Below are 259,839 nucleotides of genomic sequence, written 5' to 3'. Positions count from 1 at the left end.
CCTTATTTCAGATGGAGGGGGTGGATTCAAATCTAGGCTTGAACTATAATCAGTTCAGTTCAGTTCAATTCAGTCGCTCAGTCGTGTCTGACTCTTTGCAACCCCATGAATCACAGCACGCCAGGCCTCCCTGTCCATCACCAACTCCCGGAGTTCACTCAGACTCATGTCCATCGAGTAGGTGATGCCATCCAGCCATCTCATCCTCTGTCGTCCCCTTCTCCTCCTGCCCCCAGTCCCTCCCAGCATCAGAGTCTTTTCCAGTGAGTCAACTCTTCACATGAGGTGGCCAAAATATTTGAGTTTCAGCTTTAGCATCCGTCCTTCCGATGAACACCCAGGACTGATCTCCTTTAGAATGGACTGGTTGGATCTCCTTGCAGTCCAAGGGACTCTCAAGAGTCTTCTCCAACACCACAGTTCAAAAGCATCAATTCTTCACCGCTCAGCTTTCTTTATAGTCCAACTCTCATATCCATGCAAGACCACTGGAAAAACCATAGCCTTGACTAGATGGACCTTTGTTGGCAAAGTAATGTCTCTGCTTTTTAATCCACTTTAAAAGAATCATGAGACAAAAATCTAAACAGACAAAGTTTATCAATTGCTTGTCTGAGTGAGTGTTGCTGTAAAGGAAGATTGTGCACTTAATGAAGTCATTTATTGCAGGTATATTTTAAATTGTCTACCTCCCATCTCTGAACATACATGATAGAGTTCCACAAGCACAGTCACTTTTCTGTTGTGTATTTTGTGTATCCCTGGTGGTTACTTATGCCTCATCCATTGTAGTAGGCACTTAAGAATAATTTGTTTAATGTAGAAGTTGGCAAGGTATGGCCCAGGAGCCAAATCTGGCCCACTACTTGTGGGCTTCCCTGGCGGCTCAGATGATAAAGAATCAGCCTGCTATGCAGGAGACATGGGTCCAATCCCCGAGTTGGAAAGATGCCCTGGAGAAGGGAATGGCAAGCCACTCCAGTATTTTTGCCTGGAGAATTCCATGGACAGAGGAGCTTGGTGAGCTACAGTCCATGGGGTCACAAAGAGTTGGACACGACTGACTAATACCTACACTTTGGTCTTGTAAGTAAAGTTGTGTTGAAACATGGTTGCTTTGTGATTATATCATCACAGTAAAGTCACTGAGACAGAAACTGTACGTCACACAAAGTGTAAAATCTTCACTGTCTGGCTCTTTACAGAAAAAATCTGCCAACCCTTTGTTTAATGAATTAAATAGTTTTCTCTGTGTATATAAAATAGGATTCTATTTGTGAAAATCTGATTGCCATACAGCTTTTCAAGAATATAAGGTACACGCGTGCCACACTGGTACAGATGTATACATACAGAATTCTGAAACAATGCTAGAGGTCATTCAGACTCTCCTTAAACTAGTTTGTCCATAAAAATTGTCCTCAACACAGACTCACGGTTAACACAGTGATATTTAGCCAGTCAAGCCTGGCTGCGTGCATGCTAAGTCACTTCAGTATCCAACTCTTTGCTATGGACTGTAGCCTGCCAGGTTCCTCTGTCCATGGACTTCTCCAGGTAAGAATACTAGAGAGGGTTACCATGCCCTGCTCCAGGACCTTCCTGACCCAGGGATCGAACCCACAACTCCTATGTTGCAGGAAGATTCTTTACCGCTGAGTCACTGGGGAAGCCCAAGCCTGGATGACTTCTTAGTAATTGTTGGATGCTCTTCCACATCATTTGTGTTCAGTCATAGGTAGACAGCAGTTCTGTCATCAACGCAATTTTGCTCACGTCTGTCTTGTTGTGGATACTCTAACCTGGATTCTGGCCGTGAAACACCACTGTCTTGATTCACCTTTTTTTTTTTAAGAAAAATCCGCAAGACTGTGAATATAGGGTGACAATTACAGACATGCTGAATGGACAGTGACTTATGAACTTCTCTTCAATTCACTGTTATTGAGTAGCATTGGTCCTATGGACCTGTAAGAATGCTATGGGAAAGTGGGAAAGTGTTAGTCACTCGGTCGTATCGGACTCTTTGAGACACCATGGACTGTAACCCGCCAGGCTCCTCTGTCAATGGGACTTTCTAGGCAAGACTATTGGAGTGGCCATTTCCTCCTACAGGGACTCTTCTCAACCCAGAAATTTAACCCAGGCCTCCTGCATTGCAGGCAGATTCTTTACTTTCTGAGCCACTAGGGAAGCCCCAAGAATGGCTATAGTAACCAAGATGAATAACATCCCTTGCCCCAGTGTAAAACAGTCTTAGAAAATCACATGAGTTAGCTTGTCTTATTGTTATAGGTGGGCTTCCCTGGTGGCTCAGTTGATAAAGAATCTGCCTGCAGGAGGCCTCGGTTTGATCCCTGGGTTGGGAAGATCCCCTGGAGAAGGGCATGGCAACCCGCTCCAGTATTCTTGCCTGGAGAATCCCTATGGACAGAGAAGCCTGGCGGGCTACAGGCCATGGGGCTGCAAAGAATCCGACAAGACAGAGCTACTAAGCACATTATTACAGGTACTGCGACAAACTCGTAAGAGGCGAAGAGATGAGATGGGGCATTTGTGCTGGTCCCTGGAGTCCCCTCTTCAGAGTTGAGGCAGATCCAGTGTCAGATATGGGGTGCCCTGTTCGTAGCGTCATACAATGGATTACAAATTCAAAGAACATTTCAAAGCAAGAAGCCGACTGAATGGGACACCATCTACCTCCTTCATCTGCTGAGGCCTTCTTTTGGCATTTTCCACACATCTTCCATGAAGAGTGGCATAAATAAACGGTGATAATTTTGTGCATCAAATGATAATTTGTGTTCTCACTTCTGATTTTTCTTTGAATACTCAGTTAGACAATCATAGCCTGATTGCGTGTTGGGCTGAACATCCTTTCAAGAAAGCTGAAATTATAAATTTCCATGAACTAAGTGTTCAAAGAGAAATCACAAATTATAGCCATCCTTCAACACAGACCTCGTGAACTGCTCACAGGCTGTCACTCCACAGGTGAGTAATTGGGTCATGTCTCTTTAAATTCTCTTGTTTATCATTCAAGTGGACTATCATTTTGATTATATCTCTTTCCTTTAGTTGTGAAGATGAAAAAGAACAAAGTCAAGACACAATATTTTGGTACAGCATGTGCTAGTTGGCTCAGGGGATTTCCACAGGTTTACTTACTCTCTTCGGGTGGGGCAGGAGATGCTGAAGGACCTCAGAGAGAAACCTATATTAAATGTGGGGCACTCAAAGAAATGAGAACCTTCATTTGTCCCTCTAGAGATTCTGGGGGAGCAATGGTGCCTTTCCTACTTTCTTTACCCAGATCTCGCTGCTCCTTTGGAAACTTAGAAAACCCCTTGCTCCACCTACCACCTAAACAGAGACATTTACTCTATTTCTTGTCATTATTGGCTATGGGAAAAGTGGAGAGATGAGAACAGCGAAAGTGGAAAGATGCTCAGGGCACTGGAGCCTCTGACCATGGAATCCAGATCTGAGCAAGCAGTCCTTTGATGGGGCAGCTTGATTGGAGCTGACATTTTCTCCTTCTCGTCTCTCATCATTTCTTCTCATCTCTTCCTTTCTCTTCCTTCTTATGTTGTCTTCCTCTAGCTTCTCGAGTTCCCTATGATGTGGTGAATCATAGCAAAGGTGTTTTATTTTTTTCTCAAATACAAGCAGAATAGAGTGACTTTGTAAGAGTCCCAGCATCAGTTGATCCTGTCTCTCCTTTCTTCCTTTTTTTGTGATCGTTCAGACCATTTGTGAAACTGACAAAGCACACGGATAAGATTTTCTTATGTTTTCACACTGCAGTAAGTTACATGCCCTTTGTGTATAACTGGTTAGAGCCCTAAAGAGCTCAGAGAACTGACCTTCTAGCAAGATTTGAAATTTGTATTCCAGTTGGAGGGGTGCACACTCTTGGATTTTTGCTGTTTTTCACTTGCTACAAGTTCCTTTAAGAAATCCCATGTTTTCCCTTTTTCCCTGATTAATAAGGATAAAGATGCTCCTGGGAAAATTCAGGCTGAGATCTTAACTTCTTGTTAATCTTCACTATCTCAACTCTCCTTTTATGAACAGAAATTTTATTTCCATCCTTGACAGAAGTTTTAGAGTTAGTGGGACAGACATCAATGTATTGCCACTTTCAATACCCTTGGGAAACAACTGTTTCAAGACCAGAAGTATTTCTGAGTCAGTTTTTAAATGAAGCCTATAAAATAGCCCCTTAAACACTTAGTAATTTGTCCCAAATGAGAAAAATGTAAAATTCATTCATCTTGAGATTGAATATTAAAGGACAATAAAGTGAAATAACAGCAACAATAGCAATAAGAGATGGTACGTTGCTATAGAGATATACTGGCTAAACTCTGTTGTTGAAAAAATACTCAAAAAGTCCCAAAAGACATTCTCTGAGATCTGCATTCACCTCCCCCTCTCACTGTCACTTACCTTCTTTGATTAATGATTAGATTTTATCTGTAAGGTGGAAAGCAACCACGGTTTTTGCCTTCTGCCAGAAAAGAGACATCCAGGTCAGCTCAATAGAGTGACTGGGGAACCCCAAGCACTATGGGAAAAGAGAAAGGAAAACACCCAAGTGTATCAAGTAGGCGAAGATGGCTGTGGGGAAGTCTTACTTGGCTCTCGTCCGGAGCAAATCCTCTTTAGCAATTATCAGCATGTGCTGAGTCAGGCCCCAGGCTTCTAAGGGGGAGTCCCAGCACCATGAAGTTTCATTTCCAGGAGCACAAGATTTTCCTTGTTGTGGCTCTTCTTTCATTTCCCTTTCCTCCTAACCCCATGTCTTAGCCTCATGCCTTGCTGTCGCTTGTGTTCTTTCTGGGCAGAGATGACATGCCAGAGCTCTTGTATCTTTACAAGATTTTAGTCTCTGCCTTTGGAAGCAACAAAAAGGAAATATTGGAGTGCCAGTTGGTCACCCTTTGCTAAAGACGTTTCTGTCGGAAATAGTGTTTGATAGCAGAAGGTGCCCAAATTTCAACAGAAGTGTGATCGAGAGTGTTGAGCCTTCAGGAAAGTGGGACACTGTCTAGCTATGGCTATAGGCTCCAGAGCTTCCATGGGCAGCTGCCAAGTTGTGGGTCTACCTACAGCCTCTGGTCTCTCCCAGGCCCTTCCTGAGATGGTCCATGGCATGCTCCTCCTCACAACTGTCAGGCACAGCACCTCTGCTGTGTTTTGGAGAAAAATCTGGACTGACACTATTCTAGGCTGTGACTCATGACCTTGCACAGATTTCTTTGCCTTGGGGTTAGCTCCTACCAGTCCACGGAACACTTTTGCAAGGACTGCTGTGCTGATGGCCGTACCTGCCTCTCAACTCAGGCAACCGGGAGAATTAGCAAGAGCCCTCAATTCAACATCCCATGCATCACCTGTTCTTTTAGATCCCAGCACCTCTAAGAACTGCTAGCAGAATTGACAAAGTCCGAGTGAAAAGTGACTCTGACTGATACTGTTCATGGAATTGCCACAGAGAGGCAGCACAGTTCCCAGATGATCTGACCCTCGGCCAAGTTTTTAAGGGGCATCCCTGGTGGCTTAGTGGTAAAGAATCTGCCTGCAATACAGGAGCTGTAGGAGACCTGGATTTGATCCCTGGGTTGGGAAGATTCCTGGAGGAAGACATGGCAAACCACTCCAGTACTCTTGTCTGGAGAATCCCATGGATAAAGGAGCCTGGTGGGCTATAATCCATGGGGTCGCAAAAAATCAGACACAGCTGAGTGGCTAACACATTTTTATCTTTAGCTTCAAGAGAAAAGGGAAAATGTAGTCTGCAAAGGGGGTAACTACGTCCTCGAGTAAAACTGGAGATTATATTAGTAAAATGAAGAGGAAGAGAATGACTGTTGGGGAGAACAAGTAGCCTGTCAAGAGCTGCACACTTCTGCAAAATTGTGCTCGAGGAAGAGCACATGTAGTTGTATCTTTCTCCACCTGTGAGATATCGGGCAGGCATCCCATCTCGGGATGCTGCTGCTGCTAAGTCGCTTCAGTGTCTGACTCTGTGCGACCCCATAGACGGCAGCCCACCAGGCTCCCCAGTCCCTGGGATTCTCCAGGCAAGAACACTGGAGTGGGTTGCCATTTCCTTCTCCAATGCGTGAAAGTGAAAAGTGAAAGTGAAGTCGTTCAGTCGTGTCTGACTCTTTGCGACCCCACGGACTGCAGCCTACCAGGCTCCTCCACCCATGTGATTTTCCAGGCAAGAGTACTGGAGTGGGTTGCCATTGCCTTCTCTGATCTTGGGATGAAAGGATTCTAAATGACCTATCAGATGAGTGGACTTAGATCTGGGCAGGGCAGAGCTTGCACTTGGTCCTTAGGAAAATAAAACTTTCAAGGCTTACATCAGGGCCATTTTCTCTAATTTCCAATTTCTGATTCTGAGAGACTTCAAAGAGAATCAGAAGTCTAAAGCCAGAGTTCCAAATCTGCATACGCCATGAATCTCCTAAAACTTGAAGTGGTAAAAGGTCTTTTCTTTTGTTCGAATCTCAGTGTGAGTGTTTCAAAACTTTAAATTCCCCCACATTGACCCAGAAGGGAACTCCATACTGAAGCAGTTGACCTGTCATCATGGGGACCCTGGACTATGAGAGACTGAGCAGCCACGTCTGAGACTCTCGATTTGGGTTTCTGTGTACTGAGATCCTGCATGATCTTGGCTGCTTCTTTCCCCTCCATCTTGGCAGGTGAAGGGAGGTAGGGACAAGAGTGCAACTCACACATTGAGCACAAGTGCTGGTTCTACCTTCCCTACTCAGGAGAAGATGACAGAAGACAGCCCTTTCTTATTCCAGCCCCATGACTGGAGGGAGGTTGGCCTTGCTCCTGTGGAAGCTTCCCACCATTTTCTCCTTTGGAAATGCTGCCTGTGTCTTTTCCAAAGCAACTGTCTTCCTCTCTACAAGCAGCGCAAACTGTTCCCCAACTCTGCTCAAGTCCTGTGCTTTCTTAGCTAAACTCTCTTCCCTGCCAGAAGCAGAAGGGAGGGGATTCCTTTCTGTTAAATGTAGAATAGTAAAGGATCAGGGGCAGGCAGGGAACTAGTTTATATCAGTGCACATCTTGTACTTGCTTTTTCACTCAAAGGACTCTTGGCTTTGCCAGTTCCTTATGGGAATCTGAATTTTGCCTACACTGATCATTTTAGAATGCCTCCCCCAAAAGAAAAGAATCTATTTTAAGTAACATGCCATGTCATTGTGAGCAGTGTTTTGTGCCCACTTTTGCAGCGTGTCCTTCATAAAGGACTTAGGAACCACCAGAGTTTGTGGGAGGGAAAGGGAGGCGGCTGAGCCAGTATGCTGTGGGTCGAGCTCCAGTCTGCTGGTGTTTTGGAACTATTAATCACTGTCCCTCCCTACCCCTGCCCATGGGTTTTACTTCCTTTTTTTCTCATCTCATCCTCCACTTCTCGTGCAAGAGCCAGGCGTTCTGAACACTTGATTTGAGGAAAAAAGATGCCAGTTGAAAGCACTGATCAGAAAAATCTCTTCCACGCATTTGAGTTTCAAAAATCTGGAGACTTGGAGGTAATTAAAGAGAAGAGTGGCATAAGTAGGGTGACAAAAGAAAGGATTATCAACTCCTCTGCCCTCTCAAATACCATTCCATCCATCTCTCAGAGGAGTAAAAGATTCATGTTGGAGAGAAGTGAATGAAGAGAGGATAGGAAAGAGGGCAGATTCCTAGGCCAAGAGGGAGAATCTAGAGGAGATCAGATAGCAAGTGATGGAACCCAGGGCTGCAAAGTGTCCACCTTTATCTAGGGCCTCCTAACCAGGAGTGCCAGATCTCCATCTCTCCACTCTGGGCTCTCTGTACACCGCATAACTCAGAGCTCTGCCATCTGTTGTTCCCATGTGTCCAATGAAGAGTTTACTTCAACACAGCAGGTGATCTGATTTTTCTCCCCAAAAAGTTTCAGGTAATTGCAAAGTCCCAAGAAGAAGAAAAGTACAACCTTGGACATTGAAAAGAGACTAGAAATAGGGAAAAGAGAATCCCCCTCTGGAAAAGGGAACCCTCTTACAGTGTTGGTTGGAATATAAATGGATACAGCCACTATGGAGAACAGTATGGAGGTTCCATAAAAAACTAAAAATAGAGCAACCATATGATCCAGCAATTCTACTTCTGGGCATATAGCAGAGAAAACCATAATTCAAAAAATACATGCACCCCAATGTTCATTGCAGCACTATTTACAATAGATAGGACATGGAAGCAACCTAAATGTCCATCAACAGAGGAATGGATAAAGAAGATAATGTATGTGTTCAATGGAATATTACTCAGCCACAAAAGGAATGAAATTGTGTCATTTACAGAGATGTGGATGGACCTAGAGACTCTCATACAGAGTGAGATAAGTCAGAAGAGAAAACAAATGTCATAAGTTAACACATTTATGTGGAATCTAGAAAAATGGTGTAGATGAACTTACTTTCAAAGCAAAAATGGAAACAGACATAGAGAACAAACATATGGATACCAAGGAGGGATGAGGGGTGGGATGAATTGGGAGACTGGGATTGACATATATACATTGCTATGTGTAAAATAGGTAACTAATGAGAACCTGCTGTATAGTACAGGAAACTACTCAATGCTCTACGGTGACCTAAATGGGAAAGAAATTAAAAAAAGAGGGAATATATGTATACATATAGCTGATTCTCCTTGCTGTAAGCAGAAACAAACACAGTATTGTAAGGTAACTATTCTACAATACAAGAAAAAAGAAAGTCTCTCTCTTTTATCCTTACCATGAACCTATACTTGAAGAACTGACAAAAATAATGTCAGGGTGCTCTGAGACAGAATGGGAACCTTCCTCCTGCACAAAAGACTGTTTCATAGTATATATAGTTCTCTGTGTAGGAAATAAAGGAGTTCTACTGCTTAAAATTTTAAAATCTTTGAATTCTAGTAAATAGTGCACGTGCTTGGAATCATTCTTGGGTTCTGATTCTGTCCCTGGCAGTCCTGTCCACTTGCACTTGCCTAATCTGCAAAATGGGACAATAGTATCTGATTCTGAGGGCTGCTCTATTGTTGAAGTACATGGTTCCCTGCCTGTCACACAAGTATTCCATGCATGTAAGTTTTTTCCACCATTTGCTTTAGTCAAGAAGGTAACAAATGTGGCAAATTAACTGTAAAATGTTAAACCATGTGTCTTTTCCCCATTAACTTAAAAAAAAGTTTTTTAGTTTATATTTGAGTATAACTGATTAACAGTGTTGTGATAGTTTCAGGTGGACAGCAAAGGAACTCAGTCATACATATACACATATACATTCTCCCCCAGTCCTGGCTGCCACATGACCTTGAGCAGAGTTCCCTGTGCCATACAGTAGGACCTTTTTGGTTATCCATTTTAAATATATCAGAGTGTACATGTTGATCCCCAACTCCCTAACTGTCCATCCCCCCATTCTTCCCCAGACAACCATAAGTTTGTTCTCTAAGTCTGTGAGTCTATTTCTGTTTGGCAGATAATTTCATTTGCATCATTTCTTTTTAGATTCTGCATATAAGGGATGTCACACAATATTTCTTCCTCTCTGTCTGACTTTACTCAGTATGACAATCTCTAGGTTCACCCATGTTGCAGCAAATGGCATCATTTCATTCTTTTTAATGTTTGATTAATATTCCATGGTATATATGTACCACAAGTTCTTGATCCATTCATCTGTTGATGGACATTTAGGTTGCTTTCATGTCTTGGTTATTGTAAATAGTGCCGCAATGAACATTTTTCCCCGTTAACTTTTAGCCCTTCCTCCCGCAGTTCTCTATTGCCCCAAGTGAAAACTGTGATACTAGAAAACAGAGACTTGAAATTCCTGGTTTTCCATTTCATAAGCCACATTCCAAAGACAGGGAAGATTTGCAACAATTGTTTGTCAGGCAAGACACTTCTCCCTTCCCTCCCTCATCCTAAGCCAATCCACTTCTCTCTCTCTCTCAACTAAATAAAGGGAATCTAACTGGAAAGGAGGAGGGAAAAAGACTGGAATAGAGAGAGTTGCATGCGGATGAACACTTATGAGAAAAAGCCTAGAATCCCAACACCTCCCTGCACTGGTCTATAAGTCCAAGGAGAAGGAGAAGCAGGCTTGGGGGATGTAAGAGTAGAGGGAAACTATGCTCCAATTCTCACTTGCTTGCTGGAATTTGGACCACCCTATAGGTTTCCCTTAACCATCAGGGTGTTGGGGAAGAGAGTAGAGATGGGTGCCAATGGTGCCAACGCAGAGAGGCTTGAGCTTGTCTCAGAGTCTCCGTGTGTCCCAAAGTCCCAGGAAGAGCCTGAGATTTCTCTCAGCATTTCTGACAGCTATGTGGATATGACACTGAGATGCTCGGGGGTGAGGGACTACTGTCAACAGATTTCATAAGCATGGAAATGTTGGGGGCGAGATAGGATCTCCGACACCTCTGCAGATGCCACTGGGAGAGATGACCTGCATGATATCTGGGTAAAATAACACATTCTAGAAGATGTCAGAAAGGGGAAAGACACTTTTGGAGGACCGTGGGCTCAAGGGCTACTCCTCTGATGACATGACAATCCAAAACTATCAACGTCAAACCCCAGACAAAACTAAAAGTCAGCTGTAGAAGAAGAGCAGGGGAAAGAGAAAATCCCAAATGAATCATTGTAGCTGAACGGTAGAATTAAAAAACTGGAAGTGGGACACGATGTGTTTAGAAGACTATTTACATGGATCCTGTCTTACTAGAGAGAAGTAAAATAAAGGAAGTCTATTTTCAGTGCTTGTCTAAAGAATTGGCTTCAGCAAATCAAGGGGCAATTTTATAGGTGGAGCTCTTTTAACTGCTCCAAGAAGATGATTTTGGATGTTACTTCAAATTGTTTTGGTTCAGTGAGACCTTCTGGCAAGCAAGAGATACCTGATGAGTTCCACAGAGCATCGTATGCTGTGCCGATTCCATTGCAACTTGTCTTCGCGTCTATCCATGTGGAGTTACAAAGAATGCTTTGATATTCAAGAGATGCTTATTTTTGGAACTCAATTTTATTTTCTTTTTCTTACTTTTCTTTGTAGTTTTCAGTTTAAAAGTCTTACACTCTTTTTTTTTTTGTTGTTGTTGTTGTTCTTTTCATTCCAAAGTATTTTAATGTCTTTGATGGTCTTGTATGTCAGACTCATCTTCTTAATTTCCTTTTCATATTGCTAATTGCTTAATTGTAAAAGTACAATTGCTTTCAGAATATTGATTGAATATCCTGCAATCTCTTTGAACTCATTAGCTATTATAGTTAATTTTTTTGTTGTGGATTTCTAAAGATTTGATACATACAAAATCATATCATTGATATATAGAAGATTTTTCTTTTCTCTTTCTAGTCTGAAATACTTTTATTTCTTTTATTTTACTAATTGCCTCAGTTAAAATTTCCAGTACAACGCTGAATAGAACTTAAGAGAGTCGACATCCTTGTTTTGTTCCCAACTATAGATAGAAAGCATTCAGTCTTACATCATTAAACATGACCTTAATTATGGATTTTTCATAAATAACCTTTATTAGGTTGAGTAATTTTCTTCTGATTGCTACTTTGTTGAGTATTTTAATCATGAAAGCAAGTTGTGCTTTGTCAAATGCTTTTTTTAAAAAAAATTATTGAGGTGATTATGTGTATTTTGTCTTTTATTTTACTAATATAATATATTATTTTTATTAATTTTCAGATGATAAACCAAACTTGTATTCCTTGATCATAGCCTAATTATGGGGCTGGATTCAAGTTTGCTAGTATTCTGCTGAGGAATTTTGCATACATATTCATACAAAACATTGTAGTTTTCTTGCAATGTATTTGTTTGGTTTTGGTGTAGGGTAATACTGGCATCATAGAATAAATTGAAAAATCTTCCATCCTCTTCTGTTTAGGGGGAGTAGTTTGTGAAGTTAGCATTAAATCTTTAAATGTTTGGTGGATTTATCAGTGAAGACTTAAATTTACTATTTAAGACTGGGCTTTTCATTGTGGGAATTTTTTAAATTACTAATTCAATCTCTTGTTTAGGGTTATTCAGATTTTCTATTTCTTCTTGAGTCAACTTTGGTATTTTGCATCTTTCTAGGAATTTGTCCACCATCTACATTATCTAATTTATTGGCATACAGTTGTTTATAGCATTCCCTTTATAATTCTTTTCGTGTTGTAAGATCAATAGTAATGTCTCCAATTTCATTCCTGATTTTAGTAATTTGAATTTTTCCTGGTCTATTTAAAAGTCTGTGTAAATTTCGTTGATCTTGTCAAATGTTATTCTAATTTACCATATGTATATATTTTAAGAGAATAGTTGAGAGGAGAAAAGAGGAGAGGATATTCTGTAAAGTTCCATTCTCATATTGACTAGGTAAAGTATTACTAACAAGAGAGTCATAGTTTAATATCTAGTCTGATTAGCTAGAATCACAGCACAAATATAAGAAGAGATGAGTCATATTTAAGATGATGTGATTTGAAGAATTATATATTGTTCATGGGACTCCAGTGAGATTGATTGAAAATCTCTCTTTTCATATTAAGTGATAAAGCTCACAGATGTTCATGGAGAATGGGGGGTCTCTCTTTCAAACTGCATTTTATTTCATGGTGGCCTCAAGTGTGCTGGAAAGCATACTGGACTGATAGGCCCCTGATGTGTTCTCTTTGGGCCTGAGAAATTGGACAGGATTCATGTGTGGTTGAGAGAATGGTGGCGTGCTCTCCAGGGGCTTGGGCACAGGCATGGTGATCCCATGCGGCTGAGAACTAGGTATTAGTATTGGAGGACAGCTGACTTGCTCTGTTTTCCTTTAAAAAATAAATGGCTGCTGTGTGTATAGGAGAAAACATGGGCATTGATGTGGAGAACTTAAGTAGCTAGAGAAGAGAAGGGGATGAGTGATGAAGGACAGACAGAGCTGATGTGACAACCACCATATGATGTGACAACCACCATATGGCAGAGACCTTTGGATTAATTGAGAGTCTTAAAGGCAATAACACCCCACTCCAGAACTCTTGCCTGGAAAATCCCATGGACGGAGGAGCCTGGTAGGCTGCAGTCCATGGGATCGCTAAGAGTTGAACACGACTGAGCAACTTCACTTTCACTTTTCAGTTTCATGCATTGGAGAAGGAAATGGCAACCCACTCCAGCGTTCTTGCCTGGAGAATCCCAGGGAAGGGGGGGCCTGGTGGGCTGCCATCTATGGGGTCGCACAGAGTCGGACATGACTGAAGCGACTTAGCAGCAGCAGCAGGCTATGCTATGGCATTTTGTAGCATATAATAGCTCTGCTCCAAATTCCTAATAAATCTGCAGTAAAATTTATTTTTTCTATTATTTTTCAAATTATTTTGCCATTTAGATTGTTACAGAATATTGAGCAGAGTTTCCTCTGCTATACAGTGGATCCTCGTTGGTTATCTGTTTTAAATACAGCGATGTGTACATGTCAATCTCAAACTCCCAGTCTATCCCTCCCCCCACCTTCCACCACTGATAACTATAAGTTCATTCTCGAAGTCTGTGAGTCTTTTTCTCTTTTGTAAATAAATTCATTTGTATCACTTTCTTAGAAAAGATTCTGCATGTAAATGATACCATATAACATCTTTCATATGATTTGTCTTTCTCTGTCTGACTTGCTTCACTTTTACTGTGGTGCGTGAGTGTGTGTGTGTGTGTAATGCCACTAGGCTTAGACTGGCTGGCAGGAACAAAGTTATGAAAATCTTTGATGGCTTTCACAGAGCTCCACGCCTCTGTGGAGGTCCTCAGCAGACCTGGGAAGAGGGTAGCACCAGTACCACCTGCTTCCTCTATAATTAATACAGGTCCCCTGTTAGTTTTTTTTGATATACTGAAACTCCTTTTACAACGTGAAGAGAGAATTTCACTCTTAAGAGTTTTTGACTGAAAAATAAGGAAGTAGATGATCTCCAAAGTCATTGCCATAGAGTTACAGAAAAAATGTGAACACATTAAAGAAAGCAATCAGAAGAGCTTTAGAATTTTCTAGCACTTTTGTTATTAGCAATAGTAAGGGAGAAACAGAGGGGGGCAGTGAACACTCAAGAGAGACAATGTAAAGTCTTCAAGAGGTGAAATTTATTTCTGCAATTTATTTATCCTCTGCCTCCATTCTTTGGACTCCCTTCTGGTCTAGTTGAAGCTTTGGCACTGCCTACATCTTTCAATATGCCTTCCTTTGCATCTTGTTATTCAACATGAAACTCGGGAGGCACAGCAGTATCAAAAATCTGATAAACTGATCTAAGAAGGTAAGACTAAGCTGTCTGCTCTTCTTTTGACTGGAGTATTTAATACATTCTGTCCCGGGTTGTGTGCAAACAGAGGGAACCAACTATAATAACAACCTTGTATAACAGATGCTTCCCATAACTGGCTCTTCAGATTAACCAATGGTCTTTGCAAACACATACTGTAAATACATACACTCCTCTAGAAACACAGACTTGGGGCACACTGACCACTCCAGAAACACTGCTTTGATTAGCAGAGCTGTTTATTTACTGAAGATAAATTGTACTTGTCTGCCACCTTGTTTGTGTCAGATGTACTTGTTGTAATTACACAGATTAGTTAGAATGCTACATAAACTGATGAACTATTAATGTAATATACAAATAGTTATTTCTAGGAAGACACAATTGGATTATTTGAAAAAGAACTTTATTCATTCATTGCATTGAAATATTTGGGTCAAATTAGGTGTGAGACAACTGATAATGATTATAAGGAAAATTCAAAAACATTTAACCATATTCTTCACTCAGTTTCACAAATAACATTAGTGTATTAGTCCATTTAAAAGAAATATAAACTTGAAATTGTTGGATGAAGCCTTGGGTGTGTACGTGGAAAACAACACTGAACTCCAATAGTGAAACTGCACAACTCAGATTAGGTCTTGAACCCACTGTCTTTTAATTGAAGTCACACACCTGGTCTCAGGACTTAAGGAAGCTCAAGTTCTTTATGTCTCATCACAGAAAGAATTCAGTGAGAGATAAAGTGATAGGTAAGAAGTCGATTTATTTAGAGAGATACACATTCCACAGACAGAATGTGGTCTGTCTCAAAAGGCAAGACAGCCTTGGAAGAAACACTCCGTAGACAGAGTGTAGGCCATCTCAGAAGGTGAGAGGCCCCCAAATATGGGGTGGTTGCTTTTTATGGGCTGGGTAATTTCACAGGCTAATGAGTGGGAGAATTATCGCAACTATTTTGGAGAAGAGGTAAGGATTTCCAGGAATTGGGCCACCACCCACTTTTTGGTCTTTCATAGTTAGCCTTGGAACTGTCATGGTGAAAGGGGGTGTGTGTCATTTAGCACAGTAAAGTATTACAATGAGTGTGTAATGAGTCTCAGGGGTCCACTGGAAGTAGAATCTCCTGCAATCTTGGACTGGTTGGTTCTAACCAATTTATGTTGTATCCTCAATGGGTGTGTCAAACTTTTAAGAGCTGTGCTCTGTCCTCTTCCCTTCTGTTTCAGTAAGAGGACATATACTAAAGAAAAAAGAAAAAAGCCCTTAGTCTTAGTCCAGTTCAGTTCAGTTCAGTTCATTTGCTCAGTCGTGTCCGACTCTCCACGACCCCATGAATCACAGAATGCCAGGCCTCCCTGTCCAGCACCAACTCCCGGAGTTCACTCAAACTCATGTCCACAGAGTCGGTGATGCCATCCAGCCATCTCATTCTCTGTCGTCCCCTTCTCCTCCTGCCCCCAATCCTTCCCAGCATCAGAGTCTTTTCCAATGAGTCAACTAGTCACATGAGGTGGCCAAAGTATTGGAGCTTCTATTTGTAAATGGATACATATTAATTTAAGTAAAAAAAAAGTTTAGATTATGGGTGTTAAGTGATTCTACTCTATTATTTTTGAAACTGAGAAGGTCACTGGGGGCTACCTCTTGGGTACAAATCCTTTCCTTCTCATTTCTTGTTTGTAGGAAATAGGCTCTCTCAGTCTCTGAGGACTTTGCTGAGTTCCAAAGGGCAGATTCAAACAGCTTCTAATTAGGATAGTGAGGGGGTGCAAAAACAAAGGAGGAGAAGTCAAGAAAAAAAAAAAAAGCAGAGTCCTGATTCCTTCTCAAGGAATATGTATAACAGTATATACTTGAATGTATCCAAAGTATATCTACAGGAGCAGTATATTTTTGAATGTATCCAAAGTATATTTATAGGAACTAAGGCCCTTACCTAGGTGGAGGATAGTAATTATATGCTGAGACCCTAGACTGGTTGGAACCAGAAAGTTGATGATTGAGATTTCTGGAACACCACCCTGTTATTTCACCACCAACCAATCAGAAGAAAGTCATGTCCCATGCAGCTCTCACCTCAAATTTTTCCTATACAAATTCTTCCCCTAAAACCATCAGAGTTCAAGTTTTTTGAGCACAAGCCACCTATTCTCCTTGCTTGACCCTGAAATAAACCTTTCTCTGCTCTAACCCCTGACATTTCAGTTTGTTTAGCCTCTGTGTGTGTCAGGTACACAACTTTGCCTTTAATAACAGATGCAACACTTGAGCATTGTCTCCTAGTAAACCTGACCCCACAATGTTGGAGGAGATGGGTGGCCGGGGAAGAAGGAACAAAGTTGTTCAGTGTCTGGAATGATTTTAGAAAGTCATCTTTGACAGTAGGAGGGTATGAATTAAGCACTCTTCACGATGGTCTACATTTATTTCAACACTTCATGGTAGACAAAGATTTCCTACATTTATCTTTTCTTCTTATATGAGTTTTTATTTGCCTCTCACTTGGCAAAATAAAGATATTTTTGCATTGTCATACTGTTGGTTTTGATGAATGTAAATAGATTTTTTTTCCCCTTTAGTGTTCCCATCAATTTTGGTTCACTGTTGCTCAGAACATTTTCTCCGTTTTGGTCATTGAGGTGATAATTCATTACTGTGTTTCACAAGTTTATTTCACTATACTCAAAGTTATAGTTATTTGGGAATTTTAAATTGCTTCACTTGGAAAATTTAATTAGAAATTTAATTAGTGAAAAAGAATGTAGGAAATATGTACTTAATGCTAACCACCAACTCCATTCAACTTGAATAGTCTCATTTCTTCAAAAGTTTAGTCATAAGGCATCACTTTCAGTCTTTCTCTGATTAACACTGAAAAAAGAAACTGGTGCCACTACTCCTTTCCCTCAACTTTCTAGGTAGATGTTTTGCAATTACAAGAAGTGTTTGTTTATGAAGTATTTAAGGGGTTGACTGTGATGCAAAGTAAGAATCCTTTGTGAATGCTAGCAGACAGGACTCACTAAGGCAATAATTGAAGGTGGAGAATCGTGAGGACTTTTATGAAAAGAAAAGTCTGAAAGCTCTGAAAAGTGAGTGGAAATAACTCCAGGCAGGAGAGAGAGATACAGCTCACAGTAGGAAAACTACCAGTGAAAAAGCAATTCCCTGAGCAGTGACATTGCAGTGAGGGAAGGGCAACTCTTAGTAGGCTTGCAAATAGCAATGAGAGCCAAATTAAATTGTGCCTGTGCACCAGGCTCACTTTCCTGTATCATCTTCATTGTCATCAGCATGATCATTGCTAGTATGTGTTAAGCACCTTATTTGATCTCATTTAATTTTTACAGCCTTATTTGCCAGGGGACTGGGACTTTGAGATGTTAGATAACCTCCCAGGACCACACTGATATTTTTCAGTTCAGTTCAGTTCAGTTCAGTCGCTCAGTCATGTCTGACTCTCCGCGACCCCATGAATCACAGCACGCCAGGCCTCCCTGTCCATCACCAACTCCCGGAGTTCACTCAAACTCATGTCCACAGAGTCGGTGATACCATCCAGCCATCTCATTCTCCGTCGTCCCCTTCTCCCGCCCCCAACCTTTCCCAGCATCAGAGTCTTTTCCAGTGAGTCAACTCGTCGCATGAGGTGGCTGCAGTTTCAGCTTTAGCATCAGTCCTTCCAATGAACACCCAGGATTGATCTCCTTTAGAATGGACTGGTTGGATCTCCTTGCAGTATTTTTAGGAGAATGCAAATCTGTATGATTTCAAACCCATTCTCTTCAGTGTTATACTAATATGTCCCAAAGCACACAATTTAGAGATGTGGTATACCTTGGAATGAGCCAAACTCTAAAAGTTGGTTTAGACCTAGAAAGATTCTGAAAACCATCCCAGTAAGAGCAAACTGAATTCTATCTCACAGAAATAGACTCCATAAGCTTCTTTGACTCCAATGCTAGACAGTCCTTTTGTACTGGGTAGAACCACTCCTTAATTATCTCTCTGTTGCATTCCCATTGCCTCCTAAGTGCTCATGGTAATGGGGAGTATTGACCTGTTTATTAGCCAGTGTTCTTTAGTAAGTGGGAATTTTTTAAAAAAAAAAAAAAAAAAAAAAGCTTGATGCCATGTCCATTTCCATAGCACCATCACAGTATCTGGTACATGACTGGTACTCAATAAATATTGACAAAACAAATGCATTGGTGAATATTTGTAGTTTTTGTTGTGGAGCAGGAGTCTCAGAATTGTGTCCATATGGAACTTCATTAGAAATCTTCTAGTTTCATTCCTTATGAAAAGTTCCCTGAGTAACGAAAACTCTTAAACGTTAAGCTCATTCCTTTATGCAGTAGTTTAGGCTCATTTTCTTTTGTTGAGGTCAGTAAACATCAAGAACTGCTCCTCATTGGTTTTCAGAGGCGCCTTCACATATATGAAGAAAGGATGCACAAACCTTAAATCCTTTGTATTTTTATTGCTGTGTCATCTGCATTAGGGCTTCCCTAGCAAAATGGCTGTCTGAGGAGGCCTTACAAATAGCTGTGAAAAGAAGAGAAGCAAAAAGCAAAGGAGAAAAGGAAAGATATAAGCATCTGAATGCAGAGCTCCAAAGAATAGCAAGGAGAGATAAGAAAGCCTTCTTCAGTGATCAATGCAAAGAAATAGAGAAAAACAACAGAATAGGAAAACCAAGAGATCTCTTCAAGAAAATTAGAGATTCCAAGGGAACATTTCATGCAAAGATGGGCTCGATAAAGGACAGAAATGGTATGGACCTAACAGAAGCAGAAGATATTAAGAAGAGGTGGCAAGAATACACAGAAGAACTGTACAAAAAAGATCTTCATGACCAAGATGGTCACGATAACGTGATCACTGACCTAGAGCCAGACATCTTGGAATGTGAAGTCAAGTGGGCCTTAGAAAGCATCACTACGAACAAAGCTAGTGGAGGTGATGGAATTCCAGTTGAGCTATTTCAAATCTTGAAAGATGATGCTGTGAAAGTGCTGCACTCAACATGCCAGCAAATTTGGAAAACTCAGCAGTGGCCACAAGACTGGAAAAGGTCAATCTTCATTCCAATCCCAAAGAAAGGCAATGCCTAAGAATGCTCAAACTACCACACAATTGCACTCATCTCACACGCTAGTAAAGTCATGCTCAAAATTCTCCAAGCCAGGCTTCAGCAATATGTGAACCGTGAACTCCCAGATGTTCAGGGAGGTTTTAGAAAAGGCAGAGGCACCAGAGACCAAATTGCCAACATCCACTGGATCATGGAAAAAGGAAGAGAGTTCCAGAAAAACATCTATTTCTGCTTCATTGACTATGCCAAAGCCTTTGACTGTGTGGATCACAATAAACTGTGGAACATTCTGAAAGAGATGGGAATACCAGACCACCTGAACTGTCTCTTGCGAAACCTGTATGCAGGTCAGGAAGCAACAGTCAGAACTGTACATGGAACAACAGACTGGTTCCAAATAGGAAAAGGAGTACGTCAAGGCTGTATATTGTCACCTAGCTTATTTAACTTATATGCAGAGTACATCATGAGGAACGCTGGGCTGGAAGAAGCACAAGCTGGAATCAAGATTTCCGGGAGAAATATCAATAACCTCAGATATGCAGATGACACTACCTTTATGGCAGAAAGTGAAGAGGAACTCAAAAGCCTCTTGATGAAAGAGGAGAGTGAAAAGGTTGGCTTGAAGCTCAACATTCAGAAAACTAATATCATGGCATCTGGTCCCATCACTTCATGGGAAATAGATGGGGAAACAGTGTCAGACTTTATATTTTTGGGCTCCAAAATCACTGCAGATGCTGATTGCAGCCATGAAATTAAATGACGGTTACTCCGTGGAAGGAAAGTTATGACCAACCTAGATAGTATATTAAAAAGCAGAGACATTACTTTGCCAACCAAGGTCTGTCTAGTCAAGGCTATGGTTTTTCCCGTGGTCATGTATGGATGTGAGAGTTGGACTGTGAAGAAAGCTGATCGCCGAAGAATTGATGCTTTTGAATTGTGGTGCTGGAGAAGACTCTTGAGAGTCCCTTGGACTGCAAGGAGATCCAACCAGTCCATTCTAAAGGAGATCAATCCTGGGTGTTCATTGGAAGGACTGATGCTAAAGCTGAAGCTGCAATACTTTGGCCACCTCATGCGACGAGTTGACTCACTGGAAAAGACTCTGATGCTGGGAAAGGTTGGGGGCGGGAGGAGAAGGGGACGACAGAGAATGAGATGGCTGGATGGCATCACCGACTCTGTGGACATGAGTTTGAGTGAACTCCGGGAGTTGGTGATGGACAGGGAGGCCTGGCATGCTGTGATTCATGGAGTCGCAGAGAGTTGGATACGACTGAGTGACTGAAAAGAAAGAAAGAAAGAAAGTGGCTTAATGGTTAAAAAACCCACTGTCCAATGCAGGAGCCTCAGGAGATATGGATTTGATCCCTGGGTCAGGAATATCTCCTGGAGGAAGAAATGGCAATCCATCCCAGTATTCTTGTCTGGAGAATCCCATGGACAAAGGAGCTTGGTGGGCTACAGTCCATGAGGTTGCAAACAGTCGGACGTGAGTGAGTGATGGAGCATGCACACACACACATCTCCATTAGCTCTGAATTCTTTTTTAATGTCTCTACAAATTCTTCTGCCTGGATTAAGATCACAGGGATTTGGAATGTCATCAAATGCCCATTAGCACTGAGTCTCTTGAAAGTCCTTCAATATTTGCTATAATCTGAAAAAATACTCCTGTACCTTCTGTGAGGCCAAATGCATATGTTGATATTATTTCAATGAAATAAATAAAAACAATTTTTCAGTTTTTTTTTCAGGGAAAAAGTAGTTTTTTATATGAAGATTTCATTATTAAAATAAATGGATTGACTTTGAGTTTAAAAAGAAATTTGTTAACCAACCCAATTCAGTATGCCCTCTCATTATTTTAATCAATAAAAGCAAGTCATAATCTTAAACATGTTTTTGCTTCTCTTTCTTTCTCTTTGGTCCCTTTCCTGCTGATTTTTTTTTTTTTTTTTTGCAGATAACACACAATCGACTCATCTGATTGGCTACAACTATTCCTGTCTTGTTATCTTGCTATGAGTTACTAAGTAAGTTGCTACATTAAAAAAGCAAAATCTCAACCATTGCTGGCAGCATCTTGATTTACCAACACGATTGCTGAACAACAACAAAAGGTGTTCAGGTGGGAAGTTTTAGAGACTCTAGGTTTTCCTGTTTACGTAGTTTAGACAACAGTTCTGTCTTGACACATCGGCTTTTATTTTTGTGATGTGCCAGCAGTTGATTTGAAGTGGTGGCATGCTATGAGCCTGAGTTCAAAGATATGGATTTGATTTTGTTTACCAAGCAATGGAAACAATGAAAATACTGAGCCAATTTTGAGTTGAAATGAAAATGATTCTCCACACTTCACTTCTGCTTGGTTTTTGAAGCTCAGTTAATCCTAAACTGTTTATTTTGTAGACTCATTACCTTTTCAGCTGTTAACCAGCATGTCTCTTAAGTCAGCAGCAGCTTGGGCCAGAACCACGTTGATACCAAGTTTTGCTTACGGATACAAATTGTTCTTGAACAAACTGCGGGAACAAAGAGGTTGTTTAATCTGACACTCTGCTTGTGGTTTATAGGTGTTAGAAACATTTTCCCCAATAAGGGAACACCCAAAATACATGTAAAATAACACTTTGGTAATTATATAATAAAAATGAATGGATGGATGATTTATCTGGGTAATTCTAGAATTTACAAACACTAGACCCTCCAAAAGCTTAATCTAGTACCATTTTGAGTTGTATTTCCATGTGGCCTAAGTAGAGAATATTTTATGTGCTGAAGTGTTCTGGATCAAAACAGTGATATTCAGGAAATATCTGACATGATACTAAAAAAAAAAACCCAACAAAACAAAAACACTGCCAGATAATTTGATCAAGTCCTGCAAGCAGCTTTTTAATACTTGGATTAAATAAATTTGTTCTGCTATGAGTCATCCTTCCAGCAAGATGAATTAAACTTGTCAATTAAGAGGAGGAAGGAGCTGTCTATAGGAGCAATTTGGTTCCTAAGGATAATTCTTAATGAATCATTAAGAATTCACAAGGAGGGGAAAAAAAGAACACAGAAAAGATGTTGACATCTGAATAGCTGAGTACAAGAGGCTTTGATAGTAGCATTTTCTGTGATTTTGCTTCTGTCTGATTGAAGAGGCAATTCCATAATGATTTTAATCCACGTGCCCTGTAAGTGTTTCAGAGAAGACTTATATAATTGAAAAGAGGTCAGCCAGTGATGATAAGTAAAACGCACAGGTATGACCCACTCCCATCAAAGTAGGTCGGACAGTGTCCTGCTTAGCACAATGCTACTTGTATAAGCAGGAGCTCAGCTCTCACAACAAAAGTCTATGTAATGTTTGAAAACAAGGAGGAATAAAATTAGAGTTATATAGCTCTTCTTCCATAGTGATGCAGCGTAAGTTGTAATCTAGACAATGAATTTGGGTAGAATGACCTGGCCAGTAAGGCTTCAAGCCAAGATGGAAAGAGAGAGACAACCATAGTAACAGAAAAATTACCTTTAAAGGAAAATATCTTTAGTGTGGCACCAAATACTTCAGAATGTTTGTCAATTATGTAAGCTAGAATGATGTTTAATGAGGTGCTATCAATAAATAAAATATTTCCTGGGTTAATATTTTTAAAAGAAAAAAACCCAAAATCCTGAGATGGTATAATTAAGAGAACCACTAACTTTACAAATATTTACAATTGCTTTAGAGCCAAAAACATTCATATGTGAATTTGGAATTAATTATTGCAATTCACCAAATCTAGACGACATTATTTGGAAGGTTCATGCCGATTTCATAGATGTTAACTTGTGGGAAAAAAGTTAATCTTTTAAAAACTGTCCTTTGATCAGGAAGCATGTTTGCCCCTCCATTTACTGTAAATGTTTGTTTTAATATTTGTGAACTATAGACTGGTACTGCTTGGAGAATATCATATTTCTTATTCTTGTCCTTAATTCAGAGAGGATGCCATATTAATTCATACAAATTACTATGTACCATGCCATGAAGTTGTAAGACACGGGGCACTCAAGCTGTAAAAGTACATGACTCATAGGCACCAAATCTTATGTCTTATGTCCTTCTCAATCCATGGATCACCCTATTGTCCCCTGAAATACTGTTGGGCTGCATTTCCAGGAACTAGCAATAGGTCCAGAACTCCGAATTCCCAATTGACTTTAATGTTCTAAAGGTGATGGGGAAGAGTCAGAGTGGGACTTTGTCTCCCAGGTGCCTTCTTAATCTATCAAGGCTAATGCTCTGTGGGAAGGGGTGGTCCCAGATACTTACCGCATGGGGCTGGAAGGGAAAGTTAGAATGAGTCAGAGGCTATGGTTCTTCCAGTTGCCTTGCCGCTGGCCCCCATCATCTCATTCAGACAAGCGTGGGGACTCTTTGCCTACATGATGTTTCCCATGAATGGAGGGAAGGCCCCAAAGGTATTTGCTAAGGAAGACTAAATGTTTACTGATGGTAGGTGTCTGAAGCCCTCAGAACATCAACTTTCGAAGACTTGCCTTAACAATCCGTAAGTAAACAGTATGCTACCCATCAGCACTAGTGTGAGAAAAGTTAATGCAGGTGACAAGAAAAATGAGACAAGGAAGACAATCTTTGTTCTAATCTTTTACTTCATGAAGGAAACGTCTCAGAAAAATAAGGAAGCAGATAGCAGATGTTTTAGATGTTTGGATGTCTAGATGTCTTAGTACTTTTCAATTTGCTATAAAAATAAACATTTGGAGTGCTAATAACTGAATATATCAGATTACATATTTGTTTAGGTCTAGTGGTTTTTTTTTTTTGACTTCCCTTGTGGCTCAGATGGTAAAGCGTCTGCTTACAATGTGGGAGACCCGGGTTCGATCCCTGGGTTGGGAAGATCTTCTGGGGAAGGAAATGGCAACCCACTCCAGTATTCTTGCCTGGAAAATCCCATGGATGGAGGAGCGTGGTAGGCTACAGTCCATGGGGTCACAAAGAGTTGGACACGACTGAGCGAGTTCACTTCACTTCTGTGGTTTTTTATTTTAAAAATGTTTTGCTTATTTTATTTTGGCTGGACTGAATCTTTGCTGCAGCACAGTCTCGTTAGTTGCCACTCATGGGCTCCGTTGCCCCAGGGCATGAGGGATCTTAGTTCGCTGACCAGGGATGGAACCCATGTCCCTTGCATTAGAAGGTATGTTCTTAACCACTGGACCACCAGAGAAGTCCAGGTTTAATGGTTTTGCCATTGAAATTAAATTAAAATGTGTTCTGCATTTTGGAAGGACGAAGGGACTAGAAATCTATACTTTTCTTCATTTCTGAAATGGTTAAAGCATTGCCCTGGATTCTAAAACCAGGACTGTGGCTTGGAAACAATCTTTGATATTATCTGAAAATCTTCAAAACAAAATGCAAGTGTGGCCGTATTTTTTTTTTTTTTTCTAGCTGATCTGCTGTATGCTTGTTTTAGGTGTCTGTCTGATCGCACTCAGATGTGGGTAAGTGGCGGGGAGGAAAAAATAGTGTTTCTTAACTCTGAGGATAAAAAGACCTGAAATTAGATGCATTTCACATACTTTGGTAATCTACCCCACATTCAGCGGCATGATGTGGGATATATACTGCTAATTTGGTGTTTATTTCTTTGGGGGAAAACAAACTTTGAAAAAAGCACAGTTACAGATAAGTGACAACTTCTGGGCTCTATGAAGAGAACCTGGTGATACTGCTCGGTGAAGACTTCAAGGGGATTTAATCAGTTATGGAGCCTACCCTTCGGAGCCATTGATTTTGGGAATCCCAAATCACATCCTATCTGGTCATTATTGACATATCAATCTTCATTATGATGTTTTCTTTTTTTCTGCTGAAAGCAACCAAACTGGAAAGTACCATGTAAACAACAGTGAGCTAAGAAAAATCTTCTTGAACTTTCATGTGAAACTCATTTTGAAGTATTTAAGACAAGAAGACCAAGTTCTAAGTATATCAGAGACTCCTATTTTACAACTTATTCCTTCTTGGCTAGAGCCTTAGAATGGCATTGTTGGGTTGAAGACTTCTAATGCTTCTAATTTTAATAAATGTTGTCAGATCACTTCACAAAAAGTAATTCATGTTTCTTACCAGGATATGTTAGAGTCAATATAATGTTTTAAATACTTGCTATTCAGTGTGTGATCCAGGGACCAGCAGCCTTGGCATTACCTCAAAACTTGTTAGAAGTGCAGAATCTTAGCCCTACTCAAGTCTGACTCAGTCAGAATCTGCATTTTATTAAGATCCCTGGGTGATTCATATATAGTTGACCATTTGAAAACTTCTGTTTTTAATCACTTGCAATCTCTGTTAAATTGACAGGGGTTGTATTGATGAAATATCTTCTCTGGAAGGAAAATTAAGAAATTGGTAATGGTAATTGACTCTTGGGTGGAGCATTGTGGGACTGGCATAGAGAACTGAGATGGAAACTTGTTCATCACCATATAGTCTCATAAGCTTTGAAACTTTCCATGTGCATGTATTATCTAAATGAACAATATTTAAGAACACCTTCTTACAAATTTAACGACTACTTTCCACCCACAAATCTCCAGGGAGATGGTTGCCCAGTGGTTCCACGTTTATTCCTCACACACTCCTGCTGACTTTGTCATGTTAGTGGCCTCCAGTTTAACAGCATGGTGGAAAAGAAAAACTTTCCAAGCCACACAACTTGCTTTTTGAGGATATGAAAATGTAATGAGGTCAGTGGGGGTTTATCTGACAAGGGAAGCCTCGACAGGGCAGACAGTGAGTCAGTGTCATGGGGGTACCTTTGAACTTTTCCTGTAACATCCCCATAGTCTGAACTGTGACCATCATCCCAGCGTTCATGTTGCAATGGTATACAATTCCCCAAGAAGAGAAAATTGCACTTAAAGTGTTGTGACTGATTTAACTTCTTGAAAGACAAGAATTCTTGGGTTTCTTGTAAATCAGAGAGTTGGCAAGCTGGTTTGGAATGTCTCAGTTTCAGAGTTCACACTGGATCTGCTGACACCGGGATGGTGGCAGGTTTCAGGGAGAATGGGAGGCAGCTTCACCTTGGGAGGTTAGAAATGGACCATCCTCACTGCCCTCTTGGTGCCTGGAATCTTCTTGTGACAAGAATCCCCTTTTTCCTCAATGACCCATTGTATATAGTGCAATGTATTTTTGGGAAATGTTTCATACAGGCTACAATGAAAATATATGGAAGTATTAAACAGAGTCTGAAGGTTAAAATATATGAATCTTTCAAATCTAGTTTCTCCAGATGTTGTCACCTTGTGGATCTAACTGGCTTTATAATAAGCATGGTAATTCAAAGTTCTCTGGCCCTTGAATCCACCTACTCTCTCAGGACCACCAGCCTCCTGAAAAATGTTGCCCAGGTATTTTGGAGAACTTTTGGGAGGGTGGTGGTGGTTTTTACATATGCTCACAAGTAATCCAGGTGAGACACCCAAAATTTTCCATTACTTAATTTTCACTGACTTTGGCCCCTTCCTCTGAGCATCACCACTCTTGTCAGGAATTTCTTTATTATTTTCTGCAGACAGTAAGTCCAGAAGGCTGCCCTCGTGGCTCAGTTGGTTAAGAATCCACTTACAATGCAGGAGACTCCGATTTGATTGCTGGGTTGGGAAAATCCACTGGAGAAGGGATAGGCTACTCACTCCAGTATTCTTGGGCTTCCCTTGTGGCTTAGCTGGTAAAGAATCTGCCTGCAATGCGGGAGACCTGGGTTCGATCCCTAGGTTGGGAAGATCCCTTGGAGAAGGGAAAGGCTACCCACTCTAGTATTCTGGCCTAGAGAGAATTCAATGGACTATAGTCCATGGAGTCACAAAGAGTTGGACACCACTGAGAGACTTTCACTTTCACAGTAAGTCCCTTACATATGCACAAGTTTTGTTCTGAAAGTGCATTCGTAAGTCCAATTTGTTTGTAAGTTTGACAAAGTTAGCCTGGGTACCCAACTAACACAATTGGCTATATAATTCTGTACTGTAATAAGTTTATAATACTTTTCACACAAACAATACATACATGGAAAACAAACACAAAAAATAAAGAAAACATTTTCAATCTTGGAGTACAGTCCCTTTAAAAGTACAGTCATACAGTTCAACAGCTGGCCTACAGGGACTGGCACACATGTTTGCATCTTTGAAAGTTTGCAACTTGAAGGTTTGTAGGTAGAGGACTTACTGTATCTCCTTTCTCCTAGTGGGCATCTGTCTCCAGATGTATCTGGGACACTGGAGCCCTGGCAAGTGTGGGGAGTGGAAGGGGTTGAGGCTGCAGGGTTTTCTTCTGGATGGGAGCAAAGAATTTAGTCTTCTTTTGGTGTTATTCTCCCTTAGAGGCCCTGTTACCCAGGGTTCTTGTGAAACAGCCCTTTTAGCATGTCCTTATATTTCCCTCTGCCTTGAGTTCATGGCCACTTCATTGTTATTGAATCTAGCTTCTCTAGCTCTTTCTATGTACCAGGTACATTTTTGCCTTAGGATTTTATCTTCTACCAAGGGGTTTCTGCCTCCCAGAAACCCAAGTTTATGTTGGGGTTCCTGCTATATCCTCAGTGAAAACTCTAGGTTCATGAGAAACAATGGTTTATTGTCAGGACCTTTCTGGGATTTGGCATCTAAATGAGAGGTTTCCATGGCCAAACAGATACCACCTACTCAATTCTCTAGGAGCTTCTGGGGTAGGAGGCCATCCAGCTGTTCAGTCATGGGCTCCATGGCAAGGCCAGTTCTTCCTGCTCTTCAGCCACTCTTCTTGCCCTCTCTAGCATGGACATGGAGACGTTCCATCTTATGTAGGACAGAACTGCCTCACTGCCTCACAGAGAAGCTCAGGGAGAAGAGATTGATTGTGCTTTGTCCTCCAGGCCCACGATGCTTCAGAGCTGCTGCTGTGTGTTCAGCTCAGTGGCGGGGATGTTTGGTGTTGGTGGGTGAATGCGTGGGTGCTGGGGTGGAGGTGAGGAACCAGAGGATGGGAGGAGACGGGGGAGTACCTTTGCCCACAGAGCCCCTAAAATTCATAATGAGCTTTTCAAAGGATACGTTTTATTTTTATACAGTATTATTTAATTTCCCCAAAGACTGAAGGTGGTGGCAGTAAAAGGGGACAGGGTGGCATGGTGGGTGTGGAGAATACATCTCCTGATCCTGCTCTTCTGTCTTTGGGAATTTCTGTGAAAAGAAGGGGTGCCTTACAAAGTGAGTCTGCAGCTAGTTTCGGGAGAGACCCACAAGCTGTGGTTTCCGGAACGACAGTGTGATCACAATTGATACCTGCGTTGTAGTAATCACCACTTCAGTGGCCTTGCCTGTTCCTAGACATAGGGGGAGGGGTGGCGACAGGAAGCGGTGTTGGTTCTTCCATCTCGATTCAGTCTTGCAGGTGAAGTTGAGAGTTAGGTAAGAGGTGCATGGCTAAACCACCCCCTAATCAAAGGAACTTGTGGGCAAATGCTGAGGAAGATGGCTGGAGGCTTTGTGTGCTTCTTCTCAGACCTGCCCTAGTTCACCACCTCCAGGTCTCTTCAAGGCTCAGCCTCGTCTGTCTCATGCATGTTTCTCTCCCACCATTCCATGTCTAGCATGGATAGGAGATGCAGGCGACAAGAAGATGGGCTGCAGAGAGGGTTGTACCTCTGATCTTGGTATAGCCATGCACTCCTAGCTTCCCAAAGGGTCAAATGTCTGGTAGCCCAGGATTTGCAGAAAGACCAGCTGGAGAACCTTGGTCACTTACTGTCTTCCTCCTTCAGATTATTTTATCTTTCATCTACATGGTTGGGGTGTCCACACAAGCTGGGTGGGACCGTGTCAAGGCTGCTGTGTATGGTTGGGCAGTTTGTGCACTGTGAAAATGCAACCAGCTGAGAGGAGAATGGGGCCTGGACTCTATTAGCCCTGAACTAGGTCTGCCATGAAGCTATATCAGGCTGCAGGAAGGGATGTCTCCTGCATGGTGCCTGGTGGAGAGTCAGATGAAGGTGCTGTCATGAGTTAGTGGTGGCCCTGGGTGAAGGGTTTAATGGAAACTGTGAAGCGTTGAGTTTGGCAGCAACCTCCATTCTTGCTGCCACAACCAACCCTCTGATGTGCTTGGAGAGACTGCCTCTAGGAAACCTGATGGTAGAAAACTGAGGCCACGGACCACACACATGGCCCACGAGTGCAATCATTCGGCTTATACAAAACTGGCCCACACCATGTTTTAAACTATTTGAATTAACTGTCAATATTTACAATGCAAGAGATCTTGCATGAGGATCAGAATTCCTGCCTTCCCCTGGCACAGCCAGGTGACATGTGGTTGCAGGCAATTAGGGTGTGACAGAACTCGCTGTGCTGCGTGGACTCTCCAGCACTAAGAATGAGACTTAATCGATATTTATCGTATATCTGTGCTCTGTTTTCTTGTAGTAGAATTAAGAGACAAGTGAAATCTATCCTGGGCTGTCTCTGAAAAGCGGGAACATTAAAGGTAGACTAAGAAGCCACTTTAAAAAAATAATGTTGATGTATTTTTTAAATACCTGCCAAGTCCCTCTGGCATTTGTGATTGCACCCTGCACTGTCATGTGAAATCATCTCACAAACACATAGTAGAAAAAATTGGAGAAGTTCCCCTAAAGCCCATGCTCCTTCATTGGGCTGTTATATTAAGCGACTAGGCTGACAGAAGCAGCTTGGCTTATCATGACCCCTCTTCAGTGGAGTTTAGCTTGGGAGGTATGTTTGGGGATTTACCTGTCTCTCTGATGGCAGTTGGATTGCATCACTGACTGGATGGACATGAATTTGAACAAGCTCTGGGAGTTGGTGATGGACAGGGAAGCTTGGCATGCTGCAGTCCATGCGGTCACAAAGAGTCGGACACAACTGAGTGACTGAACTGAACTGACCTGTCCCTTGCTCTCAGTGTTTGTCAGGATGGAGGGTTTTCACCCTCTTGCTGAGCTGCGGGGCTAGCTGATGAGTGGAATACACAAGGCCAGATAGAAAGGTCAGATAGAAAGATACTGTGATCAGATATATAGAATCTAAATGGTGGGGTGGGAAAGGTCAGAGAAAATTTGAACACAGGTAAGACAAGCCAGGTGGCCACAAAAAAGTCAGATATCTAGGTCAATGGTGTCAGATTTCATAAGCCAAGTCCCCTGTGGCCAAGTTCTGTCTGTAGAGAGGTGATGCTCAATGGGCAGAGGGTTGAAGAGACCAGTCCTTAGCTGAGGGGACCACTGGGAATTTGACACTTGTGTTCATACTGTGCGTTGCCTCTACCTGACCCACACATGGCAGAGAAGTGGTGTGGTCCAAAGGTCAAGGGCAAAGACCCTGAAAGCAGATTCCTTCCCTCCCAGGTAGGAATCCTAGCCTCTTACTTAGCTATGCGAGTTCGGTGAGCTCCTTACCCTCTTTGCCCCTTATTTCACCTGCTTTATAATGAGGATAGGTACATATCTATTTTATAAGGTTACCGATAGATGAGAATTGAGTTAATTCTTAGAAAATACTTAGAAGAGTGGCTGGCACATGTCAAATACCCAAGAAGTATTTATTACTACCAGCTTGCTGTCTTTCCCACCTACCTTAGGAAAATGTAATATTCAGAAACATGGTTATCAGCTTGGAGGCAGTCACCCTCTGAGAGAAATGAGAGCAGCATATATTTAGACTCACTCCGTTCAGAAAGAAGATGTGAAGTTCTTCTGGAGAGTGAGAAGCTAGGAGATGGCTTCCTATTCAGGGCACTCTTCCTGCAGACACTTGTGCAAGGAGCTTGGTGGCAAAGCCTCTCCTTGATTTACAGAAGCTTTACCATGAAAGGGGCTCAAACAGTGGCGACATGGGTGGGAGAAGACTCAGCCCTCGCCCGCCGGAGGGCATGGCTCGGTTTGCCCTACGCAGAGCACAAGGATGCTGTGGTTTCAGCCTGGTTTGTGGGGGCACAGCCAGGTGAAGCTGCTTCAGACGGAGCTTAGTGTTGCTGTCTCCCTGCGGTTAGCACGAAGTGAGCAAAGACACAACTGCCTGTGCTTGGAGCTCAAGAGCTCGGGGTGCTGCTTTGAGCCCCGTGCGGCCCTTCTGGGGCTTTGAACTGTGGCCACAAGACGCTAGTGGCATCTCTTTCCAGATTTGTTTTGACGCTCACTCGAAAACAAGATTTCACTCTGTCCTTCTCACAAGAATCTGACAGGGGATGTGCTTGTGGATTTGTTTAGCCCTGGCGCAACAGAATCCCTGATGATGCTTTGAGCAATGGAGGATGCCCTACGTCTGTGTGGAAAAAACTTTGGAGGCAGAAGGAGCTGTTCCAACAGGCAATGTAAATTTGTTAGTAAGTCCAGTTTGCCAGCAAAGTAGAAGAGGAGACAGAATAAGGTGCAAAAGGTGTTGGAAGCAGATTTAGGAAATCTTTTGTTTAGAGAAATAAAGGAGTAGGAATGGGGGAGGGGTCTGAAGGAGCCCAGATGGTAGGGGTTGCTGGGCTGATGTGCTTGGGGTTAGACTAGGTTCCCAGCACTAAAATGAGCTTATTATAATAGAAGTCCTGGTTCTCATTAGTTTCCAGAGTCATTAGGCCTCTAGCAGATGTACCCTGATGTCAGGCAGCCTACCTTCTCCAGAGCTGCAGGGGGCCACTTGAGGAAGAGGAAAGCGACCCTCCTTACACACACACACACACACACACACACACACACATAATACTGACAAGATGAAATTGGTTCTCTCCACAGATCTAGAATATGGAACATATAAGATTATAGGAGGGCTTCCTAGGTGGCGCAATGGTCCAGAATCCACCTGCCAATGCAGAAGGCCCAAGAGATGTGAATTCAATCCCTGGGTCTGGAAGATACCCTGGAGGAGGAAATGACAACCTAGTCAGGTATTTTTGCCTGGAGAATCCCATGGAGAGAGGAGCCTGGTGGGCTACTGTCCAAGGGGTCGCAAAGAGTCAGACACAACTAAGCACACATCCAAGCAAGATTATGGGAATATATTTACTGTAAAAAGTTACTCTCTACTTGCTAGAATTTCTGTTAAAGGAGACATTCCTCTTCATTCATTAATCCATTTCATATTTTCCGTTCAGTTCAGTTCAGTTGCTCAGTCATGTCCGACTCTTTGTGACCCCATGAATCACAGCACACCAGGCCTCCCTGTCCATCACCAACTCCCGGAGTTCACTCAAACTCATGTCCATCAAGTTGGTAATGCCATCCAGCAATCTCATTCTCAGTCATCCCCTTCTCCTCCCGCCCCCAATCCTTCCCAGCATCAGAGTCTTTTCCAATGAGTCAACTTGTCGCATGAGGTGGCCAAAGTATTGGAGTTTCAGCTTTAGCATCAGCCCTTCCAATGAACACCTAGGATTGATCTCCTTTAGAATGGACTGGTTGGATCTTCTTGCAGTCCAAGGGACTCTCAAGAGTCTTCTCCAGCACCACAGTTCAAAGGCATCAATTGAGTATCTAATATTTATTATCTCATACTAATAAGTATGAGAAATTATGTTGAGGGAAGCTGTGTAAAATTGAGTAGAAAAAGATGATAAGTATATAGAGAGAATCAGACTCTAAATGGCATCCTAAGAAATGTGGAATTTGATAGTAAGGAGTCAGGGGGAAGGTTTTTAAGCAAAAATGAGACACACTTAAGTAAAGATTCAGGAAGGTTATTTTGGGAATAATGTAGAGGCTGGGTTTGGATTGAACGATGGAGGCTTTGGGAGAAGATATGAAAATAGGGGGTCAAATGAGTGCTAGTGCTATTTCCAGAGTCTAGAAGAAGGATTTGGAGGGATTTTGAAATAGGGTGGTGAGGGGGCACTGAAAGGAAAGGAGAGATGTGAGAGGTGTTTGTAAGAAGTGATAGGTACGGGGAGGAGAATGAGAAGGGAAGGATGGAGCCCCAGTTCTGAGAATGGGAGTCATCCTTCTGGGAGATGGAAGCTGTGGTAGCAGAGCTGAGGACCTGATTCAGTAGAAAGAGAATTGAAGTCAGGGTAGGTCAAAGGGGTCAAATTCTAAGTTCCTGTCATAGCTGCCGACTTCCCTGCTTCGTGGTATCCTTCATCTGTCAACACTTCTTGTAATAGGGAGCTTGTAGTTTCTCATGGTCAGCTGAAATCTGCCACTAGTATTGGTTCATCCCTGGGGACCACAGAAAAGCTACTTCATCTGGACAGCTTTTCAAATAGTTTGGAGATGGCTCCTTTGTCCCTTCCATTAGAAGCTTTCCTACTTAAGACTAAAGCTATAGGGCTTTGAATTTCCTCCCTTCTGAGCATATGTATCAGTTCCTCTGCATAAATAAATGGTGCAGATATTCAAGTGTGTGGCTACAAACTGCACACAGAATTGCACGTGAGGTCTATCCAGCTCTGATCAGAGGAAAATCAGCATCTTCCTTCCTACCACTGATGCTCTGTGGACACCAGATTATTTGGGGGACTCATCACACAGCAAATTAGATTCAATTTACTTTGACTAAAAACCTTCTGCTTTTTATTTTTAAACACTGATAAGTCATACTTCCTCTATCCTGGGCTTGTGCAATTGGATATTTGTACTCCAGTTGAGCAAACTAGGTAAGACAATGGCTTTGGGGGTTCATATTGGGTTCCTAATCTATGTCTATAATTTACAAGCTTGTGACTTTGGGAAAGTTATATGATCTCTCTAGCTGTCATTTTCATTATGTATAAATGTCCATCTTAAGAGTACTTACTTCACAGTTATGAGGCTAAATGAAATAATGCCTGTAAGGCACTCATCACTGTGCCTGACTCACAGAAAATTTTCAATAATATTAGCTATTATTATCTATTGTTACCATTATCGATCTTCTAACTTGGTTATTGGCTCCTCTTTTTCTTATTAAGCATGTGTGTATGTGTGTATGGTCAGTCGTGTCCTACTTTTTGCAACACTTTGGACTATAGCCTGCTGGGCTACTCTGTCCATGGGATTTTTCAGGCAAGAATACTGGAGTGGGTTGCCATTTCCTTCTCCAGGGGGGCTTCCTGACCCAGGGATCAAACTCACATCTCCTGTATTTTAGGCAGATTCTTCACCCACTGAGCCATCAAGGAAGCTTATTAAGCAACATTTAACTCAAATTCCTTCAAACACTGTGTCAACTACAATTATAATTCATATGAATTCTGTCTTTGGATTTCTTTGTTGATGGTTTGTATCACAGAAGTGAGTAAGACAGACATGGTCAGTTTCTCCTATATCTAACTAGTCCTAGTCCACTGAGGGAGAGGGAAAATGAATAATTCATGTTATGAATCTTCTGTGTTCACCAAACTCACTCCACCATTACACATTCACTTGTCATTCAGTCCTTATTTGTTTACCTTGTTCCCAAGGATATCTTGAAGATGTAAATGTAAATGTAAAATGCCACATTGTTATCCAGAGGAGAGCAACTAGGATAAGATTCAGATTCATCTTATAGAAGCGAGAGTTGGAGGACAGAACATTATTTAGTGCCAAAAAAGAGGAGATAGTATAAATGTAGATACTGAAGAGGGTGACAGTTTGGTGGGTGAGTTGCATGAGGATGGAGAGAAGGTGGGCCTGGGTGGCATGAACATCCAAGGAGTCAGTCTTATGTTGGCAGGAAATGATCCTGGAAGTAGCTATTTCAGGCAGTCCATGCCAATACCTCCTTGACCTATAATTTGTAAGAAATGGTAGCCCCCTTTCATGTTTTTCCCATAAATTAATCTAAAATACCAATTTTTGTAAAGAAAAGGAAATGGATCTTTGAAATAAGTGGACATGGACAGCTAGGCAAGAAAGAGGAAGCTATCCAATCAGGGGAAGAAAGAGAAGAGAAACTATGGTTAAGGTAGTGGACTTCCCCAGCTTCTCTGCCGTCATTCATGTTAGATGTACGGAAATCAATGGCAGTGATGAAGGAGGCATCTTATGCTGTACCATTGGTTAACAGTCATTCTGTTTCCTTTACCATCTTTTACCCACCTGATCCCTTCACTGAGACATCACTAGTGCAATATTTATTTTATAAGAGAACAGCATCAGCTTCCCTTCCTTTTCATAGGAAATGCTATAACATTATTTTTTTAGACAGTTTTAAAATGGGTTACTTACAGCAAAGTGCAGTGATGTACATCAGAACCATTGCTTGGTAGAAAGGTTGGCTCAGCTGTTCATCATGTGATAGATAGCTTCTTGAAGGCTAGCTTTTCAAGACTGGTGTTTGGGTTGAATGTCCAGAGTCCTGAAATGGAGAGCCTCCTTTGGGAGATTTAAAATCAAATGAACTCTTTAGTTTTGAATTAGATGAGGACTTGCAGGAGAGCACAGGTTCTATCATGGGAGAGGGCAGATGAAACACCAGGGCAGACAAAAAACCATGAGTTTCCCAGGAGGGAGAGTGAAGAGCCTTCCTGCCTCAGGGTCCCGAGACCAGGACACGTTATGTCACCTTTTAAGAGGACAAAATCCTTGTACTATATGGTAGGATTACATTGGAAACTGTCTTCTAACACCTTGACAACAGAATACAAGAGCATATGTTAGAGATGAATTTAATAGGTATTTTAATGTGAAAATACCTGTACTTTAGTTTAGTTTTGTTTTTTTAATGTGGGCTCTGTTAAGATAGATGCTGCTGCTGCTGCTGAGGCGCTTCAGTTGTGTCCGACTCTGTGCGACCCCATAGACGGCAGCCCATCAGGCTCCCCCGTCGGTGATTAAACTAAAGCATATGAAACAAGGACATAGAAGTTTCAGTTACTTGTAAATTTAATATAAGTCATCAGTTTCTTTTGGTCTTCACAGACTCCTGGTGTGTGTGTGTGTACACGCGCACATCCATACACAATGGCTTTGACACTCTGGGGTGCATTAAGAGGGATGCCATGGTGGTGTATCCAGAAGAGAGCAACCAAGATCAGAGACTTCATAGACATCTCAGGAAAGCAATATCTGGGGGACATGGTGATGTGGAAGGCAAAGGTGATACCAGATGGTTTGAAGATGGCTGGGCATTCACTAGAATTTTGAGACCTGAAAGGCCCTCGGGAGAAGAACTCCTTGAACATTTTTTCTTTTTCTGGCAGAATCCCATGTAGCCTCTGGTTTGAGTGTGAAGTTCCGCCCTTGCCTGCTCTGGAACCTGCACAATGCAAGAGCTCTGCCTACAGCCATCTCTGGGTCATCTTCCTCCCCAGGTCCGCTCAATCCTGATGATGATCGGAGCCTCACATGGCAGCAAATGCCCACCTGGGAGAACTTTGTGGGGATTGCTCTCCTACTGTTTAAATGAGATAATGGGCCTCAGGAGGGGAATTCTGCCATTTCCTCCTTTGCACTGTGCAAGAACATTATTACAGCAAGAAATTATAAGGAAATAAACAAGGAATTGCTACAGAGCCATTGTCTCTGCTTTTCATTTCTTTCCATTGCAATATAAGGTTGCCTTGTCTAATTTAATCTTTAATAAAAAAGTGGACTAGTTGACTGCCTGTGTCCTTATCACAATATGTTATTTGTTTGAATCCTATTTGCAGATACTTTTCCATTTCCTTCTCTAGAATAACTAGAACTACATTTGAATCAACTAAATTGAAATTGTGAAATCTTTAGCTGGGTTTCCTCTCCACCTCCCAAGCTTCTGTGTCACCACCCCCACCCCCATAATCCTGAAGTCAAGGGTTCTGGGAATGGAACTGACAAGAAGCAGATTTAGGCAACGTGTCACTCTCCAGAAATAGAATACCATTCTCACAGATAAGTGAAATCGTCTTTGGATCACTCATTGTTTTAGTGACCAATCAAAATGTGATCTGCCTACACATTTTGCACAAGTATATTCTAATGCACTTAAAGTTGGCTATGCTTTTAGTCTTAGGTTCGGGAGCATAGCAATAAAGAAAATTCACAACATCCTTGATTTCATGGAACTGAAACCTAGTGGAGTGATAGACAAACACGAGTAAACATACAATTCTTCAGTTGTTGATAAGTGCAATGGGAAAAAAATTAAAGTGGGTTTGAGATGTATGGGGATGGTAGGTTATTTCTATTTTGTATTATGTGTTGAGGGAAGGCCTTACTGACAAAGTGTCATTTGAACAAAGGCCTGAAGGAAACTGGGGACAAGCCAAGCCATGAAGATATTTGGGAGAAAATCACTCCAGGCAGAGAGAAAAGCAAGTGCAAAGGCCCTGAGGCAGGCATGTGTCCGCTGTGTTCCAAAATAAACAATGTACACTTGTTGCTTATGAAGAGTGAGATGCGGGGAGAATAGTGGGAAATGAGATCAGAGAGGCAGCAAGGGGTAAGATCCAGGTGAGCACTTGGATGAACCTCTGCACGACATGGGACTCTAATAGAAGGTTAGAACAGTGGGGTGACTTGAAGGCTCCCTCTCCTTGGCTTGGATATATTGAGTTTGTGATAATGATAAGCCATCCAGGTGGTAATCAAGTCCACAGCAAGAGAGAAATTTGGATTTCAGGGAAAGAAGATGGGAATAGAAATTTCAACTTTGGCCTCATAAAGTCTTGAAAAAGGATGGATCTTCCAGGAATTGACTGTGGGTAGAGGAGGCTGAGTGCTGGGGCCTTCAACTCTTAGGGGCTGAATAGAAGAGGTGTGTGTGAGGTCCAGCAAAGATTCTCAGAAGAAGTAGCCAGTGAGGGGACCCAGAAGGGTTTCAAAGAGGTACAGCCACCGAAAAGAACATTATTGTTCACTTTGCGGCAATATGGATGGACCTAGAGGTTGTCACACTGAGTGAAGTAAGTCAGACAGAGGAGAAATACTGTATGGCATCCCTTACATGTGAAATCTAAAAGAAATGATACAAATGAACCTATTTACAAAACAGAAACAGACGCACAGACTTAGAGAAAGAACTTATGGTTGCCGGAGGGGAAGGGATAGTTAGGGAGTTTGGGATGGACACGTACACACTGCTATGCTTAATGGACAACCAACATGGTCCTACTGTATGGCACAGGGAACACTGCTCAATGTGGCAGCCTGGATAGGAGGGGACTTTGGGGGATAATAGATACATGTGTATGTATGGCTGAGTCCCTTTGCTCTCCACCTGAAACTGTCACAACATTGTTAATGGCTATATATTAATAAAATAAAAAGCTAAAAAATACAACAAAACAAAATCACTTTCTTGAGATAAGTATCACTGAATTAGATTCACTAATTTACACAAGTAGAGAGCTATCATCGTACATCAATCTCTACAAGACACATATTCTATTAATAAAGGATTATGAATAGATAACAGGATCATGACTATACCAGCAGCTGAGACGACAGCCTTCTCCTTGACAGGTGAGACACCCCTTGGAATTTTACGGAGCAAGAACTATTAATGCAAACTGTATGAAGCCATGCTGCCCTGATTTGAGCTTTGGGGGAATTTTTAATGTATCTGCCTAATGCAGATACTTCTCACAGGGACACAGCATGATGTATGTGCTTGTTTAGTTTTGAAAGTATTGTTTTGCTGTCTTCTGTTTTCAGAATCACTACAAAATGCATTCCTTCTTACTTTGGATTTTGGCTCAGAAATTTAAGGTTTATTACAGTATATTCTTTGAGTTAAGGAAGGAAGACTCCCTTTACAGTGCCCCTCATAGGCTGGTAGGGGCCATTTCTTCACTTACAGTGACAATGTATACAATAAACACCATGTTTACATGGGTTGTTTGGAAGATTCATTGCCACTCCTGTGCCTTCATTTCTTTTCCTCTGTAAGTCTTGAAGGAGACCTCTCTTCATCACTTCCTTGTACATGCTCACTCCTTTGGAGAATTATCTTAACATCCTAAGAGAAGGGATTCAAAGAGAAGTTACAACTCTTAATAAATGAATTAGAAGTAATGATTATTAATAATATGGGCTTCAATATGTGGCAGTGATTAAACAGTGAGTTTTAAATTTTTCCTTCGAGAAAACTGTTCTCTATTTAGTGTGAATCCTGCCTTGCAACTTATTAATTTTGCCAGTGGAAAGATATCAAAGATCTTAGAGACTTCATTTCTCCATCTAATAAGATCTAATAATAGAGTTGTCATATTAGATTAATTAGATAACATTTGTAAAAGCAATTACACAGTTCTTGTTTAGCTGCTAAGTCATGTCTGACTCCTTTGTGACCCCCTGGACTGTAGCCCACCAGGCTCCTCTGTCCATGGAATTCTCCAGGCAAAAATACTGGAGTGGGTTGCATTTCCTTCTCCAGCAATTACACAGAATTTGGCATAAAATGGGCAAGGCAAAACATTATTTCCCTATTAATCAATAGAAAACAATATTCGCCTTCTGTTAAAGGAGAATTCTAATGCTAAATTAATCATGTTTACATATTTGTAGAATTTTAGAACGGCAGATTATTTTGAGGTGGGGAATTATCTCCTTTATGTTTTTTTTTTTAATATTAGGGATAGAATGATCTGTTTTTTGTATACTTAAAATATCCAACTATGCTACATTTTGAATCACAGATTTTACAAAATAAACTTAAGATACTATCACAATGTACTAATAGAAGGGGTACTAGCATAAGGGGAAAACATAAAATTACATTTATTCAGTTTCCAGGTTTTTTTTTTTTTTTTTTAGGGAACTCTTTAAGAATATAAGTTTCTTCAGAGGTGAGTTCCAAAAGTTTCTATTTGACTATAGTCATTTTACTCATGAAAACATGAGTTAGTTCAACGTCTGAACAGAGTCCTACTGAGTGACACCCACATGGCTGTATCTGTCACTGCCAGGAAACATAGTGAATCATTTTCTTGAAGGAGCTTGTTCTTTGAAAATATAGATCTCCCACAGCTGAAGGGCAATCTTGGACAAGGTGAGTGAAAAAGAACAGCTGCTTGCCATTGACCTTTCTGGTCCTACCCTCCACAGTACTTACTAACAGGTCTTCTTTGCAGAGAATATTTGTAACAGCTATTGTTGACTAGTGACTATTTACTTGGGGATTAAGGAATGAGTTGACCTGTGATTATTTGACACTCCATAGCATGGGGTAAAATTATAAGCTCTAGATACTTCATTCAGTCTTGGCTAGATTTATAGTTGAAATCAAGGACCACAATTTTAAGTAATAGTTAGTGGAGGAAACAGAGAAGACAATGGCAAGCCACTCCTGTACTCTTGCCTAGAAAATCCCGTGGATGGAGGAGCCTGGTAGGCTGCAGTCCATGGGATCGCTAAGGGTCAGACACGATTGAGCGACTTCACTTTCACTTTTCACTTTCACATATTGGAGAAGGAAATGGCAACCCACTCCAGTGTTCTTGCCTGGAGAATCCCAGGGACGGGGGAGCCTGGTGGGTTTCCGTCTATGGGGTCACACAGAGTCGGACACGATTGAAGTGACTTAGCAGCAGCAGCAACGGCAGCAGTGGAGAAAAGGCTGACAGAGTCTAGAAATGTTTGGCATGGGTGCCTTGAAAACACAAAGCGCTAAAGCAGCCATTGTATTTTGTTATAAACATAATGAAGGCGGTTGGAGTGTATCTTAAGGTCAGATACCTTGAAGACTGTGTCCCTTCCAGTTACATTTATATTTATAGGTACTCTGCCCTCATGTAATCAGGTCCTACTTGTTTCTAAGAAATTCTCCTGTGACATTCTGACTTTCACACTGAAAGATTTATTTTTATCTCCTAGTGAATGGAACCCTTAATATTAAGGCTATCTGCTGGATGTACAGGTTTTTTGAAAGAGACTCACATTTACGCAGCATATGTGTGCATCACAAGAAACTACATTTGGTGAGTTGGTGCAGAAAAATCCAATGTCCACTTATACTTGTAAATCTACTTATTGGATTAAATTGACTTCACTAACCACCCAGTGACGGTGTCCTCAATGATCTTGTTACATTTAAGCAAAGCATTTTCTTAAGAATTTAGGAACCTTCCTTGAAAATAATCTCTGTATATAAAAATCTATGAAAGAAGAAGTTAAATAAATGAGCTTGAGTTGAATAACTGTAAAATCCAAAACAAAACGTGGATCTTCTGAGTTGGAAATGACCACATGTGGATTCCTGGGACTTTGGTTCAGATCCGCTGTCATCATGACACACTCCAGTGAAAGTCTCCTTTCTTTCCAGAGAGCAGACACTGAATTCGGCAGATGAAATGTCAACTTTTAGTTCATCTGTGTAAATTTTGCACTGTTCAGAAATACTTCTTATGCACTGCAACCACCAACAGGCCAGCAGTAATAATAATAATAATAATAATAATAATTACTCTGTAGTGTTAGTCGCTCAATCGTGTCTGACTCTTTGCAAACCCATGGGCTATAGCCTGCCAGGCTCCTCTGTCCATGGAATTCTCCAGGCAAGAATACTGGAGTGATCCAGGGGATCTTCCTGACCCAGGAATCAAACCGGGTCTCCTGCATTGCAGGCAGATTCTTTACCATCTGAGCCACCAGGGAAGCCTCACTACTATATAGTGAGGGCTTTCTATCTGCCAAGCACAGAGCTAAGCACTTAAATGACATTAAATCATTTAATCTGTACAAGGACCTTGAGAGGCATGTTTGAGAATTAACCCTATTTTACAGATGGGGAAACCAACGCACCATGGGGTCACTTGCCCAAGGTCACACAGTTAGTTGCTATGAACCCAATCAACATGGCTCCTGAGTCTGCTCTCCTAACCACAAAGCCAGGTCACCTCTCCATAGGAGCAAAAAATAAAACGTATCAAAATAATTACCCAAACTGGCTTTTTTCATATGTATTTTAAAATGTTTGCTAGTTCCAAACACGAATCTTGTAAACACAGAGCTGTTGGGTGACAACCTTTACTTCCCACTGTTTATGACAGCAAACAACATTTTAACCCGAAAAACCACACTCTAGTTTTTGCTCTACTTATCTTGAAAGATCTTCAAACAACATCACTGTGGTTAAAGTTCATTTTAAAAATGTGATCTATTTACTTGTACATGGATATCTGGAGCAAAAAAATTGATGACAGGATGAGAGTGTTAGTAACTGAGTCTTCAGAGATTTTTTTTTCTTTTCCTTTCTTCCTTTTCTTTATTTGCTTAGTAAAAATGAGAATAAAGCATCTTACTGGAAAGGGAACCTCTTTCCTTTTCAAGCATCACATTTAGGTTTTTCAGGTCAGAGGCTCAACTCTCGTCGGAACGGTGCCCCGATTAGATTCTACCAGGTGGTTCAATGTCCTCTCCAAAGATTCCAGGGTGGAGTGATGACAGGGAGGAGAGATGAAGGACCAGGACGGGGGAGGGTTGAAGAAGCTGACTCGCAGAAGCACTCTGGCAATGAAGGAACGAACCATCGGACAGCTAGACAGACTGACATGCTCTCTTTCTACTATCAGGGTGTCAGGTGACATTCATGCTCTGAAGCTGGAGGTCAGAACAAGCTCCAGCTGCGGGGTGGTGGTAGGGGTAGGGGGGCGGGTGCTCTCAACCCAAGGGGTCTGTGCACCAAACAGGATTCGGGGAACATGCAGAGCTCTTTTTGGTCATCAATGCATCAAGGTGCTCCCGGAATATAGTGGGCAGCAATTCAGAATGTCAGACGTTCTGCCATGCCAGAGTCGGTCCTGTGTTATTCAAAATGACAGGAGTATTTCAGCTGGGGTGCACACTGATAAAACTCCTTCCTAAATAAGAGAAATGCACAAAGTAACAAGAACCCTGCTGACTCCAGCTTTCCCTGAGGATCAGAATCCATCTTCAGGGATTGATCTTCGAAGGCAGTCAGTCATCCGTTGACGGAGTTTTTTCTTCAGGGACATGCCAGATAGAATCGTCTCTGCAAAAGTCAGTAATAGTTAGACATTCTGGCCAGAGTAAAAATGTTCCCCAAATCATCCTGACTTTGCAGGGAGTTCTCCCATAATAGGAGGAGGTGACGGTGGAATCATTTTAGGGTCTTAGTTGTTGTTGGTAAGATAAGGTAAACCCTATTGCACATTATGCTAAGGAGTTGAAAATTATTTTGCTGGTTTAAAATAGGGGGGTTGTTCCCTGAAATGTGGATCAGAATGTGTAGGATGAAATGCAGTCTAAAGAGATGGTCTTCTGGAACCCACCTCACAGAGAATGATGGTTGCCCAGGGGACAGAAAAGGCAGGGAGATCCCACAATTGGCAGCTAGCCCCATCCTGCCTGTGACAACCATGCACCCACCCACCCACCTCTCTCCACCCCTTTGTCTAGTTCTGATGTGTGCTGTTCCCACTAAATCCAGGGGGACACTGATTTATCCCATTCTCATCCTAAGTGGGGAAGAAAGCTGGTCTTTATGAGTGAAAGTAGGAGTGTAAGATGCTGAAAAGGGACCTGTGACATATGGGTTTCATTGTGAAGAGTAAATGTTTGTGGGATGCATGAGTACAACTCCGTGGAATATTGCCAACCATATATCCAAGTATTTGGGGCCTGTTTAAATAAAGAGACACATATAATTTTACAAAGAGGATAGTTAAATGTAGAGATATAATGATGTAATATGGTTAAGAGGGTTTCCCTGGTGTCTCAGTGGTAAAGAAACCATCTGCCAATGCAGGAGACACGGCAGGTTCGATCCCTGGGTTGGGACGATCCTCTGGGGATCCCACTCCAGTATTCTTGTCTGGGAAATCCCATGGACAGAGGAGCCTGGTGGGCTACAGTCCATGGGGTCGCAAAAGAGTAGGACACGACTGAGCAACTAAGCAACAACAATAATAATGGTTAGAGATAAGGAAACACTTCAGTTCAGGTCAGTTGCTCAGTCGTGTCCAACTCTTTGCGACTCCATGGACTGCAGTACACCAGGCTTCCCTGTCCATCACCAACTCCCGGAGCTTGCTCAAACTCATGTGCATCGAGTCGGTGATGCCATCCAACCCCCTCATCCTCTGTCATCCCCTTCTCCTCCTGCCTTCAATCTTGCCCAGCATCAGGATCTTTTCTGATGAGTCAGCTCTTCACATCAGGTGGCCAAAATATTGGAGAATTCAGCTTTAGCATCAGTCCTTCCAATGAATATTCAGGACTGATTTCCTCTGGGACTGACTGGTTGGATCTCCTCGCAGTCCAAGGGACTCTCAAGAGTCTTCTCCAACACCACAGTTCAAAAGCATCAATTCTTCGGTGATCAGCTTTAGATCACTTGCATCTTATCAAAGTGAGAGCACTTTTATCAAAAACTCAGCTAACTCTCTGTAGTCCAATAAACCATTCGCAGAAGCCAAATAAGGAGGCTGCACGCTGTTAAGTGTGTGAGGCTTGTGAGAAGGTTGCAGCAACCTGCCACATTCTGAAAGGTGGTCGCCCCCGGCCTTCCGTAGCCTTGCTGTTGGGGACCCGGCACTTTCCAGGTAGATGCTCATTCAGCGTGTGTGGTTGATGTGCGAGGTGGTGGTGTGAGCTCTGAGCCCCAGCTCCTCCTCTCTCCCTTCCTTTATTCTGCTGACTTGGTCCAGCCTCTCTAGGATTGGTCCTCAGTGTTCCCACCCTGAACAGTTTCTCTGATGGAACCCTTATCCCTTCTGTCAGGAGCGCGGTCACTGCACAAGTTACAACAACAATGTGTACCGCGATGAGAGTTTGGTGAATAAACCAGCGCTTGGCTGGGGATCAGGCTCTCCTTTGTTCTCTTGGGCAGGGGGATTCTATTCCCCACGCTCTTCAGTCATAGGCCAGGGTCATTTGATGGCTGGAATAATGCAGAACATGAATATAGCTTTCACTACCATCCAGCTTTCACTACCATCTACCTCCAGCCTTCTGTGGTACACTCAAGGCCTCAGAGTCCTGGTGGGGCAGCTCTATGGTATTATCCCTAGTACTGGCGGTCCTATTGGTGGTACTAATCATATTACCCATATACTGATAGTGCTAAGTACCCGTGTACTGATAGTCACTTCCACTCTGCCTGAACTCACGGCCCTTGTGCTACTGAGGGCTGGCCTTTGGGGCCTGATGCTGTTACTAGCTTAGCTTCCCGATACCCTGGTCTAGCCTAGTCCAGCTTCTTCCCTCCTTCTCTTCCTCCATGTTTGTATTATCCCACCAAGCCCTGAACCTGAATTCAACTATGTTAAGACAATCAAGAAAAACAGTCCTGATGAACCTATTTACAGGGAAGAAATGGCGATGCAGACATACAGAATGGACCTGTGGACACAGTGGGGGAAGGAGAGGGTAGGATAAATTGAGAAAGTAGCATTGACATATGTACACTACCATGCGTAAAACAGGTAACTAGTGGGAAGCTGTTATATAACAGACAGCCCAGCCTGGTGCTGTCTGATGACTTAGAGGGGTGGGATGCGAAGGGGCAGGGAGGCTCACAAAGGGAAGGGATATACATACATACATATGCATGTATATTTATATATAATATATATATAACAACGCAACATTTATAAAACAATTATCCTCCAATAAAAATAAAATAAAATTATAATCACAATTTTAATAAAAGACTGTATTAGGATCTTTGGGTAATACTCACGGGGATCTTATAGTCTGGATAACTTGAAATCAGGTCTTGAATAAAAGGATGCTTCAGAAGAACAGCAACTTCAATTGGCTCGAGGTTCTTGGAACCTAGGTCTTGAAATACTTTTATGAAGTTCTTAAAAAGAAAAAAAATAATTAAATCTATGATCCTGATGATGTTAAAAATGGTTTTATTTACTAAAGGAATCATCATAATTTCTACACGTTGAGACATTTCAGGAGAAATTCTATGACCATACATTCAAAATTGATGGACATTTTCTTGGGTATAGATGGTCCCTTTAATGAAAGAACCCAACCTACCTCTAAATAAATGTTCTCTATCTTTTGGTGACTGGCAAATCTGTTAGCGTCCAGTACTTCATTTCCTCCTCGGAACACTTGGAGTAATGTTTCCATGGAAATCATTTCCGTATTCGCATTTTCAGGGATTTCTTCTTCCTTTTCCTCCCCGTCCTCTTGCAATTCCCTTTCCTCACTCATAAAATTGTCCTCGAGTTCAGGATATTCCTCAATGGGACTCATATCAGTAAAGGAAGAGGTCTGTGCAATTAAATAAAGAGAAGATGAAGTTTTTCCAGTAATAGAGATATTTAGAAAACACCAATTTCATCCCGAACTTCTTATGCCTCGAGATAGTAATGCCTTCTGGTATGCTGCAGTCCATGGGGTTGCAGAGAGCTGAACACAACCTAGCGACTGAGCAACCACCACACACTAGCCAAACTAAGCCTAAAGACAGAATATGCCAGACAATAGGACAAGTCTTTCTTCCTTCTCCAACTCAGAAACAACAGCAAGCAGAAGCAAAAGTGGTTACCAACTGGGAAGGGTGGGGGAGGGATAAATTAGGAGTTTGCAATTAACATACACACAGGAATATATCTATAAAATAGATAACTAATGTCCTACTGTATACTCAATACTTTGTAATAACCTATGAGGGAAATGAATCTGAAAAATATATTTGTATGTTTAACTGAATCACTTTGCTGTACACCTGAAACACAGCATTGCAGATCAATTATACTGCAATAAAAAATAATAAAGTAAAAAGAATAGAGAGAAAAGAAGTAGAATATGCCGGCTGCACTGGAACTCATGTCGAAATTCTAGATCGATTCTGCTGGTCCTTTACAGAGGCCTTAGAGTAGGGTAAGTGTTATGTACTTTCATGCACGGGTTTGCTTATCACTCTTTCAGATGCACTGTACGTACTCGAGCTAAGTGCCCTCACTCATGTCCCATTCTTGGCGACCCCATGACTGCAGACCACCAGGCTCCCCTGTCCGTGGGATTCTCCCGGCAAGAGTACCGGGGTGGGCTGCCATTTCCTTCTCCAGGGGATCTTCTCCATCCAGGGATGGAACCCGCGTCTCTCCTGCAGGCAGGTTCTTTACCACTAGCGCCAGCTGGCAAGCCCCAGATACACTGTATTACTCAATAAAAGAACACTGAAATGAATTGTGTGACTTCTGTCAAACTTTTACACGTGAATTTAGATTTTTGACAGGATTTTCTTTGGAAACTGCCTGCAGTCTAGAGGTTGTGGCAGGTTAATTTCTCACGTTTGATAGATTCGGAGAAACTTTGAGAGCCTTTGGATACTGGATGTTAAACTCAATGAAGCATTCAGAAGGTAAAATAGAAAACAGATTGAATACAGACAGATTGGGATTCATATCGCTGCTCTTTGAAACTTGGCCAAGAGCCACGAATTTAGATGCTGGCCTTCTCAGCATGCTGCTGCTGCTAAGTCGCTCCAGTCGTGTCCAACTCTGTGTGATCCCATAGACAGCAGCCCACCAGGCTCCCCTGTCCCTGGGATTCTCCAGGCAAGAACACTGGCATTCTGAATATGGGAAAGAGTAAATTATTTCTGATGTAGTTTCTTATGTATCAAAATCCTGAAAAATATTGCCTACCTTTTGACCCAGTAATTACTGACCTAGCAACTGATTCTAAAGAAATATACATGTGCACCAAGGCTTCTGTATATGGATGTTCATCCTGTGTTACTTACAGCAAAAATAGAAAACCTGTGATTCCAACAACAGGGAATGGTGACATCAATGATAGTATTGGCCTGTGATGGGATGCTATGCTGCTATGAGCACTGTAGTTTAGAATGACAGTGAAAATGACAGGGAAAAAACACATGGGATAAGCGCAAAGAGGGAACACAATGCAAATAAAAAATACACCAGGGTCCTCATTTCCTTATATATCTAATACTTATTAATGAAAAAGAAGAGAAACCGATATGTTAAAGAACAGACAGTAGTTACCTCTGATTGGTCAAACAGGTGATTTACTTTTTACTTTATTTTGTACTTTGCAAGTTCTCTACAGTAGATTTGTATTTATAATATTTATTGTAATAAATGTGTGTGTGTTTCTGATGATGAGGTAATAAATATTCAATGATTTGCCATGAAAAAATAAGTGTTTTCATAATGTTGACTGACCCGATGTCACAGAACACTTGACTGGTTCTCCTTTATTCTGAGGAAGGAAAAATGGTAATTTAGGCTTAAAATTAGAAGAGGGTGTCATTGCCTGTACATACTCAATTCAGTAGAAGCATTAAGTGCAATAGATCATAGAAGGTCTTTCCAAATAGCCACTGAAGTCCCATGTGTAAAAAGACTATACCATAGCACAGAATTAAGCCTCTGGTCATCATAAGCCCCTCTGAAGGATGTGTAGGGGTGGAGGGTGGTGCAATGGAGACAGGTTGCTGCTGCTGCTGCTAAGTCACTTCAGTCGTGTCCGACTCTGTGTGACCCCACAGACAGAAGCCCACCAGGCTCCCCCGTCCTTGGGATTCTCCAGGCAAGAACACTGGAGTGGGTTGCCATTTCCTTCTCCAATGCATGAAAGTGAAAAGTGAAAGTGAAGTCGCTCAGTCGTGTCCGACCCTTAGCGACCCCACGGACTGCAGCCTACCAGGCTCCTCCATCCATGGGATTTTCTAGGCAAGAGTACTGGAGTGGCTTGCCATTGCCTTCTCATTTGCCCTAATTCTGTGTGGTCACCTTGCTTTAGTTGAGTTTCTGTATCCTTTGCTAAATTGGAAATTTAATCTAATCTTGAAGTTCTTGGAACTGAGTATATCTATCTATCTAGTCTTCCTTGTTGATCTATCTATCTACCTATCCAGTTAGCCTCTTCTCCATTTTAAACAACTGTAATATTGATTTACTTGGCAGAAATGTGAAACTCACTTTTTTTTGTCTCTACCTAGGAAGCTTGGGAATCATCACACTGGCTTCCCATCAATAATCCCCCAGAAAGACAGAACGTTCAGTGTGGTGAAAAGAACAGTGTTGAGACATAGAACGTCTTGTGGATAGAATGAAGAATGCGTGGATTTCTATTCAGACAGAAACTGTGGGTGAGCACGTGATGAGCTGGGATGGAAGAGCGGGCGATACCAAAATTAAAGAGCAAGAACCTGGTCTCTCTTCACCATTTCTGGAACTAGAGAGGGCCCAGGGTCTCAAAGGCTTGATGTTGTCATCATGGGATAAATGGATATTTATTTAAAAATTTTAGCCAAAAGATAACAAATTAAACATTTGAATGAAGAATGTCATTCAAATGGCATTATGTCATTAGGTCTTAATAGGTCAGAGGACACTTTATAAGCATTTGCTAGTTTTGCTCTTTAAGAGGTTGGACAGAATAGATTTAGTGGTTCAGTGGGAAGGGAGGGAGAGAAGGGAGGCCAAGATTAGAACCGAAGGAGCCAGTTCAGTCTCCTGGCGGGACTGCAGGGTGTGCACGGGAGGGGGCACTCCCCAACAGACCGTGATTGTGGATGTGGGTGTATGGACAAAACCAGGCATGCCGATTTGGAGAAAAGCCAAGGCTTCTGAATGAGCAATTATTAGAGGAATCAAAACTCTGTGTGAGTCACATTATCTTCTAAGCAGCAGGCAGACTGTGGGGCTGGCAAGCCCTTTGTCACACTCTCAGAGGCGGCCCTTGAGGACTCCCAACAACATGTCCTCGGAATGGTGCCTGAGTGTGCATTTCTACCATTCAATCTGTTTAGTTCCCCACATCTCAGAGGCAGAACAGAAGGTCAGTCCTCCGGACTAATGTGAACAAAGCATCAAAGAGCAGAATGGGAGGAACATTTAAGTTATTTGAACCCCGAGGCCTCAACCCACCTGTCAAGATGCTTTAACAAGACTCTCAAAACGTGGGTGGTTCAAGCTCATAATTTACTAAATTCCAATATCATAACCCCGAATCCCATAGGTGAGGAGGAACAAACATCAACTTTTTTGATGTTTCACATTGACTAGTGCCTGCTCATGAGTGCTTGACTCTCGAGCTTCTTTTAAATTACCCAGAGAAGCTGTGGATTTAAATAGGAGGTCTGTGCCACACTGAATAAACCTGCGTATAAAGAAGAATACAGTGTGGAAGAATGAAATATCGGGAAGATTTCCAGTTGTTTATTTGGAAAGGAAAAACCGAGACCTGATTAAATATCTTGGGAGTGAACACAGACCTGATAGAGGTATTGTTTCTGAGCAGGCTCACTTTAACTTCCTGGGATCAGGTTGCCCAGGAAACTAAAACACAGTTGGAAAGTGCACAGAGAGGCAGCAGGATAATTGGAGGCAGGATGGTGAGAGCTAGGAGGAGACAAGAATGGGGGAGGCGGTGGGACCTGTATGTCAAAAGCTCCTACGCTTCACTCCCAGCCAGGAGCAGGCTTGTGTGTGTGGCATGTGACAGACCTGCCCCCACCCTGGTTTCTTCGCTGCTGTGCAGTGGTTGTGGGAGAATTCTTGCACAGCATCCTTGGACTTTAAAAGAGTTCTTGAGAGAAGTTAACCCAGGGAGCTGCTTCCTGGGCGAGCACTAGCTCAGGGGTCAAGGCCAGGAGGGATGCAGCCTCTTAAGGTGCTGGTGCTAGGTGGCCTGGCTGCTACTCACCCAGACAGCTGTCTGTTGCTATGGCAACCGTTCTAGCGCAGGCTGCCTTCTCCAGGTTTTTCTGGTGACTCAGTGCAGCCTCTGGGAGAAGGAAATGGCAACCTACTCCAGTGTTCTTGCTTGGAGAATCCCAGGGACGGAGGAGCCTGGTGGGCTGCCGTCTATGGGGTCGCACAGAGTTGGACACAACTGACGCGACTGAGCAGCAGCGGTGCAGCCTCCGAACCTGCTATTGCCTCTGCCTCTGGAATGTCTGCTCTCCTCCTCTCTGCCTCAGAGACAGGAGTCCACCCTTTCTGGCTCTCTTCCTCTCTTTCTTTCCTTTGACCAACACTCACGGAGCACTTGCTATGTGCATTGCTGAGCGCTTGCTCCTTTAGAGGACGCAAAGAGGGGTCGCAAGCTATCTCCAGTGCACAGTAGAAATAACAGCAGTCGGCGTCAATAGCTAACCCACCGCCTGCTTCCTTTACTAGTCCTCTTTCCCTCCTGTGCTCCCTGCAGTCTGTTGCATGTGGGCATGCATTTTAAACGAACTGACCCTGCTCCAGTGCCTTCTCATCACATGTCTTGGCACAGCCAAAGCCAAGGTCCCTCCATGGCCCTCGAGTCCTCTCCCCATCCCCGTCCTTTCCTGCTGCTCTCCTCCAGCTTAGTGCTCTGCAAGTGCTGACTTGGGGTTCTTCGGGACACACCAGGCACGGCCCCACATGAGGTCTTCTGCCTCTACTGCAGTCTTCATTTAAATGCTCTTCCTCCAGACATCTATGGGCAAGGCTCTCTCCCTCACCTCTCTGGGCCTTTGCCTATATGTCTTTTCACAGAGACACCTTCTGTGATAACCCTATTTAACACTGCAACTCTTTCCCAGGCTCCTGCATTTCCCCATGTCTTCTTTTTCATCTGTGGCATTCATCACCATTTGATTTAGCCTTCACTTCACTTGCTTTATCCCCAGATCAAGGGTAGTTCCAAAGTCACCAAGGTGCTGGATAAGTAATTGAGTAAATGCCTAGATGTGTGGGATGGTTCTCAGTCTTGCCAGAGAGGATCTGGATATAAATGGGGCCCAGGTGAGGGAGTGCTCATTGTGTCAGGGGGAGTTTCATGAATGAGCTGGTGTAGGAAATAGGCCTTGGATACTGAAGAGTCCTTGAACCTTTTGAGATGAGCTGGCAGGTGCTCCAGGTGGAGGGAACAGCAACAGCAAAGACACAGATGGGGCAATAAAGAAGGTACAGACCCCTCTTTGGATCAGGAAAGCCCCATGCTAATCTGTCTTTTATTCTGTGCTCCCTCTGTATTTGGGCCGTCATTCCCTCGTCCTCCCATTCTTTCTTGTATAGTGAACATGTCCGTCACTCAGTTGTGTCCTCTGTCCATGAGATCTTCCAGGCAAGAAGAGTGGGTAGCCGTTTCCTTCACCAGGGGACCTTCCTGAACTAGGAATTGAACCAAGGTTCTCCTGCATTGCAGGGAAATTCTTTACAGTCTGAGCCACCAGGGAAGCCCTGTATGAATATGGGCAACTGGATGTGTAACCCTTGCAGGTCACTGCTGCTGCTGCTAAGTCACTTCAGTCGTGTCCGATTCTGTGTGACCCCATAGACGGAAGCCCACCAGGCTCCCCCGTCCCTGGGATTCTACAGGCAAGAACACGGGAGTGGGTTGCCATTTCCTTCTCCAATGTGTGAAAGTGAAAAGTGAAAGTGAAGTCGCTCAGTCGTGTCCGACCCTTAGCGACCCCATGGACTGCAGCCTACCAGGCTCCTCCATCCATGGGATTTTCTAGGCAATAGTACTGGAGTGGCTTGCCATTGCCTTCTCTGTTGCAGATCACAGGACTACACAAAGGGTATAATTTACAAACCTAATAGTGAGTTAATTGATTGTTCCACTCAATGAAATGTGTTTACTGAGCTCTATAGCAGTAATTCAGGTTCAGGAATGCAGGTTTGGGGATGCAGAACAAGACATATGGCCCTTCCCTGACCACCAGGGGCCCAGAGCCCAGAATGGAAGCTGACCATGTAAAGCAGTTATCTGTGAGGGTTACTGTGAAGGGGGAAGTGCAGGGAGCTCTGGGAACACAGGCAGGGTGCTGTCACCACTCCAGGTCAGGGAAGGTCTCCTAGAGGACAGACATTTCATAGTGACCTAAAGGTAGGTCATGAACCATGCCAGAGACAAGTGAAGGAGGCCCAATCCATACAGAAATGCAGAAACACCCCTGTGTGTGTGCGTGCTAAGTCATTTCAGTCCTGTCCAACTCTTTGCGACCCCATGGACTGTAGCCTGCCAGGCTCCTCTGTTCATGGGATTTCGCAGACAGAAATACTGGAGTGGCTTGACATTTCCTCCTCCACGGGATCAACCCAGGGATCAAACCCGCAGCATCTCTGTCTCTTTTGTCTTCTACATTGGCAGGCAGGTTCTGAATCACTAGCGCCACCTAGGAAGCCCTGGGAAAGTGGCAAAAGCAGTCCCAAGTGAAGGCAGACCGAATCTGGCTTGTCATTTATTTGGGAAAATGTAAGCGGTCCTCCTATGGTCTAGGAAGACAGCATTCTCCAGTGGGAATAACAATAACTCGTTGCTGAACTTTGTGTTGTTGAGTCAGTGTTAATGCTGCATTGACAGAGCATTGGGGTGAACAGCCCTGAGCTGTCAGCTTCCTAGACAATAGTCCAGCCTTATCCTGGTCCTGATAGAAGGGGTAGGATGTCCTCCTGGACATTCGCTTAGGGCTGACACTGGGAGATGAGAGGGTCTATGTCTTTTGGGGTATGAAAGCTGTCACAGGAGCTTCCCATTTTTACTCAGAAAACCCAGCATAGTTTTTGTATGAAAGGAAAAGAACTGTGGCTGGGATATCTGAGGAGTCTGGACGCATAGTCTCCCTCTGCCCTCCGTGCCCACAAAGAAGAATGGAGGAAAGTGTTCCACCATGAGGGCCACAGCTCACCTCACAAGGTCTGCTGCAGACTAAAAAGTCAGACCAGTGGGCACCTCATAAGTTAGTACCCCGTTCAGAGACTTTTTTATCTGCCCTGCTCCCCCCCTCCACCAAAGCCACGGAAATGTTAACCCTTTATAAATCTATGGTGGGATGTCAGGTTTTATTGGACATTAAAGTTTTCTGTCCCTGGAGGCAGGTGACACAAAGATTGCCCATGTATCTTAGGTGGCCAAGTTTGGGCCTGAAACCCTATCAAGTGTTACAAATCTGTGGTATATGTTTGAAGATTGAACTTGTTTTACATAGAATATCCACACAGTGTGACAAATAGCCTGGATTAATACCCAGTTCATTCTCATTTATCAGGATTAGCACTTCATGGAAAATAAAGTCTGTCCCTGACACAGCAATTTTGGTTCCACCGAGAAATTTTGAGCAAATTTTGGATTTTACTACCAAAGCATTTTTTTTGGAGAGTTGACCCCAAGTTCTTAATCCAACTGAGTTCAACCAAGTCTATCCAAGACCTAGTAAAGCACTGTGTGAGGAAAAGTTCCGGATCTTCTGGGATCCCCTCCAGATCCCAATGCTATTTCATTTCTGGAACACAGTTACCTTTTCTGCAACAGGACTAGGCATTTCAATTGGCTGGAAGACGTGAGTCCCAATGGCCACGCTGAGGGCCCTGTAGACCCCTTCTGTACTGTCTGGATGGCAAGCAAAATAAAGCAGCATCTGTGTGTAGTCAAGCTGGGGTGGATCCTTCTCGCAGTCAGCAAACAACCTAAAGAAAAACTGTCACACAAAAAAGAATTTCAGCCAGAGAGAAAATGCAAACCATCAGGTAGACAGTGGGTTCACAGGCAATGAAGACTCTTTCCAGGAGTTTTGGAATAAGGTCATTTTCTGAGGACTGAATTACTAAAATTAACATGTAATGAATGGAATTAACTGAAAAGTAAGCTAAATATTAAAAAAATAGTAGGGTTCTAAAAATTCTGATGTTCTAATGAAGTGGGTGAACCTAGAGCCTATTAGACAGAATGAAGTAAGTCAGAAAGAGGAAGACAAGTATTCGTGCGTGTGTGTGTGTGTGTATATATATATACAGGAGACCCAGAGATGAAGGTTTGATCCCTGGGTCAGGAAGACCCCCTGGAGTAGGAAATGGCAGCCCATTCTTGCCTGGAGAATCCCATGGATAGAGGAGCCCAGTGAGCTACAGTCCATGGGCTTGAAAAGAGACAGACAAGACACGTGTGCTAATTAAAGTGGTGCATATTAGGTAGAAAAAGAGAGCAAGGACCCTTCTGTCCATCCTCAACTCCATCCTGACACACTGGCCCTGACTTCCAATCATGAAGCTTCTGGTGCAACCCTCTCTGTAGGAAGTGGGGAGAGGGGAGGGCACGATGCCCAAAGCCACTGGGACTCCAGCCATTAGCCTCCTTGTTTCAGCCACTTGACTCTGAACTCCCTAATCTGTTGATGTAATGTGATTCCTTCCAGTGAGGACTCTCACAGAAGAAGAGTGTGCTCATCACTGAATACCAGCTTTTTCAGCAAGTCTCTCCCACATTCTGAATGACTGAGCTTTCAGCCAGTTCTAGACGCATTGTCTCATGCATTTGACAGCGTGAAGAGTTGGTGCTTGGGGATCTAATATCATCCTCTGGGACCCGGCAAAGCCCAGGCCAAACCCTGGGACACACAGGACACACCTAAATACCTATGGACTTCTATTCCGGGAGCCGACTGGCTCTTCTCAAACATGTGTGTTTAGTAACCTTTTAAAAATGTAAACTAATTAAGTAGATGGTTCTAGATGCTGTGGGAGACCCCTGTTCGATTCCCGGGTCGGGAAGATTCCCTGGAGAAAGGATAGGCTACCCACTCCAGTATTCTTGGGCTTCCCTTGTGGCTCAGCTGGGAAAGAATCTGCCTGCAATGTGGGAGACCTGGGTTTGATCCCTGGGTTGGGAAGATCCCCTGGAGAAGGGAAAGGCTACCCACTCCAGTATTCTGGTCTGGGTTGAAAAGAGCTGGACACAACAGAGCGACTTTCACATTTTCTTTCTTTTCTGGATGTTTAGTAGATGGCCTGTTTCTTCATGTTTAGTAAGCTCCAATAACCTCAGATATGCAGATGACACCACCCTTATGGCAGAAAGTGAAGAGGAACTAAAGAGCCTCTTGATGAAAGTGAAAAAGGAGAGTAAAAAAGTTGGCTTAAAGCTCAACATTCAAAAAACTAAGATCATGGCATCTGGTCCCATCACTTCATGGCAAATAGATGGGGAAACAGTGGAAACAGTGTCAGACTTTATTTTTTGGAGCTCCAAAAATCACTGCAGATGGTGATTGCAGTCATGAAATTAAAGACGCTTACTCCTTGGAAGGAAAGTTATGACCAACCTAGATAGCATATTAAAAAGCAGAGACATTACTTTGCCATCAAAGGTCCGTCTACTCAAGGCTATGGTTTTTCCCGTGGTCATGTATGGATGTGAGAGTTAGACTGTGAAGAAAGCTGAGCACCGAAGAATTGATGCTTTTGAACTGTGGTGTTGGAGAAGACTCTTGAGAGTCTCTTGGACTGTAAGGAGATCCAACCAGTCCATTCTAAAGGAGATCAGTCCTGGGTGTTCATTGGAAGGACTGATGCTAAAGCTGAAACTCCAATTCTTTGGCCACCTCATGCGACGAGTTGACTCACTGGAAAAGACTCTGATGCTGGGAGGGATTGGGGGGCAGGAGGAGAAGGGGACAACAGAGGATGAGATGGCTGGATGGCGTCACTGACTCGATGGACATGAGTTTGAATGAACCCCAGGAGTTGGTGATGGACAGGGAGGCCTGGCGTGCTGTGATTCATGGGGTCGCAAAGAGTCGGACACGACTGAGCGACTGAACTGAACTGAACTGAGGTGATTCCAGAACTGCTGGCTCTGACCTACACTTTGAGAAGCAAGTGTCTAGATCTAGAGATAGCATGTCATTCTTTAAAAAAAAATTTTTTTAATTGGAGTATAATTGCTTTACAACTTTGTGCTAAGTTTCTTCTGTACAACAGTGTGAGTCAGCTGTGTGCCCTCTGTCTTGAGCCTCCCCCCGACCCCTTCATCCCACTTCTCTTGGTCATCACAGAGCACCAAGCTGAGTTCCCTACACTACACAGCAGCTTCCCACCAGCTATCTGTTTTACACATTGTGTCATTCTTTATTACTAGCAATCCTTACAACTATCAGCAAATTCAATTAGATACCCATGACAAATTGGAAAAATAAAGTCCTGATATTTGACAAATCTAATACAAATTTAAAGAAAAATAACCTTAATAGGAAAACACTAAAATCTAAAGCATAGCACAAACTAAACTTCATAGCATAAACTAAAGTTATGCTATGAAGCAGAAAAGAATTTTTGAGGTCAATGGACTCTGCAAGCTCAATCATTCAGTCATACTTTAATCAAAAGTTTACTGAGTATTTGCTGTAAGCAGGCACAGAGCCAGGCTCAGATGGTCAGGCAGCCTTAGATTTTTCAAGAGTCATGATCCAGCTTTTGGGTTCCTTCAGGACCTTGTATTTATTTCCTCTTCCCACTCGTCATTGGAAGTCCTCAGGGATTTCCAGCAGGACATGGGGTAGAAGAGTGTTGACACCAATAGATAACTATGGCATTGTCCTTTCATGCTTATCTTCCATTTCTTTCATATGGATCCTTGACCTTTAGTATTATTTCCACTGCAATGCTCTTGAAAATGCTATGTAGGTGCAACACATTATTTCTATTATTAAAGAGGCTGAATATGATATATTGAAGGAAGATGTGAAAAAATAAAGTGAACTGATATGTGAACACCTTCTCTAATTACACAGGCTTGATTTTAAATCAGTGGATGAGACATATAAAAAAGGTAAGGCCTGCTATATTCTTAAGATCATTTAAAATGTTGTTATGAGAATTCTAAAAAGGCTTTGAAGTTTCCCGCCCCCTGGAATACCCCCTTGAATACATATCTTGTATAACCCCTTCCCCTGGAGTGTGAGGGATTTTAAATGTGATGAGAAAGTCATTCCCAGGAGTAAAGGCAAAGAGACTCTGCAGACAATTAAGGTACTTAATCAGTGGGTTTTGAGTTAATCAAAAGAGACCCCCAAACTTGGGCCCTGATTTAATCATGTGAGGTGTTTTAAAAAGTACTCTTTTTAAGGAAGGTCTTAAGGAAGAGATTAGAGATTTGAAGCCAGTGAGATGCTCTCCTGCTGGTAAAGAGGCAAATCTCAAACTGTAAAAAGGCCATGTGGCAGGGAACAATAGGCAGCCTCTCGGAGCTGCAGTTCTCAGTCCTACAAGATAATTCTGCCAGCAGCCAGCCCTGGAACCAATCAACCCTGTGTTTTGACGGTAGAACTACCAAGGCTTCCTAAAGGATTGGATGTGAGAGTTTGAAAAAAAAAAAGGAAAAGAACTGGGGATGACTCTAGGGTTTTGGCCTGACCAATAGAAAGGTCAGAATGTCCACTGACCAAGATGGAGAGGGCTCTAGGTGAAGACACGGCAATAGGGTGGTGGAGATGGGAGGTCAGGGACTCAGACTTGGATGCAGTAAGTTTGAAATGTCTACTAGAACATCCAAGTGGAGATGTCCAATAAGCAGCTATGTTTAGGAGTCTAATGTTTGGGAGAGAGGTTTGGGGTTGAAATAGACTCTTGGGATTTGTTATCAAATAGATAGTATTTCAAAACACAAGCCTGCCTTCAACAAATGGTAATAGTCCAAGGTCCACTGTAGGGGGAAATGAAAGACTACTTCAGTATTTCTGAACCCCAAAAACAGTAGGAAAAGGCAAAAGAAATGACACCAGAAAATGAACCTTCCAGGTCGTTAGGTGTCCAATATTCTCCTGGGGAAGAGAGGAGAAATGAAGAGGCTGAACCAAAGTGGAAATGACGCCCAGTTGTGGATGTGTTAGGTGGTGAAAAAAAAGTGATGCTGTAAAGAATGATATTGCATCGGAAACTGGAATGTTAGGTCAATTGTAAATTCCAAGGTAAACTGGAAGTGGTCAAACAGAGAGGGCAAGAGTGAACATTGACATTTTAGGAGTCAGTGAACTAAAATGGATGGGAATGGACAAATTTAATTCAGATGATCATTATACCTGCTACTGTGGGCAAGAATCCCTTAGAAGAAATGGAGCTGCCCTCATAATCAACAAAAGAGTCTCAAATGCAGTACTTGGGTGCAATCTCAAAAATGACAGAATGATCTCTGTTTCCAAGCCAAACCATTCAACATCACAGTAATCCAAGTCTATGCCCCAACCACTGATACTGAAGAAGCTGAAGTTGACCGGATTCTATGAAGACCTACAAGACCTTCTAGAACTAACACCAAAAAAAAGATGTCTTTTTCATCCGAGGGGATTGGAATACAAAAATAGAAAGTCAAGAGATACTTGGAGTAACAGGTAAGTTTGCCTTGGAGTACAAAATGAAGTAGGCCAAAGGCTAACAGAGTTTTGCCAAGAGAAGGCACTGGTCATAGCAAACACCCTCTTTCAACAACCCAAGAGACAACTCTATACATGGACATCATCCGATGGGCAATATCAAAAACAGACTGATTACGTTCTTTGTAGCCGAAGATGGAGAAACTGTATACAGTCAGCAAAAACAAGACCTAGAACTCACTGTGGTGAGCCAGCAGCTTCAGTGAGATCATCAGCTTCTCATGATGGAAGACGTGGAGAAGAGATTATGACCAAAAAATGTGTGAATTTGAGTATGATGAAATTAAATTGCCTTTTCTCAGGATATTCCGGTAGATTTTTTTAAAACTTGGTATTGTGTGGCCAGCTGGGGAGCCAGGACATGGCTGAACCTCATCAGTTATAAAGAAGTGCATGGGTCACTGTCAGGAGACAATGATGTCTGCAACACAGATGTGTCTCAGGGGTCCTTTTTTGGATGTAAAGAGACCTTTTACCCAGTGCCTGGGTAAAACTGAACTCATCTGAACTCATGGACAGTGATAATGACCTATCTCCAGGAGCCCTGCCAGTCCTGGATCATAGAGAATACAGGTGACAAAGCAGGAGAGCTGAGTGTGGCCCTAGACTATAGGCCAAGCCCTCTTCTTAAGCCCTCTTAAGAGGATGCAGAGGCCCTGGCAGGTGAAAGAATCTACAGTTCAAGGTCCTACAGTGATTCCTGGCAGAACTGGAGCATAGCCCAGGGATCCTGACCCTTAGAGTTCCTCTTTATGGGGTGTTTCCCCCAATTTGGTCTTCACTATTCTAATAATGGCCAAAAAGTAAACTTATTATATTGTTTTATGTTTTCCCTTTGTGCAACTTCTTTAGGATGTTAACCATTAAGCATTGTTTCACCATGTAGGGTTAGCGTGGTTAGCTTCTGTTTGGTTGACACTTACATAGGGCTTACTGTGCGCCAGTCACTGTTCTAAAAACATACAGCATACAAACTCATGCTGTACAACAACCCCAGCAGCAAAGGATGAAAATAAAACCAGGGCACAGAGAAGTTAGGTAACTCCATCAAGACCTCACAGCTTGTCAGCCATGGCATCTGTGCTTTTAGTCCTAGTTGAAGGGTGTTGAGATTTAAGTAATGTTGAGCATCCAGTCTGTGGGACAGAGAGGCATGGAAAATTCCACTCCCTTCTGTCCTCTGGACACTACATACACACTCTCATACACATCTGTCAGCCGTCCTTTGCCCCATTATTGTTCAGCTGCTAAGTCATGTCCAATTCTTTGCGACCCCATGGACCGCAGCATGCCAGGCTTCCCTGTCCTTCACCCAGTTTGCTCAGACTCACTGTCCACTGAGTCAGAGATGCTCTTTAATCATCTCATCCTCTTTGCCCCTTTTTCCTCCTGCCCACAATCTTTCCCAGCATCAGGGTCTTTTCCAATGAATCTGCCCCACAGAGCACACCTTTCTCAGACTTTGTGGTCCTGCCTCTACCCTCCCCTGCACACTTTGTTCCAGCAGTTTGGGCAGCAGCAGATGGGAGCCACACCCCTCCTTGGCACCCAGAGGCCTCTTTGGCTTCCCTGCCTTGTTGTCCTCAGGGCTGATCAGCATAGGCTGCCTCCTGCTTTCAGCAGCTCCGTGAGCAACTGAAAGGCTCTGCTGTGATGGACATTTCTAACAACTTCTCGCAGAAAAGGAAAGTGCTTTATACTTGACATCCTATTCAGACTACTGGCCTCTTCCCACGGAATGAAGAACCTATTTATATATAGATAGGCTTTCCAAAGCTTTATAGGAGAGTTGAACTTAGTCTTCCAGTTATAAAACAATCAAAACCAACCAAAACAAAAAGCTGCCCCACAACTGCCAGCCTCATGTTTTGAACTTTTTTGGTAACTTCCTGACCCCTTTCTTTTACCGACTCTCCAGCTAGAATGTAGCAGAGATGCTTGAAATATGCATCCAATGGAAGAGAATTGCTCACTTTCATGTTACAAGTCATGTTCAATTTTGCATTGCAATTTTACACTAATGGCTGACTGAACTGATTAATCAATACACATAGTTTGTTGTCATGTCCAAATTTACCATTCAATGTTTCTCATATCTTATCAAACTTGATTGTGTTGGATATAGTTTTATATTTTTAACATTTATACTGAAGTCAGAATAGTTTTCAGATTTTAAGATCTTATATACTATTGTTGGAGAAGGCAATGGCAAGGCACTCCAGTCCTCTTGCCTAGAAAATCCCATGGATGGAGGAGCCTGGTGGGCTGCAGTCCGTGGGGTTGCTAAGGGTCGGACACGACTGAGCGACTTCACTTTCACTTTCACACATTGGAGAAGGAAATGGCAACCCACTCCAGTGTTCCTGCCTGGAGAATCCCAGGGACGGGGGAGCCTGGTGGGCTTCCGTCTATGGGGTCACACAGAGTCAGACACGACTGAAGTGACTTAGCAGCAGCAGCATATACTATTGTGGCCTCAGGGATAGAAGCTAATGATAGAAGTTAACGGCCAAAGTGTTTGTTTAGGTTTTTCCATAACATGAATGAAAAGCCCAAATGAATTTTTTGGCCAACCCAATACTGATGACGATATTTTTGATGATATAATAATATGATGGGTATGCAAACTCTTGGAATGTTACATGAGTTAGTCAAAATCAAGGAGAAATTAACAAAGGCATATATTGGTAAAAGGCAGTTCTTATCCAAAGCTTTTACAATTGTAAGGACCTTTAGTGAAGAATATGCTCAGTAACAGCTGATTTGCTAGATGAGAAAAGTGAAGCCCAGAGAGCTTAATGATATTGTCCAAGATCTCACAGGGAGTTAACAGGAGGACTGTTTAAGGTTTTGACCCCTGCCTCCTCTCCAGACTCCTCTGTCCTGCTGCCTTGTGCTCAGTTGCTCAGTCTTTTTGACTCTTTGTGACCCATGGACTGTAGCCTACCAGGCTTCTCTGTCCATGGAATTTTCCAGGCAAGAATACTGGAGTGGGTTGGGCATTTCCTTCTACAGGGGATCTTCCTGACCAAGGGATTGAAACTGAGTCTCTTGTGTCTCCTGCATCAGCAGGCAGATTCTTAATCACTAGTGCCACCTGGTTGCATATTAAACTCTGCACTTTGGAAATACATTAAAGGAACAGGGGATGGGGATGGAGTCTAAGACTAATTACACAAGAAACTGATCAGTGTTACCGTGATATGGTGATACACACACTTTTTTAAAAAAGATCTTAGTAATTACCTCTATAAGATGCTCCTGCCTATTGAATGGCAGGGGTTCAAGAGGGTTTTCTGGAATTTTGATATCTTCGTCTCCTGTAAACCACAGGCCAGCCTACACAAAAAACAAAAATAAGAATCATTAAAGTTATGCTGAGATGTAATCGCTGCTCTCAGAGCCACAGAGGTTGAATTGATCTTTGCAAGGTGTCTAGAGCAGAGGTCCACAAAGTAAGGTGCAGAAACCATGGGGGTGCTGAAGAAAATTCTAGAAATTCCATTCATGTGTATGAGATCTCATTCTTTTGTAATTCTTTTTTTTTCTTTTAATTGGAGGCTAATTACTTTACAATATTATATTGGTTGGTTTTGCTATACATTGACATGAATCCACCCTGGGTGTACATGTATTCCCCATCTTGAACCCCCCTCCCACCTCCCTCCCCATCCCATCCCTCTGGGTCATCCCAGTGCACCAGCCCTAGCATCCTGTCTCATGCATCGAACCTGGACTGGCGATTCGTTTCACATATGATAATATACATGTTTCAATGCCATTCTCCCAAATCATCCCACCCTCACCCTCTCCCACAGAGTCCAAAAGACTGTTCTATACACCTGTGTCTCTTTTGCTGTCTCGTGCCGTGATTCATGGGGTCGCGGAGAGTCGGACACGACTGAGCGACTGAACTGAACTGAACTGAACTGATACAGGGTTATCATTTGCATCTTTCTAAATTCCATATATATGCGTTAGTATACTGTATTGGTGTTTTTCTTTCTGGCTTACTTCAATCTGTATAATAGGCTCCAATTTCATCCACCTCATTAGAACTGATTCAAAAGTATTCTTTTTAATGGCTGCATAATACTCCATTGTGTATATGTACTAAAGTTTTCTTATCCATTCGTCTGCAGATGGACATCTAGGTTGCTTCCATGTCCTCGTTATTATAAACAGTGCTGCGATGAACATTGGAGTACATGTGTTTCTTTCAATTCTGGTTTCTTCGCTGTGTATGCCCAGGAATGCGATTGCTGGGTCGTATGGCAGTTCTATTTCCAGTTTTTTAAGGAATCTCCACACTGTTCTCCACATTGGCTGTACTAGCTTGCATTTTCACCAACAGTGTGAGGGGGTTCCCTTTTCTCCACACCCTCTCCAGCATTTATTGAATGTAGACTTTTGGATAGCAGCCATTCTGACTGGTGTGTAATGGTATCTCATTGTGGTTTTGATTTGCATTTCTCTGATTATGAGGGATGTTGAGCATTTTTTCATGTGTTTGTTAGCCAAACCTAAGGAAACAAAAGACCTGTACATAGAAAACTATAAAACACTGCTGAAAGTAATCAAAGAGGACATTGATAGATGGAGAAATATACCGTGTTTGTGGATTGGAAGAATAAATATTGTGAAAATGAGTATACTACCCAAAGTAATTTATACATTCAATGCAATCCTATTAAGCTACCAACGATATTTTTCACAGAGCTAGAACAAATAATCTTACAATTTGTATGGAAATACAAAAAACCTCGAATAGCCAAAGCAATCTTGAGGAAGAAGAATGGAACTGGGGGAATTAACCTGCTGGACTTCAGGCTCTACTACAAAGCCACAGTCATCAAGACAGTATGGTACTGGCATAAAGACAGAAATATAGATCAATGGAACAAAATAGAAAGCCCAGAGATAAATCCATGCACCTATGGATACCTTATCTTTGACAAAGGAGGCAAGACTATAAAATGGAGAAAAGACAGTCTCTTTAACAAGTGGTGCTGGGAAAACTGGTCAGCCACTTGTAAAAGAATGAAACTAGAACACTTTCTAACACTATACACAAAAATAAACTCAAAATAGATTAAAGATCGAAATGTAAGACCAGAAACTATAAAACTCCTAGAGGAGAACATAGGCAAAACACTCTCCGACATAAACCACAGCAGGATCCTCCATGACTCACCTCCCAGAATATTGGAAATAAAAGCAAAACTAAACAAATGGGACTGAGTTAAAATTAAAAGCTTCTGCACAGCAAAGGAAACTATAAGCAAGGTGAAAAGACAGCCTGCAGAATGGGAGAAAATAATAGCAAATGAAACAACTGATAAAGGATTAAACTCCAAAATATACAAGCAGCTCCTGCAGCTCAAGTCCAGAAAAATAAACGACCCAATCAAAAAATGGGCCAAAGAACTAAACAGACACTTCTCCAAAGAAGTAATTATTTTTTTAAAATTGATAATGTATAGAATGCATTACTGCAGTAGTACACATGAATGATTTACAAATGAAAACCCACAGGCCAGGGCGCCAGCCTCACTATGACTATGTTGTAACTGTTGGAGTGCACAATGACGCTTGGAGGTCCTTACCCTGGATGTGGACTGCACAGCAACATTGTGGCTCAAACAGTAAAGAATTCACCTGCAATGGGTTCGATCCTTGGGTGGGGAAGATCCCCTGGCGGAGGACATGGCAACCCACTCCAGTATTCTTGCCTGGAGAATCTTATGAACAGAGGAGCCCAGCAAGCTACAGTCCACGGGGTTGCAAAGACTTGGACATGACCGAGCGACTAAGCATGCTCTGCTGGTGTCTGTGTCCTCCATCACACTGCGCGTGTCCTGTCCGTGTTTGTATGTCTTGGAGCCTAGTGTCCTGCTGGGGCACGTTGTTGGTGTTGGAAATCTTGGCTGAGTGAGTGAGTGACTGACTCCATAGCTCAAGGACCGATTTTGAAAAGACACTCGTCCTCAGCCCAAGTCTGACACTAATTACCAAACGCCTTGATTGCCATCTGGGGATGCCTTGCCCCTCTCTCCCTTCCCCCTACCCTTTGCTTCCATGCTGCTGTACAGCCCTATTGCCTCCATCATGAGCTGCTCCAGCAGCCTTCGCGCTGTCTTCATTTCCAGTCTCCCCCTTGTTTGTTTCAACTCAGACCATTCGACCGTATCAGTTTTCCCTAAACTTGATTCTTGTCACATCAGTCTTGACTCAGAACTATTTCCTTCTGCTGTTTTGCTCACATCATTGCTCCTCCAGGTGATTACCTGTCCACCAATGTCAACCTGCTTATCTCTCCACACCCAGCTTAAATTACACCTCCTCAGAGAGGTCCAACATCTTCTTTGTTCTCTCCTCTAAACTCCAGTTTGACTTGTTTATATCACACATTTGGGTATTCAGTACATTTTGGGTGGCCTCATTCATATTTGCTATTAAACATCAGGTATTAATTCCTTGGGTTCGAAGACTGTGTCTTGCCAAGCTTACATATGGCAAGTACTTCCTTTTGTTCCTAGGTCTTGCTCCCTTGCTGTTTTCCACACTGACAACATACCCTTGGCACTGCCTACTGCCAAGAATCATTGGCAGGTCTAACCTGATTCTGGCCTATGCTCTGTGCCTTCTTTCCTTCCAAGAATTACCTGCGCTTGGAGAGAAGGCTGGAGTGGCACAGGATAGCTTATAAGAGGATGCAGCCTCCAGAGGTGAAGACTGAGTTTTCATTTAGAACAGAGGAGTGCTGGGTGGGAGATTCTGGCCATGCATAAGCGTGTGAGGGAGAAGATCCAGGAGAAGCTAGGGTCCAGCATGGGCTCAAGTTTTCAGTGTAAGTGCTTTGCTTTGCCCCGTGGCTAAACTGTTGACAGTAAGTATCACTCCATGGGGGTTTCCCTGGTGGCTTAGATGGTAAAGGAACTGCCTGTAATGTGGGTGACCTGAGTTCAATCCCTGGGTCAGGAAGATCCCCTGGAGTAAAGCATGGTGACCCACTTCAGTATTCTTGTTTGGAGAATTCCATGGACAGAGGAGCCTGGCGGGTTACAGTCCATGGGGTCAAAAAGAGTCAGACACGACTGAGTAACTAACATTTTCGCCTCCACTTCACCACTCCATGGAGAATAGAGAGATGAGGAGCACAGTTAAGATTCATGCTTTGGGACATGATAGAGAGACAAAGCTCAGAATTAGCCCCCTGCCTAAAAAAATAAGAAAAATTACACACACATATATATTATATATATATATATATATAGCATAATTATTTCAGATATTGGACAACAGGCAACACAGGATGGTGATTCCTGAAATAAGGAGAACAATGAGGAGCCCAACTATGGTTCAGGCTACAGCGCCAGGGGAGGCATCCCTGCTGGGCTGAGAAGGTAGCCTTGGATTTGAGGGAAGGGTAGCTTCACTGGTAGCTCCGTGGGTAAAGAAGCTGCCTGCAGTGCAGGAGACCTGGGTTCCATCCCTAGGTTGGGAAGATCCCCTGGAGAAGGAAATGGCAACCCACTCCAGTATTATTGCCTGGAGAATTCCATGGACAGAGTAGCCTGGCAGGCTACAGTCCTTGGGGTTGGAGAGTCGGAGACAGCTGAGCCACTAACAACACTAACCACTATGATGACTATTAACAGAATTTTCAGGGCAAAACACTAGAGGTGCACAGCAAGAGGGTGAGCCCTAGATGTGCAGGAAGATCTCCTCCAGTCTTGGCTGAGAGCTGACTTGTGCAGATGTGTATGGAAAATACCAGAAGTGGGAGAAAGAATCACAGGAAGGGAGTAAGCATAACAATTCCTAAAACTTACATAGGGCTGGGACTATATTACCACCAGGGAAAATGTGACCACCAGGCAGGGAAGGACCTTCTGATGCACGAGGTATTGGGTAGTGTCCCTAGGAGGATATTGCCTGAGTAGTGGGGCCAGATTATTGTTATTTAGTGGTTCAGTTGTGTCTGACTCTTTTGCAACCCCATGGACTATATAGCCTGCCAGGCTCCTCTGTCAATGGGATTCTCCAGTCAAGAATACTGGAGTGAGTAGCCATATCATCCTCCAGGGGATCTTCCCAACCCAGGGATCAAACCCGTGTCTCCTGCATTGGCAGGCAGATTCTTTACTGCTGAGCCACCTGGGAAACCAGGGCCCAATCAGCCCTATGTTAAAAGGCTGTTTTGGACCCACCCTTACCATTCTTAATGTAACCTTGAAAGGATAAAACTGATTGCAAATAACATTATTGCATGCCCAACAATATTTAAAGGCATATAAAATTGGGCGCTCAGCCATATAAAATTTGTAACATGTGGCATTCCATACAAAGGCATTCAAAACAGCCAGAAAATACAACCCACAGTCAGAAGAAACATCAATCAACAGGAACAAACACAGCAATACACAGATGATAGAATGAACAGACAAGGATGTTCATTTAGCTCTTCTAAATAAATTTCACTTGTTCAAGGAGATAGAGGGAAAAAATGCATATGATGAAGACAGAAATGAAGGATATAAAAAAGACCCAACTTAAATTTCAAGAAATAAAAGTATATTTCCAATAAAAACACACTGGATTGTATTAATCACAGATTTGGTGCTACGAAGGAAATGATCAATGAGTGGGAAAAATGGAGGAGTAGAAATGAAGTACAAAATATAATCAGAGAGAAAAAAATTGAAAAAAAGAATCGAGGATCAGCAACTTTGGGACACACATGTGATTGGACTTTGAAAATGGTAGTAGAGGGAGTATGAAAAAAAAACTTCTGAAAAATTTCCAAATTTAACAAAAACTACAAACCCATAGAATCAAGAAGCTCAGTGAACCCCAAGCAAAATAAATGTGAAGAAAACCACACTGAGGGACACAATAATCAAACTGCTGAAAACCAGCAATAAAGAGGAAATGTTAAAAGAAGGATTCATTTTCATCCCCGATTTCTCTACCGTCAATTCCGTATCCAGTTGTTTCAACACGTAGGAATTTCCCCTGATTCTTAAAACCAAGAATTCATTCAGTTACATAAAAAATATATATAATAAATGTATTTTAAAAATTAGGAGGCTGTTTCAAAGTGTTTCACACAACAAGAGCACCACAGAAGAAAGAACCTAATTAGAGAACCACTTGTACTTTTTAAAAAGTCACCCAAGAAAATTTTGCTGTGTGAAATGGCACACATGAACTGTAGGGTTGGGTTTAAATTGAACAAGCAGGGTTCAGTCAACCACATCCTGCCCCGCTGGATAATCAGGGGCTTTCGCCTTGAAATGTGGAAATGTCCCTTTGTACTCTCTCGCTAAAATATGGCCAAGGAATTTGAGGTTTACTTTTTCTTAGAGAATAAGTGCTGTGCTGTTTGGATCCTAGAATATCTGACTCTTTAAGCCTGTGATAACATGCATTCACACTGATAAGGTGAGTCAAGAGTTCGCCATCAAAGAATTCAGCGTGAGTGTGACTAGACACCCACACACGACAGAGGCCAGTGTGTCACGGCAGCCTGAGGGCTGGCAGCAGAGGCAAGGCACTTTCAGGCTCGCGTGGCTCAGCCAGGTACACAGTCAGAGCAGCTTCACAAACCCTGTGTCTTTTTCCATTTCAGAAGCTGGGGAAGTCAACACATTCTCAAGTGGCAGTTGTGGCGAACGTGCAATTAGTCAAGAAAAGAAAACAAAACAAGACAAAAAGCAGAGTAGAGAGCCTCTTTCCCCTCTCTACCCCCCCAGAGAACTTCATTTCAGCAATGCAATTGTACTATTTGGCTATTCTAAGGTGACATTTTCCACAAATCATAACATATTGCTGAAGGAGCTGTTTTGACATTCCTATAAAAGAACTCTGTGTGTGGTGTGATCTGGCAAGTGCTGGGAATCTGTAAGTCATGTGGGAGGTCAAGTAGGGCTCTCCAATGGCTTCTTTGTCATGGGCTTCCTGAGGAGTGGGCGCTGGGTGGGCCAGGGGAGAGGGAAGAGCCCAGAAATCAACTGCTCCTAAAACGCAGGTGGTGTTCTGAATGTATATTTGAGTTTCTGTTTCATGCAGCAGTCAACTTTCTCTAAGAAATTCACACCTTTGGTGAAGGAGCTTTCTAGTTTTGCTCAGCACTTGTTGGTACAAATTACCAACACCTATGTTCATCTCATGTTTGTGCAAAAAGATGTTTAAATTGATATCCTGTGTTCATTGGCACTTACTGCAAAGAGTGAACGTTGGTACTTTCATGACTGCACACTTGTTGAAATCTTAAGCCAACAAGTTTTGCTCTGCTGTTTGTGTTTTTACACAAAATCATCTTTAGAAATTTTAAGTCCAGGTCCAGGACAGTGAAAGAATTCACAAATTGCTCTTCTTGGGAAGTAAGTCATCCCAGTCAGTTAGTTATGTGTCTTTCTTCATCAGCCTTGAAGAACGTCTTCAGTGTGTCAGTGCTGTTTCCTCTGGCTCAGCTGTCTGAGTGTGGGAATGTCAGGGTTGTCTATGAGCACGTCATCCATTAATTGAGGAAGAAAAGAGAGGCAGGAAGAGATGTGATCTTTCAATGGTGAAATACACAGGAGATAGAGGCATTGAGAGATTATCACCCTGACTCAAAATCAGCACCTTATGAACCTTTCACGTCTACCAGCTATGTGAAGTGGTGGGCACTAAGATTAAATTTCTTTGTTGTTGTTCAGTTGCTCAGCTGTGTCTGACTCTTTTGCAATCCCATGAACTGTAATCCGCTAGGCTCCTCTGTCCACGGGATTTCCAGGCCAGAATACTGGAGTGGGTTGCCATTTCCTTCTCCAGGGGATCTTCCTGATTCAGGGATTGAACCCCGTGTCTCCTGCATTGGTAGGCGGATTCTTCGCCACTTTAGGGAAACCTTAAATTCCATTAGCAGACACAAAATAAGTCATGTGCACCCTTCTTAGTCACGGTATTTCATTCTAACTCACTCTTCTTACTCAAACTTCTCGAAAGATGAATGGACTGTCTTATCTTCACTTCCTAAAAAACTATTTATTCCATCAATCCTCTGCAATTTAGATTCCGTACTCTCTCCAAATTGTTCTGGTGCAAATCCATTGGCCGGGTACCATGTTACTGGATTATCCATCACTTTACACACTTCCCTCGGGTGATCTCGTCCATTCATAACTTCAACATTTGCCTACAAGATAGTGACTGACTTCTGCATCTGCCATATCAGATGGAACATTTCTGCCTGCATTTCCCACAGACATTTCAAAGTCAACTTGTTAAAAACCATCTCATCATTCAGTGTGCTCATGACCAAAAGAAAAAAACAAACCCTGCCCTTTCCCTGTCTGTGTTCACTGTAACTGTTGTTGCTACTCGCAGAGTATTAGGTATTGGGCATTGGGCTGATTAAAATCTCTGCAGGCGAGTCTAATGAAGAGCCAAGGTTAAGAACTTGGGAGGAGGACAATGATGTTTACTGTGATTTCTTTAAGAGCCCTTAGCTAATCCCAGGGATGGGGGAGCCTGGTGGGCTCTGTCTATGGGGTCGCACAGAGTCAGACACGACTGAAGTGACTTAGCAGCAGCAGCAGCTCTGCAAGCAGTTTGGACTTTTTCAGACCCTCCCTTTTCCAGGGGGCGAGGTGGTGGTAGGTGGGAGCAGACTTCTGCCTAGGACCTGGGCAGTACCCGTGCTGCCTCTGGGAGCCTAAACATGGGCCATGAGACCTGGCATGGTGAGATCAGGGAGTAATACACTTCTTAGGTCAAAAGTACTCTGATAGGATTAGTGCCGCCAGGGGACGGAAGTGACCTGCTTATACTGTTCGTAAGTGATGGTGCCCAGCTGCTCCGCATCCAGGGCCTTGAACCTCTGCAGGGTCTCCAGGAGCTCCTCCTCCAGGGGGATGGGCCAAGGCAGCGATACTACTAACAAGAATTTCCGCCAGTCCACGGACTCTGAGTTTGTTACCAACAAAGATGCTAACTCCTGCAACTAGAAGAAAACAGGAAATGCCATTGGGATATTTGTATGATTCTCTTGTGACATTCCACCTGCTTGCATTTCATAGTGAGAGGTTCTGGCAAAGGAAGCAAAATTTTTAGCTTGGTTAATACAGTCAGAGCTGACTTGCTCCCTCAGGTTCTACCAAGCAATCCATGCCAGACAGAACCTAGAGAGTATTTCCATTTTTGCTTCCTTGACATGTGTGGGTTTTGCTTACTGTTATACAAGGCATTGGATTTCCCAGGTGGCACTAGTGGTAAAGAAACCACTTGCCAATGCAGGAGACGCAAGAGATGTGGGTCTGATCCCGGGTTGGGAAGATCCCCTGGAGGAGGGCATGGCAACCCACTCCAGTGCTCTTGCCTGGAAAATCCCATGGACAGAGAAGCCTGGTAGGCTACAATCCATGGGGTCACAAAGAGTTGGACACGACTGAGTGACTTCACTTTCTGCTAAATGTCAGATACCAAGAATGGACTGGTTATTTTAAAACTATTGACTTATCAGTCAAAGAAGAGAATTCTCAAGGCTTGAAACCCAAACAAAATTGAAGCTTACTTCAGGTTGAGTGAGGTTCATCCAACTACTAGGAAAGTTGTTTGTTCCAAGGTTCAGGGTTACCAAATCCAGCAGAATGTCAGCAAATGCTTTATTTCCTATTATACCTACAATACAAGGAGAAATATTTTTTGGTGTTATTATATGATCTGTTTCTTTTGCTAAAAATGGAATAAATAATGGATATTTGTATAATCATTTTATTAATTCTATTTAATACTTCAACCTTAGAGAAATATTAGACATTTTGAAAATACAAAAATATTAATCAATTTCCCGATTCTTTTTCATGGTTGTTTCTCATCTAAGTCAACATGTCTTTTTTGGCTTAGTAATAACTCATTCCAGACTGGGTAAAGTACTGAGACTTTATATTTTGGTTTGGAGTCTTCTTTGACCTTTTATTCAGAATAGGTTGGATTAAAAAATAGTCCATTATTCCTTTTATTATTTATATTATTAAAATGAATATATTATTATTTACAGCAATATTCCTGTTATTCAGTAGGGCACTAGAGTACAACATTTTGGCAAATATGGGATAAAGGTGTTTCAAACACATGCATATCACTACTGTGATTAAATAACACATTTATCCTCATTTTGCTTTTTTTAGATCAGAATATATTTGTTTGGATTAACTTTAGGGATATTTGAATTACTAAATTACTGGGTTGGAAGTGCTAATTTAGTTATCTAATTGGTTCAAACATTCTGATATATTTTATAAAAGGTCACTAATATTTTGAAGGCTTTTGCTCTTAAACATTAATCTACTTTACTACATTTGTTTAGTCTGTTGCTTATTTCAAATTGCATGCACATGCATTAAAAAAGAAGTAGGAAAGCAAAAATAAGTGTATCTGCTTAAAATATGTCTAACTCCCATAGCAGTGGTACCTTCTAGAGCCAGGAGACACTCCTACATGTATTCAGGTAACTGTCAGGTCCAGAGTATACAGCTATTCTTCTTTGTTTAGGAATAAAAAGAGTGAAATAGGTGTAGAGTCTCACATTTTTCTTCCTATATCTAAGTTTTTAGCATTTCTCAAGTCCAGCATGAACTTTATTAATAATTTCCTCTAACCTTTGGGAAAATGTAGTAATCATTTTAAAATTTCAGTGGTTCAAATAAAATACACAAGGTTCAGATCTGGAAGGCAATTTTCTGTGTAGCAAGAGCAGAATATTTCTTTCTTAGATGCGACTGGCCATTCAGCAGGTTGTTCAGAAACAAATTCTCTATTCTTTTTGACCAAACCTGAATATGCAATTTTATAGAGATGAGAATAACTTTCCCAGGTAGTGGAATTTTTGGTAAAATGAGCTTTGTATGATACTACATTGGTTTTCAGATAAGTTAGAAATAAATCATTCATGTTCCTTAAAATGAAACCAGAAATAAACTCAATTGAAACCATGAAGGGGCTCAAAGTATTTTAAATTTCTGGTAGATTTGTAAAGTAGTTCCACTGTCTCTAATACCTATGGCACAAGCAAAGTGTTCTAAGAAAATACTTTCAGTTCACATAGGGATTATTTATCTGGGGACTTTAGTGTGAAATGCAAAAACTATTTTGATCTTTGGCTTTGTTTCTTAAATGACCAAGCCTATAATAATATGACCTTCACATGTAATGCAGTAATGGAAATAGACAAGCTTACAAATTTTGTTTACAGATTAAAAAAAAAAAAGTTCTTTCCATTTGGCCCTAAGTTACCTATCTAATGCAGCCATCCATTATAATTATCCAGGAAAAACAGTTAATTGTAAGCCAGGCCTAAAGGCAATCTTGATCATAATTATAGTCTGGTTACCCTCAGCAATAACTCTCAGAAAGATGACATCGAGATAGTACCGTTGCTTAGAAGTATACACTTCACCCAAAGAGTGTGAAAGAATGTGTGAACATAGAACTAGAATTAGAAGGTTATAGGAAAACCAGTCTTTGGATTTTTGCTTTGTATGTCTGGATGATGCCAAATGCCTTTTGTGTTTGATGTGAAGACTGGTGACGTTTAAATATCAGGTTTTTGAAAACAGTTTTTTTTTGCTAGGATCAGTGATGAGGTCGATATTTATCACATCACTAGTCACTTTCACCAAGGCTTTCTGAGTTTGATGAGCAATCCGAGTTAGGTCTTGTGTCCTCAGTTGAGGATGGTGGTCTTGTATTCCATAAATGAATGGCTTTCCTAGGGTCAAAGTTGTTAATGTCTGGAGAATTCAACTGAATTATCAGGAGATCCGTCATGCTGTCAGCCTTGACCTTGGCATGCATTTGGGACCTGGTGCGCTTCATCTGACTAAAGCCGCGTCCTGCCTCGGCTGAACTTGCAGGCAGGCTCAGCACGAGGTCAATGAGTGTCAGGATGTTTGGATACTTGTGTAAATACACAGAATTCACAAAATCCCAGGTCAGTTTGCGAATGTTCTGAAATCTAGGAGAAAAAAATGAAAAATGTGAAAGATGGGGACTCCTAAGTTTTACCCCAATATTTATAAATCAACTAGGTTACTTATGCTTACCTAGAGTAGATCTCCAATTTCAACATGCTCCACTCTGTGTCTACTTGGTCAATTTTCACCTTGGCTGCCTCTAATACTGGTTCATAATGTGCAATCAGGATGGCCACCTCTTTTTCTCCAAATTCTGCAATCGATATACCAAAGAAAAAGTCACATATCTGACAGACACATGGACAGACGATCAAAGAACAGCAGAATCAGAGCCAGTGCTCATGGGTTACCTTGATTTACTTTTGCCGGCCACAGTTTAAAGCTTCCAATCGTGGTTGCCTTCACCACATCTTGGTTGGCATCTCTGAAACAGCCTCGCAGCCTTTTGATAAGATGTGTTAAAACCATGTTTCTCACGTCAGAAATGTTTCCCTTTCCTCTGAGGCAGTTACCATGAAAGTGTGTGACTGAATCCACCCCACGTTCTTTCGGCCCTGGTCTGAAAGGGGAAAAAAAAAAAATTGCCCCAAGAGATGATTACATGCAAAAGCCTCTGGCAAATGGTTTCCTAAGTCCAGCTGTCTGGTTTTGATAGACTCTCAGATCATCCCTGACTCCTCACCTTGTCTGATAAATTTGGAGCATTTCCAGTGTTGACTCTAAGGTGGCAAATATATCAGCAACTGAGGAATTTCTGTTCCGATTGACATGGGACAGTATGCTAAGGACATTGATGACATCCACCAAGAAGTGGACGAATTTGACAACGTCTGCCTGGAGGAGAGATTCCAGGAGTTCTTTGGCTTTCTGATGACTGCTGTCACTTCTGCTTTCTTCTGCCTGCAACACAGGTTGGGAATAAAATAGTGGTTTATCTTTCTCAAAATTATCTAAAATTGCTCAATAAAAGTTTTTTGTTTTCTTTTTAATTCTGAAAATCTGAAATAGTGCTATATTTCAAAATTACTTACTGAATGCAACTGCTGGACAATTGCTGGATATCCCTTGAGAAAGTTCTGGAGGGCAGACTGCAATCCCTGAAGCCACCTCCGGCCTCTGACTTGAGAGGGCATCGCAGGTCGAAGGTGGAGGCCCTTGAAAGCAGTTACCAGAGTGCTCCTGTGAGCAGGAGAATCGCGATAGAAGCGGTACATGCTATGAAGAAGGTCTTTCACATGGTTGTAGAGGGGAACGCTCCGGAACACCGCCTGGTAAGATAGTTCGAGGTGATGGGCAAAGCAGTAAACAGGCAGCACACCTGGCTGGATTTCCCTTAAAAGCAGGGCCACCTCGCTGCCGTTTTCTCCCTCTGAACCCGGCGCTCCATCACTTCCGAAACCCACCAGTTTCTTTGCCCAGTGTTGGTTCGACAGTCGAAGTTGAAGATTTCTCTCTAGAGTTTTCTCGATGGCACATTTTATCGCCCGGGGCTCCTTCTTCTCCACGGTCTGTACCCCGACGATTTGGCAGTGCACTCTCCCTGCGCGTGCAAACTGCACGTACACGAGTTCAGCTTCCTCAGCTGAACTGTCTGCGATCCCATCACTGAGGATGGAGAAGAACTGACTTTTTTCTAACTTGTCTCTTAGAGTTCTCCGTTCCACTTCAGCAATAAAGTAGGTAAAAGTTCTGGCCGATTTACTGGTTCTGAACACCGGGCCGATGTCAACTCCCTTCATATCGTCCAGCGAACACATCCAGACGAAGTCTTTGAGGGGACGTCCCGTCTTGGCGATGGCGTGGCAGGACCGGAACAGGTTCTCCACCCTGCCGAGGGTCACCTTGCTCATGGTCCTCACCATCAGCTCCGTGGTCGCTCTGCTCCCTGGAGAACCACTCGTGGCTTCCATGAGGGACGCCTTGGCGTGAGCCTCGCTCAGATGATGCGCGTTGAGAAATTCAGTCCTGAAGTTATCCGTGCCGTAAAAAAAACTCACCTGATTTCCCTTAGATGTCACTCCATGTTTACGACACAGGCCACAGAACATAAGATTTAGTATCTCATCGTATACAAGCCAAGGGTATTTTTTAAGCCAAATTTTCAAAAATTGATTGTTCCTCTTTGGGAGGTAATGGTCAAGCTTCTGAGGCCTTTTCTGCTTGTTGGTGAATCCACTCACATCGTCTGGAGGATCCCTGCCTTTAAAACAACTCTATGTTGTTATTTTAAGTAATTTCTGATGCTTACCAGAAATTTTCATTACTGTCCCCCACTCTGAACTTAATATTTCTAGAACAATCCTAGGGAGGGCTTACCACTTACCGGGCATTTTGGGTAGTGCTCCAAGTGCTTTGTATCATTTACTTGTCATCACCCAGTATCCCTATTTTATATAGTTAAGAAAGTGGGTCAGTTACTAGTACTGATAGCCAGTTTGTGGATTAAAAAACCTAAGGCACAGAGAGGGTAATTAATTTGTCCAGTGTCACAGTGGCCATCCACAGTGGAGTTGGAGTTAGCTAGCAGGTGGTCTTACCTAGCCCCCCACTGTTACACACTTCATATTACAGGTTTCTTCTGTGGGCAAAGGGTGCTATGGTCTCCTTCTCCCTAGAATCTGTTTCTCCAGGCAGGAGAGGGGCACAGTTTTTTGCTCTTATTGCCTTCTCTGGGTGAAAACACAAGAATCACAGGACATGTAGGGCCTTGCCTCTGCAGGGTTTGCTTTGGACACCTCTCCCCTCCCACCTTAGCCCTACCTTCTCTGGCGTTGGTTGGTTGCTACAAATAGGGCGTCCTAGTGGGAAGCTGTTGTACAGCACAGGGAGCTCAGTTCAGTGCTCTGTGATGATCTAGAGATGGGTTGAGTGAAGGAGGGTGGGTGTGGAAGGGAGGTTCAAGAGGGAGGGGATATGTGTTTACTTACAGCTGATTCACCTTGCTGTATAGCAGAAACCAACACAACGCTGTAAAGCTATTATGCTCCAATTAAAAATAAATTTAAAAAATTTACTGATACTAAAAGAAGTTATACAGTTTAGATCTTACATTTAGATCTATAAAAAAGGGGAGAGGGCATCCTTCCTAGATTATTTTGCAAAGGAGCTGTGCCTCATCTTTTTCCTTTCCCTTAAGGTCTGATTTCTGATACTCATTTATCTGCCAGAGAGAGGAATATGTGTTTATCTGGACAGAAGGACAAAATAAATAAAATCACACAAAACCCCTAAAATACGTTTCTTCCTAAAGGCAGAGAGCCTAGACCAACATCTCTCTCTCCTCCTACAACTTCTGTGAAACTCCTGGTCATGAGATTACATTGTCCTACTTCACAGGACAATGAAACCTAGAACATGTGCTTGTGTGACTTGATACTAAAACAACTCATGTTGACACACACAGTCAGTGTTTGCTTCAATTTAAGGTTTTAGGGTCCCAGGCTTTCCCTCCTCAACAGACAGAACCACCCTTCTTGTGTGCTTTGTCATGTGCCAGATGACGGCTGAGCACTAGGGAGATGTTCAAGAAAATAAATCTCCTTTCCTAATTGATCTTTTGGATCTCATGTCTCTTAATATCTCTAAATTGAAAACCTTTGCACTCGTGTCAATCTGCTTCTGCCTCTCTTTATTGGCCTCTAACTTCTAACTTTCAAGCTTCCCACACTAGACCCTCAGTGCCATGCTGGGTGTTTGCTCTAGACACGTGAGTTAGTGAATACATGAACAGCTGCATGAAAAAAGCAGACTCTGGTTGTTGAATGAAAAGACTTTAACTTTCACTACTAATTTAGCTAGTTTTTACATCTTTAGCTTTCTGGCCAGATTTTCTAGAAATTCTATCTTGAATTCTGAGCACACACTTTATCACTGGCCTCATGTAATTCTCTGGCTTCATGAGACTACATTCCCTCTGAAGAGGCACTTGGAACTGTGCCCACAGACTATTCTACCAGGTCCAGAGGCTTCTAGATTTACTACTGCATTTCTGTGATGTGACTGTGAGCAAGCAGAAGGAGTTTCCAGGCTGAGAGAAACATAGGGCTCCTGAGTGCCACACTCCTTCTTGCCCTAATCTCTAGGATTTGCCACCTGCTTAGATATTCCTGTTAATAACATCAATCCTTTCTTTTACCTTTCCTAAGAAGCATGAAAGTGTTAGTCACTCAGTCGTCTCTGATTCTTTGCGACCTCATGGACTGTAGCCCACTAGGCTCCTCTGTCTGTGGAATTCTTCAGGCAAGAATACTGGAGTGGGTAGCAATTTCCTTCTCCAAGAAATTTTTCTGTATTTCTTGATTTGAGTAAATGTCAGACTAATTTACTTTTCAGATCAAAATAGGGAGCTTCAGTTCAGTTCAGTTGCTCAGTTGTGTCCGACTCTTTGCGACCCCATGAACCACAGTACGCCAGCCCTCCCTGTCCATAACCAACTCCCGGAGTTCACCCAAACTTATGTGCTTCAAGTCGGGGATGCCATCCAGCAATCTCATCCTCTGTTGTCCCCTTCTCCTCCTGCCCCCAATCTCTCCCAGCATCAGGGTCTTTTCCAATGAGTCATCTCTTCACGTGAGGTGGCCAAAGTATTGGAGTTTCAGCTTTAGCATCAGTCCTTCCAATGAACACCTAGGACTGATCTCCTTCAGAATGGACTGGCTGGATCTCCTTGCAGTCCAAGGGACTCTCAAGAGTCTTCTCCAACACCACAGTTCAAAAGTATCAATTCTTCGGCGCTCAGCTTTCTTCACAGTCCAACTCTCACATCCATACATGACCACTGGAAAGTATGGTGTCATAGTTCTAGAATTTTCTCAAAGACACTAAGCCTGGGAAAACGCACACAGTTGTCTAGTTACTCCTTTCGGGGAATCACCAGGTGCCCTTACTCTTGCCTCGAGGTTAGCTGAGGCTTTCTAAGGAGACAGCAGTGTCTGCTCCTCTTAGACACAGTCTTATCCTCCCTCCAATCCAATCTCCACATCCTTTGGCTCTAAATGTCTTTGATAATTCTCTCCATTGTGGCCTTTGGGGGCAGCCTCAGGCTTCACGTGGGCTTCCCAGGTGGCACGGTGGTAAAGAATCCGCCTGCCAGTGCAGGAAATGAGGGTTGGGAAGATCCCCTGGAGGATAAAATGGCAACCCACTCCAGCATTCTTGCCTGGGAAATCCCTGGCGGGCTACAGCTCATGTGGTTGCAAAGAGCTGGACACGACTGAGTGACTGATCACACAATCTTAAGATTTCACAGCTTGACCACAAGCTCTTTGTGGCCCTCATTTCCTGGCTGGTCTGTGGCCCATTCCCTAAATAGGTCATGCAACTTCAAAATCTCAGTGTTGATTCCATTTTCTCCTGTGTCTAGAAGATTCTGCCCCTGCTTCTCTTTCTGGAAGCTTCTGTCCAGAAGTTTCCCATGGACTACACCCTTTGCTGACCCACACAGAAGCAACAACTACTTCCTCCTTGGATTCTTGTAAAAACCATGGAGCTGAGTGATATAGCTTGGCCACTGCAGCCTGCTGCTGCTGTTGCTAAGTCACTTCAGTTGTGTCCAACTCTGTGTGACCCCATAGACGGCAGCCCACCAGGCTCCCCGGTCCCGGGGATTCTCCAGGCAAGAACACTGGAGTGGGTTGCCATTTCCTTCTCCAATGTGTGAAAGTGAAAAGTGAAAGTGAAGTCGCTCAGTCATGTCTGACTTGTAGCGACCCCATGGACTACAGCCTACCAGGCTCCTCTGTCCATGGGATTTTCCAGGCAAGAGTATTGGAGTGGCTTGCCATTGCCTTCTCCACCACTGCAGCTTAGACTCCCTGAATTTGTGCCCCTTCTCTGAGACCAGTCATTGACTCCAAGTGTCTCCAAGAGGGGGTTGAGAGGGACACTTGTTATTTTTTAGGACAAAGTTTTAGGCCTTGAAAAACTAAGCACTGCCTCTCTTGAAGAAGGAGTTGAGGGTACAGAATTTGTTGAATTGTGTTTTTTCTGGATAGCTTCTGAGCACAAATCAAAATAACTATGAACCGAATCTCTATAAGATATTACATCGAGTACTGATGAGCTGACAAAGAAAAGGAGTCCTTATGGTTTAAGTGGGGACATTGGAACACTGCTAAAGTGTTCTAGCTTCAACAGACTCCAAATTGCTTGCATTGGAGAAAGACTCTCTTTCTGATATGCTTGGCACTTCATGTTTGGACAAGATGTACCTACCCAGAGCTCACTGGGTACATAGCTGAGTGTTTTTGGTTTGGAGGCTTACAGTCCCCAGGGAGCTGCATACCTCATGGTTCAGTTCCATCTGGTGTTGTAGATTTTCATTTCTTTTTTTTCTGGAATTGTTCTAAGATAACACTGTGTTCCTATGTGTTCAGTCACTTAGTCGCGTCTGATTCTGTGACCCAATAGACTATAGCCTGCCAGGCTCCTCTGTCCATGAGATTCTCCAGGCAAGAAATCTGGAGAGGGTTGCCACACCCTTCTCCAAGGGATCTAGGGAATTGAACCTGCATCTCCTGTATCTCTTAAATTGCATATGTATTCTTTACACGGTGAACCACTGGGAAAGCTGTGCAGGTACCTCTTAGGGCATGTGTACCTTCAGGATACCGAGCTCACACTCTGGATAATAATAAGCAGGGTTTGTATCCATATTGCATAATGTTATATATAACATAAGAATATAATGTTATTGTAATTATATAATTAAGTGATAATGGCTAATATCACATCTGAATTGCACATTCAGTGTGCCAGACACTTTTAAAGCACTTTACAAACATTAATTACTTTAATGCTCGTAACAGTGAAATACCCCATTTTTCAGATGAGGGAAGTGTGACAAAAGGAGGTTAAATAATTTGCTCAAGATCATATTACAGTCACTTGGCAAGATGGGGAGTTGGAAAGAGCTGTCTGACTCTTCTTACCCACAGACGGGTCTTCTTCCTCATCTAGCCATGGGTAAGAAGTGAATTAATGTGGAGATGCTCGAGTAGGTGCTGACACATAGGGCTTGACACCATTCCAATATTGATTACTGTCATAATTCAGAAAATACCCACAAAATCCATTCTGTGCTGGGAGTATGCTCATGGGAATGATTCCTGGGACAGGCAGTGGAAAGAAGGTCCTGATGATTCAGGCTCTTTTACTGACTTAAGCTACTCCTAAAATTTTAAGTATAGATCTTTGTTGGGTGGCAATAAAAATGCTAGCGTGACAAATCCTTTAATTACAGTTTGCATGATTTTGTATGATTATCACATATAAGATCTTTCTTTTTCTGGCCTATTTGTGACAATCAACAAATGGTGCTTTATGTCTAATTACTGCCTTTATCAAAGGAGATTTAGAAATATGACACATACAGAATTTGATGAGGGAAGAAGGGCTGAGTAAAAGCATGACAGTATATGACACACTTTCAATTTTCCGTTATCTTCAGTAAGTACTATCTTAATGTCTTAATTTTCACGTGGCTAACCAGTACTCAGCAAAAACTCTAAGCTTTAGTCCTTCCTATTAATATTTTAATACTAGTTATTCACAAGTATTTATTCAGTCACTTGTTTTAATGAAAGATTATCCATTTCATTCAATAATTTTATTTATGTAGCATAATTAGAAGTAACAAAGTGTAACTTAATGACATTGATAGCCCTTGTAAATTTGCTAAAATACTCTTACTATGGGCCTAGTAACATAATGATTGTTACATGCAAATATGTATGTTTTTTTCCTAGAAAAGATTCGTCTATTCATCATATTTTAATATATTTCAGTGAGCTTGATGCTTGCATCTTAGATATCATAGGTTGCATTGGACTATGTGAAATAGTATAAGAAAATGCTCACATTTCTTGGCTTAGATATAACAGCAATTTTCAAGTACAAGCAGGAAATTTTGTAGGAGTCCACATTTAGAAAGGTACTAATTTTAGCCAGTTGCTCTATATTTTCAAAATGGTTATCACTTCAATTAAGATGGTCTTTTGAAATTGTAGATTTTTAGGGTAAGTACCATGAGAGGTATCCTAAAAGATTTTCTAATTCTTGAAAGATTCATGTAAAAGACAGATCGATGTGTATCTATTAATAATCACAAGAATGAAGAAGAAAGACTTAAGTTAGAGGATATTCTGGGGGTCAAAGGAACTGGGAGAAAGGGCAAGTGGTAACTAACTTCTACGATGTCATCAGAGAACCTCTAATTCTGTGACTCTGGGATGCAGGAAATAGAATGACTATTATTTTGTCTTACCTTTTATACATGAGCAAAATGACAATGAATATGATTTCTGTTGATAGACCACCCGACTCTGTGCTAAGTGTTTCACGTGAACTTAAAAAGTGCCATATACAACATATATTTTTTCAAATAGTATGACTGAGCTAATAATAAAGAAAGGGTTTAAACTTTTTTCTTATAGACCATAACTCCTTTTGAACCATTAAGATCTCCAAATCCCATGGTTTTATAAAGCTTTGTCAATTCTGTGTCAATTACAACTGTTATTCTTAAATCTGGATGATCCTCCAGCACAGGTGGGTGGAGGTGGTTCCACAGAAAGAGTTGGTCTCTGTATCTGTTTTCCTGCAGTTCATACAAGTGGGGAAGGAGAAGCAGAGAAGTCCCTGACCTTTCCATGAGCATCTGTACTCAAGCCTCATAGCTCCGTGGTTTCTGGTGACTGTTCCCCCAACTTGAAATATCCTCTGTATCCTTGCCATCTGCTCACTCTTTACTTCTTTCAGCTCCTCCCTCCAAGCTGTTTTTCTGCAGTTTACCTGACCAACCTCTTTGCACACTGATTCTCCCTTGTTTGCATTCTTGAGCACTTTTTTTGTTTTGTTTTTTATCAAGTTCAGATTTTGTTTTGGAAGGAACCTAAGCAGAAGTTTATATTTCCTTCTTCTTTGGATGCCTTTTCAAATTATGCTCTAAGTCCCTAGGGCAAGTGGTTTTCCTTTTACATCTACTTTAAACATAAATATATTATATATAACTATCTCCTTCCTCCTCTACCTCCCTTTCTTTCTTCTCCCTTCCTTCCTCTTCCTACCATACTTTGAGAACTGTTGTATCCTACCATACTCTGAAAATAGACAGTATATCCGTTGATATCTTTTAGTTCAGTTTTTGGAGTTAATGTAAGACATACACATGTCAAGTTATAACTGATATTTGTAATTTATTTATTTATTTTTACTTTTTGGCCACTCCTTGCAGCAGGATTGGACCAGGGATTGAACCAGTGCCCCCTGTAGTGAAAGTGCAGAGTCTTAGCCACTGGACCACTAAGGAAGCCCCTGTAATTTATTTTTAAACTTTTAGTTGAAATACAAACTCTTGATTTTGAAGTTGGATCCAAGAATGTATTATGGCTATCGTCATAAATATAAAGTCTCTTCTGAAAGGGACTATGAGTGGTTGATAATTTTCCACCTACTCAAATGCCCCCCAAAACTTTAAATTTTGACCTGCTTCCAGTCACCCTCATTTAGGATTAAAGCAAATTATATTTCATATTTGAATTTTTATAGCTCTGTCTTGTTTTATATATAGACAATAGTCTGGATAAAATGAAAAGCAAAGCAACTTTGAAGAAGGAAATATGTAATAAAAAGACATTGTAAGCTCACACAATGGCAAAGAGGCTGGAATCTACCTGACTGAAGGACTGAAGGAATTTCATGTGCTGGCTCTATAAAATTGAGATTTGTTTTTTTCTGTAGCTGCTGATGGCCATATTTTTGGGCCTTCTGCTCCCTACTCAAATGCTGCCAACCTGAGTTGCTGTGCCTTTATATCCTGGAGGTGTAGACCCACTCAAGCTGATTGGATGAGGTGACACTTCCCAGGCTAGGGGACTACCCAGGGATACAGTGGTTACATCTATTTCACCCACTGGGCTTAGCAAGGAAGTCTTCAGGCTTAAAGTAAAGCAATACTCTCTTGACTAATGAGATCTAATGTGGTTTTCTGGAAATACTGAACTTAAAAAAAAATAAGTGAAGTACAAGTATTATGAAAGTGAAATTGTGTTAATAATGGACAAAGGTCAGCTGACTATTCTCTAGGGAAAAGCAAATGACTTTCCAGTAAGTAGGAGATGTTGGAAGACAAACCTCTTTATGTGAGGCAACTTAGTTCAGTGAGAAGGGACAAGACCTTTGAACCTGAAGTGTCCTGAGGGATATGTGACCATAGGCAAGTTCTCAACTGTTCTACCACTCAGTATCCTGACCCATAAAATGGAGATGATGATCCTCCATGTTCTGTCTGAATTAACATGTGCTGTCAGTTGATGGCACTCACTGCTGAATATCTATAAGTAGAAACATCCAAAACTTTTTTTTAAAAAGCCTGTGTAGGTGCTACAGAGTCATAATAATAAAATGTGAAGGAAATCAAGAATTTGTGTGCAGAAAATAATGTGTCCACTTACATGTGAACAGATTAATTAATCAATTGTTTAAGTGAGTATGTGTTAACAAAGGTTCTGCTCTTGGTCTACAAAACATTGAAGGAAAAGGCATACATAAATGGGAAATTCTCTACTCCCTGGTCTCCCTCCCTAGACTAGTTGGGGAAGATAGAAACATAGCTCATAATACCAGTAAATTCCCAAAGAAACTTAAACTTGAAGGATGCACGAAGGCTGCCTCTCAACTACCAGATGGAGTAATGCTCAAGTTTGCCAAATGGCTAGCCAGGGGCACGGAGAGCAGGAGAGAAGAATTACCAGGGATGAGGGTTGCCATGCCACCAAAGTGTTAGACACTGTTTTGCTCTGTTTAATTCAGATCTATGTTGTATAGAGCAAATACTAGATAAACTGGAATGAAGCAAGGGCTCGTTTCAGCACCACACGACCCCAGAAGGCTGTTTTACTTGTGGACAGGTGATTGCCTTCCTGGTTAACCTCAAACTTTTTTTTTTCCTCTTTTCACAATAATCACTTTTCCTACCTTTGGGCGCTATATCTAAGAACTGATCCCGGAGGTTGTCAAGCTGCTCGATGGTCAGGGTGCTGTTTTCCTCCTTTTCCACAGATGGAGGGCGTACTGGAGGAGGTGGATCTGGAAAGACTTTGATATCGCCATTAATGAAGAAGTCTTCTTGGTCTAAATAAAGTTCATTCTGAATTTTGGTTGATGTTTCAATGTGATAGCGAGCTACCCCAGTCAGTTTTTCCACACTGAAAGTGGAAACATGAATAGGGTTATCCCCATTGAAAATACTGTCAGATGAATAGTGTTTTCTTCTTAGACATACACAAAGAGTTAACACATTAGAAAACATAGCTAAGTTAGAAAATTCAGTCTGCATGTTTAAAAATTCTAATTTATCCTCAAGTCCATTTGTACAAAGGCAGGGTAAAAATAAATAAATATAGATTAGAAGTAAAATACATGCTCATTACAGGGCTAATAGTCCCACATTTTATACAAAACTGAACAAAAAGAGACTCCACTAAAATGATTTTATTAGTATTAGGCAAGATTATGTCAAGAGATATATTTAATTCTAAATATGGGCCAGAATAAGGTTATATGACAGAAAAACCTGTAAAATATGACTATTAGTATAATGTATTTATTTGGAATGAGGACAAGTTGCATGTAAAGTGAATTAAAGTTGATAATGGATTTCAAGAAAAATGGCTTTTCTCCAACTGTATATCAAGGAGTTTGATGCTATAAGACCCACTTGACAGAATTGGACTCTGACAAGATAGCCCACTGAAATTGCTTTCCTGTGTTTATGGAGAATAACATTGTTGGTATTGTTTAGTTGTGTTTGACTCTTTTGTGACACAATGAACTGTAGCCCACCAGGCTCCTCTGTCCATGGGATTCTCCAGGCAAGAACACTGACGTGGGTTGCCACTACCTTCTCCAGGGAATGTTTCTGACCTAGGGACTGAACCCACATCTCCTGCATTGCAGGCAAATTCTTTACCACTGAGTCACCTGAAAAACCTGGTGAATAGTAATTCCCAGCTAAATGACATGATATAAGCAGCCACAGTTTGGAGTGACTGTGGTGCGGTGGAAAGAGCCCTGGAAGCTGAGCTATCACTGTACACCGTCTCTAGCCCTGGGTCCTTGAGTTAGTGACTTAAACTCTCCAATTTCCTCATCTTTGCAAGGAAGCCCAAAACACATAACTCCATACCTTATGGTTATTAATGTGAAATCACATAAAGCATGGATTTAGGCTTTCCTCATGGGGTCACAAAGAGTCGGACACGACTGAGCGACTGAACTGAACTGAACTTAGGGATTATATAGTTCGGAGAAGGCAATGGCACCCCACTCCAGTGCTTTTGCCTGGAAAATCCCATGGATAAGGAGCCTGGTAGGCTGCAGTCCATGGGGTCGCTAAGAGTCGGACACGACTGAGAGACTTCACTTTCACTTTTCACTTTCATGCATTGGAGAAGGAAATGGCAACCCACTCCAGTGTTCTTGCCTGGAGAATCCCAGGGACGACGGAGCCTGGTGGGCTGCCGTCTATGGGGTCGCATAGAGTCGGACACGACTGAAGCGACTTAGCAGCAGCAGCAGCAGCAGGGATTATAGTTATGGGTCTAACTAAAAGCTACTTTAAAGGCCAGAGAAGTTTTAAACAATAACTAAAATAACACTGTATACAGCTTCTCCATCTTTGAATTGCCAACATCCGCTGGATCATGGAGAAAGCAAGAGAGTTTCAGAAAAACATCTATTTCTGCTTCATTGACTATGCCAAAGCCTTTGACTGTGTGGATCACAATAAACTGTGGAAAATTCTGAAAGAGATGGGAATCCCAGACCACCTGACCTGCCTCTTGAGAAACCTGTATGCAGGTCAGGAAGCAACAGTTAGAACCGGTCATGGAACAACAGACTGGTTCCAAATAGGAAAAGGAGTGCGTCAAGGTTGTATATTGTCACCTTGCTTATTTAACTTATATGCAGAGTGCATCATGAGGAACGCTGGGCTGGAAGAAGCACAAGCTGGAATCAAGATTGCTGGGAGAAATATCAATAACCTCAGATATGCAGATGACACTACCCTTATGGCAGAAAGTGAAGAGGAACTCAAAAGCCTCTTGATGAAAGTGAAAGAGGAGAGTGAAAAGGTTGGCTTGAAGCTCAACATTCAGAAAACAAAGATCATGGCATCTGGTCCCATCACTTCATGGGAAATAGATGGAAAACCAGTGGAAACAGTGTCAGACTTTGTTTTTTTGGGCTCCAAAATCACTGCAGATGCTGATTGCAGCCATGAAATTAAAAGACGCTTGCTCCTTGGAAGGAAAGTTATGACCAACCTTGATAGTATATTAAAAAGCAGAGACATTACTTTGCCGACCACGGTCCGTCTAGTCAAGGCAATGGTTTTTCCCGTGGTCATGTATGGATGTGAGAGTTGGACTGTGAAGAAAGCTGATCGCCGAAGAATCGATGCTTTTGAACTGTGGTGTTGGAGAAGACTCTTGAGAGTCCCTTATACTGCAAGGAGATCCAACCAGTCCATTCTAAAGGAGATCAATCCTGGATGTTCATTGGAGGGACTGATGCTAAAGCTGAAACTCCAATACTTTGGCCACCTCATGAGACGAGTTGACTCACTGGAAAAGACTCTGATGCTGGGAAAGGTTGGGGGCGGGAGGAGAAGGGGACGACGGAGAATGAGATGGCTGGATGGCATCACCGACTCTGTGGACATGAGTTTGAGTGTACTCCGGGAGTTGGTGATGGACAGGGAGGCCTGGCGTGCTGTGATTCATGGGGTCGCGGAGAGTCGGACACGACTGAGCGACTGAACTGAACTGAAAATAACACTGTAATACAGAAAGAATCTTATATCTTGCAATAAAGATTGAATATGGCAGAAAAGTGCATATTTAATCTGCTTTCATATAACTCAGGAACACCAAAATTAAAAAATCGTTTTAGTAATTTTCTTTCAAAAGACAATCTTGAATTTAACTCCAGCACACTGTATTTGTGAGTGCCCATATAGTAGGCATTATCTAGGTACTTTCTGCTTGATGGTGTTTATAGGGTGGGGCAGAGAAGGGGCACTGGGTTAGGAGGGACGCCAAATGCATGCAGAGATCCAGCCAGTACCAGGATATCAAAATAAGTGCGCCATCTAGTGGAAGGTTATGAAGAGTAACCTCAAAAGGAGGGTAAGGTAAGGAGAAATGCCAGGAGAAGGAAAAGTGGGATTCGAAGTTGAAAGAGATCCGATAGGTCTCCCAATTCATTTTTTCTTGCCATTGGAGGATTTTTGCAAGAATCAAAACCAAGAGCATAGCTGAACAGTATTAGGTTTTCATTTCTTGTGGCCATATTCAGGTATCAGAGAGAGATATACACACACAATCCATCTGAGAAATATGCATCTGTCAGATAAAAATAAGCATTTACACTTGGTGACCACAAGGATGGGCGCTGTGAACCCTAAGAATGAAGAAGGTACACTTTCATTTGTCAGTGGCAGGCAGAGATCAGGACTGTACTGTTCTATGAGTAACTGTCTATAATTATTTTAAGCATTATGGCAATGAGGTGACCAGGCTGAGGGGTATATGTGTGCGTGTGTGTGTACGTGTGTGTGTGAGAGAGAGAGCATCAACTTAGATACAAACAACGAAGCTGAGGATTTTACAACAGAACTTTCACAATGAGGCAAGAACTGGAGAAAACAAACCATAACAACCATCTTCTAGCTGGCCCATGTTGCTTCTAAGAACACCTGCTGTTTGTATTCTATGTATGCCGTCACTTCCAACTTATCAGTAAATGTTTATTGCAAACTGTGGTGTGGCCCAAAATCGCAGAAACCTCTAGAAGAGCCTGGTTGGAGTGTTTTTTTTTTTTTTTTTTTTTTACAGATGAGGCTTGTGGGGTTGGAAGTGATTAGGCATGCTGTTATTTGTGAACAAGGAGAGAGTCCCCATCTCTTGGTCTCCTGACTGTTGAGGGCGTTTCTGCTCTGCTGAGCTGCTTTCTTACACCTTTCAGGGGAGAATTAAGAGGATGAGATGTTCTCTAAGGACCTGTACCTCCCCATAAAGAACAATGATCGGTCACAGGTCTGTTTCTGCTCTAGACTACAGTTTTGTTCCTCACTAGAAATAGGGATCTAGAAAGCCTTTAGAATCTAACAGAAAAGTAAACTGGCTGCCACAAGGGAATCAGCCTAATAGGGAAAGCATTCCTGTAAATGCCTTCTCCATCTCCCTCCCGCTCACTGGCCCTGACTAATAAGAAGCCTGGCATTAGAAAGATATGAAACATTATATCATGTCTAAAGAATAACTTTAAATTGCTTATATGCTTACCTTGTACACTAAGGTCCTCATGGAGCAGTGGGAAAACCAAACTATCATAAATAATGTGCAGTAATGCCCTTTGATACATGATTTAACTGTGGTTAAAAAGAAGCAACACAAGTGTATAGGTGATTTCCTAAAAGGTCAAAATTCTACTTATAAATGTAATTCACATTTGTAAACATCTTAACATTTTTTGGTCAATTTTGATCTTCAGGCATTAGCAAAGTAAATAGTCAAAATACTTAAAATGTCATGCAGTTCTTTACCTGGCCATTTCATTCAAGTACCTCTCACCGAGCCACTTTTCCATGAGTCTATATACATCAACCGCCTTTATTACTAACTCTTCCAGGAAAGCCAATGCTTTTACCTTTATCAGTTCAAGTCGGAACTGTGTAGCTATCTCTATTTAAAAAAGAGAAATAAAGATGTTTTTTAATGTATTATATGGCATGAACTTTCTGATGAACCAAATTCAATTTTGAACCAATTATGCTTTAGTTTGTGGAACTTTTGGCACTTCTTTGACATACCAACATGGATAATTAAAAACCTATCCACCTTGGAAACAAAACAGCATTTGGTAGAGTCATTTGACAGTTTACTTAAACCAAAATTATAATTCAGTTTTACACATAATTGCACTTTGTCATATACCATTTGATAAATTGGAATGGGAAAACAGAAATAGATAATTTCTGAATTTCAAAAAGGGGGAGCCTAACTAAGTCTCTTGATCTCTCTTCTTGGAAACTGGGGAAGTCGACACCATGCTCTTCAGCACAGGTGAGAGGAGGGTGAAGCCTGTGGTCCCAGGGCCCGTTGATATTCTGGGCACATGGTGAGGTCTGTGATTTCCCTCTAAAATATCTGTCCAATCTTTCTTTTTTGCTTTTTCTATCGCCACGTTTTGACACTGATTTATGTCTTACCTCCACTACAGCAACCACCTCCATCCTGCTTTCTCTAAGTTCCCTTCCCCACCTCAAATCCAAATCCAGCCACCCCAGGTGACTCGTCTCATCTGCACACATGTTTCTGAGAACTTTCTGCCGAGAATTCTTTACTAGCTCCCCGTTGCCGAAAGGGAAATGGAACTTTCTGGGCAGGGCCTATGTGACCCTCCACCTCCCAGATCCCTCGTTTCCAGAAATGTGCCTCAGACCCCACAGTTACTTCACATTGATGGGCCACCTAGTTTGCCTCCCCAATCTGTGTCCCCATCGTCCCCTGCACACATTTCTCATTGTTCAGCTCAAGCATGAATTCAACTGCTCAGAAGTCTTTCTTGACTTCCTGCTTGTGCCCTTTGTCCCATCCACTGAGCTCCAATATCACAACATATTATAAGTGATCATTTGTAGTTCTGTTCCTCTATATTTTTTTCTTTCTTGATGCTTTGTGTTTGTGTATATATGTGTATATTTTTTTACCTGCTGTAGGACTGGCATATAGTAGAAACTCAGAAAACCTTTACTGTGTAAATGTGTGAATTCAGCCACACTAGGAACCATGTATGCAATGAACTGAAGGATGATGTATACTTAGTGACTGAAAGCAGATGTGGGAACAGGCAATGGGACAAGTATGTGTCTTGACTTCCTGTGTTCAACATCCTTCAGATATTACACTTGTAAATAAGAAAGCAGGTAGTAGGAGGGTGAAGAAAAGGAGAGAATCAAGGGATGGAAGTATCTTTAGTAGCTAATCGTCACTGAGCAGTTAATGAGTCCCAGCATATCCAACGCTGCATTTTTACGGTTTTGACATCTAGTATATTGACCATGGCTTCTTTCCAATGAGGATACTTTGGTTCAATTTCTTGATATTTTCAAATTCTGTTTTTGAATTGTATTATAAGACACCTGGAAAAGCCAGGAGGAGATTATGTCGTATAAAATGGTCACTCTCCATAGTGAAGGACGCCCTTGAATGTTATTGATCCGTCACTAACTCTTCCATGGGGTCTGCTCCGAAGAGTTCCCTTTCAGGACTGGTTAACCTTTAGTCAGGGTTTACTTGCTTAATGAGCTGCCTAAATTATTCTTATTATATTATAGAAGCATAACCTTAAGCCTTCTTTCAGCCTGTAAGATCACACCAGCTCTAAAATATTGCTTCTGTTTCTTGACTTTGAGATTTTAATTACTGCTGATGCTCTCCTAACCTCTTCCCAAATTCCCTTTTTGAGATCCCAGCAGACAAGCATACAACAGTCAGATCTAGTTTTCACATGGTTGCATGAAAACAGCCAACTAAGTGTTATGCCTTTCAGTCAGTTTGCTTGTGCCTCATAGACACAAAGCCTGACAAGGGCTGCTTGCCTACTGGTCTATTTTCTACTCAAAATATCATCTTAGTTCTTTCCAACTGCTACCTTCACTTTGCAGGGCAGCAAGATGCTCTTCCTTTATTCTGAGCTTCAGTTCATTTTTTACTTCCACTTCCTCAGTCTCTTCTGCTGGCACTACTACAGGAGCAGCTTCTGCCATAGGTGGGGATTTACCTGAAAAGGTAATGAATCATGCTGAGTTATCTTCTAGTGGGCAAGTATACACACAGGGTCTTGGATAACATACATACAAAGTGGAGTGTGTAGAGCTATACATGTCTAGTGATTTGGAAAGGAGAGACCCCTGGCCTGACAGTGTGAGTGATGAAACATTAATAATCCTTCCTTGAGAATTCTCCATGTGGTATCTGGCTGGACACCTAAAAACACCCCATTCATGTAGCATCATGGAAAGATGAGATATGCGGCTAGTGCAGACATGGTCACAGACTCCAAAGAGGGTTCAATTTAGAGTTTCGGGACAGAAATTAGCAAACCCCAAGATTGTGCTGGCCACCTGGAGAAACAACAATCTTCAAAGGATACTTGCACTGGCCAGTGTTTCCCAGGTCCTCATCAAGAAAGACCAGAGAACAGCCTCATGCAGATATAGTGGAAATGTAACCTATGGTCAAGAATCCGTAATTCACTTTATTTTTTTAAATTATTTATTTTAATTGGAGGCTAATTATTTTACAGTATTGTAGTGGTTTTTGCCATACATTGACATGAATCATCCATGGGTGTACATGTGTTCCCCATCCTGAACCCCCCCTTCCACCTCCCTCCCCGTCCTATCTCTCAGGGTCATCCCAGTGCACCAGCCCTGATCACCCTGTCTCATGCATCGAACCTGGACTGGCGATCTGTTTCACAAATGATAATAAACATGTTTCAATGCTATTCTCTCAAATCATCCCACCCTCACCTTCTCCCACAGAGTCGAAAAGACTGTACTTTACATCTGTGTCTCTTTTGCTGTCTCGCATATAGGGTCATCGTTACCATCTTTCTAAATTCCATATATATGAGTTAATATACTGTATCGGTGTTTTTCTTTCTGACTTACTTCACTCTGTATAGTAGGCTCCAGTTTCATCCACCTCATTAGAACTGATTCAAATGCATTCTTTTTAATGGCTGACTAATATTCCCTTGTGTATATGTACCACAGCTTTTTTATCCATTCATCTGCCAATAGACATCTAAGTTGCTTCCATGTCCTGAGTGCTGAGATGAACTTTGGGGTACATATGTCTCTTTCAATTCTGGTTTCCTGGCTGTGTATGCCCAGCAGTGGGATTGCTGGGTCATATGGCAGTTCTATTTCCAGTTTTTTAAGGAATCTCTACACTGTTCTCCATAGTGGCTGTACTAGTTTGCATTCCCACCAACAGTGTAAGAGGGTTCCCTTTTCTCTGCACACTCTCCAGCATTTATTGTTTGTAGACTTCTTGATAGCAGCCATTCTGACTGGAGTGAGATGTTACCCCACTGTGGTTTTGATTTGCATTTCTCTGATAATGAGTGATATTGAGCATCTTTTCATGTGTTTGTTAGCCATCTGTATGTCTTCTTTGGAGAAATGTCTGTTTAGTTCTTTGGCCCATTTTTTGATTGGGTCATTTATTTTTCTGGAATTGAGCTGCAGGAGCTGCTTGTATATTTTTGAGGTTAATTCTTTGTCAGTTGCTTTGTTTGCTATTATTGTCTCCCATTCTGAAGGCTGTTTTCTCACCATGCTTATAGTTTCCTTTGTTGTGCAAAAGCTTTTAAGTTTAATTAGGACCCATTTTTTAATTTTATTGCTTTTATTCCCAATATTCTGGGAGGAGGGTCATAGAGGATCAGTCTGTGATTTATGTCAGAGAGTGTTTTTCCTATGTTTTCCTCTAGGAATTTTATAGTTTCTGGTCTTACATTTAGATCTTTAATCCATTTTGAGTTTATTTTTGTGTATGGTGTTAGGAAGTGTTCTAGTTTCATTCTTTTACAAGTGGTTGACCAGTTTTCCCAGTACCACTTGTTAAAGAGATTATCTTTTCTCCATTGTATATTCTTGCCACTTTTGTCAAAGATAAGGCGTCCATAGGTGCATGGATTTATCTCTGGGCTTTCTATTTTGTTCCATTGATCTATATTTCTGTCTTTGTGCCAGTACCATACTGTCTTGATAACTGTAGCTTTGTAGTATAGTCTGAGGTCAGGCAGGTTGATTCCTCCAGTTCCATTCTTCTTTCTCAAGATTGCTTTGGCTATTCAAGGTTTTTTGTATTTCCACACAAACTGTGAAATTATTTGCTCTAGTTCTCTGAAAAATAACATTGGTAGCTTGATAGGGATTGCACTGAATCTATAGATTGCTTTGGGTAGTATACTCATTTTCACTATATTCATTCTTCTGATCCATGAACATGGTATATTTCTCCATCTTTTTGTATCATCTTTGATTTCTTTCATCAGTATTTTATAGTTTTCTATATATAGGTCTTTTGTTTCTTTAGGTAGATTTATTCCTAAGTATTTTATTCTTTTTGTTGCAATGGTGAATGGAATTGTTTCCTTAATTTCTCTTTCTGTTTTCTCATTGTTAGTGTATAGGAATGAAAGGGATTTCTGTGTGTTAATTTTATATCCTGAAACTTTACTACATTCATTGATTACTTCTATAAATTTTCTGGTGGAGTCTTTAGGGTTTTCTATGTAGAGGATCATGTCATCTGCGAACAGTGAGAGTTTTACTTCTAATTTTCCAATTTGGATTCCTGTTATTTCTTTTTCTGCTCTGATTGCTGTGGCTAAAACTTCCTAAACTGTGTTGAATAGTAGCAGTGAGAGTGGGCACCCTTGTCTTGTTCCTGATTTTAGGGGAAATGCTTCAATTTTTCACCATTGAGGATAATGCTTGCTGTGGATTTATCATATATAGCTTTTATTATTTTGAGGTATGTTCCTTCTATTTCTGTTTTCTGGAGGGTTTTGATCATAAATGGATGTTGAACTTTGTCAAAGGCTTTCTCTGCATCTATTGAGATAATCATATCGTTTTTATCTTTCAATTTGTTAATGTGGTGTATCACATTGATTGATTTGTGGATATTAAAGAATCCTTACATCCCTGGGAGAAAGCCCACTTGGTCATGATGTACGATCTTTTAAATATGTTGTTGGATTCTGTTTGCTAGAATTTTGTTAAGGATTTGTGCATCTATGTTCATCAGTGATATTGACCTGTAGTTTGCTTTTTTTGTGGCATCTTTGTCTGGTATTGGTATTAGGGTGATGGTGGCCTCATAGAATGAGTTTGGAAGTTTACCTTTCTCTGCAAATTTTCTGGAAGAGTTTGAGTAGGATAGGTGTTAGCTCTTCTCTAGATTTTTGGTAGAATTCAGCTGTGAAGCTGTCTCGTCCTGGGCTTTTGTCTGCTGGAAGATTTCTGATTACAGTTTTGATTTCCGTGCTTGTGATGGGTCTGTTAAGATTTTCTATTTCTTCCTGGTTCAGTTTTGGAAAGTTATACTTTTCTAAGAATTTGTCCATTTCTTCCAAGTTGTCCATTTTATTGGCATATAGTTGCTGGTAGTAGTCTCTTATGATCCTTTGTATTTGTGTGTTGTTTGTTGTGATTTCTCCATTTTCATTTCTAATTTTGTTGATTTGATTCTTATCCCTTTTTTTCTTGATGAGTCTGGCTAATGGTTTGTCTGTTTTATTTATCTTCTCAAAGAACCAGCTTTTAGCTTTGCTGATTTTTGCTATGATCTCCTTTGTTTCTTTTTCATTTATTTCTGCTCTAATTTTTATGATTTTTTTTCCTTCTACTAACCCTGGGGTTCTTCATTTCTTCTTTTTCTAGTTGCTTTAGGTGTAGGGTTAGGTTATTTATTTGACTTTTCTCTTGTTTCTTGAGGTAAGCTTGTATTGCTATGAACCTTCCTCTTAGCACTGCTTTTACTCAATCCCATAGGTGTTGGGTTGTTGTGTTTTCATTTTCATTCATTTCTATGCATATTTTTATTTCTTCTGTGATTAGTTGGTTATTCAGAAGCATGTTGTTTAGCTTCCATATGTTTGTATTTTTAATAGTTTTTTTCCTGTAGTTGACATCTAATCTTACTGCAGTGTGATCAGAAAAGATGCCTGGAATGATTTCAATTTTTTTGAACTTACCAAGGCCTGATTTATGGCCCAGGATGTGATCTATCCTGGAGAAGGTTCCGTGTGCACTTGAGAAAAAGGTGAAATTCATTCTTTTGGGGTGAAATTCCTATAGATATCAATTAGGTCTAACTGGTCCATTGTAGCATTTAAAGTTTGTGTTTCTGTGCTAATTTTCTGTTTAGTTGATCTATCCATAGGTGTGAGTGGGGTATTAAAGTCTCCCACTATTATTGTGTTAAATCTCCACTTTCATACTTGTTAGCATTTGCCTTATATATTGTGGTGCTCATATGTTGGGTGCATATATATTTGTAATTGTTATATCTTCTTGGATTGACCCTTTGATCAATATTTAGTGTCTTTGTCTCTTTTCACAGCCTTTATTTCAAAGTCTATTTTATCTGATATGAGTATTGCTACTTCTTCTTTCTTTTGGTCTCCATTTGTGTGAAAAATCTTTTTCCAGCCCTTCACTTTCAGTCTGTATGTGTCCCTCGTTTTGAGGTGGGTCTCTTGTAGACAGCATATACGGGGGTCTTGTTTTTGTGTCCATTCAGCCAGTCTTTGTCTTTTGGTTGGGACATTCAACCCGTTTACATTTAAGGTAATTATTGATAAGTATGATCCCATTGCCATTTACTTTGTTGTTTTGGGTTCGAGTTTATACACCTTTTCTGTCTTTCCTGTCTAGAGAAGATCCTTTAGCATTTGTTGAAGAGCTTGTTTGGTGGTGCTGAATTCTCTCAGCTTTTGCTTGTCTGTAAAGCACTTGATTTCTCCTTCATATTTGAATTAGATCCTTGCTGGGTACAGTAATCTGGGTTGTAGGTTTTTCTCTTTCATCACTTTAAGTATGTCCTGCCATTCCCTTCTGGCCTGAAGAGTTTCTTTTGAAAGATCAGCTATTATCCTTATGGGACTCCCCTTGTGTGTTATTTGTTGTTTTTCCCTTGCTGCTTTTAATATTTGTTCTTTGTGTTTGATCTTCATTAATTTGATTAATATGTGTCTTGGGGTGTTTCACCTTGGGTTTATCCTATTTGGGGCTCTCTGGGTTTCTTGGACTTGGGTGATTATTTCCTTCCCCATTTTAGGGAAGTTTTCAACTATTATCTCCTCAAGTATTCTCTCATGGCCTTTCTTTTTGTCTTCTTCTGGGACTGCTATGATTCCAATGTTGGAGTGTTTGACATTGTCCCAGAGGTCTCTGAGCTTGTCCTCATTTCTTTTCATTCGTTTTTCTTTTTCCCTCTCTACTTCATTTATTTCCACCGTTATATCTTCCACCTCACTTATCCTATCTTCTGCCTCAGTTATTCTACTGTTGGATCCCTCCAGAGTGTTTTTGATCTCAGTTATGCATTACTCATTATTGATTGACTCTTTTATTTCTTCTAGGTCCTTGTTAAACATTTCTTGCATCTTCTCAATCCTTGTCTCCAGACTATTTATCTATAATTCCATTTTGTTTTCAAGATTTTGGATCATTTTTACTATCATTATTCTGAAATCTTTTCAGGTAGACTCCCTATCTCCTCTTCTTTAGTTTGGTGGGCATTTATCATGTTCCTTTACCTGCTGAATATTTCTCTGCCTTTTCATCTTGTTTAGATTGCTGTGTTTGGGGTGGCCTTTCTGTATGCTGGAAGTTTGTGGTTCCTCTTCATTGTGGAGGTTCCTCCCTGTGGGTGGGGTTGGACGAGTGGCTTGTCAAAGTTTCCTGGTTAGGGAAGCTTGCGTCGGTGTTCTGATGGGTGGAGCTGGATCTCTTCTCTCTGGAGTGCAATGAAGTGTCCAGTAGTGAGTTTTGAGGTGTCTATGGGTTTGGTGTGACTTTTGGCCACCTGTATTTTAATGCTTAGGTTTATGTTCCTGCGCTGTTGGAGAATTAGCTTGGTATGTCTGAAACTTGTTGGCTCTTGAGTGGAGCTTGGTTTCAGTGTAGGTATGCAGGCTTTTGAATGAGCTCTTGTCAATTAATGTTCCCTGGAGTCAGGAGTTTTCTGGTGTTCTCAAGTTTTGAATTTAAGCCTCCTGCCTCTGGTTTTCAGTCTTATTCTTACAGTAACCTCAAGACTTTTCCATCCATACCACACTGATGATAAAACATCTTTTGAAGACAATGGGCTGCCTTTCTGGGTGCCTGGTGTCCTCCGCCAGTGTTCAGAAGCTGTTTTGTGGAATTTGCTCAGCGTTCAAATGAACTTTTGATGAATTTGTGGGGGAGAAAGTGGTCTCCCCGTCCTATTCCTCCACCATCTTAGGGCCACCCCCCCCCACTTCATTGTTTTTTAACGAGTACTTAACTACAAGTACTTCAGAGATAGTTTATGAGAATAAGAAAATAAGGATTTGTCAGTGTTTGCCTGAGAATGAACCCATAAGAAATGGCAGTGTGATTCTAGCTGCAAGCCCAGCTTATACAATTCTACTTAGTTCAATAAATCTTTCTTGAAATTCTGATCTCAAGGGGTTCAAATTTTGGGAAGACAAATATTAACAAGGAAATTGTAATTAGATGTGTTGCATCTTATTTGAAGTAGTGGATGTAAGTATAAGTTACAGATGAAAGAGCCCTTAATCTTTCTGGGTTTCTGTATTAGCATCTGTAAAATTAGGAAATTGGACCCAACTAACTATTCCATTATAGTAAATTGAATCATTTCCTTCAAATGCTGATTATTTCCTTTATGTTCACCATTTGAGACGAATGAGGGTCACAAGTTCTTAACTGTAGTGCTACTCTTTCCTTGGCTCCAGGGGCCATCACCTCACACCTCCCCCATCCTCAGGGCTTTGTTGTAACTCCCACCCTAGATACCTGGATGGACTCCACCCAGGAAGCATTTCCTATTTCCTCAGATGGAGTGAGGTGACTGTGCTCTCCAGGGACCTGTTCAGTTCAGTCGCTCAGTCATGTCTGACTCTTTGTAACCCCATGGTGACCCCAGGGACCTGTACCTCCACGTAAAGAATAATAGTTGGTCACATGTCTGTCTCTGCCTTAGACTACAGTTCTGTCAGGGAAGGACCACGTTTCTGATTTTTTATGCAAGTTCGCCATTGTGTCTCTTGGACCCATCTTCATTGTGTTCTGCATGGTGGGGACCTAACAAACACATCAAGAGCAACCGATCAGTGGAGGGACTTCTGCTCATATGCTTCCTTCTCTTCCTCTCTTGCCTCAAGTCACTTCAGAAATGTGCAAGCAGGAACATTCAGAGGGCAGAGTATATCTGTGGTGGAGCTCACCCCCAAGGTTATTGGAGGTGTCTCCCAACTTAAGTTTTCTTTCCTCTTTTTACTCTGTCTTGAAAGTTATGACCAACCTAGATAGTATATTAAAAAGCAGAGACATTACTTTGCCAACCAAGGTCCGTCTAGTCAAGGTTATGGTTTTTCCCGTGGTCATGTATGGATGTGAGAGTTGGACTGTGAAGAAAGCTTATCACCGAAGAATTGATGCTTTTGAGCTGTGGTGCTGGAGAAGACTCTTGCGAGTCCCTTGGACTGTAAGGAGATCCAACCAGTCCATTCTAAAGGAGATCAGTCCTGGGTGTTCATTGGAAGGACTGATGTTGAAGCTGAAACTCCAATACTTTGGCCACCTCATGCGATGAGTTGACTCACTAGAAAAGACTCTGATGCTGGGAAGGATTGGGGGCAGGAGGAGACGGGGACGACAGAGAATGAGATGGCTGTATGGCATCACCGACTCGATGGACATGAGTTTGAGTGAACTCCGGGAGTTGGTGATGGACAGGGAGGCCTGGGGTGCTGTGATTCATAGGGTCGCAAAGAGTTGGACACGACTGAGCAACTGAACTGAACTGAAAGAGTTTTAGGCAGGAGGAGGCCTCCAGGAGATTAAGTTAAACCTGAGATCTGAATTAAACCTGAGGGCATGGCAACCCACTCCAGTATTCTTGCTTGGAGAATCCCATGACAGAGGAGCCTGGTGGGCTACAGTCCATATGGTTGCAAAGAGTCGGGCACGACTGAGTGACTAACACTTTCTCACTTTCACTTCAAGCCTGAAATTTACACACAGAATTAGCTTTTGGGCTTCCCTGGTGGCTCAGTGGTAAAGAATCGCCTGCAATACAGGAGATGCAAGAGATGCTGGTTCCATCCCTGGGTTGGGAAGATTCCTTGGGGAAGGAAATGGCAATCCACTCCAATATTCTTGCCTGGAAAATTCCATGGACAGAGGAGCCTGGCGGGCTACAATGGTCCATGGGGGTCTCAAAAAAGTTGGACATGACTGAGCGACTAAACTACTACCTGTTGCTTATAACCCTCTCTTGATTAAGGCAGCTACTGTCAGTCCCCTTGCACATACTTTTCAGATTACATAGTGTCATCTTGGGGTTCTTTTCACACGTTTTAAACGGTCTTTGAGATTTATTTCACCCTGAATACACTTGGTTATGTGGATAAATGACTTAGAAGGGGCTGGCATGGAGAATGTTTGCCAACTAACATTAGAGCTTACAGAAGCCTGAGTCTCTAAATAAAATCTAATGAACAGCATTCTAGTAGCTCAGAGGCTCATGTGCCTGATAAGTGCTTATTTTCCACCAAGGAGAGGTTAAGCATCCACGGTTCTGGATGCTAAAGCCGTGAATACCTTTTCCTTTTTTGTCCTCTTTTTTTTTCTTGGGTGGTGGTGGTGGTGGTGGCGGAGGCTCCTTTTTCACTTTTTTATTTGCAGCCGCCTGAGGAGGTTTTTCTTTTGTGTCTGCTGGCTGGTTTTCTTTTTCTTCTTCCATGAGCCTCTGATGAATTTCAGCAGCCACCTGGTTGTATAAGAGCAATACTTCAGTTAGTGCAACGTTTATGAAAGATGGTAACTATTTGGATTGAGTCATCATCCAATGTCACTGAAACCTCCTTTTACTGAAACAACAATGCCATGCACTGAGTCTTTACAGAACACACTTTGATGTTTCACTTAAATGGAAACCTGTCTCTGTCCCGAGATGTGACTTCCTGAGGCCATCCTCATTGCTGCCTCCAAACCTGGAAAGGTACATAGTCATACAAGCATTTCTTTCTCAATCTCAGACCTATGGACTGAATGCTCACTATTCTTCCAAGTTATTTAACTGATATGCAGAGTACATTACGTGGAATGCCAGGCTCGATGAAGTACAAGCTGGAATCAAGATTGCCGGGAGAAATATCAACAATCTCAGATATGCAGATGACACCATTATGGCAGAAAGCGAAGAAGAAATAAAGAGCCTCTTGATGAAAGTGAAAGAGGAGAGTGACAAAGTTGGCTTAACACTCAACATTCAAAAAAACGAAGATCATGGCATCCGGTCCCATCACTTCATGGCAAATAGTGGGGAAACAATGGAAACAGTGACAGACTTTATTTTTTGGGCTCCAAAATCACTGCAGATGGTGACTATAGCCATGAAATTAAATGCACTTGCTCCTTGGAAGAAAAGCTATGACCAACCTAGAGAGCATATTAAAAAGCAGAGACATTACTTTGCCAACAAAGGTCCATCTAGTCAAAGCCACGGTTTTTCCAGTAGTCATGTATAGATGTGAGAGTTTGACTATAAAGAAAGCTGAGTGCTGAAAAATTGATGCTTTTGAACTGTAGCGTTGGAGAAGACTCCTGAGAGTCCCTTGGACTGCAAGGAGATCCAACCAGTCCATTCTAAAGGAGATCAGTCCTGGGTGTTCATTGGAAGGACTGATGTTGAAGCTGAAACTCCAATACTTTGGCCACCTGATGCGAAGAACAGACTCACTGGAAAAGACATTGATGCTGGGAAAGATTGAAGGCAGGAGAAGGGGTCGACAAAGGATGAGATGGTTGGATGGCATCACCGACTTGATGGATGTGAGTTTGAGCAAGCTCTGAGAGTTGGTGATGGACAGAGAAGCCTGGCATGCTGCAGACAATGGGATTGCAAAGAATTGGACATGACTGAGTGACTGAACTGAACTGAATTGATTCTTTCAAGTTCCTGTTATCTCTTGGCTTTCAATCTGGGGCATTTCCCCTAAATCAGTGTTTCTCAGTCCTTTTTTGTTGTTGTTTTCATTATTGATTGTTTTTAAATCCATTTCTCCTAATTACATTCCACTCCATGAAATCTGAGTACTGCAGAAGTGTACATGCCTGTGTACTTTATGTATGTCTGTGCTTTGTACATAAAGTTAGTGAGAATCTGTCTTGTTCTTCAGTCAAGTTTTGTGAGTCCATGCCCTGTATTAACTGGGCTCACCAACACTTGAATCCTGGGCTCCCTTTCTATTCTAACACTAGATATCACCCCAGGAATGTACAGTGTTCATGGAGGACAACCTGTCCCCCTAACCAGCTAACTACATTGCTGGTTCTTAACTTCCTCTCCCTGGGAGACTTTGAGCTTCTCTCCATATCTGTACCCTCTCACAGATTTCCTGGTATAAGAGATTAACTGTGTGGTCACAACACAACAGCTGATGAATGGGCTGGGGTGAGCTGCTGCTGACTCCTCCCTCCCCCTGCTCTGAGGCTCTGTGGGCCTCAGGAAAACCTTGTCTTGGGGCTTGTGCAGCTGCAGCTGTGCCTGTAGTTAGAAAGACCGCAACTTTCAAACCATGTTATCTTTCAGATATATGCCCAGGAGTGGGATTGAATTTGAAAAAGTATATGTGTTAGTAGCTCAGTTATGTCTGACTCTTTGTGACCCCATGAACTATAGGCCACCAGGCTCCTCTGTCCATGGAATTCTTCAGGCAAGAATACTGGAGTGGGTAGCCATTCCCTTCTCCAGGGGATATTCCCGACCCAGAGATCAAACCCAGGTCTCTCACATTGTAGGCGGAACCTTTACCATCCAAGCCACCAGGGAAACCATTGGAAAAGAATAGAAATGTATATATGTATAACTTAAACTAACACAACATTGTTAATCACCTGTGATCCAAGGTAAAATAAAAATTAAAAATAAAATAAATTATAAAAGAAAGATTAGACCTGTTAAAATTTGTCCAATGGCTCCTGGAGAGGTGAAGGGCATTTATGAGTATCAAACTGAGAAATGAAAGCTGAGACAAGGTTTTCAAGGTTTTCTTTCTCCCTTTCACACACACACGGTGTGTGCCCCACACACCATGGGGGCAGTAGCAACAAATGGCTGAAAACTTAAAAATCTCAGTAAGGCAAATGGTGAGGAAATGGAGGTCCACGGAGTTTGTTTACTTATTAATGTTCTTACTGTGGCCAAGTAAGACTGTGTCTGATGATATTTCTGGGGAGAATTGGGTTAGGGGCCTGGAGGAGAAAGGGGAAGTTGGATGGAGGTGAACAGAATGATGAAAAAGGCACAATCTAGTGTTTACCTTCAGAGAAGTTTGCTGTCCTGTGGGCAACATAGACCAGCCAGTTCCTGTGCTCTCCAGACGCCTGCCGCAAAGTCCCACCACGCTCCTCAACCACGGCTCAGCATGTCACTGTCCTCAGCTGTTCTGCGTGCTAGTCACTTAGTTGTGTCTGACTCTTTGCAGCTCCACAACTGTAGCCTGCTAGGCTTCTCTGTCCATGGGATTTTCCAGGCAAGAATACTGGAGTGGGTTGCCATTTACTTCTCCAGGGAATCTTCCCAACCCAGGGATCGAAACTGGGTCTCCCACATTGCAGGCAGACTCTACCATCTGAGCCTCCAGGGAAGCCTTCAACTGTTCTATGACTTAATTCTCATCTCCAATCTTGAAATGGGCTGACAGTTCCCAAGAGCTAAGCCCAGCCCTGCGTCTTAATTTTCTCCATAGCTTTTAGCATCTGTGTTAATACTCATAGAAGATGCCCAGGAAAGGCTTACTGATTGACAGGATTTCTTTCAAAATAACCATAAGCTACAGAATATATCCACAGCTTCTGGCGCAGTGATCAAGAATCCACCTGCTAATGCAGGAGCTGTAAGAGATGTGGGTTCGACCCCTGGGTCAGGAAGATCCCCTGGAATAGGAAAAGGCAACTTGCTCCAGCATTTTTGTCTGGAAAATTCCATAGACAGAGAAGCCTGGTGGGCTACAGTCCATGGGGTCATGAAGAGTTGGACACGACTGAGTGACTGAGCACACATACACACCCACAGCTCTTTCGGTATTAGCGGAACCTCGGAGGGATGCAGAAAGGTTTCAAAGAGCAAGGCAGATTTTTTGGTGCGTGTGCATGTGTTTTTTTTAATCAGATGCTCTTTTGATAAAAATGAATTTCATGATAAATACTGTACTTTCAAATTCTTGGTAAAACTGTTAACGTTCTCCCCTAAATTGCAAGCAATTCATTTTTGAATCTGTTCTTGCAAGGCACAATAAGTTAGTAATTTCCTTTAAAATTGGATTTTTCTCCTCTGTAAACAGCCTTGTTATAATGGTGATGGTGATTATCATTACCTGAATTTTTCTAGTCCACTTCCCTCAAACACCTCTGGGTCTCTTTCAAAAATTAACATAATTCACAATACACCTAGTAATCTAGCTTGTAAGACTGAAGAAACTCTAGAAATAATGTTTTGACATAGTGGGTGTTAAACATGACTAGTTTCTTTGAAATCATTGCATACCTGCTAATTAGAAGAAAGTTCTGCTAAAAATTAACATAACATACTAAGTGGATAGCTCTTGGTAAAGCTGCTGTGTACAGAAAAAACCCAGGCTAAAGTGCTGTCATTTCATTTGCCTTGATCTCAGCTGGTCCTGTTCTCCCTGCATCATTTTATTGAATCAAGCCTTTCTTATTTGAAACTCAAAGTTCTCTTGTGTGTGTTAGTTGCTCAGTTGTGTCTGACTTGTTGCGACCCCATGGACTGTAGGGGTCCAGACTCCTCCATCCATGGAATTCTCCAGGTAAGAATACTGGAGTGTATAGCCATTCCCTTCTCCAGGGGATCTTCCCAACCCAGGGATCGAACCTAGGTCTTCTCCATTGCAGGTGGATTCTTTACTGTCTGAGCCAGCAGAGAAAGTTCTCTTAAGGTCATTTAATGTCAAAATTACTTGGAAGTCTACAAGAAATATAAAGGGATTCCCTAATAACTCAGTTGGTAAAGAATCCACCTGCAATTCAGGAGACTCCAGTTCGATTCCTGGGACAGGAAGGTCCACTGGAGAAGGGATAGGCTACCCACTCCAGTATTCTTGGGCTTCCCTTGTAGCTCAGCTGGTAAAGAATCTGCCTGAAATGCAGGAGACCTGAGTTAAGTCATAAAATCAGGATTCAAATGTAATTATTCGGTTCAGTTCAGTTCAGTTGCTCAGTTGTGTCCGATTCTCCGTGACCCCATGAATCACAGAACGCCAGGCCTCCCTGTCCATCACCAACTCCTGGAGTTCACTCAAACTCATGTCCACAGAGTCGGTGATGCCATCCAGCCATCTCATTCTCCATCGTCCCCTTCTCCTCCCGCCCCCAACCTTTCCCAGCATCAGAGTCTTTTCCAGTGAGTCAACTCGTCGCATGAGGTGGCCAAAGTATTGCAGTTTCAGCTTTAGCATCAGTCCTTCCAATGAACACCCAGGATTGATCTCCCTTAGAATGGACTGGTTGGATCTCCTTGCAGTCCAAGGGACTCTCAAGAGTCTTCTCCAACACCACAGTTCAAAAGCATCAATTCTTCGGTGATCAGTTTTCTTCACTGTCCAACTCTCACATCCATACACGACCATGGGAAAAACCATAGCCTTGACTAGACGGACCTTGGTTGGCAAAGTAATGTCTCTGCTTTTTAATATACTATCAAGGTTGGTCATAACTTTCCTTCCAAGGAGTAAGCGTCTTTTAATTTCATGGCTGCAATCAGCATCTGCAGTGATTTTGGAGCCCCCCAAAATAAAGTCTTACACTGTTTTCACTGTTTCCCCATCTATTTCCCATGAAGTGATGGGACCAGATGCCATGATCTTTGTTTTCTGAATGTTGAGCTTCAATACTAATTACTAAACAATCCTTCCTCCTATGCTTTCTGTATGGTGTTCAAAAGTCTACAAGCAAAGTGGTACAGTTTTAAACAAATTTCTTAACATAATGATCTATTATATTTAGTTTCCAAAAAACTTCCATATTCATTATTTCATTGGATCTTTTCAATCATTCAAGAAAGACTAGGTAGAATGTCTCCCATGTTACAGATAAGGAACTGAAGACTCAGAGAGGTTAAGTGATTTTCCTGAGATCACACAGCTTAACCAAGAGATATAGCCAGGGCTCTTGGTGCTGTATGATACTCTCTAAGAATCTAATATTTTAAAACTTTTTTTCCTAGGTAATTTTAGTGGGATGCATAAGACTTGTAAATTATGTTTATGTTCAATTAAACGAAGAATAATAGTTAACCAACTTCTCTTTTTAGAACTTCTAGATCTGGTTTCCTACTCTCTGGTAGCTGTGGTCTTTGCAGACTACAGCACATTGCCACTGCCATCATCATTTATATGAACATCAATGTCACCGGCATAGCAGCAGAAGCATCTCAAGAATGCACTGAGGACTCAATACTGTGTTAGATGTGGGCACTATGCTAGGTGTAGCAGATACAGAGAGTTTTAGAATTGTTAAGTATTCAGGAAAACACTAATGAGATAAAAGTTATAAACAATAACCTAGACAATAAGAGTCAAGAGTAGGACAGACAATAACTGCTACAAGGATTGGAAGAGCATATGATCACAGAAGGTTTGGGCTTCGGGAAACAGACAACCAATTGGTTGGTCATGAAGGCAATACTAAGACTTAAAGAACGTGTAGGCTGAATCTCTGAATTTAAAAATCTGGCCCTACTGGGTTCCATACTTAAATGGCAAAGTTGGCTTCTCTGTTTCTCTTATTTCTTTTAGAATACAAAAACTTGTGGGAGATATAAACGTATGTTGTGAACATTGTGTAAACTTTCTATTCACAGCACATTACCAACTTTGGAATTCAATGAATGGGTGTTACTAAAAGAAAACGTAATAACCAGCACTGCTTACCATGTGAGATACGGCCAAAGAAGCCTGCTGCCACGTATCCATCACCATCTTCTCATCAGCCTCAAAGTTTAACTCTACACTTTCCAGCGTGTAATCGATCTTGCCCTTCAGGATGCTTTTTGTTTTTGGTTTGGATAAAGCTGACTCTGGAGAAATGGATCTTCGAGGAACCAGGGGAATTCTTGGGAAAATCAACAAAAAAGAAATATAAAGACTTCAACAGAATTCTATTTTTTTGGCCATGCTACTTGGTAAATTTTGTTCTCTGTTCTAAGAAGAACCCTTTAGATGGAGAAAAGACTATGAAAGGCTTTATTCAAATTTTTATGATTCAGAGACTCTTATTAACAAGAGGAAACTAGAGACAAGCAATGCTAAAACATAATCTTTAGGACTAATTCTTTGTAATTATGAGGAAGGCAATTTTATGAAGAAATTCAATTTTGGAATTTATCTGGGATATAAACTTCCAACAAGGAATAAATCAGTCATGAAAAAGCGAACCAGATAGATTTGAGCATCACTTCTTTAATATGACTAGCACTTGGCTTCTGGAAATGAACAGTTAAAAGCGGGATATATTATAATAGATGTGAGGTCTGCAAGGGATGTCTCACTGAGGTTTGAGAGCACCAGCAGCCCTCCACCCACATTGAGAATGGATGATGAACTGTTTGCAAAGTGCTGTGAGAACACAGAGTTAAGCTTTCCCCCTGCTCTCAACCATATTGCTGCTGCCTCTGTGTAGAGATTTTAGAGCAGCCCCTGGGAATGTCCAATCCATGAAGGATTCCAGGATCTCAGAGGCTAACTGCAGGCAGTGATCCACAGATCAGAATGCTTACTGTGACTGGGATCCCGCTCAGTGATAGAACATAGGAAGGGCTTTCAGCTTGGGCAGAAAGGAACTCCCAGGATGCCTTGGCTAAAACTTGAGAAGAGCAAGCGTTTAGCCTGGCAGACTCAAGTTGCTGGGGAATGGAGCAGTGATGCAGAAAGCTGACTGTGAAGTTTTGCACATCATTGGCTTGGTCATGTTTCGAAGCATCAGACGAGGTTTTCTGAGGCTGGCTCTTTGATTATCACAAGGTTTGGAACTTTGACAGTACACGGTACCTATGGAGGCCATGTGTTTATGACTCAGTACCCACCTACCCACAGGCCAGTTGACACTTCAATAATCAAGTAATGCTCAGTATCAGTCACTGAAACATACATTCATGTGCCTAACCAGTTAAGGTAAAGGTTTTGTGATTATCTCTAGATGTTTAAGATGGGGCAACAGGCATTTCCCAAAACCTTGCTTTGGAGGACTGCAGTGGCGGCATATCATTTAAAAAAGGAATCTGGGTTTGGAATTCATCTACTGAGAAAAATTCTGGTCTAGCCAGTTCTCAGTATCAGTAGATATGAACTGGGGCATGTCACTTGACTTTCTGAGGCTCCATCCCTCTTGAAAGAATAAAAATACAATAATATTATTATTACTATTATTTTTATACATTATTTGTTATTAGTTAATACCATTATTATTACTATTAGACTGCTGGAGGAATAAAATAGACAAACTATGTGAAAATGCTTGACGCTGTGCTCATTTCCCTACACATGTTAAAAAGATTGGTTGACTGGTTGGTTGGCACATCCTTTGGCTGAGAGTTCCAGGAGATACTTACAGCAGTGACTTGAGGTTGAGATTGGTGCATAGAGTTGTTTCGCAGAAAATAGGAACTGGCTGTTCTTTTGCCCATCTCACTCTACTAACCAACATTAACAGCTTCCCCATTATGCCTGACTTGCTATTTTGTGCTAAGAACAGAATGCACTGCTACTGGGGACACTGAAACTTGGCCTCTTTTGATGACTTCTGATGGTTCGTATCACTTTGGAAATTTTCTTATTGGTTTTAATTGCAATGTTCTCTTTCAGCACTGGCTGAGTTAAAACATTCATCTTGTATTTGAGTCAAAAAGAGGGTACAGATTTTCCTTTTTGTGTTTTCTTGCTTACACGTGGTCCTTGCAGGGACATGATGGGACTAGATGGAAGAAGCCTACAGAGAAATGGGCCTCAGATCACTGTGGAATCCTGTTGTGCTCAGGCCATTTCAAATTCTTGATGGCATAAGGGAGGGTAAAACAAGAGATACTCACAATTAAAACAGTGCATGTGAGGAAGAACAGTTCGTTGTCATATTATGCAATAAAGATAATAGTTACCACTTATCGAGAGTCACTGGGACGAGGTCTCAAGTTTTCTGACTCTCAGACATGGTGCTATATGTTCTGAGGATCTCATTTTCTACAGTCTTCATAACCATCCTACTTTTACAGATAATGAAGCCAAGGCTTAAGAGAGTTGGGGGTGACTTTCCCAAATAAATTGTTTTAATTTACTTACATATAACTAGTAATTGGATAAAAATGTAATCTTTTTAAAAATTTATTTTAATTGGAGGCTAATTACTTTACATTATTGTATTGGTTTTGAAATACATTGACATGAATCTGCCCTGGGTGTAGATTTGTTCCCCATCTTGAACCCCCCTCTCACCTCCCTCCCCATCCCATCCCTTTGGTTCATTCCAGTACACCTGCCCCGAGCATCCTGTATCATGCATCAAACCTGGACTGGCGATTCGTTTCACATATGATAATATACATGTTTCAGTGCCATTCTCCCAAATCATCCCACACTCGCCCTTTCCCACAGAGTCCAAAAGACTGTTCTATACATCTGTGTCTCTTTTGCTGTCTCGCATACAGGGTTATGTTTATTATCTTTCTAAATTCCATATATATGCATTAATATACTGTATTGGTGTTTTTCTTTCTGGCTTACTTCACTCTGTATAATAGGCTCCGGTTTCATCCACCTCATTAGAACTGATTAAAATGTATTCTTTTTAATGGCTGAGTAATACTCCATTGTGTATATGTACCACAATGTAATGTTTATTCTACCCTTACCATCAAGTTTATTTTCATGCTGGTGGGAATCTGATGTTAGATCATTAAGAAGTTTCAGTCTCACAAAGATATAACCACATAAGTTTGGGTCTTTACTGTTTCTCAGTTTCCTGTACTGTAAAAGAAGACACATAATGCCTTGCAGTTTCATTTACATCATGTCACACGCAGACACACCCATACACATAGAACAGCATGGGACCTTTCATAAAAGTGGTAGAGGGTCATGGTCCCTTACCAGAAAGCCTTGTGGTCAAAAGTGTTTCAGAATTCAGAATTTGTGTATACTATATATTCCTTACTATCCCCAGAAGTCAGGTGGAAGTACTCCATTACAAAACACACTGTATCTCTGCAGCAAAAATGAGTAATCAATGAGTAGATAAGTAGAATAAATAATGCGTATCAATAGTCTTTGTCAAAGTCAGAAAAGAAATTCAGTTTTCAGAACTTTTTTTTTTTTTTGGATTTTGGATTAGCAGATACAGGAGTGTGGTTTTATAGTGGTATTCAATTTAAAATCACAAAGCTTTATGTTCAGACTAATTACAGTGCAACATGATCATCTACCTTACCTAAGCTGGCTTTCCAAAATATCTTTACTATCCAGTTGGACCAGTGGGACTCGAGTGAATCTCTTAGCGTCATCCATTGGAATTTTACATTCCATGGCCCTGTAATAATCTTGTAGGAGTCTCTTCGTATCTTGGAAACGGTTCAGTTCTGCCTTTAATAGCAAATATGAATGTTAATACCCAAGACAAAATAAGATAATCTGCACATATTTTCCATATAAAGCTCTGTAAACGCTCTTTAAAAACAGTAGGTTGAAATCAGCTTTCTAGAAACTAAGAGAGGTGGTTTTAAATGTTTATCTAAGATTTCATAAAAATTAAAGAAAATTGGTGAGTTTGCATTCTCTGTACATACTGAAAATGAGTCAACTTAACAAGATGACATTTCCATGCCTCTTAATAATGTTACAAAAGATAGTATGATGTCTGAAATAGTGCATATCAGTCATTATTTTGGCTTTAGGAATTCTCTGTGCCCTATATTCAACCAATCAATACATTAACAAACATTTGAGTGTGTTTCATCATACATAACACATTAGTTGACTTTGGAAATACTAAAAGTACACATAAAATACATAATATAAATACACATACTTCTATAAAAGAACTGAAACACAAAATAAGACTAGGTATTTGTCCTGTAGGACTATGAACTGTAGCTGTGGAGAACTAACAAATGGTGAGGTGAAGTGATAATGAACAGCTTTTTTTTCTCAGAAGTTTCCATTCCTGCTCAACATGAACAGAAGGGAGGTCACTCCTCCAAGCTCAAAACGAAATGCCTCTGCTAACTTTGCCAGGAGGCACCTTGAGGGATAGGAAATGGAGAAGCACAGAGGAGCATCAGTTATTCCTGAGTGACTCCCTCCCAGCAGGTTGTTTCCATTTGTGGTAATTGTGACAAATTACACAAACAGACCATGAGTTTTCCAACCTGCTCTCCTACTAGATGTCAGAAAAGTTGGCATATCGGTGCTTCTCTCTGGTGGTGTAACCATGACCTTCATTCTTTGCTTTTGTTAGTAGGGTCACTTAAACCAGTTCAGTTCAGCTGCTCAGTCACGTCCAGCTATTTGTGACCCCATGGACTGCAGCACGCCAGGATTCCCTGTCCATCACCAACTCCCGGAGCTTGCTCAGACTCATGTCCATCGAGCCAGTGAGGCCATCCGACCATCTCATCCTCTGTCATCCCCTTCTTGTCCTGCCTTCACTCTTTCCCAGCATCAGGGTCTTTTCCAATGAGTCAGTTCTTTGCATCAAAGTATTGGAGCTTCAGCTTCAGCATCAGTCCTTCCAGTGAATATTCAGGGCTGATTTCCATTAGGATTGACTGGTTTGATCTCCTTGCAGTCCAAGGGACTCTCAAGATGGAAGCTCTTATGCAGATGTATTCCACAACAGCTAGTTAATTATAGAAAGCATCTTTTCTAAAAAGAACAAAACTCACTTGGTGTTCAAAGCCCTGGTGGCTCAGATGGTAAAGAGTCTACCTGCAATGTGGGAGACTCTGGATTGATCCTTGGGTGGGGAAGATCCCCTGGAGAAGGGAATGGCTATCCATTCCAGTACTTTTGCATGGAGAGTCCCATGGATAGAGGAGCATGGCAGAATATTTATAAAGGCGTCCCTATATTCAGGAAGCAAGTAATTTTTTCATTTATGTAATAAAACATCAAGGAACAGTCTTGTTCTGCCATATTGAGTTTGGAAAAAGTAAATGTCTGCTTTGCATTGTAGTCTACAACAAAAGACAAAGGTAGTTTCAATAGATTTGTTTTTGATACAGGAAAGGATAAGCCAAACTGATCCTGAAAAGCTGCTATCTGCAGTATTAAACTTTTCTAGCTAAATAACTGAAATAAGAAGAAATTCCTTTGGTTAATTCTATACTGTAAATAAAATTACCATTTATATATTATCTTAAGATATGATAAGATATGAAGAAAAGCTATGACCAACCAGAGAGCATATTAAAAACAGAGACATTACTTTGCCGACAAAGGTCCGTCTAGTCAAAGCTATGGTTTTTCCAGAGGTTATGTATGGATGTGAGAGTTGGACTATAAAGAAAGCTGAGTGCCAAAGAACTGACGCTTTTGACCTGTGGTGTTGGAGAAGACTCTTGACAGTCCCTTGGACTGCAAGGAGATCCAACCAGTCCATCCTAAAGGAAATCAGTCCTGAATATTCATTGGAAGGACTGATGCTGAAGCTGAAACTCCAATACTTTGGTCGCTGACTCATTGGAAAAGACCCTGACGCTGGGAAAGATGAAGGCAGGAGGAGAAGTGGATGACAGAGGATGAGATGGTTGGATGGCATCACTGACTTGATGGATGTGAGTTTGAGCAAGCTCCGGGATTTGTTGATGGACAGGGAAACCTGGTGTGCTGCAGTTGACAGGGTCACAAAGAGTCGGACATGACTGAGCAACTGAACTGAACTGATACTCAAGAGAATCTTCATGGTACCACATTTACAGTGTGTGGCATGCAAACGTATTAATAAACCCAATTTGTACAAATTGGACATTGACAAATAAATTTGGGAAACTGAAGTATTGTGAGGCTATAAAAATTGTTAGTTATTAAAACTATAAGCATTATGTTTTAGGAATGCTTACCAAATTAGCATTACTTGGTAAATATATTTAGAAATCCGGAAATTATTTCCTCCTTAACTTGAAGAACTGAACTATTTAATTATGATTAAGATTAGTAGGTCCTATTTTATATAATTGGTATTTCAGACATGCCTCAGACTAACCCTGTTATAATATTTTATATAAAATATTAATTTATTTTGGGGGGACATAATTTGACTCATTATACAGCTAACTATGAATAAGATGCCATTGTACATCCACAATACCCATATAAGCAGAATTAAGATTGCTTTCACACTTGTGATAGCTAGTAAATAATGCTTTCTCATTGTTTCTGTCTTCAAAGAATCTCAGTTTTGAAAGCGATCTTAGAAATCATCTAGCATAGCATTTTCTAAAATTTGTTTTGTACAAACCTTGTCTTCAGTTAAGTTCAGTTGCTCAGTCATGTCCGACTCTTTGCAACCCTGTGTACTGCAGCACGCCAGGCTTCCCTGTCCATCACCAACTCCTGGAGCTTGCTCAAACTCATGTCCATCGAGTTGGTGATGCCATTTAACCATCTGATCCTCTGTTGTCCCCTTCTCCTCCTGCCTTCAACCTTTCCCAGCATCAGGTTCTTTTCCAATGAGTCAGTTCTTTGTAACAGGTGACTGAAGTATTGAAGTTTCAGCTTCAGCATCAGTCCTTCCAATGAATATTCAGGACTGATTTCCTTTGGGATTGACTGGTTGGATCTTCTTGCTGTCCAAGGGACTCTCAAGAGTATTCTCCAACACCACAGTTCAAAAGCATCAATTCTTTAGTGCTCAGCTTTCTTTATAGTCCAACTCTCACATCCATACATGACTACTGGAAAAACCATAGCTTTGACTAGACAAACCTTTGTTGGCAAAGTAATGTCTCTGCTTTTTAATAGGTTGTCTAGGTTGGTTATAGCTTTTCTTCCAAGCAGCAAGCGTCTTTTAACTTTATGGCCGTAGTTACCATGTGCAATGATTTTGGAGCCCCCCCCCCCCCGCCAAAATAAAGTCTCTCACTGTTTCCATTGTTTCCCCATCTATTTGCCATGTGAATCTTGTCTTATAGACTGTTAATGAGCACCACACTGGGGATAAAACAAAGAAAAACTTTGCAACATCAGCTTCAGCAATCCTGGGTTAGCACACTCAACGAGTTTCTATATTGCAGGGCATCTTGATAATAATAATATGTCAATATTTTTGTTAATGTCCCAGCAAGAAGGAAGGGTAGAGTACATAGCCCTTCCCAAAGTCTTTTGAATCATCAAGTCCTTGTTTTGTGAAACATCTTGTAGGAGTAGTGTTCTACAGAATCCACCTTGGGAAACACTTATCTAGCCATAAACCCTTGAAAACTTTCACAAAGATTTTTCTCCCCTTCACAAATATGCAAAATATTCCGCTTATGGGCTCCTGGACCAGCAGCTCAAGGGCCTGAAAAGTCTGTTATTTGATGGACAGTTCTAATCATTAGGCTCTCTTTTTCACTTATTGACCTGAAATCTACCTCTCTCCTGTAGTTTACAGCTTTATTTTTTATTTTTTCCTTTTTTATAGGATTCTGTCAATCTGTGCAGAACAGGCCTTTTCTGTTAAAGGCTAGCCTTTAACTATGGAAACACTGATGACAAATCAGTGGTCAGAGGTACTGGCCCAGGAGTTGGACTCCCTGAGTCCGAATCCCAGTTCTCTCTCGATTGGTGTGTGGCATTGGTCAAATTACTTCATCTACGTTTGCCTCAGTTTCCTCATCTGTGAAATGAGCATTAAGATAGAATGTACAGCCTAGGGTTCCTGTGAAGGTTTAATGTATTGCACATGAAGAATCCCTAGAACCATGTCTGGTACATAGAGATTAAGAATTTAATACATATTAGCCTTTATTTGCTGTCCTTTCTTTACCCTCTTTTTTTCCCCCTAGTTGGTTTTAGATGTAGATTCTGTATCTCAGGGAGAGTCTGAAAGGCAGGTAGTGTGGGGTGTAAGAGTTATGCCATTTTCACAAGAGGTGCATATTGCTTGCACTTCTGGGAATGATTTACAAAAATTCTCTAATTCCTTTCCCTTCACTATTGGATTTCCGTTATTTCCACCGTAAGCTTTTGACACACCTTTACCAACATTCAATCTCCTTTACTCAAAGTGGAGCCCCAGGGGCGTCACCCCAGGGGGTTTAAGCTGCTGGGTGTCTCGCCTTCACACTCAGCACAACCCATGCCTCGTGGCTCTCTCCTGCATCCCAGAGCCGGCAATCAGTGAGGCAGCTCCTGTCTCTTAGGCTTCTGCCTCCCGTGGTCCACGATTGTCTCTTGGAGTGCTGGAAGTCCTCGCCTTCAAAGTCACTTGTTGAACAAGGATTTACTGAACACCTCCTATGCCCAGCTCTGATGAGCCTCAGCTAACTATCCTCATTTCTGGCAATAACTTCTCCTCTAAACGAACCAGTTCAAGACCTGAAAGGCACTCTCTTCCACTGTATCCTCACTGCTATTTCTTAGGAAAGAATACTCCTGTAGACACAGTTTGATTACCAAGATACCCTTCATATTCCCCTCAGTGTGAAGAGATTATAGACAGGTTTCTCCCTAACTCCAGGCTCCTGATAAGCTCATTCTGTGTCACTTTGAGATGTAAATCTCTTCAGATCTTTCCTCAGGTTCTAGGAACCAGAACTGCCTCTGTCGAGGACCTGGGAACAACCTCTTTGAGATGGCAGCATATGAAGTGAAAGAAGCAGCCCTAGGTCCCTGTCCTCTGGGAGGAGAAGAACCTGACTTAGGAAGACATCTTGCTCCAAGAAGAAAGGAGAAAGTTTACTTTTCCTTTAGGTGAGGCCAGTTGAGAAACACAGGTTGCCCATGACACCCCACCCCACTCCAGCTCTTAGAAACACTCCAGCCCTTCTTCTTGGGAAAGCTGGGTCTCCAGACTTGGTCTGTGCTCTCTCCTCTACTGTTGATGAACTTCTTGGGATAAGGTCAATGTCTGCCTCTTTAGCTGGTCCAGCACGCTTCATTATTTCAATGGGCTGCAAAAGCAAGTTAACCAGGTTGTTCTGATGAATGGTCTGTGTTGCCAATCTGGACACAAATGTTTTTCAGGAATCAAGTGCCTACTGAGACGGATCCTGCCCATGTTCTGCGGCAAGGCTTCGGGTGTCCGCTGTGGGGGGCTGGTGAGGTAGTGACCCAGGACAGACACCATCTCTGCTGTCCCCTCCACAGCTCCAGGCCACCTGGAAACTGATGAGGTGTCACTTGAGATGTTCCCAGTTCTGGTGTTTGCTTGAAATGGTTTATTTCAGCTGAATTCCTTGGTAAGTTGGGGCTCACGACTGGGTCGGGTGCTCTGAGTGAAATGAGCTCCAAACAGCCCCCTACATTCCCAGAGGGGTGGTTAATAGGAGGGCTGTGGCCATAGAGGGCAGAGTCTGTGTCATTCTGACCGGCCACTCTTACCTGCATCAGTGAGAAGAAATGGTTCAAGGCTATTCCTGTTGAGTCCTGCAACCAGCTCTCGTTAATGATGTCCAGACGCTCCTGCTCTGCTTCCTCCTTGCGGGCATCGCAAATGTCCCACAGGCGGTCCCGTAAATCCTGAACACAGAGAAGCAACGCCGTGAGGCTTCAGAATCGCAGCTCGGATGACTTCCGTGTAATGAAACTAAAATCCTTTGCCTGTCTTAAAAATGTGCCTGAAGAAGATTTAGATCTAATGCATTCATGTATTTTATCCTTTTGCTCAACAAATATTTATTTTGCTTCTACTCTGTCAGGTCTTCGCTTTCTAAGACCCCCCTCAGCATACCCCGTACCCATGTCCAAACCCCTGCAGTTCACTTTCTTCACGGGGCGGGCTATGGTTTCTGTATTCTAATCCTTCCTCACAAGACTTGTTTGGTTGAAACAAGACCTCTCAGGGAAATTTGGAGGAAATGGTGTATTATTGGTGGAAAAAATCTGCAGTTCTGTGGACTCCAAGGGCATACATAGGCTTGTTGATGAATCATGGGTGGAACATGTCATTCACCAAGAAATGGTGTTTGAACTTAATGGGGCTCTCTGAAGATAAGCTTTGTACTTACTAGAGTTAACAGTATAATAAAATCTTTTAAAGATCCCATCTCTGCCATTTACTAGATCCTGAGCAATAATGATGATAATACCTTTCTGTGTGGGTCACTGCATCAGAAAAGAGGTCAGTGAACTTACATTGACTCATTGAATGCCTCCCAACAAACTTAGGTACTCTTATTATCTTCCTTTTGCAGGTGAGGATCTGAGTCAGCCACAGAGAGGTTTTTTTTCCTAAAGTCATCCTATGAGCAAGTGGTGGAGTCAGGATATGAGCCTGTGGGCTTGAGTAAGATGTACCACTAGATTAGGGCTCAGTTACTCGACCTGTGAAATGGGGATGTTGTTTACCCTTTGGATGTGCTATAGTGAGCCTAAGCCTATAAAGCACTTTGATCCCTGGGTTGGGGAGATCCTTGGAGGAGGGTATGGCAACTCACTCCAGTATTCTTGCCTGGAGAATTCCATGGACAGAGGAGTCTGGAGGGCTACAGCCCATGGAGTTGCAAAGAGTTGGATACGGCTGAAGTGACTTAGCATGCATAAAGCACTTAGCACAGTATTCAGCACACAATAATTTCTCAATTATAAAGACTATCATAGCAATTCATAGCAATAAAATATCTGTTTAATAAAAATCCCATTAAGAAAATATATATAGTCCAATAAAACTTGACAGTTTTCATAACATTAATAATTTATTGAATAGTAACTGTGCATTGGGCATTGTGTTTAGTGCCTGACATTGATTACCTCATTCATCCCCACAATAACCAAGAGAGAAGATCCTGATGAGAAATTGGATGCCCAGAGTAAGTTAAATCACTTGCCGATGGTTTCAACGTGGTGAAGTCAGGAATTCAAGAGCAAGAAAATTTTATTCCAGTATCTACAGAGAGTTTTATTTCTGCAATGCAGTGTTTATGGAACACTTAGCGTTTTGGTTTGTTATCTTGTGGGGGCTTCATGTGAAATGAAAAGACCACTGCCATTTTTATAGCTGTGTGCTAATGGCAGAAGAATGCACTATTATTCAGAGCTGATCTGGGCGTCTGGGGTCTTTCCACAAATGCTATATCAGACATTCAGTGAGGACTGGCTTGTACTCTCCACACATGTATACATTTTTAAAAAGACAGCAGAGGAAGCAGAGGCATTGTTTCTAGGTCTCATTCTGTTTCTGACTCACTTGGAGGCCTTAGATAACTCACTGTTATCTCTGTAGTTTGGTTTTCTAATGGTAAGATGAGGATAACATGATAGCAGAGCCTCATTATTAACTTCTTAGGATTGAAATGAAATAAACCAAGAACAAGGACTGTTACCAGGGATAAAGAGGTTAACTACTGGCAAATAGGATTATGGATTTGTCATTTTAAATTTTTGCTTGTTTTAAGTATCTAATTTGTGTACAATAAACAAATGGTACTTCAGGAATTTGGGGGAAAATGCTCAGAAGGTATTTTAAGTCTGAAAACCTTCTCATTCTACTGGCAATCATCTGATTGATCTGGGGCAAGAGTTGATAGGAGGGCTGGCTTTGTGAATAGGTAGGAAACAGAAAAGGCAGATATGCTTTAGAATTAAGAACAGGTAAAATGCTTCAGTCGGAGAAGGCAAGGCAAGCCACTCCAGTACTCTTGCCTGGAAAATCCCATGGATGGAGGAGCCTGGTAGGCTGCAGTCCGTGGGGTCGCTAAGGGTCGGACACGACTGGGCGACTTCACTTTCACTTTTCACTTTCACACATTGGAGAAGGAAACGGCAACCCACTCTAGTGTTCTTGCCTGGAGAATCCCAGGGACGGGGATGCCTGGTGGGCTTCCGTCTATGGGGTCACACAGAGTCGGACACGACTGAAGTGACTTAGCAGCAGCAGCAGCAGCAAAATGCTTCAGTACTGCGGCATTTGTTAATTCAATACCTGCTTGATAGAACCTACCAGCACCCTGCTCATCCAAGTTACCACTACGCCTTCATTTAACTTCAATAGCTCCCCAGTTGGTTTCCCAATGCCTCTTAAACACACCAAGCATCCTCCTCCTTTAGTGCCTTTGCTTTTCTCTCTGCCTAATACACTCTTCCTCCCCAGATCTGCCTGGCTCATTCACTCTCTCCTTTCCTTAGTTTGCTCAAATATCGCCTTCTCAGAGTGGGCCTTTACACAAACACTGGATACTAAATAGTACATCAGTGTTCTTTCCTCAATGCTCTTTGTCCTTCACACAGATCTTACCAGTGACACATTCACTGTACATTTATGTGTTTATTGTTTATTCTTTGCATTCTGGCCCCAAGAATATAAACATCCTGACGTCACAGGCTTTTTTTCCCACTGTTCTATCCCTAGCCCTTGTAACAGTGCTGAGACCCTGGTAGATGTTCAATAAATATTCACAGAGCAGATGAATGGGTCATGGGGTAGAGCCTGGCAATTTGTTGTTGTTGTTGTACAAATAAACATTGAGACTATACTCAGATTTGACCACTAGCAGCCTATAGTCAGGGCTTTCCCCGTGGCCCGAACGGTAAAGAATCTTCCTGCAATGCAGGAGACTCAGTTTGAAGGGAATGGCAACCTGCTCCAGTATTCTTGCCTTGGAAAGCCCATGGACAGAGGAGCCTGGCGGGCTTCAGTTGTGGCAAGGGAAAGAATTCCCCTGACAGGAAAAGGTAAGAGACAGGAAATGGTAAGAAATCGAAATCAGGCTTCTTACACATCAGAGGATCTTTTCTAAAGCATCAGGGTAATATATATAAATACATACTTAAATGTATACTCCATTTATGAATTTATGAAAATCTTCCTGTAGATCAGGTACCATGCTTGCTGGAGATACAAAAATGTATAAGATTTGGTAGCTTCCCTCAAGGGATCTATTCAATAGAGAGGCAACAAACACTTCAGGCTTTCTGGAATGTTCCCTCATTCCCCTTCGCATTGATATCAACCAACCATTTAACTGCATCCAAGACAGGCTCATACTTAATACCAGACTTGGACATGCTTACGTGACCTGACAAAGTGGTTAAGAGTGTACAAAATAAATAGAGGCTGGAATGATCTTAGATCCCTGGCCTTGGCTCCTCCTTCCAAAAGCATGGACCACTGGATTCTCACTCTGAACTCAAAGTGCTGAAGAGCCATTGCTCTTGAAAGTCAGCAGGTTGGTGTTCAAACCATTTCCCTCCTCATCCTCACACCTCATGAAAGTAATGAGGTGGGGTAAATGAGGCTTTTGCAGTGGGAGGTTTGAGAGTGTGGAGACCTGGGCCCCGTCAGTCACAGATTCCCTTACGTTCACTCTCTGGTGTAGCTCAGCCTTTGTTTCCTCATCATCCCACAGGTCGTCAGGAAGGGAGTTGAAATCCGCCTGCCACTGAGACACGAAGTCTTGCTTGTGGTCTGGACGCCTCAGAAACTGCTGGAAGCCTGTTCTGTAAGGCATTGGGGGAATGAGACAGAGCTTACATGTCCTCACTGTCAACTACATGACTGGAACTGTGGGAACTTTACTTACCTAATATCATATAAGTAAGCAAGTACGGTATGCTGGCCTTCTCTCAGCTGCCTGAGTACTGTTTTGATGGAATTTATATAGGAATTTTCTATCAGTTTCCAGTATGGTACTAAAAACGATGGTATTTCCTGTTAAATGACAAAGCATAAAAATCATAATTTCAAAGGGAAATGCTTCGCATAATCGAGTCAAAGGGCACTACTAAGTGGGAGATCAAGACATAACTGTGCTGGGACTTCCCTGGTGGTCCAGAGGCTATGATTCCACACTTCCAATGCAGGGGGCCTGGGTTCGATCCCTAGTTAGGGAACTAGATTTCACATGTGGTAACCAAACGATCCAGCATGCAGCAACTGAGAATCAGTGCAGCCAAATAAATAATTTAAAAAAGATGCAACTGAGGCTACTTAAAGCATCTCTGTGCAAATTCTGGCTCCTCCCCCAGCTAATTCCTATTTCAAACCATTCTTAGTGTCTCAGCTCAGACATGTTTGTTTCCAGAAATCCTTCCCTGAACCCACAAGTGTATAGGGTCATCCTTCATCCTCTGAAGTTTGGATGTCCCACTTGAGCACCCTGTACTTCTCCCTTTAGAGAACTGATGGCATTCGTTGTAACTGCTTATGTTATTTGTCTATATTCACTTCTAGAACAGCAATCCCATAAAACCAGGAAGAATGGTTATCTTATTTACCACTGAACAGTTTTTCCTATAATTAGCACAGCATCTGGGGCATATTAGGAACTTAAGAAATATTTATTGAACGAATGAATTGGATGATCACAGACATCTTATCTTGCCTAAGCTGGAGAACATCTAAGGGCTCATGTCTCAGTGATTGATGAGTTATTTCTCTGAATTCCCCCTTGAGGTTTCACATTTGCTGTAAAGTGCACCATGAATCTCAGAAAGTTTCTTTTATGTTATCTTTAATGAGGCAAATCAACCATCAAAATTGAAGATATTATATTTAGTACAAACTTTCTGTAGGAGTTATTCCCTTATTGGCTCTGCATTTATTAGTCAGGGAACACACAAATAGGGACCTTGGAGGTCATTTGGGCTAATTTCCTCTCCAACTGAGAAGTGACAAGAGATCCAGGGATAGATTATCCAATCTTCCTGTGGACCTCATTTATTTCAAAGCAACCCCCCTCCAGGGTCACACAACTTGTGTTAGTGGAAAGTTCTTCCTGTGTTATTCGCCTTCCTGTAGTTTCTACCTATAAGCCCTAGCTGTGCCTTTCAGAGGACAGGCTACATTCATACTGTCTTTGCTGTGACAGCCTGTTAAATATTTGAAGATGTGAGAGAGGAGATGTAGGCTGTCATTCAGGATGAAACTTGCTTATTTTTGTATTCCTAGCATTTGCAAATAACAGGTACTCAACAAACGTTGATATTGGTGTCAGTCAGTCAGTTCAGTCACTGAGTTGTGTCCGACTCTTTGCGACCACATGAATTGCAGCACGCCAGGCCTCCCTGTCCATCACCAACTCCTGGAGTTCACTCAAACTCATGTCCATTGAATCGATGATGCCATCCAGCCATCTCATTCTCGGTCGTCCCCTTCTCCTCCCGCCCCCAATCCCTCCCAGCATCAGTCTTTTCCAGTGAGTCAACTCATCACATGAGGAGGCCAAAGTATTGGAGTTTCAGCTTTAGCATCAGTCCTTCCAATGAACACCCAGGACTGATCTCCTTTAGAATGGACTGGTTGGATCTCCTTGCAGTCCAAGGGACTCTCTAGAGTCTTCTCCAACACCACAGTTCAAAAGCATCAATTCTTTGGCGCTCAGCTTTCTTCACAGTCCAACTCTCACATCCATACATGACCACTGGAAAAACCATAGCCTTGACTAGACGGACCTTGGTTGGCAAAGTAATGTCTCTGCTTTTTAATATGCTATCTAGGTTGGTCATAACTTTCCTTCCAAGGAGTAAGCGTCTTTTAATTTCATGGCTGCAATCACCACCTGCAGTGATTTTGGAGCCCCAAAAAATAAAGTCTGACACTGTTTCCACTGTTTCCCCATCTATTTCCCGTGAAGTGATGGGATCAGATTCCATGATCTTTGTTTTCTGAATGTTGAGTTTTAAGCCAACTTTTTCACTCTCCCCTATCACTTTCATCAAGAGGCTTTTTAGTTCCTCTTTACTTTCTGCCGTAAGGGTGGTGTCATCTGTATATCTGAAGTTACTGATATTTCTCCCGGGAATCTTGATTCCAGCTTGTGCTTCTTCCAGCCCAGTGTTCCTCACGATGTCCTCTGCATGTAAGTTAAATAAGCAGGTGACAATATACAGCCTTGATGTACTCCTTTTCCTGTTTGGAACCAGTCTGTTGTTCCATGTCCAGTTCTAACTGTTGCTTCCTGACCTGCATATACATGCTATTAAATCTCATCTGCCTTTAATTAAATATTTAGGCTTTTGCCCACATCTGATATTGTGTCTTCTGTGATTTCTGTGAGTTATTGATAATGTTTATCTGTAGTTTCTTTAATTCTTTGGGATGTGATTTTTCTGGGTCTAGGGACTTGAGGCTATGTGCCGTGACTAGATGCTAAGACCTATCCTTTCCAATTAAATAGTCTTCTCTTCATTGACTGAAGCATAATAGGAAATTGGGTAGCCAAGGCAAGTATCCTCCATGCTTGAGAAGCTAGAAAGCAAAGACCCCTCACTCCACTGCCTCCTTGGTTTTCTCTGCACCTTCCTTGTGGCTAGCAAAGGGGGAAGATCCCAGCTTCCCCTCGAACTTGGTTGCTGCCTCCACCTGCAAGAGCCAGATGTGGAAGCAATAACTCTCCGTCTGTGTCTTTCCACATGCCTGCTGAAGTACATCTGGGGTCCCTGGAAGGCCTGGAACTAGGTTTACCTGATAAAGTATAGGATGAACATATACATATATTATATATCTCATTGATAATGCACATATATATGTTTCATTGATTATTTGAAACTCAGATTTTTTAACTTGGCATCTGTCTTTCCTCTCTGTTTGCAGGTAAGCTCTGCAGCTCACATGTGAGAAGCTTAGAGTGGAAAAGGAGTAGAGTAGAGCATGTGGCCTGCCTTGTTTCCAGGTTCTAGGCTACTTCTGGTCACAGAAAAAGGAGTACTCTCCGTGGTTTCACTTAGGTTACTAGAGGTCTGGGCTGTGTATCCTTCCATCATCCCTACAGACTGACTTCCTATCCTTCACGCTTCACCCTCTTGGTGCCCTGGGAGGCCGACTCACGTAAATTACTTCAGGAAACTCCCTTGCCTCCCTCCTCCCGGGCAGGGACTATGAAAACAGGAAGGACATGAGGTCTGGTAAAGTGTTTCCCTGCTCCTCTCTGCTGGTCGCTGCGGGGGACTGCATCCTCTGGGAAGGCCATGGTCCCTGGCAGGTGGTTCTCTCTGTGCACAGGTCTTCTTGAGGTCTTCACCTGCACTCCCTGTACTCACCTTCTCAGGCTCAGGAGCAATAATAGCTCCCGTTGGGGATAACAATCTAACTCTTGTAGATTTCCTTATTTATTGAATACACACACACACACACACACACACACACACACGACCTTCCCTGGTAGCTCAGTTGGTAAAAAATCCACCTGCAATGCAGGAAACCCCAGTTCAATTCCTGGGTCAGGAAGATCCCCTGAAGAAGGGACAGGGTACCCACTCCAGAATTCTTGGGCTTCTCTGTTGGCTCAGCTGGTAAAGAATTCGCTTGCAATGTGGGAGACCTGGGTTCGATCCTTGGGTTGGGAAGATCCCCTGGAGAAGGGAATGGCTACCCACTCCAGTATTCTGGCCTGCAGAATTCCATGGACTGTGTAGTCCATGGGGTTGCAAAGAGTCAGACATGACTTTCACTTTTTCTTTCATACACACACACACACATGTACTCACATGCACACACACACACGCACACATATATATACACACACACAAACATATATATGGGCTTTCTGGTGGCTCAATGGGTAAAAAATCCACCTGGGATGCAGGCTATGAGGGTTCGATCCTTGGGTCAGGAAGATCCCCTGGAGTAGGGCATGGCAAGCCACTCCAGTATTCTTGTTTGGAAAATTCCACGGACAGAGGAGCCTGGCGGGCAGCAACCCATAAGGTCACAAAAGAGTAGGATGTGATTGAAGCGACACAGCACTTATGATTGAAGTGCATAGCACGACATAGCACTTATATATATATGTGTAAGTGCTGTGTCGCTTCAATCATATCCTACTCTTTATATACATATATAAATCAGCCTTTGTTCAGTTGTCTTGAAATTATCATCTGCTTTCTGCCAGGATCCTGACTAGAAGATCTAATACAAGGGACGCTTGTGTCTTATCTCAGTGTAAATGTTTATTTTGTACTCCTTTTAGTTCCCTCTTGTCCTCTATGAATTTATTTCTCTCAAGGGCATCAAGGTTTGGAGTTAAGGATTAGATTTCACTATTTTTGGCTCTCCTGCCCAATAATATCATTTTAATTTATCTCCTTTCCATCAACCACTTCTGCATACCGCTTCTATGACAGTTTTTGAATATATTTAGTTTTCAAAGTAGCTACTATTTGGCTGAGTGATATTAATTATACACATCTATACTGATATCATATAAAGTTTTCATCTTCTAATATTTCCTGTTCTAATCTCCCCATCAACGCTAAAACTCTTCAGAGCTCTATGAAGAATCTCTAACACAGTTGTCACTGTATTTGACTCTGTATTGAATGCAGTGAATTATTTCACATCCTTCTACCCTCCTCCAAAAGGTTTATTGTTTAATTGGGGAGATAAAGATGTTTCCCTAGGAATGCTCAATAATAACTGCAACTCATAACTGGGTCTCAAGTGTCTTGGCACAGATTGTCAGGGCTGAGAGTTCATAAGAGTCGAAAACCACGGAGGACTGAAATTGAGAAGACAGGGACTAAATCTTTCAAAATGTCTTAAAACAAAGGCCATTCTGTGTGATTTTCCCAAGATGACTTATCTATTAAAGCAGCTCATCTACTCAGTGTTCTGTGGTGACCTAAATGGGAAGGAAATCCCCAAAAGAGGGGATATATGTAAACACATAGCTGATTCACTTTGCTATACAGCAGAAAATAATATAGCATTGTACAGCAACTATACTCCAGTAAAAACTGGTAATAATCATTTAAAAAGCAGCCCAATTTGCCAAGGTGACAACTGTGCTTTGCAACTGTCAGAGAATGAAGAGCCAAATGAAGTTTCAGGGCTCAGCTAGACATCCCCTTGCTGGTCACTAGGGTACCCATTTATTAAGGAGGTCAGGCCAGGCAGCTCCCTACTCATTTTTGAGTTGAGTCAGCTTCAAAGTTTTCCTTCTATTTCTAAAAACTCAGGGGTTAAACTTCATATGAAAGCACTGATGTGGGCATGAGAGCTGGGTTGGAGGGCTGTAATTTGCTGGGTCTGTGTTCTGAGGAAGTTGTCCTTCCAGAAAATTGCATCTCTGCTCATCCTTGGGGAGAAAATTGGTCCTCACGGAGACCATTTACTCTCCTGATTGCGTCACTCACCAGCCGCTCAAAGCATGACTCAGGAACTCGAGGGTGCAGAGAAAAACATGGAATGTGGTTCACTGAGTATTCTCAAATGATCATCTCTGCTTTTTGATAAATACATATATTATCAACCAAGAAAGTCCTTTTGGATGGTGCAAATAATGATGTGAATCTTACTATAAAGAGGAGAAAGAAGAGATTCTACTAGTTTGTGTCTAAACTGCCATACCTCAGGAATTGGTTCATTTACATACATCCACTCTTCTGATCCGGGCTTCGATGGGGCTGGCACTGCTGGGACCGGTGAAACATCTGTAGACTCGGCAGGTGATTTCTTGAGTGGAATCTTCCCTCCTAGCGATTTTCCTCTAGGAGAACCTTCAACATGCATATTAAATCATGCCATTACAAGGATATGGATGGGGACAGATTCTGGTGGATTAAACTTATGATTGCCATGAGCTTCAGGCAATTCATTAACTGCTCTTTAAGCCACTTTGGGCAGCCTTATCAAATCAAAAATTAATCTTATTCTCAACAACCCCTAAATGTACCAATGATACCAACAGCAGGTTGTTTTTTTTTTTTTTAAAGCAATAGTATACTTCTCTTGTCCAATTAGCTATGGAAAGCAACTTGATACTTCATTTTCATTTCTGTCCTTGCTTCCACAACGAACACATGGTTTTAAAAAAGTTTAGACTCCAGAGAAAAGTGCAATTTACTATTGCAAAAAACTGGCAAATTGAACCATCACCCTGAAAAGGAAACAGGGTAGTCACAACAGGAGCAGTGCTCTTGTTTACTGAAATCCAGGAAAAATTGCCGGGAGAAAGGATGCTATTACCAGTCAGCTGGAGTCAGAGAGGGGTGGAGGCGAGAAGAAGGGGTATTGTAGCTCTTGAATAGTTCCATATTCCCTGGATCAGACAGAGGGTTTCTGATTAGCAAAACTATATTTCTTACTACAGTCAGGTTGTATGGATGAAGGCAACCTCTGTGCCAAATGCCTGGCTGAATTAAGGCATAAGGTGGTGGGGAGAGGGGAGGAGAGGGGAGGGGAGGAGAGGGGAGAGTAAGAGTGAGAAGGGAAAGAGAGGGGAAGAAAGAGAAGGAGGAAGAAAAGGAGGTTGGAGGAGCAGAGAGGCCTCATTTCAGCTCAGAATCCAGAAAGGGCAAGCGCTCTCTGAGAACATCAAGGGGGAATTCAGTCCAGTGAAGTGGTTCCCATGTGGTCTGAAAGATCTTGTGACTGATGAAACTATCTTAACTCAGAAAGCACCCATATCTCCTTAAAGGTTCAAAGTTACAATTTAGGAATTCATTCAGTTACTTTCTGATTCGTTGTTAAGAGTTTAGACGCAGTTTATAGATGCCTATAGAATTTGCAGCACTTTCTTTCCCCAAAATATATTTCTTTAGTGAATATTATTTAATGATATGCTGTTTAGGAAAGTAAATACATCTTCCATTTTTATACTAGTTAAAAATATATGGATATAAGTAGAGGAGAAATTGTCAATTATGTACTGTGGACAGTTCAGTGCTAAAAACAGTACTGCTATCTACAAGTTTAAAGTTGTATCTAGATTTTATTTTAAATTAGAAAAATTTAAGAACATCTTTATTCAGGTAACAACCAAAAATGTTCATAATTTGAGAAATTTTTCTATATGATAATTTTTGTATTCCTTGATCTGAGTTTCTGGTAAAATATGTGATAACACTACTACTTTAAGATGAGTTTCTCTAAAGAGAATTTCTAAGGATAACTTTGTAACTATGAGATTGGAATGAGTTTCTTTTTCTTCTTTTCTTACATATCATGATCATTCAGTGAAAACTAAGAAAGCCAGGAAGTATTTTTGAACCACTGTGCTTTGATCTTATTCAAATTTTATCTAATTGTTTTAAACAATCAAAATGCTAAGAGGAAAAGATGTGAATGAATTAAAATGTATCTATTGGCATAGAGAGTGAAAATAGATATCACATTTGAACAAAATCTATCAGCATCTCAAATTTACAAAAGGCAGTCCTTTCAAAGTATTACTCATGTGACCATGTGAAGATTTCCATTTCTAAGATGTTTGCTTTCATTGGAAGTTGAATTATTGAGTCCTCAGGGTAGCCATTCTTCTTGCATGGAAAGTTTGAAGGGCAATCTGTTCTTAGCACATAGTAAAGGTAGATTTTAGCAGTTTTTAGTCCAGTTATTAGACTCTAACTGTATCATGCAGAAGCCCATGGAGTGAGAGCAAATAGATAAAATGAGGTATAATAGAAAAACAAAATTTTATAATGTGAACATGGGATTTATTTAATGATCTTATCTGTGAATAAACAGTCAAAGTTGAAACAGCAGAGCAACAGATTTGAGCAATGATAACATACTAGGAGCTCAGGAAAGGTAAGAAAAAAACTCCATCAATTGAAGAAAGGAATTTAAGAAAACTGGAACACTTTCACATTAAGTTGGCACTATTCAATGAGTTAAGATTGTAGGAAGGAGGATAAGATGTAAAAAGTCTGATTTTTTTTTTTTAAAGAAAGGCATTTTTATTACCTTTCAGTCTTAAAACATGCCCTAATAGAATCTGATTTAATTAAGAACCTCACTGGGTAGAAACTAGAAGATTGGTTAACAGTGACAGCTTCCATATTGTTTTGCTTCAGCAAGAAAACATTTCATTGTTAACAGATAATGCTAATAGTTGCCTGGGCTGCAAACGCTGGCAACTAAAGTGGAGACTCAGGATGCCTTGGATAAACGAAAATTTTAGCTCTGAAGCAATGTGGCCAGGAAGAGAAGGGCGTCAGTGTTAGGTAAGGAGCCAGATATGGAACACGAACCAGCTTATTCTCTAAATCACGACTGAGAAGCTATTTTGGAAGAGTTTTCTCTCCATGGTGTCCTAGAATTCATGTTGTTACTCATGTGGAGCTCAGTTCATTTCAGTTTAATTGCTCAGTCGTGTCGACTCTTTGAGACCCCATGGACTGTAGCACACCAGGCTTCCCTGTCTATCATCAACTCCTGGAGCTTACTCAAACTCATGTCCATTGAGTCAGTGATGCCATCCAACCATCTCATCTTCTGTCATCCCCTTTCTCCTCCTGCCTTCACTCTTTCTCGGCATCAGGGTCTTTCCCAATGAATTGGTTTTTCGTATCAGGTGGCCAAAGTATTGGAGTTTCAGCTTCAGCATCAGTCCTTCCAATGAACACCCAGGACTGATCTCCTTTAGGATGGACTAGTTGGATCTCCTTGCAGTCCAAGGGACTCTCAAGAGTCTTCTCCAACACCACAGTTCAAAAGCATCAATTCTTTGGCACTTAGCTTTCTTTATAGTACAGCTCTCACATCTACACATAACTACTGGAAAAACCATAGCCTTGACTAGATGGACCTTTGTTGGCAAAGAAATGTCTCTGCTTTTTAATAGGCTGTCTAGGTTGGTTATAGCTTTTCTTCCAAGCAGCAAGCGTCTTTTAATTTCATGGCCATAGTTACCATGTGCAGTGATTTTGGAGTCCCCCCCAAAATAAAGTCTCTCACTGTTTCCACTGTTTCCCCATCTGTTTCCCATGACGTGATGGGACCAGATGCCATGATCTTAGTTTTCTGAATGTGGAGCTTTAAGCCAACTTTTTCACTCTCTTCTTTCACTTTCATCAAGAGGTTCTTTAGTTCTTCGCTTTCTGCCATAAGGGTGGTGTCATCTGCATATCTGAGGTTATTGATAATTCTCCCAGCAATCTTGATTCCACTTTGTGCTTCCTCCAGCCCAGTGTTCTTCATGATGTACTCTGCATATAAGTTAAATAAGCTGGGTGACAATATACAGCCTTGACGTACTCCTTTCCCGACTTGAAACCAGTCTGTTGTTCCATGTCCAGTTCTAACTGTTGTTTCTTGACCTGCATACAGATTTCTCAGGAGGCAGGTCAGGTGGTCTGGTATTCCCATCTCTTTCAGAATTTTCCACACAGTCAAATGCTTTGGCATAGTCAATAAAGCAGAAAGACATGTTTTTCTGGAACTCTCTTGCTTTTTCGATGATCCAGCAGATGTTGGCAATTTGATCTCTGGTTCCTCTGCCTTTTCTAAATCCAGCTTGAACATCTGGAAGTTCACATTTCACATACTGTTGAAGCCTGGTTTGAAGAATTTTCAGCATTACTTTGCTAGTGTGTGAGATGAGTGCAACTGTGTGGTAGTTCGAACATTCTTTGGCATTGCCTTTCTTTGGGATTCAAATGAAAACGGACCACTGGTCTTGTGGCCGCTGCTGAATTTTCCAGATTTGCTGGCATATTGTGTGGAGCTGGAGATGTGGAATGTAGACTACTATAAAGTAATGAGGACTGGTGATTTGGGATCACTTATAGGACCTGATTTTAGTATAATTATAATCAGTGATAAACACTGGGAACTCCTTAAGTCAACTTTGCAAAGGAGTCTCCTTTCTGCCCACAGTCTTTAATAACCTGATCTGGAAGCAACAATTATATCCCACGTTTATTTAGTCCCATGTACTCTGAGCTGGATCCTGGTTTTTTTGTATATTTACTTATTCCCTGCAATAGCCACAGGGAAGTACTTTTACGACCTCATTTTACACACAAGGGAACTAAGACAAGCTAAGGTCAAGTTGTCTGCCCTTAGTCACTTGGATGCCACTTAGATGGTAAACAGGGAGAGCTAGAATCTCAGTCCAGACAGGCTGCCTCCAGGGTCCATGCATTTGACTATCGTATATGATTGCCTTTAGTGTCTATTGATGTAAATCATGTTCAGAAGTGTTCATTAGGCTGATATTTAGAAATCTGCAAGTTTTAGAGTTGTTCTTTTAATACTATTTATTTGGCTCATAAATTGGTTTTAAGACTGTTCTATTTACATTGCATTATAATTGTTACAATTTAATTTTTCTGCCTGTGGTGAAAAATCTATTAAAAGTTACAGTCTGAGAAATCAATTCATTGAAAGGCTAGATAATAGAGTATAGATAATACTATTCATTTAAATTAGATAATGGTGTTAAGGCAAAATCCAAGGAATTTCTGAGAACACTGTGGAGAGTTAATATGGAGTGTAGATTGCATTCACCAAAGTGTGAAGAGGCTCTGACTCTCCCTTCTCTCAGATAAATGATTCCTAACAAAATATTATCTTATTTACTTTGACTCTCAATTTCCTCATCTTTGAAGTGGGAAATGATCATTGCTACTTCACAGGTGGTTATGAGGATTTAGTGAGATTATACATAAAAATGATCTTGCATAGTGCCTGGCATAGGATAGGCATTCCACAAGAGGTAGTTTGTTATTATTATTATGAATTATATTGTAAAAGGAGAATGTTGAATTTTTCCATCTGAACCACGATTGTAAATTAATCATCAACTTTCTAATATGTGGCATCAACTTTCAGATAAAACCTAACGTGTTTTGCATTTATTCTAAAATTTATTAAGATCTTGTATGTAGTACATACAGTATGTGTAACATATACTGTTCCCTGTTTAAGGTCCCAGGTGTTTAAAAAAGGGTATTTTAGAAATTAATCCTAGAAAAGCTTAGGAGTTTTTACTTCTGTTTCAAAGTATTGTTAAACACATGTTGTTTTTTAAATTGTAATCCACCTTAAACATTTTGGGAACCAGGACATATTATACATAATATATTAGAAATAACAGAAAGTTTCTGATATTCCAATGGCTAAAATAGAGCAATAAGTCTTTGGCATAAACATGGCAGTTCTTCAACTTTAGTGAGCACCGGAATTCCCACAGGGCTTTTTAAAACACAAATTGCTTGGCCCCTCCAGGAGTTTCAGATTCAGTAGGTCTGGGGTGGGACCAAGTATCTGTTTTTCTAAAAAGTTCCCAGGTGATGCAGATGCTGCTGATCTAGGACTGAACTTAAAGAGCCAATGTGTTAATAGATGATCTTGGGATTTCAATCCATTTCACTTTCATCTTTTTTTTTCCTGTTCTTCCATATCCTTACAATGAAATGTCATTAATTTTTATAATATTGACAAAATATTTACGGCTAAGTGGCTTGGTAGCACCTAAACTATAAGTTAAATCAGAAGGCTAGCACTGGAACAGTCCCAGTACTAATACATGGGCAGGCTGACAGGATTAAAGAGGACGCGACTTCCAAGCATTTATTTATAAAACTCTAGTCCCAACAGGGGCTTCCCTGGTGGCTCAGAGGGTAAAGAATCTGCCTGCAATATCGGAGACCCAGGTTCGGTCCCTAGGTTGGGAAGATCCCCTGGTGAAGGAAATAGCAACCCATTCCAGTATTCTTGCCTGGAGAATCCTATGGACAAAGGAGCTTGGTGGGCTACAGTCCATGGGGCCTCAAAGAGGCAGATATACCTGAGCAACAAACACTTTCATTTTTAGTCCCAGCGGATACTCCTCCGAGAGAGTTCTGCAGTCACAATGTTTTGGGATATTACATAGTGTGCCTCCCACTGCCTTAGAGATAGATGACATACATATCTATATCAACATCTATCTCTGTGGAGAGTAAATATAGTTTAACTTGATGTAACACAGCATTTTTCTGAAATTGGTTGATTAAGGAAAACTCTTTAATTAGCCCTTATGTAATATGTCCTAGGTAAGGTCACAGAGTAGAAAAGTCCTTATTTTATGAAGGAATAAAATAGGGCCATGGCAAATGGTTGAAGATAATAAATTCTTTTTTAAAAAAATTTATTTATTTTAATTGGAGGCTAATTACTTTACATTATTGTATTGGTTTTGCCATACATTGACATGAATCTGTCCCTGGTGTACATGTGTTCCCCATCTTGAACGCCCCTCCCACCTTCCTCCCAATCCCATCCCTCTGGTTCATCCCAGTGCACCAGCCCCGAGCATCCTGTATCATGCATTGAACCTGGACTGGAGATTTGTTTCACATATGATAATATACATGTTTCAATGTCATTCTCCCAAATCTTTAAGAATACCATAAATACAATTGCAAATGGCATTTCAGTGTCAAGATTAGCGGGGAGAAGGGTAGGGATTGATCTAATATGCAGAGAAGAATAAAGGTGAGTCAAAGATGCCAACAACAGGAAACAAGGATAAGTTCGAAGGAAGGAAAAAGGAGGTGGCTCCTCAAACCATGCTTTCAATATAATTAATTGGTATCAAATAGCTTGTGAAGTAAACAGATAACCAATTAATAGTATTCACCTCCCAAAGATATTAGTTCAAAATATAAAGAATTAAAATTACTAAGACTTCATCTTAATGAAGTAAATCCTGTTATACATGCCAAAACAATAGTACTTCTACATAGAAGAAAGACTTCTAAATCTTGATCAAGAGTTCATCTATTTCAAATATTATTCAACACAGTAGAAACTGTGTTTATGGAAATAGAAACAGACTAGTAAAATAAAGAAAAAAAGAGTTCTTGAATTTATTTAAACTGAGCTAACTACATGATTTAAATGAATATATATTTTGCTGGGTGAAGTTGTATTTGCTTACGGTTCGTTTGAGTATACTTTTACCTAAAGATGTTCTCAAAGCATGTGCATTATTAGGTCTAACTTGATGATTTGGACAGGACTGGAAAAGGTAAGTTTTCATTTTAATTCCAAAGAAGAGCAATATCAAAGAATGTTCAAGCTACTGTACAGTTGTGCTCATCTCACACACTAGCAAGGTAATGCTCAAGATCCTTCAAGCTAGGCTTCAGCAGTATGAACAGAGAACTTCCAGATGTACAAGCTGAGTTTAGAAAAGGCAGAGGAAGTGTTCTAGTTTCATTCTTTTACAAGTGGCTGACCAGTTTTCCCAGCACCACTTGTTAAAGAGACTGTCTTTTCTCCATTTTATAGTCTTGCCTCCTTTGTCAAAGATGAGGTGTCCATAGGTGCGTGGATTTATCTCTGGGCTTTCTATTTTGTTCCATTGATCTATATTTCTGTCTTTATGCCAGTACCATACTGTCTTGATGACTGTGGCTTTGTAGTAGAGCCTGAAGTCCGGCAGGTTAATTCCCCCAGTTCCATTTTTCTTCCTCAAGATTGCTTTGGCTATTCAAGGTTTTTTGTATTTCCATACAAATTGTGAGATTATTTGTTCTAGCTCTGTGAAAAATATCGTTGGTAGCTTGATACGGATTGCATTGAATGTATAAATTACTTTGGGTAGTATACTCATTTTTACAATATTTATTCTTCCAATCCATGAGCATGGTATATTTCTCCATCTATTAGTGTCCTCTTTGATTGCTTTCAGTAGTGTTTTATAGTTTTCTATGTACAAGTCTTTTGTTTCCTTAGGTAGATATATTCCTAAGTATTTAATTCTTTTCGTTGCAACAGTGAATGGAATAGTTTCCTTAATTTCTCTTTCTATTTTCTCATTATTAGTGTATAGGAATGCAAGGGATTTCTGTGTGTTGATTTTATATCCTGCAACGTTACTGTAATCATTGATTAGCTCTAGTAGTTTTCTGGTAGAGTCTCTAGGGTTTTCTGTGTAGAGGATCATGTCATCAGCGAACAGTGAAAGTTTTACTTCTTCTTTTCCAATTTGGATTCCTTTTATGTCTTTTTCTGCTCTGATTGCTGTGGCCAAAACTTCCAGAACTATGTTGAAGAGTAGTGGTGAGAGTGGGCACCCTTGTCTTGTTCCTGACTTTAGGGGAAATGCTTTCAGTTTTTCACCATTGAGGATAATGTTTGCTGTAAACTCAAAATGGATTAGAGAGCTAAATGTAAGACCAGAAACTATAAAACTCCTAGAGGAGAACGTAGGCAAAACACTCTCCGACATAAATCACAGCAGGATCCTCCATGACCCACCTCCCAGAATATTGGAAATAAAAGCAAAAATAAACAAATGGGACCTAATTAAAATCAAAAGCTTCTGCACAGCAAAGGAAACTATAAGCAAGGTGAAAAGACAGCCTTCAGAATGGGAGAAAATAATAGCAAATGAAGCAACTGATAAAGGATTAATCTCCAAAATATACAAGCAGCTCCTGCAGCTCAATTCCAGAAAAATAAATGACCCAATCAAAAAATGGGCCAAAGAACTAAACAGACATTTCTCCAAAGAAGACATACAGATGGCTAACAAACACATGAAAAAATGCTCAACATCCCTCATAATCAGAGAAATGCAAATCAAAACCACAATGAGATACCATTTCACACCTGTCAGAATGGCTGCTATCCAAAAGTCTACATGCAATAAATGCTGGAGAGGATGTGGAGAGAAAGGAACCCTCTTACACTGTTGGTGGGAATGCAAACTAGTACAGCCACTATGGAGAACAGTGTGGAGATTCCTCAAAAAACTGGAAATAGAACTGCCATATGATCCAGCAATCGCACTCCTGGGCATACACACCGAGGAAACCAGAATTGAAAGAGACACATGTACTCCAATGTTCACTGCAGCACTGTTTATAATAGCCAGGACATGGAAGCAACCTAGATGTCCATCTGCAGACGAATGGATAAGTAAGCTTTGGTACATATACACAATGGAGTATTATTCAGCCATTAAGAATACATTTGAATCAGTTCTAATGAGGTGGATGAAACTGGAGCCTATTATACAGAGTGAAGTAAGCCAGAAAGAAAAACACCAATACAGCATACTAATGCATATATATGGAATTTAGAAAGATGCAAATGATAACCCTGTATACGAGACAGCAAAAGAGACACAGATGTATAGATCAGTCTTTGGGACTCTGTGGGAGAGGGTGAGGGTGGGATGATTTGGGAGAATGGCATTGAAACACGTATGTTGTCATATGTGAAATGAATCATTAGTTCAGGGTCAATGCATGTTATAGGATGCTCGGGGCTGGCATGCGGGGATGACCCAGAGGGAGGATAAAGGGAGGAAGGAGGTGGGAGGGGGGTTCGGAGGGGGAACTTATGTAAACCCGGGGCGAATTCATGTCAATGTATGGCAAAACCAACCAATATAATATTGTAAAATAATTCGCCTCCAATAAAAAATTAATTAATTAAAAAAAATAAATAAAAAAATAAAATATTTTAAAAAAATAAAAAATAAAAACAGTATATGTAACAAAAAAAAGAAAAGGCAGAGGAACCAGAGGTCAATTGCCAACACTTGTTAGATCATAGAGAGAACAAAGGAATTCCAGAAAAACATCTACTGCTTCATTGATTACACTAAAGCCTTTGACTGTGTGGATCATAACAAACTGTGGAAAATTCTTAAAGGGATGTGAAAACCAGAGCACCTTACCTGTCTCCAGAGAAACCTGTATACAGGTAAAGAAGCAACAGTTAGAACCAGACATGTAACAAAGGACTGATTCAAAATTGGGAAAGAAGTATGTCAAGGTTGTATAATGTCACCCTGCTTATTTAACTTGAATGCAGAGTACATCATGCGAAATGCCAGGCTGGATGAATTACAAGCTAGAATCAAGATTGCCAGGAGAATTATCAATAACCTCAGATATGCAGATGATACCACTCTAAGGGCAGAAAGCAAAGAGGAGCTAAAGAATCTTTTGATGAGGGAGAAAGAGGAGAATGAAAAAGCTAGCTCAGAACTCAACATTCAAAAAACTAGGATACTGGCATCTGGTCCTATCACTTTATGGCAAATAGAAGGAAAAAAAGTGGAAACAGTGACAGATTTTATTTTCTTGGGCTCCAAGATGACTGTGGATGGTGACTGCAGCCTTGAAATTAAAAGACTCTTGCTTCTTGGAAGGAAAGTTATGACAAACCTAGACAGCATATTAAAGAGCAGAGACATCACTTCACCGACAGCTGACAAAGGTCACGGCTTTTCCAGTAGTCATGTATGGATGTGAGAGTTAGACCATCAGGAAGGCTGACGACCTAAAAATTGATGCTTTCAAATTGTGGTGCTGGAGAAGACTCTTGAGAGTCCCTTGGACTGCAAGGAGATCCAACCAGTCCATCCTAAAGGAAATCAGACCTGAATATTCATTGGAAGGACTGATGCTGAAGCTAAGGCTCCAATACTTTGGCCACTTAATGTGAAGAGCCCACTCATTGGAAAAGACCCTGATGCTGGCAAAGAATGAGGGCAGGAAGAGAAGGGGACGACAGAGGATAAGATGGTTAGATAGCACCACTGACTCAATGGACATGAGTTTGAGCAAACCCTGGGAGGTAGTGAAGGACAGGGAAGCCTGGTGTGCTGCAGTCCTTGGGATCACAAAAACTTGGACACGACTGAGTGACTGAAAAACCACAAAGATGCATAAGTATATTTGATTTCTATTTTTGATGATTCTGTGCAGATCCTTTATTTGCTTTTGCTGATCACAATGAGAACGTAAGGGATTCATAATGTAAACGTGAAAACTATTCTATTTGTAAACAGGTGAGAGAAAGCATATCATAAATTATAGCCAAAACTCTAGCTAAGTTTTTAATCTCACTAATGTTAACTCAACAATGACTAGTTACATAAACCTCTCAGGTTATATAATCAGAAAAGTGTGAGATTCTTTGAGAATCATGGGTATGCATTTTCGAATGCCAAAATAGAGATCCTTTTAAGCCCTTCATTTTGTGAACATTGCACATTTCTGGGCTGCTATTGCACTGGCAATCTGTAACGAAAAATTAAGCAGTGGTACATACTTCATGACAACCCCCTGAGCATATACTCTGCAGAAGTCAACTGCATGTGTCCATAACTACATTTCAATCTTTAATTTGTTGCTGTAGCAGCTCCAGGGCTTTCCTGGTGGCTCAGTGGTAAAGAATTCACCTGCCAATGCAGGAGATGTGGGTTTGATCCCTAGGCTGAGAAGACTCCCTGAAGAAGAAAATGGTAACACACTCTAGTAGTCTTGCCTGAGAAATTCCATGGAATTCTTTAAGCCTGTTGGAGTTGCAAAGAGTCAGACACAACTTAGACTGAGCAGGCACGCATGTAGCAGCTTTAACACTATTGTTGTTTAATCACTAAGTCATGATTGACTCTTTTGCAACCCCAAGGACTGTAGTCCACCAGGCTTCTCTTGTCCATGGTATTTCCCAGGTAAGAATACTGGAGCGGGTTGCCATTTTCTTTTCCACGGGATCTTCCCAACCCAGGGATCGAACCTGTGTCTCCTGAGTTGGCAGGAGGATTCTTTATCACTGTGCCACCTGGGAAGCTCAATGGCTTCAACATACAATGTAACTAATACGCTTTTAAAAGCCTGGCATTTCTTCTGCCAACTATCAATTATTTACAAAATTTTATCCCCCTTACTTCACAGAAACAGTTAAGATAGAAAATAAATGAAACTAGATTAGGAAAAATACAATCTAAATTAGAAGGTCAAAGCAAGGAGAGGAATTAGGAAGCAGACTCCAGGATATAGGTCCTTGCTAAGAAACTAAAATCTTAGACACTAATTTGGTTCTGAATTTCTAGACAGCCAATATAGAAAAGGCAGTGTTATCATTTAGAGGTACTAATTATTTAGCCATGTAGAGGAAGAAAAATTTTCCAGTCCCTTTCTTCTGAATGAAATTTCCCACCTATGATTTTACACAGAGGCCACTGAATGATGTAATGGGCATACTCTCCCTTCAGAAAATGAAATACCAGGTTATTATTAGTATAATGAAAGTTTCATCTCCACTGCTGTTGTGTTGAGGACTTTATATCAAAGAACTTATCAGTGAAAGCAATTTCATGGAAGCTTTCCAAGAAAATATGGTTCAGCATGTAGTTTTCTGATGGCATAACTTAGCCCAAGGATAACACTTATAATATCTATGATGATTGAATATTCTGTATCTTAGATATCAGAGAAGGCAATGGCACCCCACTCCAGTACTCTTGCATATTCTCTAAATTATTCCTCACAAGCATCACTTTCCTCAGCAGGACCTTTGCTAAGAGCCAGGCTACAGAAAGACTGAGGTTTTCTTTGGCAAGGGTTTATGATTTACAAATGCCTGAAATGTACATTACTACCTAATGTACATTACTACATAAATATCACTATTTTCACTGAGAGTTGTAAAATACAGAATTATATCTAATCATATTTATCTTAATCTGTACCTTTTCTTTTGAGTGAAGTTTCACTTTTCTTCCCTTTTCCTTCCTGAAGAGGTTCTCGATTACCATGCGGGGGTTCTAAACAAAATTTAACACATAAATATCATTTATGATTTTTTCTGATAGCTGGGTTATGATTTATAAGCAATCAAATGTGATTTCTCAAAATAGCTATATTTATGAGCTGCCTAAAATGACTCAGACCTTTATTGTGAGTTAAAATTAATCTGAAGTTAGACTGCTGCTGCTGCTGCTAAGTCACTTCAGTCGTGTCCGACTCTGTGTGACCCTATGGATTGAAAATTCTTGAATGACAACGCTGATAGGACTATTCTATTTTGTGACATTGAGAAGTTGAGTCCTAAGTTTAGCATCAGCATTTGGTAGTGAATTTGATTGTTGTTGTTCAGTTGCTAAGTCATGTCTGACTCTTTTTGACCCCATGGACTGCAGCACGCCAGGCTTCCCCGTCCCTCACCATTTCCCAGAGTTTGTCCAAATTCATGTCCATTCTGTTGGTGATACCATCCAACCATCTCATTCTCTGTCACCCTCTTCTCCTTCTGCCTTCAATCTTTCCCAGCATCAGAGTCTTTTCCAATGAGTCAGCTCTTCCCATCAGGTGGCCAAAGTATTGGAGCTTTGACTTTAGCATCAGTCCTTCCAATGAGTATTCAGGGTTGATTTCCTTTAAGATCGACTGGTTTGATCTCCTTGCTGTTCAAGGGACTCTCAACAGTCTTGTCCAGCACCACAGTTCGAAAGCATCAATTCTTCGGTGCTCTGCCTTCTTTATGATCCAGCTCTCACAACAGTAGGTGACCACTGGAAAGGCTATAGACTTAACCATACAGACCTTTGTCAGCAAAGTGATGTCTTTGCTTTTTAACACACTGTTTAGGTTTGCCAGTGAGTTTGATGATAAACTCTTTAATGCAACATACATGCAGAATTTTAAAAGTTAGTCCCAAGTACATTTGAAGCAGATGGCTCTATTAGTATTTGGATATAGTTCACTGAAATGATTGTTATACAATAAGATGACTGGATCTATAATAAGAATGATGCCAACACACTTTGCTGCTGCTGCTGCTGCTAAGTCACTTCAGTCATGTCCAACTCTGTGTGACCCCATAGACAGAAGCCCACCAGGCTCCCCCGTCCCTGAGATTCTCCAGGCAAGAACAATGGAGTGGGTTGCCATTTTCTTCTCCAATGTGTAAAAGTGAAAAGGGAAAGTGAAGTCGCTCAGTCGTGTCCGACCCTTAGCGACTCCATGGACTGTAGCCTACCAGGCTTCTCCATCCCTGGGATTTTCTAGGCAAGAGTACTGGAGTGGCTTGCCATTGCCTTCTCCGAAAACACTTTGAAGGAGAGTTAAATAAATACATTGTTTTGATATGGCACATTCTTGAAGTTCTCTTGACCCCATACTTGGTTGCCTTGTGACTTTTACATTCCATTGTGCCTTGACTGTAACTTGTAATACAAAGGATGGTTTGGGAATATATACATTGGTTTCCCTGGAATCTAATTAAAAGACATGCTGGAAGGGGGGAAATGGGAAACTGAGGTCAATAGGATTTCCCAAATAATAATTAGGTCTTTGAAAAAATCACTACATCCCACATAATTCACCAAACAAGTTCAGTCATCTTTCTCCGTTTGTCCTGGGTTACAGTTTGCTCCCCCTCATTGTAAGGATGCACATATGGGGCGATTTAAATGTCTGTGATAGAGTTTGTCTGACCTATTCTTCGTATTTAGAAGTGACAGTCATAAGAATGTGTAAATGCATAACATGTCACTTATGTTTAAATATCTCAGCTCCAAAAACAAAGATTCCATAGAAATAAGACAACAACCTCTTTTGTTAATCTCTATAAAAGGACTTTTAAACACCCAAATAGTTAAATAGTTAAACATCAAACTCATTCATAAACAAATCAATCCAAATGTTTGAATTAGTTTTTTTTTTTAAGAGATAACGTTAATAAAAAAAAAAAGTCTAGATAACCTCTTAGCATCTTTAATAACAATACTCTGGATAACCAATTTTTAGCTCTAAACTTTAGCAAAAGGCAACAGAAAAGGGGTAAAAATAGGGACACCTAAAATGCTGAGCTTATAAAATATTGTGAGCAAGTCTAATTTCTGCTGGGAGTAGCATGAATTCTGCCTATTTGAAAAAATTATTTCCAAAAGTATTCTGAAATCTCCAATTATACTCTTAGGAGCATGGATAGCACTACCATGCTTTGTCACACTCAGAACTTTAGTTTTAAATTACATTCTGACATTTGATATTGGACTTGATAATAAACCCTTTAATGGAACAAAATTGTGAAGTTTTAAAAATTTAATCTCAAGTGTACTTGAAGAAGATAAAAAATGCAGAACTGTAAAAAATTAATAAACAGAAATCACAATTAAACAGAGTTGAGAAACCAAAAGGGGGAGACCTTTGGCCCTAAGAGAATAGTTTTACCCAAAAGGAGGAAGAAAGACTCCTCTTCTTTCCTGACACAGATTCAGCCAATGAAAAGCCAAGGACTCATGGGATACTATGGACCTTCCGACTTCCTTTTCCCTCTATAGAAGCATTCTCCTTCCCTCGTCATATGAGGACTTGTATAGAGCTTGCCATATTTGCAGACCCTGCATAATCATTCCCTGCTAATTCTGAATAAACCCACCTTCACTGGAGAAATATCTGACACTGTATTCATTTCAGGTCAACAAACCAATATACAGTGTAGAACTGTCAGTTCAGTTCGCTCAATCCTGTCTGACTATTTGGGATCCCATGGACTGCAGCATGCCAGGCTTCCCTGTCCATCACCAACTCCCAGAACTTACTCAAACTCATGTCCATTGAGTTGGTGATGCCATCCAACCATCTTATCCTCTATCATCCCCTTCTCCTCCTGCCTTCAATCTTTCCCAGCAAGAAGGTCTTTTCCAATGAGTCAGCAGCCAAAGTATTAAAGTTTCAGCTTCAGTATTAGTCCTTCCAATGAATATTCAGGACTGATTTCCTTTAGGATGGACTGGTTCTATCTCTTTGCAGTCCAAGGGACTCTCAAGAGTCTTCTCCAACACCACAGTTCAAAAGCATCAAGTTTTCGGCACTCAGCTTTCTTTATAGTCCAACTCTCACATCCATACACGTCTACTGGAAAAACCATAGCTTTGACTAGACAGACCTTTTTTGGCAAAGTCATGTCTCTGCTTTTTAATATGCTGTCTAGGTTGGTCATAGCTTTTCTTCCAAGGAGCAAGTGTCTTTTAATTTCATGGCTGCAGTCACCATCTGCATTGATTTTGGAGCCCCCCAAAATAGTCTCTCAATGTTTCCATTGTAGAACTGTATTTGAGCAAAATGACCTTTAGTACTCAGTGTACAATGCTTCCTTCTTTACCCCATTTCCACCTTGGCTTTTTTTTTTTTAGTAAATCATTTCTCTTTTCTTCTCAATTTTTAAAGAAAATCGTAATTGGATGTTTGCTTTGGGCTTGTTCAGAAGCCTCTGGTTTTCAGTTCTGAAAATGCGTTCTTTTGAAAAACACTACATTTTTTAATATAAATATAAATAAACCTGCTGGGAACTTCCCTCCACAAAACCGCTTATCCCAGCTTCCCTGAGCTGTAAGGGCAACGTGGCCCACACTGTGGCCCCATCAGTGTCTACCCGCACTGATATCTCTTCACAGTGGTGCCTTGCGGTTGGAAGGCAGTAATTAGGCCTCTGGGGGTGAACCCTTCTGTGCGTTTTAGTAGCCCTGTCCTTGCTGGAAGAAGGAGACAGATACAACCACTCTTTGAAGCAACAACAGCTTTATTATTCCTCAAAATGCACAGTATTGAATTATACAATTTTAAATTCACAAGCAAACTTAAGAAACTTAGAAGACTGCTAGAGATTGGTTTCAGGGAATGGCTCCAGGACACAGATACTCCTGGTCGTGAGGCTGAGGTGAAGAAAGGGAGGGAAGGCCACGGTCTTGGGTTTGAGGTCTGGGTGGACAATGCCAGGCTCCCTTGAGCCTCTGTGGAAATTGTCTTTCCCAGTTAAATAGCATTTTTAAGGTTTCCATCAGTCCTCCGGACCTCTGCTTTGTTTTTTAAAGGGAAAAAGTATGTATGTTTAATTAAATGCTTTGTGCTTTATTGTTCATATGATAAAAACATTTTTGTGTATTTTGTCTTTAGTTAAGTCCCATTTTGTGGAATATAAAGATCTTTCAGTTCAGTTCAGTTGCTCAGTTGTGTCCAACTATTTGTGACCCCATGAATCACAGCACGCCAGGCCTCCCTGTCCATCATCAACTCCCGGAATTCACTCAAACCCACCTCAGTAGACCATAAATGTTATTAAAGTTTTCAAATTTATTTAATATAAGTAAACTTAATTTTGAAAAATCAGACCCATCTCTGATCTCCACGAAGAAGAAAGATTATAGCCTTTAGAAATGCAATCATGACACAATAACAAGCAAACCTAGGTAGACTTGTGTAACTGCACAGTTGACCACTCACAAAGCTGAAACCAGAAACTAAAGTCATGTTTGTTTCATATACACAGCACTAAGTTGATCTGTAATGCCCCAGCATCATACATTTTAACAGTTGAGCATTTCACTTTTGTCATTATATATTCTACCACTTCATGGTCCATAGTGGTTAAGGATTCAGAAAGAACTTAAGCTAAAAAATATTCTCTATATAAACTACCCATGTATGCTATATGTTATAAAGATACAAGTTTACTGAGATGTCAGGAGCTTGTTTCTAGCCTTTTATAATTGCATAGCACAAAAGAATAACAGTTACATATATATTCTAGTCTCTAATGGATGCTGTTGATTCGTTACCTTATTTTTGTGGGCAACTGGTTATGTTCTCATTTTGGTAAGGAGGTCTCACTCTTCATAAACGCGGTCCTACTGCTCCAGCACACAGAAGCCTGTCCCCTAGATCTGCTCTATGTTCCTTATGGTTATTCTCTCTGTGCCTCCCCTTCTCTCGTCAGGGGTCTTATTCTAATCAGTAGATCTGGGCATAAAGATGCCCACACGGAGGGATCCCACGTGGTCAGGTACCTGCGCTTTGGGACAGCCGTGCTCTCAGCTACTGCTGCCTCTCCACTTCATTGGAGCAGATAGCTTCCTTTCACATGACTGATGCTGTTCAAAGCCTGAATCTACTGATAGATAAATGGACTGGTACTATCATTTACAATTCCTTTCTCAGTGAAAATGAGAAACTGGTAGACAGGGGTAGCAATCACTCTGTCAATCACCTGATGCTTGCTTTCCTTTTGCAGCAGGAGTTTTGGACCGCTCCTGTGGAAGTTGGACTTCCTTCTCTTTTTCCGGTTCCAGAGGGGGAGGGGGAGGAGGAGGAGGAGGGGATGTCTTCTCAGTCAGGGAAACTTCTTCTTTTCTCTCAGCTTCTTTTTCTTCCAATTTCTTTTTCACTTCAAACAGGATGATAAGAATAGACCTTAATTAGCAACTCCAGACATCTACTATTTCATGTAAACTAAGATAAACCTAACTTAATATAAAATTGCTCTCACCGAATTAAGGCTAAATTCATGTTTTAAATTATCCAGTCCTTAAAGCTGACATTTGATGTCATCTCTGTCTGGTTAGAAATACTATTTCCCCTGCCTCTGATGGAGATGGTGATGTGTGTTTGTGTGTGTGTGTATCTATAGCAGGTAGAAGACTTGCTGAGAGAGTGCCGACTTTAACACTAACAATCTAGAATTAGCTAATATACCGGGATAGGAAAGTAAAGAATTACATCAAATTTTCCAGTGGATAAAAGAGGTGAAAAAAGCCTAAAGAGAAGGTGAAGAGCAATAGCATAGAAGAGGTGGGGATTGGGAGGATATAGAAGGGAGAAGAAATGCATGCGGCACCAACTTCTAGGGGTAAATACATATAAAGCATTTAGAACGGTGCTCAGTATTCAAATAAGGCTTAACAAAATTCATCCATTCATGCACTAGCTAGTCATTCAATCTCAGTTGTGCCCTGAAGGAAAGAAAGCCTTATAACAATAAGATAAAACTACGCCAATACTGTGGGCTTCACTGGTGGTAAAGAACCCATCTGCCAATGTAGGAGACATAAAAGAAACAGGTTCAATCCCTGGGTAGGGAAGCTCCCCTGGAGGAAGGCATGGCAACCCACTCAGTATTCTTGCCAGGAGAATCCCATGGACCGAGGAGCCTGGTAAGCTATGGTCCATAGGTTTGCCAAGAGTTGGACACGACTGAAGGGACTGAGCATGCACGCGTGCCAATACCGTCAATAGGTAAAACTATACCAATACTGTAATTAATAATAACAGTAATACAAACAACGTTAGGCACAGTTGTGGCTGCCAGAGATACGAAAGTAAAACAAAAGAGAAAAATTAGTGCCTTGTGAAGCTTTCAAACCATAAACATGATGAATAAAGTAAGTCACATAAGAAGCTGGAAGGTGGTAAGTGCTCTAGAGAAAATACGTAGAGCAGAGGGCAGGGCGTCAGGAGTGCTGTGGGGCAGCTTTTACAGTTAGTTTAAATGGCGTGCTTTGCAGGGTAGACCCACTGAGAAAGTGGCAATTGAGCAAAGACTTGAAGAGATTGAGGGAGTGTGCATTACAGGCAGAGGAGACAGCTCTGGGGTCCTGAGGGGGTGTTTCTGGATTGTCTAGGCTCCTGTAATTATTAGGACCCTTTGCCCTTCTGGATTCAGGCTCACCTTACCCAGCGTGCCCCTCCCACCCTCCCTGACTTCCCAGCACTCCACCCTGGAAATGGCCACAACATTACCCCTGTACCAATGGCAGTGAACACCTGCACCCTTGTATGGCTATTTCTCCCATTGCCCTCAGATCGTTCTTCGCAACTTGGCAAGATAAGGAGGATTCATTTTATTCTATTTTTTTTCAAACTGGAAATTAATATCTTTTCTGATTATGAAAGTAATATATAATTATTGACTTTAAATTTTCAACAATGTAGACAAATAAGCTGAAAGAGAAATTTCTTGTTAATTCTCTTTGGCCTCCTTCCTCCCGCCTCATCAAAGATTGTGTTATTGTTAAAGAGAAAACCATAAGCCCAAAATGGCATCACTTGTGCTAAATAAATAAAGTCCATGATACCAAACCTGTACGACCTGCCTCAGTTGCAGTTTCTACTTTCCTCAGAAGTATAATTTTAATCAATCAGTTTGGAATTTTCTGGTTGGCACCAATGAGATGATCGGTCACGCGGGCCCTCTCTATATCACCTCCCCTCTTTATCAAAGAAGAAGAGTCAATCTGCATGGCAAAGATCCCTGCAGTCCCCTTCCCTCAAAAGATGTCCTGGCCCAAAATAACCATTTTTTTCCCCTTTTGCTAAAGACTTCTCTGTTCCACCCTCGTGTCTATGAAAACTTCTACTTTTTACTTCCCTTCAGAGTGTCTTCTAGTTGTTCGATGGGACACTGTTTGGTCTGGAATAGCTGAATAAAGCCAGTTAGAGCTTCAGATTTACTGGGTTGAATTTTGTTTTTTTATTAGTATATACTGTCACTATTTTCTGTGCACATACATTTAATAATTGTTGATGTTGTTTTAATTGCTTAGTCATGTCTGACTCTTTTGCGACCCCATGGACTGTAGCCCTCCAGTCTCCTCTGCCCAAGGGATTTGCCAAGGAGGAATACTGGAGAAGGAATACTGGGGGCCTCCAGGGAATCTTCCCAACCCAGGGATAGAACCCATGTCTCCTGCATAAGAGATTCTTTACCACTGAGCCACCTGGCAAGCTCAAATTTAATAATAGATATACTTATAAAAACAAAAAACAATTTAAATATAACCTGATTTTTCCCACAGAAAAACACCAATACAATATATTAACACATATATATGGAATTTAAAAAGATGATAATGATAACCCTGTATGCGAGACAGCAAAAGAGACACAGATGTATAGAACAGTCTTTTGGACTCTGTGGGAGAGGGTGAGGGTGGGATGATTTGGGAGAATGACATTGAAACATGCATATTATCATATGCGAAATGAATCTCCAGTCCAGGTTCGATGCATGATACAGGATGCTAGGGCTGGTGCACTGGGATGAACCAGAGGGATGGGATGGGGAGGGAGGTGGGAGGGGGGTTCAAGATGGGGAACACATGTACACCCGGGACAGATTCATGTCAATGTATGGCAAAACCAATACAATAATGTAAAGTAATTAGCCTCCAATTAAAATAAATAAATTTTTAAAAACCCAGTATATTAATTTTAAAATAGCAGACTATTCATAGAAGTACCATATCCTTTTATTTTTTGTTTTTAACTTAATCAGGATGTTTAGTACAGAGCACTGGACTAGATAAATATTTATTATTTTAATGACAAAATATTTGTTAAAATAATTAACGGATTGGAATGTAAATCTTAATTAAGTGGCAGTGGAGTCTGTTCACGTAATAAGTGACTGGACTATAAAATCTTTAGGAGAATGTTGAAGTGAGTCTGATAGTTGGCAAAAACACTGATTCAAATTTGTAGATGTTTGAAGCTACAGTTCAGTTCAGTTCAGTCACGTCTGACTCTTTGCAACCCCATGGACTGCAGCACGCCAGGCCTCCCTGTCCATCACCAATTCCCAGAGCCTACTCAAACTTGTGTCCATTGAGTCAGTGATGCCATCCAACAATCTACTCCTCTGCTGCCCCCTTCTCTTCTCGCCTTCAATCTTTCCCAGCATCAGGGTCTTTTCCAATGAGTCAGCTCTTTGCATAAGGTGGCCAAAGGATTGGAGTTTTGGCTTCAGCATCAGTCCTTCCAATGAATATTCAGGACTGATTTCCTTTAAGACAGACTGTTTCTATCTCCTTGGAGTCCAAGGGACTCTCAAGAGTCTTCTCCAACACCACACTTCAAAAGCATCAATTCTTCGGTGCTCAGCTTTCTTTATAGTCCAACTCTCACATCCATACATGACCACTGGAAAAACCATAGCCTTGACTAGATGGACCTTTGTTGGCAAAGTAATGTCTCTGTTTCTGTCTAGGTTGATCATAACTTTTCTTCCAAGGAGTAAGCGTCTTTTAATTTCATGGCTGCAGTCACCATCTGCAGTGATTTTGGAGCCCCCCAAAATAAAGTCTGTCCCCCCCAAAAATAAAAGCTGTTTCCACTGTTTCCCCATCTATTTGCAATGAAGTGATAGGACCAGAGGCCATGATCTTTAAGTTGAGCTTTAGGCCAACTTTTCCACTCTCCTCTTTCACTTTCATCAAGAGGCTCTTTAGTTTTTCTTCGCCCTCTGCCATAAGGGTGGTGTCATCTGCATACCTGAAGTTATTGATATTTCTTCTGGCAATCTTGATTCCACTTTGTGCTTCATCCAGCCCAGAGTTTTGCATGATGTTATCTGCATATAAGTTAAATAAGCAGGGTGACAATATACAGCCTTGACGTACTCCTTTCCCGATTTGCAACCAGTCTGTTGTTCCATGTCCAGTTCTAACTATTGTTTCTTGATCTGCATACAGATTTCTCAGGAGGCAGGTCAGGTGGTCTGGTATTCCCATCTCTTTCAGAATTTTCCACAGTTTGTTGTGATCCACACAATCAAAGGCTTTGGCATAGTCAATAAAGCGGAAATAGATGTTTTTCTGGAACTCTCTTGCTTTTTTGATGATCCAGCTGATGTTGGCAATTTGATTTCTGGTTCCTCTGCCTTTTCTAAAACCAGCTTGAATATCTGGAAGTTCATGGTTCACGGACTGCTGAAGCCTGGCTTGGAGAATTTTGAGCATTACTTTATTAGCGTGTGAGATGAGTGCAATTGTGCAGTGGTTTGAGCATTCTTGGGCATTGCCTTTCTTTGCGACTGGAATGAAAACTGACCTTTTCCAGTTCTGTGGCCTCTGCTGAGTTTTCCAAATTTGCTGGCATATTGAGTGCATCAGTTTCACGATTTGAAATAGTTCATCTGGAATTCCATCGGCTCCACTAGTTTTGTTTGTAGTGATGCTTCCTAAGGCCCACTTGACTTCACATTCCAGGATGTCTGGCTCTAGGTGAGTGATCACACAATCGTGATTATCTGGGTTGTGAAGATCTTTTTTGAATAGTTCTTCTGTGTATTCTTGTCACCTCTTCTTAATATCTTCTGCTTCTGTTAGGTCCATACCATTTCTGTCCTTTATTGAGCCCATCTTTGCGTGAAACGTTCCGTGGTATCTCTAATTTTCTTGAAGAGATCTCTAGTCTTTCCCATTCTATTGTTTTCCTCTATTTCTTTGCATGGATCACTGAGGAAGGCTTTCTTATCTCTCCTTGCTATTCTTTGGAACTCTGCATTCAAATGGTATATCTTTCCTTTTCACCTTTGCTTTTCATTTCTCCTCTTTTCACAGCTATTTGTAAGGCCTCCTCAGACAGCCATTTTGCTTCTTTGTATTTCTTTTTCTTGGGGATGGTCTTGATCCTTGTCTCCTGTACAATGTCACGAACCTCTGTCCATAGTTCATCAGGCACTCTATCTATCAGATCTAGTCCCTTAAATCTATTTCTCACTTCTACTGTGTAATCAGAAGGGATTTGATTTAGGTCATACCTGAATGATCTAGTGGTTTTTCCTACTATTTTCAATTTAAGTCTGAATTTGGCAATAAGGAGTTCATGATCTGAGCCATACTCAGCTCCCGGTCTTGTTTTTGCTGACTGTATAGAGCTTCTCCATCTTTGGCTGCAAAGAATATAATCAATCTGATTTTGGCATTGACCATCTGGTGATGTCCATGTGTAGAGTTTTCTCTTGTGTTGTTGGAAGAGAGTGTTTGCTATGACCAGTGTGTTCTCTTGGCAAAATTCTGTTAGCCTTTGCCCTGCTTCTTTCTGTACGCCAAGGCCAAAGTTGCCTGTTTCTCCAGGTGTTTCCTGACTTCCTACTTTTGCATTCCAGTCCCCTATAATGAAAAGGACATCTTTTTTGGGTATTAGTTCCAGAAGGTCTTGTAGGTCTTCATAGAACCGTTTAACTTCAGCTTCTTCAGCATTACTGGTCTGGGCATAGACTTGGATTATCGTGATATTAAATGGTTTGCCTTGGAAATGAACAGAGATCATTCTGTCATTTTTGAGATGGCATCCAAGTACTGCATTTTGGAATCTTTTGCTGACTATGATGACAATTCCATTTCTTCTAAGGGATTCTTGCCCACAGTAGTAGATATAATGGTCATCTGAGTTAAAGTCACCCATTCCAGTCCATTTTAGTTCACTGATTCCTAGAATGTCTATGTTCACTCTTGCCATCTCCTGTTTGACCACTTCCAATTTCCCTTGATTCATGGACCTAACATTCCCAGTTCCTATGCAACATTGCTCTTCACAACATCGGACCTTGCTTCCATCACCAGTCACATCCACAGCTTGGTGTTGTTTTGCTTTGGCTCCATCCTTCATTCTTTCTGGAGTTATTTCTCCACTGATCTCCAGGAGCATATTGGGCACCTACCGACATGGGGAGTTCATCTGTCAGTGTCCTATCTTTTTGCCTTTTCATACTGTTCATGGGGTTCTCAAGGCAAGGATACTGAAGTGGTTTCCCATTCCATTCTCCGTGGACCACTTTTTTGTCAGACTTGCCACCATGACCCGTTCGTCTTGGGTGGCCCTACACGGCATGGCTCATAGTTTCATTGAGTTAGACAAGACTGTCGTCCATGTGATCAATTGGTTAGTTTTCTGTTATTGTGGTTTTCGGTTTGTCTGCCCTCTGATAGAGAAGGATATGAGGCTTATGGAAGCTTCCTCATGGGAGAGACTGATTGAGGGGAAACCTGGGTCTTGTTCTGATGGGCGGGGCCATGCTCAGTAAATCATTAATCCAATTTTCCGTTGATGGGTGTAGCTGTGTTCCCTCCCTGCTATTTACCTGGAGGCAAACTATGGTTGAGGTAATGAAGATAATGGTGACCTCCTTCAAAAGATCCCATGCATGTACTGCTACACTCACTGCCCCCAACCTAGCAGCAGGCCACCACTGACCCACACCTCTGCTGGAGACTCCAGGTAAGTCTGGGTCAGACTTGTTGAAGCTGCAACATAGATTCAATTTGTTTTTGCTTTTCAGTCCAACTCTAGAGGTTACCGTCCTCCTCTCAGCCTAATTTCTGACTGTCAAAATAACATGTTAAGCCTTTTATATATTTGCTTTGTCTGAAACTTTCAGATGGATGTTTTGGGGGAGTGGACATTTAGATGTGGAAGCTTGTCTTTCTAAGTGTGAACTCCTGGGTTCCCAAGGTGATTGTGGCTTACACTTATGCACTATTTCGGTGTCAGTTCACTGATAAATCATAGCAGTTAGGTCACAAATCTGGAGATGGGAGAAAGCATGCTACCAAAGCAGTTTTAAAACCTCTGCGATATTGTTAATTTTGACCCCTTTTTATTATACCAAGAAATTACAGTTGTCAGTGTCGTCAGGGATGACTGATAAACAAAAGGGTAACATTTCATTTCTTCCTAAACTGATCAAAACCACACATTACACTTTTGTTACATAAACTCAAAATTATAAAAGAATTGTAATTACCTTTATTTTCTTTTTTCATTGTTTCAGTCATAAACATTTCCTTTACTTTTTGGCACAGTGACTGTTCATCTACTTCAGCATTGATTTTTATCAAAATGTTTTCTGGCTCTGTAAACCACTGCTCCAATGAAGGCCAGTTGTCCAGGAAGCCTACAATTCTGCAAACCCCAAATATTATACGAATATAATATCATGAATTATATAAATATCACATACCAAATATGTGAATATCACATACTGAATATATCATATATAACACATATCACATGAATATCACATACTGATTGAAATGTTGGAGTAACACTGAGCATGATTTATCTGATGTAGATGATGAAAAACCCAGCTGCCAACATATCTGAAAAAAGCAACTTTAAGAAGTCTACAGGCAATGAAATACATTCACTTTAAAAAAGACATCATTTAATGTCAACTAGCCATATGTTTTGAGGTGTAGGAAAGAGTAAGAGAAGATTTGGGAATTCTACCATTTCAGGAAACTTTTGATGTGGCTTTAGTTTTCTAAATGAAGTTCTAAGGAAACATCACCTATACTCATAGTAGACCGAGTACCCTTCTGCTGGCAGCTATAGCCTGAGCCACATAGGTTATCTACTTTTTCATAGACAGAGAAGTTCAAGAGACTTGAGTAAGTGTCGATGGTGGTGGTGGTTTAGTCAGTCACTAAGTCATGTCTGACTCTTGTGACCCTGTGGACTGTAGCCTGCCAGACTCCTCTGTCCATGGGAATTTGCTTTACTCAAACATACTCTTGGAATGAGTTTTGTCCTCTGAGAGTAGACAGGCTTCATGAATCAAATTCCTCTTTGTTGCCTCAACTCATGTTTTCAGAGTTCTCAAGTTTTCAAAACATTGTTTAATTCTAATTTTTCTTTTCCAATGAGCAAACTGCATACAACCAAAAGAATGCTTATTAAGCATAATTTCATTTTAGTTTTAGAACTATACTCTATAATCTGATGCCTAGATCTTTCAAATTCCAAGATCTTCATTGGCATTTGTTGAAAGAGCTGAATTAGGATTCCCTCTAATGAACTTGTAATTTCATGTAGCCATAAAGGGAAATGTTGCTTGATTTAATTCTTTTTTTCTGTGACTATGATGACTTATACTCTGAATATAAAAGCTGCTGCTGCTGCTAAGTCACTTCAGTCGTGTCCGACTCTGTGTGACCCCATAGACGGAAGCCCACCAGGCTCCCCCGTCCCTGGGATTCTCCAGGCAAGAACACTGGAGTGGGTTGCCATTTCCTTCCCCAATGTGTGAATGTGAAAAGTGAAAGTGAAGTCGCTTAGTCGTGTCCGACCCTTAGCGACCCCACAGACTGCAGCCTACCAGGCTCTTCCATCCATGGGATTTTCTAGGCAAGAGTACTGGAGTGGCTTGCCATTGCCTTCTCCAGAATATAAAAGCTAGCACATAAATATTTCACTCAATATCAAAGCTACTTAGTTTTGTTTTACCTATAAAACAGTGAACATTAGGAAATACATTTTTCTTCTAGATCTGATGATTCTAAAGTGGCCAGTTTGTTCACAGGGCAAGAAACAAGAAGACAATGAGTTTTAAACTAACCTGTGCTGTATTTGATCTCTTAAATTCTGATCCTCATCCGTATCTTTGTTTTTAGCAGCTACACGCTGATTGATATCTTCATGAGGAGCTTCACTTGAAAATGCTTCAGCTATGATATTGAAATTACTTAATTAGACGATTTGCTACACCAATCAAAGTTGCAGTAGCACTGCCAAAATATACTGATACAAAAAAGCCAAATGAATATTGTCCTCCTCTTTGGCTCAATATTAATTAAAATGTTTAACAAAATACTGAAAAAGTAAAGTATAGTTTTGGCGTCATAATTCAAATTTCCTTTAGAAATTAGGAGAAGGAGGTAAAATACAACATTTAAGAGGAGCTCTAGTTTCAAGGTAGAGCATCTTGGGATTGACCATGAAGAGAAGGTACTGAAAAATGATGGTTTGTCATAAATAACAAACAAGGAAACAATTGAAAATCAACACCATGATGTAAAAATTAAGAATGAAATAATAGGGTAGCCATAAAGTCAAATATACAAGTTATTTGTCAATATTATATTAGAACACAATAATTTATCTTTCTAGAGTTTATGATTTTTCCCTGTAGAAGAGACAGAAAGGAACATACCACAGGAGACTGAAGCCAAAACCAATTTCAATTCCTCTGATTGAGTCCTAGCCAGAATTAAGGAACAATGTCCAGAATACTTTTGAATTCAGAATAAATGGAAAATCATAAAGAGGGAAAGAAAGGCTTGAGCTAGATTAAAAGGAATTAGATTACTCAGTTAATGCAAGAGAACACTGAAGAGCAAATTAATAGCGCTCAAAAAGATGCAGGCCCCTCACAGGATACAGCAATCAATTGTCCTCCATCTATATTCATGATATAAAAAGAGGAAATTAGTTCAGAAAACAGAATATACTTTTAGGCTATTCAGAAAACCCAAAGACGCTGATGACAATGAGTGATGGAAGAAGACTGTGGGAACTATCACGAACCATCCCTTGGTCACTAGCTCATTTTCATCAAGGACTTCAGAACACGTATCACCGTTCTTCTCTTCCCAAACTGCACCCAGGCTTTGGCCCCTTCCTATTCTCTCCACTTCACTAACATGGCCACATCTTGGATTTTTTGATCACCTCTGGAATGGCCCCATCTCTACAATATTAATGATCTATACCCTTATCATTTGTCCTGCCAGCACTCCTCTATAGTTGATGAATCTCTATGTCCCATTCCCCTAAATATGTACGCTGTTTTCCCCAAATTGACAAGCATTATCCTGACTTGACTTTATTATTTTAGCAAATCTGAGTTGCACGGTTGAACATTTCAACTCCTCTCCCTCATCTGACAACTTCAGTTTATATCCTTCTGCTGCACCAGCCTTAGATGATATCCTCTGACTTGTAACCTCACTGACTCTCTGGCTCAAAAATCAGCTGAGCTCTTTCATATAATTGTACCCTTTCCTAAAACAGGGTGGGAGGAGGAGAGAGACAGAGATGAGAAAGAGACGGAGAGAGAGAGAGAAAAGGAATACTAAAACAATAATGATAAAAATATCCTGTTTCCATAGTTCTTTCCTTTTGTTCAGAGACAAGTTTTTTGAGAGGTATCTTTACTCACACTCTCCACCTTCTCACTCCCATTGACATTCCGTTCCATAGCAATCCATCTTTCCCTGTCCCCCACTCCTTTGAAACAGTTCTCCTTCTGGTTATCAAAGACCTCAACCCAATGGAAATGTTTCAGTCTTTGCCTTACTTGATTTATAGGTAAAATCTAGCACACAGTTCTTAAATGTTTTTACACATACAGTCAGCCCTCCATATCAGTGGAGTCAACCAACCACAGATTGAAAATATTTGGAAAAATAATTCCAGAAAGGGCCCAAAAGAAAAACTTGATTCTTCCAAGTGTGGCAACTATTTACAGAGCAGTCACATTGTATTAGGTATTATAAGTAATCTAGACATGATTTAAAGTATACAGGAGGATGTGCATAGGTTCTATGCAAATATCATATCATTTTATATAAGGGACTTGTGCATCCTTGGATTTTGGTGGCTCAGTTGTGTCTGTTTGTGACCTCATGGACTGTAGCCTGCCAGATTCCTCTGTCCATGGGAATTCTCCAGGCAGGAATACTGGAGTGGGTTGCCATGCCCTCCTCTTGGTATCCAAAGGGTTTCTGGAATTAATCCCCTGTGAATACCTAGGGAAGACTATATTACATTATTTTATATCCACAACAAAACTTGTAAAGTAGGATTGTGATTCTAAAATTGGCCCCAAATGGCACAGTTTATAAATGAAAGAAAACGCATTTGATTCCAGTTATTTCACTCCAAGTTCTGAATTTCTTTTTAAGTTTTCAAACTGCTTATTGAGCTATCCCTTCCAAAAAGAACGCATACGTGAATATACAGCTCAGTGGCTTCCCAAACTGAAAATAGCCTAAATAGCACCAAGATCAAGAAATAAACATTATCAACCCTTATCATATCTTGAAAGCAAGTTGGATTGCTTTGAGTTGTGGGCTCTGTTCTGCCAATAAACAGCCATGGATTGGCAGTATTCTTCACCAATCCTCAGATATCCTTGAACAAGAATAGGAAGTTAGCTGAACAATCATCACCACTGTCAGTACAGACCCTACTTCCTTGTGTGGAGAGAAGTAAATCCTCCCTTTTGGAATTTGACGGACAGCATTAGTGTAAAGTACTATGCTCAAGAGCTAAAGCAGTATCTAACGGTTTTGTTGTTTTACTTAAATAAACGGTGAAAGGAAGATCTCAAAATTATACAAACTCAAAATAAGGAAGAGTCAAGTGCTCATGCTTTAAATGTCCACCTATAAATATAGGAGGAAATGATTCCCTAAGTCTCTCTTAGTCACAAATGTCATTATATTAGTTGTAACAGCAAACATATTGTACATATACAATGTATAATAACATCATCTAATTCTTTAATTAATGAGGGAATCAGCAAGATAGTACAACTAGTTCAAATGAAAACCTGAATAAGAGACCTATTCACAGACAGGAATGATAAAATAGATGGTAATAGATGAAAAAACTGGTTACTATGTATAGAACAATGACATTGAAATTATCTTTTTCAGCATACAGAAATTATCTTAATTGAATAAAATTCTTTTGTATGTCTATGGACAAGAATCATTTGAATTACTATCAATTTTGTACAACTTATGGTTATAGAAGAGATGAATTAAGCCAGTGAAATGTACAGAATCCTATGAAACCAAATACTCCAAGGGGTCCCATAGACAATACGCAGTCTTCTATTTAAAGAATATCCAATAATCTTTTATTCATTTCAAAGTCTTCCACTATTTTTCCTGATGTGTTTCCTGATGTCCTGCCACTATTGTTCCTGATGCATGTACCAGATTCTATACTAAGTGTTTAATATTTATCTCATTTAATAAATGTGAGACAATAAGAAATATATATTTGGTCTTTGTCTCCTGACACAGAGCTTTGAAAGCCCTTGTAATTTCCCATAATGGTAAGAGGAGGGTTTTTATATTATTATTAATAATAAGCCTCTTCCAACCAAATCTGAGTTTATGCCAAAGAAGTGACTCTTGGGAGGGTGAAGCCCTTCTGCCTGAGCTACCAACTGACCACAGAGCTAGAACTTTCAGTCCTACCCTCAGGTCTCTAGGGACGGGAAGGGGCTAGAGACTGGTCACCAATGCTCAATCATATAGTCAGTCATACCCACATAACAGAACTCCCATAAAAACTCTAAAGAAGGGGTTCAGAGAGCTTGTGGGTTGGTGAATGCACCCATGTGCCAGGAGTGTGTTACACACCAGGCTCCACAGGGGAAGGGCCTGAGCTTGGAATTCTTCCAGACTCTGCCCTGTGTACCCCTTCAACTGGCTGTTCATTTGTATCTTCTATGTCAGTCTTTACAATGAAACAGTAATAGTAAGTAGAGTGCTTCCCTGAGTTCCGTGAGTCATTACAGATAATTATAGACAATCTATCAGACCTGAGGAGGGGTCATGGAAACCTCTAATTTATAGTCAAGTCAGACAGAAGCATGGGTAACCTGGGGATCCACTGCATTGAGGCAGATATCTGAAATGGGAAGAAGCCTTGTGGGACTGTGAAAATCTGTGATAACTCTGGGGAGTTACTGCCAGGATTGAATTAAATTCTAGGACACCCACTTGGTGTTTATTAAGAACTGAAGAACTGGGTGGTAAGGAAAACCCATACACCTTTGGTGTCAGAAGTGTTGTGAGTAATGAAACAGTTTCCCTTTAATTATCCAGTAATAATTCAATGAGCCATTTTATTATATATAGTGAGATGGAGGTTTAGAAGAAAGAAAGAATTAGCTTTCCAAAGGTCAAATGCCTAATAACTTGCATAAGCTAAGAATGTATGCTTTTACTCATAACTACATAATTTATGGAATAAAGTGATATTTTCATCTCAACAATGAAAAGTAGTTAAACCATGAATCTTGGCAAGACTATTTGACCCCATGATCAGTCAACTGATAACTGCTCTTCAGTTAATACACAATCTAAGGGAAGGATGTTAACAATCCTTGCTTGTAGCCCCAGTGTGGTTCATGAACTTCACTAGAGTAACACACCAAGATATACTAAGTAGCCATGAGAAGCTCCTTTACTCATGCAAGTCTCAAAGAGGGCAGCTCAGGACCAGGTGAGCTGCCATCTTGATGGAAGGGTTGAATGAGATGCTTTCGGTCACCATGGAATTCTCTACTAGCTTCAGGTTTGGGCTAGAGTGCTGAATACAGACAGAGCAGGAGCAACTCAGCTATGCTAGCTAATTCTTTGGAAGTCTGAAATGGATTCTTTATTATCCACTTACAATTGTAAATGGGAATAGTCACCATTTCAAAGAAAAATAAAGAACTCTGAATTACATAAAAGGACATTTTTAGAAAGGTGTCCAACTTACCCATGATGTCATTCATGCGATTCAGTGAGGAATTATCTGAAATGTCTAATAACATGACAAAATCAAATGCAGAAGGGGGAAGAGGCACTTCTTTGGAAGCTGTAGGGTCAACAGCTAATGTGGATGTTTGTGATTTCTTTCCCTCCAGTTCTATGAGGTTTCTGTTATAGCCTGTGAGTGCTTCCTCCAGAAGCTTTGCTTGGTTTAATGTCATTGGAAAGCCATCCAGGATCCAGCCTTTATATATAGGTATCTGACTAAATTAAACAAAAGACAAATAATAGTTTGATAGACACAAATCCCTTTAGAAATAATAACACGATGAATCTTGCCTTTATCTTTCTTTCAACTCCACAGTACCCTCTTTCTGCATAAATTTTACTTCTTTACAGCCAAAACTGGGCTTCCTGGTGGCACTGATGGTAAAGAATCTGCCTGCCAATGCAGGAGCCACAGGAGACTTGGGTTCCATCCCTGGGTTGGGAAGGTCACCTGGAGGAGGGCACGGGAATCTACTCCAGTATTCTTGCCTGGAGAATCCCATGGGCAGAGGAGCCTGATGGGCTACAGTCCATAGGGTCTCAAAGAGTGGGACATGACTGAAACGACTTAGCACGCACACACGGTCAAAATTAAACTTCCTATTGTACCACAAACACTGCCTTGCTCAAAATCCTTCTGCGGGTCCCTGCTGCCCTCCAAATCTATTCCAGAAGCCACAACGTGGTGTTTAAAATGAACTAGCCACAACTTGCTCCCCTATAACTTCTCTCTCACAACTTTGAACCATTCACTTTGAACACACCAATCTCCTCGCTGTTACATGAATATAAATAGTACTTTCTATCCGCATTCATAGGCTGTTTCTCTTTAGAACCTCAATTTCCTCATTTATACAGCAGGATAACATAACACACCCACAGGATGCTGGTGAGGATGAACTGAAATGACACATTTTAAGAACTCAGCACAGAATTTAGCATATGGTGGAAACTCACATCGCCAACCTGGAAGGTTCTTCCTACCCCACCCAATCCAGTGTGGAGTCATAACAGTCTGATCTGAACTCCTTTGGACTCTCATTCACTTCATCACACAATTGGTTAACTCTTACATTTCTTGACTTAGAAAAATTCAAGTGAGTCTTCTTTATCTCAATTAAATTCTAAGTTGCTGAAATGTGAGGATCATTTCTTCAGTTTTTGCATTCAGTGTCATATCCTCTAAAGAGAACAGGTGCTTCAAAAACTATTATTTTAGTTTTTTAAATTGGAAAACAACTTCAACTTTTCTCTCGCAAAATCCTTAAATTACGTAAAATTAAGACTTTGACTTTTGGATGAAAAATTATTTCATTTCTTTCTCCATTAAAACTCATTTAAACACTTAGAATTTCTGTTCTAAAGGTTTGGAAGTGTGCATTGGTGCCTCTGCATGATCCTTCTGACAGTGTGGCAAGGAAGGAATGGGAAAACTCAAGTTCAAAGAGGTTTAATTAATTACTTGTTCAAAGTCACAAAACTGCAAGTGACCCCAAATCTAGTGATCTTTCCACAGTATTAAGTTGCCTTCAGGTCACTGCTTCTATTAATCCTATTAGGCTGTGAAGGGCAAGGAAAGCCTGCATTTTGCTTTTATGGCTTTTCCAGAGCATGGTAAGCATTCTGCGGAGAATGGGATTGCTAATTCACTGGCCTCAGTCTGAGGAAAAGACACTTCTTGAGCACTTCACCAGATCTGAGGAAACTTCTCCCGCCTCTTGTCTCAGGAGCTACTTCAAGGGGAGGAGGAGGCCAAGGCCATGCTTGTCAGGCTGTAGTATAAGAACACCAGATGACAGGGAATGAGGAGCCTTCCGCTCTGGCTAGGCCACTAACCAGACATGCGACTGGACTGCCCAACTGAACTGCCACATGCCTTCCTTTCCTCATTGAAGAAGGATGCACTTGGACTAAATGGAAGGCTCTCAGGCCGATGGCAGTTCTCTGAACATGTCTCAGGGGCAGAGGGGATGGTGGTAGTGGGAAGGTAGCGGAGTTCTGAGGGTGGGGTGTAGACACTCCAGCTCCATGGAAACCAAAGCTAAGATCCATTTTAGAGCTGATGCTCTAAAATTGCTCATACGCAATTTTCTTTGAATGATGAATGCCATGGCTAAACCATGTTTTATTCCAGTTTTTGAAAAACGCTGCAACTGTTAGAATGAGATCCCTTCCAGCTTTGAGACTAGCATCCCTGTGGCCAAGTTTCTTCAAAAAAGCAATCAGTCCAAGATGTATCACCAATGAGAGGCAACTTAAACCTTGAATGAAGCCTCTTAAGGAAACTCAAAAGGGAGAGTCCATTGCAGATGCCCAGGAAAAATTCTCCAATGCCTCCTGTCCTCATTCTCTTGGTCATGTTTCCCAAGCAGCGCAGTCCCCAACCCCTCACCCACTCAATGCTCTGCAAAGGTCTTTCACAAGAGCCTTTTTTATTTCATTTTCCATCCTGCTCTGCCTCATTTCTTTATTGCATGAATTAATTAACCGAGCCCCAATGGCTTTTAAATTTTTCTCTCTTTTCTCAATTGTAAAGGAGGGCTGATGAGAATCCTTTTTTCTTAGAAAGGAGGAATCACAAAATTATAGCCTATTTAAATTTTTTTCTTTACCCTATCACACATCACCTCTGTGCTATGCATACGCTATTCCTTGCCTGTGCAACCTCTACTTTCTCCTTGCCTTCCTACCCTGTGCAGCCTGGCCTTTGGACCCCTGGGGTCACTCTCTTCTCCAGAAACACAAAATGAGGAAGCACTTTGGCCCAAGGCCATATAGTGAGGTTTCTTCTCTCTCAAACCTGTCTGGTGGCTTTTCCAATTGTCGAATTTCTCCTTGACTTCCCCATACAGAATAGAACTTGGGACTTCCCTGGTGGGCCAGTGGTTGAGAATCTACCTTCCAATCCAGGACACGTGGGTTCCATCCCTGGCCTGGGAACTAAGATCTCACATACCCTGGGGTAACTAAGACCAAGAATCACAAGGAAGACCCAGCACAGCCAAATAAAAGAGAACAGAACCTCACTTGAAGTCCCGTCTGGGTGAGTGAAGTCAAGTTTGAAAAAGGGAGGAAAGTGAAATTCAGGCATGAAAATCACAAAATACATCTTTTTCTTCCTGTATGTATTCATTAGATAAAAATTAAAATGACTTCTATATTATCCTTTATAAAGCTCTACCTGCTAATATATTAAATAGACATAAGAAAGAAAGTGTGGTACATAGATACATACTTAATGGCATTTACCATGATGCTGACTAGCAATATATCAGATATGCTCTTTCCTTTCTTCAGCAGCCTTTCTGATTTTGCACCAAGCTGAGCACGCACAGTGAGCTGTGAAAATAAACAAGGAATGGTAGGGAAGAGCTCATTTAAAAGTCAGATTCTAAATATCTGGAGGGGAAAAAAAATTAAATGGTCGTGTCCTCTGGTGAAGACAATGATCCTTTAGCACAATTCTGGAATCCAGCAAGCAGTTAAGGAAAATGTATATACAGATTTGGGAGCTCCGCCTCTAGCTCCCTCCTTTTAAAGATCTTCCTCTTTAATTCTTAGCTGCTCTGGTGTCCCCAGATTTCATCCTCTAATATGTTAAATCAAAGAGATTGGGGCTTTCTGCTTGAGTTCTAGTCACTCATGCCACAAAGAGGGAGCATGCCTCCTGGGGTAACCTGTGTAAGCCTGACTTTTGCCCACTGAAGTTCTCTTCTATCAGTGGTGAAATCTGATATATTTCTGCCTTTTCTGTTATAGTTTATTATAAGATATTAAATATAGTTCTCTATTCTACACAGTAAATTTTGCTGTTTATATACAGTAGCATACATCTGTTAATCCCATACTCCCACATTATCCCTCCCCTATCTTCCTCTCTGGTAGCCATAAGCTTGTTTTCTAAGTCTGCAAGTTGTTTCTGTTTTATAAATCAATTCATTTGATAGAATATAATATTTGTCTTTCTCTGACTTACCTCACCTATTATGATAATCTCTAGGTCTTTCCATGTTGTTGCAAATGGCATTATTTCATTCTTTCCTATGGCTGAATAATACTGCTTGCCTTTTTGATGCCTGATTTTGGCCCTCAGATAATTAGCTTTTCTATTTTCTCCAGCATTTATATTGTTATATGAACAGAACATCCCAAGTGTCTATTCTGAACTCAGCCACTAGAGTCAGCATTTTGAGTCAAATGATACTATGTGCTCATGTGCTCAACTCTTTGCAACCCACCAGGCTCCTCTGTCCATGGGACTTCCCAGGCAAGAATACTGGCATGGGTTGCCATCTCCTATTCCAGGAAAACTTCCCCCAACCTAGGGACTGAATTCATGTCTCCTGTGTCTCCTGCATTGCAGGCAGATTCTTTATCTGCTGAGCCATTGGGGAAGTCTCTATTTAAACCCTGCAAAGGCTCCCCTGTGCTCTCAATGTCCTCATCATGGCCTCCATGACCCTGGCTGACCTGATCCCTCTCCCTGCCTGCTCATCTCTCTACCCTCCTCCCTTCTCTTCCCCTACCTTGCTGCATAAGGTCCTTTCTGCCTAAAGGCCCTCATCCAGCTCTTCTGGCGACCTGAAATGGTCCCCCAGAGCCAGTGGCTGGTTCTGTCAATCTTCTTTCAATCTGTTTAAACCTCACTCTCTCAAAGCGATTTCCCTTACTCTACTTTTTCTTTTCAGATGACATCATCACCATCTGCTGGTTCAGACAAATTCATTTACATATGAGTTTATGGGCCCTCTTTTAGACTGTAAACTCCTTAAAGCTTGGGAGCCCTGTCACTTTTGTTCACTGATATACACTCCCCCCTCAGATTACAACAATACATGGAACAAAGTATGCCCTTAGAACTGAATTGAATATGGAACGCAGGAGATTCATAACTCAGTAAGCATAAATATAAAAACATATTTAGCCTTTATGCTAATTTATATTTCAAAAATACAGAGAAAAAATTATAAGTCCCTTTTGATCATTTTCTCTAAACTCATTTTTCTCCCTATATGTCATCATGTTTATAGCTTGGTGTATAGTCTTCCTAAATTTTCTATCTTAAAGCAGTTTTGAAATCTAAATTATTATAAAATTGATTTCTTTGGGGGGAAAAAACAATAAATTTAAAAATACACTTTTATTTATTTACTTTAATTATATTTAATAAAATCCCACTTGATTAATCTGACCATTCTATTTGACCATTATATTTCCATATACAGTAAAGCAATCCTATATATGGAAATATTAGTTTTCAATAAAAGCAACAGGTGGCAAATTGTTGTAAACATTTTTTCAGGGATTAATGAAAAATTCTTCAGAGTCACCAATAAGTCTAACGATAAATCCTGGAAAAAATTTAAAGATAAAAGAGATTGTGAAAGGAAATAAAAATAATAATACGTGGTAAAGAAAAACACATCAATATAAATTTGGTATAAGTTTAAAATTTTTAAAAGCATGTGTTTACTTTCTTACCTCGCAAAACTGAAAGCAATTTCCACTACTTTAGATACAAACTATATTAAAGATATAAAAATATCAAATAAACTCTGGTTTAGTATTTCATCATCAAGTTTAAGCCAAAGAGAAGCACATTGCTATTTCATATGAAGATGAAAATGCTACGAAAAGGCTATGAATCACAACATATTTCAATATACTAGTAGCCAAAATTAGATTATAGTACTTACTTCAGAAAAACTGTCACTTGCTACGACTTCTTCAGCTTTTGCTGTTTTTCTAGCATCAGTATCTAGCAATGGAAAAAGTGATGAGAACACACTCTGGTACTGACAACTAACAGCCATATTAGTATTTGACCCTCTGTGGTTTTGGACCTGTGAGTTATTGGATTCAGCTGTGTCTGAGATATGCAGAGGAAGGAAGTAAAACAGCAGCCCAGCATGATATTTACCTTCATTTCACATTAAATCCTAGCCACTGTGTGGCTCCATGTTTTCTACTTGTTTTCTTGCAGTGTGGCTCACTCATAACAATATCATTAGAAATACGTTAGTACAGTTTCTCTTCTTGGAAAACAAGCCAAAAATATTTTTACTTTCCTGTATTCTTGCCTGGAGAATCCCACATACAGAGGAGCCTGGCAGGTTACAGTTCCATGAGGTCACAAAGAACTGGACACGACTAAGTGATTTTTCGGAGAAGGCAATGGCAAGCCACTCCAGTACTCTTGCCTAGAAAATCCCATGGACGGAGGAGCCTGGTAGGCTGCAGTCCATGGAGTCGCCACAAGTCAGACATGACTGAGCGACTTCACTTTCACTTTCACACATTGGAGAAGGAAATGGCGGCCCACTCCAGTGTTCTTGCCTGGAGAATCCCAGGGACGGGGGAGCCTGGTGGGCTGCCGTCTGTGGGGTCACACAGAGTTGGACATGACTGAAGTGACTTAGCAGCAAGTGATTTTTATGTTCACATTACTTTCCTGGGTTATCAAATTATAGGTAATAAACATGGAAAGGTGGATAATTCTAGAAGTCAGAGAGTTTTTTAGTTCAATTCTATGTAAAAAATTCGTTTTCAGAGTCTTTTTATAATTTACTGGACTTTCATAATAGAATGTCATAAAATACTTAACGATAGTTTAAAAATCAATTAGAATTATCCTGTAAGAAACAAATAACTGAAACTAGGGATAGCTTATATTCTTTTAAAAGACAGGAAATTTGGCCTCTCTGGTAGAATTGCCTGCTCATAATAAACGTGCACATTGTCCAAGGCTGATGGCTATTAGTGATGGTACAGGAGGAACCAAATTTTAATGCCATGATTAAATGTGGCAAAGCCTTAATTAGCACAAATAGAAAACATATTCAAGACTTAAAATTGTTTTCCTTCAATGGTTTTACCAAGGATCTGAAGGACTGAAGCCCAGATCCCAAGGAAGATAATGTTTTGTTGGGTTTGAGAAGCTTGGTTCTATTTGCTTCGTGCGAGGCTGAGAATAAACATTAACTTTTATAATATCTGAGGAACCGCTGTTGAGGTGGGTGGATGAGACAGAGCCACAGCCTCCCACACCACAGTGAACAAAAGCAGCTGCGTGCAGACAGCACAGTGGTACACACCCACCTGCACTGGGGAGAAGAAACAGTAACTACTGTCTCCCTGCAAAGCCAGGAAGAGTGAGGATGATTTAGCCCGGCTGTTTTCAAAACCACAACAAAACTGAGAAACTGCTTGAAGGCATGTGAGCAGATTCCTTTGAAATTGTCATCTCTCATCGCCAGCGGCAGACAGTGGCTAAGGACAGTCGTGTTGATCCTGTTCTCTCTGTCATGTGACCACTTAGACAATCGTGTAACCCTCCCTGTCTCCCCTCTCCTGTCCTGAAAGCTGGTTTGTGTTCATATCCATGTGCTCCTACTGTTGGTCTCCCTTATGTAAATGACGGTGATTTGCTTTGATGTCTTACTTACCAAGTCTGGTTTTATCCTCTCTTTCGGGTAGTGCTTCAGCTAAAGATGCATCTCGCACTTCCTTTGGGGAGGAAGTACATGCCTGCACACACGGAGAGATTTTAACATGGTCAGATTTTAATAACATTCTTCATTTTACTTCTATGCTGGGAGGGATTGGGGGTAGGAGGAGACGGGGACGACAGAGAATGAGCGGGCTGGATGGCATCACCGACTCGATGGACATGAGTGTGAGTGAACTCCGGGAGTTGGTGATGGACAGGGAGGCCTGGCGTGCTGTGATTCATGGGGTCGCAGAGAGTCGGACACGACTGAGCGACTGAACTGAACTGAACTGAAGTAAGGTTTACAACCATAGACTCGCTAATCCAAAACATTCATGATATTAGGAAGAACTGAATGACTTCTGGAAATGAGCACAATTTGATGATAATTGTGAAACACATAGTAACCCGTGGTATAATCTGTCTTTCAGCTTGTCTTCAGCTTCTATGTAAAATACACAACTGCCATTTGGAAAGGATAATGGGAGCTGAGAAAGAGGCAGAGTCGTGGAAAACCACCTTAGAAAGATCAGACCTAGAGGGGTCAGTCATAGCCATAATGGAAATAAAGGAAAAATATGTACTTTATCTATTACCTCATCAATTAGAATACAGAGTGCCACAACACAGAAGAAGAGGCAGCCCCCAATGAAGAAAAACCCTCCCAGTTATTTTCAGAATCATGGTTAAATGGTATTTTCCTTGCAACTCATGCAAATGACCTGGATTAGAGTCTCTGTTAATTAATTCGGTTTCAGAGACAGCATAAGGTAGGGGAAAGAAGAGTGGATTTAGAATCTGGGATTCCTCAAAGCCTAACCATCAACAAGCCTCTGATGCCAAACGAATCAATTCATGCCTAGAACTGCTACCGTTTCCCTTTAAAAGAGCAGATTAGACTATATCTGGTGCTGAAGAAGACTCTTGAGACTCCCTTGGACAGCAAGGAGTTCAAACCAGTTAATCCTAAAGGAAATCAAGTCTGAATATTCACTGAAAGGACTGATGCTGAAGCTGTAGCTCCAATAGTTTGGCCACTTGATGGCAAAGAGCCAACTCACTGGAAAAGACCCTGATGCTGGGAAAGATTGAAGGCAGGAGGAGAAGGGGAAAACAGAGGATGAGATGGTTGGATGGCACCATCAACTCAATGGACATGAGTTTGCGCAAACTCTGGGAGATGGTGAAGGACAGGGAAGCCTGGAGTGCTGCAGTCCATGGGGTCACAAAGAGTCAGACATGACTTAGCGAATGAAATAACAACAAGACCACATCATAATTCTCAATGTGGGGCCATACTCTCCAAGTTCCTGCCTGAGAATCTTTCCGTAATAAGCAAGATGCAACACTGATGGAAATAGTAATGCAAGGAAGCCATAAGAGATCTTCCCCTACCAGCCACGCCCACAAACTGAGATATATTAGTCTAACCAGACGTCTACAAACTATGATCCCTGGACCAAAACAGGCTGGCTGTTTATACACAGTCCATAAGCATCACTCCAGGGGATAGCACTGCAAGGCGCCCCCCTCGCCATCTGTCTGTTCCTCTCCAACACCTTCCTTCTTGGCTGCTGCCCAGGATTGGCACTGGTTGCATCTACAAGATGGGGACTTGCTGCTGGCCACTGCCAAACTTTCAGTAGTGGAATTCTACTCTGAGAGCTGATGACTTCGTGAACCTTCCCAAAACGCCGACGTCTCACCCCTCCCCAAGCCTTTGCAATTGAGCCTTCCACCCTCCCCTTACCTTACAAATGGACATGAATTTGAGCAAACTCCAGGAAATAGTAGAGGACAGAGGAACCTGGCATGTTGCAGTCCACGGGGTTGCAAAGAGTTTGGACACGACTTAGTGACTGAATGAACCCCCTTACCAACCAGTGGCTCTTTCTTCAGGAGAATGCCTGAGCTGATGGTAACTGAGCTCAAGTCTAGCCCACCATACTGGATGGCCCACCTAGGTAATGATATGTGTGTGTTTGTGTGTATATATTAGGGGAGTAGGGATGGGGTTTGAAATTTTCTCTCTTGTTATGTAAGTACCCATGTAATATATCCTTGATATTGCCTCTGGGCCCATAAAACTTAAAATATTTACCTCCTGGACCTTTACAGAAAACTCTGCCAATCTCTGGTCTAGAGGATCTCTTAGATGCCACCCAGCTGGAAATCTCTAATGTATGAGGCGCAGAGAAGAAAACTAAAGCCACACTTGCCTGGTTTTCTTTACCACTCTTTTGCCTAACTGGTAAAGCCTTTTCTTCAGGTGCTTCCCGAAGTCCTTGGGCCCCACTGACACTTTCATTGTCATGAAATGCTTGGATAGCTTCTTGAACAAGAGTGTCAATAGAAAGTACCTGAATAGGAAAACCTAAAATACAAAAGATTATTTTATGAATAGCTTTTCTTTTAGGAAATTGAGTCATTATTCTTCAGTGCTGGCTTCAAACTTAGGGTCTCCTAGAAATGTTTTTTGGGTCAAGATTTTTTTTTTAATACTGTGGTAAAATTCATATGGGGCTTCTCTGGTGGCTCAGTGGTAAAGAGTCTGCCTGCCGATTCAGGAAACTCAGGAGATGTGGGTTTGATTTCTGAGTTGGGAAGAACCCCTGGAGAAGGAAATGGCAACCCATTCCAGTAATCGTGCCTGGAAAAACCTATGGACAGAGAAAACTGGCAGGCTACAGTCCATGGGATCACAAAAGAGTTGGACACAACTTGGCAGCCAAACAACAAAATTCGCACGACGTAAAATGACCCATTTTAACCATTCTAAAAGATATACTTCAATATTACAGTCATTGACAGTGTTGTTCAATCATTACTGATATCTTTTTTTCCAGAAAATTTGATCACCCCAAAGGAAACCCTGCATCAATTAAGCAGTCACTTCCTATCTCCCTACCCTTGACCCCAAGAACAAATTGTTTTCTGTCTGGAGATATGCCTATTCTAGACATTTTATATCCAAGGAATCAAACAATATGTGGTCTTTTGTATTTGACTTCTTTCACTTAGTATGCTGTTTTCAAAGTCCATTCATGTTGTAGCATGTAAGAGTCAGTTCAGTTCAGTTCAGTCGCTCAGTCGTGTCTGGCTCTCTGCGACCCCATGAATCACAGCACGCCAGGCCTCCCTGTACATCACCAACTCCCGGAGTTCACTCAAACTCATGTCCATCGAGTCGGTGATGCCATCTAGCCATCTCATTCTCTGTCGTCCCCTTCCCCTCCCGCCCCCAACCTTTCCCAGCATCAGAGTCTTTTCCAGTGACTCAACTCGTCGCATGAGGTGGCCAAAGTATTGGAGTTTCAGCTTCAGCATCAGTCCTTCCAATGAACACCCAGGATTGATCTCCTTTAGAATGGACTGGTTGGATCTCCTTGCAGTCCAAGGGACTCTCAAGAGTCTTCTCCAGCACCACAGTTCAAAAGCATCAATTCTTCGGCAATCAGCTTTCTTCACAGTCCAACTCTCACATCCATACATGACCATGGGAAAAACCATAGCTTTGACTAGACGGACCTTTGTTGGCAAAGTAATGTCTCTGCTTTTTAATATACTATCAAGGTTGGTCATAACTTTCCTTCCAAGGAGTAAGTGTCTTTTAATTTCATGGCTGCAATCAGCATCCACAGTGATTTTGGAGCCCAAAAAAATAAAGTCTGACACTGTTTCCACTGTTTTCCCATCTATTTCCCATGAAGTGATGGGACCAGATGCCATGATCTTTGTTTTCTGAATGTTGAGCTTCAAGCCAACCTTTTCACTCTCCTCTTTCATCAAGAGGCTTTTGAGTTCCTCTGCACTTTCTGCCATAAGGGTGGTGTCATCTGCATATCTGAGGTTATTGATATTTCTCCCAGCAATCTTGATTCCAGCTTGTGCTTCTTCCAGCCCAGCGTTCCTCATGATGTACTCTGCATAGAAGTTAAATAAGCAGGGTGACAATATACAGCCTTGACATACTCCTTTTCCTATTTGGAACCAGTCTGTTCCATGTCCAGTTCTGACTGTTGCTTCCTGACCTGCATACAGGTTTCTCAAGAGGCAGGTCAGGTGGTCTGGTATTCCCATCTCTTTCAGAATTTTCCATAGTTTATTGTGATCCACACAGTGAAAGGCTTTGGCATAGTCAATGAAGCAGAAATAGATGTTTTTCTGGAACTCTCTTGCTGTCTCCATGATCCAGCGGATGTTGGCAATTTGATCTCTGGTGCCTCTGCCTTTTCTAAAACCTGCTTGAACATCTGGGAGTTCACGGTTCACATATTGCTGAAGCCTGGATTGGAGAATTTTGAGCATGCCTTTACTAGCATTCAGATATGACCTATATCAAATCCCTTATGATTATACAGTGGAAGTGAGAAATAGATTTAAGGGACTAGATCTGATAGATAGAGTGCCTGATGAACTCTGGACGGAGGTTCGTGACATTGTACAGGAGACAGGGACCAAGACCATCCCCATGGAAAAGAAGTGCAAAAAAGCAAAATGGCAGTTTGAGGAGGCCTTACAAATAGCTGTGAAAAGAAGAAAAGCGAAAAGCAAAGGAGAAAAGGAAAGATATAAGCATCTGAATGCAGAATTCCAAAGAATAGCAAGGAGAGGTAAGAAAGCCTTCTTCAGCCATCAATGCAAAGAAATAGAGGAAAACAACAGAATAGGAAAAACAAGAGATCTCTTCAAGAAAATTAGAGATTCCAAGGGAACATTTCATGCAAAGATGGGCTCGATAAAGGACAGAAATGGTATGGACCTAACAGAAGCATGTAAGAGTACTTCACTCCTTTTATGACTGAGTAGTATTCCATAGTATGGATATAACATATTTTGTTAATGATTCATTGGTGATGAACATTTGGGTTGTTTCCACCTTTTCTCTATCATTAATAATGCTGCTATGAATATTCCTGTACATGGGATTTTTTTTTTTTTTGGACCACCTGTTTTCAGCTCTTTAGAGTATATATCAGTGGTGGCATTGCTGCAGTCATATAGTAATTATTTAACTTATCGAGGAATCACCAACTATTTTCCATAGTGGTTACACTATTTTAACGTTCTCAAAAGCAATGTATGAGAGTTCCAACTTCTCTATATCCTCACCAACACTTATTTTCCATTTTCTAAAATACTATACTTATCTTATTGGGTGTGGAGTGGTATGTCATTGAACTTTTGTCAGGCTTTAAACAGGTCTATTTAACATCTCAATAATGACCTATCAGTTTTAATACAGACTGATCTTAGTAAAAATTTTGAATTTTCCAGTAAAATCAGTAATTGTTGTTCAGCTGCTCAGTCATGTCTGACTTTCGCGACCCCATGGACTGCAGCACGCCAGGCTTCCCTGTCCTTCACCATCAACTGGAGCCTGCTCAAACTCATGTCCATTGAGTCGATGATGCCATCCAACCATCTCATCCTCTGTCTTTCTCTTGTCCCCCCACTTTCAATCTTTCCCAGCATCAGGGTATTTTCCAATGAGTCAGCTCTTTGCATCAGGTGGCCAAACTATTGGAGCTTCAGCTTCAGCATCAGTCCTTCCAGTGAATATCCAGGACTGATTTCTATTAGGATTGACTGGTTTGATCTCCCTGCAGTACAAAGGACTCTCAAGAGTCTTTTCCAACATCACAGTTCAAAAGCATCAATTCTTCCACGCTCAGTTTTCTTTATGGTTCACCTCTCATATCCATACATGACTACTGGATAAACCATAGCATTGACTATACAGACCTCTGTTGGCAAAGTGATATCTCTGCCTTTTTAATATGCTCTCTAGGTTTGTCATAGCTTTTCTTTCAAGGAGCAAGTGTCTTTAAATTTTAAGGCTGCAGTCACCATCTGCAGTGATTTTGGAGCCCAAGAAAATAAAGTCTGTCACTGTTTCCATTGTTTCCCCATCTATTTGCCATGAAGTGATGGGACCAGATGCCATAATCTTAGTTTTTTAAATGTTGAGCTTTAAGCTATGTTTTTCACTCTCCTCTTTTACTTTCATCAAGAGGCTCTTTAGTTCCTCTTCACTTTCTACCATAAGGGTGGTATCATTGGCATATCTGAGGTTATTGATATTTCTCCTGGCAATCTTGATTGCAGCTTGTGTTTCATCCAGCCCAGCATTTCGCATGATGTACTCTGCATATAAGTTAAATAAGCAGGGTGACAATATACAGCCTTGACATACTCCTTTCCCAATTTGGAACCAGTTCATTGTTCCATGTCAGGTTCTAACTGTTGCTTCTTGAGCTGCATACAGATTTCTCAGGAGGCAGGTAAGGTGGTCTGATAGTCCTATCTCTTGAAGATTTTTCCACAGTTCGTTGTGATTCACACAGTCAAAGGCTTTAGTACAGTCAATGAAGCAGAAGTAAATGTTTTTCTGGAATGTCGTGCTTTTTCTATGATCCAGTGGAAACTGCCAATATGATCTCTGGTTTATCCGCCTTTTCTAAATCCAGCTTGAACATCTGGAAGTTCTTGGTTCACATACTATTGAAGCCTAGCTTAGAAAATTTTGAGCATTACTTTGCTAGCATGTGAAATAAGTGCAATTGTTAGGCAGTTTGAACATTCTTTGGCACTGCCTGTCTTTGGAATTGGAATGAAAACTGACCTTTTCCAGTTCCGTGCCCATTGCTGAGTTTTCCAAATTTGTTGGCATATTCTATTTAATTAGCTTTTCTTTGATAATACTTATTAACAACAGTAATAGGTAAGTATTATCAAAGAAAAACTATTAAATAGATGGAAATCTGTAATTTCACTTCTGATTGAAAGAACTTCTGGAGAAAAAGTCAAAAGTTCATGAAAGGGAAAGAACTCAATTGATGTGAAGGATTAGAACATTTACAATTTTAAGTCTATATCTTTTCTGTTTGTGACAAGTTGTTATTTTCCTGTTTCATCTATTGGAAAAGTAAGTAAACTCTATGATGAAAGGTTTAAGATATTATTTCCCTTTATATTATACATCATCATTATATAGCAAGCTCATAGATCCAGGTTTCCTTGGGACAGTTCTGATTTATGACTCTATACTCTTAAAAGTATCTGCCTCGGACAACAAAATATGTGATCACTTTATTACCGTATTCTTAATGTTAGAAATTCCCAATATATTAGCAGATTTTAATGTATGTTTTCTACAGACAGAGCCATTTGCAGCTATATTCACTGTAAATAGAAATCAATAAAGGAAAAAAAAGAAAATAAATTTTACTTTTCTCTAGAGCCTTTAGAGCAGTACTTTTTCCACTAAAGGTTTTCCCCAACAAGCATCCTTTTATAGCAAATGAAGGTAACTCAGGTACTGTAGATTCAACTTGAGGAGGAAGAGAACTTTCAATTAGTCTGTGAATCACATGGCCCAATATGGAATTGTTGGAGGGGGGTAAGTTTTCAGCCATTTCTTCTGGTAAGGCCCATTCTCCAACCATGTTCTGTAAAAATAATAATAAAACAAACAAAACAGAAATATTCTTAAAAGTGGAAATTAAGCATGTAGGAAATTGAAAGTAAATACAAATTATAACAAACAAAGTGAATTAATACTTTAATAGTTATATTACATAAATGAATAATAACATAATACTTTCATATTAGTGAAAAATAAGCTTCCCATATAGAAATAAAAAATAAATTCTAAAATATTTAACACTTTATGAAAGTAGACATATTGAGTTGAGACAAATTGTAATGCAAGTTGAGAATTAAAGACACTTAAATTGATATTATCAGTAGATAGATAAAAGACAGTAAGAGTTATTTGGATACTGTATGCAAATACTAAGCTTATTTTTAAATATTTTAAAGACAGATAAAAGAGAATTTTCATGACCAATATGTTGTCCTCTAAGTTTCCTATATTTGTCTTCCAGTTTCTTTAAGTTTCTGCCTTAAATGATCAAACAATTAGAGGAAAAGTAAAACAAAGACAAAACAACAACTATACAGTTCACATTCTCTGACTTCTGTGCACTAAAACTAGAAATAAATTTTATTTTTAATAATTAAACATTGCCTTTCTGAATGATTCTTAATGACAAATTAAAACTGTAAATATCTGTAAATAAAAGATTGAGAAAAATATTAAAGTGATAGATTTATTTTAAAATATGAGATGAAATCAAGCTGGAGTTAGAGGAAAACTCATAGTCCCTTAGCTTAAAATGTTTTGATCTAAAATAAAAAGAAGGAAAGTAAATGAGCTAAGGTTGAAAATAGGAGAAAAAAAAAACAATTAAAAAATAACCAGAAAAGAACATGGAGGAAGAAACTCATGATAATGGAGATTGATAAATTAGAGAGCAATACTATTAAGATATTTTTATTGATATAATTCTAGAATTTATTCATATTAATCATAATGAAATTGCTACCATTTATGCACAAAGGTGAAGTATAGCAAGTATCAATTTTGTAACATAGGAAAGGCAGTAACAACAGATTTTAAGGAGACTTAAAAATCCTTAAGAAAATATCATATACAACTCTACCATGATAAATTTGAATTTATTAATGTGTGGTAAAATGATATTTTCAGAAAGTAAAAATGATTAAAATTAATTTAAAATTAATATTTGTAAATATGAAAGGCACAAAAGAAAGAAAAACATTATTGAAGAACTGCATCTAGGAAAACTGATGACACTGTTACAGAAAAAAAAAAAAGAAAATTTTTCATTTCTCGAACAGAAATTTAAATGTTATTTAAAGTCTTCTGAAATATGGGAGAAGATAGCTTTTCAGTTCGTTTGGCGAGACTAATGCAACACTGATACTAAAAAGGTGTCAAAGATCATTGACAAAAACAGCATCCAAAGAAGAAAATAACAAACCAATCTCATTTGGGAATATACTGCAAGAATCATGCATAAAATACTGACAAAAATCAGCCTATATTAAGACAAGACAATTATATTAATTGACATTTACTACACATTCAGTATATCCCATATACTGCTATTTTCATGAATTATTTCTAACGATTCTCACAACTCTTACATAAGTATAATTATCTTGCCAATTTTGCAGAAGAAAACCCTGAGAATTATAGAAATTAAGTTATATTTATCTATGTGTGTGTATGCTCATATGCTGTCATGTCTGACTCTGTGACCCCATGGGCTGTAGCCCACCAGGATCCTTGTCCATGGGATTTTTCTAGGCAAGAGTACTGCAGTGGGTTGCCATTCCCTTCTTCAGGGGATTTTCCTGACTCAAGGATCAAACATGAATCTCATGTCTCCTGCATTAGCAGGCAGGTTCTTTACCTATAGTGCCACCTGGTAAGTTCATAGTCACAATAAATAGTAATGGCAGAGCTTAGTAAGGACTCATCCCCACTCCAGTACTCTTGCCTGGAAAACCCCATGGATGGAGGAGCCTGGAAGGCTGCAGTCCATGGGGTCACTGAGGGTCGGACACGACTGAGCGACTTTGCTTTCACTTTTCACTTTCGTGCATTGGAGAAGGAAATGACAACCCACTCCAATGTTCTTGCCTGGAGAATCCCAGGGATGGAGGAGCCTGGTGGGCTGCCGTCTATGGGGTCACACAGAGTCGGATACGACTGAAGTGACTTAGCAGCAGCAGCAGTAAGGACTCAGGCAGACAGACTGCAGAACATGTGCTCAAAACCTTTATACTGTATGACTGAAAACGAGTTACTTCATGAATATAAAGAAGGCTAAAAATGAGAAAACCTATCATATATCACATTAATAGGTTAAAATACAAGCATACAATCATTTTGACCAAGAAGCATCAGATAAATTCAAAATTCATTTCTGATGGGAAAAAAAAATTAAACAAATTTCTTAGTATGCTACAAATTGAAGATGATTGGCTTAACATTTTTTCATATCTTACCAAAATGTAATGGTGAGCCAAAGTGAACAGCACATTTTTCTATTAAAGGTAGGACTAAGGAAAAGATGTTCATCACTTAACATTAATAGTCACACTATTCTGGAAGTTCTAGCCAAAGCAAATAAGATAAAGAAAGAAGTATAAAATTAACATATCTACAAAACAGATTCACAGGCACAGAGAACAGACTCGTGGTTGCCAAGGTGGAGGCAAGGGAGGGAGGGAAGGATTGGCAGGTTAGGGTTAGCAGATTTAGCAGATGCAAACTAGTATATACAGGATGGATAACTAATAAGGTCCTATTGTATAGCACAGGAAACTATAATCAATAGCCTGTGATAAAGCATAATGGAAAAGAATATGAAAAGGAATGCACATATACTTATAATTGAATCATTTTGCTGGATAGCAGAAGTTAACACACCATTGTAAACCAACAATTTTCAATACTGGAAATCAACAAAATTTTAAAAAAAGAATTAGCAGTTGAGTTCCTGGTGCAGAAGTAGCTGCTGCAACCTGAATTTCCAGTGCTCTGTGCTGGTGACAGTCTTATCAGATCTTGCTGTGTTGGCTCTGATCATTTTCCTTGGAAATTTAACCTTGAGCGTGGTTCTTGAATTTAACCTACTGAGTCACTGAACTACCTAACTTATTTTGGATATATTTTCTGCTTACTTAGCATAAGTCAAATTTTTTGATTGCAATTATAAAATTTGACAAAAATCATTGGAATTGATAAGAAATATATAACCTAAGCATAGTCTCATATTTCTACTGATGAGTGTAAGAAAAATGATTTGAATAAAGGGAAATTCAAAGAGGTCCAAAATTATAAGCCACTTAATTCTTCTCCAAATTAATCTTATTTAATGTAATGAAACAAAAGTGCTAGTGTTATTTATTTATTTTTCCTTCAGGATATCAGAAATGGTTCTAAAGTTGAAGCATAAAAAGAACTGTACAGATAAAAATATGTACTTAAAAAGGAAATAAATACGGGTTTGTTGCCTAACCAGAGATATTAAAGTACTTATTAATAACTTATGAGGACTTCCCAGGGTGCAGTGGTAAAGAACTCACTTGCTAATGCAAGAGATGAAAGAGATGAGTTCAACCCCTGGTTCAGGAAGATCCCCTGGAGGAGGCATGGCACCCTACTCCAATATTCTTGCCTGGGAAATCCCACGGACAGAGAAGCCTTGTGGGCTACAGTCCATGTGGTTATAAACAGTCAAATATGACTGAATGACTGAGCACTCAGTGCTCAATTCCTTCATCTTTGTATGATAATAATATCTATTTCACAGGGTTGTTGTAAAGGTTGAGTGAAAGGCTTGTGTGACCACTAACTTTGAATGTTTAACTATTAATAGAAGTTCTCCTGTTGCTGCTGGAAGCACACATGGTAATACCCTTAAGGGAGACAGCAGCCACATTTTTGCCCAACAAGAAGTGCACTGTAATCAGAAAGACATGCTTCCTCACAAAGGGGTCAGAATAAAGCCCTCTTCCCTCACTGGTTAGTTGTAGAATGCGGTCAGACACAATGGGATAGAATGTTGACCATGAAGAGAACTGAAGGCTTAGGTCAGGCAGAGGACTGAAGCCTGACCAGTGGAGATGGACAGATTGAGGATTTGGTAGAACATATTTTACAGCATCGCCTTAAAAATACAGTTGTGAAATTCCTAATAAGATTAAAGATAAAGGGTAAGTAAAGGGAGATCTGTCAGGTTGGAATAAGAACATGATGAGGGAAAAGGAAAACTGAAAAAAGCGGGAAATTAGGCCAGAATAAAGATGACTAGTTTAAAGGCAATGGCAATGAGCTAAAGAGACTTTGTTTTTGAAGGTTCTGTTTTTTTATTCCCAATTCCCAGAACCATGCTGGAACCTAATAGGCATTCAGTAATTTATTGAATGAATGAGTGAATCAATCAATTGGGAGTATAGGCTCAATATATGTGAACTAAATAAATGGGCTTCCCTGGTGGCTCAGAGGTTAAAGCGTCTGCCTCCAATGCGGGAGACCCGGGTTCGATCCCTGGGTCGGGAAGATCCCCTGGAGAAGGAAACGGTAACCCACTCCAGTATTCTTGCCTGGAGAATCCCATGGACGGAGAATCCCATGGACGGAGAAGCCTGGTAGGCTACAGTCCACAGGGTCGCATAGAGTCGGACACGACTGAGCGACGGAACGGAACGGAAATAAATGGGTGAATACATGGATGTTGCCTCTTATTAATTTTGATTAAGTACAAGGATGACTTAATTCTCCAAATAAGATATACACAAATCAACCTAAAATCTAGGATAAAATCAGCAAGAGTCATCCTCACAGATGGAAGTTAACAAGAATCCACAATGTGTGAAACTAACTAATCCTGGAAGCATGTCTAGAAGTAACAGCTTGTAGTATGATTTTTCAAAGAGCTTCTCCGTTAAACCAGGGCATCCTTTTTCATGGCAGCCGGAAGCATCTCAGTTAAAATGTACTATATTATAAAGAATTTATAAAATGGGGCTTTGTAAGAAGTTCTGCCAGAGATTTTTACAGGGTGCTGAGGGGTAAGGAGCAGACTGACTGCAGGAATAGGAAAGGGCTCTGTGGCAAGCTATTATGATCTGGTTAGTTAGATATTTGTCTTGGGTCTCACAGATAACATTGACCCAGAGTATACCACATGACTGGCAGATAATAAAAATAAGCTGCAGAAATTCTAGCTCTGTTTGTGGCAATTAACTTTCAAGCCTTTCATCTGGGTCCTGGCCTGTTCCAGTTCTGCCTAGCTTCCAATCTGCTGGCTTCGTCTCCATTCTCTAGTCTGGTTCTTACCCTGCTCAAAGGATTTGGCTTGACCCACCTTTGTTTCTTCCTGTTTCTGACTACTTCAGGTAAATTATCTTGACCACCTTTGTTTCAGCTCTGAGAACTCAGTGAGCCCTGGAGCTAGTTCTCATGGCTGACCTTCTGTTCAGGTCTGTCCTGTCTCCTACCAGAAGGAATCAGATATCATAGAAGCACATCTATTATTATGGCAACATGGAAAGTCCAGTAGCTGCATTCCAGTTACTGTGCTTGGAGGATTGGCACTCAGGAAGACACTAAATTCCACAGGGAAGTACTAAGGTACAACCTGGTGGCTTTTGGAGCCTCTGTCCTTTGCCGTGCTTTCCCAGACTTTCTCCTCCAACCACCTCCAAACCCTGAGGGAATCTGGAGGAACTGCTTATGTTTGTAATTCAGACTTTAAAATTCCTCAAAACCACCCACGGTTCTCAGAAGAAAGGGTGGTTGGGTATTCTGCCAGATGGGAAATTCAGCTCATGTAAACTGGCAACCCGATAGGGCTTGACTACTGTGTGGGACCTGTTTGAGAGGCAGGTTCCTATAAAAGATGGGAAAGATTGATGGAAAAATGTATGCTGTGCTCTTCTGCCTAGAGGTCCAGTTAGGTGATGCGCAGCTCAATCCTGACCCCTCTCCCAAGAGCTGTTATGGAACAGGTTCTGTATCAAGACCCAGTTCCAAGAAGAACTCAAAACAACCTGAAAAGATGAACTGGCTCTGCTGAGTGAGACTGGCAGCCTTTCTAAGGTCACCTGACCTCCAGTCAGGTAAGAGTATGGTCAGATGTCTCGCTATACCTTCCTGCCAGACAGACTGGCCCTTGACTTCTAGACGAGGCAGGGGCATGGTGCTGGGCAGCTCTCACTGACTGAGGTTGGCATGGTAGGTGCACCTCCGGGGAGAAGGCATGCCACCACATCCCTCTAAGCTAGATTGCTCGGTCTGGACCACATCTTATCTGTGGCCAGGAAGTGCAAGTGTCGCCCATGGTAACAAAAGAAAAGCAGATGTTATCACAACTTCACCTGCTCCGCTCAGTTGAAGACTGTTCTGGCTAGAAGCAGCAATGAATAGACAGTGCCTTTCTATTAATTGATCCCAAGGTTAATTCTGGCTCATTAGGAAGTATGAAGAACTGGTTCTGATCCTATAATGGCTTTCATTCAGAAGCCTGCTCACTTCTGTCCCAGAGGCAGTCTTCCCCAGTCTTCCCTGATATTATACTATGGAAACAAACATGTTTACTTCTAGCCTGTCACAAAAGAAGACCCAGGACAACAGCATTCATGTACCTTGTGGTTATTTTTGGAGGAAAATTCAGAGGAGATTGAGTGCGTTTAGGGTGATATGGCTGTAGACGGAAGGGAAGGAGAAAAATTCAAATTGGCTATGGTCAGTCACCAACAAAGTGATAAAGACCACTGTCAAAGCCTACAAGCCCATATGACACCTCCCTATGCAATCCAATAACTCTAGCTTCTGACAAGTTTAGAAATTCAGCAAGCTCAGCAGTTATGAGCCACAGCAGGCTTCTTTTCCCAAAACTCTGAGCTACCAATTACTTGTAAGTCGCGCAGCTGGAATCACTGGACTGATACTTTGTCTTCAGGCTTGATTACCGGGGGTAACTGAGATGAAGTCACTCTAAGAGGTCCCCTGTTCCAAACACATTTCAGTGCTACTGAAACCCAAGGACAAATCAGATGAAAATAGCAGGCAGGAGATTCTGCTTAGCAGTCTGACTCCACATATCCTAAGTGACCCACTGAAATCATGGGAAAGTACACATTTTGCCCCAAAATGACAGGCTCCCACTACTGGTTCATTCTGCTTCCTGGCAAGCCACATGGCCCTCCAAGGCATTGAATGTGGCACCCTGGGAGTTGCAGCAGCTATGTAGCTAGCCTAGCACTTTTCAAAGCTCAGTTGCCTGAGTCTAAAACGAAATAAGAATAAGGTTACTTCATTTCTCCTGATGTCCAAGTGCCCTTGGGACAGCATCACAACGGACTTTATATCAGATTTCTCCTTGTGCCACAAACAATTCTGGTGGTGGTGACTATCCTCGTGAAAACAGTAATCTTCATTCTTTAGATGCTCAAACTATGCTCTGTTCATCATCAGGGAGGTGGCAGTCTCCCTCCAGATCGCTTTTTTACTAATATCTATGGTCTGCAGATTATAGAAAGAACTTTCCCAGAGGCCTCTACATTGGAATTCACCCATCTGTTGCCATTGACCAGCCAGGGTCAGTCAGACAGGCTTGGTTAGAATTTCTCAAATGTCACAAAGCATGCAGACACTGTGACTTGCTCTAATCTTGTCACTGCAAAATTCACACGATTTTTCCAAACAGCATACCTTCTCTCATAATAATGACCACTGTCACACTATTTTATTGTTTCACTACTAAACGTTGATATCTCAAAAAGGTGTGAAAGTGAAAGTGAAAGTCGCTTAGGTGTGTTTGACTGTTTGCGACTCCATGGACTGTAGCCTGCCAGGCTCTTCTGTCCATGGGATTTCCCAGGCATGAATACTAGAGTGGGTTGTCATTCCCTTCTCCAGGGAATCTTCCTGACCCAGATCAAACTCAGGTCTTCTGTACGGAAAGCAGATTCTTTACCAGCTGAGCCACCAAAGAGGTATACAACACTCCAAAATAGCTTAGGAATGGCACTGACCAATATATGAAAGAATATTGTAGTCTCTCTTGGTCTGTGTACTCAAGGATATGGCTGACAGACCCTCGCACTGGATAGGAGTGGTAGAGTAGGGCGTCATTTGGATGAAGTTTCTCTAGTTCTCTGCCAAACACCAAAAGTCAAAGACTTTCTTGGATCCATTAAAGTTTTTTGAGGTTACTAACCCCAATGTGTGTTTGCCATATTTATCTACCAGATCCCTAGAGCTATCTCTAAAATACTTGATGGGAAGTCTGAGCAGTTGATTGAAGAGAAGTTGGACTTGTGGTATAGAAGCTGGATCCGACAGTTGTCAAGGGATGAACAAGAAAATCAGGAAGCCTAGGGGAGATTTTCACCACCTTGTCTTGGCTGGTTCTAGATGAGAAGGAGCCCGGGTCAGAATTAGATTCTCCCTATTCTTTTTTTTTTTTAATTATTATTTTATTGGAGGCTAATTACTTTACAACATTATATTGGTTGGTTTTGCCATACATTGACATGAATCTGCCCTGGGTGTACATGTGTTCCCCTTCTTGAACCTCCCTCCCACCTCCCACCTCCCTCCTCCCCTTATCCTCCCTCTGGGTCATCCCCGTGCACCAGCCCCAAGCATCCTGTATCATGCATCGAACCTGGACTGGTGATTCGTTTCACATATGATAATATGCATGTTTCAATGCCATTCTCCCAAATCATCCCACCCTTACCCTCTCCCACAGAGTCCCAAAGACTGTGCTATATACCTGTGTCTCTTTTGCTGTCTCATATACAAGGTTAAGGTTACCATCTTTCTAAATTCCATATATATGTGTTAGTATACTGTATTGGTGTTTTTCTTTCTGGCTTACTTCACTCTGTATAATAGGCTCCAGTTTCATCCACCTCATTAGAACCGATTCAAATGTATTCTTTTTAATGGCTGAGTAATGCTCCGTTGTGTATATGTACCAAGCTTTCTCCCTATTCTGTGTGATCTAGAGCAAACAACAGCGAATGGTGAGCTTCCTGTCAGTCACCCAGGACTCTTCTTTCTGGCTATGTCCTTCTCACTTCTCTTTCCATTCTACTTCTATCTAGGTACCAGTTCTTTAATTTTGCAAATCATTTCTCCATTCTGGTCTAATGCCTTGATCTTTTTACCTGAATTCAACTGTTCCTACCATGGTTTTCCAATGAACTTAGTTTGTTTTCAATTCTAGTAATTTGAAGCTAAATACTCTACCAGTGATCCAGGCTTCCCTTCCATTACATAAGACACATACCCCACAGGCAGAGTGCCAGACTTCTGGCTGAGCCTACTCCAGTCATCTGAAGTTCTTGGCCCACAATAGTCAGAAGGCATTCTTGGGCCTAAGCCATCTATAGGTATACTTTTGAAAACTAATACAATGATTTTTTGCTTTGTGAGTTAGTATCAGTACACTTGATGGCCATTAATGAGTATTCTAGGGTATAATGGTGATTCTACCAGGACACAGCTACACGATGAGGCCTAGCCTAGAAAGCCTTACGATTTGAGGAGAAATTTAGGGAGTTGGGCTTTCTTGATAGCTCAGTTGGTAAAGAATCTGCCGGCAATGCAGGAGACCCAGGTTTGATTTCTGGGTTGGGAAGATCCACTGGAGAAGGGAAAGGCTACCCACTCCAGTATTCTAGCCTGGAGAATTCCACGGACTGTACAGTACATGGGGTTGCCAGGGGTCGGACACAACTGAGCAACTTACACTTCACTTAGGGAGTTGGAGGCAAAAATCTAAGCAAAGACAAAAGAACATTATAGCTATGAAATGCATACAGCAAACATGAGAACATTCTGTTCAGTACCAAGCTTCCCTATTGGCTCCTATTTTAGAGGCGGATCATGACTCTGGTTATCTATTTTGGGAAATGTTTGTATTTTAGCAGGTTCCTCTGATGCATCCATCCTTGTCTTTAGCACACATGATAATATGGGGCATCAGGTACAATGGCTGGCAGAATTGTTAGAGCACAATGCCCCGGCAGAAAATCTCCACTCCCACCATATAAGCAACTACTTACTCTACCTACTTAACAGTCACATATGTTCTTGCATGTTTGAAACTAAAAGATAAAACCATCATAAATTCATAGTCAGAAGGTAAGTCATTAAGACTTCTTTCCCAGAAGGGCACAAAAGAGGCCATGAAACAATTTCATCTGAAACCAGGGATTCCTTACTTGACTAGTAAGTTTGTGCTTTGAGATATTTTATAACTGTCTTGAATAAACACATATGTAATGGACTGAATTCTGTTTCTCCAAAATTCCTATGTTGTCTCTCTCCACTGTGATGGTATTTGGAGGTGGGGCCTTTGGGTGGCAGTTAGGTTTAGATGAGGTTGTAAGGGTGGAGGCTCCGTGACAGGATTAGGGTCCTTTTAAGAAGAAGGAGAGAGATCAAAGTTCTCTTTCTGTCTTCTCTATGCAAGGACATGACGAGAAGGTGGCTGTCAGCAATTCAGAAAGCGAGTTCTCACCGGGAAATCAAATCAGCTGGGACTTTTGGTCTTGGATTTCCCAGAACTATGAGAAATAAATCCCTATTGTTGAAGCCACCAACTCTACAGTATTTTCTTTTGGTAGCCTGAGCTAATACAATGGATATCTTTAAACACACACACTCAAACAACACAGCAACCACAATTAAAAAAAAGAAAAGATCTCTTCACATGACCTTAAGATTCATCTACTGAAATCTATCACTTTGCTTCAGTCAGTTATCCAGCAACACCTCCTGAGTAACAAAGGCTTCAAACTGACATTCAGCCCACAGGGAACAAATTCACTCAGTTGGGTTCTATTCTTTGCGACCCACGGACTATAGTCCATGGAATTCTCCAGGCCAGAATACTGGAGTGAGTAGCCTTTCCCTTCTCTAGGGGATCTTCCCAACCGAGAGATTGAATCCAGGTTTCCCACATTGCAGGTGGATTCTTTACCAGCTAAGCCATAAGGGAAGCCCAAGAGTACTGGAGTGGGTAGCCTATCCCTTTTCCAGTGGATCTTCCCAACCCAGGAATTGAACTGGGCTCTCCTGTATTGCAGGAGGATTTTTTACCAACTGAGCTATCAGGAAAGCCTGATTAAATACTAAGCCATAAAAATTTGGGTTGTTCACTGGGAAGTCAGAGAGCCACACAAGAGCTAGGCTGGAGAGTCCACTGTCAAATGTCAAATCTAAAGAGCCACTGGATCAACAACAAAGGTCGGAGTTGGACAGTAAGAAGTAGTTAGTATTTGGATAGTGCCTTTGGGTCAAACAAGTCAGATGAGACTTATATAGGAAGATACACCCCCGTCCCCCCATGGCTCATTTAGTTCCACAACCCTATTTCCCAGTGGGGGAAAAAAAATCCAGTGATAATAAGTGCTATTGTATAAATAAATTTGGGGATACATCTGCAGTAGTGACAAGAGTATGAATGTTAAACCCTAACATATACAGCTACATCTTAAAGTTTAGTTAATGTAAAATCATGAGTCAAAGTGTTGCTTATAAAAACGTTCATTACAGCACACATTGTAGGATTAACCTAACAACTACAGCAAACTCAAGAGATCGTTAAATAGCGATTTTCACTGAAAACAAAAATAAACAGCAATGAAAAACTATGACCAGCATCAGACAACATGGATGATGTGCTGGACACAAAACATCTTCCCTCCAAATTGCAGGAATTCCAATTACATCTTGCTTGTGGGCATGCACAGCAGAGCCCTCAAATTGCCAAGTGCTTTGTGGTAGGGACTTCTTAGAAATGTCTGCATCAGCAGGAAACCGTGGCCATGAGCTAAATTTAGTTTGAATACCCAGTGAGAGTATCTCAGACTCATTCAGCAGCTAATTGCTAATAAGCAGCTTATGTTAAAATGAAATACTATGGACCTGTGAGTCGTTTGCCAGTAAGAAGCATGGAAGGCATTTGCATTTGAGGGAGTTTGGGGTTTATCAACAGGAGTCCACTGAACAACTGAGAACCAGTGGCTGCTGTGTGGAGGCCGTGCTGTCAGTTGAACTGGAGCAGTTGGGCTCTTGGCTTAGCCTATTGTTCATGGTCCATAGGATTTTGGACTCCTCCCCACTCTCCACTAAACAACTCTTTCTTGTCCTGTAGTGGTTGCTTAGGAATCCCAGTAGGGCATGGCTCCATGAGGAGGTTTCTGCCTCCCTCTTAGGAGATATAAATGATATTTTTGGCCACACCATTCCTGGTCCAGAGTTCTTTCACATGTAGCCATTCTACGAAGAGAGTATGATGGTTGGGAAATAATGTGAGGAAAAAGGAGTCAAAGTTTTGGTGGCTATATATGACATGGACATGAGCAAAAAATTGTTTTTATGTCAGTTTCTAGGTACAATATTTAAAATTTTTAAAACATGATAGCTTCCTCTAACCAAGTTTTAAAAGTATGATCTCAAAACCAGGAAGCATCAGTTCTATACAGATGGTAGATACTGTTGTTTAGTTGCTAGTTGTGTCTGATTCTTTGAAACCTCATGGACTATAGCACATCAGACCTCCCTGTCCTTCACAATCTCCCAGAGTTTGCTCAAACTCATGTCCATTGAGTTGGTGATGCCATCCAACCATCTCATCCTCTGTCACCCCCTTCTCCTCCTGTACTCCATCTTTCCCAGCATCAGGGTCTTTTCCAATAAGTTGGCTCTTCGAATCAGGTGGCCAAGGTATTGGATGGATGGATAGATGGTGGATATAGGTATTAATAAAATATGCTAAGAATGTAAACTTTTTGAAGATCACTTTTTAAGCTATGTGTTTGGTTGAAGGATTAAAAATTCTGAGCAAGGTTAGCACTTTGCTAAAACTGTTCCATGTTTATTAAGCCACATGTGTTGATCCCCTGTCTCTTGTGAAAGACTATTTAAGCCAGAGGATAAGATGGTTGGATGGCATCACTGACTTGATGGACATGAGTTTGAGCAAGCTCTGGGGGTTGGTGATGGACAGGGAAGCCTGGAGTGCTACAGTCCATGGGGTCGCAAAGAGTCAGACTGAGCAGCTGAACTGAACTGAACTGATTTAAGTTATATAATGTATTTTCAAAGTCAAAACATTTATTTTTTACTTAAATGCAAAACATTTAACAAGTATCTGAAGAAATGAAATTTCTAATAATAGGGAATAATAAAGGACTGTTTACAGTATATCTGTTAACACCTGTATATGGTATAGTTTTTATCACAAAGTCAAAAGAAACACAGCATATAAACATGTATCAGATAGCCTAAGGTAATATTCACTTCCAGGACAATAGCAAAATCCAGAAACAAAATACATTGCGTTACCAGACGTTCACATACTCCTAAAAAATGTTTATAATTTGCTGTAAAAGAAATGTACCAGCTGTTTCAGGATGTGGCTAAGACAAGCATGTTCCTGTGGTAACAATTTCAAAAACAAGAAAAAAAGTTAAAAAGACAAGTCTTTGCTAAGCTGCAGACTACCAGGTCTCCTGATTTATGAAAGCAACAAGATAGATCTGGTTAAGAAATAATTCAGAAACAAGTATTTCATGAGTCAGCAAAATCTGTCAAATAAAATGACTTTGAATCTACAATGGAAAGAAATATCTTCACATAGGTTGACAATGTCAAAGAATTTTATTAGGCAACATTGTATTTTAGGTTGACATACTAGATCTAGAATATTCTATGACCGTGCAAATAAATATGAACATGTATCTTATAAGGTTCTGGTCAATCCTTAACAAACAATTATTTTAGTGAGATGTATATATAGACTCATCCAATTAAAATATGATATACATTTAGTTTCTCATAACAACAACAAAATCTCACTTTCTTATCTTTTTACAAAAAGCTTATCTTCTTTTAATATTTTCATATTAGTGCTGTTTTACACTTTGCCCTATTGATTTTCACTCATTTATTTTATTTGTGCCTTCTTTCAATAAACATTGAATATTTGCTAAATATCAGAAAATGATTGGGTCAAATTATCATTTTTTCATATTGTACTTACTATTCTTCTAAAACTCATTCAATCATATTTCTAAGAATAAAAAGCCTTATTTGCCATTCCACTGCTGATGATCTACCTAGAACTTCTATCCCATAGCTATTCATTTCACATCTTTCCTCCTAAAGGTGAGATTAAATGGGATAGGAGGGCAGGGTGGTCAGGAAAGAAATTAGTACATACTATTTGCATCCAATATGTATTGCACTTGGCTACGTGTTTAACACATATTATCTTAAGTTTCACAGCAACACAATAAGGTAGTCATATTGTTATCCCCATTTCATATATCAGATATGAAATCAAGACTCTTAGCGTTTAAGGCCTCATAGTTAGCAGTTGGCAGTGCCAATAATAAGACCTCAGTCTGGTTTATCCCAATGGTCTTTCAGCAGCTCTTTTAAGAAGCACAGCTGGCACCCATACTCTTTAAAAAAAAAAGCCACTGTATCAAATTATTGAATAAAAATGCATTTATGTCACTCAAAAACTCATATTTCTCCCCTTTTTATTTCCTCAAAAAGCAATATGCTATGTAGATAAATTACTAGGAAAACACATTTAACCAGGGGTTTTGAGCAAAGGTAGATAGCTAGTACAAAGAAAACTGCTAATGAATAAATTAAAATCTTCAAAATTCTGAAATCCAACTATTGCATTATGCTCAATTTTATTTCAGACCACTCTCCAATATTACGGGAAGTAACAGATAATGGATTATGAATAGGCTAGGCATTTAAGCTATTACTATAAGTACAAATTAAACTAAGGCAAAATGGAACACAAACACCCCATTTTATTTAATAGAGATGAAAAGAAATAATATCACATAATTAATGCTAAAGCAATGGCATTTATTATGTTGCATTCTCTTTAATTATTCCACATTGATAGGTACCTTATATTCTTCATAATCACTGTTGTCTAGCAAGTTCCTTTTCTCCAGTTCTATAAGGTGTTCTGCAGAGAGCTTAGTTGGTAAATGTCTAAGAGAGGCTTGCTCATATATGGGTTTTCCATGAAAAAAGAGTTCCTTCCAATCATGCATCAACTTATATGGGATCAGGCTACAGCAACAAAGAGGGAAAAAAAAGGCTGAGATAAATCAATAGTTAGTTAAATACACATCTTAAATTTTAGCCTTTCTATTACCATGCTCATTCCCCAGGCCTGAAGTCCCACTTACTATGACATTCCTAACAGCCAGTAAAATGGCTGAAACTTAGTAGTATGAAATGAATGAATGTTACCTAAAGCCCCTGGTTCTCCAAACTTGCTTTGACTGTGCACTAAAAGCACACTGTATCTAAAAATAATGACCACTAATCATAAAACTTAGGTTCTTTGATTTCCAGCTGTGATACTAAATGGCTGTGCAAGCTTTGAATATCATTTAACTGTTCCAATATCAGTGTCCTCTTATGCAAAATAGACTGAATATTTTCCAAGGCCCCTTTAATATGACAACTAGTTTGCATATTTGCAAGTAATCTATAATAGAAAAATCTAATGTATGGTGATTTTATTGTCACTGAACATCTGGTAACCTTTGGAATTATTTTTCAGTACTTTTTCTATTTAAGTCAGATGAATGACTTGGAGGTAGTCAGGACACAGTAATCAAAAAATAGTTCCAAGAGGAACAAAATGTGCAACGGAAGGAAACAGCCTAACATAACTCAGATGCATTTCTCTAACAATAGTGGGACGAGAGCTTGAAATTACAACCTAAAAAGCTGTATTTCATCTTGAGACATGCTACAACATGCATAAACCTTGAAGACATCATACTAAAATGAAATAAGCCAGATACAAAAGGACAAATATGATTTTACTTATATGAGGTACCTAAGATAGATTCATAGAAACAGAGAATAGAAGAGAGGTTACAAGGGGCTGGAGGGAAGGGGAATGGGGAGTTATTATGTAACGGGTACATAACTTCAGTTCAGTTCAGTTCAGTCGCTCAGTCGTGTCCGACTCTCTGCGACCCCATGAATCACAGCACGCCAGGCCTCCCTGTCCATCACCAACTCCCGGAGTTCACTCAAACTCATGTCCATCGAGTCGGTGATGCCATCCAGACATCTCATTCTCGGTCGTCCCCTTCTCCTCCCGCCCCCAACCTTTCCCAACATCAGAGTCTTTTCCAGTGAGTCACTCGTCGCATGAGGTGGCCAAAGTATTGCAGTTTCAGCTTTAGCATCAGTCCTTCCAATGAACACCCAGGACTGATCTCCTTTAGAATGGACTGGTTGGATCTCCTTGCAGTCCAAGGAACTCTCAAGAGTCTTCTCCAACACCACAGTTCAAAAGCATCAATTCTTCGGCGATCAGCTTTCTTCACAGTCCAACTCTCACATCCATACATGACCACGGGAAAAACCATAGCCTTGACTAGATGGACCTTGGTTGGCAAAGTAATGTCTCTGCTTTTTAATATACTATCAAGGTTAGGGATGATGAAAAAGTTCTGGAGATGGATGGTGGGAATCGTTGCACAACAGTGTGACTGTACCCAATGCTAGTGAACTTTAAAAGGGTTGAAAGAAAGTGAAAGTGAAGTCGCTTAGTCGTGTCTGACTTTTTGCGACCCTGTGGACTATATCCCACCAGGCTCCTTTATCCATGGGATTTTCCAGGCAAGAGTACTGGGGTGGGTTGCCATTCCCTTCTCCAGGGGATCTTCCCAACCCAGGGATCGAACCTGGGTCTCCTGCATTGCAGACAGATGCTTTACCATCTGAGCCACCAGGGAAGCCCCATAAAATGTTGAAAGTCACTTAAAAAAGGTTAAAATGGTAAATTTTATGTTATGTATTTTTCTCCACAACAGTAGTTTTTCATTAAATGCACACTTCAAATATAATATATTTTGTTTTCCATTAATTAAATATTTATATTTATTAGAGATTACAGAGATATGAAGTTTATAAATTAATATACTCAGGCATAGGAAAATTCTAACATAAGAATTATTAAAATGGCATGGGCTCCTATGTTGAAGTAAATGATTAACAACTTATATTTTGTCAAAAACTTAATGTGGCAATTACTGAATCAATATTCTCTTATCTGAATAGTGACAATTCTGTTAAGGAGTGTTAACAAAAGTCAGTTCATGTAAGGAGGCTAATACCAAGAATGTCCCTGTGCTCTTGGAAAAAAAAAATGTTGATAATATCTTGTTTAGGAAAGTACAGAGAGAATAACGTTATCTTGACAATCAGTAGTAGAGATTAAAAAGATCTTAACATATATGCATAAACACTGTATTCACTCACAAGCAAAAGACACTTAAAATTCCAAAGCAAATGACCCCTTCAAAGTTTGATATTAATACTCCTGGAATTTTAAAATTTTGCGTATTTTTCATTAAAATAAAAATGACTTAAGATAATCAATGTTCTCTCAATATCAGTTTTCACAAAGCAGGATTTAGAGAGTAACAGAAGTCAGACTAGTTCAGTTCAGTTCAGTCGCTCAGTCATGTCCGACTCTTTGTGACCCCGTGAATCGCAGAAAGCCAGGCCTCCCTGTCCATCACCAACTCCCAGAGTTCACCCAAACTCATGTGCATCGAGTTGGTGATGCCATCCAGCCATCTCATCCTCTGTCGTCCCCTTCTCCTGCCCTCAATCCCTCCCAGCGTCAGAGTCTTTTCCAGTGAGTCAACTCTTTGCATGACGTGGCCAAAGTATTGGATTTTCAGCTTGAAAATCAGTCCTTCCAATGAACACCCAGGACTGATCTCCTTTAGGATGGACTGGTTGGACCTCCTTGCAGTCCAAGGGACTCTCAAGAGTCTGACTCTATAAAATATTCTAATAGTCAAAAACTATACACACAGGAAGTCCTCACCTTATTAGTTAAGTTTGTGCTCTGTAAGGGGATTTTTAGGTCACCTATTTGACAAAGAAATAATCCTTCTAGGGGTGAAAAAGAAACTCAACGTTGCCCCTAGGACAGGTGATTACTGTCTAGCTCCTTTCATGCTAGGCCCCAGCCAGCATGGCTGAGACTACCTCCACAGCCTCACCCAACAGAGGCGTTCATGGAGCAGGTGTGTGAGAAACCCTTTTCTCACAGTCTCCTTTCCAGGCTCTACCAGGCAGGTGTTAGGGGACCTCTGGCATCCTCTGACTGGCAGCTGTGTGATTCTCTCCTGATGTGATCACAAGGTGTTCTCTCTATGTGCATCTTTTCTATTTCTTATAAGGACACCAGGCTTCTTTATTGAAGGCCCCACCTTCCATGGGTATGACCTGATCTTAAATAATCAGAGAAGACTATTTCAAAACAATGTTACACTCTGAGGTATGGGGCGGGTAGAACTTTTAATATAGCTTTCTGGGTCAGGGGAACAATTCAACCCTTATATAAGCATTTCTATATTGCCTTTTTTTAGACACAAAATTTCAACGTAAAGGCCACTTAAAAACTTATGCTATTAATACCTCTGGAAATTTCATCTTATATATTTCATTTTTACATTCAGTTTGAGCTCTCCCTGGTTTTTGGTATGATGCATGGCTTTCTTTTTATTGAAGTCTGCACATTTTTGGATTATGCTGTGACACTCTGAATCGTGTGTAAACCTTCTGTTCTAGCTGTTTCTTTCTGACATTGCTTGAGCAAGGGAAGGAGAAGGGGCCATCATGTTACTGACAGGTGTGGAGAGAAGTCCCCACATGGACTTCCTCATCACCAGAGGGAAGGACATCTTTGTTGCTGATGAAGGAGGTGGTGTCTCTCCACAAGGTCTCTGCCACAGTGGGGGTGGCCTTGTGACCACCGGGCGATGGTGAAGGTCCTGACCCTCCCTTGGCTCCTCTAACATGACCCTCATGGGGAGGGAGCAGTAGCCAGTCCTGCCTGGTAGGGGTGGAAGCCCATGCTTCCTACCTGGCCTCTGGGATGGTACCCTGGTGGGGGTGATGGGGTCCCTTGTTACAGTCTTGTGAGGGTAGAAGACAGGCTCCTTCCTTGCCTTTGCTGGCCGAGGTGGAAGTGGGGCTACATTTTTCTTGCATGTGATAGTTGGAAAAGACTGGTTATTGTCTGAAAGTTTTTCATCTTGCTAGGCTGCTCCTTTGCCAACAAAGGTCCGTCTAGTCAAGGCTATGGTTTTTCCAGTGGTCATGTATGGATGTGAGAGTTGGACTGTGAAGAAAGCTGATCGCCGAAGAATTGATGCTTTTGAACTGTGGTGTTGGAGAAGACTCTTGAGAGTCCCTTGGACTGCAAGGAGATCCAACCAGTCCATTCTAAAGGAGATCAGTCCTGGGTGTTCATTGGAAGGACTGATTTTCAAGCTGAAACTGCAATACTTTGGCCACCTCATGCGAAGAGTTGACTCACTGGAAAAGACTCTGATGCTGGGAGGGATTGGGGGCAGGAGGAGAAGGGGATGACAGAGAATGAGATGTCTGGATGGCATCACCGACTCGATGGATGTGAGTTTGAGTGCACTCCGGGAGTTGGTGATGGACAGGGAGGCCTGGCGTGCTGTGATTCATGGGGTAGCAGAGAGTCGGACACGACTGAGCGACTGAACTGAACTGAGGCTGCTCCTTAACTGACTAGAGACAGCAGGTTCTTGTTGGGGTTATTTTTGGTCCACACCATTCAGTTCTGTTCAGTTCAGTCTACACCATTAGTATCTGTTTCCAGAATATTCAGTTCCAATCCGGGATGTGTAAGGCAAAAAGAGAAAGAGCTGAGGAAGCTCATCACAAAGTCCTGAGGTCATCTGCCAGTCCCACTTCTTCCTTCCATCTTCAGAGCCTTCTTATTCTTGTTTCATTCACAACGTCCAGGGTTTTTCACCGAACTTAGTGGGAGGGATAGGGAAAGGGGCATCGACTCCATTTTCCCACAGTAGAACGAGATTTCTGTTTATGTTTTAATTTTGAATTATGAACTTTTACTTAGAGAAATCAAGCTGTACTTCCCCCACTCTGAATTATCTTTTTATGTTTTTATATTTAAATCTACTATATTCTATTTTTTATTCTATTACTCTATTTTTTATTCTATTACTCTATTTTTTATCATTATAATGCATTGTATCACCTTTCCTTTTTAATCCTTTTGTAGATTACTTCTTCACAATTTTATTCTAATTTCAAAATTTTGAATTTATATTAATAGGAAAGAGTATTTTTAAACATTTACTCCTTAATTCATTTCAGTTTTTAGTCTTATTTTTCTTTTCTCAATCTTGTACCCTTATAGTTTTATCTTCAAAATGTCCTCATCATCAAGTTATTTCATTTAGTAGTTTTTATACAGCATTACATCAGAAACATACTTTTGAACTGTGGTGTTAGAGAAGACTCTTGAGAGTCCCTTGGACTGCAGGGAGATCAAATCAGTCAATCCTAAAGGAAATCGGTCCTGAATGTTCATTGGAAGGACCAATGCTGATGCTTGAATACTTTGGCCACCTGACGCCACGAACTGACTCATTGGAAAAGACCCTGATGCTGGGAAAGATTGAAGGCAGGAGGAGAAGGGGATGACAGAGGATGAGATGGTCGGATGGCATCACCGACTCAACGGACATGAGTTTGAGCAAGCTCTCAGAGTTGGCGATGGACAGGGAAGACTGGCGTGCTGCAGTCCATGGCGTTGCACAGTTGGATAAGGAGCAACTGAACTGAACTGATGTCAGAAACATGGCTGTCAGGGTGAGAGCAGTGGAGAAAGTTCCTGTCAAGTCCAGAGGTGATGGGATTGTCTCCCCATCTTCTATTGACCCTGAATATCATGGGGCCTTCATTCTTTTCACTGTGGGTTTTCAAAAAGATCTCAGTCTGGATAACATCAAAGTGTACAGACTTAAGTGGAGTGCCTTATCCTTCTGCTTTCGCTGACATCTGCAGTGATATCACTCCCCTTCAGCTTCCAGCAAAGGACATCACAAGAAATTGGTCTCTGAAGCTTAAAAGCTGTTGCTGAGATCATTCTCCACTGATCCACTACACTACTCATTGTATCTTAGCTGGGGCCACAAGAGAAAACCATTATTCTAAACTGAGAACCAAGAAGAGTGATGTATTCTGTAAGAAGCTAGAAATGCAAATTAGACATCATATGACAACTGTGCTGCTCTTTTTGCTTTTTCCACCTGGAAGCACAGATAAAATCTGCAGCTCAGTTGCAGGGACTGGCATATCTACTGACACCTCTATAGCTATGTTTCAACGTATTCCTTGTTTTTAACTTTCTACTATATCTTGCAGTGCTGAATGGCTTGCAGGATCTCAGTTCACCAAGCAGGGATTTAATCCAGGCCACGCCAGTGAAAGCCCAGAATCCTAACCACTAGACAACCAGAAGTCTTATCCCTTGTTCTCATTTTGGCATACAGTGTATTCTTAATATTTTCTGTACTGTTAAATGTTTCCTTACAAATAGTTTGACTCCTTTTAGAAAGAATGTGCAATGAAAAGTGATTTTGATTAGTAAAACAAAAAACTTTCAGTAATTCCAGTCTTCTAGGAAGTTCCTAATATTTTAAATAAATTATTATAGTCATCTTTATAAATTATAGAGAATTCAGACACAAGGTTTAAATGTTAAAAGACATAAATACAAATTAAATCAGGCTAGTAACTGGGTGAAATAAGTCTGTAATCAAAGTATTCTGGACCCCACTTCTTAGTCTTTCAAGAATAATCACTGTCGCTCTTTACTCATCAATTTAGTGCCACAATCTTACTCTTTTCTCATTTTCATTGGTGTCTCTATTGCACTAACTATAAAAAAACAACACTTACTTATTTGTCAACAATCGATAGTCTGCCACCTTAGTGGACAAATCAAGTATCTGATCCAAAATTTCTGCACATATTGAGTAATGCTTTTTGTAGCGAGCTTGAGCTCTTTCTATGGCGATCTGCTCATGAATTTCCTTATCTCTGAGGGCTTGTTCTTCAAAATCAATCTTGGCTTGTCTGGCTAAAGCCTGAGAAGGAAAAGGCATATATTTTAAAGATTTGATTTTGTACTGGGGTATAGCCAATTAACAAACAATGTTGTGACAGTTTCAGATGAACAGCAAAGGGGACTCAGTCATACATATACATGTATCCATTCTCCCCCAAACTCCTCTCCCATAAATCACCATAACTGGATAGTGATTCAGGTAAAAATAATGTCATTTCAATAGCTAAAAAAAAAAAATCTCTAAATAGAATGAAACCTCCTTTTATATCAGGAAAAAGATAAATCATAAGAGAGCACTTTCTCCTTAATACATTAAGTACTAAGTATGATGGTAAAGACAATATTAGACATAGTTCACCCTTAGCTTATGTTATCAGCAAAACCTAGTGCAGAGAAAAGTGTGTTGCATGGATTAATGATAAATTGGATCTGAAGTATTTAAGAAGTCCTAAGTTCATGCGCTGCAAACAGAGTTGGGGGGTCACAGAGAAACAGGCAAGTTGTTCAGGGCATCAAGCATAGCTGGCCCTTTCATGCCCATCTCAGAAGACTAATTAATCTCACATATCTACTCTGGCTAATGCCCTATGTCTTTTAGCAGGAGACTTCTGGAATACTGATTTATACTTAGAAAATATTTTGGAAGTTCCCTGATTATACTGGCTTGAGAATATCATACATTTGCCAACAAATATTAAATGTGTTTAGACAATGAAGCCTTCTGCTGTTACAGCCTTAATAAACTGATAAATTCCTAAAGACATGTATTTATATAGAAAGTAAGAAAATATTTAGGTTTGGCATCACTCTCTGCTCAGTTTGTACTCTCATTTTGTTTAGGGAACCCTTTCCTTATACCAAGTAAAAGGCCAAACTTGGCACAACCAAATGTTTTCAAATAGTTTTACCAACTCCTTGAGAAATTCAATCATGTGCTGACATGCTCCAGAAACTAGACCTGCCTCCCAATGTAACCCAGTGAATGTACAGTGGTGGCTAATGTGGGCCTAGAGGAGCTGTGGTTGAATTCAAGCCTCAGTTTGTACAGGAATCAAGTTCTAGCTGCAGGCATGGCTTGTGTGCTCAGTTGCTGGATTGTAGCCCGCCAGGCATCTCTGTCCATGGGATTTTCCAGGCCAGAATATTGGAGTGGGCTGTCATTTCCTACTCCAAGTGATCTTCTCAACCCAGGAATCAAACCTGCGCCTTCAGCATCTCCTGCATTGGCAGGCAGACTCTTTAACCCTGCACCACCTGGCAAGCCCCACTAGCTACGGGACCTGGACCAAACTGACACCTCCTACATCTCCATCTCTTCACTGTGAGGCCAGGATGGTATAAAGACTTGGCATGAACAGAAATTAACTGTGAGAGCAAATACCTTAGTCACAAGGGGCGAAATACATGACAATGGGCTGCTACTGTCCACTGAATCAAAGGGAAGCTTCATTTGTTTTGTTATCGCTGCTTTATTTTGTTAGTTTGCTTTATTTTTGCTGGGAAAGGAGTTAGCTTAGGTGGCCTCTAAGGTAGATTCTGAACATTAGGCAGGTTCAGGAATTACACTAGTACTTGCTATTGTTGCTGTACTGCTTCGTAGGCCCTGTTGTCATGGAGAAAGCACCTGGTTTAAGCGTAAGTATGCTTACGGCATGCTTCTCAAAGTGTGAAGGGAAGAGAAGTCTGAGAGTCTAGGAGTAGGCAGATGAGACTTTATGGAGAGAGCCAGTGAAATGGGTTGTGAGGTGGGTTTATTGAAACTATAAAGAGCCTGGAAGGCATGTGGAATATTTAGGATGCTATGGAACTCAAACCTTGGGAGCCCAGGAATTCCTTCTGCAGGAACAAAGCAGCTTCCTCTCAGTTCTCCTCCCTCCCTTCCTCTTTCCTCACTCTCTCTTTCCTTCCAGGCCTTTCTTCCTTCTTTTTTTAGCCTCAGAGTCTGCTATTTCTACCCCTTTCTCCTCCCCCATGCTAAACCCACCACAACTTCCGGTCCCATCCAGCAAAGTGGGTTGCAGCCCTAAATAAAGAAAGAAGAAAAAGAAGAAAGGAAATCTGTGGGAGGCAGTAAATCTCAGTGGTGATGAGCCTAGACTCTGAGAGCCACACTGCTCTGGCTTCTCCACTAAGCTGTGCAACTTTGAGCTTTCTAAGTTTCATTTTCCTGACATGTGATATGCAGACACGAGCAGTGTCCACTGCCAATGACGCTGTGAGAATGATAATGCATGAGATGAACACAACTCAGTGCTGGACTCAAAGTGAATACTCACAAGTGGTAAACATTATTGTGATGAATTATTGATATTATTATTATCGATAATAATAGCAGGTGGCACTGAAATTTGAAACCAGGAACTGTTTTAATTAAAATAGAATTGATGCCCAATTGCCTTCAAAAAAGAGATCAGCATATTTAACTTAAAACAAAACCAACTTCTGACGGTGAGAAACAAGTTCTCTCTCTCTCTTCCTTTCCTCCCCACTCCCTACTTAGGCACCAGCCACCCCTACGGCATGAGGTAATACATTCAAACGTGAGAACAACTTATCTCAGAGGGAAGGGTGCTGGGGAGGTGGATACCTAAGCTTTGGGAAAAAGGAATCTGTAAGAGAAAGGGATGCGATTTTTTGTCAGGGGATTCAGAGCCTCACAATTCTGACTACTGAGGCTCTGGCACACCGAGTGTCTCAATCCTCTGAAGTGAGGTCAAGCCAGGTAAGGAGAGAACAGGTCATGCTGCTCACCACAGTGAGAGCAGTCCTGCTCCAAGAGACTAGGGCTTTGCTATTCTGCACAGAATTAACTAGCTTGTGAAAAAACATATTTAGTAAATAGGCACTTCTTTCTCATGTAACCAAATGCCACTGAATCCATTCAAGTTTACTCTTGTCTAAGAAGAGAAATGAAACGATCCTCCAGATAATTCACCCCTTGAAGATACTTGAGATTATGTGGGTCTAACACAGGGGGTATGGCTCCCTACCCTCCTCCTAACGTTTTGGCTATATCTGTTCTACAAAGGCAAAAGCATTGGTCAGTTTCTTGACTCTGGGGAATATAGTACTTTCCAAATGGTATTTCTCAAAATTGCCTAATTTTGACACAAGCTGCAATTCATTTTCATGAAATATCACAGTGGAAACCATGATCAGCACGGTTTATAAAGCATATTCATATTAATTTATACATAAGGCATTGCCATCCTATTTTATGTAAGGTTTTCTCTTCTGCGCAGCCTAATTGTCTGAATATTTTATGACAGTAAAGACAAGCTATCTAAAATGCTTCCTATGTGATTTTTATACTTCTTCAGTCAAATCTGGATTAATGGATTGTATAAATTTGAAACAACCCCAATAGGAAAAAGATAAGAAATGATCCACATAAATCCCTTGATTATATAAATCTATTTTAGTTATTAAAACTGTAATACATATAAAAATTAGGAAGATGCTAATATGTCAAATAACTAAAAGATTAGATACTTTGACTTTCAGAGCTATAGAGGACCACAACACAATGATATCATGTTGGCCAAGAGCATACCTGGCACCAATATCTTGGCTTCTGTAACCATTCTCAACTACAATGACCCAGGGCCCCCTGTAAAAACGGCTTGTTCTAGTTCTTAGGAAAAAAGACTACAGTATGGGCCTGGGAAATCTTGTTTTACCAGAAAGCAAGGTATTGCTTATTAAAGACTTATGGTATCTTATAAAAAGGAGACAGCTTGAAAATGCTCCCATTTCCTGAGAACAGTATTCAGCTAGAATAATGAACACTAATAACATCCCAGTAAACTTCGTGGATTTTAAAGAAAAAGAAAGTCCTTTATGCATCTAAAAAACAACAGTAAGGACTCAAGGAGATGAAACTTAGATTATCTTTTTTTTTTTTTTTGGACAGTAACACTTTATACCTGAAGAAAATGGAATAAAGTGTTTAAGATAGTCAAGGGAAGAAAATGTGAACTAAGGATTTTACACAGGGCAAAACTGACTCGAATAAAAGGCACATGTTGTTATCAATACACAAGCACGCAGGGAATAGTGTTCCCATGAGCAGTTCTTGAAGAATCTACTAGAGACCTTCAGACAACCAAAAAGAGAGAGAGACATGGACACAAGGACTGGGGGTGAGTGTGAAATAGTTGAAGAATCAAGCCTGCAGGGAGAGAGTACAGTATGTGGATGCTATGTGCACCGTTGGTGTAGCTACACAAAAGTAAAAACAGGGAGATAATAGAGAGATCATATGAAAGACTGACTCATGAAATGATTGGCACCTAAATGGAGCCCTGTTTACCTTGACATGGTGGAAAGGATCAAAAGAAACCTTAGAAGGATTGCTAAGGGAGGTACTGTTTACCGCTTCTCGATCAAGAGCATCCTGGAAGTCTTTAAGCCGTCTTTCCTCATATTGTTTTTCTCTGAAAATTCTGTTTTGCCATAAAACTTCCTTTTCGTGCCGAACGTGCATGAGCTGCACGGCGATCCTGCGTTCCTGCTGGGACTGTCGCATCAGCCGGTTGATCAACTGCTCCTCCCGATAAGCCTCCTGGAAACACCATTGCAAGAGTCAGTCATTTGTCAAGGCCATGTCCACTTTTGCTCAGCCCACTGAGCTGAGAAGCTTACACATACATCATGTGTAAAAGGCATAGTATTCACCTGCATCAGTTTTTGCCATTTGATTTCAAGTCAAACATGGCAAAAAATTCAAGTTATAAAAATGAAAATTTCCAACAAGGGTAGTATACTTTTGGTATCCAGAACCATATGGTCTTGCAACTCAGTCATCTTGAATGAATGATTACTTCCTTTAAAATCTGATCAAAAATAATTTACGTAATTGTATTCAAGGTTTTATAAACAAAGGGTAACTCTCAAATTATGTTTTCAGAAACTTGGAATTGTGCTCTATGCACTCAATATAAATACTAGTGGTAAAGACAAATGCAGACGTTGTATGGCTGAGAATGGCAGATCTGATAAGTTCCCAGCAGGGCCATCTCAATTTCTCCATGATAGGATGGGGAGACTGGAAAAGAGGCTAAGAGCAAATGACCTATGGTTTATCTTAGAAAATCCGAGAGTGGTTGTAACCTGAGAGAGAAACTAGATGCACTCGTCCCTTGGCTATTTTAAGATAAAGAAGGGGAACAAGCATTAACAGTGGAAGAAGCATTAAACTGGCCATTGGAGGCCCTGGGCATTGCAGCTCCACCTCTACCATTGACTGGCTGTGTGGCCTTGGGCAAGTAACTTGGATTTTCACGGATTATTTCTCGACAAGTGAAATGAGGGGTTTGGGTAGAAGATGGTCTCCAAGGCATCTTTCAGTTCTCTCAGTCTGTCTAAACAGAGACACCATGTGGAAGGAGGAGGTAATTAAACTTCTCCAGGAGGAAGACTTGGAAGAACATCTACATGTTGGAGTTGTCTATTTAACACTAGATGGTAAAGAATCTGCCTGTAAAGCAGGAGACCTGGGTTCAGTCCCTGGGTTGGGAAGATCCCCTGGAGAAGGGAATGGCAACCTACTCCAGTATTCTTGTCTGGAGAATTCCATGGACAGAGGAGCCTGGTGGTGCAATTCATGGAATCACAAAGAGTCAGACACAACTGAGCAACTAACTCTTTCACTTTCAATCCAGTTGTTTAGGAATAAAATCTGGCATCACTAGTGACACTGTTTCAGATTAAGGGAGAAATACTATCTATTTTTTCAGAATCAAGATACAAACAACGCTCTATTGGAAGTAGCAAAACTTGAACTTGGGAACTATATAAAAATGCAGACTAAAAGTTTAATTGCAAATAAACATAAATTTTTTTTTTCTATTAGTAACATATCAAATAAAAAATAAAATCATGAACGACTTTGAGACCTGTTTTATCTAGTTACAGCATTCTAGAAGTTTTAACGTTAATCATTTGTTGTCCGTGTTGCCAGTGGAGATGAGGCAGAACGTAAAAACGACCACAGGTTCTTCAGCTTTCTTCATCCACAGCCTTGCAGTGCTATCCTGCAGATATTCCCATCAAAAAGTAGAATCTATTTCTCCACTTCTTAAATGGGTAGGGGGTGGCCTCTGACTTGAACTGGCCGATGGGACATGAAATGAAACCAAACACTTAGGGCCTGCATTAATTCTCCTGTGACCTCTGCCACTGTTACCACATTTTCTGCTCAGTTAGAAAATGAGAAACCATGGATGAAGAGATACCAGCCTTCTCAGTTGGAACTGATGAAACTCTCCCAAGTCAGCCAGCCTCTGAGACAGGACAGGTAAGACCAGCAAAAGGCACACAGCTGACCCCTGCCCAAGTTACCTATCACATTTGGGGGTGGTTTGTGATAGCACAGTCAAAGCCATATTTATTAAAGGTATAGCCTTGATTTATTATTCCAAGTGAACTCTATACTTAATGTGGAATATTAATGTGGAATATATTTGGCTGTGTTTATATGGCAAGGCAATTTGGTTGTTGAGATGACAGCTGATCATTCTGATCCTTATAAGAACTGGGCTGGTCAGACAGGTCTTGGCTACTGCTTAGATGACAACATATTGTGATTAAAAAGGAAGGGAAAATTACTGTTGAATGGCTGAGTCAATGTTACATGTATAAAGCTTCAGTATGAAGAACCATCAACAGTATTAGGACTTGTACTAAAAAGTTGAGTGGAAAAGATTATTTTTTTGTTTCATTGTACAAGTAGTTCATGTTTTAGAAATAGACTTTTCCTCAAAATTTCATTAGAATGTGGGACACATTTTCTTACAGAAAGAAAATATGTTATGCTTAGGTGTTCAGGGAAGCCTACAGATGTCTGTTTAACCCATAATGTACATGAAATAGTCTACATCTGCAATGAATAAAACAGAAAATAATAGAAGTCACGTTTGTCTTTTAACTATATATAATCATATTTGGGGAAGATTTATACAGATACACAATCCAAAACATGCTCAGTTTGATTGTCAAGACCTCTGCCTTTCCCATGAGTTGGAGTTAAGAGCTAACTCTGGTGCATATCATTGCTTTAATTCTCTAAATATGCCCAAGTAGCACTCTTGGAGGACAGTGGCTTCACCAAACACAGAGAAGAAGCAGCACAGAGATGGAGTTCTTTTAGTGGAAATATTAGTCAGAGAACCAACTTTCTTCAGTGTCCCTTAGGTAGCAAGATCCCTGAAGAGATCTCTAGCTAAAGACTGAAAAAAATCGAAGCTGTGAACATTCTGGTAGAAAGTGACGGAAGCCAGAACGCATTTATTCACCCAGTTTTCTAAGTAACATTTTCTAAGTAAATGTCAGTCCTGAATTACAAGCAAAAAAGTAGAAAGAAAAAACCTAGCAGCCAACACACAGCTGTTTCATAATATAAATGAAAATGTGTTCAAAATCTCACTGTTCATTAATGAAACGTGAAATAGGTAGTTATTTTAAATCTACTTTTTAATCATCTAATTTTCATAACCTGTAATTCATCTAATGAAAAGAGTGACTATCAAGCTGGCTGAGTAAAAATATTAATAAAGGTGAATTCAAAGTAAGAAATTACCTTTCAGCACAAAGAGATGGCAGAGTTATTCTTTGAATTTTTCACTAAGAAAGGAGTGACTCCATCAGAGTGACTCTGATACTGGTTAAACAGTATTACTTCTTCATACGTATATGAAGCCTGGATTTCTCTTCAGTTAACACCACTGAGTAGACCAGATGTAATTAGGTGAATAAAAGAAGTGCCTGCAAATGGTCCTTCATATTTCAGACATACAGGTTTGTCCTACTTACACTCACAACCTGAATCACCTTCCTCCCCGTCTGTTCTTCTTACCATCTTCTGTATCACAGCGAACGACTCCTCCATGCACTCGGCTGCCCATGCCAGACACCTGGCTTCTCATCCCACTTTTCACTCCTCCACGTCTAATGAGTCAGTTATTCTCATTGATTTTACTTCTCAGATAGCTCCTGAAGCCGCTTCTCTCCATCACTACTGCCACTGCCCTAAATGTAAACTGGTGTAATTCCTTACCTGGATTACAGAAATAGCTATAACTTGGTCATCCCTCCTGCCATCTATTTTTAAAGGTGAAGCCAGACTGACCTTCCTAAATGTCAGTCTGGCCTTGTCACTCTTGTTCCCCTTTGCACTCAGGATAAGTGTAAAGGCCTCTGATGGCTTGGCCTCTGGGGACTCCTGTCAGATAACATTCAATTTGCTAAAAGCCCTGAGCCATCCATGCAATATTCTCTCTGAAGAAACACTTTACTTTCCACTATCTCCACCTCTGCTGGAAACTAACTCCTCACCCTATACCCAGGACCACCCCCATCTTCAGGTGGCTAACTTCAACCTTCCCTCATGCTTCTGGGCTCTCCTACTCTAGAAACTGTCTCTGAGGCAGGCCAGAGCTGGACTTCCCTCTCCTCACTTTCACTGCACCTCCACACTCCAATGGAGTTGGTTGTTTACAGATCCCCCCCAAACAGCAAGCTCTGTGAGAGCAGGTTTCCTGTTATTCTTGTTCACTGTTGAATCCTAGGCCTAGGACAAGTTCCTACAGCATAGAAGAGATTCAGTAAACAAGTGTTCAATGTAAGAATTGATCAGTGATTCTCAATCCATAGCTGAATCAAATCACCTAGAGGGCCTGTTAACACAGATGATGGGCCCCAAGCCAGAGAACTGTGATTTGAGTTTCTGACTCAGAAGGTCTGAGGTGGGACCTAATCATCACATTCTTAAAAGTTTCCTGGTGATGCTGATGCTGCTGGTCCAAGGGCCACACTTTGAGAACCACTGGAGTAGATCAAACTGACAGGACTAATGAATTGTCCATGTTTTCATTTAAATGCTCCCTTTTTATAATATCAATTGATACAGAAAAAAATTTTGAAAAAATTCAGTATCCTCTCATGATAAAAATTCTCAAAAAATTAGGTAAGGAATGTAACTCAGCATAATAAAAGTCATATATGATAAGCTCACAGTTAACATCATACCTAAAATATGATGCTAAAAGCTTTCAGCTTTTCACCGTTCCTCAAACATCAAAAATAAGACAAGATGTCCACTCTCACCACTTCTATTGGTACTGGAAATCCTAGCCAAGAAAATTTCAAAGAAAAAGAACAAAACAGGCATCTAAATCAGAAAGGAAGGAGTAAAATGTCTCTGTTTGCAGATGACATGTTTTTTACATACAGAAGACTCTAGACTTTCACACAAAAAAATGTTAGAACCAAAAAACAAATTCAGTAAAATTGCAGGACACACAAAATAAACATTTAAAAATAATTTTTGTTCCTACACACTAACAATGAATTATCTGAAATGAAAATAAGAAACCAATCCCATTTACAATAGCATAAACATTTTTAAAAATAGGTAAGAATAGATTCAACCAAGGAGGCAAAAGATCTATACACTGAAAACTAAAAAACATTAATAAGAAGAACTGAAGAAGATATAAATAAATGAAAAAGATGTTCATGGATTTGAAGAATTAACAATGTTTAAATGTCCATACTACCTAAAATGATCTACAGATGCAATGCAATTCCTAACCAAATTTCAACGGCATATTTCGCAGAAATACAAAAGCAATCCTAACATTCATTTGGAGCCAGAAAAGACTCCAAAGAGCCAAACCAGTCTTTAGTAAGAAGAATACCAAGCTTCCTGATTTAATTACAAAGCTTCAGTACTCAAAAGAGTATGGTACTGAAATAAAAACAGAACTATAGAAAAATGGAATAGAATAAAGAGCCCAGAAATAAATCCACATATGTACAGTCAATTGATTTTCAGTAAGGATGCCAAGGTTACACAATGGAGGAAGCACTGTCTCTATAACACATGGTTCTGGGAAAACTGGATATCCACATGCAATAGAATGATGCTATACCCTCGTCTCATACCATGTATAAAAATCAAGTCAAAATGGATTAGAGACTTACACATAAGATCAAAAACTATAAAACTAACAGAAGCAAATATAGGGGGAAAACACATCTTGACATTGGTCTAGGCAATTATTTTTTTAATCTGACCTAAAAGCACAGGCAACAAAAGTAAAAATAGATACGTGGAGTTGGATCTAATAAAAAAAGTTTGCACAGCAATGTAGACAATTAAAAGACTGAAGAGGCAACCTACAAGATAGGGGAAATTACTATTTGTGAACCATACATGTTGGCTAATATCCAAAATATACAAGGAACTCAAACAACTTGATAGCCAAAAATCAAATGGCCGGATTTAAAAATGGTCAAAGGACCTGAAAAGACATTTCTCAAAAGAAGACAAACAAATGGCCAACAGGTATATGGAAAGGTGATAAACATTCCTAATCATCAGAAAATGCAAATCAAAATCATCTGTTGGAATCAGTTCAGTTTATTTGCCAAGTCATGTCTAACTCTTTGAGACCCCAAGGACTGCAGCACACAAGGCTTCCTTGTCCATTAGCAATACCTGGAGCTTGCTCAAATGCATGTCCATCGAGTCAGTGATGACACCCAACCATCTCATTCTTTGCCATCCTCTTCTCCTCCTGCCTTCAATATTTCCCAGCATCAGGGTCTATTTAAATGAGTCAGTTCTTCATATCAGGTAGCCAAAGTATTAGAGTTTCAGCTTCAGCATCAGTCCTTCTAATGAATATCCAGGACTGATTTCCTTTAGGATGGACTAGTTTGATCTCCTTGCAGTCCAAGGGACTCTCAAGAATCTTCTCCAAAACCACACTTCAAAAGCATCAATTCTTCCATGCTCTGCGTTCTATATAGTCCAACTCTCACATCCATACATGACTACTGGAAAAACCACAGCTTTGACCAGACAGACCTTTGTCGGTAAAGTAATGTCTCTGCTTTTTAACATGCTATCTATATTTATCATAGCTTTTCTTCCAAGGAGCAAGGATCTTTTAATTTCATGGCTGTAGTCACCATCTGCAGTGATCTTGGAGCCCAAGAAAATAAAGGCTGTCATTGTTTCCACCTATTTGCCATGAAGTGATGGAACCAGATGCCATGATCTTAGCTTTCTGAATGTTGTGTTTTAAGCCAGCTTTTTCACTCTCCTCTTTCACTTTCTCCAAGAGGCTCTTCACTTCCTCTTCACTTTCTGCCATAAGGGTGGTGTCATCTGCATATCTGAGGTTAATGATTTTTCTCACAGCAATCTTGATTCCAGCTTATGCCTCATCCAGCCCAGTATTTTGCATGATGTACTCTGCATATAAGTTAAATAAGCAGGGTGACAATATACAGCCTTGACGTACTCCTTTCCCAGTTTGGAACCAGTCTGTTGTTCCACATCTGGTTCTAACTGTTGCTTCTTGACCTGCAAACAGATTTCTTAGGAGGCAGGTAAGGTGGTCTGGTATTCCCATCTCTTGAAGAATCTTCCACAGTTTGTTGTGATCCACACAGTCAAAGACTTTGACATAATCAATAACACAGAAGTACATGTTTTCTGGAATTCTCTCGCTTCTTCGATGATCCAACAGATGTTGGCAATTTGATCTCTCCTTCCTCTGCCTTTTCTAAATCCAGCTTAAACATATGGAAGTTCATGGTTCACATACTTTTGACTCCCGGCCTGGAGAATTTTCAGCGTTACTTTGCTAGCACATGAAATGAGCACAACTGTGCAGTAGTTTGAAAATTCTTTGGCATTGCCTTTCCATTCTTTGGGACTGGAATGAAAACTGACCTTTTACAGTCCTATGGCCACTGCTGAGTTTTCCAAATTTGTTGGCATATTGAGTGCAGCACTTTCACAGCATCATCTTTTAGGATTTGAAACAGCTCAACTGGAATGTCATCACCTCCAACAGCTTTGTTCGTAGTCATGTTTCCTAAGGCCCACTTGACTTCACATTCCAGGGTGTCTGGCTCTAGGTGAGTGATCACACCATAGTGGTTATCTTGGTCATGAAGATCTTTTTTGTATAGTTCTTCCGTGTATTGTTGCCACCTCTTCCTAATATCTTCTGCTTTTGTTAGGTCCATACCATTTCTGTCCAATTTTATTGTGCCCATCTTTGCATGAAACGTTCCCTTGGTGTCTCTGATTTTCTTGAAGAGATCTCTAGCCTTTCCCATTCTATTGTTTTCCTCTTATTTCTTTGCATTCATCACTTAGGAAGGCTTTCTTATGTCTCCTTTCTATTCTTTGGAACTCTGTATTCAAATGGGTATATCTTTCCTTTCCGCCTTTGCCTTTAGCTTCTCTTCTTTCCTTAGCTATTTGTAATGCCTCCTCAGGCAACTATTTTGCCTTTTTGTATTTCTTTTTCTTGGGGATATTCTTGATCACTGCTTCCTGTACAATGTCATGAACCTCTGTCCAAAGTTCTTCAGTCACTCTATCAGATCTAATCCCTTAAATCTATTTGTCACTTCCACTGTATAATCATAAGGGATTTGATTAGGCCATACTTGAATGACCTAGTGGCCTTCCCTACCTTCTTCAATTTAAGTCTGAATTTGGCAATAAGGAGCTCATGATCTGAGCCAGTCAGCTCCCGGTCTTGTTTTTGCTGCCTGTGTACAGCTTCTCCATTTTTGGCTACAAAGAATATAATCAATCTGATTTCGGTATTGAACATCTGGTGATGTCCATGTGTAGAGTCTTCCCTTGTGTTGTTGGAAGAGGGTGTTTGCTATGACCAGTGCTTTCCCTTGGCAAAACTCTGTTAGCCTTTTCCCTGCTTCATTATGTACTCCAAGGCCAATTTTGCCTGTTACTCCAGGTATCTCTTGACTTCCTAATTTGGCATTCCATTCCCCCATGATGAAAAGGACATCTTTTTGGGGTGGCAGTTCTAGAAGGTCTTGTAGGTCTTCATAGGACCGTTCAACTTCAGCTTCTTCTGGTTGAGGCATAGACTTGCATTACTGTGATGTTGAATGATTTGCCTTGGAAATGAACAGAGATCATCTGTCATTTTCAAGTTTGCACCCAAGTACTGTATTTCGGACTTTTTTTTTTTTTTACTATGAGGGCTACTCCTCTTCTTCTAAGGAATTCTTGCCCACAGTAGTAGATATAATGTCATGTGTATTAAATTCGCCCATTCCAGTCCGTTTGAATTCACTGATTGTTGAATGTCGATATTTACTCTTGCTGTCTCTTGCTTGAACACTTCTAATGTATCTTGGTTTATCGACCTAACATTCCAGGTTCCTACGCAATATTGTTCTTTACAGCATCGGACTTTATTTTCATCACCAGTCATATTCACAACTGGGCATTGTTGCCAATTTCTGTTAGAATAGCTATTATCAAAAACATAAAACAAAAATGAGAACAAGTGTTGGCAAGGATGTGATGAAAATGGAACCCTTGTAAACTACTGGTGGGAATGTAAACTGGTACAGCCACTGTGGAAAATAGTATAGTGCTTCCTCTAAAAATTAAAAATAGAATTACCATATGACCCAGAAATCCTACTTTTGGGTATATATCCAATGGAAATGAAAGGAAATGAAATCAGTATCTCAAAGAGATGTTTGCAACCCTATGTTCACTGCAGCACTATTCATGACGGCCATGATACAGAAACAATCTAAGTATCCACTGGTGGATGAATGGACACTTAAGTGAGTATATATATGCATGTCACATTTTCTTTATATATATAAATATTATATATATATACACACACATAAATCTATATATATGTATATCTAGAATGAGCTTTCCAGATGGCGCTAGTGGTAAAGAACCTGCCTGCCAATGCAGGAGGCATAAGGGATGTGGATTCAGTCCCTAGGTTGGGAAGATCCCCTGGAGGAGGACATGACAACCCACTGTGGGCTATGGTCCACACGGTCACAAAGAGTCAGACAGGAATGAAGCAACTTATGCAAATGCATGCACATATAGAATATGATCAATCTTAAAAAAGAAGAACATCTTATCATTTGTGATAATATGTTTAAACCTGGAGAACATTACGCCAAGAAAAATAAGCCAGACATAGAGAGACAAATATTACATAATCTTACTAAATGTGGAATCTAAAAAAGTTGAACTTACAAAAGTAGATCTTAAGTATTTTCACCAAACACACACACAAAAATGGTGACTTTTTTTGTTGTTGTTAAGGCGATGGGTTTGCTAATTAGTTTGATTATGGTAATCATTTCACAATGCTTACATATATCAAAACATCAATTATATACTTTAAATATATACAATTTTTATTTGTCAACTATACCTCAGTAAACCTGGGACAAAAAGTTCCCTTTTTCCTCTAAAAGTAACAACAGATATACATGGTTGCCATAACTTTTCGATTCCTATTTTATCAGTATTTTTTTATTGTAGTAAAATATATGCACTATAAAATTTGCCATTTCAACCATTTTCAAGTGTACAACTCGGTGTACAATTAAGTAAACTCACAATGTTGTATAAGCATCACCAGATTTTAGATTCTTTGGTAAGTGTTTTATGTAGTTTTTTCCTGAGTGTATTTGCTGTCATGGTGTGAAGATGAAACGCTGATACAGAGGAGCACATAATACATACAGAAGACATACATGAGAGTGTATAAAAGACTATATTTTGTAAAAATGTCCAGCATTTTTATTTAATCACTAACTAAACATCTTACCTCTTGGGCTTCATGAGCTATTAACTGATCCATTAGGAGTCTCCTCCGTCTTTTCTCCCTTTGCTCTCGTGCAAAAGCATCTTCTTCAAGGCGTTTTTGGATTTTTTTAATGTAGTCATCATCTGAATAAGTGTTTAGCAAATCAGTGGTTGTCTGGCCAGCTGTATCTAGAGAAGTCTTGGATGCACTAAGGACAATAGTTTTTATTTAGATTTGAAAATACAACTCAGTCACACACCACTACTTGTGACTATAGAGGAAGACCTCAGGGGACGGCTCCCTTGGGTGCTCTGTTCATTTGTTAATACAAGCATTAAAGCAAATATTAGAACTTCAGTGTTCAATTTAAAATATAACTTATAATATTATTCAAAAGACAGGGAAACATTATTATGGTATTCAGGTATTAAACAGTCATCAATTCTCACATAGAAGTGTTTTTATGAAAGCATAGTTGATTCATGTTTAACAAAGAAATAATCACACATGTTCTTTCCTAATCTGAGTATATGCATTTTTATTAAATCAAAGCTCAAACCCATTTATATAATTGAATCAAAATTCTTAAATTATAATTAGTTCTACTTAATAATCACATATTTATGGCACAGATCATATTTTATTAGAGTTCATTATTTCTATATTTGCTGCTTCCAGTTGAACTCTGAGCACAGAAGAAAAGTATATTATTTTACTTTTCTATGTACCCCTGCCTCACAGTACTGACATGTAGATGATGTTTGCTAAATTTCAAATCATATGCTAAGAAGCACTATACAAGTATAATACAATTAAAAAAAATTACACACTGAAATTCTGGTTATTTTATCAGCAGGTGCTCAACCTTTGATTGTATTCTGTCAACTGAGAAGTCATTCAGCAGAAATTGTGTAGCTAGCAAAGCCTCAGGAAGATCAAAGACAAATTTTAACTCTAGGTCCCATCACTTCATGGGAAATAGATGGAAAAACAGTGGAAACAGTGTCAGACTTTATTTTTGGGGGCTCCAAAATCACTGTGGATGCTGATTGCAGCCATGAAATTAAAAGACGCTTACTCCTTGGAAGGAAAGTTATGACCAACCTTGATAATACATTAAAAAGCAGAGATATTACTTTGCCAACAAAGGTCCGTCTAGTCAAGGCTATGGTTTTTCCCGTGGTCCTGTATGGATGTGAGAGTTGGACTGTGAAGAAGGCTGACTGCCGAAAAATTGATGCTTTTGAACTGTGGTGTTGGAGAAGACTCTTGAGAGTCCCTTGTACCGCAAGGAGATCCAACCAGTCCATTCTAAGGGAGATCAATCCTGGGTGTTCATTGGAGGGACTGATGCTGAAGCTGAAACTGCAATACTTTGGCCACCTCATGCGACGAGTTGACTCACTGGAAAAGACTCTGATGCTGGGAAAGGTTGGGGGCGGGAGGAGAAGGGGACGACAGAGAATGAGATGGCTGGATGGCATCACCGACTCTGTGGACATGAGTTTGAGTGAACTCCGGGAGTTGGTGATGGACAGGGAGGCCTGGCGTGCTGTGATTCATGGGGTCGCAAAGAGTTGGACACGACTGAGAGACTGAACTGAACTGAACTGAACTAAGATTTAGTATAATTAATTGTTATGAATATTAATTTATGAAATTAATATTAATCTATGAAAGTGTAGCATAACTTTTTTAGATCCTTTATCAAAATTCTTTTTATATTTTTACTTAAATGTGATGTTTAAGAGTCTGCCTTACATTGAGCATGGGTTAACAGGTCTCCCTCAACATTGTGTTTGGCTGCTACCAATATACTTAAGATATTGATTCTCCTTTGTTCATCAATCAGTCTATCCAACCATACACACATACACCCATCTTCTGTCTTATGCCAATCAAGGCCTGAAGAAAGTTACGTGATATTTTCTTGAATAAATATGCATTTTATGCGATGTGGGTTTCTTGAGGGTAATAATTATGTTTACTTTATATCTGTTTGCCAAGCCTCCATAGAGTTAATAATTGTATGAGTGTGAATTATTAGTGATAGGAACTTTGGTCAAATTCATGTGTGCGTGTTAAAAAGCAGTTGTTAGAAGGAAACTAACATAAATCTATGAATCCAAATGTCAAATTAAAGCAGCCAACAGCCTTAGGAAAGAAACAAAGAACAAAAGAGCAGGTGGCATTTACTATTTGTCTTAAAAAATAAAGAGTATATGTGGGGGGAAAGCAGCAATGGTTGTTCTTGCATTGCTCTCACTGAGCATTCATGTCATCCTTTCACAAAAGAAATGACAGACTTTGAAGTGACATCCATGAGAAAGTGTTTTGGGAGCAGGCTTTGAAAGGGGCAGCTGAAGAAATTGCTCCTTAGGTTACCCTAAAAGATGATTTTAGTGCTTTCTGACATCAAGTAGTGTGAAATTTCTGGAAGAGTCCAGAACATGCTTGATTCTAAGCTAAGGATTCAGAATGAATTAAAGAAGTAGTGGTCAATAACAGGGATTAAGAAAGGCCATACTGTACTATAGCTTTTTTGTTTCTTTAAAAGTTTGCTCTAGGCCAGTGCCTCCCAGCATTTTTTTATCTGGGGTCCATCAGAGGAAATGCCCTTTGTGAAGTGTACTAGAAGGGATCTGGAGTCACCGCTGGGGCTGCTCACAATCAGAAGTGACCAGTCCAGGGACTCCAGGGGCCCCAGGCCCTATCCTTCTGCTCTGAGAATTGAGCGTGTCCATATCTCATGGGCTCTGGTGGTAAATCTCTGGCAAGACCAAGTAGGGGCTTCTGCAGAGAAAGGATGTGAGATCAGTTCAGTTCAGTTCAGTTCAGTCGCTCAGTTGTGTCCGACTCTCCGCGACCCCATGAATCACAGCACGCCAGGCCTCCCTGTCCATCACCAACTCCCGGAGTTCACTCAAACTCATGTCCACAGAGTCGGTGATGCCATCCAGCCATCTCATTCTCTGTCGTCCCCTTCTCCTCCCGCCCCCAACCTTTCCCAGCATCAGAGTCTTTTCCAGTGAGTCAACTCATCGCATGAGGTGGCCAAAGTATTGGAGTTTCAGCTTCAGCATCATTTAGAACTAACACCCAAAAAAGATGTCCTTTTCATTATAGGGGACTGGAATGCAAAAGTAAGAAGTCAAGAAACACCTGGAGTAACAAGCAAATTTGGCCTTGGAGCACGGAATGAAGCAGGACAAAGGCTAATAGAGTTTTGTCAAGAGAACGCACTGGTCATAGCAAACACCCTCTTCCAACAACACAAGAGAAGACTCTACACATGGACATCACCAGATGGTCAACACCGAAATCAGACTGATGATAGTCTTTGTAGCCAAAGATGGAGAAGCTGTATACAGTTTGCAAAAACAAGACCAGGAGCTGACTATGGTTCAGATCATGAATTCCTTACTGCCAAATTCAGACTTAAATTGAAGAAAGTAAGGAAAACCACTAGACCATTCAGATATGACCTAAATCAAATCCCTTATGATTATACAGTGGAAGTGAGAAATAGATTTAAGGGACTAGATCTGATAGATAGAGTGCCTGATGAACTCTGGACGGAGGTTCGTGACATTGTACAGGAAACAGGGACCAAGGCCATCCCCATGGAAAGGAAATGCAAAAAAGCAAAATGGCTGTCTGAGGAGGCCTTACAAATAGCTGTGAAAAGAAGAGAAGCAAAAAGCAAAGGAGAAAAGGAAAGATATAAGCATCTGAATGCAGAGCTCCAAAGAATAGCAAGGAGAGATAAGAAAGCCTTCTTCAGTGATCAATGCAAAGAAATAGAGGAAAACAACAGAATAGGAAAAACAAGAGATCTCTTCAAGAAACTTAGAGATTCCAAGGGAACATTTCATGCAAAGATGGGCTCGATAAAGGACAGAAATGGTATGGACCTAACAGAGGGAGAAGATATTAAGAAGAGGTGGCAAGAATACACAGAAGAACTGTACAAAAAAGATCTTCACGACCAAGATAGTCACGATAATGTGATCACTGACCTAGAGCCAGACATCTTGGAATGTGAAGTCAAGTGGGCCTTAGAAAGCATCACTATGAACAAAGCTAGTGGAGGTGATGGAATTCCAGTTGAGCTATTTCAAATCTTGAAAGATGTTGCTGTGAAAGTGCTGCACTCAATATGCCAGCAAATTTGGATGTGAGATAGACACTGCTATTTCCCTCCCTTTTCCTTCAAAGCAGAGTCCCAGTTTTATTCAGGGAAACAACATATTCAGATGAAGACTACAATTCCCAGTCTCCCATTCTGCTAGATTATGGCCAGGTAACTGAATTCTGGCCAATACGATGTACGCAGAAATGTTATGTGGGTATTCTGGGAAGGCTGGTATAAAGAACTATTTTAGATTGGAGATATCCACTTTTATGCCTGGGGCTTCCCAGGTGGTGCTAGTGGGAAAGAACCCACCTGCCAATGCAGGAAACATAATGAGATGTGGGTTCGATCCCTGGGTCAGAAAGATCCCCTAGAGAAGGACATGGCCACCCAATCCAGTATTCTTGCCTGGAGAATCCCATGGACAGAGGAGCCTGGTGGGGTGCAGTCCATGGGGTCACAGAGTTGGACATGACTGAAGCGACTGAGCATGCGCTTTTTGCTATCCTCCTTCCTGATATTGGAACATGGGTCAAATGGTCAGAGGCCTAGAAGCTATCTTACATTGTGAATGTGACTCTAAAGACAAAAGCCACATTTCAGGACAAAAGGGAAGATTTAGTCCTTGATAACCTTGGGGCAACAACACTTACCCTTGGCTGCTTACATTCTGATTTCTGTTACAAGAGAGAGAAGAATACACCCATCTAATTCAACCCCTCTGGTTTCCAGGTTTCAAAGCTACCTGAGAGGTCTAAACTCAGGACAGGCTGGGAAAGCAGTGAAGATCAGAGTGAATGTTTGTGCGGGTGTGATCTTTCAAATATTTAACCACTGACATGTTGATGACAGAATCCAAATAGATTCTGATGTGGGGAGTGGAAGATGCTAGCATGCTTGGTGTTAATCCTGGTTGTTAACTCTGTGGAAATCAGGGGGTCCCAAGAAAGGGATGGAAGAGGAAGAGAAAGAAAGAGCTACAGAGAATGCCACTCACTAAAATATTTCAAAATTTTAAGATGGTCATTTTGGTAGACACCATCTGTTTGTCACTCCAGAGCATGAGGCTGGTGAGAGGAGTGAAAGAGTTGAAAGAAATGGAGAGGTTTCATGGGCCAAGGTCAGGGAGGGTGTGGTGGGGTTCAGATGGCAGCTGCAGGGGAGAGTAGGCGTGGGCTGTGGTTATTTTAGGAGTCAGGGAAGCACAGATAAACGTGAGCTGGGCTTAGAGTAGGGCATCAGGAGCTTCTGCAGAAGGAAAGAGGAAAGGCAGTTAACCCATACTTCATTCTGCTCCTTTTCCATTCACACCTGACTTCCTCACCATTTCTTCTTCCAGCTTAATCTTATTCCACTTCATCTGACTCTATTCCCTTTCCTCAGAAATATCAATATGGAACTGAAATATATAATTTGTGTCTATTTTTCTTCCTTAACAGAAATTTATGTCTTATTCTATAAAATGTAAATGAGTAGACTTTGGACAGTTTCAATGAAAAAATGCAGAAGAATTCAAGCTGCTTCTATATGTGCAGTCCCTCATTAATTGTTTTGTGAGTCAGTGACCCCTGATAGGAAACAAAAGGGGGGAAGATCTTTATCTTTAGGTAAAACAAGTTCATTAACCAGGAGCTTTCTGTAAAGAACCCACTGAAACTTTCTTAGTGACATTTTGTCAACACTCATTCAGCAGTTCTCTATTGCTGGTCCCTGTGCTAAAGGCTGAGGATGAAAGGTGAGAGCAACTAGAGTCTAATAAAGGCAGTACAGTGAAAAATGTAAATGAATAGTAACTTGAAAAAATGTTAGTGAATGTTTAAATAGTATGTGTGATAAGTATAGCACAGAAAAAAAATTAACCTCACAAATCATAATAGCCACTTGCCTTCGTGATATTTACAAAATTGTTAATGAACAACTAATCTGAATTTTATCTCATTTATCTTCCTTAATATACTCTCTCAATGAAGACTCCACAAAGTGAAAACATCCTTGGAATAGCTATTTCAGGTAAACTGTTTCTAAATATTTAAAAGTTAAAGTAAAATGAACTTTTTAAAATAAAAATCAAATTTTTGATTATTAAAATAATTTTATCTCACCTTTCTTTTGCCTGGAGATCCTTTTTTATTAATGCTTCAAACTTCTTAATTTCATTGGCCACATCCTTTAAAGAAAATTCATCATCAATTTTTTACCTCTAAATATATTGAAACTTTTTCATTTATCACTTTCATTCAAATTTATAAAAGTGATATGTACTAAAATTCAAGCTAGATAGGATTTCTAAATATTCTAGAATATTCTTCTATTCCAATTTGTTACTTTTAGTGTAGGCTGCTGCTGCTGCTGCACTTCAGTCGTGTCCGACTCTGTGTGACCCCATAGACGGAAGCCCACCAGGCTCCCCCATCCCTGGGATTCTCCAGGCAAGAACACTGGAGTGGGTTGCCATTTCCTTCTCCAATGTGTGAAAGTGAAAAGCGAAAGTGAAGTCGCCCAGTCGTGTCCGACCTCCAGCGACCCCACGGACTGCAGCCCACCAGGCTCCTCCATCCATGGGATTCTCCAGTCAAGAGTACTGGAGTGGCTTGCCATTGCCCTCTCTTAGTGTAGGCTAAAGGTACTTAAAGGAAGGTGAAAATTGCCTAATCTGAATTATTCAGTTCACAATTCTAGCTCTGACAGTATATCAAAAGGCATTTAATAAGAAAAAAGATTATCAATGGTTAGGATGTGCATTTTTAATTACAATTATTTTAAATGAGAATAACTCTGGGAGTTGGTGATGGACAGGAAGGCCTGGCATGCTGCGGTTCATGGGGTCACAAAGAGTCAGACACGACTGAGCGACTGAACTGAACTGAACTGAACTGAAGCATTTTTTGGATATAAATATATCTTCAAAAATTATCTTGGGTGTTTTAAACATTTCTTGTGTACTCCTATATCCACTATTAATTTGCTGTTGGAAAATTAATTTTAGCTGAACTGCCTACTGCAAATCCTTTTTCATAAATTTTAATCAACTCGAGGAAACATAAGAATTAAATATTTTTACTAAAATGGAGTAAAAAAAGCCTCTGTGGGTAATATTTTTAGACTCTAACTATAGAACTTTAATATTAAAAATTAAGTGTGAATTAAAATGCAATGGATTTAGACATCAGAGTGACTTGCCAATCTTCGCTTTATCAGCATTGTGAACTTGGGTAAAACATGTCAGTTTTCTAAGCCTCAGTTTCCTTATCCAAAAAATGAGGAAAGCAATACCCTACTTAGCGAGTTGTTTACAAATTAAAGACAATGTGAAGAGCCCAACCCACAGCCTGACATATAGCAGATGATGAATAAATGGTAGCTGTTTTCTTAAGTTAAAGGGGAGAATATCACTAACAGTCATTATAGCAGCATGAAGTACAGATTCCAGGAATTAGTATCAAAATGTACAGATAGAACTGCTCCCCTATGAAACATAATGAGATCATATCCTATAGGGATGACTGATAAGTGTAAGTAATAAGATATATTTATCAATAGTATATCTTAAATCTAAATATAATGAGAGCAAACAAATTGCTTAACATTTCCAGGATTCAAAGAAAGACAGTGCAACATGGGGAGGAAGCATCAGGGAAAAGCAAATAGTAGGAATGGCACATACATGGTATTCTGAGTACCCAGACTGGCCCCTGTTGTATGCATGGGTGTCATGACCCATCACAACAGCACCCACTCTGGCAATTTGCTAGTGATCACAGAATCCACTACACAAGAGTCCACACAGGTATTCTAATGTAACAGCAGTTTGTCATCCATATCCTAAAGCTATATTCTTTGTTTCTAAACAAAAACGGAATAAGATGGATTGGACATGCATGCAGTGCAGGTGTCTTAAATGAGAAGGGACAATGCCAGAGGTAATTTGAAAAGGAAGTAGGAAGTTAAGGGAAGTTTCTCTCTTAGCGAAAGATCATCCTTTCATTAAGATAAGCACAACGCAATGTTAAAGGATTATCACTTACCTCTGCCTCTTTTTTCTTTTTCATTAATTTTTGGGTGTCAAGTGTTTTCAGAGTACGATTTGATGCGGGTTTAGGAATCTGTATGATAGCTGCTTGGATTTTGGCCATGATTTCATTTTGTCGTCTTCTGCTCAAGCGTTGCTAAATATTCCATATATATAAGTTTAGTTATTCAGTTTATCAGAATAATATGCAATGTAATACACTCACAGGTACACAGATATGTAAATTTTCCATTTAAATTTTCTAAACTCAGCATTAACTGATGGACTAGGTAATATTAGGAAGGAAGTATCAATATAACTAATTTTGAAAAGTATGATATTGAAACACAATTTGGGAGTCCCTAAATTATGCGGATCAAATGTGTCTATTTTCATTATGGGTGGTGATACTGAAAGGCTAATAAAGGCATCCCCAATACGAAAAATGAATGTAATTCTTTTCCAGTTCCACCTTCATGACCTGCCTAATCATGGGAAGAAAAAATTCAATCCAGGACACGGTGTCTAGGAGGCCTCCCAACATCACTAATTATTAGAGAAATGCAAATCAAAATTACAATGAAGTATCACCTCACAACAGTCAAAGGGCCATAACCAAAAAGTCTAAAAACAATAAATGCTGGAGAGGGTGTGGAGAAAAGGAAACCTTCTTACACTGTTGGTGGGAATGTAAATTGGTACAGCCACTATGGAGAACAATATGGAGGTTCCTTAAAATACTAAAATAGAACTACCATATGACGCAGCAATCCTACTACTGGGCATGTACCCAGAGAAAACCATGCACTCCAATGTTCACTGCAGCACTATTTACAACAGCCAGTACATGGAAGCAACCAAAATGTCCACCAACAAAGGAATGGATAAAGAAGATGTATTATATATCAATATATACAATATTACTCAGTCACAAAAAAAGAACAAAATTGTGTCATCTGCAGAGACTTAAATGGACTTGGAGACTCTCATACATAGTGAAGTAAGTCAGAAAGAAAAAAAATGTTATGTATTAATGCATGTATGTGGAATCTCGAAAAACGGTAAAGATGATCTTATGTGCAAAGCAGAAATAGACACTTGGACGTTGAGAACAAACATGAATGAATTGAAAGACTGCAGTTGACATATATACACCACTATGAACCTACTGTACAGCACACAGATTTCTACTTGGTGCTTTGTGGTGACCTAAATGGGAAGGAAATCCAAAAAAGAGGGGATATATTTATACGTATAGCTGATTCACTTTGCTTTCCGGCAGAAACTGACACAGCAGTGTAAAGCAACTATACTTCAATTAAAAATAATAATCAAAGGACATTTAATGAGTATTTTCAATGTTCAAAGCATTGTACTAGGCAAATTTTTTGAATTGGAGGAACTAAAAATCTTGTGAGGTCATATGACAGGTAAATAATGAAAGTCAATAATATCAGCAAGAGGTGGTTAACACCAAAGAGTGAGAATTATCTGTGCCCTAGGAGTTCCGCAGAAAGAGTCTATGTGTACTGGGAAGGTTGCAGAGTAGATGGAAGGAAGTTTAGGGGAAGAGGAGAGAGGAGAACGGTGAGCTTGGGTAGGAGAGAAGGAAGGGCAGAAATAGATGAGTCCTATTCAATGACAGGCTGCCAGTGTAATAACAGAAGAAAGACAATACTTAGGGTTATGAAAAGATACAGAAAGGCAAGTCAAGACTATCTAGTGAAAAAATTTGAATGCTAGTCAAATCAAGGGACAAGATATTTGTAGAACAGCTTCCAGGGTGGCTCAGATGGTAAAGAATCTGCCAACAATGCAGGAAATCCAGGTTAAATCCCCAGGTCAAGAAGCTCCTCTGGAAAAGGAAATGGCAACCCACTCCAGTATTCTTGCCTGGAGAATTCTACAGAGAGAAGAGCTTGGCAGGCTACAGTCCATGGGGTTCCAAAGAGTTGGACACAACTGAGCAACTAACAAAACACAACATATTTGTAGAATAGCAAGTTTCTGAGAAGAAGCAGCCAACAAAAGTGGAATTGAGGGCAGACTCTCCTAGCAGTTGATTAAACTCTAGGAGACAAGCCTGAAGATCAGAGATTTATTCATAGGTTGCAGCAGGAGATCTGAGTGGATATGACAGGGTGTATAGAAGAAAAAGAGCAGGCCTAAGAAGCACAAGGAATTAGGAACAAACAGAATTTGATAAGTTACTGGCGATTAGTGGATAGGATGGAGGGAGGGATCAAAAATGAATAAATGGAAAGAAAAGATAAAACCTGAATAGGGCCAATAACATAATCAGCGACATACTTGCTCTAAGGGGCTTCTTTGAAAATGCAACATCATTGCCATGTTTCTTCAGCAAGCTTTATATTCCGCTATGTTTATCGTTTTTCTTTATGTACTTACATCTCGAAAAGCCTCGCTTTTCGTGTTTTGAAATTTTGTGCTCATCAGGGGCTGTACGGTTGGCATTTCCACTCCAGTCTGAACACCTTTCTTTTTCCTCTGGAGAGCAATGTACAACTGATATAAGAGTTTCGTGGCAGCCCCAGGCTTCTCTGTGATGATATTGTGGGCCACATTCTGATCAAACTGCACACCCAAAAGGTGAAGTGTGGGCTCCAAGCGAGAAAAATTGTTAAGTCTGGCACTTGAAATCCTAGGCATTAAAATATTTCACATAATAAGACATTGACTTAAAAGCAAACAACAAATATCAGAGGATTTTCATAACCAAATCCCATGTTCTTTTAAATGTATCAGTCCTCGCAAAAGCCACTTAATCCTCTAGACAAGTTGAGATTTTGTCTATCGCCCTAGCTCCATGCATTTATTTCTCTTGAGTGGCTAAACTAAAACTCATTAATTTCATATAATCTTCTACTTAAATAGAAACTAGAATTTCTACAGGCAGTCAGTACAAAAACATACCTAAATGCCCTCTTCGAAATGGAAAAACTTAACTATAGTTTTGAAGAATAGTTTACTCAGAAGACAAAACTGCACTTTAAATATCCATTTCTTTAATTGATATCACCTGAAAATGACCATATTTTCAGTGACGACTGAAAGTGACAACTCTCACCATTATCCTCTCAAGCATTGTCAGAAATAGTTAAACAATATTAGCCATACAACTAGATGAATCATGAGATCATCACTGTACAGTTTATATCACTTCTTCAAAAATCACTAAAGACTTTCTAAAATATATGTATTGTTGAATCATCTATTGTCAAATGAGGCTCACATTTTAGAACTCATTAATTCACTGTTAATTTACTCTCTCAACTATACCAATAACTTATTTAATTTAATAAATGTTTATAAAATTATTAAGGTTTACAAAGATGAATAAGACGCCCTGTCCTTTAGCAGTTCAGAGCAGGAAAACAGGTATAATAAGTAGTGATAAACTGATGCAACTGTTGTAATAAAGGTCTCAAATGATCAAGGGCCGTCAGAAGCCTATGAATACAACAGCAGAATAAAAGCAAAAAGATGTTGGATGCATTTTCAACTTTTGTGCCTCTCTTATGTTCAAACTGGACGCAAATGTCAATTTTATCCACGTGGCCCATTTTCTCTTTAACTTTCAAACATCAGTGACATTCTTTGATGGAAAAAAATATACTGAATATACTTGAATATAAGTCAAAGTCCCATCTTCTCCCTGAAAAAAGAGGATACCTTAGAACAGAGGGAGTTGGCAGAATTTCTAATATTATAGGGTTACTCACTCAGTAACTTCATTTTAGACTACAAAACTATTTGGAGAACATACAATGACCTCCGTTGAATTTTCAGAAGCTGAAAGAGATCACTTAGCACTTAAACTTTTAAAATTTTATTTTATTTTTAATTGGAGGATAATAACTTTACAATATTGTGATGGTATCTGCCATACATCAACAAGAATCAGCCATAGGTATACATATGTCCTTTCCCTCTAAAACCTCCCTCCCACCTCCCTCTACATCCCAGCCCTCTAGGTTGTCACAGAGCATCGGCTTTGGGTTCCCTGTCATACAGCAAATTCTTACTGGCTATCTACTTTACATATAGTAATGTAGATACTTCAATGCTACTCTTTCAGATTATCCCACCTTGTCTCTCCCCCACTATGTCCAAAAGTCTGTTCTGTATGTCTGCATCTCCACTGCTGCTCTGTAGATAGGTTCATCAGTATCTTTCTAGATTCTGTGCGTGCGCAAGTATGCGTGTGCGTGTGTGTGTGTTACTTGCTCAGTTATGTCCAACTCTTCGCAACCTCATAGACTGTAGGCCACCAGGCTTCTCTGTCCATGGAACTCTCCAGGCAAGAATACTGGAGTAGGTTTCCATTCCCTTCTCCAGGTCTAGATTCCATATATATATACACTAATATATGATATTTGCCTTTCTCTTTCTGCCTTACTTCACTTTGTATCCCCGGTGAAGGAACTAGCAGCCCACTTCAGTATTCCTTCTTAGAGAATACCACGAACAGAGGAGCCTGGTGGGCTACAGTCCAAGGGATCCCAAGAGTCAGACACAACTTAGCAACTAAACCACCATTTTGTATAACAGGCTCTAGGTTCATCTACCTCATTAGAATTGACTCAAATGCATTCCTTTCTATAGCTGAGTAATATTCCATTATATATATGTATCACAACTTATTTATCCATTCACCTGTCAACAGACATCCAGGTTGCTTGCATGTCCTAGCTATTGTAAATAGCACTTAACACAAACTTTATATACTGTCATACTGTTTCTAGTATATTATTTCAAGAGATAACTCTTAAGCAGTGATTCTAAACTTTTTTTTTTTTAATCACATATACTATCCTTTGGAAATCTGATGAGAGCTATGAAACCTTTTCCCTAGAAAAGAGAACACACACCCTTACATATACACAAAATGTGTATGCAGTGTTGGGGTATTTGTCAATCTTCTAAAAATCTAGCCTAAAGGTGCCTACTAAATGCAAAGGAGGTGGGGCTAGGAAAATAAAGGAATGATTTATAAATATAAACAAAGAAGCCAGTGCCATAGGAAGGCCAAAGCAACAAACGTATTGACAGAAGCCACTGAATTCCTTTTCCAGTCATGTGGTATAACTCAGTGTCCTATTTCCTCCATTTAGCATGGCATGCAACATCGGCCACACTTTGAATAAAGTATTTTAAATTGATAAAAGATAAACAGATCTTAGAAGCAATGAGAAGAGATAAGGAATGCTATAGGCAATCTTATCAACAACAAAAGCAAAACATTTTTTTAGGTCTTCTCATGTCATGTCCAGTGTTGCAACTTGTTTTCCCACAAATGACCTACAGTTTGAGATAACAAGCATTGGCCTGAAATGATGAGGGTACTATACAGACCATGTTTTGAAGAGTGTGATTGTGAAAGAGGATGGTCAGGTCAATGACTTGTGTTCACATTCCTCGGATGGGCACCTGACACCCACCTTTGATCTTTCATGTCCTTCTTATCTTCGGAGTTTGTATGTTTTTTCCACTACGTTTATTTGCAAAGATATGGCCCGAGGGACACCTTTTCGAGGTTTTGCCTGTGACATACCTTAGGCTTCAGAGATCAGAGGCACCATAATTTGGGAAGGAAAATCCAAAAGCAAACACCATTCATTTCCAAATTTTATCAAAATTTAGCCCTGTGCCCGATGAAAGTCAAGCACACTACCCTTCCTCTTACTTGTTTTACACAACCTCCAGAATGCAGTGTAGCCTGCTAATACTAGGGCTCAGTGACACGGTAGGCTTCAAAATGGCTTTTATGGTCTGGCCGAAGTGTCCAAGTGTAAAAATACTTCTTTCTGGAAGCTTTTAATAATATACATTCTAAATATCCAACCAAAATTTTGGGAATATAACTGGTATATAAATGGATGGAAGTCCACTCTTGTTATAATGTATGCTCAATCAGTATACCATGATAATCAACAGTTGTTTTTAAACCTAGAGAAACCACTGGGACATTTTTGCTCTGGAGACAGAGCATATGATGTAAATGATGACCCTTGAGGGGATAAGGAATGTGTTCTGGGAAAAGCCTTCTCCCTCTCTACCTGCAGTCCTTATCTGCCAAGGGATTACCTGTCTCTTCTCCTTGACACCTTCTGAGGGAATACAACTCAAAAGATCATTAAAATAGGGATATCCATGCTCCTTTACTTTGTATTTTTTTAACTAATCTGCTCACCCTCTGAGTTGGACTACAGATATCTTAAAAGAGAATTCTTTCAGAGTTAGATGAGTTATTCTTAAGATGAAGTAATTCCCAAAGCAAGTTAACTTCAAGTTATGTGCAATGCAGATTTAGTTTTCTGTTTACATTTTAAACTAAAGAAACTAAAACTATTACATAAAAATCCCCAAATCATGAGCTCTGGTACTAGACAGCTGTTTAAAAACTAGGCTTTACAAAGAAGTGTCCTTTTCCCCACTGAATACGCTAATACAAAGCTCAGATGCATGGAGTTACTGATTCTTGTCTTCTTTAGAATATCATGTGCCCTAGAAAAACAGTGGGTTGTCCTAGGAACTAAAGGTTGATAGTATTTGATTGTTAAACAAATAGGTCCATCTCAACTTCACTTTCACTTTTCACTTTCACACATTGGAGAAGGAAATGGCAACCCACTCCAGTGTTCTTGCCTGGAAAATCCCAGGGATGGCAGAGCCCGGTGGGCTTCCGTCTATGGGATAATACAGAGTTGGACACGACTGAAGTGACTTAGCAGCCCCATGTTAAGAAATGTGATGATGCTCAGTGGAACAGAAAGTTCATCCTTTGCAGTGAGCACAGGGCAGGGCTGCAACACAGGATGATACTCAGGGCACCTACCTATGCAGAGGCAGGACAAAGGTGTGAAATCTACCCTGGGCTCAGCTTGCCAAGCCCAGGACCTTGGTATGAGGCAGCTTCATCCCAAATGGGGCTTTTGGCTCTTTGCACACAGGCTTCCCTATTCACTGAGACCTGTGTCTTTATGATTACCTTCATCCATATGGGTCCGTATTTCTATTTCATGCAAAGACCTTCCATGGTCTTGCTAACAAGAGCCAACTGAGTATACATGAAATACTACATGCATGATCTGATTAGTATGGTTCTTTTAAGTTTGCCATACCTAATTCAGAACCAGATACACTTTCTGAAGTCAGTCATTTTTATTCAAATGGAGAAACATGATGGTGTGCCTGCAGAGGGTTAGGGACAATGCCTGGAGCGCAAAGAATAAACATACTCTGCAACTTGGAGCATCTTTGCAAAGTAGTTAAGACACAGACATTCATATATTCACTCATCATATATGGTTTGGGCTCTTTCAGGTGGTGGTAACTCTGATAAGACCTGACATATAAATAAAAAATATAACTTAAAGTAATAAAAAAGGGATGCCTGAAGTGTTGTTGAAACAAACAGAAAAAAAGAGGAAAAGGAAATTAAATCTGCTGAGAGTTTAGAAAAGGGTGGATTTTTAGCTGTATCTTATGGATGAATAAGTTTCTTAGTGTGAAAGTGAACAAAGAATGATATACAAAGGTTCAAGGCATAACAAAAACACATGACATATTTGTGGACCAAAGGAGCTTATGTTAGAGCTACAGACTGGTGGAAAATAAGACTGGAAAGGGTGGATGAGGGTCACAAGCGAAGCATTTTGTAAGAGACGCCTTGAGAAAGAGAAACTGGAATACCTAAAGTTTTTTAAGCTGATGGGGGAAACCACACCTAAAGATGTGGGTGTAGAGTTCTATTTGCCTATGAAGTTCAAATAAGGGGCTTAATGCAGGACTTATCAGAATATGCAGCCATTCATTAATTCAGAAAACATTTACTGAAAGCTAAACATGTGCCAGGCCCATGATAGCCCTGGGGATGCAAAGAAAAATAATTCATACTACAACTACAAAATCCTTTGAAGGTACAATGTGCAACTGAAAGACATACAAACAAAGAAACTGACAACAAAGTGACCGATATTGTAACAAGTAACTGCACGAGGTAAGTTTATAACTTTCATGAAGGGATAATAAGCAATGACACCAAAAATGGATTGGAAACCTGGTTACATGGAGATCATCACAAATCAATCTGTGCATATGAGAACTCGTGAGAAAGCCAAAAAGAGAAAAGAAAGGAATGTACACTGACTTACCTACCCCGGAAATCTTATCCCTTAGAGGCTGATCCTGGCTTCTATTGGAAGGGAGGAGATTTAGGTAGAAGCGGAGTGGGCACGGGGCTAGAAGATCAAGCAGAGGATGCAGCTTGGGCTAAGCAGTGAAGGACAGTGTATACCTTGCTCTTGAGGAAAAGATGTGAGACATGGAGAGTAGGATATGCACTAGAATGTTACCTAGTACCCTAGAAGCTTAAGAAACTGTCAGGGATTAGCAAAAGAGGCTAACTTGGTATAAAAAGATATTTACAATCCATGGCTTCTCTTGAATTACACTGTTATTACCTGCACAACTAGCATAATCTGGATTGTGAAAGAATGACTCACCTCTAGAATGCAGGTACTAGACTTCTTTTCCTTAAACTCTTGCAATGTAGGTAATGCTCAATGGAGGTCTACCATCCCAAGGAATCAAAAACTAAGAAATACTTGTGTGGGAAATATCAGGTTAAAACACTATGGATATAAAGCAGGATGTCACGAATGGCAGAGTAAGGACCTCCAAAAATCTATTCCTCCAAAAAGACAATAATAAAACTGACAAAATTAACTTCTTCATAACTCTAGCAATTAGCCAAAGGCATGAAACAATATAAAGAAAATTTATTCAAGGAAAAAACTTTAATCTCAATAAGAACAGACAGCTTTTAGTCATTTTAACTTGCCCTATTTCTATTTCCTTCTTCCCAGCTCTTGAAAATCAGCAGCCTTGCAGTAAAAACCAGCAGCCTACCAGCCATCTGAGCAGACAGACAGGTTTGAAACTCCTCAAGCAATCCTATCCTCAGAGCACTGTCACTATTTAACATAATTTAGAGCTCAATCACGGCCTTAGGTAGCTGTGATTTTAAACAGTTGCCACCGATTGCTTTTTACTAATACCCTGGGAATAGGGTTTTCCAAATGGCAACCCACTCCAGTATTCTTGCCTGGAGAATCCCACGGACAGAGGAGCCTGGCGGGCTACAGTCCATGGGCTCGCAAAGAGTCAGACACGACCTAGTGATTGAACCACCACCACCATCTAAGGCAGTAATACCGCTGGTGCAAACAAGAGTGCCCGAAAACTTAAAAGGAAGTTATAAGAATGAAATACCCACTGGGAACTCTGAAAAGCTCTGATGCATTCCTGGGGATCGAGAGGACCATATGCATGTATAGGAATGTTTGGATACCCAGGAAAGACAGGAGGAGGCCCAAATCTCTCACTTTTGGCTGACCCAACGCTCCTGTGCAAGCAGGAAATAAAGGCTAAGGCAGAGGTTGTAAACTGTGAAATCACTGAATATATACCTCAACAAACTCAGCATCTCAGCCAAGGAAGATTTATCAATTCAAGATATTTTAAAATATTTCCACTTATTTGCTGAGCTCTGTTCACTAAGCTAACCAGGCAGAGTCTTCAGGTGCTATAGACAACAGGGAATAAAGATTTTCAAAAATTAGTCCAAGAGAGTCATTAAACAAACAAAAAGTAGCAGCAGAGCAAAAACAACAACAAATCCCGGCAAGGTGGAATAATCTGAGTTACCTCACTGTATTATTTTAGATGTCTGTTTTCAGCAGTTATGAGACATACAGAGAAATAGGAAACACTGTCCATACCTAGGGGGAAAAGGTCAGTAGAAACTCTCTGAGGAAGCCCAGATGTTTAATTTATTAGACAAAGACCTTAACTTGGCTATTACAAGTGTTAAAAACTAAAATAATTCATTTTTTAAATTATAAAAGAAAGTATGAGAACAACATGTCAACAAAAATAGAATATCAATAAGGAAATAGAAATTATAAAAATGAGAACCAAGTGGAATTCTAAAAAGTATAATGAAAATGCAATACTTTGGCCACCTCATGCGACGAGTTGACTCACTGGAAAAGAGTCAGATGCTGGGAAAGGTTGGGGGCGGGAGGAGAAGGGGACGACCAAGAATGAGATGGCTGGATGGCATCACCGACTCTGTGGACATGAATTTGAGTGAACTCCGGGAGTTTGTGATGGACAGGGAGGCCTGGCGTGCTGTGATTCATGGGGTCGCGGAGAGTCGGACACGACTGAGCGACTGAACTGAACTGAACTGAAATGAAAAAGTCACTAGAATAGCTCAACAAGACATTTGAGTTGGCAGAAGAAAAAGCAGTAAACTCAAAGACAGATCAGTTGAAACTATTCACAGGGGTAACAAAACGGAAAAAGAATGAAGAAAAATGAACAGAATCCCAAAACACATAAACTCATTCTAATCATGAGAGAAAATTTCAGACTAATTCCAACTGAGGAACAATATCAAAATACTTGACCAGTTTTTAATTTTTCAAAAATGCAAAGATTATAAAAAACAAGGAAAGTCTGAGAAAATGATATCCTGATAAGATATTGGAACAAAAAAGACATTAGATAAGAATCATAGCAAATCTTTGGTATAAAATGTACCATACCAATACAAGATGACAACAGTAGGGAAAACTGGATGTGAACAACGTGGGAATTCTCTGTACTATCTCTGCAACTTTTCTGTAAACCTAAAATTGTTCTAAAATAAAAAGTTTAGTTTTAAAAATCAACAAAGCTCCCGAGACCTGTGGGATACTGTCAAGTACACCAACATACACCTAATAGGAGTCCCCAAAAGAGAAGAGAGATGCAAAGAAATGGGGAGAAAGAACTTTTGGAGAAATGAGGAGAAAAAGTTTCACAAATCTGATTAAACACAGGAGTGCAGGTTTATGGAAGACATCAAAATGGGGCCCATCTAGAGATAAGGTCTTGCAACAGCCTGTAACTTTCTCTCCTTTGTACTCCCGGGAAAATGACGTATGTATATGTGAGGAAGCAGCAATTTTCATACCGATGATATGCTTGCCTGGTTTAGGTTTGGAAGGAATCTTGTGATAAATGATTCCCTAATGTTAACTTTGGAGGCTAAATCCATCCAAATGCCAAAGGAATTGACCTTTTTTAAAATAAAGAATAATCTCACTAACCTGCTTTCTGAAAAGTCTGCAAAATCATCCTGAAGTGAAAACTTGTGCAAAACTTCTCCAATTAGATAGCCACTGGAAAATGCCTTTGCAAATGACTTGGGACCTGATTTTTAAAACACAGAGATAAAAAAGTAAATATAATGCTTTACACAGAGCTTATATATTTTCAGTGTGTATATACAGAGTAAAATCCCATAATTTAACTTGAACTCAGAATGCCATCAAAATAGTTCTAAAACTATCTTTTAATAATCAGATGAAAATACTGAATTTTAACAGTAGGTATCTTATAAAGATCTCTGAATAAATGTGGATCACTACTTGATAACATGATATTTTGAAAGAAAATACAACTTCTGATCAAACCAAACAAAACGTAACCAACAAAATATATAACCTTAGATCTAAAAACAAATCTTCAGTATGTTTTATAAAATTATACTCTAATACTCCCATTATCAATACAACCTGTGGATGATTTCATATTCTTGACCAAGTGAGGTACAATCCAACTTCTTTAAACCTCAAAACTTAATTTTAACCTTTATGCAAGGGAAATGTTACAAAAATCATCTGCACCTTCTTCAATAAAGCCTACTGAACATAATCAAGATTTTCCTTGGGCTTCCCTGGTGCCTCAGTGGTAAAGAATCCACCAGCCAATGCAGGAGACATGGATTCGATCCCTGATCCAGGAAGCCCACATATCTCAGAGCAAATAAGCCCATGCCCCACAGCTACTGAGCTCGTGCTCCAGAGCCTGGGAGCTGCAACTACTGAGCCCATGGGTAGGACTTCAACTACTGAAGTCTGTGTGTCCTAGAGCCTGTATTTTGCAATAAGAGAAGCCACTTCAATGAGATGCCTGCAGACCACAACTAGAGTAGCCCCCGCTCACCACAACTAGAGAAAAGCCTGTGAAGCAATGAAGATCCAGTGCAGCCCAAATTAAATAAAGAAAAAAAAATTGAAAACTATATTATAAAAAAGATTTACATTGGTGGTTCTGTGGTTTACTCCAGTGTAGCTGGTGTCCTATACGATGATGGAGATGGCGCAGAGGAAGACAGGTTTTGGAGCTAGAGATATCTATGCTGAAATCCTGTCTCTGCCTTTTACTAGCTGGGCAACCTCTGACAAGCTGCTTAACCTTCCTGAATTTCTGCCCCATCCTATCTGTATCTATCTTGGTGAGCTACTTTAAAGATTAGAGGCAATATATGAGAATTTCTTGGTACAGTGTCTGCCACAAAGTATGCACATAATGATGAGTGCAGGAAAAAAAATTAAGTGTAAAACAGAATTTGCGCTCTTTAAAAACGTCCTTAGTTTGGGGTCACTTATATTTTTCTTATGAAGGATATAGGGTTACATGGTATTCAAGAACGATATTCGAAGTTGATGCATAATGCATTATCATAAGACAAAGTCATCATCTCTCTAAGGATTTCAAAATCCTCCAAAAATCTTCAGTGTGTTTCTATCAGAGTCCTTTGCTGCTGCTGCTGCAGCTGCTAAGTCGCTTCAGTCGTGTTCGACTCTGTGAGACCCCACAGACGGCAGCCCACCAGGCTCCTCCGTCCCTGGGATTCTCCAGGCAAGAACACTGAAGTGGGTTGCCATTTCCTTCTCCAATGCGTGAGAGTGAAAAGTGAAAGTGAAGTTGCTCAGTCCTATCTGACCCTTAGCGATCCTGTGGACTGCAGCCTACCAGGCTCCTCCATCCATGGGATTTTCCAGGCAAGAGTACCAGAGTGGGGTGCCATTGCCTTCTCTGATCAGAGTCCTTTAGGCAACTGCAATATTAAGTATCTATAAAATGTTATGCATTATCACAGTATCACAAACTTGCTCATAATGAATTATCCTCTTTTATCTATTTGACTATTAACAAGGTGGCTAACCACAAAAGAAGTTAGAATGATTTCACAATTCATAGAGCTGGTGCTTGGTGTGTGATTGCAGAGAGGTGAGGGGAGATCTTACTCAGAAGACTTTACATCATCATAAGGCTCCTGCATATCTGACACCAGCCCACAATTTTGCCCACAGCTTCCCTAGTACCTGCTCTCAAAGTATTTTATACTTTAATAATACCCCAGTTATTAGGTTAAATCAATATAAAGTAGCTTAAAAAGATGTCAACAATTCTCATTGATTTTGTTTACTCAGGGTGAGCTCCTAAACTATCTAGCACTAGAATCTATTGACTCTGCCTTCCAGCATCATGGGGCTTCCCAAGTAGCTCAGTTGGTAAAGAATCTGCCTGTGATGCAGGAGACTTGGGTTCGATCCCTGGGTCAGGAAGATCCCCTGGAGAAGGGAACAGCAACCCACTCTAGTACTCTTGCCTGGAGAATTCTACGGACAGAGGACCTGGCTGGCTACAGTCCATGGGATTGCAAAGAGTCAGACATGACTGTGCGACTAATATTCCTTTCCTTTTCCAGCATCATATACCAGTAGTCTTTGAAGCAACTGAAATCCAAAGAGCTCCTTCTGCCCCTAAAGGCAGAGGTGTGCCTTGTCCTTCCACTGAGTCACTGTTGCTTTCTCCTTCCCTCAGGACCCCCACTGCTGACCTCCAAAGCTGTTCCCTGCTTTTCGGTTGTCCACCACTGTCCTTGCTGTGCCATCTGGGCTGCTCTGGCTGTGCCTTGCACCTCTTCTGTCTGTTGTTTTCTCTGTTCAGCTTCTTTCCATTTTTTCTCCCTCTAGCCTGTCCCTATTCTTAGTTTTCTGAAGTGCCATTGGACCTATAGTCATTGTCAGACTATAGAGTCCTATTAAAAATCTAAAGACTGCTACTTTGCATTCAGGAGCTGCTGCTGTATCTGGTGATCTCGTTCTCCCACTCTTTCTGGATTTTGCATTTTTGCCTATTGCTCCTGTTGACAGAAGACCTGACATCTAACCTGTGAAAAAACTGGGGAATAACTATCCTAATCCATCACACTCAACTTATCAGGCAAATGGTCTGTAGCTAACTTATAGCTACAAAAATGTCAGGAGAAAGATAAAATCATAATCTACTTCCTTTGAAGTGGCAGGACTTCTTAATAAGACTATTCTGATATGGATAAAATAGAGGCATTTTGGCTATAAAGGTCAAAGAAGAATAGCAAACACATTATTTCACTGTCAAGTAGGGTACTATAAATAAGTTTGAAAACGTGTTTGCAGCTCTGTGTGTGTTAGACACTTCCAGTTTTTCTTTTCTTTTTTTTCCTGTGCTACAGGAACACAGAAGAAAACAATCAAGAGAAAAGCTATAGGAAGCAGCAAAAACAACAGAGGGAAAACACATAGAAAAAAATGGAGAGAAAAAAGAATACGTGCAAGAAATTAGATGAAGAAAAAGCAGATAATCCAAGAATATGTAGATTAAAAAGTATGAGAAGGAAGATAAGAAGCCAGAGAGAGAAAGAGGAATGGAGAGAGGTGAGGGGAGAAGAACAGAAAGGAAAAAAGAAAACACAGAAGAACGATTTTTTTCTTTTTGGCTTATCAAATGTTCCTTCCCAGTAAATGTTCCGGAATACCACAACCAATGATGGCCACCTTTATAAGTTAGTTTGCATTCATGACTGGAATTACCTAGGGGAAGGAAAAGGTGGATTGACTCCAGGATAAGGAACAATGAAGAATGTGAGAAAGAAATGAACCATAGGAGCTCAGTAACAATCTTCTCCCTGAGCTCGGAAATGATTTACATCTGGAAAAATGTTGTTCAGTAACAACTCAGCCACACCTCCAGTCCTCCAAGCCACAGGTCTGATCCCATTCACTAAAACTTTCAATTGCAGAAAGCTTTGATATGAGCTTTTGTGAATTTTCTGGGATGGAGGGGAAAGGGTCTGTGTGCTTTTCACCTGAGCCAGCTGGAGAAAAGACAAAAGAAGATAAGCCTTCTACATTCCAGATGGTAATGCGGTCAGCACAGGCTCTGGAGAGAGAAATATTCTCTGGTTTGACTCTTGGACCATTTATAAGACCCTGGACTTTGGATAGTTACACAGCCTCAGTTCCTTAAAAGAGGGAGAGTGATGGGTTCTACCTCCTGACAGTTGGTTTAATTAAATGAGATAATTGATTAAATGAGATAATGTAAAGTGCTTAGCATAATTCCCGGCCTATAGTACCTGCTCGGTGATCACTTTTATTATTATTGAAAGTGTTAGTTGCTTAGTCATGTCCAATTCTTTGCGACCCAGTGGACATAGCCTGCTAGGCTCCTCTGTTCACGGAATTCTCCAGGCAAGAATACTGGAGTGGGCAGCCATTTCCTTCTCTAACGAATCTTCCCGACTCAGGGATCAAACCTGGGTCTCTTGTTGCGGAGGCAGATTCTTCACCATTTGAGCCACCAGGTGCTGCTTCCTAATTTAAGACAACATGCTAGATCAATTACACAATTCATAAGCTCAGTAACAGAGCCTCAATGATTATAGTACGGGGTTTCCCACGTGGTGTTAGTGGTAAAGAACCTGCCTGCCAATAAAGGAGATGCCAGAGCCAAGGCTTTAAGCCTCCGTCAGAAAGATCCCCTGGAGGAGGGCATGGCAACCCACTCCAGTATTCTTGCCTGGAGAATCCCACGAACAGAGGAGACTGGTGGCCCATGGTCCATAGGGTAACAAAGAGTTGGACACGACTGAAGTGATTTAGCATGCATGCATGCACCCACACATGCAATGACTATAGTACAAAGATCCTTATTTAAAGATAACTTAAAACTTAGATAGCAAATATTTGACCCTGTCCTTAAAGTCAGATACAGACCTACTCTTGGGTCCAGATAAGCTATAACACTCTCCCCGGTCTGGGGAAGCATATATAATCAAATGTAGTTGATTTTTACAGAAAACCATTTGAGGGAAAGAAATAATGACTGAACATAGCCTCACAGCATTTGTGGTTAAGTTTTGCTACCAAATAACTAAAGAGATTTGGGGATGTGGGGATCGTAGATAAGGGCCTATAGACCATACAGTCTATGCTAACTGGCCTTTGTTCCTTCTTTACTAGAAGAGCAAAGATCTAGCTTGGATTATCAACAACATTTTAAAAACCAAGCAAATTTACTTTCATTTGAGAGACAGAAAAGCTGCTGCTGGTGGCGGGGCACTGGCCTGACCGCATTAGGCCCTGGTGTTCCTAGAAGCTGGCCCAGTACTCACGGCCAGACTTTGGCCTTCTCTTGCTGGCCATAATCAATTTCACAGCACACCAAGACCAGACAAGGTTATTCAGTGACCCTGATGGACTAAGACAAAAACAACATCCTTCTATAAACATGTCTGAACTCAGAGTGAAATAGTATTGCCCAAAACACAAAAAATGACCAAATGTCACCACTCTATTCTGACTGATGTGAGTGGTTGCTACTGTTTCTCCCTCCTTGTTTTGTTATCCCCACTTTTATTACCAGAATAGGTTATTCTGGTGTTCTTTTCTGCATGATGAATTGGTACTGCGGCTTATAAAATCATCAGAATGTAATGTCTGTTCAGTTCAGTTCAGTCACTCAGTCGTGTCTGCCTCTTTGCAACCCCATGAATCACAGCACACCAGGCCTCCCTGTCCATCACCAACTCCCGGAGTTCACTCGAACCCATCTCCATAGAGTCGGTGATGCCATCCAGCTATCTCATTCTCTGTCGTCCCCTTCTCCTCCTGCCCCCAACCTTTCCCAGCATCAGAGTCTTTTCCAGTGAGTCAACTCGTCACATGAGGTGGCCAACTCCATGAGGTGGAGTTTCAGCTTTAGCATCAGTCCTTCCAATGAACACCCAGGACTGATTTCCTTTAGAATGGACTGGTTGGATCTCCTTGCAGTCCAAGGGACGCATGTGACAATTCCTAAGAAGTTGCTTAAAGTAATAAAGCAGAGCTTCTGAAATCACAAAAGTGAGGATCAAAGTACCTAGGATGACCTTCCCGAGATGAACAAATCCATCAGATTCAGCTAAAAACAATACTTTACCCTACTTTTGCCTCACTCATGCATCCTCATATAATAAATATTTACTAGGTGCTTATTATGTGGCAGGCATCATAACAGGTATTCTTCTAAAGTGAGAGACACAAAAGTTGTTGAAATAATATTATCTAGACCTAGATAGATGATAGGCACTGTGGTAGATATTTTCCATTTGCAATATCATTTGATACCTCCCAAATATACGGTAATTATTATTATTACCTCTAAGGGTACAAAATTGTGACTAAAGATTACTGTTTCTAGTTCGGATACTAAAAAATCAGGACTTTAGAGATACTAAATTTTTCAACTCAGTTTTCTATTTATTGATTCTTTGTTACTTGTGACAATAATGTCTGAGACTATTGAAACAAAAATACCCATAATAAGGTATCTACAATTTTCAATATGACCCCACTCAGAATCCAAAAGAATATGGACTGCTTGTATATCAATTTTTACAAAGAATCTGATGTATACAGTACATGGAATTTGAATGTTCTACATTTGTGGAGAATGTTTAATTATGACATTCTGATGCCGTCCTTTTACAGTGAATTCATAAGCATTTTGTAAAACAGAGGCAATGGTTAGGCTTGAAAATAACTGAGAGTCTGTAAAGACTTTTACAGCAAATCTCTTAGTAACATTGTTCTATATTGCTTATTTTTTATTACAAAAATAATTGCTTGAATTATTTTCTATTGAACAACTTTTAGTATTTTAAGACATTTCATTAACATACATCTATCACCGACTCAATGGACATGAGTTTGGGTAAACTCCGGGAGTTGGTGATGGACAGGGAGGCCTGGGGTGCTGTGATTCATGGGGTCGCAAAGAGTCGGACACGACTGAGCGACTGAACTGAACTGAACTGAAGCATTATTTCCCAGGACAAATGGTCTAGTTAAACTTAACTCACTGGAGATCTTAGCTTTAGTAACAGATCTGAATCTTCATATGTTGAGACTAATCAAACCTCTGGTGACTCCCAGAAACCTCATTAAGTGGAGGGAGACTGTTCTTAACTGAGGATCATTGGAATTCATTTTCTTTACTGCTGATATTCAGGGTAGTCCAGGCAACACAAAATTCAATATGAGATGCTTTATCCAAATTGATTTCTACCTTTCAGAATAATCTAGAAATCAATCAGCTTTACCTGCCTCTCTAATGACTAAACCATTATTGAGTCTCACCGAGGCAGCAATGCATTCACTTGGCATCCTCATTCTATTTGCTTTGTCTCAGGAAGCAACATGTGGACTGAACTACTTCTAAACAAATACTAATAACTCCACCATTGCCATTTAACCATTTAGCCATCTGGTTGAATTTCTGTACTTCTTGTGACTTCAGCTGAACAATAATGCTCCTTAAAAGGAGCTCAAATGAATATCTTTGGCAGGGTTAATTTTTAAATAGTAAATTCCCTAAGCATAAAATCAAATGTATAATACATCCTAAAAGCACGAGTCAAAGATCTAGTTCCAAATTCTAGTTCTAGGACTTACTAGATGGGTGACTTAGAACAAATTACCAAGCTTTCTCAACCTCTTTTACACATCTGTTCAATGGAGACAATGCCTCTTAGGACATTTTTAAATCTCAAGTATGAAAACCTATGTAAAAGCTTTAGCATAGGGTCTGGCGTAAGAATCTAAGTGCTCAACAAAGATTAACTTTTATTATTATTATTATTCCATGTATAAACTTCATTTGAGAAAACAACTTTTATGTACTCCCCTATCCCAGCAATACTTCAAGATGCTTACTATATTTCAACTAAAGTGTTAAGCTTCTTTTTCTCCTACACTGTCATGTGACATTTGATCTTCTTTTTATGATTTTGCATTTGTAAGGCTATGCTGAATTTTACTTTCAAATTATGAAGGCAATACAAGCAAAACATCAAATAACACAGATGTATAAAGAAAAGCTAGCAATCATCTCAGGTGAGCAATACCAATACACTGGCTTATATGCTTCCACACCTCTATGCTTAAACAAAGATTAAGAGTCATGTATATGTCAACAGTCCAGTATATGCCTCTCCACACTTTTCTCTCACACATCCTCATGCAAAATGGTATTATATTGGTTTCAGTAAGTTTTAATTTTTTCACTTAACAAAATTACTTGAGCACATTTTAGGTAAAAAGTTAGAGTAACTAACTCATTTGTTCTAACAACTGCATGATAATCCATAGCATAAATACAGCATCATTTACCCAAGTATTCTATTATTGAAGCAAATTCATATTGTCTCCATTTTTTTTCTTTTTGCCCCTACAATCCATGTGGCAATAAACATCCTTGTTCAAATGTCCTTACATATTGGTGATTTTATTTTTGTATGATAGTTTCTAAAAAGTAAGATTTAGCATTTTCTGTGTGTCAGGGACTATTTTAAATGCTTTGCATTTATTATCTCATTTAATCTTAACACTACTTGGTGAAGTATTATTATTACCCCTATTTTGAGTATTATAAAATTTAGGTAAATAAATTGCTCACAGGCACTAGCTAGTAAGTGTGAATAAGTGATTTTAACCTAAACAGTCTGGCCCCCAAATTCTTGCTCTTAACAGGACGCTTATCCAGAAATTGCCCAATTATTTTCCCCAGAAGTAGCATCCACTTATGGTCCTTCCAAGAGAGTTCCTATAAACTGTTTTAAGTCTTCCATTGTATACCACAGAATGGCTTATCTAATGACAGAAATCAACTGGCAGCGTGCTTCTTAGGCGCACAGATCCTATCTTGTCTATTTCCAAACACAGTTGAATGTGTTCCCTATAGTCTGAAAAGCCTTTTACAACATGGATTTAGGTAATCTCAGGAATTGTCTCTCTCTCCTTTGACTCCTCTTAGCAGTTGGGATTGGCAAGCCACTCCAGTACTCTTTTCTAGAAAATCCCATGGATGGAGGAGCCTGGTAGGCTGCAGTCCGTGGGGTCGCTAAGGGTCGGACACGACTGAGCGACTTCACTTTCACTTTTCGCTTTCACACATTGGAGAAGGAAATGGCAACCCACTCCAGTAGTCTTGCCTGGAGAATCCCAGGGAAGGGGGAGCCTGGTGGGCTTCCGTCTATGGGGTCACACAGAGTCAAACACGACTGAAGTGACTTAGCAGCACCAGCAGCAGCAGCAGCAGCAGTTGGGATCAAGAAATGAATATGTATTCCTAGTGAATGGGATGCAGAATATATTAGCTGTCTCTGTTAACAGCTTCCAGCTTCACACTTAGGGAAAGCAGAAATAGGAAATTTTCCATTTATAGTTTATGTTATTTAAATTCTTTAAAAATCTTCAGTCTTGGGACTTCCCTGGTAGTCCAGTGGTAAAAACTCAGCACCTCTGCTGCAGGGGGTAGGGGTTCAATCCCCGGTCAAAAAACTCAGGTTCTGCAGGCCTCTAGGTGGGGCCAAAAAATAAATAAAATCACCAGTCTTTTAACCTTCAGGGAATGAAGTAATTCTTCCTCCTCCTTTCAAAACCAAAACTCCCCAAACTGATTACAATTAGAAGGGCATATTACTATTTTTAGATTTCTTGTAAATTTTATTTAATACTTTTCTCAAAAGTGTCTGAATATGCAACAGAGTCTTGTGGACTTGAGCAAAGAATATGGCTTTTATTAATCAAGTAAATGAACCAAAGTAAACTCAGGAATCTGAAACTGCTTTTCTTCGGAAGAGTATACCTTAAGGCCATGATACTACATTTTGGCTCCTATGGTGAGAAAGAAATAAGAAAAGAAAAATGCCAACACCATCTGAGATAAGCATCATATTTTAGATAAAGAACAGTCAGAGACACATGGGATGATCATGGAGTCCTGGGGAAAAACTTACTGTGTGTGGGTGGCAGTTTAGCAAAGAAAAAGTCTGGGTTTATGACTCAAGAAAGGCAACTGGAGTGAGTAAGTGATAGTCGCTCAGTTCGTGTCCAACTCTGAGACCCCCTGGACTGTGGCCTGCCAGGCTCCTCTGTCCATGGAATTCTCCAGGCAAGAATACTGGAGTGGGCTGCCATTTCCTTCTCCAAAGGCTACTGCAAATGCTCCAAATTTAAAGATCCTAACACTGGTAACAAATACTTCGCAGCTGTAGAAACACTACTGGTTGAGCAAATACTGTGGATGACTTAAGATTGAATTGGCATTATTGCCCCTCTGGAAGCAAGTTGACATTATGCAAGAATGCTTCTGGGAAAAACAGATTGAAATGATTTGGCCTGCAAACCTCTTGCTTTGAGCAAAACCATACCAGTTGGAAAACGAACTCTTGTTTAAGAAACAACAAAAAGAAGTTGAATGGGGTATAGTGCTGTTCTGGAATTACTTGGTCGTCACAAAAGTTGTCAGCATGTAAAACTGCGTCTGTGGTTGTGGGATTTAGGAAATTTGGATGTCAACTTTATGGCTGGGATAAAGTCTAGTTAGTGAAGAAGTCAGCTTGGGGAAGAGTGAAAAGTGGTCAGAAGTGGCGAATGTGTACATATTGAGTTAAAACTGCTAAAATTTGTAAATGTTAATATCTTCTGCATTAATTCATTTCACACACAGCCCTTTATACTGGAGGGATCACGCTGCGAGAAGGAGGTGTTGAAACTTGTACAGGGGCACACAACTAGTAGTGCGATAGCTGGCTTTCAGGATTCACATTTCGCTGCTTTGCCAGCACACCGCGCTTCTGAGAGTGTGAAAGGAGCAATGTCAGGGCTAGACTAAAGAGTCCAGAAAGTTCTTCTCTCCACTGGGGCAAGGGCGCCCTCCCTAAAGCCTCAGAACCATGGTAGGTCAGAACCCGCGGGGCTGGGACCAACGTGATGAGGGGTAACTCAGAGCCGAGCGGCAGAGTGGAGAAGCGAGGCTCCGCGGTGGCTGAGGCGAGCCAGAGCCGGCAGCTAGCCTGCCCTGCCAGCCTCCATCAGCTCGCCGCGCCCCAGGCTCCGCGCCCCGTTCGCCCCCGGCTGTGTCACTCACTCACGGTCTGGGACACCTTCAGTTCCTGGTTGAGCCACTGGCACAGGATCTCCGACATGGTTCGGCCTGTGCCTCCCACCGCAGGCAGGTGCCAGGAACGCGCGGGAAACCTAGCCCGCCGGCCTGCCCGCGTCCTCCTGTTGCCAAGGGCGACCCGTTGCTAAGGAAGCGTATTCAGGCCGGAGCTAGGGGAAAGGCTGGGGGAAGAGGGGTGCCGGAGCTCAGCCCAGGAGGACAGAAAACCGTCGCCTGCCCCCTGCTGGTAGGCCAGACCGAGATGTGCGCAGGCGCGGGGCGCTTGGGCGGGCTGCGGGAAGGCGGTGGGGCGCAATTAACACAACAGCCCGGAGACGTTAGCAGGGTTGGCATGTGGAGGAGGAGAGGCAAGGGAGCTTCTCGGAAGAAAGGATCTTGGTTGAAGGGGAATTTTTTTCTTCCTGTTTGCCTCCTAAAGAAACTTATGGAAGCCCCTGCTCCAATGACCTCAGTTTTGTCTTTAACTTACAAATTGCCAGTTTTAATTGCTCTGTTATGTGGGCTACCCAGGCAGGGACCGAACAGGTCTTATACAACTTTTAGTCCCAGAACTGGTAGAGGTCCTGACCTGTAGCAAGCTTTCTATAATTTTTGGTGGTGGTGGTGACAGAACTAACATTTAGGGTAATTCATATCTTCATATTGTTTTGAGAGGTGAGTATTTAATGAAGTTCTTTTCTGGTCAGTTTTTTTCCTTCCAGGTATTATTTTAAATTGTATTTTGGGAAAGACTCTCACCTTGACCAAATCTGAGCCAGACTCCTCTGAGCCCTCTTCTCCCTGAGGTCCTACCTTGAACTCTGTCCTTGGCTCCTTTGTCAAGTTTTGGCAAAAATTCTGCTGGTTGAGTTTAGTGAAGATCCTTCGCCCTCCATATCTGATCTAGTTCCCTGTCCCTCACCCTTGATACCTGATCATTCTGGCCTGTTTGCAGCAAATATCCTGTCTAGTCAGTTTAGTCTTTAACTCTGATGTTTCCTCATAGTAGTTTTCCATCCAAAGACCTCAAATGCACTCCTTGGCTGTAAATCCCCACTTTTCCTTATTATATTCAGAATTGAGCCCTATCACTATCCACTATTGCAAAACCCTATTGCAGTAGTCCCTTCAATAAAGTCTTTCTTATGGTCTTTAACAACAGTAAGAAACATTCTCCTTTAATAATTTCTAAAAGTTTAGATGGAATAGTGGAAAAGTTATTTACATATATAATGTGCTTAGTCACTCAGTTGAGTCTGACTCTTTGTGACCCCCATGGACTGTAGCCCACCAAGCTCCTCTGTCCATGGGAATTCTCCAGGCAAGAATACTGGAGTGGGTTCCCATGCCCTCCTCCAGGGGATCTTGCCAACCTTAGGACTGAACCCAGGTCTCCTGCATTGCAGGTGGATTCTTTCCTGTCTGAGTCACCAGCGAAGCCAACATATATAATAGTATACATATGTACACATATGTATGTACATATGTGCGTGTGTGTCTGACAAATAGTTATTTCCCCACAAAAACTTGAATTCATCAAATTATTTTAAACTGTAAGAATGATGACAGCAATGTCCTAATAGGTGAAATTCTCTTAAAATTAATCTGAAATTGATCTGTGTCTCCTGATTGGATAAAAGTTTAGTACCATTTCACTTCTATCTTTACTTAACATTGAAATCTCTCATCCGATGAGTTTCTCACACCCAACACACCAGGAGTAACTACAATGGGAATTATGAGGGAGATTTATTGCCAACAGAACTGGAGCCTGATACACTTGATATGCATCATATTCAGTTCAGTTCAGTTGCTCAGTCGTGTCCGACTCCTTGTGAACCCATGAATCACAGCACGCCAGGCCTCCCTGTCCATCACCAACTCCCAGAGTTCACAAACTCATGCCCATTGAGTCGGTGATGCCATCGAGATATCTCATCCTCTGGCATGCCCTTCTCCTCCTGCCCCCAATCCCTTCCAGCATCAGGGTCTTTTCCAATGAGTCAACTCATCGCATGAGGTAGCCAGAGTATTGGAGTTTCAGCTTTAGCATCAGTCCTTCCAATGAACACCCAGGACTGATCTCCTTTAGGATGGACTGGTTGGAGCTCCTTGCAGTCCAAGGGACTCTCAAGAGTCTTCTTCAACACAATAGTTCAAAAGCATCAGTTCTTCGGCGCTCAGCTTTCTTCACAGTCCAACTCTCACATCCCTACATGACCACTGGAAAAATCATAGCCTTGATTAGATGGACCTTTGTTGGCAAAGTAATGTCTCTGCTTTTTAATATGCTATCTAGGTAGGTCATAACTTTCCTTCCAAGGAGTAAGCGTCTTTTAATTTCATGGCTGCAATCAGCAACCACAGTGATTTTGGAGCCCCCCAAAAATAAAGTCTGACACTGTTTCCACTGTTTCCCCATCTATTTGCCGTGAAGTGATGGGACCAGATGCCATGATCTTCAGTTCAGTTCAGTTCAGTTCAGTCGCTCAGTCGTGTCCGACTCTCCGCGACCCCATGAATCACAGCACGCCAGGCCTCCCTGTCCATCACCAACTCCCGGAGTACACTCAAACTCATGTCCACAGAGTCGGTGATGCCATCCAGCCATCTCATTCTCCGTCGTCCCCTTCTCCTCCCGCCCCCAACCTTTCCCAGCATCAGAGTCTTTTCCAGTGAGTCAACTCGTCGCATGAGGTGGCCAAAGTATTGCAGTTTCAGCTTTAGCATCAGTCCCTCCAATGAACATCCAGGATTGATCTCCTTTAGAATGGACTGGTTGGATCTCCTTGCAGTATAAGGGACTCTCAAGAGTCTTCTCCAACACCACAGTTCAAAAGCATCGATTCTTCGGCGATCAGCCTTCTTCACAGTCCAACTCTCACAACCATACATGACCACGGGAAAAACCATTGCCTTGACTAGACGGACCTTGGTTGGCAAAGTAATGTCTCTGCTTTTTAATATACTATCAAGGTTGGTCATAACTTTCCTTCCAAGGAGCAAGCGTCTTTTAATTTCATGGCTGCAATCAGCATCTGCAGTGATTTTGGAGCCCAAAAAAACAAAGTCTGACACTGTTTCCACTGTTTTTCCATCTATTTCCCATGAAGTGATGGGACCAGATGCCATGATCTTTGTTTTCTGAATGTTGAGCTTCAAACCAACCTTTTCACTCTCCTCTTTCACTTTCATCAAGAGGCTTTTGAGTTCCTCTTCACTTTCTGCCATAAGGGTAGTGTCATCTGCATATCTGAGGTTATTGATATTTCTCCCAGCAATCTTGACTCCAGCTTGTGCTTCTTCCAGCCCAGCGTTCCTCATGATGTACTCTGCATATAAGTTAAATAAGCAAGGTGACAATATACAACCTTGACGTACACCTTTTCCTATTTGGAACCAGTCTGTTGTTCCATGTCCAGTTCTAACTGTTGCTTCCTGACCTGCATACAGGTTTCTCAAGAGGCAGGTCAGGTGGTCTGGGATTCCCATCTCTTTCAGAATGTTCCACAGCTTATTGTGATCCACACAGTCAAGGCTTTGGCATAGTCAATGAAGCAGAAATAGATGTTTTCCTGGAACTCTCTTGCTTTTTTGATGATCCAGCTGATGTTGGCAATTTGATCTCTGGTGCCTCTGCCTTTTCTAAAACCAGCTTGAACATTGGAAGTTCACGGTTCACGTATTGCTGAAGCCTGGCTTGGAGAATTTTGAGCATGACTTTACTAGCATGTGAGATGACTGCAATTGTGCAGTAGTTTGAGCATTCTTTGGCCTTGCCTTTTTTTGTGATTGGAATGAAAACTGACCTTTTCCAGTCCTGTGGCCACTGCTGAGTTTTCCAAATTTGCTGGCATATTGAGTGCAGCACTTTCACAGCATCATCTTTCAGGATTTGAAATAATTCAACTGGAATTCCATCACCTCTACTAGCTTTGTTCGTAGTGATGCTCTCTAAGGCCCACTTGACTTCACATTCCAGGATGTCTGGCTCTAGGTGAGTGATCACACCATCGTGATTATCTTGGTCATGAAGCTCTTTTATGTAGAGTTCTCCTGTGTATTCTTGCCACCTCTTCTTAATATCTTCTGCTTCTGTTAGGTCCATACCATTTCTGTCCTTTATCGAGCCCATCTTTGCATGAAATGTTCCCTTTGTATCTCTAATTTTCTTGAAGAGATCTCTAGTCTTTCCCATTCTGTTGTTTTCCTCTATTTCTTTGCATTGATCACTGAGAAAGGCTTTCTTATGTCTCCTTTCTATTCTTTGGAACTCTGCATTCAGATGCTTATATCTTTCTTTTTCTCCTTTGCTTTTTGCTTCTCTTCTTTTCACAACTATTTGTAAGGCCTCCTAAGACAGCCATTTTGCTTTTTTGCATTTCTATTTCTTGGGGATGCTCTTGATCCTTGTCTCCTGTACAGTGTCACAAACCTCCGCCCCTAGTTCATCAGGCACTCTGTCTATCAGATCCAGTCCCTTAAATCTATTTCTCACTTCTACTGTGTAATCAGAAGGGATTTGATTTAGGTCATACCTGAATGGTCTAGTGGTTTTTCCTACTATTTTCAATTTAAGTCTGAATTTGGCAATAAGGAGTTCATGATCTGAGCCACACTCAGCTCCCGGTCTTGTTTTTGCTGACTGTATAGAGCTTCTCCATCTTTGGCTGCAAAGAATATAATCAGTCTGATTTCGGTGTTGACCATCTGGTGATGTCCATGTGTACAGTCTTCTCTTGTGTTGTTGGAAGAGGGTGTTTGCTATGACCAGTGCGTTCTCTTGACAAGACTCTATTAGCCTTTGCCCTGCATCATCATCTTAGAGTTATCCAAATTAGAAAGGTTATATTCTAAGTAGCCTATTTAGCTTGGGGGATGTATCTAATAAACCTTTAAGCATTAGAAATATGCCATCCCTGAAAATGCTTCTAAAAGATGAATACCTGCCTAGAAATTACCTCCAAGACTCTCCTGTGGTTAGTCATCCCAGTTGTACATTTAAATTGAAGACTAGTGTTACTCATTTATAAGATATTCCAAGCTTTAATTTCAGTGTTTAGAGCCTGGGGGTTAGAAGCTATTGTTTTCTAGATTGCTGAGAAAATTGCTTGTGGGGAAGATGTAGATGAAGGCACATCAAATTCCACAGGTGCACCAGAAGAAAATGTCTGAGCTCATTAAGCGTCCATAGATATAGGCTATTATTCCCACATCAGAGCAAAATATGTCTGAGCCACTAGAGGAGTTGTTTGGTTGTTGCTTATTGTTTGGTTTCAGTTGTTTGTAGTGTTTGTCTCTGGAACCCAGCTCCAAACAACATAATTTTCCAATGCAATATTTTGGAAAAGAAGTTTATATGCAGAATTTAGATAAATGAGGAAGAGATGCTACAAAATTAAGGCAAAGTTTTTTCTTTTCACCAAAAAAAGCATGTTTCAATTCCTAAAGTATTCATCTTGAAAATGATCTGACATTAAAATATTAATGAAAAAATCTGAGCTATCATTGAACACATGCATTTTACTGTGTTTTTTCTTGAAATTGCTAGCTTAGTTAGTATTCCAATTTTACCATTCAATCAGTTGAATTTCCATTGAAATCCTAGCTCTGGATAAGGTTTGTAGCCCTGCTTATGTTGTCATTTTTCATTAATATGATTTATGACTTGGTTTCTGCATTAGAATCAGTTAGGAGAGGAGATGATTTTTAAAAATGGACAGTTTCCCATCTGTTCTTGAGCTGGCACCCTGACTGTTTTTTAATTGAAATTTTTAAGGTATCTGGAGGTTGCATTTAATTGCAACTATTACAGCCAGTTAAAAACTTAATTGAATTTTTATTTTTTAAAGCATTCTTTATAAATCCTGATTTCTCCTTTGTAAATAGTGAAGTATGGATTATAAACAGTTATTTTGATACCCCAAGTTGAGTTGAAAAGTGCTGCTGTGTACTGAAATGAAATACACCTTATTTTTTTTAAAAAAAGAAGTGTAGCATTTCTTCAGAATAGAATTTTACACTATCAATAAAGCCCAATCTTTGAAACCAGATACACCTGGCCCCAGTGAAGAGCTGACTCATTGAAAAAGATCCTGATACTGGGAAAGATTGAAGGCAGGAGGAGAAGGGGATGACAGAGGATGAGATGGTTAGATGGCATCATCGACTTGATGGACATGAGTTTAAGCAAACTCCAGGAGATGATGAAGGACACGGAAGCCTGGTGTTGTGCTGCAGTCCCTGGGGTTGCAAAGAGTCAGACACGACTGAGCGACTCAACAACAACACCACCTGGCCCCAGATAACTGCTCATCATCTGATGGGCTCTTTGACTTTGGAAAAACTACTTAACCCCTGAAGCTCAGTTCCTTATCTGTAGAACAAGGACATCAATATTTGTTTGACAGACTTATGAGAATTAAATGAGAAATTGCACATATTAATGTCTGGCTTACAGTAGATGCTAAGCGTTTCTTTCCTTTTCTCCTAAAACTATATAAATTTTTCCATTACATGGCTAGTTGGCTTAGTTTTGAATAGTTTGGACTTGTTTATAGCATTTCAAGAAGTTTTTGAGACATATGTTTCCTAAATCTGCTTTGATTTTATTAATGACTAATTCAATGTTTATATATGCATAAGTACATACATACTGAAGGATTTTTAGAAAATCTTATGTGGTCTTCTATGTGTGTGTTGCATGCATTTCTTCATTTCTCTCTCATCACCTGAAGATCATTCTCTCATTCCTTCTCCTCAGCCTGTTTTGCAATGTCCTTGCTCACTTTATATTAATTAAATCAACAAGCATTTCCCCAGTGTCCACAATAAGCAGTCAAGCTAGATTTCCCTGTCCCTTCCCCTCTAGTCACTCTCTACAACCAGTCCAGTTCATATTCCTTCTCTATTTTTCATCTCAAACACTTCCATTAATTTAACTAGAGCAGCATTTACAGACTGTGCGTTTTGACTTCTTAAAAGAATATGTAATTTCTATGATGGATCATGCTAGAATTCTTTATAAATGAAACAGTGAAGAATAAAACAGAATAGAAAATATCAGAGGGCATTTCATGAAGGAGGGTTAATGTGAAATGAGGGTGGAAACAAGGGTGGAAACATTTTTGGAGTCACTGTCCTGGAGGATAAAGACCCCACTGGAGGCTATTTACAGTGTAGCTTGAATGCAAACTTAACTGTGAGTCACAAATTCCCTTTGCACAGCTTGCACACACATTTCTTCACTAGATCCCACTTTTCTCATCTCTGCATCTTCTTTTGGCAAAAAATAAATAAATAAAGAGCAACTTTCTATCTTCAGTTCAGTTCAGTCGCTCAGTCATGTCCGACTCTTTGCGACCCCATGAATCACAGCACGCCAGGCCTCCCTGTCTATCACCAACTCCCGGAGTTCACTGAAACTCATGTCCATCGAGTCGGTGATGCCATCCAGCCATCTCATTCTCTGTCGTCCCCATCTCCTCCCGCCCCCAATCCCTCCCAGCATCAGAGTCTTTTCCAGTGAGTCAACTCATCGCATGAGGTGGCCAAAGTATTGGAGTTTCAGCTTTAGCATCAGTCCTTCCAATGAACACCCAGGATTGATCTCCTTTAGAATGGACTGGTTGGATCTCCTAGCAGTCCAAGGGACTCTCAAGAACTTTCTATCTTAGCCAATCCTTAATTGAGGATCCAGCTCATCAGTTACCACCTTCACAAAACCTCCTATTCTCTCCATCTCTCTTAATTCCTTCTCTCTTCTGAAAGCTCAAAATAAGTGCTTTCCTTTCAACTTCCATCCAAGACACCTACCTCTTAACAACTACCCACAGCTTGGCCAACAACTCAGTTTGGCAATCTTCTACAAGTCTTTCTCAACACATTTTCAAACAAGTATTGATTTAGGTTCATATTATTTGTGGCAAATAGCAGTAATGCTGTTAAAATTTAATTCTGTTTTAAAATTCTTGAAGTCTTTTCTATTGAAGCAGATATGACCTTTTCTTTAATGTGTCATATTTTCCAGGCCCACATGATTTGTCTTATATATCGATTGGCTTTCTTAAGCAAACATTTAAATTTTCAATCTTAGAGAGCAATCAAATTTGAAACAAAATCAAATTACAAAGAAAACAAAATGAGACAAAAAACTAGGTACCTTACGAGAAAAAGTGAGTCATATGTTCTAAGACTGAGATAAACCGAAGTTCATTTATCAGAATTCTTGCTTTAATTTCTTACATATTAAAGTTTTCGGAGAAGCTAAACCACCCTTTAGTATCTTAAACTTACGGTTGTGAATTCCTGGTTTACTTTTTCCTTACTCAGAAAAAAGTTAAATGTTACTAGTAAACCTTTTTATTTTTGCTGAATGTGATCAAATTAAATAGACATTTCTCCAAGGAAGACATACAGATGGCCAAAAAGCACATGAAAACATGTTCAACATCACTAAATATTAGATAAATGTTAATCAAAACTACAATGAGGTATCACACCACAGCAGTCAGAATGGCCATCATGAAAACATCTACAAATAATAAATGCTGGAGAAGGTGTGGAGAAAAGGCAACCCTCCTACACTGTTAGTAAGAAAGTAAATTGGTACAATGATTATGGAGAACAGTATGGAGATTCCTTAAAAAACTAGATATAGATCTAGCATATAATCCATCTATCCCATTCCAGGCATATATCTAGAGAAAGCCATAATTTGAAAATATAGGCATCCTGTTGTTCATTGCAGTATTATTTACAATCTCCAAAACATGGAAGCACCCTAAATATCCATCAACAGAGGAGTGGATATTGATGTGATACATATATACAATGGAATATTACTCAGCCATAAAAAGAATGAAGTAATGCCATTTGCAGCAACATGGATGGACTTAGATATTGTCATATTGAGTGAAGTAAGTTGGACAAAGCCATTTGTCATATATGACAAATGCTTATATGTAGGATCTAAAAAAGAAATGATACAAATGAACTAATTTACAAAACAGAGGCAGAGTCCAAGATGTAGAAAACAAGCTTATAGCTAACAGTGGGGAAAAGAGGGGAAAAATAATTTGAAGATTGGGATTGACATATATACACTACTATATATAAAATAGATAACTAATAAGGACCTACTGTGGGTTTCCCTGGTGGCTCAGTGATAAAGAATCTGCTTGCCAATGCAGGAGACACAGATTCCATCCCTGGGTCGGGAACATCCCTGGAGGAGGAAATGGCAACCCACTCTAGTATTCTTACCTGGGAGATGCCATGGACATAGCAGCCCAGTGTGCTACAGTCCATGGACCCATGAAAAATCAGACATGATTTAGTGACTAAAACAGCAACAACACAAAGGGCCTACTGTATAGCACAGGGGACTCTACTCTATATTCTGTAATGAGCTATATGGGACATGAATCAAAAAAATGTAGCTATATGTATAATTGATTCACTTTGCCATACATCTGAAAGTAACAACATTGTAAATCAACTATACTCCAATAAAATTATATATATACAAATTTATATTTAATCTTGTCATAGCTCTAATAATAAAAACAAAAACTGGCAGAACTAAAGGAAAATCAAAATTATATAAAATTAAAATGGAAAGTATATACAATTATAGTTGAGACCCTTAACAATTGATGAAGTAGCAAAAATATTCTTTAAGGATATAGAAAACTTGAAAAACACCATATCAATCAAATTAATATAACTGATATTTATAAAACAATTTGAAATGAAGCATTCATTGAAGCCTGATTACACAGTAATACAACTAGAAATAGCGGTGGTATAGAGTAGGTTGACTCTGATGACTTAAAAAATCACATGGAGAAAATTACCTTTAATTTTTCTTCCCACTGTGAATCTATATTGTCATCATGATGCATTAGGTTCTCCACAGTTGAGCTCTCATTGTTTTTTCAAACTTCATCTAATCACATTTTTATTGGTACTTTTCAAATATGTTATCAAGAATTTCATAATCGTTTTCCTAGATTACTAGAGAAAAGTTTATTGAATTATGTAATATTTTTATATCAAAGGAAATAACAATGCTAATTCTATAGATTTCCTATAGAATATAGAAGGAAAGAAATATGATAGCAGAATTTCAGTCATATGTGCACTTCATGATACAAGATATAACTATATTATAGTTACTTCCCTCTTGATTATTTGTTTATTTTTATCTTGTTTTTTCTTTGTTTGCTTTTGTCTTTTTGGAGGGAAGTTATCTGAATTGACAGAGAAATAACATAAAACTAAATTTTTTTTGTAATGGTTTATAAAACCAGAATGACAATTCCCTTTCATTTAGCAAGAATGAAAGAAGGATGTGTGCTCTATGCTCCAAATGTGATTGCAATTTCCAGACTCTTGGATTTTACCTACTGGTAATATTTCAAAAGCAAATTTGAAAAACAATGCAATGTTGCCAATTTTCTTTTTTGTTTTTCTTCAAGTAAGAACCTGAAAAAATACCGTATCTTTTCTGGCCATTATTTCCCATGAGAAAGAATATTTTACAAGAAAAGAAATAGGAATCAGAAAATTTGAGAATGAGAACCATACTTTGAATAGACTTTATGAAAAGCCCACAGTATGTAATCAGAGACTTGTGAATGTCTTTATAGATTGGGCCTATTTTTGCCAAAACTCTGTTCCAGAACCTGACACTTAGGTACCTCTTGAACATGGATCCCTAATCTCCATGGTGTTTGCAACCTTTCCACATTGGAATGTTCAAGACCTGCAAGATGGTGTGTGCGTGCGTGTGTGTGTGTGTGTGTGTGTGTGTATACACGTTAATGGAAAATTATTTGTGGATACTTTTTTCAGCCTTAGCCAGTTTCTTTTTGTTTTTCTTTTTGGAGTATTAATTATCTTTCTATGTCTTCCAAAAGAATAAATACAGGGTGTAAGGTTGGGTGGGGGATATTTTTAAGGCTACCTGCAGACTAAAGCTGATCACCAAAGAATTGATGCTTTTGAACTGTGGTGCTGGAGAAGACTCTTGAGAGTCCCTTGGACTGCAAGGAGATCTAACCAGTCCATTCTAAAGGAGATCAATCCTAGGTGTTCATTGGAATGACTGATGCTAAAGCTGAAACTCCAATACTTTGGCCACCTCATGCGACTAGTTGACTCACTGGAAAAGACTCTGATGCTGGGAAAGGTTGGGGGCAGGAGGAGAAGGGGACGACAGAGAATGAGATGGCTGGATGGCATCACCGACTCAATAGGCATGAGTTTGAGTGAACTCCGGGAGTTGGTGATGGACAGGGAGGCCTGGTGTGCTGTGATTCATGGGGTAGCAAAGAGTCGGACATGACTGAGTGACTGAACTGAACTGAAGACTAAAAACTTTCATAGAATTTGAAGGTCTTCTATAGAGTTTGTCGACACCACAGCCACAAACTCTACTGGAGAATTCCACATTGTGGGAGACGATTGCCTATAGCGAGTCAAATCCCCAAGGAGAAAAAAATGGCTTTCAGATTATGCAGCCCTTGGGAGACAACTGAATTCTTAAAGTACTAAACTGGAGGCTTTAAATCATGCTATTTTGAATTGCATCAGGAAGTCCAATCCTAAGTAAGACCTGTACTTGCTCTGGCTACTAGCAATTTCCATGCCATATTCTTACATATGTGTTCTAAGCATGTGATTAAACTGTCAAATCCTCCAAAAGTCTGAGAACACTGGCAAGAGTCAGACCAAAGAGATACAGACATTTAAATGAAGCATGAAATTAACTTCAGTTTTCTTCCTAAGTTATCATCTACGGTATTTCACCAAGTTAATAGCAGGTCTTCAAAAACTTTATTTATTTCAAACCACTCAAATGTGAAGAAGTCAACAGCAATGAAATTATAATGAAAATGCATCCATATTTGTTAAGAAATTGATTTTTTATGCCTAATTAGTTTTTGAAAAGTGGAACTCAGTGTTCAAGTACTATTAATTTGATATATCTACCAGATGGATCTCTTTTATATTAAATTCCTACTGGTTTACGAAATAATAGCTATTAAAGATACTTAGGGTGTCTCCAAAGACAAATTAGGATTTTAACAGCATCAGGAAATTAATGATTGTGATGTATGCTAGAATTGTGATGAAGTGGTGACCAATAATTATATTAAGTTCCACTGCTTTGAAAATAGCATTATTTCATTAGTCAAGGTTGAATTTTTATTCTGACACAAGGTTCAGACAAGTCTAGTGCATATGAATTTAAATAATTTGGCAGTCACAACTGGAAATATTCTGTATCAGGAAGTCACATCCAAAGAATGGATTCTATCTTTGCTTCTTCATGCTAGCTCCTAGCAATTTCCACATTATATTCTTGGATATGTGTTTACATACACGTATATATTTATATTTATCTTGGAAAGATAAAACACTGTGCTTATTTCTAGTACAGGTTGAAAATGCATGAGTGTCTGGAAACAAAGAATAGACTGAGATTACGTAAAAAGCTTGTTAAAATGTTCCATCATACAACTCTAAAAACTGCTTTTCTTTGAGTATTTGAAATTTTTAGAAATCAGGAGCCCTCTATTAACCCAAAGGCCATTGAAAACTTGAGGGATCACGTCTTATTTCTTATTCCACTTACACTGTAGTTTTATGTGAATGTCTTGAAAGAGATGAGCAGAAAACAGAATGCAGGAAGTTGTTGATGAGCTGAATATAATGATAGGGGTAGTAAATCTGGAAATGGAAGGGGGTCCTGATGAAAGAAAGAAGGAAAAGTACAGACAAATTTCTATCCCTTGCAAGATTTACATAAGATTAAGTCTGGGGTCAAGAGATGCTATATAAGGGAAAAATCAAACAAGTTCTGAATAAAATATAGTATTGTTCTTAGTTGCTCAGTTGTGTCCAACTCCCTGTGGCCCCATGGACTGTAGCCCACCAGGCTCCTCTGTCTATGGAATTTTCCAGCCAAGAATACTGGAGCTGGTTGCCATTTCCTCCTCCAGGGGATCGTCCCAACCCAAGAGATGCAAGAACCTGCATCTCTTGCATCTCCAGCGTTGGCAGGTGGATTCTCTACCACTAGCACAATCTGGGAAACCCAAAATATAATATTAGGACTCCCAGAATTGGTATCCACTTTGAACAGTCATGAATGACTGCATGATGTGTGGGGAAGGTAAGGAGCCAAAAGAACCTTCTGTCAGGGAATAGGCAGAAAAACTCAGAGATGAATAATGTAATATATGTCTTTCTCCATTATGGACAAGCGTGCAACATGTGGCAAGAGAGGGAAAAGTCAAGAACCGAATGGAGAAAAAGCTGTTTTTTTAAAATTAATGCAATTGCAATTTGATGTTGACTTGGTATTTTTCTCAGATGCCTTACTCATGTTATGGAAATAGCTAATGAGGGAGAAAGCCAAAGATGGAAAACCTGATATGGCAATTTTCTTTTGCTAAAAACATCAATCATGTAATTATTATCAACAAAAAGTGTCAAGTAATTGAATTTCTTTATGTAATATGAATCCTTGCAACTCCTCATTGTTTCTTTGTGAATGTACCAACTGACCATGCATTCCTCTCCAAACTTACAAACTTATTGGCAACATAGAACCCGGAGATAAGTTAGTTTAACCAAGTTTAGCATTCTAAAGCTTCTGCAAAATGGAAGTACAGAATCTGAACCCTTGACGTAAATTCAGTTGCCTCAAAGTACTCTCTAATGGCTAAAAGATTTCACCTACCACCTCAGAGAAATGCTGAGAAAACTAACTTGATGTTTGCATATTTTTCATCTTTCAGAGATTTGGTGGTACGGGCAAAGTCATCCAAAAACAAACAAACCAACAACCAAAAAACTCCCAAGCTTTAGGACAATTGTATGCATCAGACTTTCATTTATACAACCTGTGTGGTGCTAGAACTGAAATAAAAAAATAACATAGAAACAAATGAAAGGCACTAAAACATGATATGGTCCAACTATAGGATGTTTTGGAATAGGCGAAATTATGGAGACAGTATAAAGATCAGTGGTTGCCAGGGTTTGAGGGGAGGGAAAGATGAATAAGCGGAACACAGAGGATTTTGGAGGCAGTGAAAATACAGATACTATGATGGTGGATACACAACATTATGTATTTATCAAAACTCCTTCCCAGGTGGCGTTCGGGTAAAGAACCCAGCTGCCCATGCAGGAGACTACAGAGATTCAGTTTTGATCCCTGGTTGGGGAAGATCCCCTGGAAGAGGAAATGGCACTCCAGTATTCTTGCGTGGAAATTTCCGTGGGCAGGGGAGCTTGGTGGATTACAGTCCATGGGGCCTCAAAGAGTCAGACACACTGAGGCACTGAGCAGATTTGAAAACAGAAACAATACAACACAAAAAATGAACCCTAATGTAAACTATGAACTTTGGGTGATTAAAAACAAACAAAACCACAAGCAAAATAAACTCTTTTCCCACAAACTATGTACTTGGAAAGCAACCAGTCCATGTCCATATGCTTTGTTGCTCAGTCGTGTCTGACTCTTTGCGACCCCATGTACTGTAGCCTGCCAGGCTCTTTTGTCCATGGGGATTCTCCAGGCAAAAATACTGAAGTGAGTTGCCATGCCCTCCTCCAGGGGATCTTCCCAATCAAGGGATTGAATCCAGGTCTCCTGCATTGCAGGTGGAGTCTTTACCATCTGAGTCAATCAATGCATCAGAAACAAAATCACAACACAAATTACAAAATATTTGAAACTGAGCAGGAGTTAAAGAACTACATGTGAAAAACTGTGGGATATAAATAAAATAATATTTGCCAGAAAGTTTGTTGCCTAAAATAAATATCTTAGAAAATAAAAAGTTTGGAAATCAATAAGTCTGGGCCTTTCTCAAGAAATTGGAGATTAGAAATAAGTTATTTTTTAAAAAAGAACAAACTAATGTGCTAAGATAAACATTATTTTTAAAAATAGATCTGATCAAATTAGAAGCGTGCATATCTATAAAAAGGTCTCTGTGACTGTGAATTATTATAGTTATTTAAGTGTAAGGAGGTAATGGAAACATATTTTATCTACTTAAGGTCTAGAGATCTGTTTTCTAGTTCTTTTCATAGAATAGACTAGATATTGTGTCACTTGTGGTTCACTTTGCTCTTCTGCACCTTAATTACTTAATTAATTAAATAAAGAAATGAAGAAATGGAAATGAAGAATTTGGAGAAAAAGCCACACCTAGCTCTTCTGGGATTCTGCTTTTCTGGGGCCTTTGTGGAGGCAACACTTTGCCTAATATAATATCCAGCATATATAGTGTTGTTATCATGTGAACCACTAGTGTCTCTCGGGAGCCTGGAAACTGAAACAGTGTGTTCTGTTACACAGTACACAACATTATTATTATGGCCAGCAGCGCAGTGGTGGTGGTGGTAATGGTAGCAGTGTAAAATTTATAGTAAAGATGACTCACTTGCTACTATTATTTCCTTTGTGTGGTCACAATTAGTTCATAACTAAATTCTCAGCACTAAAATCCAAACTTTCCCCTCTTTACAACATTTTCAGTAAAATGTATAACTCTCTTCCGAGGCACGTTATATTCATAGAAGTTCCAAGTTGCTCATAAGAGCTCCTAGGGCAAAGCGACTGACAACTGTCTTATTAAATCAGTGTCATGTTCACTTACTTAAGGAGATTCTGGTCTGAAAAAAATAGTAAGGCAGGCTGTTTCATTTCTCTTACAAGAAGAATGAAAATTTTTTTCAAAGAGAAAATTTCACAGTGCATTTTTGCTCACAATGTAGAGAAATCTTCCTTCACTATTTCTTGCTCCTTCCCTTTTGCTATGCCGTAAAAAGGATGAATTGACAGTTGGGAACAAGACACCAGGGAACCTACTTTTTCTCTCCTCTGTTCTCTTGTAAACCAATATCTGTTCTCTGTAAACCAGTGGTTCTCAAAGTGTTGTCAGAGCCCCTTCCAGGGCATCAAAACGATTTTCCTAGTAACTCTAAGTAAGATGTTACTTTCCTCTTTCTCATTCTTTCTCCCATGAGTGTACAGTGGAATTTTCCTTAGCTATATGACATGTAATGTGATGTCCCAGGTGGTACAGTGGTAAAGAATCCGCCTGCCAATTCAGGAGAGGTGGGCTCAATCCATGGGTCTGGAGGATCCCCTGGATTAGGAAATGACAAACGGCTCCACTATTCTTGCCTGGGAAATTCCATAGTCAGTGGAGCCTGGCACGCTACAATCCATGGGGCTGCAAAGAGTCAGACATGTCTGAGCAACTAAACACATGACAAGTGATGTCACAACACTTTGAATATGGAAGCAGATGGGAGAATCTTGCTGTCTCTATCAAACCAGAGGTTAAAAACATTTACATAAATACAAAATAATGCCACTCTTCCTACAAAATATTTCTGGCTTTGATCACATATTTTTCATAAACACATTATTTTTGTTAATATGTCAAGGGTTATTATATATTAATGTATTATACATAATTTTAATGTATTTATATACTTATGTAAATAATGCTTCAATCAAACTAATGTAATTTATGTATATATTTATTATATGTAATGCATTTAATATATTTTGATGCATGTTCATAACTAATGTATATTATGTGAATACTTTAAATTTGCATTTTAATTTCAAAGATAGTAAATATTGATAGATACTAATCCACATGAGCAAAAATTCTGTACAAAGTTTAAGGGTTCCTGAGATAAAAAATTTGACAGCTACTGCAGTAAGTATTTGGAGAAGGAAATGGCAACCCACTCCAGTGTTCTTGCCTGGAGAATCCCAGGGACGGGGGAGCCTGGTGGGCTTCCGTCTATGGGGTCACACAGAGTCAGACACGACTGAAGTGACTTGGCAGCAGCAGCAGTAAGTATTTCCTTTGGTAGCAAAGAGGAAAAGTAGAAAGCAAATGAATCTAAAATCCAGAGAAAAGGACAAGAGGCACTTAGATGCCAAAGGAGAAGAAGATAAAGTACCTGGAAAATCTCCCCCAACCTCCATAATGGTTTAGACTCAGTATAAGTAACAAATAAACTCTTTAATTCAAAATCGTGTATGAGGGACTTCCCTGGTGGTCCAGTGGTTAAGACTCCACATTTCCACTGCAGGGGACATGGGTTTGGGGAACTAGGATCCCACATGCCAGGTGGATGAAACAACACTGAATATTCATTAGAATGACTGATACTGAAACTCCAATACTTTGGCCACCTGAGGCGAAGAGTCAATTCATTTGACAGGACCCTGATGCTGGGAACGATAGAGGGCAGGAAGAGAAGGGGACAACAGAGGATGAGATGGTTGGATGGCATCACCGACTCAGTGGACATGGGTTTGAGCAAACTCCAGGAGATGGTGAAGGACGTGGAAACCAGTTGTGCTGCAGTCCATGGGGCTGCAAAGAGTCAGACAGGACTGAGTGACCGAACAACAACAATCTCATTAGCCTGGGGTGAATAAAATGAAGAGAGAGTTAAGTAAGGATAAATGGGAAAGGGATCAAGCTAGCCTCTAGATTTTCAATGCCGTATAATGTATTCTTACTGCTTATCTTTAAAGACGATATTTGCTTAATGCCCCACGCATTTGTGTATCTTAAATGGCTGGGTTGTCCTATATGTGGCGTCTGTGTACATGGTTTAAAGATTACTGATCAGAACATGTTACCCTGTCCTTCAGTCCTGGGTGGAATGGTAGTATAGGTTCAGAGCAGACACCTGGAGTCAGGCTTGGGAGGTTGAATCCTAGTCTTTCAAGTTACTTAATTTCTTTGTCTATAATATGGGGTTAATAACAATAGCAGCTCTGCCATGGGGTTGCCATCATGATGATAATATTTGTGACTACTTGATAAATGTTTATCACAGTGCCTGGCCCACAGTGGGTTCCCTGTACTTGTTGGGTTAGCAAATAAGTGAAACCAGAGCTGAGCAGGTTAGATGCCAGGAAAAAGCAAGGGCCTAGGCTGTGAAGCAAACATAATATGATGGGGTGGAGGAGGGGAGTGGCGGCGGCACAGACCAGAATGTGTTGCTAAGTAGGAAAAACAGAAGCCTCTGGGGTTAGAATGATGGGGTGTGGACAGACCCAACAGCAAGTCATCAAAGCCCAAGGAACCAAAGAGGCTTTACATGACAGAGATGTGCTCAGTTGCTTCAGTCCTGTCTGTCTCTTTGTGACTCTACAGACTGTAACCTGTCAGACTCCTCTGTCCATGGGATTCTCCAGGCAAGAATACTGAAGTGGGTTGCCATGCTCTCCTCCAGGGGATCTTCCTGACCCAGGGATCTAACCCAAGTTTCCTGTGTCTCCAGCCTTGCAGACGGATTCTTTGCCACTGAGCCACTGCGGAAGCCCAAATGAGAGGGAAAGGGCTCGGGGGAAAAAGTGTTGCTCCAAATATACTCTCATGAAATGTTTCACAGAGATTGAGCTTGGTGTGAAGGACTGCAGGGGGAGAGACACAACCCTCTGAACCCAAACATCTACTCTTCCAGTATAAAAAATTGCCACCACTGCTTGATGGCAGTATATTCAAATCATGCACACCACACCATTTTCTGTTACTATATAATTTCCAAATTCTGTCCCAATGTGCTGAAAAAATGTATTTGAAATATTCTGAAGTCCAAAGAAGAGACTTTTTTAAAAGTCATGCCACATTTCTTTTCCAGGGGAATTTTAATTAAACTTGAAAAAAGGAAACTTCGATTTACTCTGACATTTATATTAATCTGTTCTAATTTCATTAAGTAATCCAAATGTTTTTGAAATCACCCTTATTGTTTTATACAATAGTTAAATTTTAATTAAGTGTGCTATTTATTTAACTAATTTTGTTCAAAAATAGGGTCTTGCCAACATATATTAAATGTATAATTTGCAATTTGGTGCATATAGTTATTTATATATTGTTTCAAACAAAGACTTGTAACCACTGTGTATTCAGAAGTAAATAATGAACTTCATATTTTAACATCAGACCCAATTTAATTTCCTATAATTAAAAATGTCACAATAGCTAAACTCCAGATTTGCAACGGAAATTCTTTTGTTTCTGTGAAGCATTAGATAGTTGAGG

The 259,839-nt window shown here is 40.6% G+C and overlaps 1 protein-coding gene and 1 long non-coding RNA gene across 2 annotated transcripts; one reads left to right on the top strand and one right to left on the bottom strand.

The window, feature by feature from the left end:
- The first annotated feature begins 31,606 nt into the window (after positions 1 to 31,606).
- Positions 31,607 to 36,936, top strand: LOC148774971 (uncharacterized). Its single transcript, XR_016039660.1, has 3 exons — positions 31,607 to 31,860; positions 32,273 to 32,424; positions 36,637 to 36,936. It is a non-coding gene; the product is annotated as an uncharacterized LOC148774971 (long non-coding RNA).
- Positions 36,937 to 39,181: 2,245 nt separating this feature from the next.
- Positions 39,182 to 240,911, bottom strand: SPEF2 (sperm flagellar and cilia associated 2). Its single transcript, XM_055422187.2, has 36 exons — positions 240,704 to 240,911; positions 229,726 to 229,828; positions 220,952 to 221,204; positions 218,559 to 218,699; positions 216,636 to 216,700; positions 210,420 to 210,606; positions 200,138 to 200,326; positions 195,594 to 195,781; positions 188,708 to 188,876; positions 173,595 to 173,814; positions 168,583 to 168,737; positions 166,320 to 166,401; positions 164,571 to 164,632; positions 162,110 to 162,213; positions 158,834 to 159,090; positions 153,885 to 153,993; positions 152,292 to 152,449; positions 144,978 to 145,154; positions 139,678 to 139,752; positions 126,819 to 126,967; positions 121,054 to 121,181; positions 120,832 to 120,970; positions 116,918 to 117,055; positions 110,826 to 110,977; positions 107,282 to 107,462; positions 100,929 to 101,097; positions 92,183 to 92,311; positions 90,072 to 90,210; positions 85,439 to 85,668; positions 72,064 to 72,170; positions 71,311 to 71,493; positions 62,748 to 62,840; positions 54,597 to 54,776; positions 46,370 to 46,609; positions 46,059 to 46,181; positions 39,182 to 39,374 (listed from the first exon to the last, which is right to left on the bottom strand). The coding sequence occupies exons 1-36, from the start codon at positions 240,759 to 240,761 to the stop codon at positions 39,285 to 39,287; spliced, it is 5,322 nt and encodes a 1,773-aa protein (XP_055278162.2). The 5' UTR covers positions 240,762 to 240,911; the 3' UTR covers positions 39,182 to 39,284.
- Between the last annotated feature and the right edge of the window lie 18,928 nt (positions 240,912 to 259,839).

The sequence above is a fragment of the Moschus berezovskii genome, chromosome 18, assembly GCF_049115385.1.
Source record: "Moschus berezovskii isolate FMDL1 chromosome 18, NW_MosBer_1.0, whole genome shotgun sequence".
Lineage (NCBI taxonomy): Eukaryota > Metazoa > Chordata > Mammalia > Artiodactyla > Moschidae > Moschus > Moschus berezovskii.
This window is presented reverse-complemented; position numbering and strand designations above follow the sequence as displayed.

Coding starts and splice junctions, on each gene's coding strand:
- SPEF2 (XM_055422187.2), bottom strand. CDS start 240,761: ATGTCGGAGATCCTGTGCCAGTGGCTCAACCAGGAACTGAAGGTGTCC. Junction 210,607..216,635: donor GATCTCCAGGCAAAAGAAAG/GTGAGATAAAAT, acceptor TATTGTCCTTAG/TGCATCCAAGACTTCTCTAG. Junction 110,978..116,917: donor ATTTCTTCTCACTGATGCAG/GTAAGAGTGGCC, acceptor TTGCTATTAAAG/GCAGAACTGAACCGTTTCCA.